Consider the following 280,611-nt stretch of genomic DNA (forward strand, 5'->3'; position numbering starts at 1 on the left):
TGGCTCTCTCCCCCACCCCTGCCCTGGGTAACTGTGCTTGGGAGCTTTGCAACCTCTTGCATAGACACAGCCTCTAAATTCCTTTAGAATAAAGTCTAACGAATCTAAACCCCCAATGAATTGTAATCCTTCCCCACTCTATGTACTTTGAGCTTCCCAGGGTAGCTGGCTTCGTTTCCTCCTGCACTAAGAACTCAGAGGCTTCCTTCTATTTGCATTAAACCCACCCATTCCTCTTAGGCTTGGGGGTGGGGGGTGGGGGTGGGATTCCAGTCTTCCTGGATCTGGTGACCAATTCCCAGCACCAGCCCTGCCCCCTGTCGCCTTTGTGACAACCACCCATTGCTCCATTGCCTCCCCCATCGCCTCGGAGCCATCATTTCCGGCCCTGCCACCCTCCTCTCCCATCCTCTGTGGTCTTGTCTGAGAAAGAGGTCACAGTTTGTTAACAAGGGTCTTAAAGACTGATTCCTCCACCCTGTCTTCCACCACCACCTTTTCTTTTCAGAGCAGCTAAGGAGCGAAGGTCCCTAGGTGGGAGCAGGAATCTTTTCGGAGAGGCTGGAAAACTTGAGTTTTTGAGAGGACCGGGCAGTCCCAGTTGGTTCTGGGGAGCCCAGCTAGATGCTGACCCCACCCCTTCCTTGTCCCTTGCCCCAGCTGGAGATGTCACCATCTTTTATCTGGGTGGCCTTGGCAAGTTATTTTATTTCTCTAGCTGTCTCCTTTTTCTCATCTGTCAATTGGGGGTGACAGGGAGTTCCCTGGTGTCCTAGAGGTTCGGATCCCAGGCTTTCACCGCCGTGGCTGGGGTTCAATCCCTGCTCTGGGGACCAAGATCCTGCAAGCCATGCGGCATAACGCCCCCCCAAAATGGGGGTGACAGTGCCTGTCTCAGGGGTGCTGTATGGACGACTAAGATTAAGAGGGTGAAGCACTGTGCTTCCCACAGATGGTAAAGCTCTCATTGTCACCTGAAAACTGGGTTCCCCTCTTAGTGGATGCTAAGCCAAAAGACACAACCAACTCAAAGAGCAGAAGGATTTATTACTTGCAGCAAATAAGGAGAACACCGGAGATCTTTCCCAAAGCTGTGTCTCCCCAAACGGCAAAATCGGGCAAGTTTTTTTGTTTGTTTTGTTTTGTGTTTAAGTTAAAAAAGAGTAATTTTTAAATTTTTTATTGGAAGTTTTAAACTGAGGGTATATGCATATGCATGAAGGGGCTTGAGAGGAGGAGAATTCTGCCTGGATTACGGCAAAGGTTAACAGAGGACAGGCTTCAGTTGATCGAAGTCACCAGGGGTCAGAAAAAGTCAACCTTGTCATCCCATATGTTTCTGTTGAGCTGGTGGTTGAGCACTTCTGGCTAATCTTTACCAGTGAAACAGAACTGGAAGTCATAATTTATAACTGATTTGCCATTCTTACTTCTCTTGCCTCATGAATCATTTGTTCTTCCGTTCCCTTAAGACCATCATTACTGAGACCTACTCAAGTGCAAGCATTGTGGTGGGCCTGGGTCACAAAACAGGTTTAGGCTCAAAATGCTTTCTCTTTTGTTAAAAAACAGTATCTGGTTATTTTCCTCCAGGGACCCCCTACCCTCTCTGCTTCCGTTGTCACCATGCTGAGCAGAGCCCTATATATAGTCTGTGCTCTGAACAACCCAAGGGGGCGCCATTCACCCCGATTAGGATGTGAGAGGCACCCTCAGTTTGACCACATGACTGTGCTGTACTGGAGAAGTGAGATGAACCAGCATACACTGAATAAATAATATCTAATTCACACATGCATTCAACACGTTTGCAAACATGCCTTTATCACATTCCTCCACACCCAAACTCTAAAACAGAAGTTGTCCCCCCACCCCCTCCCCCCAGCTACGGCCAGGCCTGGCTGCTCCCTCCTCTTGGTAGTCAAATTTGCTCTCTGCATGCACACCCTGACCACTCTTTCTGACTCAATCCATTCAAATACCCACTCTGACAATGCCTGGGAGGCCATTCCCATGACATCTCTGCCATCTCCAGAGATGGTCTGTAATCACACTTTCTGCTCTTCTCCTCTGGTCCTCAGCATGGGGAACTTCCTCTGCTCACAGCAGTGTTTTGCTGGGGAAGGGCATGAGACCATGCTGCCAGTGCCCGGCTCAGCATGTGCTGGGTGCCTGTGACTGAGGTCACGTGGTAGAGCTTGCCTCGGGATGACTCACTGCCGCTCTCCACAGCTGCTGCCCCCGTTCCCTTCAGACCCCCTCTTCAGCCTCCATCTGTATGGCAAAGACGAGGTCACCTGGGGGAACATAGGTCCCCCAGAATAGTTCTGGAGTTTTTTCCTCTGCTCTCTGAGAAAGTGGGGTCAAAATAGACCAGAAATCCTGCCATTTGCAATAAAAGGAATGGACCTTGGCACTGTGCTAAATGAGATAACTCAGAGAAAGACAAACACAGGATGATCTCATGTGTGGAATCTAAAAAAATGTTTTAAATAACTTAAAAACAACTCAGAGGACAGATTGGTGGTTGCCAGAGGTGGGGATGAGGACTGAGTGGAAGATGTTAAAGTGGTCAAAAGGAAGAAACTTCAGTGACAAACATGTGCTGGAAGGAATTCCCTGGTGGTCTAGCGGTTAGAATTTCAGTCTTCCACTGCCCGGGGCCAGGGTTCAATCCTTACTCAAAGCACTAAGATCCCACAAGCTGCACGGGTTGGCCAAAGAAATAAAAAGAACAGAAAGTCATGGGGATGTAACATATGGCACAGTGACTATGGTTAATAATACTGTGTTGTTTATTTGAAAACAGCCAAGACTATAGCTCTTAAAAGTTCTCATCACAAGAAAAGTGAGAAAGGAGAAAAGAATGTCTAAATCTAGGAATAGGGTGGAGGGTGTGACAAGAAATATACAGGATGAGCCCAGAGCATCCTGAGTGCCAAAAAGTACGGAAATGTTTAAAAAAAAAAAAAAGTAACAAAAACAAAAAACACAATGATGGGAATATGTGAAAGGTGATGTGTAATTCCCCACATCTGAAGTGTGGGCAGCTCATAGTGACTTCCTTCCAAAGAGGGACAGCGTGGAAACTGAGAGAAAAGAGTACCTTCAAGGTAGAGAAATGTGGGACTTCCCTGGCAGTTCAGTGGTTAGGACTCTGTGTTTTCACTGCCGAGGGCCCCTTAGAGGAAGTGGGAACGCACGAGGGGTGCAGTGTGGCCAAAAAAAAAAGACACATCTGACAAATAGGACCTTCGACTTCAGGCAGGTGATCAAGGTTAACATCAAGAGAGAAAAACCACGTGGATAGAATATTTCTTAGATATGATGTGATGAGAATGACATTTTATGTCTATGGTTTCATTCCCCCAAACCGCAAACTCCAGGACTTCCCTGGTGGCTCAGTGGTTAAGAATCTACCCGCCAAGGTAGGCGACACAGATTCAATCCCTGGTCCGGGAGGATTCTATATGCCGAGGATGCAACTGAGCTCGTGGGCCACAACTCCGGGGCCCGTGCTCTAGAGCCCATGTTCCACAACAAGAGAAGCCTTCGCGCTGCAACGAAGAGTCGCCCCTGCTGGCCGCAAGTAGAGAAAACCTGCACGCAGGGAAAATCTGCATTCAGTGCAACCAAAAGTGAATGGTAAATAAATAAATACTAGATATTTAGTTTAAAGATGAGGCTCCAGTCTAATCGTAAGAAAAATAGCAGACAAATCTCACTTGCGGGACATTATGCAAAACTCCTGACCAATACTCCTTCAAACTGTCAACATCGTCAAAAACAAGGCAAGTACGAGAAATTGTTACGGTCAAGAGACTATATACATACAATGGAGTATTCAGTTCAGTTCAGTTCAGTCGCTCAGTCGTGTCCGACTCTTTGTGACCCCATGAATTGCAGCACGCCAGGCCTCCCTGTCCATCACCAACTCCCGGAGTTCACTCAAACCCACGTCCATCGAGTTGGTGATGCCATCCAGCCATCTCATCCTCTGTCGTCCCCTTCTCCTCCTGCCCCCAGTCCCTCCCAGCATCAGAGTCTGAAAAGACTCTGCAGTGAGTCAGCTCTTTGCATGAGGTGGCCAAAGTACTGGAGTTTACTTGGCCACAAAAAAGAGAATGAAATCTGGCCATTTGTGACAACATGGACGGACTTGGTATTACGCCAAATGCAGTAAGTCAGACAGAGAGAGACAAACACTGCATGAGTCCACTTACATGTGGAATCTAAACAAACAAATGAACAAACATAACAAAAACAGAAACAGAGTTATAAACACAGAGAAAAAACAGCTGCTCCTGGGGAGAAGGGTAGGGGGAGGAGATACATATCTTGGAGCTATTTTTCTATCAGTATACAGAGAGCTTCCTTATGATTTTTTTTTTGTTGTCGACTATGCTGGGTCTTAGTCGTGACATGCAGGATCTAGTTCCTAGCCCAGGGATCAAACCTGGACTCTCTGCATTGACAGTGCAGAGTCTTAACCACTGGACCACCAGGGAAGTCTCTCCTTTTGATTTATTACAGCTGCAGAGTATTCCACTGCAGCAAAGTCTCATCATTTATTTATCAGCTATTTATTAAGTTGTTTGCAACCTTTCCCTACTATAAATAATGCTAAAGTTAACACTGTCCATATGTCATCTTATATAGTGGAAATATTTCTATAGGATAAATTTCTAAAAGGGGGTTACTGAGCTCAAGAATATATAGATCCGTAACTCAGATACATATTAAATTCTCCTCCATAAAGGTAATACCAATCTAAGTTCCTACCAGCAATACGAGAGTGTCTGTTTACCCACTAGTATTCTTGCCTGGACAGGACAAGAGGACATGTCCATGGACAGAGGAGCCTGCCAGGCTACAGTCCATAGGGTCGCAAAGAGTCAGGCATGACTGAACCACTGAGCACACATTTCCCCATTCAAGGCAGTATGTGGTCGAACTTTTGCATATTTACAATGTGAGAGAAGAAAAATGATTTCTGACCTTGCAATTTGCATTTCTCTTTTTGCAAACTGAAGCTGAGCAAATATTCACATTTTCCTTGCATTTCATTTTCTATGAGCGCTTTCTAGTCTTAACTCATTTTTATACTGGGCGTTTGTGTTTTTCCTTATAAAATTCTAGGGGCAATTTACATTTTAGGAAGATTTGACCTTTGTCTGCAAATATTTTCCTTTGTCATGTGTCTCTCCACTCTGTTTTTTAAGCTTGCCCCATAGACTCCACCCCTTCACTCCCTCAGAATTTCCCTCTCCAGGCCATGGGGCCCCTCTCACAGACACATCCAGAAGACCCTCTAGTTCCTCACTCTTCCTGGTGGAATTTTTTTTTTTTTTTTTTTTGATGTATTTATTTGTTTTTGGCTGCTCTGTGTCTTTGTTGCAACACAGACTTCCTCTAGTTACAGTGAGCAGGGGCTACTCTTGGTCGTGGTGCCTGAGCTGCACGTTGAGATGGCTTCCGTCGTTGCAGAGCACAAGATGTAGGGCGCTCAGGCTTCAGTAGTTGCGGTGCACTGGCTTAGTTGCTCAGAGGCACGTGGGGTCTTCTCGGACCAGGGATTGAACGCATGTCTTCCCCACTAGGAGGCAGACTCTTAACCACTAGACCACAAAGGGAATCCTTCCTGGTGGCCTTTGATCTCTTGGTGACATTGGACTCTAGACTGAGACGCCTCTTGTGAGCAAATAACCTTTATTCTGTCCTTTATCGACTTTAGCGGTTGCACATTCTCATTAGGACACAGAAAACATGGAAAAGTACACAGATGAAAAACAAAGCTCACCTTATACTGCAGCTCCCAGGGTAACTGCTTTCAGTCTACCAGTGCCTATGCACATTTTTAATTGCGTGTAGGTTTTTCTATTTACAAAGTAAATTTCTTAAATTTATCCAATCCCTTTGGGAGCGGATAGCTGCACTCTCCCACCTCTTGGGTTTCTCTTTGTCCCTATTCTGTCTCACAAGGAGGTGATCCCGAGGTGCTTGACATGAGGGAACGTCTCCCTCCTGCCCACCCCCAAGCAGCCTCACTCTCTCTCCTGGACTTGTTTCTCCTGCCCCACCCCCACCCGCTCCAAGTTTAACTGCTGCTCACCCTCCTGCCAGAGACGTCAAACTCTTGGTCTCCTTTGTTTTTCAGAACCACCCAGGTGGAAACCTGAGTTTATCAACTCATCCTCCCAAACAATGCTGGTTTCCCTCCTTCTGGTAGTAAAACCAGCCAGGAGTAACCTCCAAGACTCACTATACGTGGTTTCCAGCCGTGTCTTGTCTTGCTCACCAAACATTTCCCTAATTCATCCTGCTCTGGTCTCTGGGCTTTCCTCATGCTCTTCCTCGCCTGGACACGGTCCCCTTTCCGCAGCAGGTCTCCCCAGGACCCTTTGTCACATTCTGCCCATCCTCTGCCCCAGTGCAGCCCTGGCTTCCCTGCCCTCCCAAGCCCCGTTGCCTCATAGTCCCCCCCACATCCCTGGCTCTGCTCTCCAGGGGGGGCCCCCTGTGAGGAGCCACACTGCACACACCCAGGCCCCTTGCTGGCAGGCTGCCCCATTCTACCAAGGTGCCAAGCACTTCCCCTAGAAGTGCATTTATCTCTCTTTATTGTAATTTCCTGTTTACTCCTCTGTCTCCCTACTGACCATACACCGGGGGCAGGACTGTTTTTTCATTGATGTATTTCAAGTGTACATTAAATAAGTTTGTTGATGTGGAGGAAAGAAATGACTCTCCAGCTAACATGACTGCTCCCACACTGAACCCTCAAAGCTCTCCATCCAGCATGATTCCTGGAGGGCTAACTTGGCCTGGCTGGACTTGGTACCCTCTTTAGGTCTGCTATGCAAGCCCCTCCACCTGGACTGACTGCCTTCCTCTGTCACCACGGTCCTCTCGGAACCTCAATTTACTCGTCTGTCTACAGGAAAGAACACTCTGGAAAATTGTGAGGACAAGTGAACGATGTGCCTTGTAGATGGCAATGTGATGAATGAATACCAGGAGTGGGTACATTATTTAAAAAAAGCACTACTGTTCATCAAACATGTTTTCTATACCAGGCATTGTTCTAACACCCAACTATTGATATTAATGCCTTTCATCCCAACAAATTAGCTCCTTTTCATAGAAAAGTATACCAAGGCACAGAACAGTTCTTGACTGATTTGCCTTGATTCCACCCTGGCGTAGAGGAGCTAGGATTTGAACCCAGGTCATATAGCTCCTCGGGCTTCCCTAGCAACTCAGCTGGTAAAGAATCTGCCTGTAATGCAGGAGACCCCAGTTCAATTCCTGGGTTGGAAAGATCCCCTGGAGAAAGGATAGGCTACCCAGCCCAGTATTCTTGGGCTTCCCTGGTGGCTTAGATGGTAAAGAATCCACAGGAGACCGGGGTTCAATCCCTGTGTTGGGAAGATCCCCTGGAGAAGGGAACAGCTACCGACTCCAGGATTCTTGCCTGGAGAATCCCATGGACAGAGGAGCCTGACAGGCTACAGTCCATGGGGTCACAAAGAGTCGGATACAACTGAGCAACTTTCATTTCGTATAACTCCACTTGCTTAACCACCACCCTCTATTGCCCATCTATTAAATAATACACTTAACATTATTTGGTCTGAAAGCTGCCTTCTTCAACTAATTAATTAACTGGGTTTTGTGACCCAGTCATACAGCTATGTTCTCCTGGCCCGATTCTAATTCCAATGGTAAATCTGTAGGTAGGTTTTTGTGTAGATAACCACTTACCTCTCAAGGATGGAGACATGTTCAAAATGTAGCTCTTAAAAAAAATTAAAATGCTGAATTTCCCTGGTGGTCCAGTGGTTAAGAATCCATTGTCTATCAATTCAGGGGACACTGGTTCCATCCCTGGCCCAGGAAGATCCCACATACTGTGAGGCCACTAAGCAGCCACTAGGCCTATACCCCACAACTACTGAGCCCATGCTCTAAAGCCCACGAACTGCAACTACTGAAGTCCATGTGCCCTAGAGTCTGTGCTCTGCAACGAGAGAAGCCACCGCAATGATGAGCCCGTACTCTGCAACTAGAGAGCAGCCCCCACTCGCCACAGCTAGAGAAGGCCCACGCACAGCAACAAAGACCCAGCCTAGCCATTAAGAAATAAAAGAACCACGCCCATGGTTTTTCTTCTTCGACATTTGTGTTATCAGATTCAAATAGAATAAATACTCATCAGTTGAGTTAAACAGAGACATTTAAAGACATCTGTTTTGTCATATTTGACACAGACTTACCTTCAATGGTACTTACAGACGTCTGTCCCCAAATCCACACTTCTAGGTCCTTCAAGCATTCTGAGGATGAGGTTTCCAATCCCTTCCCTCATTTTCAGAATTTCCTCACCAAGAGAGAGATGGGGGAAGGAGGAAAGTGCTTACTTAGCCTGGGTGCAGGAGAAGAGCGATAGAAGAGTTCATGTGGATCCTTCGGTGTCTGTAGCTCAGACCATGGAGGGTGACATGGCGACATCACCTCTATGTAAGAAGTTTCCCTAGTCTCCCTCCCTTGTCTGTTCGGTTCCCACCCTCTGATGTTAGCCTTGTACCTGGCGCAAAGCACTATGGGGACCAGAGAAAGGAGAAGGGGTGCAAAGAGGCCAGCGCTGGACACCCAAGGAGAGACTGAGACAGAAAGGAGGAGTCGCCCTCCCCAGGGAACAGCTAGAAGCAAGAGGTCTGCCTCCCAGCACCATGCCCCCTAACTGCTAGGTCGCACTGCCTTTACTTCCGGGAGGCCAGAAACTTGTTGGATGCCAGGAGTAAAAGAGAGGGCAAAAGATGAAGGAGCGTTAGAGAGATCCAGAGAAAAAGGGCAGACGTGAAGGGGACCCACGTTCAGTATTAAATGATCGATAGGCAGAATTCAGAAAAGATGCAGAGGACAGCAGTTAACGTAACAGAATATGTCCATGTATTCAGCATCAAGATTAGGCAGTGTCAACATTTTGCCATATTTCCAGTAGTTTTCATTCATTTGAATTTATTTATTTGATTTTTGGCTACGTTGGGTCTTTGTTGCTGCACCGGCTTTTCTCTAGTTGTGGTGAGTGGAGGCTGCTCTCTCGTTGTGCTGCATGAGCTTCTCCTTGTGGCGGCTCCTCTTGTTGAGGAGCATGGCTCTAGGGCACTAACTTCAGTAGCTGCATCACGTGGACTCAGTGGTTGCAGTTCCCAGACTCTAGATCACAGGCTCAATAGTTGTGGCCCATGGGCTCAGTTGCTCCATGGCATGTGGGATCTTTTCAATTCAGGAACTGGACCCGTGTCTCCTGCATTGCCAGGTGGATTGCTTAACACTAAGACGCCAGGGAAGCCCTCTTCATTCTTTTTTTTTTAAAGGGATAGTACATTACAGGGGCTTCCCTGGTGGCTCCGCCTGCCAATGCAGGAGATAAGGGTTTGATCTGTGGGTCAGGAAGATCCCCTGGAGAAGTAAAGGGCACAACCCACTCCAGTATCTTTGCCTAGAAAATCTCATGGGCAGAGGAGCCTGGCAGGCTAAAGCCCACGGGGTGGAAAAAAAGAGTTGGACATGACTGAGCAACTAGAAAACAACAACAACAACATACATTACAGACACAGCTACTTAGAGCCTTTCTCCCATCTATGTTTCTTAGGTTACTTTTTTTTATTTACACTTTTTGTATAAACCACATGGCATGGGAGATCTTAGTTCTGAATAGGGATGGAACCAGTACCCCCTGTATTGAAAGCTCTGAGTCTTAACCACTGGTCAACCAAGGAAGTCCCCCCCATCTATGTTTCAACTTTTACTACATGGGCATATGTGGGTTAGGTATCTATAAAAATATATATACTGCTGCTTATGTGTTCTACATTTTTAAATACTGGGTATTATTTGGCTTATATTCTTTTGCCATTTGGTTTTATCTTATTCAACATCATTCTTTTGAAACTTATCCCTGTTAATATATGAGAGTGCATTCATTTTATCCTTGGTAGTTGAGGGCTACTGAGCCCTCACACTACAACTACCGAGCCCTCATGCCACAGCTACTGAGTCCTCACGCCACAACTACTGAGCCCTCATGCCATGACTACTGAGTCCTCATGCCACACTGCTGGGCCGTAGTCGTGGCATGAGGGCTCAGTAGTTGTGGCGTGAGGGCTCAGTTGCTCTGTGGCATGAGGGACATTAGTTTCCCAACCAGGGATCAGACTTGCATCCCCTGAATTGCAAAGTGGATTCTTAGCCACTGGGCCACCAGGGGAGTTCCTATAGTGTCTTTTGTTAAATGTTTTCGAATTATTATTGAAGTTGGGTGATTGATACATGGGGAATCATTATACTGTTATCTCTACTTTTATGTAATTTTGAATATTACCCTAACAAAACAGTTCTTAAAAATCCATAAAGCAATTCTGTATCATCCCAAATTCCTAAAGATCAGTTCCTATATTTTATCATTTTACTTTCCACATTCAGGTCTCTAATGCCACTGGAATTTATTTTTGTAGTGGCTGTGGGACAGGATCAAATATTATATTTCCCTCAGAGATGGCCAACTGTGTCCAGTTCTGTTTCTGATCCTGTTTATCCCTTCTCCTCTGACCAGAAATTTCCCCTCTGCCCCATATATCCTTAAGTCTGCTTCTAAGCCCTCTATTCTGTTCCTTAGTCACTGTGTATACTCTCATCTTGCCACAGTTTTTTAAAGTTAATTAATTTATTTGGCTGTGCCTACAAATACAACCAAGCAGAGTCTTAGTTGTGACATGAAGCATTTTTTACTTCAGTTGCAGCATGTGAGATCTAGCTCCCTGCGGGCTCCCTGCATTGGGAGAGTGGTGGCTTAGCCACTGGGCCACCAGGGAAGTTCCCTCTGCCACAGTTTTAACCCCCATATTACCAGATTGGCCACAGTAGTATCTGTCAGGCCAGATTGGTATCCCTTCTTCTTTTTCTTCTTCAGATTGACTTGGCTTTTCTTAGCCTCTTTCCTTCCATACAAATTTTACGATTAGCTTACGCAATTCCAGAAAGGAAAAACAAAAAACAAAAAAAACCCCAACAGTCCTGCGTTAATTGGAATCCTGTTGAATTCCAGATTCATTTTTGGGAGAAGCAACATCTTTCTAACACGATATCTTCCTGACCATCACCTTGTCATATCCGTCCATGTACAAGGGCTTCTATTTTGATCCTTATGTAAAAATCTGTGTTTGGGGATTTCTCTGGTAGCCCAGTGGTTAAGGCTCCAAGCTCCCAAGGCAGGGGACCTGTGTTCGATCCCTGGTCCAGAAACTAGATCTCACATCCTGCAGTGAAGATCAAAGATCCTATCTGCCGCAACTAAGACTCCGCACAGTCACATAAGTAAATAAATAAATATATTTTTAAACGTGGTTGTTTTCTCCATGAGGGTCTTGTTCCATCTTTGTTAGATTGGTTCCCAGGGCCTGTGGGGTTTATGGCTGGCTTTCCCCCACCCCCCAGCCCCACATCACTATGCCAGGTGCCTCCTTCCTTACCCTTTTGGTCCACGCCCTCCCCGCCCAGGTCCAGGGAGCAGCTGTCTACTCCAACAGCTGACTGTGAGACATTGCCGAGTGCACAGGGCTCCCACCTCCCACCTCTGGGCCTGTCAGCTGAGTCTGGGGAGAGGCACAGCTGTTTCGGCAGGGACAATGAGTTGCATTCTATACAGGCTCCTCTCTAAGCCTCCCTCCCCCAGTCTGGAGCAACTGTTCTTGTGGGTAGGGAAGGGCCCCACCTGTCAGTTCTAGCTACTCTTTCGGGCAACATCCAACACCCTGATCCCTTTTCTTCATGTCTTCCACCCACCCTACCCCACCCCTTCCCACCCCACATGCAGAATCTAGCTCCCTGAATAGGGATCAAAACTGTGCTCCCTACACTGGCAGCAAAGACTCTTAACCTCCAGGGAAAGTCCCTTCTGAATGTCCTATGAGCCTGTCTCTCGTGTGTGTCTTATGGGCTGATTGCCTGTTTATGGCTCTGTCATTGCCTGAAACTGGTGGGCAGAGGGAAGGTGGTCTTGGAAACAGATCATCCGTCTCTCACCTTGGAGGACTGGCTGTTCCCACAGCGTTCTCTCAGTTGTCACCACGTTCAGGTCTCACATCCTCACAGTGGCCCCAGTTAGGTAGATTAGCGATTACTGTCGCAGGCAGAGAGGCGCTGTGACGAGTGATGAGGCTGGGACTCTACCCCTTCCCAGTGACACGTCCTACACTCGGCTGGCCTCCACACCTGCTCCTGGCACCCGCTCCCCTCGGCACTCGCTGCCCTCGGTGAGGCCTCTCTGGCCTCTTTTCAGCATCCTTGCTTGGGGGTTGACATCGCTGTCAATGGCCCACCGGCTACAGCCCAGGGCTGACTCCCCCCAGGGATGATGACCCTGGAACATGGCAGAACCAGAATCCAGGCCTCCATGGCTTCTTCAAGTGATAACTGAGCCCCAGCACCCCCTGTCAGTGGCTATTCATGGGTGTCAGGGTGCCTCGTACCAGGCCTTCAAGGAGCAACCTGTCGGGCAGGCCGTAGACACAGGATGTCCTGGGAGGGACAATGCAAAATGATGGAAGAAAGGACGTTCTTTTTTTTTTTTAATTGCAGTATAGTTGATTTACAGTGTGTGTTGATTTCTGCTGTACAGCAAAGTGATTCAGTTATACATATATATATTCTTTTTCCTATTATTTTCCATTAATGTTTATCACAGGATGTTGAATATAGCTCCCTGTGCTATACAGTAGGGCCCTGTTGTTTATTCATCTTATATATAACAGTTTGTATCTACAAATCCCCAACTCCCAATCAGGCAGGAAAATGTTATTTATTGAACACCTTCTAAAAGCCAAGCTCTGGATATCTCCCATCTCTTGATCCTGCCTGAGGCAGATTACATGATGATTACCACTGTAGGGAGGAGGACCGCCAAGCAGCACAGCGGCAAGAAGTCGCTCACACCCCCGGTTGGCCTCGCGCAGTATGTTTGGTCATCCAGAGCAGCACTGAGAAGGCCCCAGAGCCGGAGGGTGAATCCAGATTGGAGTGACCATCGGAAGCACTCTTCACGGGTCTGTCTGGGTCCTCGCAGAATGACTGGCAGGGTGGTACAAGGCTCTGAAGCCCTAGATGGAGACAGCAGACAGGGGTGGGAGGAGCAGAAGGCCCAGTGCTTCTAGGTCTCATGAGAACCCGTTAGCTCTATTCCCAGCTCTCACCACTGAAATGGTTTGCCCATGTCCTTGTTGGTCATGCTGTTGATTCTTGATGTGTGTGTCCTGTGTCCTCAGCACCGCATACATGCTTGCTGTTGACATGAACGGCTCAATTAAATGATGTCTATGTGGGCTTCCCTGGTGGCTCAGTGGTAAAGAATCTGCCTGCCAATATAGGCGATGTGAGTTCGATCCCTGGTCCAGGAAGATCCCACATGCCTTGGAGCAACTAAGCCCGTGCACTACAACTATGGAGCCTGTGCTCTGCAGCCTGTGCTCTAGAACCCGGGAACCTCAACTGCTGAAGCCCGTGCACCCTAAAGACTGTGCTCAGCAACAAGAGAAGCTACTGAAATGAGAAGACCGCACACTGGGACGAGAAAGTAGCCCCCGCTCATCATAACGGAGAAAAGCCCATGCAGCAACTAAAACCCGGCACAGCCAGTAGATAAATACATAAATAAAGAAAATTATATAAAAAAATGATGTCTATGTATGAGGGGAGGGGTCTCCAGGACATTTCTGAGAAGCCTGTAGATCGGGGAAAACCACTGAAAGAACCTCAGGGGTCATTTATGACTCAGCCTACAGGCCTTAACTTCACAAGTTGGCACCCAAATACATCATTTTTTTAAATTGACTTTGAGAAACAGGAATTTGGGCCAGTTTCCTTCCCTGCCAGCAGAGGACTGGGGGCAGAGGTCAGAGCCACGCATGCAGGATCCATTACACAAAGCTAAATCAGTAATTAGAAGGAACTGTTTCCTGGCAGCTCTGTTGCCAGAAGGGATGGTTATCTTTCCAGGAAAGGCTGAGGAAATCCTTTTCTGCCTTGGGGAAGGCCACTTGGTGGGATTAATCCCAAGTGAAAGTGGGAAGGAGGTGAAGTGAGTTAATCCCAAGAGGGGGTGAGGGGTAGAGAATGAACTAAAGCCAGATCCAGGCGCTGGACACAGCTGCGGCCCTTCCTCCCCCTCCCTTCCCAATCCCCTCTGGGGTTTCCCATTGTTACTGGAGACAACATCCTGTTTCTTTACCTGTCTCACTGTCCCAGGCCGCTGGAGCCCCTCACTGTCTGCTGGGGACAGGGAAGGGATGGAGGTCCAGCCCCAGGCCCAGGATCCAAGGATCTCACTGTTGGATGTTTGGTGACTGTTTTATGTGGGAGAATTAGAGTCTAAACTGTTACTAGTTCCTTAGCCCAACAGCTCTTCTTTGTTCCTACATCTTCACATTTCCCAATCACGAACTCTTGAGTCAACATTTTACTTAAAAAGACAAGGACACGGGGGCTTGTCCACGGTTTCAGAGGATCTCACATCTGTGTACACTGAGTTGGGAGGGATGGATCGTGACTTACCCAAGGTCACAGCAATTGTAGATCTGGGTCAGTGCGTGGTGGGACCTCTAAGGTTCCCTGGAGATTACATACTTTGGCAGATCCCAGAGGGAACCTACTTCCCCTCCCCTGGGCTCACCAAGGTCAGTTCCTCCCCTGAGTGGCTCTTTCCAGCTGACTGTGGCCCGCAGGGGTTCTGCACACATCCTAGAAGTGTGTTCAGATTCACAGAGCTCTGGGGCTCAATAGCACAGGCTCTGCAGCAAGCAGGCCTGGATTTGGAGCCCTTTACAGAATATATACTTATTTATTCTTACAAGAAATATTTATTGCTGAGCACTGGGAACAGAGCAGCAGACAAAACAGACATAAGTCCCTACTCTCATGGAGTTTACATTCTAGTTTACATTCTAGGACATAGACAGCAAGATAAGAAAGGAGGACATACAGTTTGTCAGAAGGATTTGCTGAGGAGGTCAATAAAGCAAAAGAGAGGATGGCGAGAAGGCAGGATGGAGTGGAGTGAATGTCCTGTTAAACAGAGTGGATGCATAACCTTTGAACCAAGATTTAAAGGAGGTGAGCAATGGAACCATATGGATGCCTGAAGATAGTGCCTTGTAGGCAGGAGCAATGGTAGGTGCAAAGGCCCTGAGGCAAAAACATGTCTGGCACAGTTAGGGAGCAGCAGGAAGCCAGTATGGCTGCCACAGAGAGAGAGGCAAGGACTAGAACTTGGAAGCCAGGGCCTGGGAGGTCACAGTTAAAGCCTTTGGCTTTAATTCTTAATGAAAAGGGAGTCATTGGACAGTTTCAGCAGAAAAAGGACAGGATCTAACTCATGTTTTAGAAAGATCACCCTGGTCACTGTATGGAAAAGAGAAACAAGAACACCAGTTAGAAGGCTATTATAATAATTCAAGTGAAAGATGACAAACAGAGCCCTCAGGATTTACTACTGTGGGTAGTGAACTGTGATAAGAAGACAGAAGTCAAGGATAACTTTCAGGATTTTGGTCAGAGTAAACAGAAAGAGGTAGTTGCCTCTTACAGATATGGGAAAGGCTGGAGGAGAGGCAGGTTTTGGTGGGGTGACCAGGCCATTTATCCACTGTGTGATCTGGGGTAACCTCTCTAAATGTCAGTTTCCTTATCTGTACAAAGGTCATAATAGTCATTTCCCTGAAGAGCAATGGTGAAAATTGAGTGAGATCATGAACTCCTTGCCTGCTCCTTGGAAGAAAAGCAATGACAAGCCTAGACAGCATATTAAAAAGCAGAGATATTACTTTGCCTACAAGGGCCCGTGTAGTCAAAGCTATGGTTTTTCCAGCCATCGGAAATGAGAGCAGGATATGAGATGAACGGATATGATCAGATCAGTCATTCAGTCGTGTCTGACTCTTTGCGACCCCATGAATCGCAGCACGCCAGGCCTCCCTGTCCATCACCAACTCCCGGAGTTCACCCAGACTCACGTCCATCGAGTCAGTGATGCCATCCAGCCATCTCATCCTCTGTCGTCCCCTTCTCCTCCTGCCCCTAATCCCTCCCAGCATCAGAGTCTTCTCCAATGAGTCAACTCTTCGCATGAGGTGGCCAAAGGACTGGAGTTTCAGCTTTAGCATCATTCCTTCCAAAGAAATCCCAGGGCTGATCTCCTTCAGAATGGACTGGTTGGATCTCCTTGCAGTCCAAGGGACTCTCAAGAGTCTTCTCCAACACCACAGTTCAAAAGCATCAATTCTTCGGTGCTCAACCTTCTTCACAGTCCCACTCTCACATCCATACATGACCACAGGAAAAACCATAGCCTTGACTAGACGAACCTTTGTTGGCAAAGTAATGTCTCTGCTTTTGAATATGCTATCTAGGTTGGTCATAACTTTCCTTCCAAGGAGTAAGCATCTTTTAATTTCATGGCTGCAGTCACCATCTGTAGTGATTTTGGAGCCCAGAAAAATAAAGTCTGACACTGTTTCCACTGTTTCCCCATCTATTTCCCATAAAGTGATGGGACCGGATGCCATGATCTTCGTTTTCTGAATGTTGAGCTTTAAGCCAACTTTTTCACTCTCCACTTTCCCTTTCATCAAGAGGCTTTTGAGTTCCTCTTCACTTTCTGCCATAAGGGTGGTGTCATCTGCATATCTGAGGTTATTGATATTTCTCCCGGCAATCTTGATTCCAACTTGTGTTTCTTCCAGTCCAGCGTTTCTCATGATGTACTCTGCATATAAGTTAAATAAACAGGGTGACAATATACAGCCTTAACGTACTCCTTTTCCTATTTGGAACCAGTCTGTTATTCCATGTCCAGTTCTAACTGTTGCTTCCTGACCTGTATATAGGTTTCTCAAGAGGCAGATCAGGTGGTCTGGTATTCCCATCTCTTTCAGAATTTTCCACAGTTCATTGTGATCCACACAGTCAAAGGCTTTGGTACAGTCAATAAAGCAGAAATAGATGCTTTTCTGGAACTCTCTTGCTTTTTCCATGATCCAGCGGATGTTGGCAATTTGATCTCTGGTTCCTCTGCCTTTTCTAAAACCAGCTTAAACATCAGGAAATTCACGGTTCACATATTGCTGAAGCCTGGCGTAGAGAATTTTGAGCATTACTTTACTAGCGTGTGAGATGAGTGCAATTGTGTGGTAGTTTGAGCATTCTTTGACACTGCCTTTCTTTGGGATTGGAATGAAAACTGACCTTTTCCAGTCCTGTGGCCACTGCTGAGTTTTCCAAATTTGCTGGCATATTGAGTGCAGCACTTTCACAGCATCATCTTTCAGGATTTGGAATAGCTCAACTGGAATTCCATCACCTCCACTAGCTTTGTCCGTAGTGATGCTTTCTAAGGCCCACTTGACTTCACATTCCAGGATGTCTGGCTCTAGGTCAGTGATCACACCATCGTGATTATCTGGGTTGTGAAGATCTTTTTTGTACAGTTCTTCTGTGTATTCTTGCCATCTCTTCTTAATATCTTCTGCTTCTGTTAGGTCCATACCATTTCTGTCCTTTATCGAGCCCGTCTTTGCATGAAATGTTCCTTTGGTATCTCTGATTTTCTTGAAGAGATCCCTAGTCTTTCCCATTCTATTGTTTTCCTCTATTTCTTTGCATTGATCACTGAAGAAGACTTTCTTATCTCTTCTTGCTATTCTTTGGAACTCTGCATTCAGATGTTTATATCTTTCCTTTTCTCCTTTGCTTTTCACTTCTCTTCTTTTCACAGCTATTTGTAAGGCCTCCCCAGACAGCCATTTTGCTTTTTTGCATTTCTTTTCCATGGGGATGGTCTTGATCCCTGTCTCCTGTACAATGTCTCGAACCTCATTCCATAGTTCATCAGGCACTCTATCTATCAGATCTAGGTCCTTAAATCTATTTCTCACTTCCACTGTATAATCATAAGGGATTTGATTTAGGTCATACCTGAATGGTCTAGTGGTTTTCCCTACTTTCTTCAATTTAAGTCTGAATTTGGCAATAAGGAGTTCATGGTCTGAGCCACAGTCAGCTCCTGGTCTTGTTTTTGCTGATTGTATAGAGCTTCTCCATCTTTGGCTGCAAAGAATATAATCAATCTGATTTCAGTGTTGACCATCCGGTGATGTCCATGTATAGAGTCTTCTCTTGTGTTGTTGGAAGAGGGTGTTTGTTATGACCAGTGCATTGTCTTGGCAAAACATATGAGAGCGGGACAATAAAAAAGGCTGAGCACCGAAGAATTGATGCCTTTGAACTGTGGTGCTGGAGAAATCTCTTGAGAGTCCCTTGGACAGTAAGATCAAACCAATCAATCCTATAGGAAATCAATCCTGAATATTCATTGGAAGGACTGATGCTGAAGCTCTAATACCTTGGCCACGTAATGTGAAAAGCCAACTCAGTGGAAAAGACCCTGATAATGGGAAAAAGTTGAGGGTGGAGGAGAAAGGGGCAACAGAAGATGAGATGGTTGGATGGCATCACCAACTCAATGGACATGAGTTTGAGCAAACTCCAGGAGATGGTGAAGGACAGGGAAGCCTGGTGTGCTGCAGTCCATAGGGTCACAAAGAGTCAGATACAACTGAGTGACTGAAAAACAACAAAATGAACTCACAGGCATGACACACACACGTACTCAATACATGTCCCAACCGTAGTCCAGGGAAAACACTGACCAGCACAACTCCTCTGGAACGGACAGGAAGGGACAGGAAGGAAAGGAAGACCACATTTATACATCTGTACTCTAGCTGCCCCCCACTCCCTGCTTCCTCTGGGTAGAAGGAGGATAGACCTTATTGGCAAAACTGAAAGTTTTCTTTCTTCAAGGTTGTTGATGGTGGAGACGTGGAGATCATGGTGATGCTAAAGGTGGGTGGTGACAGGTTGATAAATGATCATATTCCCATGTCCTTATTCTACAAAATACTTTCATGGCCATTATCGCATCTGAGTCCATCAAGGCAGAAATTATACCAATTTTAGGAAATAGAAGAATGAGGTATTTATCTTATGTACTATTTAAAAATTTTTTTTATTTTATATTGGAGTATAGTTGATTAAGAATATTGTCTAGTTTTGGTTGTACAGCAAAGTGTATACCTAAATATATATATACATATACATATACAAAAAAATTCTTTTTCAAATTTTTTCCCATTTAGGTTATTATGGAGCATTGAGCAGAGTTTCCTGTGCTATACAGCGGGTGGTTGTTGGCTATCTATTTCAAATATAGCAATGTGCACGTCAGTATGAGGTATTTAAAAACAGAATAAAACAAATCTGGACCGTCTCTACCTGGCTATCTCATGGAACTCCATTTAATCTTCCAGAGAAAAATGTGGAGAGGGTCCTGACATGAGTATGCCTCTTCCCATCCCTGAGTGGGAGTTCCACCCAGCTGTGTCCAGCTATGATATGGACTCTGACCCTACTTCTCCACTCCCCAGGAGACAGCCCACAATGCCTGCCCCCGTCCTATTCTCTGTCTGGGCCGCTCTGAGCATGCCCGGTGTGTGGGTTGCAGCCTTACTACTTCTGAGGTTTGGGTCGGTGGGTCTCATACATTGTCCCATTCCAGTTATTCCTCCCAATTATTGAGGTAACAGATAAGGAGCCTGGAACCTAGAAGAATCACTGTGCCTCAGATCACACCATTAGAAAGTGCAGTCTGGGTTTAGACTCTGAGGTCTGCATCCGGTAGGAGAAATTACTGCATCTCTTCTTCCAGCCCAGCTGCCCCCTCCCTTCACTTATCAGATACCAGAACACAGCTGTCTCTCCCTAAGCTGTTCTGGGTGGGGCTGAGCTGGGTGGGGCAGCCCTGTGTAGTGTTCAGTGAAGATGTGGCCCCTATAGGCAAATTCAGCCAGACGTTGATGCAGAGCAGCAGTTCTGACTGGTGAGAGCTGCTGCCCATGGGTGGGGGTGGGGAACTGGGAGGGTAGGAAGTGTCAGGTCTGGTTGGATCAAGGTCCCTGAAAAGAGAACTTAGAATCGTCTAGGAAAGAATTCCTGCTGGATTGAGGGAGAGGGGTTAGGGAATGCCAGGTGACTGAGGGTGTGCAGGAGAGGGTGACTGACGGAAGGGAGGATTCCAGGGACAGTAGGAGCCCCAGAGGCTGGGAATGGCAAGCTGGAGGTCCCAGCGCGGGCTTCACTCTTGCCTTGACTCCATCTCCATCCGTGCTGTGATGAGACTCCTCCGGCCCCAGCCATCCTTCCCAGAGAAAGGGCTTCCAGAAAGCTAAAACGACCCATGAACTGAGATCTGGGGGCTGGCGGGTGTAAACTGAAGCAGGAGTCTACTCCTGCCCACCTCCTTGTGTCTTTGCCAGGTGAGAAGGGAGCAGAAAGGAGAGCCTGGAGTCTGGATCGCCTTGCAAGTTGCCAGCCATGCCCGCTCCTCTGCTTCCGCTGCTTCTCCGCACGCTGTTGGCCCGCCTGCTGCTGCCCGCTGCCCGCCTGGCCCGCCAGCACCTCCTGCCCCTGCTGCGCCGGCTGGCCCGCCGCCTGGGCTCCCAGGATTTGCGAGAGGCTTTGCTGGGCTGTCTGTTGTTCGTCCTCAGTCAGAGACGCCCACCGGACGCCGGGGAGGCTTCCAGAGTGGCCCGCCTGGAGAGGAGGGAGAGGCTAGCCTCCCAAAAATGAGCCCATGAATCCTGGTAGCAGCTGTGCCCCCTGAAATGCTTTATTTCGGAGTAAGACAGTCCTGGCTCCATCACTGACTGCAGCCTGCCCAGTGGGCAGAAGACGTGGTGGGGGACTGAGCATGAGAGGGGTCCAGCTAGGACATGCCCCCCACCTCCCAGCAGAAAGGATTGGAGGGATGCTCTGTTTCCAGAAAACAGATCACCGTCCCTCCCTCCCAGCATTCTTCCCAAGACCTGCTCTAATCACCTCTGGCCTCTGGTGGGAGGGGTACTGACACTCCTCCACTACTCACACCCCCAGGCAAATGGAGAGAGGAGGTCCTTGAGGGACAATGCTTAACCCTGGGACAATGGACAATTCGGCTAATCCAGACTGTCTCTGGTTTGAGATTTCCCAAATAATAAGAACTTGGTTCCCTACTAGGGAGTTAGTCCTGCCCCCAAAGCCCAGTATGCAATAGGGGCTCAATAAATATTTGTTGCCTTTAATTCTTAGGATGCCTTTGACTGTCCTGTCACACTCCTGCACTGCAGGACAGTCGAAACTGTCCAGAGACGGGTGGGGGAACACCTCAAGCCTTCCTTTTGCTACCTCTGTCATTGTCCCTCTCAGTCCCAATGCCCTGGAAGCTGTTTCTCTTTCTAACTTGAATGTCTCACACTGGGAGTCAGCAGTCTTGGGTCTTGCTGGGAGCTCAGGGTAAGGAGGTTAATGTCCTCCGGAGAGTGTGAACACTTCTTAGCTAGTGGTGTGGGAAGAGGGAGATTTGTTTTCGGAGGGACCCTGTGGGCAGCAACCCGCTCCCCCTCAGAAGCGGACTAGAGATGCATACCCCTGAGGGGTACTCTGCCCAGGATGGGATCTAGGGGGCACAGGGTAATCTGAGGAATTCACCTCTTCATTTCTCTTCTCCAGTGGGAGGCCCCTCGGGGATGTCAAACAAGAATTGTCAGAGGCATTTTGCAAACCTGCCTCCAGATACTTTGCTTACTATTCTCCTGCAACATTCCCCCCTCCTACCCGCCTCCACCCAGCCCTGGGCTTCCGGCTCAAGGCGGTAAAGTGAGGACCACAGGCGACAAGCCCCTTGCAGGACCCTCATCCTGTCTGCACACCCCATTAGAAGGCTGGCCTGGGGGGAAGACTCCAGATCAGAGCTGTGGGCCCCCAAGCCGGCCCCGCGGGGCTTTCCGCCAGGCCCCGCTTCCCTACACCCGGACACCATCTGCTTCCTCCAGGGGTCATCAAAAGCCAGTGCACGTGCTCGCACCCCCCACCCCCCGCCGCCCACTCAGAAAGGTGGCCTGGGGGAGGAGCGGGATGAAGGGGATTCGAACCCCTGGTCCCTTCCAAGGCCCCGGGCGCCTTATTTATTCAGCCCGCTCCAGGCTTCTCCTCCCGCTGGCCTCCCGGAGAGTTCCTCTCTTGGGAGTCTGCAACCGTGCGCGGGGCGGACGCCGGGGTAGTGCGTTGCAGCCCCTTCCCCGCCCGGTGGCACAGACGGGTCAGACCCGGAGTGGTCTGCAGTTTCCGGCCATGGCGACGACACCAGTCCCGCATGGAGGAGGCCAAACGGGAACCAGGGGCCAACTGGCCCGGGAACTTCCGTTCCCGATCCCTGACACCGGAGGCCCCCTGGGAAGTCCCAGCAGGTGCGCGGGACAGCAAAGGCGGGCAGCGGCGAGGGGGGCGGGGCAGCGGCGAGGGGCGGGGCCTGCTATTTCCCCGGCGGGCGGGGCGGGGCGGGGCGGAGAACGGAGTGGGCAGGGCTATCGTGGTGCGGGGGTGGGGGGTTGGAAATCAACGGAGTTTGCATCTGCGGTTTCTGGCGGAGGTCATTTCCCCGGACTTTTCAGGTCGTGGTGAGATAACTGCCCTCCCCTAATCACTTGCAGATGTGTCCAGGGTCAGAGAATTCGGAGCAAAGGATGAGGCAGATGTTTGAGATATGAAGCTGGAAAACCAAGTTCAGTCTTCTTGAACCCTGACTCCCTTACACACCCAGTAAGGAAGGTGAGGGACTTGAGGTATCTTACTGAAAGGGCTTGATTCTGTCTTCATCTTAGCTGATATTTTGTTCGTCATGGATTTTTGTTTCTTGCATTCACTTTGATTTTTTAAAAAAAAAATATTGTATTAAAACATTATCCGGATTCTGGAATATTTGGGCTCCCCCTTAAATATTGCATCTCCGACAAGTTGCCTCTTTGGCCTCTCTCTGGCCCCAGCCCTGCCACAAGGCCATGGAGATAGACTCACAAACACAACTGAGAACATACAGTCATGAGACACATTGGCGACAAAGTGCAGAGCCAAGCAAACACACAGCAAACACAGATGGAGGCAGGGCTAGGAAGAGATAGGACTGTGTGTGTGAGGTGATGAGGCACCCTTGGGGCCTGGAAGGGGGAGGAGGGAGTCACAGGTCACAGCCTCACAGAGGTGCGGGATCGGGTGGGGGTGGGGGTGCAGCTGGATCAGCGCTTCACACCCTACTCCTGTACCCAGGACCTGAGGGACCCAAAAGATTGGGCAGTGAATGACAAGCACTGGCCTGGTGGGCACAGGCCACTGTGAATTGGGTTCCGAGGTTGTCCAGAAGAGGGCCCTGGCCCTCAGCAACCATCCCTGCATAGAGAGGTGGTGCTGGAGGGGTGTGGGTGCTGGCTGGGGGCCCAGGCAAGGAGAGTGCCAGACAGGCTTCTGTCCAGCAATAACAGCCCTGCCTGTTGACATCTACTAGCACGCTAGGCTTCAGCGGGGGTGGGGAGGAGAACCAGCCTTCCCCTGTCTGGTCTGGGACCCTCACCACTTCCTCCTAATCTCTTTCCGCTTACAGCCCCCTTTGCACACAACTGCAGCCACTGGCCACCAGCCTGGCTATTGATGCCGGATCCATTTGGCCACTAAAGCCTGCCACCCCCACAGGCTCAGAGACGGGAAATGAGGATGCGGAGAGAGACAGGGGCCAAGAAAAAGGGGAGAGGAGGGCCCGGAGAGGTAGAGAGAGGCTGGACAAACACAGGGTAGGAATGCAGTGGGGGAGACCCAGACATAAAGCTGCCCTCAAGCTGTGGGGCAGTGCCTAGAAAAACACTACTCATACCCCTCTTCCTGCCCTCTGTTGGTTAAGGCCAGGGGATGATTGTGTGTCATGTCTCTGTGGGTCCCTGAGCCAGTAGGCTGGCAACAGCTGTTCCGAGTATCTTGGGTTGAATCCACCGATCAGTCCTAAGAAGAAAAATTACCCTTTGCCTCAAAGCCCAGTCTGTTCACTGGAGAGAGAGTGTGACTCTCCCTTATCCCTATGATGTTAGTACTGCTAATGGTTAATTAGTGTCTGTGACTTTCTCCAGGGTAAAGGCCCCTTGGGTAATTGGGTTCAGGGAGTGGGACTGGACTGGATTTTCTGTCCTCAGCATCTCTCTAGCCTTTCGATTGTCCCCCAGTACTGAAGGCTGCTGCAGGAGCAGTGATTCCCCTGTCCCCCCAAATTTACTGACCAACCAAAAAGGAGGGAATCCTTCCTCCTTCCTTGCAGGTACAAGAAGGACCAATCATCCCTCAGCGTGCCCACCCCCTTCCTCCTCAGATTGGGAGGATGTGGGGCTCAGCAAGGCTTCCCTCCCTGAGTATCAAGATTACAGGATTCACTCAGGATGTAAGGCTTTTCCCGTTCCCAGAAGTGCCTTAGCTTTTCCAAAGTTCTGGATTTAGAAAGGGTGAATCATGAGAGGGCTACAGTAGGGCTGCCACCCCACCCCCAACATTCTCCTCCACCCCCTACACACATATCTCTCTAAAGTGTGAGCAGATCTGTAAGTGTTAGAGGTGGGAAAACCCTGGTCACACATCATACTGATTCGGTCAGAGGGATGCCCCGGCATGGGGACTGAGAGGATAGTTCCAAACGAAGAAAGTGGCACTGAAAAGGGAAGGGGGCGCCGGAAGGAAAAAGGTGCGGTGTGAGAGTGGTGTATGTAGGAGGCAGCTTCGCGAGCCATAACGGAACATTTGAGACGGTGTTTGGACCGGGCGGTGGTGGGGGTGGGGGGCTCCGGATCTGCCTGAGCAGGATTGTCGCTGGGAGAGTCCCGAGACGGCCGTGTAGGAGTTTGTGTAACCCCAGCGAGGAGACCAGGGATACACTCCGTGATGGGGCAGCGTTTGGCGGGGCAGGGCCCCCAGAAGGCCAGTCTATAGAAATAGTACAAAGTGTGGACCAGTCAGGTACGGGGTCTCGGGTTTGGGGGTTCCTCGTGGCTCTGGGCTGACGTGCGGGGGGCGGGGAGGGGGCGGGGCCGCGGCGAGCGCGGGGGAGCGGACGTGGGCGGGGGCGCGCCGGGGCGGGGCAAGCGGAGGGCGGGTTTGAATGTGCTCGCGCGGGCGCGGGAAGCTGCCCGGGAGAGCGCGCAGACCTCCACGCGGGAGGACTCCTTCCCAGCAGGTGCTGCCCGGGAGGTGGGAGGGGATCGGGAAACTGCGCGGGGGCCCGGGGGTCGCCGGGGCGGAAGGCGCGCCGCTTTTGCCTGCTGCCACTCGGGCAGGGAGGCTGGGCCTGGCAGCTGCGCCGCCGAGACTGGGGGATGCTGGGTGGGGCCCCCGTGCGGAGCCGCGTGGCACGTGGCGCGCCGGGGCCGGGCGTAGGGTTACTGTGCGGGGACCTGGACCCCAGCAGGCGGGGAAGACTTGGCTACCGGGCCTGAAACTGCCTGTCGCCGAGCTGACCTCCCCAAGGGGCAGGCGAGTTGAAGGTTAATCTCGATCAATCTTGTCGTTGGTACCGGGAGTGGTCGCACCGTTAACTGCGCTGGGTGCGGGGAATGGCCAGGAGAGCACGCGGAATAGAGGTGGAGGCGCTGCCTCTTTAACACCCGGCCTCTTATTGGCCGAACCCTTGTACCTGGCCTCCCTCCCTCCTTTCCTGGACGCGTCCTCGTTTATTCCCAGAGAGAACACCTTTGCTTCACCTAAAAGGACATCCCAGGTTTTCTTCCCAGGGGAGAGCTGTGGCGGATGAAGGCTGCTCCCACCCCTGCCCCTCACCCCTGTTCGGGCCACTCCTTTGCCCATTCCTCTCGGTCACGGTCAACTCCAGATCCTCTTGCCTTGCTTTTCTGTCTGTGTGAGCTCTCTTTGCCAGGATGTGTGTGTAATGGGGTGGGGGAGCGCCTTACACCCGACACAAGTCAGACTGGAGATGACCTGACCCCCACCTTATTTTTTAACCCCTTAGTTGGAGTAGAGTTACTCCACCTCTCAGTATAAGAGGCTGGCTGGGAAGCTGCCTTTAAACCTCACTCCCTTCTCCTGAAGGAGCCTAGAGTAAACTTCACATTGAGTTTTGAATTCCGACTCACTCGATTACTAGCTCTGTTGCCTTAGGCAAATAATTCAACCATTCTGAACTTCAGCTGTCCTCATCTGTTCAATGGAGACAATCTATATGATTTTATGGTGGTTGTGAAGGCAGCCAAGGGCCAGAGAGGGTATCTGCAGGTGGTGGCTGCCCCATATGGGATCCATGGAAGTGGTGAATTTGATGCTACCACAGAGATGTCTCTAGAAGCTGGCGTGGGTGAGAGGTGTTGGGGGCCAGGGGGCCAGGGAGGTGCCCAGTTTGGTGGCTGCTATCAGGGCCCCATCTGGGCAGGCCAGGGCATGGCTGGAGGGAAACCAGATGTTCTGAACTGGTATCAAATCCCTGATTGGGCCAAGGCAGACAAAAGCCAAAGGGGTGACTGATCTTCAGGATGTGGGCAGGAGTGGGCTGCCCCTGGAGTTGAGTTGTGCTCAGGGCTGGGGTTGGGGACAGCAGAGAGTAGGGGTGTAGCTGACGGGGGTGGGGGCGGTGAAGAGGAGGGCCAGAGGGCAGAAAGGAATACTCCTCAGCCTAAAACAGATTTTCTGAGAAAGAGGAGATACTCTGTCTGCCACCCCAGTCTCCACCTGTGTTGAAACTGTACCTGCTCTTTACTGCCTGGAATCTTGCCTGTGGGTAGAGAACAGGGTTGGCCGAAGTGAGAAGCTGGGGTTTCCTTCCTTCTACCTAATAGAAAACATGAGTCTCTCACCTCCTCTGCCCACCTCGCAGAGTAGAGCCCTCTCACCGCCCCCACCCCCATCCTTCTAGAAAATGTAAAAACTGTCGTTCACCAGTCTCCCAAGTGCCTAGAACATTGCCTGGCTGGCATGCAGGGGTCCTAGGTAAATATCTGCGGAAAGGAAGGAAGAGTGAAAGAAGCCGTCTGCCTCCTTCTGGGGTGTCTGGGTCTGCCTCTGCCCTCCCTGTGCTATCATCGTCCAGGTGTGGTTGGGGGAGGAGGGGAGGAAGGCCTTTGGAGAGGCTGGAGTTGACGCAGGGAGGGGTGGAGAGGAATTTTGGGGAGGAGCAGAGAGGCCTGTCCAGGTCCTTTCTCAGAGTCCCCAGGGCTGTCCATCTCAGGCTGGGGCTGGAGTACTGGCTGCACCTGGGAGTTGACCCACCCCCTCAGCTCCCCTGCTGAGACGCTGGTGGGAGGTGAGGGCTGGGTTTTATCTCCCTGGCTGTGATAGTTGAGAAGGCTTCTCAGAATGGAGGTGCTGCGTCCCCCGGCAGGACCTGGGGGGTTCTCTCCCAATACGCCCGCTGCTGCAATTTTCACTCTGGACCCTTATTCAGAAGGAGCCCATGGACAAGACCTGCCGCCTGCCTCTGAGCTAGGACCACCTCCCACAGACTGCCTGGGCCCCCTCTGCCCCGACCCTTCTGCTGGCAAGTCTGGGCATCTGGTGAGTGCTGGTCCAGGTGGGCAAGGAAGCCAGTCCTCACCCAGAACGGCAGAGCTGGCTCCAGAGCTCGCACCAGAGCTGGCACGTGGGGGACAGGCCTGCCCACCCCTGCCTGGTTTTCCATGCCATCCAAGGGAAAGCTGGTTCCTCTCCTAGTTCCAGGGGGCCACGCTCCCCCTGCCCCCCCACCCCCCACCCCTCCTGAGCGGGGAGCAGGGAAGGGGTACGAAGTGAGGAGGCTGGGGACTGGGCAGGCCCGCGCTCCCATCCCTCCATCTTGCCTCCAACTTTGCTCTCAGAAAGGGGAAGAAGCCAGGGGCCTGGGAATGAGTCAGAGAGAAACCCAGTGGGGGTGGGGAGGGGGAGATGGGATGTCCCCAGGGGTCAAGGAAGCGGCTGTGTCCCCAAGCGCATCCTAAAGTGTTTTCCTGGAAAATGGGCCAGGAACCAGGAAGCCCCTGAGCATTGGCTGGAAAGGATGGTTAAGGTGCCACCCACAGAGAGGCTGGCATCTAGGGTGCCTGCAGGGGGGACAGGCTCTCCAGAGCCCGCGCTAGCCATGAGCCCAAGGGCTCCTCGGGAAAGCCCAGAGAGATCAGAGGGAGAGCCCCAGGGAGGGAGGCTGCCCTGGGAGGGAGGCAGGCGGGCAGGCCGGCCTCTCTGGCTGGCCTGGTCATCACGCCTGAGGCTGCTGCTGCTGCAGCAGATCTGTTTGTTTTGCGTCCTCCTCCCGCCCTCCCTCTTCTCCCTTATCTCTTTACTGTTTCCCTCCTCTTTCCCCACTTCCGTAGTTGTCAGTGTCCCTGACCCCTCTTATCCTCTCATGACCCCCCTCATGCCTTTGCCTGTTTTTTCCCCTCCCTCTCAGCCATACTTCCTCCTCCTCCTCCTTGCCTGCTCTCTACCCGCCCCTGTTTCCCTGCTCACAGACAGCCTCGGCTGCTGGATAAAAATAGCGGAGGCAGTGGCCAAGCCAGGCCGGGAGCCAGGTAGCGTCTGAGCAGGCAGGGGGGCTCAGCAGGACCGGCCCAAGGGGGTCAAAAGGAGCAGCCTTGAGAGGCAGGGGCAGGAGCGGGGCCTTCGGGACCCTACAGCCTGCCCACTCTGTCTGCCCAGCCCTCTTCACCCACCTGCCTGCCCACCCCCACCAAGTGTCTGAAGAGGCCTGTAGGGAAGCAGGGCCACGACAGGGCCTCACACTGCTTCTGCCCCCAGCAAGCACCAGAGGGAGGAAGCTGTCAGCCAGGCATAACCAAGACCGCCGTCACCATGACAACCAGTCACCAGCCTCAGGACAGGTACCAGGGAGGGAGACCTGGGCTGCGGATCCAGGGGAGTGGGAATGGGTCTTCGGGGGGACTGGGTGCTGTATCCTTTGGAATTTGGGATTGCCACTGACGATGAGCCTTCCAGTCAGGTAGCTACGAGTCACGTTTGCATCAGGGGGTCCTGCTTGTCGTGGCTGGGTGCTGAGAGCAGTGTCTCCAGGGAGGCCCAAGGCGGTGGTGGCGGCCCCTCCCTGGCCTGTCAGAGTTCCCAGTGTTGTTCTTCGGCAGCTTCCGGCTCCTCCGGCCAGCACCGTGGGAAGACATTTGGCAGCACCCCTCATTCCCAGGCTGGCCAGCCGACGGAGGTGGCCTCGACCTCAGATGACTTTGGCCCGCCCTGGTCCTCGCTCTGACCTCCCTCTCACTTCCCCACCTCCGGAGCCTAGGACTTCCCTCCAGTTAGACCCACAGCTGTGGCCATGCGTGTGTGTTCTGGGGGAAGAGACCGTAGCTGGATTCAAGTTCTTCCAGGAGTCTAGACCCCAAGAAAGTTGATGAAGCCGTGCCTGGTGCCCAAAACATCTTTCCATCGCAGTCCCACAGCCCCATCCCCTGCTCATCCCAGCCCTCTGTGCCGAAGACCACTTCTGGCGGTGGGATCTTAGGCACTTAGCTTTCTCTCTCTGGGACCGCCTCCCACTTGTGAAGCAGAGGTGAGGTTTATTTGTATGGGAGGGAATTTAAGGAGACATAGTAAGTACAGGCCCTAGGGGTTGTTTGGTTGGATCCCTCCTGGTGTCCTCCGTTCCCAGGCTGCCTGCCACCCCATCCTAGCACCCCCGTTCTGGTGGCAGTCCTCTGTGAACCCCTCTGCCTTCTCCAGTGGCCCCACACTGGGTCCCTATCCTGTGGGACCTTGGCTGAGAGTTGCTCCTTTATTCGGGCCTCTGAATCCAGGCCTCACCTCTCTTCCTCAGGGTGGGGACTATAGGAGGGAGGTGGGAGGGGGCTGCAGTTGTCAGGACTCAGACCTGCCACCCAGGCCCCCACCCTGTGGGGCCAGGCCCCGCTGTCTGGCCTGACCAGTCTCCTCATTGCCCTGGGCTTGTCCCTGCCAGCTCTGTGAAGACAGCAGTGTGGACAGTGGGGAAAGTATGGCAGACACATTTGGGGACCACAGGGCTGCCTGGGAGAAGCTGTCCCATCCCAGACAGGCCCCGAGGTGTAGGGCTTGGGGTAAGTGAGTGTCCTGACCCAAGCTGGGAGGCTCTTATTTACAGTCTGGAGCCAAGATGACGTTTCATGGCCCATCCCTCCCGGCCTCCTATGTGGTGCAGCCTACAAAGCTGGTTCTGTCTGGGCCAGGAAAAAACAGCTCCCTCGCTTCTCAGCTGTCCCAAGACACCCGCATCCCTGTCCTCCTAGATCCAGAATGGTCTGGGAGTTTCCTGACCTCAGATTCCTCTTTGGAAAGCCACACAGCCCTGCCCAGACAGTGTAATCACTTCCAGCCTGCCCAGCGGGGGTAGAAGACTTGTGTTTTGCTTTCTCACTCACCCGCCCACCCCCCCACCCCCCAGCCTTTAGCAAGATTTCCAAAACCACCTGCGGATGTGTGGGTCACATCGGTCCCCAAGCCTGCAGAGTCCCCCGAGTCTTTGGGACTGAGAGCCAAGATCCTTCTGGCTATGCCCTTCGGTCCTTTGTCCCTGGTCCCTCTCCCTCTTGGGACTCATCTGTGCCCTCTCCCCATCCCAGGCCACCTCCTCCTCTGTATGTTTTGCGCCCTGGGACAGCTGGAGAGATGGAAGGGGGTGGGGCTGCCCCAGGTTTGATTTGGGAAGGAAGGTGGGATGGTGGGTCACCTGGCCCCACTTTCCTCCCCCATCCCCAGGTACAAAGCCGTCTGGCTTATCTTCTTCATACTGGGTCTGGGGACGCTGCTGCCCTGGAATTTCTTCATGACAGCCACTAAGGTGAGATGTGGGAATGGGCTCCCAGGGGCTCATCCATGGGGCATTTAGGGCCTGGGTACGCGCTTGCAGGCACAGGGCGAAAGGTGCCAGCACTCCTGTCTGCAACCCTCACAGTATTTCACAAACCGCCTGGACATGTCCCAGAATATGTCCTTGGGCCCTGCTGAAGTAAGCAAGGACATCCAGGCCTCGGCCAGCCCCCTGGCACCCTCGCCAGAGCGGACTCATCTCAGCACCATCTTCAACAACGTCATGACCTTATGTGCCATGGTGCCCCTGCTGATCTTCACCTGCCTCAACTCCTTCCTGCATCAGAGGTGAGCCCCCAGGCCCCCACCCTGACCCCCTCAGTGCCTCCTGCCCTCCCTGGGCTGGGCCCCCAGCTTCACCACCCATCTCTGCCACCGCCTCCTCTCCGACAGGATCCCCCAGTCTGTGCGGATCCTGGGCGGCCTGGTAGCCATCCTGTTGGTGTTCCTGATCACTGCCATCCTGGTGAAGGTGCCCCTACACGCGCTGTCCTTCTTCGTCATCACCATGCTCAAGATCATGCTCATTAACTGTAAGCGGGGCTGGGTGGGGACCTGGGCAGAAGTCCCACGGTTGGTCAGAGAGGAATCTTTTCCTCCCTCTGGGTGGTGAGGATTCAAGAGCCTGAGCAGGGTTAGGAGTGGAAAGAAAAGGGCTGCTCAGCGTCAGGACTTACTGGGAGTCAAGCAGGAATTGCCAAGACCCCATGACCCACCCGGCTACCCTCTCCCTTCTGCTGTCCACCCTGTTGCACAGCTTTCGGCGCCATCCTGCAGGGCAGTCTGTTTGGCCTGGCCGGCCTCCTGCCCGCCAGCTACACGGCCCCCATCATGAGTGGCCAGGGCCTGGCAGGCTTCTTCGCCTCCGTGGCCATGATCTGCGCCATCGCCAGTAAGTCCTGCCATCTGTCTGCCTGTCGCCCTGGTGGTTGTGGGGAGGAGGGGACGGGGCCGGCCTCTGATCACTGACACCCTCCGCCCCAGGTGGCTCCGAGCTGTCGGAAAGTGCCTTCGGCTATTTTATCACAGCCTGTGGAGTTATCATTTTGACCATCATCTGTTATCTGGGCCTGCCACGGCTGGTGAGCACTCGAACCCCAGGTTTGGAGTTCTTGGCGGGGAGAGAGGGGGTCCAGGGCTCCAGACCAAGGGGACAAAACCTGTGGGAGGGAGAAGCTCTGGAGATTCTGCTTCTGAATCCACCTTCCTTCCCTTGATAGGAATTCTACCGCTATTACCGGCAGCTCAAGCTCGAAGGGCCCGGGGAGCAGGAGACCAAGCTGGACCTCATTAGTAAAGGTCCGAAGAACCTGAGGAAGCTGGGGTGGAGGGTGGCTGCTCAGCAGAGGGGCAGCATGAGCTGGGGGCAAGAATGAGCCTCCTGCAGTGATGCCAGAGGGATGGGGGGGTAACACCAGTAATCGAGGGCTGGGCTAGAGAAGCTGGGGGAGATCCTGGGAGGCCTTGAATGCAACTGGGAAGCAATTATGGATTTCTGGGCAGGGCGTGACCTGACCTGAGACTCCTGGGAGCGGTCCTGACCCAGAGGACTTGGGCAGTGGGGGTTGGAGGCCATCTGGGCTAAGTCTTGGGTGGAGCTGTGCACTGGTTTAGGGGGGTGTCCACCCTCAGCTGACCCCAGCCCTTTTGGGGATTGTGTCATTTCCTGTTGCTCTGTTTCTCCTACATCTTGAAGACTCTCTCACCACCTGTCACCCCCCAGGAGAGGAATCAAAAGCAGGCCAAGAGGAGACCGGATTCTCGGCCCCCAGCTCTCAGCCCGCCAAGGAAAGCCACTCTGTCCGCGCTATCCTCAAAAGTGTATGTGGGGCTGGGGCATCCTGCCTTCTACCCCTCCCTTTCTTCCCTTTTTTTCTGATCCTTTCCCATCCCATGCCCGTCCCCTCCCTTTCTGACTGGAGACTGGTCACTTTCCTGGACTTTCCTGCATGTATGTGTGTGGGCATGTGTGTGTATTGGGGAATCTTGATTCTTTAAACAAGCACCATGAAGACACAGACCAAGGTCCCTTTCCTCCAGATCTTAGTCCCGGCTTTCTCCGTCTGCTTCGTCTTCACCATCACCATTGGGATATTTCCTGCTGTGACAGCTGAGGTCGAGTCCACCATCGCGGGCACCAGCGCCTGGAGTGAGGAAACCACGGGTTCCCAGGATGGGGAAGGACAGGGGCTTGGGAGCAAGGCTAGGAGCCTGGGAGAGGGGAGCCTGGGCTATCGCCTCTGAAGCCAGGCTCTGCTGGCCCACTCACCCTTCCTCGGCCTGGAAGCATCTTCTCCGTTTCACAGCTGGGAAACCAAAGTCCCAGTGAGAGTCAGGGTTGCTAGATCCTGCCTTTCTTGGACCCACTAACCCTCTCCTAATCTACTCTTTGTCTTCCAGAGGCCTACTTCATTCCCGTGTCCTGTTTCTTGACTTTCAATGTCTTTGACTGGCTGGGCCGGAGCCTCACAGCCATCACTATGTGGGTAGGTGAAGGAGGGTCACCAAGCCCCTGTGAGACGGGAGTCCAGACTGAGACACCCAGGGAGGGAACCAAGAAAGTATGGTGGAAAGGGGACCATGCTTTTTTTAAAAACTGAGACATAATCTATGTATAGTAAGGTGTACAAGTTGTAGAGGTACAGTTTAATGACTACACACACATAAACATACACACACCCCTGATGACCACCACCCAGGTCACGCTGTAGCACATGGCCAGAGGCTCTATCTACCATGGCCACTCCCGATCAGTACCCTACAAGGGTAACTAGGTTTGGAGGTTTCAATTCAGATCCTGAGGGCCTCCGAATGGAGCCCCGGGGGCCGGCCCAGCCTGACTGCGGCATGGCCTGGTCCCCGCAGCCTGGGAAGGACAGCTACTGGCTGCCGAGTCTGGTACTGGCCCGACTGGCCTTCGTGCCCCTGCTACTGCTGTGTAACGTCCAGCCCCGCCGCAACCTGCCGGTGGTCTTTGAGCACGACTCCTGGTTCATCATCTTCATGGCTGCCTTCGCCTTCTCCAATGGCTACCTTGCCAGTCTCTGCATGTGCTTTGGGCCCAAGTGAGTGGGGAGTATGGTGGCCTCGGCGGGGTCTAGTGCTCCAGCTGGGGACCCTCAGCAGAGGGAGAGTGGGCGGAAGGAGACTCCTGATCGCAGAGCTCAGGATTTCCAGGCTAAGAGAGGAGCCCACTGACCCTCGGGGCCCAGGTAGTGGGAGGGGAGGAGGGGCTCCCAGAGAAAGGTAGAGACAGCCTCAGTACACATCCCCTCACCAAGAAGGAGAGGAAGACAAGTGGGCCAGCAAAATGAGATGCTCTGGGTTGGGCAGGGGACTGGCGTCAGGGACGTCCTAAGGTCGGCTCGCCCTCCCTCCTTTAGGAAAGTGAAGCCGGCTGAGGCGGAGACAGCTGGAGCCATCATGGCCTTCTTTCTGTCTCTGGGCCTGGCACTGGGGGCCGTCTTCTCCTTCCTGTTCCGGGCAATCGTGTGACCGCGGATGGACGGCAGGATGGCACCGGCTGCCTGCTCCTGCCTTCCCCTTTGGGGGTGGGCAGGGGTCCTCTGGAGGTTTTCTTGTCTAGCCATCTTCTGCTTGCTCATGGCCTGTGCTGGGCCCGGCATCCAGGCCCCGAGGAGAGAGCCTCTGTGGATGGACATGGGGACACTGTGGGCTGGAGGGTCAGAGCCAAGGGAGGGGATGCAGTCTCTTGGCCCTGACCAGTGCCTGCCCGGGCAGGGGTTCCTAGGCTCAGAGAGTGAGTTGTGTGTCTTGTCTGTCTGCCTGTACCAAGGGTGGCCGGGGGCCAGGACTGCTTGTTCTGAAGTCTGGTCTGGTATTTCCGCAGCCTCCTCCTCCGCGTGTGCCTCTCCCCCCACCTCTCCGTGTTCCTACCCATCATGAACCCTGTACATTTGCCATTTTACTGCCTTTTTTATACTCAAACCAGGTGCCTTCAAAGGCTGAATAAATACACTTTTTTTTTTTTCCTCCCTGGCTCCCTGTGTCCTCCAGCCATGGCTTCACGCCCTGGAGAGGCTAGAGGGATGGCAGCCTGAGTCTGGGGGGATGAGCATGACCCAGATGGGCCTTGGCCAGCACTGGGCCTGGGTCCAAGGCATTAGGGATGGGGTGGGTCCTCTTTAGTCTCAGAGGCACTACAGTGCCTCCTGCTGGGGCCACAGAAGAGAGACAGGCCTGGAGCCAGGACACCCAGACTGTTGGCTGAGATGGAGAAAGGCTATTTCCTTTTGCCATTTCATTCCTCCTTTTGGGAGGCCTGGGGGTGGAGACAGTGCGCCATCTTTCTTTTGTCTTCAGAGTCACCCCCTCCACTCTGTCCTCACCCCACAGCCTGAGGAGGGAGCTGTCTAAAAGCAGCCAGCTCCACCTCCCCACCCCCACCCCACCAGCAGGAAGAGGCTGTAGCCGGAGGGTTCTGCCCTGCCTGGCACTAGGCCCTGACACCTAAGTCAAGGCAGGCTTCATGGCGAACAAGGGGCCTGTGTGTCCTTGTTGAAGCTGGGCCCCTTTCTCTTCCCAGACTCTGGCCTAGGGAGGTGTGCAGTGGCTCAGGAACGAGAGAGGCCTCGGTGGAGGGGGCCATACCACTGGAGTCCCCCTTCTCAGAAAGAGCTCTTCCTGATAGGAAGTGAAACCGGAGCTCTGGGCGCTGAGCTGACACTGACCCCCCACCACCACCACCGTTCCCCCACGCCCCCACTTGTGTCAGGGCTTTATTTCTGACAGTTTAATTTAATTGAAGGCTTCAGGCTTCATTAAGGGTTGTTGGCACATTTTTAAGGGTCTTTGATTAGCTCTGAAGTCCTAACAGGAGAGTTAAGTATTATCATATGGGGAACTGGAGTCCACAGATATACCCCAGAGTACACGTCAAACCAGGACACAATCTGAGGCGGGTGGGAAACAAACTGTTCCTTTCATATCAGTTTCAAAAGCAAGGGGTGCCCTGAGTCTTCACTCATCCCTGCAGAGCCCTTTGGTCACAAGGCTGAGAGAAAACCGCACCCTTTCTCTGCTCCCTCTCCTCGACAGACCCATGGTACCCACACCGGACAGTCCTGCTGGGTTCCCTCCTCAGCACCACAGCCCTTCAGGGACCCTGTGCTTCTTCCCTGGGCCCCTTCCTGCCTCTTGCCTGGCCTTTCAGGACTCCAGCCAGGTCTACTGCGGCCATCACACATGCAGCTGCAGAATAATCTGAAAAGAACATGGAGTCACAGGCTGGTCTCTCCTGGAGCACGCCAGGCATTTCCTGATCTTCCTCTACCACCAGCAGCCGCATTTCCAGTTCCTTCCCCCTCTGCACCTTTTGTAACTGGCTTATGCTCTTATCTTACTCCAGCTGCCAGTCATGTTTTTCAAGTTCAGGTCCACATCCTACGTTTTCACTCTTAAGCTCCCAGAGATACTCAGAAATGTTCGCTTCCTTGCATCTGCTTGTTCCCCCTCACAGTCTTCACAGGCCAGACTCCAGCTGTGTAGTAGGACTCAGTTCAACTCCAACAGTGACTTGAAGGACAAACATTTTAGATTACAGTCACATCTTTCTGAACTTAAAAAAAAAATTTTATTTATCTGGCTGTGCTTGATCATGTGGGATCCAGTTCCCTGACCAGGGATTGAACCCAGGCCCCCTGCATTGGGAATGTAGTCTTAGCTACTGGAAGTCCCCTGAGTGAAACTGATGTTTGAAGATTACTAGAATATCTTTTCCAAAAAATTTTTCTAATGCAATTATCAAAAAATGTGAATCTCACTCATTTTACTCAAGACCTCACTGTCCTCTGAGAGCAGAGTGGTTAGAAAGCTCTGGCGGTTAGAAAACGGTTCCTGCCTGCCCAACTGCAGTGGCTGTTTCTGACCACAAGAGGGCGCTCTGCAGGCAATGCTGCCTGCGGGAGGCAGGCCTCTGGGGCCTCGCCTTTCCTCCCTGCACTTTGCTTCCTATAAGGTGGGAAAAGGCTGGGTTTGTGCTGGTCGTCTCCTTCCGTGTGACATTTCTGCCCCAAGCAGTGGCCTGTGCAGAGGCTGCTGTACCCCCTGAGGTGGCCGCCACAGCCCCACAGAAACTTCCCTCTTGTTTGGTGAATTGTTGGGGCTTCAAATATTTGAAAAGTTAAAGAGCCCCAGCAAAATTAGCCATCATCCTTAAAAACAGAAGTGAACCATCAGGTATCACTGATGAATTGGAATATACCTGTTTGTAGTCTTTGGAGTGAAGATGGGAAGAGTAGGGTGAGGGGTAGTATGATGGAGGCAGGTGCTTGACAGGAAACCCTCCCTCACCCCCATTATTGGGAAATTTATTCTCAGGATGTAAAACTCTTGATAGTGAATCAAAATGGATGTGAGCAGAGAAGTGCAGAGTCACCTTAAAGAGATAGCCGGGTTCTGGCCAGCAGGCCTTGCCTGAAACCCGTCTTGACACACACGGGAAGAGTGGCAGTCTGAAGGAGGGAAGCCAGGCTTCCAGGGAGGCCCGTCTGGTTTCTGGGGCCAGCTGGTAGGGAGGGTGAAGGTGAGCAGAACCCACTTTACCCCACAACCCACCAGGAGCCTGTGTCCCAGCTGGGTTCCTCTCGCTCGTCTCCACCTGACCCGGCTTCCTGCGTGGGTGCCCTCGGGAGAATCTGCTCATCAGAGCCCCACAGCCTTGGCGGTCCGGGTGGTCCCTGCCAGTGAGCCCGCCGGCGTTCTGGCTCCAGACAGCAGGGCAAATGCTAAATGAGTCAGCAGAACCACACAAAAGCAGGGGCTTCTGCTCAGGACAGCTACCCCCCTCCCAGGAACTTTGTACGGGTTGGGGACATGGTTCAGATTCAGAGACGAGGTCTGTGTCACCCATCCTCTGTGGCCCAGATTCTTGTTATTTAAACGGGGTGACGTGTATGAACTTGCTAAAGGAATTAAGCGAGTCGGCGGGAGAGCCTGGGTGCGGGAGATGCGAGCCCTAGAGATAGAGGTGCCAAGTCATTAGGACGACCTCTGCCAGGTGGGCTCCCTACCCCCATCTAAGCGACCCGCGGCTCCTCCCTCCACACTGTTCGGGCCCCTCCCTTGCATCTTCAGCCCCGGAAAGCCTCGAAAACTAGACTTCATTTCCTTCACCCCAACCAAGTGCGAACGAACACTCGAGTCCCCGCCTCGCGCGCGACAGCCAAGAACCGCCAGGCAGGGACGCGAACGAGGGGAGCCGGCGTCCTTCTCAGCCCCGCCCCGCGGCGGGGGCTGGGGGAGCGACGTCACCGTGCTGCGGGCGCCCCCTCGCGGGAGCGCGGCCTGCATCCGCGCAGCCCTTCTTCGCATCTGGCCCCTGCCAATTGTGGGGGGAGGCGGGGGCGGCAGACTTTACTACCCCTTAAGTCCGGGTGACCTTGAGCCAAGCGCTTTCCATCTCACAGTCGTTCATCTGTAAAGCAGGGGTAATAATATTTGGTTAGTCTACCTCTCCCGGTTGTGAAACTCCACGGAGTTAATGAATAACGCTCATCTGCGGCTGCTTTTACATATATTGACTCTTAAGGAGGGCTGACGATGGCCAATGCCTGTTTTCGTCCATAAAACCGAGGCTGGAAAGGTTAACGGATGGGAAAACATTTTGTAAACTTCAAAGCACCAGGTAAGTTTAAGTCTCTGTTTCTCTATCTCTGTGTCTCTCAGCCCTCATCACACACACACACACACACACACACACACACACACACACACACGGACACACACGTTTCTAGGTAGTAAGGGGCTTGGGAAAAGGTCCAGAGCCTCACGTGATAGGGTGGTACCATCACCTGCCTCCCTGCCTCCAGAACATTGCAGAGAGGCATCTTCTGACATCCCAGGGATTCTAAGCCTCCTAGGATCCCGAATTCCCATGGCATCCTTCCTAGGAGAAACCAGCAAGGTCCTTCCCGATGTGTTGCCTCAGCCCCTCCTGTTGGTGAGCTCCTCACCCCGCTACCATGGCCCTACCCGTCTCTTACCTGGTGCAGGTGGACCAAGCAAGCCTTGAGTCCTGTGAATGACCCAGAAATCCAGGCAGTTGAGACCTGCGCATTGAGCGGTGACTTGTGCCTGGGGCAGAACAGGTGTCAGGCAGCGCGGTTAAGCAGGTCAGGGTTGTTTGTGATGTCACCTGCCCCCTGCACCTTTCCCTGACTATAACCTGCTTTGAGCTGAGCCGGTTTGGGGTTATGTTTTCCCTTCTTAGTCAGAGGGGACCCAGAACACTGAACAATGCCGAGGACAAAAAAGGCTGCCTGGTGGGTGTAATGGCAGGAGGAGGACAGACACGCTGGGGCCGGGCTGACCACAGCGGGTAGGCAGGACTCAGCCACACACCCCCAGGCCACATATAACTATGCCCTTCAAGACATTGATATTGAATATTAAAGAGAAAGTTACCAAAGATGTGCCCCATTTACAATTCCTGAATGGCTTAGACCACAGTTTCTGGCTTACGCACCCTACTCTCCTGAGATATTTCGTTCTTGCCCCTAACTTCAGCCATCAGCCTTTGCCTCCTGAACGTCTCTCTTTGATGCCCCACAACCCTGAAGTAGACTTCTAGACCCCTCAAACCCAGAGTGGTCCTCCTCCCCTCAGCCCCCATTTCTTTTTCTTTTTAAAATTTATTTCAATTGGAGGCTAATTACAACATTGTGGTGGTTTTTGCCGTACATTCACATGAATCAGCCATGGGTGTACATGTGTTCCCCATCCTGACCCTCCCTCCCATCTCCCTCCCCATCCCCATTTCTTTCTTTGACATTTTTTATTTTTATGCATTTACTCAGCTGCACCAGGTCTTCGTTGCAGCACGAGGGATTGTCTCGATGCAGCGAGCAGGATCTTTAGCTGCAGCGTGTAGGGTCTTTCTAGTTGTAGCATGCAGGATCTAGTTCCCCAACCAGGGATAGAACCCGGGCCCTGCACAATGTGCCTCAGCCCCCACTTCTCTTACCCTACCTCAGAAAAGGTGTGCACCCTGCCTCTGCCCACCCCTGTGTGAGCGCCCCACCTCAGCCTTTCCCTTCTCCAAGCTATGTCCCAAGGAGTCTCCAAGTGGGGGTTTTGTTTGGAACAACACAATTAGCTGGCTTGATTTAGTAGGTTTAACATATTTAGACTTACCCAACAGCTAGGTGATAGATACTTTTTCTCAAGCACACATGGAGGCTTTATTAATATTAACCACATCCTAGATTACAAAGGAAGTCTCAAATACAAAAGTTCAGCACTGTACACACCATTGTATATTGTCGACATAAATGAAAAGATAATATAAAACTGACCATTTTAAGCACTTTTAAATGGATCAACAAAGGTACCATAAGGGTAATCAAAATCCTTTAAACTGAGTTAAAAATACTATATATTGAAATTTATGGGATATAGCTAAAATAGTACTTGAGAAGAAACTTATAGTCTTAAATCCTTATGTCTGAAAAGGGGAAAGGCTGAAACTTAATATGCTAAGTATTGAAGTTAAGAAAATAGAAATAGAACAACAGACTCGACCCTCTGAAAATAGAAGTCATGAGAAAAAGTTTAGCAGAAATTTTAAAAATAAAGGAATAAAGTAAAAAAATTTAAAGAATTAAGCAGAAAATTTATGTAAATAAAATAGATAAGTTCCTGGATGTAACAGTTAGACTGTGAAGAAAGCTGAGCGTGGAAGAATTGATGCTTTTGAACTGTGGTGTTGGAGAAGACTCTTGAGAGTCCCTTGGACTGCAAGGAGATCCAACCAGTCCATTCTAAAGGAGATCAGTCCTGGGTGTTCTTTGGAAGGAATGATGCTAAAGCTGAAACTCCAGTACTTTGGCCATCTCATGCAAAGAGTTGACTCATTGGAAAAGACTCTGATGCTGGGAGGGATTGGGGGCAGGAGGAGAAGGGGACAGAGGATGAGATGGCTGGATGGCATCACTGACTCGATGGACGTGAGTCTGAGTGAACTCCAGGAGTTGGTGATGGACTGGGAGGCCTGGCATGCTGCGATTCATGGGGTCGCAAAGAGTCGGACAGGACTGAGCGACTGAACTGAACTGAACTGGTGAAACTGATAATTATAAAAAAGGAAAAGACACAAAAAACAATTGTAGGTGTGAAAAGGAGACATACTTGAGACAGAACAGAGATTTAAAAGCTAGTCAAGGAAATAGAATGCCATAATCTTTAAAGCTTTAAAAAACATCCAGAAAAATTATTAAATAAAATTCACTCAAGGAGTAAATAGTAGAAAACTTGAATGCACTTATACCATGAAAAAAAAATGAGTTTCTAATTAAAATGTTTTCTTTAAAAAAATTTTAATCTTATTTATTATTTCTTTATTTGGCTGCACCAGGTCTTAGTTGCGGCACAGCATGTGGGGATCTAGTTCCCTGACCAGTGATCGAACCCAGGGCCCCCTTCATTGGGAGCATAGAGTCTCAGCCACTGGACCTTCAGGGAAGCCCCTAAAATGTTTTCATATACAAAACAATAGAAACAGCAGGCAGTTTTATAGATGGGTTCTACAAAACTTAAAATAATCTCAGTGCAACATTAGTAAGTCTATTAATGAATTAAAAATATCAATAGATAAAGGAAATTTTAAAAACAATATTTTCAATAGATGGCAAAAAAATCTGATACTTATTCAGTTTAAGATGTATCGCAAATGGGGAGCAGAGACAGTAAATATGCTCAATGATGAAGGGTTCCTTTTCTGATCAGAAAGGAGACAGGGATGCCCAGGACCACTCTGTTCACACATCATTTTTCTGCAGGTCCTAGCTGGTACAGTGTAACAATAAATAAACACACAAGGGTTAGAAAGGCAAAAACCAAAATACCATTGTTTTCAGATGATAGCTAGGGTTGTACTAGAAAACAACAAAATATTGATGGACAAATTAAGAATTAGTAACATAGCTTACAGGAGAGGGCAATGGCAACCCACTCCAGTACTCTTGCCTGGCGAATCCCATGGATGGAGGAGCCTGGTAGGCTGCAGTCCATGGGGTCACTGGGAGTCGAACGTGACTGAGCGACTTCACTTTGACTTTTCACTTTCATGCGTTGGAGAAGGAAATGGCAACCCACTCCAGTGTTCTTGACTGGAGAATCCCAGGGACAGGGGAGCCTGGTGGGCTGCTGTCTCTGGGGTTGCACAGAGTCGGACACGACTGAAGTGACTTAGCAGCAGCAGCAGCAGCAACATAGCTTACCAAGTTGTGGGATCGATATACCACAATCAATTGCTTTTCAGACTCTCCAGGAAACAGAAAATGAACACAAATTTCCATTTGCCACTGCATCAAAAAATAACATAATAATCAAATGAGCAAATGCTGTGCAAGACATGTCCCAGCAGAACATGGAAACTGAGGCAAAGAGATGGAACACTGGTTGGCCCTGCAGACCTGCTCATCTGTCCCAACATTAATGTCAGATCCATTGGCCCAGGAGGATGTCAGTTCAGGAATTCAGAGATGTAAACTTCGTGAAACCAGGAAGACCAAAACTGATACAGCACGCCTGGCAGGCTCTGAACTTGGGGGGCTGCCTGTTCTGGGGGTTAAGGATCCAGAGCTATGTGCCTGCCAAGTTGCTTCAGTCATGTCTGACTCTGTGTGACCCTATGGACTGCAGCCCGCCAGGCTCCTCCATCCATGGGATTCTCCAGGCAAGAATACTGGAGTGGGTTGTCTGTGTCCTCCTCCAGGGGATCTTCCCGACCCAGGGATCAAACTATTACGTGTCCGTCCTTATACAGTCTTTGATGTCCTGATGCCCGAAGTTGTTTGATTCATCCATTGCCCTGTATCTAAACTCCCCTCAGTGGTCCCCTGACCCCCATGAACGACCATTTGCATTTCCTAACTAGAAGTCCCGGAATGAGCAGCAGCAGGGAGCCTCTATCCAGGCTGAATCTGTGTGCCCTGCAAGACCCTGCTTCGCTTTAGCTAGATAGGGGGTCTGCAGCACTTTTCTGCAAAAGGTGAGAGGGTAAATATTTAGACTTTGCAAGCTATATGGTCGCCATCTCAACTATCAGCTCCCTCATTGCAGTGTGAAACAAGCTAAAGCCAACATGTAAGCAGAGAAGAAAGCTGTGTTTCAGTAAAACTTTATGGACACAAATTCAAATTTCATCTACTTTAAAAAATATTTATTTTACTTGGCTGCACCAGGTCTTAGGTGCAGCATGTGGGATCTTTTAGCCATGGCATGTGAGATCTAGTTCCCTGACCATCAGTGGAACCCAGGCCCCCTGCTTTGGGAGTGCAGAGTCTTAGCCACTGGACCACCAAGAAAGTCCACACATACTTTTCACATGCCAAAATACTATCTTTCTTTGATTTTTTTCAACCATTAAACAACATAAAAACCATTCTTATTCACAGGCCATACAGAAGCAAGTGATAAGACCACTGGCTGAGGGCTGCAGTTTGTCGGTCCTTGCTTCATCTGGCGGCCCTCCAGGCAGCAGAAGGTGAGGCTGGGTCTCTGAGGCCTGGTTAGAAATAAAGGGTATCTTGGGAACATCAAGGATTGCAAAAGCTGCTCAGAATAGACTTCTGGGGATGGGGGGTGGGGGGTGGTCAAGTCATCTTTAACAGCCTTCAGTGGCTTCCCTGACCCTAAGTTAAGGTCAGAACTACTTAGCATGGCATTGTGACCCTATGTGACCTGATTCCTGCCTGCCGGGCCACTTTCAGTGACCCCTGCCTCCCCGGGCTTCCCTGGTAGCCCTGGGCTCAGATGGTAGAGCGTCTGCCTGCAATGCGGGAGACCTGGGTTCGATCCCTGGGTTGGGAAGATCCCCTGGTGAAGGAAATGGCAACCCACTCCACTATTCTTGCCTGGAGAATCCCATGGACAGAGGAGCCTGGTGGGCTATGAGGTAGCAAAGAGTGGGACACGACTGAGCAACTTCACTTTCTTTCACTTTTACTTTGCCTCCCTTGAGGGTTCCTGGTCCTTCTGTCAGGGCTGTGCCTTCCCCATGCTTTCCCTTTGCTGGGGTAGACCTGTGCCAGCCACCTTCCCCAGGCTGAGCTGGGAACTCTGAGGTTTCTCCCCTGCTTCTAGCTGCTCTGATTCACAACTGGTCTGCTGCAGCTCCCCGCAGTGGGCTGACGGCTTCTTGTCTTGTTTCCACATCTCCATGTGGTAAGGCAAGGCTTACAAGTGGGGCTTAGTGAGTGTCGGTGAGCTGGAGAGGTCATCCTGGGAGGCTTCCAAAAGAGAAATTAGAATTTCTGTGCTGGTGTTGAGACTTGAGATTTTCCCGTTAGGAACCCCCTGAGGAATTTTTGCTCCCCACACTGGCCCACAGGAGTGATATTTGTTCTGCTTCCGGCTTAAGTTTGAGAAACAGCATCCGCACTACTGGACTTCTGCAGCAGGGGGCACAGGAGTTAGTGGAGCAAAGGCTCTGAGCTGACCCACCCAGGGGTACTCACTAAAGCCTTCCTCTCCCACTTTCTAGGTGTGCAGACTCACTCCCACCTCTAAACAGGACTGTGAAATACTGTGAATGCTGTTGTGAACCAGGGAGCAGGTGCTTAATTAACTAACCCCTTCTGTGCATAGGAAGGGCAGGTGCACTGGTGGGGGTGATGCTCCTGGTTTGAGGTTTCCATCAGGAACAGAGCAGCCAGGGCCCCCTCCTAGCAGCAGCGCCCACGCCCCTTCCCACACTCACTGACTTCTCCCAGCCACAGGCTTATCCCAGACCATAATGAAGAGAAGTAGAAGTCTATGGAGAGATGAAATTGAGGTAATGGGGGCGGAGCTGTTGAGGTCTGGAGTGTGGGCCAAGGAGAAGGGAAGGAAGGGTCCTTTGTTCCCTGGAACTCAACGTATGAACAAAGAAAATGTGAAAGAATGAGACTGGGCACCAGGGCTGCTGAGGGAGGTCCGCGGGTGGGTGGTGGGGGAACTTCTCCTCAGGATGCCAGGGACCAACAAAGCAGGCCACGAAGGGAGTTGCTGGACATCCACAAAGTCACAGCGTAGGGAGGGGCCATTCTCTTCTGGAGGGGATCTGCGTAAAGGAGGCTTCAGAAATAAGGCCTTGGAAAAGTAAGGCCAGCTCACCAGCTGGAGGGCACGCAAACGGGGCAGAGACATCAGAGGAGGGCGTCCCTGGCCCTCTGGCACTCCCTGGGCAGGCCCATGGCCTTGAGGCTCCTGGGAGACCCGACTTCCCAGATCTAGGCAGCTGCAGGAGGAGGGAAAAGGGTGGGAAAAAAAGAACAAGGAAGCCAGACTGAGAAACAACTCGATATGCAAGTCTCTGCGCTCCCTCACCTGTGGGCGGCTGCAGAAACTGGGGGTGGAGGGTGGGAGCGGTCCGTCGGGTAAGCGACCCCATCCCCAGAGTCTGCTCTCTGAAGGCGGTACCCTCAGAGCCGCCCCACCGGCCGGTGTGCTGTGTGATCGAAAGGGGGAGAAGTGGGGTCATCCCCGCTCCACCCCACCCCGGACGCAGTGCCGGGCTAGCTGGGCCTGGCGGGTAGGGTAATGCGCCCCCTCTGCAGTTTCCTGGAGGAAATGAGGGTATAGCCCACTTGGCCCCCAGGATCCCAGCAGTGCGGTTGCGGGGCGGAGCCGCCGCAGAGGCACAGCCCAGGCCGCAGAGGGAGGGGCGGGGCCTCGAGGGAAGGGGCGGGGCAGGGCCGCCCTGGCCGGTCTGGAAGCTGCTGGAAGTGTCGCAGCACCGCCGCCCTGGCTCCTTCCGCCGCGTGTGCAGGCAAAGAGTCCCCTCGCCGGCTGGAGCCAGCGCCCGACCCGCAGCCGGAGCCACGCCTTGCGGCGAAACGCTGGCCCGCCCCCGGGAGGGCCTGTATTCCGGGTATGCCCACGAAGTGGGACCTCTTTAATTCCGCAACGCTCGCGGAAAAGACCCCTTTCCCGTATCAGGCAATTGGAGTATCTGTAGGGCAGCTTCTAATGAGGAGGTCGAGCCGCGGAGCGTAGAGGGGAGTGGGTGACCCCTGTTTAGGCTTGGACCTTAGTCCCGAGGCTGGGACTCTCGGGAGTGGAGACGCCTGCCCTGCAGGTTTTTACAGAGATCAGTGGGGAATCCTCGCCTCTAGTTCCACCGTTTATGTTATATGAGGACTCCCAACATATGTTTCTGATGGTGTCCTGTTTTAGGAGCGCGGAGACGGGGCTGTGAACATGAGTAAATACGTGTACTCTCAGGGCCGGCGGCTCCCGCCTTTCACGGTCCCCTCCCCTATTTTGGACCGTGACGTCAAGGTGGGCGGGCGGGCGGCGGCAGGTGCGCGGCCGACAGGCATCCTCCTTTAAGGCGGAGGGATCCGGGGGCGGGCAGCTGGGTGGTGCTTCGCCTTATATAAGCCGATTGGGGGCACACAGCCGTTCTCTTGAGTCACCCCCGCGCAGCCTTCTTGCGGCGCGTGAGCCCGAGGCAGCCATTGCCCGCTTGGTGTTCTCTAGTACCTGTGATTCTTATCCTTAAAGGTAAGGCTTCGATCTCATGTGGGCTTTTCAGGTTATCTTGTTCTTTCGCGTTGCTTTCGGTCTACGCGTCCTTTCCGAGACCTACATCTCGTATTGGGGCGGATTCTGGCGTAGCGCTCCCATTTCTTCTCTTGGGGGAGGGCTGGGAGCGAGCTCTTGAGTTTAGACTCTTTTCTGTGGTTGGCGGCGGGGCTGCTTTTCCGCAGATATTAAGCGTTGTTTTGTGGGGCCGCAGAATGGGGCGCGGGGTAGGCACTGCACGTGGTGGCCGCGCCGGCCCGGGACGCTGCCATGCTTGCCTCTCCACTTCCGGACGCGGCTACGGGGCGCCGGAGGGTCCCCGAGCGGGGTGGGTGGGCGCGCCCGCTGTGACTCAGCAAGGCTGGTCATGACCAGGTTTTGCCACTTGTTCTATCGGACGCAGTTTTTTTAAAGTCCTTTTGTTCGGGGCTTTTCCGTGAGGGTCTGCGAAGAGCTCCGTTTTCGGTCGCCGGCGGCGTATATCTTGCTTTCTCCATCCTTCTAGATCTTTCCTTCGTCTCGGTGGAGGAGGGGCTGGCGAGCGGAGGGGGCAGGCTCTGGTATTCGTGGGCACGTCCTTTCCCCCGCCCCTCTCCGAGAGCTGAGATTGTTCTGGAAGCTTCTGGAGCCCGGCGCCCCGCCCTGGTGCCCGGATGTTGGGGCCAAGGGAGGCTGCGCGGTGGCGCCCCCTCCTCGCATGGTCGACGCATGTCCAGCCGTGACGAGAGTCGTCCCGGCAGACTAAGGGCACCATCTTAGTGTTTGGTTTGGTCTTGAGCGTCAGTCACGTGTGCAGAGGGGTCACGATGGAGCCCTTTCTTAATCTGTTCTTTGTCTTTATAGCCCACCTGGATAGGCATCCCGCCAATCTCGAGTTAGCTGTCCCTACTACGGGAGGCAGCAGTACCATATTATCTCCTTTGAGTTACCTAATGGGAGGACAGTTTTAAATCATTGCCCTTCAATGTGAAACCTGTTAACCTTGAAGGTGGAACTATAGTCAGTAATCTGCGTATTTAAATATGTGTGAATTTACCTCGTTTTCGAGATACCTGGATTGGAATGCCTAACAAACTAGATTGTGCTGATCTATGATTCACTTAACAGGAGTTTGGCTTCAAAATACCTTATAAGAAACATTAATGCAATTTGTTCAATGTGTCAGCGCGTCCCTCGCCCCATTGTTTCTAAGGGTGCTGCCTGAAATTGATAGAGGGGAGGATTTTCCAGTCTTAGTACCCAGCTCAAAACAGTACGAATAGAGTCTCTTCATGTGTATTGTGGCTGAGGGTGAACTTGAGGAGTCTTAAATTCTTGCCTTTTTATTTTAGATGCCTGAGGAAGTGCACCATGGAGAGGAGGAGGTGGAGACATTTGCCTTCCAGGCAGAAATTGCCCAACTCATGTCTCTTATTATCAACACCTTCTATTCCAACAAGGAAATTTTTCTTCGGGAGTTGATCAGTAATGCTTCTGATGTGAGTGCCCTGAATGTCTTCATTGACGTTGGTTTTTTTGTTTCTCAAGTATTCTAAGAGAGGGAAAGTGGGGTGGTTTGGCTGATAAAGGTGATATAAATTTAACTGCCATTCCAAAAAGTATTGTCTTGCTCTCTGTGGATAGATAGGATACTGTAACCCACTGGATGTCATTCTCAACCTACAAGCTAAAGGAGTAATCAGAATTAGGGTATTTGGGGAGTTTAAAAAACTTTCTTTTGGGTGAGATGGGTTTTGAAGAAGCAGAATTGTAAAACTGCAATTTTGTACTTTCAGGCCTTAGACAAGATTCGCTATGAGAGCCTGACAGACCCTTCCAAATTGGACAGTGGTAAAGAGCTGAAAATTGACATCATCCCAAACCCCCAGGAGCGTACTCTGACTCTGGTAGACACAGGCATTGGCATGACCAAAGCTGATCTTGTAAATAATTTGGGAACCATTGCCAAGTCTGGCACTAAAGCGTTTATGGAGGCTCTTCAGGTACGTGGTTGGTTAGGCACAGCCCATTTATATTATTGGTGTTTGCTTTGCCGTTTCTTTGAACCTTGAGTTTGACTATTTTAAACTTTTTGGCAGGCTGGTGCAGACATCTCCATGATTGGGCAATTTGGTGTGGGCTTCTACTCTGCCTACCTAGTGGCAGAGAAAGTGGTTGTGATCACAAAGCATAACGATGATGAACAGTATGCTTGGGAGTCTTCTGCTGGAGGTTCCTTCACTGTCCGTGCTGACCATGGTAAGTTGGCTTTCCTGTTAAGGTGTCTGGATTAGAATTCTGGGGAAACAGTAATGAAGATCTTGAGTATTGTATGTGTAAAGCAGTTATAGTTCTGCGTTTATTTAGTTTTTTATATTGTTCTGATTAATTTTTTCTAGGTGAGCCTATTGGCCGCGGTACCAAAGTGATTCTCCACCTGAAGGAAGACCAGACAGAGTACTTGGAAGAGAGGCGGGTCAAAGAAGTGGTGAAGAAGCACTCTCAGTTCATAGGCTATCCCATCACACTTTATGTGAGTATGGACTGGTAACTCAAGTGCAGGTAACTGCTGCTTTAGAGAATTGCATGGACTTTGGGGTTTTTTTGGTTTTTTTTTTTTTTTGCACTCTGAAACTGTCATCTTTGATCCTTCTAGCTGGAGAAAGAACGTGAGAAGGAAATCAGTGATGATGAGGCTGAAGAAGAGAAAGGTGAGAAAGAAGAGGAAGATAAAGATGATGAAGAGAAGCCTAAGATTGAAGATGTGGGCTCAGACGAGGAGGATGATAGTGGCAAAGATAAGAAAAAGAAGACAAAGAAGATAAAGGAGAAGTACATTGATCAGGAAGAACTGAACAAGACCAAGCCCATTTGGACCAGGAACCCTGATGACATCACCCAGGAGGAATACGGAGAGTTCTACAAGAGTCTTACCAATGACTGGGAAGATCACTTGGCAGTGAAGGTAAGAAGTCTTGCTTGTTGGCTCAATAGGAAGCGCTGATACGGACAAATGGAACTTACCCAACTGGTTGGTAGCTGGGAACTGTGAATGCTGAGTTTATTTGCAAATGGACCCTTCCAGGGCGGAGAAATGACATCTTCCCCTGTGACCTGTCTCTGGAGGCTTTACCCACCTGGAGTCTTTGACCCAAAGGTTATCCAGTGCTTGTAGTTAGATTCACTTAGGGCATTAGGGCTTAAATTTTCTCTACAGGGATAAGAAGGTTTTTGTTTCAAATAACTGGACATTTTGGTATTGGGACCAGAAGCCACTCTTAAGTACATAGTTGGCTTATCTTGGATTTCTTTCAGCACTTCTCTGTAGAAGGTCAACTGGAATTCAGAGCACTGCTGTTCATCCCCCGTCGGGCTCCTTTTGACCTCTTCGAGAACAAAAAGAAAAAGAACAACATCAAACTGTATGTCCGCCGTGTGTTCATCATGGACAGCTGTGATGAGTTGATTCCGGAATATCTCAGTGAGTATCTTTTTGCCCTAATGTAGTTCGTTTCAGTGTTCTCAGGGGGACTGGAGTCTTTATCTTAGATTAAGGATCCTCTGCAGCACAACAAGTGAAAATTTGGTGAGAAAATCGGTCCTTCTGTTGAATCCAGATGACCTTATATATCTTTTATCTTTATCCCGGCGACTCCTGTATCTTTAAAACCCAGCTTCCATATTTTGATTTCAGACTTCATCCGTGGGGTGGTTGACTCTGAAGACCTCCCCCTGAACATCTCCCGAGAAATGCTCCAGCAGAGCAAAATTTTGAAGGTTATTCGTAAGAACATTGTTAAGAAGTGCCTTGAGCTCTTCTCTGAGCTAGCAGAAGACAAGGAGAACTATAAGAAATTCTATGAGGCGTTCTCTAAAAACCTGAAGGTAAGCAGCAAGTACTTGCTTAATAATGGGTTTTTTTCATTCGGTTAGAGGAGAAGAAGTTATTTCCTAACAAAATGATTTTTTTCCGCTACCCATAAAGCTTGGAATCCATGAGGACTCCACTAACCGGCGACGCCTTTCTGAGCTGCTGCGCTATCACACGTCCCAGTCTGGAGACGAGATGACTTCTCTCTCAGAATATGTGTCTCGCATGAAGGAGACGCAGAAGTCCATCTATTACATCACTGGTGCGTTGGAACCTGGGTCTGATCAAAGCCTTTTTTTAGAGGTGTGGGGAGAACACTCAAGGGTCCTGGGGAACTGGCAGGATGAGGCATTTTGGCCCTGGAGTCACACTGAGTAATCCTACAGGTGAGAGCAAAGAGCAGGTTGCCAACTCTGCATTTGTGGAGCGCGTGCGGAAGCGGGGCTTTGAGGTGGTGTACATGACAGAGCCCATCGATGAGTACTGTGTACAGCAGCTCAAGGAGTTTGATGGGAAGAGTCTAGTCTCTGTGACCAAGGAGGGCCTGGAGCTGCCCGAGGATGAGGAGGAGAAGAAGAAGATGGAGGAGAGCAAGGCAAAGTTTGAGAACCTCTGCAAACTCATGAAGGAGATCCTGGATAAGAAGGTGGAGAAGGTAAGCCATTATGAAACTAAGTTACCTTGTTAGAGATGCCTTCAGAGTGGTTTCCTTCCATCTTTGGCTGCTACAGTTAGTGGTTTAGGCAGCCTAATTTGTTTAGTGCCCTCCTACTTTTTATTCCAAGGTTGGTATTTCTATAGAGCTTAGCAAAGATGAGGCATCTTTTCTCCAAAAAGTGGACAGAAGCATCTTTGCCTTGAGGTGGTAATTGGAAATATAATGAGTTTTTCTGACTGCCCTCAGGTGACGATCTCCAACAGGCTTGTGTCGTCACCCTGCTGCATCGTGACCAGCACCTACGGCTGGACCGCCAACATGGAGCGCATCATGAAAGCCCAGGCGCTTCGGGACAACTCGACCATGGGCTACATGATGGCCAAAAAACACCTGGAGATCAACCCTGACCACCCCATCGTGGAGACCCTGCGGCAGAAGGCAGAGGCAGACAAAAACGACAAGGCCGTCAAGGACCTGGTGGTGCTGCTGTTCGAAACTGCACTGCTCTCCTCTGGCTTCTCGCTTGAGGATCCCCAGACCCACTCCAACCGCATCTACCGCATGATAAAGCTCGGCCTGGGTGAGTGCCCTTGTGCTCTCAAGCAGCAAGGTGTGTCGGGCGCGTTTGAACGCTTTTGGGGCTTATCTCAAGTGGTTTCTTTCCTGCTCTTAGGCATTGATGAAGATGAGGTGACGGCAGAGGAGCCCAGTGCTGCTGTTCCTGATGAGATTCCCCCCCTTGAGGGTGACGAGGACGCCTCTCGCATGGAAGAAGTAGATTAGGAGTTCCTACCTGCAGACTGCTCCCTCTGTATAGCGTCCCCATGGCTCCTGCAGCAGCAGCCCCAGTGGCCCTGGCCCACATGGTTTCCTCTGCTGATGTCTAGTGGTTTTATTTCTGTCCTTCTAAGGCAGGATACATGGACCTCAAGCCCTCTCTCTCTCCACGTTTGACATGGGGTTTGAATGTTGTGTGTTGTGTTTTTTTTGTTTATTTTGTTCTGAAATTAAAGTATTAAAAATAAAGAAGATGCAGGTTTTTTACACAGTTCTGCTCTCGTAGATTTAAGTATATACAGTGCTGCTTTCGGAGTTACATGTATCCCTTTACAAATCTTAACCTGCCATTATTCTGAGTAGATAACATGGTACATAAAGTGAAAGTCAGAGTTGTTCAGCCATGTCCACTCAGTTTTGTCTGACTCCTGAGACCCCATTGGAGTGGGTAGCCGTCCCCGTCTCCAGGGGATCTTCCCAACCCAGGTCTCCTGCATTATATGCAGATTCTTTTTTATCAGCTGAGCCACCAGGGAAGCCCAGTTATGGTACATAGGAAGATATTAAAACCATCACCAGTAAATTTAGAAGTCATAAAAACAAAATGAGACATAAAGTGGGAGAAAATAATTGCAAATGATGCAACAGACATAAGCTAAATTTCCAAAATAGCTCATTCAACTCCAGTCAAAAAATGGGCAAAGAACTAAATAGACATTTCTCTTAAGACATAGGTGGCCAGTAGATGCATGAAAAGATGTTCAAGATGCTAATTTGAGAAATGTAAAACAAAATGATGTACTACCACACATGGGTCTGAATGGCCATCATTTAAAAGCTGCAGTAACATGCTGGAGAGGGTGTGGAGAAAAGGGGCCCTTCCTACGCTACAGGTGGGACTGGGTTGTCTTGGTCCAAAATTGGTGCAGCCACAGTGGAAGACGTTCCTCAGAAAACTAAAACAGGCAATCCCACTCCTGGACGTAACATCCAGAGAAAACATCAAATAAAAACCTACACCTCTGCGTTCACCGCAGCGCTATGGACAGTAGTCAAGAATGGACACACGGTCACTGGTAAGGAAGGTGTACACATACAGTGAAATGCTACTCGGCCACTGGCAATGAAGTGATGCCATCTGCAGCAACATGGATGCCACTGGAGGTTATACTAATAGGGAGGACATACCACTTGATAACCACCTATGTGGGATATGTGTGGAAAATACAACATCAATCTCTGAATCAAGTCATGAACAACAGACTGGTGGTTGAGTGGGGCATTATGGTCAGCTGGCCTAAGTGTTCCTATGTAGAAAGCAGTCCTACAGAGAACTACATTCAGTATCTTATAAACCATAATGGGGAAAAATATTGTAAAACAATCACTGCTGTACAGCAGAAATTAACATTGTGAATTAGCTACAATTTTTTCAAAATAATGATAAACACTGAAGGTAAGTGGAGTAGTGGTAAAGAACCCACCTGCCAATGCAGGAGCCGGTAAGAAACATGAATCCAATCCTGGGTCGGGAAGATGCCCTGGAGGAGGGAATGGCCACCCACTCCAGTATTGCTGCTTGGAGAATCACATGGACAGAGGAACCTGGTGGGCTATGGTCCATAGGGTCACAAAGAATTGAACACAACTGAAGCAACTTTGCACAGACTTTCAAAAGTCCCTTTCCTAAGCTTAGCACATACAGACGATTTTCCACTCAAAATTTGAGTTTACTATGGTAGTACAAAAGCATACATTCAGTACTTTCTGAGTTTTGATCTTTCCCTGGGCTGACAGTATGAGGTAGCTTCACTGGTGTTGCTGGGCATTGAGCTGCAGTTTCCAGTCAGCCACCAGGCCACAAACAAGGACAAAGAAATGGTACATGTTAACAACCACTGTGTTTTTTTCACTTTCAGTATTTAAACAAGTTAAACATTTGACACTTGTAAAACAGAGATTGTAGGCTGTTCTGAGCTAACGGAAGTTTTAAGTATCTGAAGCTGAATGTTTGTACTTAGTCAACCAAAACACAGGACCAAACCCACTGCAGCAATTTAATTTAATAAAATAAGAGCAAAAGTTATATTTCCAAAGTACCAAAACCTGCAACTGGTTCACAGGGCAGAGCCTAGGGATCCAGGAGCAGGGGGGCTGGTGGTGCTGGGCAGGATTCCCAACCCCTCGCCCAGCACAGCACCATCGTTCACTTTCTCTCCTGGGAAAGCAGCCTCGGGAGCCTACACTTGTGCTTCTCTCACCAGAGGAAGAAACGCATGTCTCAGAGTCTGAAAGGGTAGTCAAGGTAGGGGACAAGCACAGGTGGGGCACCAGCACAGCCTCCAAGGCAAGACTTCGAGGAACTGGAGGAGGGAGGGGCTTCGGAAGGCGCCTCCACCTTCTCAGTCCCCCACCGTTCTCTCCACCCTGGGGAGAGTCCTGCCCACTGGAGGCTGGGTGACTTAAGGCAACAGGGAAGGCCGCCTCCTGGGCTCCCTGTCCCCTGCTGCAGCGCTGGTTGAGAAACCTGCATTTTGCCCGGGAGCCAGCTGCCTCCAAGGAGAGACAGTAGGAGAGGAAAACTGGTACAGTGAGCGGGTCCCAGTCATCCCTTGGGCTCTCAAACCTTCTGCACAGATGACTCGACTGGCATGGCCTTCTTTCCCCGCTGCTTTAGACGGCCCCGGGCGTAGACCCGGAGCAGGAGGGCAGCAAAGACCACAGCCACTCCCAGGCCCCCCACCACAGTGACAGTGTGGCCGTAGAGGAGGCAGGAAAGGAGGATGGCAAAGGCCTGGCGGAGGGTCATGATGATGGTGAAGACGGCAGCCCCAAACTGCCCGATGGTATAGAAGATGAAGAGCTGGCCACACGCAGAGCAGATGGAGAGCAGCAGGGTGTGTGCTGCAAACTCGCTGTGTCGCCCCATGAAGCGGATGCCCTCCAGGAGGGCCCCCTGCTCCAGCAGGGAGCCCACCGTGAAGAGGCAGGAGAAGAGATTGACCCCAAACATCATCTGCACCGACGACATCTTATAGGCGAACAGGGCGTCCTGCCAGTTGGAGGTGAAGCTGTCGAAGGCAATGTAGCCTGCCAACAGGATGAGGCCTGAGAGCGTGGTGGCCGGGGAGCTGTGGGGCTCCGGTCCGCTGGACAGCAGGAACATGCTGACCCCGATGGAGATGAGGCCAGCCGTCAGATATTCCCAGTGCTCATAGCTGCGCCGAGACACCAATTTTCCCATCAGCATAACGGGGATCACCTTGGAGGCCTTGGCCAGCACCTGGGTGGGGAAGCTGACGAACTTGAGAGCTTCGTATTGGCACCAGCTGCTGAGCACATTCGACAGGCTGGCAAAGGAGTACCGGTACATGGGTGCCCCATGTCGGGGCTGCTTGCATAAGATGCAGTAGACGCCAGCCACCATCAGGGCCAGGATGCGGTTCATGAGCACCAGGAACTGAGAGTCCGAGAAGCGCTCGCCTGGTGACGTGGCCGTGGCCCCATAGCTGCGGGTCATCACTCTTTCCTGCAGCACTCCCCACGTCAGGTAAGACACCTTGATGGGGCAGGGCAGAGACAGCGGAGAAGATACTCAAGAGAAGGAAACAGCAGGCAGGCCCCAAAGCATCCTGACAACCTCCTCCTCTCTCAGGATGATGTTGAGAATTATTAAAATGGACAGATAGCTCTCTGTAGTAACTACAAGTTACTTGCCTCTTCTCTCCCAAACCTGGACTCACCTTGTTGAGAATCAAGTGTGTGAAACACAATGACTAATGCTTTAAGACTGACCAGACCCTGTTTGTCCCCAGAGTAGGGTATGTCAGAGCTGACTCCATCCAAGTATTTTCTTTTCTATTTTCAACCAATTCTGGGGGTCTACACTTCTTAACGAAGATCGGACACCCGTGAGTTCAACTTAGCATAATGGAAACAGAAGTGCCCACTCCAACATGCTGTGGGATTAGTGTCCCTCTCACATGCAGTAGTGGGGGAAGGCTGAAAATTTTATCAGTCCATTTACGGTATATTTACAAGAGGAAGGGAGAAATCACGGAGGGTAGAGAGAGGAGGAAAGAAAAGACCGTGCTTCCTCCAACCACCCCTAAGATGATGGTATGCCTCTGGGAGAACACACAACACAGCCACCAGCAAACTGTTGGGACTGGTGGGGTGAGAGCGCTGGCTCCTCGGGGACCTCACCCAGGGAAAGCAGCAGAGCCCACCTACCTACCTGGAGCCCTGAGGCACAGAACAGCAGCTTCAGGGCCTGCCAAGTGGGACTGGTCTCCGCTGGTTCTGCCCGGGCAGCCAGGGGAACCTCATCCGCGGCCTTGGGCTCATTGCCAAACACACAAGTTTTCACCAGGGGGAAGCAGAGACCCCTACCTGGAGAAAGTACATAAGGTGAAACCGAAGCTTTCCCAGCACTTCACCTTCCCCACTGCTGCCAGCCCACCCTGCCGCGCTTGCCAAAGCACATCCCCTTTGCACCGCCGGCCAACTCTCCTAATTTTTAATCTAGAGTAAGCACACTTCCCCCACCCTGTCCCCACACACCTGTTTCCAGGTAGTTCTTCCGCCTGAAGTACTGCACCAGCAGGTAGCCAGGCACCATAAAGCTTGCATAGCCAGCCGCGTTCACCAAAAAGCGGAAGAACCAGAGCTGAGTCCACGACTCCGGAGGGGCTTCGGGGTTCTTCTCCCCACCTGCCCCCAGGGAGGGGAGCGCAGCCAGCACCACCACTGCCCACCACCTGCGGGCACGGCGGACAGAAAGATCAGAGTACAGCTCCTCACCCTCTGGGCCCTCCTGAGGGGACGACACTGGAGAAGGGCCCGGAGCCTCCTCCCCGCCCCCCCTCAGCTGCAGCCCAGCACGGACAAAGAGCCTCTCTCTCTCCTGGAGGGGGGGGGGGGCGGCGCGAGTCAGGCTGGGCTCCCTCCGTCCCCAAGAGCGGACCCGCCCCTCCGGCCACACAGGTTCCCTCTGTTCCCTCCAGCGCCCGCCGGCCGCTCCGGTTGGAGGCGCGGCGCCCTCCAACCCCGCCCTCGGGGCTCCCGAAGCTCCAGGGTCCCTCCCGCGACTTCTCTCCCGATCCTCCTGGAGCCCCCGAGGAGCACAAGGCCACGGCGCATCCCCACCCGCGCAGGCTCCGGGCGGCTCTAGGCCGGCCACCGGCCCGGGAGCCGGGACCCCGCCCGGCCCCCCGCGCGCTCGGAGGAGCGGCGGTCACGTGTCGCGGGGCTCGGTCACGTGGGCTCGCCGCTCCCCCCACCCCCTAGTCCCCACCTGGGGTCCATGGTCCCGGCTGCGTGGGGCGGAGGGGGGCCGGGGACTGCCGGGCCCCGGGCCGCGCGCTCCCTCCGCTCCCACTGTGGCCTCCAGGAGCCACCGGCCAGCGGAAGTGCAACGCTCTTCCCGCCTCCCTCCCGCGGCCCCCACTCCGCCCCCGGCCGTGACCACGCAGCGCCCTGGGCCGCCGCTGTGCCATAGCGCCCCCTCGCGGCCCGGCGGGAGCCGCGGCTCAGCGCGCGGGAGCCCGGCTGCTGTGTCGCTGGGGAAGCGGTAGCTCCAGCCCGGTGCCGCCTCCGCTTCGTTATCGCCCGCGGCCCTGTCCACCGGTCTGGAGGTGGCGGTGACCACTGCCGCCCTAGGGACGCGGATATGGAGGTTCTGCATTCCAAGTATATTCCCGTTATGTTACCGTTTTAACATCCCCCTTATGTTACCGCTTCCCCGTTTTCTGGCAGGAAGATGTCTACTTGGTTTGGGGGCTTGGGCTAGCAGTTCTGTCCCCCCTATCCCCATGACCTTTGAGGATGTGCATGACCTGTCCCCCGTGTACCTCGGCCACTCATCCATTCCCTGCAGATTCCTACTGGCCTGCTCCCAGTTCTACTAAATCACCAAAAAACCTTTCCCCAGGGAAGCTCTCCCTGTCCCCTCCTTAAGCTTCCCAGGTGGCTCAGTGGTAAAGAACCCACATGCCAATGCAAGTCGAGACACAGGAGATGCAGGTTCGATCCCTGGCTCAGGAAGATCCCCTGGAGGAGGAAATGACAATCCACTCCAGCATTCTTGCCTGGAGAATCCCATGGAAAGGAGCCTGGTGGACTACAGTACATGGGGTCACAGTCGGACATGACCGAGCAACAGAGGACGTGTCCCCTACCCAGGCCTCCCCTGACCACCAAGTATGGCCCTCCACCCAGTCCATCGTTCTCCCTCCCACGAGCTTTTCCTTCCATTGCAACTTGCAATTACATATTTATTTAGATGTTTATGATTTTAAACATAAAAATCTGTCTCACTCACTAGACTATAATCTCTAAATGGTCAGAAACTGTACTGCTTTATTCCCCAAATTCTATCACAACACAGACCTGACCTAATAGATGCCTTAAACATATGTGGAATGAGAGGAAAAAACATACAAAGCCACGCTCCCTCGTGTACTCTTCACAGGCTAGCCCTTCTCCCCAGGCTCTTCCAGGGCCGTGATGAGGCCTCCCACTTGCATCTTCTCACTCCTCTTTCTCTTCCTCCATCCTCTGCATTTCCACAGAAAGGGCAAGAGTGTGGTCTGGACAGAGAGGCCTGAGGACCACCAGCCTCCCTACCCTCCCTGGCAAGGCCCTACACTGCTCAAGTACCAATTTCCTTCTCTCTGCCGTCACCACAAGGTCACAGGACAGGTCTGTCTAGAAATCCCCAGTGCACACAGGCACGCACGCAGGCACACGCAAAACAACTGGGGGTGGGGGTGGGAGTTAAAAGTCTCTGCCGTTTTAGTGTCATGTTATTGAACTTCCCCTTCCCCAGAAGTTCAGGGCCTTCTGTGTGAAGTCTTTGAGCAACAGTGTTTCAGAGTCCTCCTTGGCAGAGAGCTGGAACCCTTCCAGAGCCCTGCTCACTCACAGTTCAGTATCTCTCCTCATTTGGGAGAGTCCATGTTGTCTTAACTGGCTGGCAGCTTCAGGCTGACCCCACGTGGGAAGAGATGAGCCCCGTCATCTTCGACAGAGGTCAACAGGCTTCGCCCACACTGCCTGGGGCTTTGAGGAATCTTCTATCCACTCCGAAGCTCTTCCTTCCAGACTGGCTCTCTCACTTGGGATGGTTCCTCTCAGCTCAGGACTGTGCTGGCCCCAGGCTCTGGCCTTAGCAGTTCCCAGGACACACGGCCTGGGCCCAGACTGCAGCAGCTGTGTCTCCAGCTTCCAGATGGGAAGAGGGGGAGCATCCGGGGTCCGAGAGCCTGTCCCGGCTTCAGTCAGCACACAGCAGTGGCTTCCCGGAGATCTTCAGGTCGTCGAAGGGCAACAGGGCAAAGGGCTGAGGAAAGGAATGGAGAGAAGCAAGATTAGGGCCCGTGGACAGAGGCGGGAGCTGGGAGACCCATTAGGCCCTTTAATCCCCACCAAGTGATCCCTGAAGGACATCAGGGAGCAAATCTTCCTACTAATCCCCAAAACAGTGGTCCCTCAGGGCAACTGGGGGCTGTTTTTGCTTTTGTTTTGGGAGTGGAGGGTGGGAAAGGGCACTCACAAAACATTTTGAATTTCTTTTTACATCACATATTTAAAAATGGGAAAGACTCTACAGAAAATCTAGGTTTCATCTCTCTTAAAAAAAAAAAAAATCCAAGATCTGGAAATACTGGGTCCGTCTTCCTCCTCTGCAAGAATCTGGTGAAGCTGAGTAGAGCAAGTGACCCTCAGACAAAAGACTGTCTGGTTTCCCGCAGGCCCTAGCACCTGGCTGTCCACACCCAGCCCGCTTTAGCTGCATGGCTCCTGCAGGAGTCCCAGGTTCGGGCCCGGGGTCCTGAGAACACAGGCTGAGAGAGTGGCAGAGTCGTGGATTACAACCCCAGGCTCCTAACTCCTTGGCCCTTTCAGCTGTGCTAGCTCCTGTCTCCACTAGGGATGTGGGAGGCCCTGGACAGCAGAGCTGAGTGTCCGCCTCTTACGTCCTCAGCCAGGTCCTGGGGAGTCTCATCCTCCACGTTTCGCAGCAGGGAGTCGGCACCTGCCTCGCACAGGGTGGACGAGATGCCGCTGAGGCCCCGGCCCGCCGCCAGGTGCAGAGGCGTGCACCCATTGAGCATGCGGGCGTCCACCCGGGCCCCCGCCTGGAGGAGGAATTGCACCAGACCCCGCTCCTGGGTCTCCACGGCCAGGTGCAGCGCTGTCTTCCCGCTCGTGCCCTCCTGGGGGAGAGAAGGATGTCAGCCAAGGCCCTCAGAGGAGGCATGCCTCTAAGAAGAGGGGCCCCGTGCCTGGGCCCTGGGCCCGGCAGCTCTCTGATGGGTCACCTCACCTGCACATCAATGTCAGCTCCGTTCTGAAGCAGCAGTTCCATGAGTGGCCGGTTCCTCTGCAGGGTGGCGATGTGGAGACAGGCCAGACCTGAGATGGGGTGAGGATGGGGGTTGCATCTACCAGCTCGCTCTCCCTTTCTTCAGGGACCTCCCTTACCCCTCAGCCCCAAGGGACCCCCCCGCCCCGTCCCTGCCTACTCAGTGCCCCTGATCACAAGACTGTTAAAACACAAACCCAAAAAACCCCTCAAAAGTCTGGGGGGAAAGGAACTCAAAGTTTCCACCTTTTCAGTCATGTTATTGAAACTTTCACGCTTCGGGAGTCAGGTTGCTGAGTGACACCCCCCCATACACACACCCTCCCCCACCACATGCTGCCTCCCCTGTCCGTGCACACACACACAGTCTTTTTGTAAAACTCTACCTGCCTTCAGGCCCCTTCTAAAAGTCACCTTCCTCAGAGCTCTAGGGATCCTCAGGCCCCCAGCCCCTGAATTAATGAATGAATTAATGAACTAATTCATTAGTTCGTTTTAAAACAGAGTGGTCAGGGAGACCCTCATGGAGCAGGGACATTTGAGCAGAGACTTGAAAGAGATGAAGGATGTGAATTTGCATCGAGTTTTTTAAGAAGAGGGGCACCCGGGCCAGCAAGGAGCTAGCATAAAGACTAAAAATCCCATCAAGCCCCACCCCCCACTTCAGTCCCCTCACCTAGCTCTCCCGTCCCCACAGCAGTGACTGCCTGTTAACCTGCCAGAGAACTCACTTCTTATGTTCATTGTTTGCCTCAGACATTATCTTGTTTTGCTCACAGACGCAAGTCTGGCTCCTACAATAATGTCTGGTACAGAGAAAGTTCTCAGTACATTTTTGTTGAATGAATTAATGAGTTCATCTCATCTCTGTCGAACTGAATATCTTTTTTCTTTTTTTTTATAATTGTATTTATTGATTTGTTTTTGGCTGTGCTGGGGTCTTCGTTGCTGCACGGGCTTTTCTCTAGTTGTGGTCAACAGGCGTTGCTCTGCTAGTTCCAGTGCTACGGCTTCTTATCGTGGTGGCTTCTCTTGCTGCGGAGCACAGGCTCTAGGGCGCCCGGACCTCGGTAGCTGTGGCACGTGGGCTCAACAGTTGCAGTTCCCAGGCTCTAAAGCACAGTCTCAGTAGTTGCGCTTGGGCTTAGTTGCTCCACAACATAGGGGATCTTCCTGGATCAGGGATTGAACCCGTGTCTCCTGCACTGGCAGGTGGATTCTTTACCACTGAGCCACTAGGGAAGCCCCCCAAACTGTACATCTTGAAGGCAAAGTTGAGCTCTTCTGCTTAGCATATAGTAGGTTCTCCATAAATTCTAACCAGAATCCATTCATTAATTCACTCCTTCATTCAACAAAGGTATTCTGAGTACCTGTGTGCTTAGAACTGGAGCTGCATCAATAGACAAGCTGTGGCCCTCCCTTCCCTGAAAGTGAGGTCCCTGTCTCCTGTCCCCTCCTCCTCCCATGGGCCTTGAGGCCACCTGTACCTTGCCAGTTTTGCAGCTGGAGGTCCAAGGAGTGAGGTGGTCCTCTGCCCGGCTCTGGCTGCCCCTCCAGTAGGCAGCGGGCACAGGCCAGGTGTTGGCGCTGGCAGGCTACATGCAGGGCTGTGTCACCATGTCGGTCCTGCAGCACCCGGCTGGCCCCCTTCAGCACCAGGGCCCGAACTGCACCTGGCTGGTCCAGATGTACAGCCAGATGAAGTGCTGTCTGCAGGCACAAAGAGAGGGTCACAGGGTGGCTGCAACGTGCTGCAACCTCTGGGAAACTGCTGGGGTGGGCATGGGAATTGCCAGCAGCCAGCCCCTTCTCTGAGGACTGCCTATAAAGGCTATGGCTCTGGTCTTCCTTCTGTTGTCCCCTATCAAACTCTCGGGGCCCCAATTCTGGAGGTAGGGTAAGGCAAGTGGCCCTCTGCTATTCTTGAAGTCCCCTTAGCACCGCCCCTGTCCCCCCTACCCTGGAGAAAGGGCAGAGCCGGGGCAGGGAGGGACAGGGCGTGATGGTGATGGGGTGGGAGCAGAATCTAGCTTCTCATCCTCTGGGGAGGCCTGTTATCCTAGGTGAGGGGCTGAGGTCTCAGAGGGAGGCGACAGAGGCATCGGGCAGGCTCTGCCCGGCACACTCCTCCTTGAATGCTCCCTGCAGACATCATGTCCTGTACTAACACCTTCCCTGGCTGCTTCCCACAGACAGTGGTTCCCACAGCAGCCGGCATGTGTCTCTATCACGACTCTCGTCACCGTGCTGTGTCATTACGTGTTGACACGAGTCCTCTAGCCCAGGCTCGAGCACCTTGTGGGCAGGGTCTGATTCCTACTCTCTCTCTGTCCTCAGCTTCTTGCCCAGTGTCTGGCATATGGTCCCCTGAGGGAGCAGCCAAAGGATGCTGTCTGGTGGCTGGGGATGGCTGCTGGGGCAGACATAGGTATCTGGGCTGAGCCCACCATCTCCACCCACCTGGTAAAGGTTGTTCTGAATGTCCAAGACTTCCTGGGGCAGCAGAGCCAGGCAATACAGCAGCACGGCGGGGGCCTCGTGAATCACTGCCAGGTGGATCAGCCTGGGAGGCAGAGGCAAGGTTTGGGGTCAGGGCTCAGGCCAGACAGAGTGGGCTGGGGTTCTGGGGTTAGATGGAACACATCAATGTCTAAGTTGCCACCCAGAGGGTAGGTGCAGGAAGTGAGAGTTTGGGCCAGGAAGTGAGGGTTGCTGCGGGAAGCCAGGATCCTGAGGGTGGAAGCTCCAAGTTCCCATCTCTGGCCTTTGGGAGGGCCTTGGCTGAGTGAGAATGTGGGCAGGGTGCTGACGGGACAAGGTCCTTCCTGTCCACCCTGCCTACACCCCGCTCCCCCCTGGCCCCCTGGGGCCCCCACCAGGCAGCTGCAGCTCAAAGCCAAACTGAAAGCCGCTGGGGTAGCACAGAGGTGGTTTCCAGGGCTGGGCTCCCCACCTCTGCCCCCCTCAATGGGGAGGGCAGAGAGGGCAGGGGTGGGGTCACCCTCTGTCCCCTCATGAACACCTCCCAAAAGAGAGGAGACAGAAGCTCTTGGAAGAGGAGCAAGGAGACAGGGCAGCACCCCACCCTGCTGCCCTCCACGGGACAGCCAGAGGCCATTCTGCAGGGCCGGGCCGGGGCCTGAGCTGGGGCCCCACTCCTGTGTGTGCCTCTGCGGGGAGGACTGTGCAGTGCAGAAAATGTGTGCCTGGGGTGGGGGATAAAGAGCCTTAACCTGGGGCGGCCAGGAGGGGAAGTTCCAGCCCTGGGGTTTCCCCACGTCAGGTGGGGAAAATGAAAGCCAGAGCCAGAGGGTCTAGGCCGGGGCGGGCAGCTGCTGGGGCATTCGTCAGGGGGAAGCCTGGCTGAAAGACCCGTCTGGGCTGGGGAGGGGGCTGCTTGGGGCAGGAGGGGGGGCGGGCTTTGGTGGCTGGCGAGGCCCAGGAGAGAGTGACGGAGGGAGGGAGGGAGGAACCGCGCTGGAAATCCCCTCGGCCAGGGCCTGCTCTCTGGTCACATTCCTGCAGCCACCTCCCTCTCTCCCTCAGTCTCCCTCCTCCCACTTCCTCTTCCCATTTCCATATGTCCACAGCTCAGACACCTCCGGAGGGAAGAAAGCGCCGCTCCTCTCAGGGAACCCCCTGGGGGGTCTTGACACCTCCCTCCCCCCCAGCACCAGGTCTAGATTCCACATCTGTCTCTAACTAGAGGCGATTAAAGCTGGGGCTGAGAGGCTAAGCAAGAGGGGCAGGGCCGAAGCCTCCACTCCCTGGGTCAAAGGTCAACCACAGGTATTCTGCACAGAGCCCGCACAATCTTGGTTGTGGGCCTGAGGGCTGGTGATCTCTAGGCACAGAGGACAAAAAGGCCTAGGGTCACCCAGTGGGTCCAGAGTGTGTCTCTGTCAGAGGCCACCCAGGACCTTTGCATCTCCAAAAAAGCAGATCAAGACAGATGGCTCCTGCCTTCTCCTCCCAGTTCATTCCAGCAGCCCAGATCCAGGACCTCAGCCCCCCTCCACTCTGTTTCCCATCCCCAAATCCCAGCCACCCCCTCTCTTGTCCATCTTTTCTTCCTGAGGGGCAAATCCTCACCTGGCCAGCCCCTACCACACAACTGCCTCTTACTTCACCTGCCTCTCTGACCACCCCTCCCCCCGGCCCTGTCCCGGCCCAGTCTCCACCAAGCTCCACCTGGGCCTGAGGAGGAAGGATGAAGTGAAGGGGTCACATAGGACAGTGAGGGGGATTTGCAGGGCTCAGGAGGTGGAGAGTGTCGGTAAGGCTGACTCTAGCCCTCACTTCCCCTTTCTCAACAGAGGAGGAAGTTAGCTGGAGTAACCAGCCGCCTATCTCTGGTGGGGCAAGAGTGCCCCAGCCTGGCTTACTTACTCCACAGGCCAGCCTCAGCCATGCACCCCTGGCAGCACCTCGGACCCTAGCTTCCTGGGCCCACTGGCAGCCTGTCACTGGCCCCTCTTGTTCTTTGAGACAGGGCATTCTGAGGTCAGAGGCCGGGAATCCCAGATATTAAGCAAACAAGGATGCCCTGTCCTCCAGCGAGAAAAACAAAACAAAACAAAACAAAACTGGGCTGGTCAGGGGAATTTTCTCTTCCCCGGGATGGGTTACTGGTAGATTTCCAAGATGCTAGCTGGGGTTCCAGGTGCCTGGTAAGGGCCCTGCCAAAAGGTGGGGCAGACAGAGGATGCCAGGTCCTCTGGACTGGGTCTGGCTACAGCTCAAAAGTGGGTTGAGAGTTCAGTTTGAAAGAGAGAGTGGGGACCGCCCCTTCCAGAGCTGGTGCCTTTAGGGATCCCCACATAGGGAATGCCCGGCCTGTTGCGGCTCCTGGGGAAGGCCCCGAGTTGGCATCGGGAGGGAGGAAGGGGTCCTCTCTTAGCCTAGCCCCCATACTCACGTGTCTCCGTCCTCGGAAATGTACGTGAGTGCTTCCAGCTGCTGAGGGCTCAGCGCCCCGGCGACGGGGAGCGGTGAGTCTGGAACTGCGTCCTCGGTCCTGGGGTCTCCCGACAAGGACAGGGGCTCGGTGAGTGATGAGGAGCCGTAGGTGGAGTCAGCCCGCTCCCCGTCCGTGTCTTCCTTCTCCTCTGGCTCCTTGGCGGTTCCCGGAGAATGAATCCAGGGCTGGGGGCCCCCGCCGTCTGAGGGCCCCGAGGCTGGGCGCGGGGTGGACTCGGGCAGGGAGCGCAGGGAGCGCAGAGACTCAATGCCCGAGTCATACTGGCTTTCATCGGTCTCGTCCGGCCCCTTCCGCGCCTCCGACATCCCCGCGGCGCCGGCCCGCCGGGCCCGGTCCCAGCAGGATCCGACTCCTCGCCGCCTTTCCGGGTTACAGGTCCGCCTCACAGAGCGGGTGAGGGACCCGAAATAGCCTCCTTCCCGGGCTGCGGGGGGGGCCTGAGGGGCTCGGCGAGAAGCGTGGACGAGGTTCGGAGCGGCGGCGGGGTCCGCGGCAGCCGCTACTCGGGGCAGCTGGGCAGCCCAGTGAGACGCGCTCTCTCGCCCCGCCCTCAGGCCCCGCCCCCGGCAGGCGCCGCGCTTCCGGACGGAGGCCCCGCCCTTCGGAATCCCCCTTACCCCGCCCTCTGCTTTGGCTCCGAGTCAGGGGTTCCCCGGTCCTGACTCACTCTTGCGTTAACTCACCCATTCATTCATTCATCCAACCGTCCATTCATTCACTCTTTCCCCCTCCCTTCATTCCATGTATTAATTCCATGCATTCTTTCTTTCCTTCCTTCACTTCCTCTGTTTTCTTCATTCATTTTCCCATTCATTTATTCTTTCGTTTAAGAGGAACATATGTTAATCATCTGCACAAGCTGGGCGTCTTCTGGGGAGGGCAGGTGGGAGGTGGGACGGGGAAGCGTTGCTACCTGTCCCCGGCCCACTACTCTCAATTTCTCTTGCTTTTCCCGGAGACAAAGGGGACACCCATGTCTTTAAAGGAGTTCTCCCTTTGGGTTCTGAATACAGAGTCTCCTGTGTCAGTTTTTCAGATCACATAGAATTGGACATGAGGATGTGCTTTTCGCAAGTGGTTTTTCTGTTGAAAAGACTGTGGTCTAAAAAAGCAGAGTGGTCATTCCTCACAGGGATGAAATACTGGTCTCAGACAGTAACAGCATCTGGTTGGGCAAGTGTAGTTCCTCATGGCGGGGCCAGGATGGGGAGGCCCCAGACATTCTGGGCAGCACTCTGCTGAGGTCCCCTTGGCAGCCTCAGCCCTAATACCAGGACATCTTTTCCCCTTCCCCATCCCTATTTTCCCTGGGCCTAGCCTCAGGAGGCTGTAGGCAAATCCCACCCATGTGGGATCAGCTGCCCAAGATTTATCCCCTACCCCAAGTTCCAGAAATGCTCTTAGAAAAATCACCCCCAAGAAAACATCTCCCTTTCCCAATTCTGGCTTTGAAGGAAGGAAGCTGGGGTGTGAACACGCAGCTACTAACCAGTTTCCCTCCCACCCTCCCCATGAAACCTCATTTTATTCATCCATTTGATAGACACATAAGGAGCTTCTTCTATATGCCTGACATTGTTCTCTCTGTTGGAAGCAAAACGGAGGCTCACAGTAACAGTAATAACCAACAACTACCATCCCCCGTCCTGCTACAAACAAACAAACAAACAAAAAACCTGTCCCATGGTTCCAGCCTTCAAAGTCCCCTAGCAGTTACAACACAGAGTGATTGGGCTAAGATAGGAGTGAGAACAGGATGCTGGAGGGGTACAACATGGGGCCAACTACCCAATGGGGTGAGCGGTAGAGGGGGTTCCATTTGATTTGGAAATGGGAAGGGAAGAGGGCTGGGAAGAAGTACCTAGTCTCTGGGAAGGGGGTGAGTGGAGGGAGAAGGGAGATGGGAGGACAGATGGGAGGAGGTGACCCACTGGTCTCCATCCCCCACTGAAGGCTGGAGTGGGGAGGATGTTTTGAGCATGAGAGGGTGAAGAGCCATGAGGGGAAAGCCCAAGGAAAATGAGGCATCTCCTTCCCTTGGGGTCACTGTGACTTCAGACATCCTCAACTTCCTCCCCTGACCTGTTCCTCTCCCAATCTCAAAGGCTGGAGCAAAAATACAAACCTTAACCACTTCAAAATCATCTCCATTTTAAAGCTGGGAAGCTGAGGCCCAGAAAGGTGACTTGACTTGCCCAAGGTCAAACAATCTGAAAGTGTAGAGCTGTGTTTTCCTGTTCCTGATACAAAACTTTAAAAATGTTTTCAGTGAGGGACTTCCCTGGTAGTCCAAGGGTTAAGACTTTGAGCTGCCAGTTCAGGGGCTCAAGTTCGATTCCTTGTCAAGGAACTAGATCCTGCATGCCACAACTAAGCCCGGTGCAGGTGCAGCCAAATACAAACAAACAAACAAACAATGTTTTCAGTGACTTTCTTTCCTTCATGAAGGTCTAAGAAGTTGGGAGCATCCGAGCCCTTTCCAAGGACACAAGAACTCAAGGGTGTGCAGTGAGCACCTCTGTTATACCCAGAGGCTGATTTTAAGGAAAAACCTACCCCATTAACCTAGCAGAAACCTACCCGTGTCTGGCTCTAAATCCTAACACGTATGTGGCAGCCCCTTTTCTGGCCACATGAGGTCAGCATTGAGTCACTGACTGCTTCCAGCACCTAGTCTGCACTCCAATAGGAAGCCCTTCTCAGTACAATTTAGGAATGGGGACAGGGATCATGGCAGTGTCATCTGGAAAGATGACCTGGGGACTTTGACTCAAGTCACAGCATGATCCAGGTCCTGTCTTCATTCCCTCAGTCCCACCCAGTCTTCTCCAAGGTCCTCTTCTCTCTCTTGTTTTCTGGTTCCCTTTGTCACGCTCCCACTCCCCATCTCTGCCCACTCCAGCCAGACTCATCTTCAGGAAACAGGCCCAGTTGCCATGGTGACCAGCTGGTCAGCTGGCTCCTTCCACAGCCCCCTTTTTTCTCTGGGCTTCCAAGGAGGGGTAATGCATGTGTATGGAGAAAGGGGAGGTGGTCTTTTATCTCTTGAAAGCTCTGGGGTTGGCCAAAAGAAGTTGAGCTATCTCTCTTCCAAAGCCCCCTGAAGTGGAGCCAGGAAGGCAGTGGGGCTGGAGGACAGGAGGAAGACTAGAACAACTAAATGGGGAGTGTGAAGATCCTATCTGGGTTAGGAAAGGCCAGGATTAGGACCTCTGCTCTCTATCTGCAGTCCTGAATTAGGTGAAATGAACTGAAACCAGAAGAGGAGTTAGAATTAGTTGTGGGCAGGACTTCTCAAAAATTATGGGTAGGAGAGATATTGAAATGAGCCAGCAAGTGAGATTCCTCCTCTGCCATGGGGATGAAGGAGAACCATGCCTTTTGGGATCATACTCTCCCTTGGTTTGGGCAGGGAGGATGGACTCACTGACCTGGGGAGGATCACACAGGCTGGGTAGTACTGAGGTGACAGGCAGACTGAGAGCCCCCTTCACCTTCCCTGGAAAGAGAAGAGTAGCAACGTGGAGACAGGACCAAGAGTAGAGGGGTGGGTGTGTGGGTGAAGGCAGAGGCTCTTCTGCCCCAGATGAGGGGCAGGACTGTCGGCAGAGCAGTGGGCTTGTCCTCTATTCCCAAAGATCAGATATCCAGGTTTTGCCTCAAGCTGACCTCCGACCCCTGAATATCCCCATGGACTTTTGAATGGGAAAGGTCTGGATTCTAGGACCACTCTGTGAGTATCAGCAGGTGACCTTGAGTAAGCCCCTCACCTCCTCTCTGCCTTGGTTCCTTGTGGGTAAATGGGGAAAGTCACTATATGTCAAAGACTAATGTAGCATATGACACACAACAGCCTTCCTTGGGACTGTGCACACAGATGGATCAAGCACAGCCTTCATCTTATTCTTTCATAATGACAGGCTTCCATGTCCTTCTTCCCCGTTAGACTTTGTGCTCCTTGAAGATGGGAAATTGTATTTTGCCTTTCTATACAGGGCACAGTAGATTCTTAATACTTTTTTATTGAATGGGTGCATTCAGGAATGAATGAATGGCAGCTTTCTTTCTGCCCCTAACTGGGGTCGGAAAGAGCACTGTGGGTGGATGACATGAAGGGACAGGCGACCTGCAGTCACTCAGCCTGGCCTGTGACCTATGACTTGGCCTCCTACACCCAAAGTCAGAGCTTTAGAGATTGTTCAGTCAACTTTCTCACTGCACAAATGGGGAAACTAAGGCTCGGAGAGGGGAAGGCATTTGCCCAAGGTCACACAGCTAATGACAAAGACAGGATTAAGAATCTCTTCTCAGGTTTCCTGATCTCCAGTCTAGGGCAATGTACACACTTCATTGCTTCTCTGGGGCTTTTCTTCTAGGATAGAGAGCTAGTTCAGTGAAGGCTGGTTTCAATATCCTCTTTTCTGCCCTCTGCTAGTCCTTCCTCACATCCAGCTCCGATCCGTTCCTTTTCAGCCTTTCCCAACCTTGTTCAGCAGGGTCCGGCCTCTGAAGTCTGGCTCCTGCCTTAACCCTTTACCATCCAACTGAGAATGAGGATCTTGCCTAGGGTTCCCAAACTCAATTTCCTCTCCCCACCCTCAGCCCTGGGAACTTGCGAGAACCAACGATGGGGAGGGATGTTAGTTGGCCGCTGGCGCCCCCTCCGTGAATAGACGGAGAGGAGTTTGGGCTTAGTTTCTCCTCCTCGGAAGAAGAATGGCGGGGGTGCGGGTAGTGAGCGGGGCTGGGAGAGAAGAAGGGGTGCCGGGAGCCCCTGTTGCTTGTCCCCTTTGGGGTGGCTGTTAGGTAGGCTTGGGGAAGGCGGAGTTTGGGGGGCCGGGGGCGGGGCTCCTGTGCTGGGAGGAAGAGGGGGGGCGCGCTGGCTCCAGCTCCGCTCAGACAAAAGGCGGCGGCGGGAGCGGGCGGGAGGCGGAGCGGCGCCGCGAGGGCCTCAAGGTGACACCCGCCCCCGGCCCCGGCCCCCCCCAGCCCGGCCCCCCAGCCCGTCTCCCCATCCCCATCCCCAAGCCCCTTACCCGTGGTGCCCTTTCCAGGCCCCCTCCCCCCGGCGGGGGGTGGGGAGCAGCGAGGGCCCCGCCCCCTCTGCCCCCCTCCCCAGGACCGGCGCAGGATGCCCCCGGCCCCCGGCAGCCCCCCGGGAGGCCCTGAGCTCGACGCGCCCCCTCTACGCCATGTCCCCCCCTGGCTCGGCCGCGGGAGAGAGCGGCGGCGGTGGCGGCGGCGGCGGTGGCGGCCCCGGGGTCCCGGAGGAGCCCACGGCGGCGGCGGCTACGGACGAGGGCCCCGCCCGAGAGGAGGTGAGAGCCGGTGGCGCCCCTTCCCCGGGCGCGGTCGTCCCTTCCCCGGGCGTGGCGCCCCTTCCCCCGCCGGTTCCGCCGCAGCGCGCCCGGCGCCCCGCACCCCGAGCCGGCAGCCGCAGCCGCAGTCCCGCGCCGCTGCCCCCGCCCGGCGGCCGGAGCTGTCCGCGGTGTCGGGGAAGGGGCCGCGCCGGGGGCGGGGCTCGGGGGGTCCCGGACAGGGGGAGGGGCCTAGGGGCGGAGCCTCGCGGACCCCGGGTGAGTGGGGGTGGGGACGGTAGCCGGGATCCTATCTCGCGGAGGGAGATGCTCTCTAGAAGGCCAGGAAGGGTGACTTGGAGGGGCTGCGGAAGGCAGGAGAGTACCTGCCAGGTCCACGGAGGAAACGGTGGTGTTACCTGAGCTGGGGTCCTAAGAAGGTCAAATGTGTGCAGAAGTCATCCCCCCTGAGGTCACTGGGACTGTTTGTGTGGGGGATGTGCGCCTCTCTCATCCAACGTCCGTGTAGCATCCCCCTCCAGGGGACTCCCAGAAATCCTTCCAGGTGTTGGTACCAAGCATACCTACCCCTCGTTGGGGGCATACTAAACCTGGAGACAAAGCGATGAAGGAAAGTACCAGGGGCTCCCCAATCTCCCATGCACGCTCGTGCACACACTGCACACTGCCCTAGGGCAGAAGCATACAGGCAGGACTGCAGGGAGGGCCCCTTTCACACGCACTCTCACTGGGACAAGCACACACTCAAGTGGGCATGCAAAGGGGCACATATGCACTCCCCAGGGGTGAGGCTCCCACAAAGGCACATGCACCCTAATCTTGTCTGCATGTGCTGAGTACTCTTTCCTAACCCAGCCACCTATCTGTACTTCCAGATGTTTCCTTGGATTTCACACCAGTCCAGGGCCCACTGCCTGTTATTGTGCCTTTCCTCTCTCCACCTTCTCTCCCTTCCCCTGGGGAGCCTCCAGGTCCAGGCAGGGGAATGGAAAGAATAAGTCAGGATCTCAGCAGGAGGGTGTGTGGGGGGTTCCTAAAGCTAGACGGTGGGGGGAGCAGAGGGAAAGCCCAGGCCGCCACCAGACATCTGACTCAGTATACTTGTCCTTGAGTGGCTGTGGGTGCCAGCACCCAGAATGCAAAGAGAATGAGGCCCTGCTTTCAGGAGCACCTGTCTAGTGGAGGAGCCAGACGCATAAACAACTCATCAGGACCACCGCAGGGCAGAACATGATTTAGTGCTTTAACAAGCCTGGGTACTGAGAACGGTTTTCTCTTGACAAAGGGCTGGGCCGCAAATATCTTCTTCCTTGCCTCCCACTCCCACCCCTGTCTCCCATCCCCTCTCCCCAGCCATATGCCTCTGCCCATCTGGATATTTCCTCCTGGACCACCTGCTGCTCAGGGACACAAACCCACTGCTTTCCATCTTAGAACAGGGGTAGGATGTTAGGGAGACTTGCTAGGGACCTGGGGTCCAGAGTGTGGGGAAGGAGACAGCACTTGGGGTTTCTTGGGAGGTATGAGGGAGGTGGATGGGTCCAAGGAAGTGGCTCCTCCTGGAAGAAGGGAGGGCCCCACCTATGAAGTGGGAAGGGGATGTCAGTGGGCCCCTCCCTCCTTTCCTAGAATACCTGGAAGGGGTCTGGGCTGGGGACCTGCCTTCGCTGATGCCTGTCTGTCCTCCTTGTCTTCCCTACCCACACCTTCTCCTGTTTCACTGTCATCTTTTTATCTGTCTTTGGACTATTCCTCTGGGTGCCATCCTATCCATCTGTGTCTTCTTTGCTACCTGGGCCTTCTCCCTCCACCCCTGGCTCTGATCCCTCTGCCTCTTGGGGTATCTCTCTCTGCACTTCCCCAAACTGGCATTCTGTTCCTTTTTCCTGTCCTCATGGCTCACTCTGGGTCACTTCTGTGTTTACCTCTGGTCCTGGCCTCCCATCTTGGTCTGACTCTTCTCTCCACATCCTTGTCTGTCTCTCCCTGTCATTTCGGGTGCCGGCCTCTGGCCCTCCCTTCCCGCATTCATCTCTGTACTGGGTCCTTGCCACTCCGTCTCACTCCCCAATCATCTCGGCCCTTTGCCTGCCCATCTGAGCAGCAGCGTCCCATCCAGCCCTCTTTCACCAAGTCCCTCTGCCGTGAGTCCCACTGGAAGTGCCTGCTGCTCTCGCTGCTCATGTACGGCTGCCTGGGGGCGGTGGCCTGGTGCCACGTCACCACAGTGACCCGCCTCACCTTCAGCAGCGCCTACCAGGGCAACAGCCTCATGTACCACGACAGCCCCTGCTCCAACGGCTATGTCTACATCCCCCTGGCCTTCCTGCTCATGCTGTATGCCGTCTACCTGGTGGAGTGCTGGCATTGCCAAGCCCGCCACGAGCTGCAGCACCGGGTGGACGTGAGCAGCGTGCGAGAGCGCGTGGGCCGCATGCAGCAGGCCACGCCCTGTATCTGGTGGAAGGCCATCAGCTACCACTACGTCCGCCGCACGCGCCAAGTCACCCGATACCGCAATGGAGACGCCTACACCACCACCCAGGTGAGGAGCTGAAGGGGAGCACAGGCTGGTGGTCCAGATGGGAGGGGGGTGGTTGCTGGGACCCTGCCCGACTGTCCCCAGGGAGAGCACAGCCAGCAGTGAGCTCTTGTGGGCACTGCCACAGGAAAGCAATAACCACCACCATAATAATAACAGCAAACATTAGCAGACAGGTTCTGCTCTAAGTACTTAACCAATATCAAAGTCAAACAGCTAGTATATGGTGGAGCTGGGATTCGAAGCCCGGCAGTCTTGACTCCAGGGTCTGTCTCTGGAGATAAGATCCTACCTGGCTCCAACCGGGAGCTAAGCCAGGACAGGCTGAGGGTTCCATCAGGCGCCGAGAGCCGCCAGAGGGCGGACGAGGGTGAGCGGACTGAAGCGACTCCCGCCGCCTTCCCCGGCGCCGCAGGTCTACCATGAGCGCGTGAACACGCACGTGGCCGAGGCTGAGTTCGACTACGCGCGCTGTGGCGTCCGCGATGTGTCCAAGGCGCTGGTGGGGCTGGAGGGCGCGCCGGCCACACGACTGCGCTTCACCAAGTGCTTCAGTTTCGCCAGCGTGGAGGCCGAGAACGCGTACCTGTGCCAGCGCGCGCGCTTCTTCGCCGAGAACGAGGGCCTGGACGACTACATGGAGGCGCGCGAGGGCATGCATCTCAAGAACGTGGACTTCCGCGAGTTCATGGTGGCCTTCCCCGACCCGGCCAGGCCGCCCTGGTACGCCTGCTCGTCCGCCTTCTGGGCCGCGGCGCTGCTCACTCTGTCGTGGCCGCTGCGCGTGCTGGCCGAGTACCGCACGGCCTACGCGCACTACCATGTAGAAAAGCTCTTTGGCCTGGAGGGCCCGGGTTCGGCAAGTGGCAGCGCCGGCGGCGGCCTCAGTCCCAGCGACGAGCTGCTGCCGCCGCTCACGCACCGCCTGCCGCGGGTCAACACGGTGGACAGCACGGAGCTCGAGTGGCACATCCGCTCCAACCAGCAGCTGGTGCCCAGCTACTCGGAGGCGGTGCTCATGGACCTGGCGGGGCTGGGCGCGCGCTGCGCTGGGGGCGCGGCCGGGGGCTACGCCCCCACCTGCCGCTACGGCGGGGTGGGTGGACCGGGAGCGGCGGGCCTGGCCCCGTACCGGCGCAGCTGCGAGCACTGCCAGCGCGCCGTCAGTAGCTCGTCCATCTTCTCGCGCAGCGCCCTGAGCATCTGCGCTAGCCCGCGGGCCGCCCCGGGGCCCGGAGGAGTTGGGGCGGGCTGCGGGGGCAGCCGTTTCTCTCTCGGCCGCCTCTACGGCTCCCGGCGCAGCTGCCTGTGGCGCAGCCGGAGCGGGAGCGTCAACGAGGCGAGCTGCCCTACCGAGCAGACGCGACTGTCCAGCCAGGCCAGCATGGGGGACGACGAGGAGGACGACGACGAGGAGGAGGCCGGGCCGCCGCCGCCCTACCACGACGCCCTCTACTTCCCGGTGCTCATTGTGCACCGTCAGGAGGGGTGTCTGGGCCACAGCCACCGGCCGCTGCACCGCCACGGCTCCTGCGTAGAGACTTCACTGTGACCCCGGGTCCCGGGACCGGCCCGACGGTCTCCTTCCCTGCCCCTTGCCGGACGGCGCGTCCCGCGGGTGGAGCAGGGGGAGTCATGAGTGTGGCCGAGGCCGTGCTGGGAACGGTGGGGGTGGGGAGGTGGGAGGTGAGGGGGCGTGGGCCAGACTCAGATGGGGCCGATCCGATACCACCACCCCCCCCCCCCACCTTCCTGTACATAAAGAGACAGCTGGGGGCAGGGGAGACAATCCCATCCCGGCAGAGCCGTCTCTTCCAGGCCTGCCCGCCCCTGAGTTCCTAGGGGGTCACCTCCCTTTGCGACACACACACTCGCACATTGGAGATTCCCTGTCCCGCCTTTCAATGGATCCAATGACTGTTACGTGGCGACTGCGCCCTGGGACCCGCCTTGGGCTCCGTCTCCAGGGAGAGGCCCTCGCTGTGCAGCTGGGGAGGTTTGGAGGCCAGGGGGGAAGGGCCGCCCGGCTTTCTTTCCTCGCTGCAGCCTGATCCTGCCGGCGCCTCTCTCTACCAAGGGGGCAGTGGTTCGGAGAACAGCAGGGCTGGCTTTCAGCCAAGCTAATGAATTCGGTGGGTCTGAGGCCGGGCCCAGGTGTCAGCCATGGTACTCCATCTCAAAGCCCTGGAGATGTTGCTCTCCTCTTCTTGGCACTGGCCCCGACAAGATCCGAAGATCGGGATTTCCTTTAGCCACTCTCACCGCTGTTGTTTATCTCCCTGGGCCCCCGGGAGGTTGGGTCCTGGGGTGACCGTACTCACCACAGCTCTCCTTCCCCAGCCTGCTCCCTGGCTCTGAAGAGCTGTTGCCAGGGTGAGGGGGAAGGCAAACTGTGGAGGGCAGTGCACCTCAGTCGTTTAAACTTCAGCTTCCTTGCCTAGGTTCTGGGAGGGCACCTCCTTCGGGTGGCATTCCTTCAAGCTGACCAAGGCGTACGACTCAGCGGGGAGACTAGGAACAGGCCTGGGTGACAACAGAGAACTCAGGAAGCAAGTGGGAGTCAAAGAGGAGAGGGTCACGAAAAGACCCTCAAAGGTGGGGGTGTCCGTGGGGACTGCCCCTTGGCTCCCCCGTGTTGGTGGGGAGGAGTGGATAGTGGTCGTCCGCAAGCTGAGGCTCTGAGGGGCTGAGGACCTTGTCTCAAGCCCAGCTGGAAGCTCCGTTCCAGTGGCGGGGTCAGAGGCAGGCATTCTCTAAATCTTGCCCGATCCCTCTGTCCTCCCCTAGCCTGTGAGCTGAAGCCCTGCTGTGTGTCCCAGGGTCCTCAAAGGGGCATGCTGTCACCACCCCAGGCCGCTGGCCCCATGTGCTGTCCCCCACCACTCCTACCCTGATGTGCTTCCGTGTGCATGTCTGTGTACAAAACCCCTGCCCGCCCAGCTCCCCTGGCTAACGTTTTCCCAGCTGACTTAGTGCCCAGGGAGTGAGCTCACATTTGCAGCCAGAGAGGATAACCCTCGGTCTTGAGGCTCGCCCCTGATGCTTCTCACTTCATCTGAGCCATCAGAGCCACTCCTCTCCCCTCTTCCTCCAGCCTGGCCAGGCCCGCACCGCCCGGGGCATGGCCTCCACCTATGCAACATCTCCTCTGGCTCCCCTGCTCCCCTTCCCTGGGGAGTTGGTGGGGGCACAGATTGTGGGGACACCATGGCCTGTGGCGCATTGGGGTTGAGCTTAACTTTCAGGTGGAGATGGCTGAGTGAGAAGGGGAGGAGGCCGGAGAAGGGGAGGCTTGGGCAGGAGGGGACAGCTGCCCACTAGGTTTCCCTGGGCAGCAGTGCCCACCTACCTGCCAGCACTGTGCTCTTCAGGGGCCTAGGGGTTGGAGCGCCCCTCTTTCCTTTGAATGGATGTCTGCGAGGTACAGGTGGCGAGCTGTGGCCTTGGCACCCAGTTCTTGGCCAGCTGGCACCCGGATGTCACACCCTTGTCTGGGGCATCCTGGCCACCTCATGGCTCTGGGGAAGGGAGGAACTCAGCTCCCTGCCTCAGGCAGATGCCTGAGACAGAGCCTGAGCTGGGAGGAAGGGAGAGGGGAGGGGCTGTGATTACATTTGCCTGTATTGACCATTTCTGCCTAGGTCTTCTCACACTGACAGCCTCACACCTCCCACATACGCACAGACTTAGAGAGAAACCAAGTCTTTGGTCTATTTTCTTGGTAGCTTTATTGATTGCCAGGGAAAACGAAAACCAGAAAAATTAATCTCTAAAATTAAACTTTACACTGAATGTTCTTGTTTCTCTAATTAGAACCTCTGCTAGCAGCTGTGGCTATGTACACTCCACTCACACACTCACACACACCCTCACACCTGTAAGTTTGCACTCTGGAACTGTCAGAGGGTGTCAGGCACAGACAGACTTGAAGTTGCCCAGACAGGTACACACGTGCGGTCACTCCCAAGCCCGCTTTGGTGCTCTGCTCCGTGCCTGCTTGTTGGAAGGAGTCCCTGGAAAGCGCTCCTAGGCTGTGGTTGCAGCCTGTGACCCACCCTTTGGAAACGGGGCTGGGGGTTCGGTCTGCAGAGGATGGGCCCTGGGGCTCAGCCTGAATCCGTCAGGAGATCCTCTCATGGCCTCATGGGGAGATGTGATTCCTGTGGGTGTGGCCCCAGGGCGGGCGGTCATAGTGATGGGGACTCGTGGAGGGTGCCTGGAGGGTTTCATGTGTCCTGGGACAAGGGCTTGTTGGGTGGGCTGGGCCTGGCTGGGGAGAAGACAGGTCTCTGTCAACTGGGTGCATCACACTGTGGCCTTTCTGTCGTGGATTTCCAAGCGCAAAGATTGTATAAATCAATCTGGTGGATAATAAAGTTGCGGATGACTCACTGACCTCCCTCCCAGGGTCACACCTCTCTCACCATCTCCCAGTTCTGTGAGCAGCTCTTTGAGGAGGCTGATGGGTCTGAGCCCCTCCCGTCACCTTTGTTTCCTCCTGCCCAGGTTGGGGGTGGGGCGGACTAGGGGTGGCATGACCTGCAGAACTGGAAGACTTAAGCAGAGTCAAGTAGGAGGGAGGTGGCATCTGCAGGGTGAGGGTGGAAGAGCCAGGCAGAGCTCTGCTGAATCCTGGGGTGGAGGAGAGAGTGTGTGTTTGAAGGTCAAGAGGTCAAGGATCTGTTTGGTAGAGAACAATGGTGGGGAGGAGGGTGATTGGGGAGATGGGCAGCCCCTGGAGGACAGTCTGGGCCTCACAGTCTCGAAGGGTCGGCTTTCTGTATTCTTGGAAGTAGTCAGTCATTTCAGCGAGTCCGTTCATATCCTCTCCCTAGGTACCAGGGCTAAGTCCCACTTTCTACCTCTATCCCAGGCTCCTTCCTCTCCTCACAGATCCCTGCAGAACCTCAATCGCTCACCCCAAGGATAGTCTTGGTCTCCCCTCTCCCGCCCTCGGGACCGGGGTGACCCTCAAGAGCAGGCATGGCAGGGGCATGAAATGAGGGGTGGGGCTGGGGCAGTGACCCAGGTCTGGCCACTGCCCCAGCCCTGTTCCCGTCTTATCCCGCAGGGTTCTCAGGGCCCTTGACAGTGACTGGGGACATGAAGTGGCTGGGATTCAGGGCCCGCTGGCGGGCTGCTTCGCGGTTGGCACAGAGGGCCTGGCCGATGAGGTACTCGCTCTCCTGAGCGATGTCTGACAGGCGCAAATCAAACTCCAGGAGGGTCTTGTTGTCTGACATGCCTTCCAGGAGCTGCTTCCCGCCATCCTGGGTCAGGAATACAAGGGAAAGGGTCACTTTCCACCATGACTCAGGACCACACACACATGGGTGGATGTGTGCACACGTACACATCCTGATACACAGACATGACGGGAACAACTTCACAACACAATTCCTACTTTGTGTAGCGTTTTCTATCCTGTTTCATCTTATTCTCTGAGAAAAATGGTGCTTGAAATTCACTACATTGACTTTTCAGCCCCAGTGGTTTGAAAAGTGTGGTGCTGCGGCAGTGACAATGACTCCATTCTTCTGGTTCAGCCACGAGCACGGGAGACACATCTGGCTCGTGAGATATAAGGAAGAAGTTTGGAGGGAGTGGCATCTGGAAAGCTTTTTCTCGTAAAAGAGAAGGAAAGAGAGGAGTGGTCTCCTTTTTTTCTGCCTCTGAGCGTAGCCCTGTGGGATGTACAGCCACCGTCTTGGGCCCATGAGAGTCACACAAGAGACAACAGGGTCGTGGGACTGGGTAGGCAGAGCAGAGGTGGCTCAGAAGCACTGAGCCAAGGAACCCACCAACCCCAGAACCCCCTTCTCCCGGGCTTCTGATTATGGGACACAGTGAACATTCCTCTTGTTTAAGCCATTTCCCATTCAAGCTTTCTGTTACTTGTAGCCAAGAGCACTCTCTCTGGAGTCAGTGTCTGTGAGCCCGACTGTCCTCTGGGGAGGCTTGGTAAAGGGTGCAGGGCCCTAGCTGGAGTGCATGGAGGGCCCTCTTCTCTAGGCCTCACAGTTTCAGCCCCTTCTGGGTTGGGTGGCCCTCGCCCAGTAAGAAAAATTTCCTGTTGGGAGGCAGAATGCTGGTTTTCTATGGTTGTGACAAAACTGTATGTTGCAAAGTCAACTCAACAGGTCACCGAAGCATCTTTTTTAAAAATAGCAGACATTATACAAGAAAACATCAGCATATATCACAAGCAGTGCAAGTTAAATTTCAATTACGTTATATCGATGTATGTGTTCACTAGGTGCTCGTGCAAATTGCATTTCTTACTCTGAGACTTGGTCAAGATTTGAAAGACACTGTCTGTTGGGAAGGACCCAGGCTTTCAACCTGACTGGATGCTCTTGGGCAACTCACTAACCTCTCTGAGACTATTTTCCATCTATAAAGTGGGGGCTATTTTACTAGATAAGTTGAGGGCTAAAGAAAAACTAACGGATACTGGGTGCCTAGCATAGTACAGAATCCCGAGTAGTAGCAACAACTAGTAAATACTGAGGACCTAGCCAGTATCTGCAATGGTTAACTGCTTTACAGTTATAACTCGTTTAATCCTTCCATTAACCACACTTAGAGGTAGATGCTATTACTATTTGCGTTTTACAGATGGGGAAATGGAGGTCCCAAAGGTTAAGTAACTTTAACCAAGTGCTAAATGGCAGAGCTGGGGTGAGAACTGGGTAAAGCCTGTGGTCCTAGCAATTTCACGGTAAGCACCGGCAGCAGTCAGATTCCAAGCCCTCCGCCCAAGCCCCCAGGGCTTCCCCTTGGCCCTGCGTGCCCCAGAAGCCATAGCTCACCAGCCCGATGTGGTTGCAGGACAGGTTGATGCTGGTGAGCGTGGTGTTGATGGTGAGCACTTGGGATAGGAGGGTCGCGGTGGGCTCGGACAGCTCGTTGCCCCCGAGGTGCAGCGTGGTGAGACACTTGTTGGTATGCAGGGCGTGGGCGAGCGCCTGGCCGCCCTCATCCTCGATGCAGTTGAGGCGCAGGTTGAGGGAGATGAGGTTGCTGTTGTGCCCCAGGGCGTGAGCCAGAGAATGGGCGCCGGGCGCACGCACCTGGTTGTTGGCGAGGTTGAGCACGCGCAGACGGCTGTGGCTCAGCAGCTTGGCGGCAGCGCGCGCGCCCCGGTCCCCGATGAGGTTGTGCGACAGGTCCAGCTCCTCCAGGGCCGGGTGGTCCAGGAGGCTGCGGATTAGGATGCGTGCCTTGTCGTCATCCACCTTGCTTCGGGTCAGCCTGAAGATCTGTGGGCAGCAGGAAGAATGTGCCTGCTTACATACCTCCCCCAGGTAGAGGAGGGAGCCCCAGGAACTCCTGAGGTTCTGTTCTTTCAAGAACCTGGCTAGGGGGAAGTCTTCCCTGGCTGTCCGGTGCCTGGGGTTCTGAGCTCCCAGTGCAGGGGGCTCAGATTAGATCCCTGGTATGGGAGGTGGATCCCACATGCTGCAATAAAGATAGAAGACCCCACATGCTGCAGCTGTGCGTGTGTGCTCAGTCCCTTCAGTCGTGTCCAACTCTTTGTGACCCTATGACTTGTACTCCACCAGGCTTCTCTGTCTGCGGGATTCTCCCGGCAAGAATACTGGAGTGGGTTGCCATGCCCTCCTCCAGGGGATGCCCCCGACCCAGGGATCGAACCCACATCTCCTGCGTCTCCTGCATTGCAGGATTCTTTACTGCTTGAGTCATCAGGGAAGCCCATGTTGCATATGGGACCCACCCAAATAAATAAATAGTAAAAAGAGAGAGAGAAGAACTTGGCTGGGAAGGGGGAGAGAGGTGGAGCAGTAAGGGATAAAGGATTCGACCACCTGGCTGGCTTTTGGGTAGGGCAGGTCTACCCAGCATGATAGTGGTGCAGATTTGGTGGCGACTGGTAGGGAAAAAACTACCACTTATTGAGTAATGACTACGTGCTGGACATGCTGCTGCAACATTCCATAGCCATGATCTCTAACCCTTGGCATCCTAGTGAGATAGAACAAGTCCTCTGCATTTTACAGGAGAAAATGGAGGCTTTGAGTGGAAACCTCATTTGCCCAGAGTCACACGGTGATTAAGCCGTGGAGGCAGGTTTTGAATCCAGGTCTGTTGGATGAGTCAGCCCTTCGCTGCACCCTCCTAGACTTTTGTGAGGTGATACCCCACTCTAGTTTTGATTTGCATTGCTCTAACAATTAGCTAAGTTGAGCATCTTTTCAAGTGCCTGTTGGCCATCTTTGGAGAAATGTGTAGGTCTTCTGGACATTTTTGGATTGGGCTGTTTTGTTGTTGTTATTGAGTTGTATGAGCTGCTTGTATGTTATGGAAACTAAGCCTTGTCTGTTGCATTGTTTGCAAATATTTTTCCCAGTCTGAATGTTGTTTCTTTGTTTTATGGTTTCCTTTGCTGTGCAAAAGCTTATGCATTTGATTAGGATCCATTTGGTTTTGTTTTTATACATTGGTTTTAAACACATGCAAGTTTCTTCTTAAGGAAACCCAAACCCCTCATTGTTACTGCTCTACCTTTCTCTCCTTTCACAGCCAAGTTCTTGAAAAAGCTGATCTGTCTCCTCACCTCTCACTTTTTCCACAAATGCCTCTGATCTGGACTCTGCTCCTGGCACTCCACCGACATAGCTTCCCCTCAGTGACCTCCAAGTTTGCTACATCCGGTCCTCAGCTCCATCCCACCCCACTGCTGCTCACCCCTCTTCTTGAAACGCCTCCCTCCCTGGACTCTATGATACAATGTCATGTCCTCCTTTTCCTCCTCCTCTGATTCTTGGCATGCTCTCTTTCTTCCAACCAGAATATTTGGGACATACTTAACCTAAAAAATAAAAAATTCATTGTGTATCTGAAATTCAGATTTAACTGGACATCCTGTATTTTTATTGGTAAACTCTATTTGAGTTGCAATTTCACTTTTATATGATTGCTGATTAGTGCCTTTTATCCCCACCAGACTGTCAGCTGGAGGGCACAAATGGTCTAATTGTGCTCACTGCGGAATCTTCAGCACCTAGGACAGGGCCCGGGGTGCAGTCGCCTGTTGGATTAATAGCTGGTGAATGGGCCCGGCAGAACCTTCTGCGTTTCTGCATTCCCAGAACCCAGCTTGGTTCAGGGCCACCAAGGACAACCAGCGAGAAGGAAATAGGAGCAAGAAGGCGGTGATGGAGGAGGAGGGGAAGGGGAGAGGGACTCAGAAAGATGCTGAGAATGGGAGGTAGGGGGAGGCTGGGGGTAGGTGGTACCTTGAGGGTGTGGCAGGCCTTGACGGTGGCCGCCAGGGAGTGGCAATCGCGGTAGGTGAAGAGGAAGAGGTTCCACTCGAAGTTCATGCCACAGTCCTTCACACCGTATACCAGGTCCAGCTCCTCCAGATGGCTCAGGCCAGCCACCAGGTTGTCCAGTTGGTAGTGGTCCATGGCCGGTTCCTCCATCTCCCCTTCGCTGCCGGAATCGGATTGATCCCCGCCGCGGGGCGGGGCCGGGAGCTGCACGGGCGGAAGGAACTGATCCACCCGGATGGCGCGCACGTAGTTCCTGCAGAGCGGCAGCAGGTTGAGGATCACGGCGGGGTCGGTGGTGTTCGGGATGAAGTGTTTCAGCAGGTTCTCCAGGTGCAGCTCAAAGAACATGCGCTTCCAGCTACCGCCGTGATTGTCCACGTGGCACACGGGCCACCGCTGCGTGCAGCAGCGGCGCCAGTAACTCTCATCATCGATCAGGTTGGCGGTCACAGCCAGCGGCAGGTCAGGAGACAGGTGGTTCAGGACCTTCTTCTGATGCTCTGGGAGCAGCTGCTTCAGGATGGGGTTGTCTTTGGGAGCAAGAATAGGCAAATGGAGGCACAGTGTTGGGGACACTGCACTGTGGTGCCCTGGGTTCAGCCTGTCTGTCTGGGGGCACCCAGGAAAGAGGAAGACCCTCCTCTGCCTTCAGGGAGCCCCAGTCTGTGAGAAGAGATAGCCTTCATTCCCAGGGAGGCCCGATCTGAGGAGGGACACACCATCCTTAATCTGGGGTGGTCCTGGTTGAAGGTGGACATCTTAGCATCTGGTCTCAGGGAGCTCTCTGTCTGAGACAGAATCCCAGGTCCAGCCCTCAGTTTTTTCTTAATCTAGCAGAGGAGGTAACTCCTGATTTCAGAGGCTCCCAATGTGATTTGATTCATTCATTTCAAAACAAAAGCTTTTTTTTTTTTTGAGCACCTACTATGTACCACAGGCTTCCTAGTTGGTGCTAGTGATAAAGAACCTGCCTGCCAATGCAGGAGACATAAAAGAGGCAGAGACATGAGTTTGATTCCCGGGTCAGGAAGATTTCTTGGAGGAGGGCGTGGCAACCCACTCCAGCATTCTTGCCTGGAGAATCCCACGGACAGAGGAGCCTGGAGTGCAACAGTCCATAGGGTCACAAGGAGTCAAACACGACTGAAGTGACTGAGCATACATGCACACACTACGTACTGCGTACTATCCTTCCACCCTAAGTGCTGAAGATACAAGAGTGAACAAAACCGAGGGAGGCGCTCCATCTTACTAGTGGAGGCAGACTGTAAACAGGTCTAATGAATATATTGTAGGCTTGGTGATGACAGGTGCCATAGACAACACGATGGCCCTGTCCTCAGAGAACTCCCCCTCTGGTAGGAGAGGTTGCCGACTCATCTTTGAAAAGGATGAACATTAACAGAAACTAAAGTACGGGACAAACCAAGGATCTATACACACCCATAGAAGAGAGAGTGGAGGATGGTCAACCAGGGAGGGCTTTCTAGTGGAGGAGGTAGATGTGGTTTGGGCCAGGCTTTGCTGGAGAGAGTGGGAAAAGGAAGGAGAGGGCCTAGATGTAGAGGGCACAGAGCGGGATGGGGGAGGGGTCTGGTGGGGCCTGGGAGGGGGGATGGCTGGAGAAACTGACTTGGCCTCAGGGTAGGCGGAAGGGAGGAGGTGAGTGGGGATGAGGACATTTTCCTAAAGGAAATCAGTCCTGAACATTCACTGGAAGGACTGATGCTGAAGCTGAAGCTCCAATACGTTGGCCACCTGATGCAAAGAGCTGACTCATTAGAAAAGACCCTGATGCTGGCAAAGATTGAAGGCAGGAGAAGGGGATGACATAGGGCGAGATGGTTGGATGGCATCACCAACTCGATGGACGTGAGTTTGAGCAAGCTCTGGGAGATGGTGAAAACAGGGAAACCTGGCGTGCTGCAGTCCACGGGTTTGCAAAGATTCGGACATGACCAAGGGACTGAACAAGACGAGAGGACATTGTAGGAGAAGGCAGGGGCTGCTCCCAGACCCAGCTCTGAGGCCTGGCCTCAAGGCAGTCCCCTCCCACCCTGCCCCACTCCTGGCCTTCTTGCTCCCAAGCGAGGAGAGGACAGACTCACTCTGGAAGTTCTTGACAATGTGCTGAATGCAGAGCTCTGTGAGGAGGGGCACGATGGCCAGCGACCACTCAGCATCCTCAGCGATGATCCTGCGCATCCGCCGGACCCCAGACCCAGAACCTGGGCCTGTGGACTTAGCCAGGGGTGGGATAATCGGGGTGGGCTTTGAGGGCTGTGGGGCTGAGCTCAAAGTTTGGCCCACAGTGGAAGACCGGTCCTGGGTGGAGGTTGAGGACCGGCTGGGGATTGACGGTGACTCTGTTGTCTGGGTATCCTGCATGCTGGGGGTTGGCAACACAGGGACAGGTGGCCCCTTGGTGATGGCCTCGTGACGGGGAGCTTCTCAGACAGGCAGATCCTGGGTGCTGGCAGGAACCTGGAGAAAGAGGAGCAGGAAGGGTTGTTATTTTGGAGGGTTTCGGTGGGCATTTACCAACAGACATAGCACAGGGTGGTTCTGAAGGGCCAGTCTCTGGACTAGAGCAGGTCCAGGTACACACCCCACCAGCTGGGTGGCCTTGGGCCGGTTATTGAAGCTTTTTGAGTTTCAGATGCTTCCCCTGCGAAATGAGGATAGCAGTTACCAATAAGATGATTGGGAAGAGTGACTAAAATGATGCATCCGAAGAGGCATAGCTTTCTGTGACACACGAAGCTGTAGCAAGCAGCAGAACCACATTTCAGACAATAATAGCTACGCAGTAATTACAAGCAATTGCTGTATGCTGTCCCTTTTTTTAGTTTTTTATGTATATCAGCTCATTTGATTCTCACAGAAGCCTTTTTGAGATAGGCGCTGATGGACTAATTTTTTTCTGATGTGAAACTGAAGCTCAGAGAGGTGAACTGAGTTGCCTAAAGTTACACAGCTTATACATAACAAAGGGGGATTAAAGGTCTATTGGGACTTCCTCGGTGGTCCTCTGGTTAAGAAGCTGCCTGCCAGTGCAGGGGATATGGGTTCTATCCTTGGTTGGGGAAGATCCCACATTCCACAGGGTAGCTAAGCCCGTGTGCCCACTCTCCACACCTAGAGAAAGCCCCAAAGACCCCGTACAGAAACAAAGACCCCATACAGCCAAAAATTTGTACATAAATACAAGAACAACAACAACTCAGTCTATCAAGTTCAGCCAAAAGGCTGAGGTATGATAAACGTTTAGTTCAAAACAGCTCCCTGCCACTAAGCCTTTTACAGAAAAACAACTGCCTAACCAGGAGGAGGGGATGAAGAACAGTACTCGCCAATTGAAGTATAGAAATAGAAATAGAATGGCTGCCCAAATGCAAGCCACACAGACTATTTAAAAACTTCTCCTATAGACACTAAGAAAGGAAAGAGAAAACAAGTGAAATTAACTTTATGTTTAACCCTATATGTCCAAAATATTTAAACATGTAATCAATATAAAAATTAATATATATATATATAATTATTAGGTATATGTATTTAAACCTTCAAAATCTGATGGCTAGTGACTACTGTTTTGGGCAGTGCAGGCCAGAAGGGAAGGCTAGGGAAACCAGACCCATACCCTGCCCAGGGCATCAGCACCTTCTCCTCTTCCCTCAGTGGGCTTTAGCTTGCCCCTCCCTCAATCTCCCCATCCCAGTCTTCCTATTTATCCCAGGCTCCGGGCATTCCAGACAGCAGCAGCGGGAAAGTGTGGGAGGCTACAAGCAGCTAAATCTGAGGCTGAGGACAGAGGATATATCCGGGCATGCCGTCACCCCATTTGTCCATTCCTGCACCCATGCTGCAGTGTCCCCTCCCCAGGACCTCGGAAGAATTGGGTCTGCTCAGCCCAGCACGGAGCTCCCACTCTGGGTTTGCTCCCCAACTCCATGCACTGGGTAGTGGCCGGTGGGCAGGAACACTGTGAACTAGCAAAGGTGTCCTTGGCAGATGGAGGGGACCAGATGGTGCTCCCCAGTCCTCCAGGCATCTCAAGGAGGAAGAGCCTGGCTGTGTGAATGTGTGTGTGTGTGAGAGAGAGAGAGAGAGGAAGGAAGGGAGGGGGGGAGAGAGAGAGAGAGAGACAGGAGGGGGCAGTATAAGGAAGATATCTATGTATTTTGGTGACACATTTATGCAAATAAAATGCAAATTGACAAACAGATTGGGTCCATGCATTGTGGGACAAGCAGCTGGCACTTTTTGACTCATGGTCCCTCCGAGGGTGTGGCTGGGAGGGGATGCTGCTTGGAGGCCCTGGATGACTTGGCATTTCTGGCTCTGCCAGGCACTTGCTGTGTGACCTTGGCCAAGTTACTCAGTCTGAGTGCCAGTTTCCTTATCCATCAAAGGGCACAGTAATATCTTCCTCTGCAGGCTTCGTGGAGATTCCCCTGAGATAATACTTGAATCATATTCATAATATTTGACAGGAGTGGGACTTCCCTGGTGTTCCAGTGGTTAAGAATCCGCCTTGCAATGCAGGGGACACAGGTTTGATCCCTGGTTGGGGAACTAAGATCCCATGTGCTCTGGAGCAACTAAGCCCACGAAACCACAAAAAAACGGAGTCCATGTGCCGCAACACAAGAGCCTGCAGGAGGCAATGAAGGCACTGTGTTCTGAACAAATAAATAAACATTTTTAAAACTATTTGGCAGGAGTACTGGAGTGGGTGTGTGGACGGAGGCATTCTGAGGGACAGCGGTTTGGGCTGGAGAGGTAAAGCCCTAGAGACCTGCTTCTGGGTACTAACCTGAGATGGTGTCTTTGAGTGAGGTGCTTCCCTTCATCCAGGGGACACGTGAGGGAAAGGTGGTGGTGGTGTTCAGGTCTGGACAGGACGGGGTGGGGTGGAGGGCTGGCAGACTGGGCCAGAGGAGGAGGACAATAGGCCAGCCCTGCTCCCACCAGCTCCGCGTCTGGACGCCTGGGGCTCCCTCCACAGTTTTGGTCTAACACATTCCGGGATTCCCCTTGGTCCCAGACGCAACCCAGGACAGCCTTTGGGCCATGCCTGTGGGAGCAGAACCTAGCGTGGCTCTCCAGGCCTCTCTCACAAAACTGCCTGGCTTCACCATCCTGTTCAGTGGTCCCTTCTGCTCCCCGGGAAGCCATATGTTGGGAGACCCTTCCTGGGGCCTAGCAGGGTGCTCCCAGGAACAGGATGGCCTGTTCTCACCATCTAATGCCTCACTGTCTTAGGACCTGGCTCCTCAGGTCTGGTCCTAACTGCCTGGCCGCTGTTTGGAGCCCGGAGCCTTCTCTGGTAGGACGCTGCACGACCTGCCTGGGGCTTGGTCCAGGTCCCTGAGCCATCGCCTCAGAAGGAGGGACACGGTGGCCCTGCATGTGCTCCAGTGCTTGGCTGATATAAACAAGAATCCCTACTGTCCCGCAGCATTCACAGAGACCTCCATACCCCCAGGTCTGATGTCATGTTAAAGGCAAATGTTGATAATGTTAACCTCATAATAAGGTCAGACTGGTAGTTTTCACTTATCGTGTCTTGATTTTTTTAAAAAAACTCAACATCACAGAAATATTTTTGGCAAGCAATTTGTTACCAGATAGAGGATTCTTCTAAGAAGGCTTTTAGTTCCAAATGTTTTTTTTTTTTATATATATACATACCTAAAAGAATCAATCAAATATAAAGCAGAGTATGTTTCGAAGGATAATGAGCACGATGAACTCTTTGCCTGCCAGTTACTAATGTTACAAAGATGGCATCAAGTCACACACCCAAACCTGTTCTTCTCAACCACCGCTGGGCTGCCGCTCTCTCAACTCTTCCCCCTGGCCTCTCGGACATTCTCCAGAGGCTTCCAACACAGGCTCCTCTGACTCTGCCCACCCCTCAGGGTTGAGCCTTGCCTGCCCTGTTCCTCCTCTTGCTGGGCTGCAGCTCCCCCATCCCCCCTGAGCTCCAGACTCATGGCCACTGGCCACCTCGAGGCGCCTGCAGCCTCAGTCTGCCCGCCAAGAGCACTCAGTGCGTCCGCCAAGGCTCTCCTCCTCCTGGCTGCTTACCTTGGCCAGAGGCACCAGGAGCTACCCAGGTGTGTGAACCTGGAAGCTGGGGACTCACCTCTCTCCCTCAGTACCAGCCCCCCCAACCTGGTCACTGCAGTTTCCCCTCAGTTCTGACTCCCTCCCCTGCGGTCCCTCCTCTCCCTTCCTGCTGTGGCCTCAGCTCAGGGCCTCGTTGTCCATTGTTCTTGTAGCTGCAGCTGCCCCGCACCTGGGTGTGTCCCAGCACCCAGCCTTCTCACAGCTGTCCTGGCAGGGCTCTGGGTAGGCCCCTGGCTCCTCAACTCAGTGCAGAAGGCCCTCCATGGCCGGATGCTCTGTTTGAAATAAACCCCTCTCTGCATCTTGAATACGGCAGACTAATCTGCGCCACCCAGCCTTTGCTCAAGCCACTTTCTGCCTGGAAGGCCTTTCCTGCAGTCTCTGCCCGGGGAAGCAGACCAGCACTGGTATTTTGAGCCTGAACTCAAGCACCATTTCCCCTCTGGAGCCTTTGGCTTTTCTTATCTCCCCCTTCTCTTTGTGAGATCCTTAGTACCTGTGTCGCTTCAGTGGACTAACAACCCTCTCCTCACACCCACACTGGACTGTGGGCTCCTCCAGGTGTGAAGACTATTTCTATTTTTTTTTAGACTGCGCTATGCGGCATGTGGGATCTTAGTTCCCCAGCTAGGGATGGAACCCTGCATTGGGAGCATGAAGTCTTTGCCACTGGACCACCAGGGAAGTCCTCTTTTACTTGTTTTTTTCTCTCTAATCCCTAACCCGGTATCAGGTCTGCCAGGGAGGCAGCTGCCGTTCTGGGCTGCCCCACCTCCCTCTGATCACAGATTCTGGCCAATAGGAGTGCCCTGTATTGGTTCAGGGGTGCACCTGATATCAGCCAATCAGAGTCCTCCCTGGGATTTGTCCAAGTGGAGGTAGACAGAAGGACACATGTCCTTGAAGGATACGGATCCCCTGCTGCTGGAAGCTGTTTCCCTTCACACGGAAAAGGCCGGTCTGCGGCAGCAGGAGGAAGTGCCGCCTGGCGGAGACCAGCAGGAGAGGGAGGTGGACAGAGGGCACCGGGCACCTCCCGTCCCCAGTCCTCATTGCTGAAGGCCCTCTGACGGCCTCCTTCAGTTCTGAGACCTGACTTGATGGCCTTCCAGCAAGTCTCTCTTGCTGAAGCTAAGAATTGGGTTTCTGCCCCCTTTATGACCAAAAGGTCTCACTATGTGGGTAGGCTTACTGTTTTGTGAATGAAATTATGGGAACAATCCCAGATCAGTAGATGAACTAGTTCAACAGGATGGCCAGAAGCTGCCTGGCTGTTCCTGATGTCTACCTCTGGTGGCCTGTTCCTCTCCTGACCACCCGAGCCTCCAACTCCACCTCCCGTCTCTTTGCTGACAGCATCATCAACGTACAGCGGCTCAGCACTTAAAAGTTACAAGTTTCTGGGGCTTTCCTGTTGATCCAGTGGTTAAGAATATGTCCTGCAATGCAGGGCACATGGGTTCGATCCCTGGTCAGGGAACTAGGATCCCACATGCTGCGGAGCAGCTAAGCCCATGAGCGCGACTAAGACTGGATGCAGCCAGACAAATAAATATTAAAAAAAAAAGTTACAAGCGTCATTCAGAGCATTTCTCTTGTTAGAGTCTTATTCTACACTGGAGTCGGGGCAGGCTTCTCAACCCATTTTATGGATGAAGAAACTGAAGACCAGACCGGGAAATAACTGGCCCCTGGATATATAGGAGGGCTGGGGCGGGATCAGGAGCTTGGCTGCCCTAACCACAACGCCCTGCTCTCCCAGTCACTTTTCCACCTTCCACTAGAAAAGAAAAAAGCCTGTTCTTGTTCCCAGGGAAGCAGGCGTCCTGTCTTCACTGCAGACAGGATGTGTCGGGGAGGGTCTCCCCAGGCTGGAAGAGCGACTAGGTCCGTGGCACCCCACGATGGGAATTTCAGGCCCCTGATGAAAGACACACCTGTTATAGTAAAATGCATTTCCTCCCTAACGAAACGAAATCTTAACAGTCTGTACATGTGTGTATACATCCCTATGTGAACCCTGCACTGCTATTTAATTTTATTTTGTCGTTGCACAGCGTGGCTTACGGGATCTTAGCTTCCTGACTGAGGGAACCAAGGGGTTGAAGCCAGGCCACAGCTGTGAAAGGGTTGAGTTCTAACCAGTGGACTGCCAGGGAATTCCCGAGTGAGTGCCTCTTGTGCCATCATCAGGTGTGCCCCCTCGAAGGGCACACCCTGCCCTCAGATGGGGCAAGTGGGGGCAACCAGTGACCCTTCATCTCCTGGACCTACAAGGCCTCACACGCTATGTCGCCAACATCAACCCTGCCACAACCCCTGAGGAAAGGTGACTCCTCCTCCCCCTCCCCCAGTCCCAGCTGTGTCCTCAGGACCAGCATCCAGGTCCTGAAATAACATTCAGTTCTTAACTCACAGGGTTAAGTGTTAGGGTCTGCTCTCTACATGCCCAAACACAGGCAATAGAAAGGGACGAGATGTCCTAGTTTGGGCAGGGTTGTCCTCATTTTTGATGGTGGACAAGTGTTCTGTGAACCACCTCCTTGTCTATACATAGCTCTAATTTATTGTATTCTAGGCCAAGTGGCTCAGTGGTAAAGAATCTACATGCCAATGTAGAAGACACAGGGTAGATCCCTGGGTCAGGAAGATCCCCTGGAGAAGGGCATGGTAACCCATTCTAGTATTGTTGCCTTGAGAATTCCACGGACAGAGGAGCCTGGTGGGCTACAGTGCACGGGGTCACAAAGAGTTGGACTTGACTGAGCATGCACACATGCAGCAGCCCAGCAGGCCCTCAGTAGTGTGTGCACAGGAGGAGGCAGCATAACTAACAGCTAGCTCAGGATTCAGGAGTTACACCACCTGAGGTCCAATCTCCACTCTGTCCCCAACATCTGGGAGAATCTGGCAAGTCATGCAACCCCATTAAGCCTCCATCTCTTTATCTGTAATATGGGATAGTAACTGGGGTTCCTACTTCATAAGATTATCCAGAGGATTAAAGGAGCTAATGTGTGTGCATGCTTGCGTGCTAAGTCGCTTCAGTCATGCCTGACTCTTGCAACCCCATGTACTGTAGCCCCGCCAAGCTCTTCGGTCCATGGAATCCTCCAGGCAAGAATACTGGAGTGGGTTGCCATTTCCTCTTGCAGGGATCTTCCCGAGGATTGAACCTGCATCTCTTGTGTCTTCTGCACTGGCAGTCAGGTTCTGTACCATTCGTGCCACCTGGGAAGCCCTGAAGTGAAAGTGTCAGTCACTCAGTCATGACTGGTTCTTGGCGAGCCCATGGATGACAGCCCACCAGGCTCCTCTGTCCATGCAATTCCCCTGGCAAGAATACTGGAGTGGGTTGCTGTGCCCTTGTCCAGGGATATTCCCGACCTAAGGACTGAACCTATGTCTCCTGCGTCTCCTGCATTGGAGGCAGATTTTTTGCTGTCCGAACCACCAGGAAACACGTGTGAGACATTCTGTATAGTGTTGGGCCCAGAGTCAACACTCAAGGTAAGTGTTAGATATCATGACAAAGATGTTAGATGCTGTACCTATATAAACCTATGAAATCTTCAGACTTATTATTGACAAATATTGTTATTATAACACCATTATCCTCATTTCACAAACAGAAAAACAGAGGCTTAGAGAACTTAAGTAACTTGCTAAGCATCACATAGTAAATGGAGAAGCTAAACTCTGAACCCATGTCTGTCCAAAGCTGTTCCTCACTTCCCTGCACAAAAGCAGAGACAAACCACTTGGGATTGCTTCCTCAATTGCCCAGACTCAGTTGTCATAGCACTTTTCCAGTGGGCTTCCCACTCTCTCCAGTGGGAGCCTGGGGTCACCCTCATCGGTGCTGACCTGAACAGTCCAGGCTCCCTCACTCCCTGTCCCTTGCAGTCTCAGGGTCCTTCTGCAGAACTGATGATCACTTCAGCTTTTGAGGCCCCAAGAGGATCCAAGAGATACCGCAGAGCTGTGCTCTCCTGCACCGTTGGGCCCTCCATGTTCCTTCCAGACCTAGGGTTCAGTGCTCGAGTCTCCTGCACCTTCCCTCCTCTCAGAAACGTCTCCGACCTCCTCCATTTTTCTCAAGTGCCTAGTTAAATCCAAACGCTTTGGGCAGAGGCTCCACCTGCCTGCCCAAATGGGAAAGTTGAAGATGCTAGGGGAGGGGGAAGTCCTCTCCTTTTTTTGCTCACTACATCCCTGTTCCTCCCCTCTCTTCCTCTGAACTGAACAGAAGTGCCAGGCCTTCCTTAGGTTCTGTGAGGACCTCTGTGGCCTTGGACATCCCTTGTCCGGGGCTGGGCTTTGACATCCCGTATCCCCCAGCTTCTCTGATGGTGCTTCCTGCTTTCTCAGTCAGCTGCTCCTCAGGGCCCTGGCTTTTGTCTACATTTCCCCAATCCCTATCCTGCCTACTGTGTCAGACTCCACCTCAGGTCAAGTCATTTCCATTTGGGAATTCAGAGTTTGTGGAATCACAAAAGAGGGGCAAAAAAGCTTCCCTGACAGAGCTCTGGCCCAGCACCCCTGGTCTTTTGCTGGTGAGACAGTCTGCACACTTATCACACCCCTGGGCCAGGCTTTCCTCCCAACTGCCCACTTAGGTCTGTTGCCTTAAAAAAGAACTCCACCCTCATCCCTACCTTTGATTCAGACACGCGACCGGGGAAGCTCAGCTCCAAATGCCAGCAAGTCCCTCCCTCAACCCGCCTGAGGTGAAGGGGCCCTCCTTCTCCTTGGTGACCAAGGATAACCAGCCTTGTCATGGGAGGGAGGGAGGTGTAGAAGCGTCTAGACCTGCGGGAAGGACTGCAGCCCCAGGAGCTGGGAATAGAGATCTGTCTTTCCAGGAAGGCTGGGGCCCTGGAACTAGGGACTGCTCTTCCCCATGACCAACTCTCACTCCACTTTCCCCTTCTCCATCTCGGGTGACCCTTCCCTGACTCGCAGAGACGGTTTGCAGTGGCTGTAGGGAGGAAGGAGGCACGGCCAACTTCATATGGGGTGGGGGCCTCCCATAGGTACAGGCCGGCCCTTCCTTCTCACGGGAGCCAAGGCCACCTGCAGATTTCGGCCGGGTGGGCGGACTCTGGGGCGTGCTCCCGTGCACTGTCGGGGGAGTCGGGGCAGAGAGAGCTCAGCCCGCTAGGGGAGACCGGGGCCGGGTGTTCTTTCTCCAGAGGTTGCCTCACCGTTCCCGAGACCTGAGCGCTCGCCTTCCCGCAGGTCCCCACGAACGCCGGTTGTTAGGGACGCCGTGCGTCGCTAGGGGGCGGGCCCTCAAGAGCGGGTGCGCATGCGTTCTCCGGCAAGCTGGATTACTTTGCTCGTTGCTGTGCGAGGGCAGGGCTCCCGGACTTCGGTTGTCGCCGCACACCTTGGCCCAGGATCGATGCAAATACGTGTCCCCATTTAAGGCACTGTATGGGGCCCAGAGCGGGCAGTGGGAACTCTGACCGCGGGACATGGTTTGTGCGTCCTGTGGACATGTTTAGGAGCAGTGGGTTTCTGCGGGGAAAGGCGGGGAGCTGCGGATGGGGCAGGGCTCCTGGACTGCTAAGGGGCTCTTCCTTCTCCGGGCCTTTTGTGTGGAAATGGAGGTGGGGATGACGAGTGTGAAGACGGTCCAGGAAAAGCGCCAGTGGCCATTCCCTTCCGGAAGAGGACGATGGAAGGGCATGTGCAGTTCTTAGAACTCTCCTGAGGCCTTCGGCTGACCACTGGCTGCAGCATCCCTTTGGAGCCACCCTCGGCCTTTCTCCAGGCTGTCAGCAAGGCTGAGTGGCACCGGGCAGGAAGACCCCAGGCCTCCACAGTGCTCCCTCCACAGCCCTAAGCTCGACACCAGGAATGACCAGCTTCTGTGAAATGACCAGCTTTCACAGAAAAGGAAATCATCCTTCAAGAGGGGAAGAGCAACCAAGGGTGGTTGAAGTTTCACTGGAGGCAGAACTTAAATTTTAGTTCTGATGATTACTAGCTGGGTTATCCTGGATAAGTTGCCACCTTAGAAGCTCAGTTAACTCACCAACCCCCCCCCCGCCCCCAGTATCCTCACTGTAGCGACTATGTGTTAAGATACAGGCTTTCAGTCAGTGTACTGAACAGTGGCCCCTGCTACAGTTGCTAAGATCCACAGTTGTGACCTCTCAGGACTGCAAGCAGCCAGAGGCCAGGGGCTCCAGGCCCCTTTCAAGCCCTCATCAGTGATTTACCAACTAATCACCACTGCCTCAATTAGAATGAGCAATCACGCAAGAAATGCTGTCAGGAAGGCCTGCTCTGTGCTAAAATTTTGACTAAATGGCCCCAGAACTTCGCAGCCAGGGAGGCTCTGACTTGGGGATGGGTCCCCGGAGTTCCCCTTCCTTCATCCAGCAACAGAGATCTTCAAACACAGGTGGAGCTCAGGTGTCTGGCTTGGTCCTGGGTGGATTCACTTTGGGAGGGAAGGACAACTGCCCTCCATTCCACACCTTCCTCCTGCTCTGAGCTGCCAATTTCAGCTTCAGCTCAGGTGCTTTGCAAGTTGTTTTAAAAGAGAAGGCTCGGGACTGCTCTGGTGGTACTGTGGGTGAGAATCCGCCTGCCAATGCATGGGTTGAATCCCTGGTCCAGGAAGACTCTACACGTCACAGAACAACGAAGCCCGTGCGCCACGAGTGGGCCCACGTGCTGCAACACTGAAGCCCTTGTGCCCCAGAGCCCATGGTCCACAAGAGAAGCCACCGCAACAAACAGCAGCCCCGCTCGCCCCAACTAGAAAGCCTGCAGGCAGCAACGACGACCCAGCACAACCAACAATAAATAAAAAAATTTTTTAAATGTGTTAAAAAAAAAAAAAGTAGGCTTGCTTTGGCTCTGCTCCCTTCTGACCCCAAGGCCTGCACCTGTCCCTCAGGCCTCTGCACTGACTCTGCCCTCAGATGTCCATGGGGCTCACATCCTCCCAACCCGTCTGCTCTCTCCATAGACCTCATCCCCATCTGATACCTTCTTCTTTCTCTTCATTGCTGTTTCCCCACGGCAAGAAAGCACCACAAGGGCAGGAAGTTCTGTTTGTTTCTTGCCATAGTCTCAGCAACTGATCAGTACCTGCTGGGTTATTTGTTTGGCTCTGCTGGGTCTTAGTTGCAGCATGCAGGTTCTTCAGTTTATAGTGTGGCATGCGGGATCGTAGTTCCCCAATCAGGGATCAAACCCAAGCCCTTTGCATTGGGAGCTTGGAGTCTCAGCCCCATCAGGGAAGTCCCTGTTGGCTCATTTTATCAACAAATCATCAGAGCCTTCATTAAAATGAGAAGTTGTTAATGAAATAAGTGACACCAGACAGGATCTGCCCAGCTCTCATGACTTTCACATGAGTTTTCAGTCTTGGCTAGGGAGGCCTTTGTGGGTGCTCGGAACAGGCTGGCACAGTGGGCTTGGCCAAGTGCTTGTGGTGGTGACAAAGGGAGTTCAGATCTGGATGCAAGGTGGCCTTCTAGTCCAGTGTGAAGGGCCAAATTGGGGATGGGGCACCCACGTCAGGTTGCTGAGATGGAAAAGGCTGCTTTTTTTAGGTGAAAGAATGTCCTGGGGCTTCCTGTCTGTGTGTGCCAGGTCGCTTCAGTCGTGTCTGGCTCTTTGCAACGCTATGGACCAGAGCCCGCCAGGCTCCTCTGTCCATGTGATTCTCCAGGCAAGAATACTGGAGTGGGTAGCTATTCCCTTCTCTAGAGGATCTTCCCGACCCAGGGATCAAACCTCGGTCTCTTACGTCTCCTGCATTGGCAGGTGAGTTCTTTACCATTAGCGCTACCTGGGAAGCCCTCTGGAGCTTCCTATCCTGTGAAAAATACTTTTTAATGAACAATCGCAGCCAGAACAGCCATGTAGGTCTTCACCTTCACCTCGCTGGGTCTATGATCAGGCTCACGTCTGCCTTCCCCAGCCCCCACCTTCTTGTGTCTGTGCAGGTCCCCGCCCAGGGCACCCTCTTGGCTCAGCTGCTTGGCCTCCAGACTTGAGTCCTCTGCTGAGCCTCCGGGGAGGTTCTGCTGGCTCCTTCAGGGCTCCAGGCACTGCCCTGGCCGCAGTCTCTTCAGTGTGTGAGCCCCTGCATGAGCCTGCTCAGAGCTGGTTGAGGGCATAGGCTCGTGCTGCACTGAGGGCAGCTTCCAGGTCAGCAGTGCTTCCAGTGCCCTGGGCCACCACTCGAGAGCCCCAGGCTTTGCCCCCCATGTGGCTGCACACGGCCAGCGCCCAGGCCTCTGCCGTGAAGGCCGGTGTGGCACTCTGGGGACAGAAACAAAGGGCAGTGATGCAGAGCAGCCCTCTCTGCCCCTCCCGCTCAGCGTACCCTGGAGAGTGGAGTCATAGTGAGTAGAACCCTCTTGCAAGCCGGGCACATGGTGGGGGTGGGTAAGTGGGTGAGGAGACAGGAGACGGATGGGCCGGGAATGCACGTATAGAGGTTGATGAATGGCTGCTACCTATCTGTAAGAAATATGCAGCCTGGAGGGTGGGGTGGTGGGAACTGAGGGAATCCTTTGAGGGTGGGGTGGGAGGGTGTGGGTTAGGGACAAGGAGGTGGCCCTGTCCCCATCCTGGGGCATCCTCAGAGATCACCTCTACCCAGCTGTGGCTCTCTTACGTGGGAGGAATAAGACAAGGGATCAGCAAGCTGGGCTGGGAGATGAGTGGGTGGGGCTGCCTCGCCTCACCTGGGCCACCTGACAGGCGCACAGCACCTTCCCCAGGGGCTGGGGGCTGAGGAGCAGCACGGACGTGCCGGGCGCCTGCGTGCACAGCTGCCGGACCACCTTCACCAGCATCTGTGCGGGGGAGGGCAGATGGCGACCTCGCAGCTCCCAGCTTCCTCCCCGCTGGGACCTTCCCCTCCCCACACCCTGGGCCCACCCCACGCCCAACGCTTACAGAGAGGGACTCCGTGGAAACCGTGTCCACAATCAGGGGCCCCTCCATGTGCCGCTGGAGCAGCTCCTGGGTCTTCTGTGCAGCCTAGGAGGCAGGAAGAACAGCGCAGGGGTCGGGCTGGGAAGCAATCAGCCCCCACTTCTGAACTGAGCCCCAACCCAGAAATCCCCTCCCACGCCCTCCGTCCCCCAGCAAAGGTGCCAGGGGTTCTGCCGAGAATGGCCGCCTTGTTTTGGGTCCCCTCTATGTCCTTCCTCTCCTCCCTCCCTCCTCCCTTTCGTTTTAGCTCCAGGCCCCTACACATGGGCCGCTGAAGGTGACGGGACTAGGGCTGCAGCACAGATGGGCGAGTGGGGGCGGAGGGAGGAGGAGCCACAGTCAAGGAGCAATTAGGGCTGAATGGCGTAATCAAGTCAGCTTCCTGGAGGGAGAGTCTGAGAAAGGCTTGGGAGTTGGGGGAGAGACCCAGTTTGGCAGAGAGAAGTGTGGGAATGACCTGATGATGGCACCCAGGTGGCAGGAGAGGCAGCAACTGCCACCCACCCCCACTCCCCGCCAGGCCTGGGGGTGTCTCAGCATGCATGCTAGACATCTCCGATGCTCGCCAGGTGTGCCTGCTATCTGCCCCGTGGGGTGCACCGCACCCCCTCTCACCTGCCCCATTTCCAGTTTCCGGACGGCAGTGTTGGCACGCCGCTGCAGCGCCTTCAGTGTGGCCTGAAGCTCCCGCCGCTGCCACTGGGGCATCGTGGCGGTGTCCACGGCCTGTGGTCAGAAGCAGCATATCACTCCCTGGCCCCACTGAGTCATGGTCCCTGAGGCAGGGACCAGCAGGGCCAGGGAAGAGGTCACACTCCCTACATGTCCCCCTGCAGACAAACAACAAACATCTGGGCTGGGGATTCTGGGGGGAGACAGGCAGGGTTGGGGAGGGGAACAGGGCCAGGTGGAAGGGGCAGCTCCACGGTGGGGGTAGCCCTCACGTCGGTAAGTCGCCCCATGTCCTTGGACAGCCGATGCGCCTCCGCCACATGCTGGCTGCCCTGACTCAGCCGAGCTGCGGCTGCTTCCACCTCCTGGGCCAGCCTCTGGCCCACCTCTCGGGCCTGTAGGGAGGGCACAGGATGGTCAGGGGAGTGTGGCATACCTGCTCTCCCCAAGACAGGGGTTCATGACCTATTGCTGGGCAGGGACAAGTTAGAAACATTTAACAATCAAGACTCATCAAGGTATCAAATGATGACAACAGATGCCAGCTGGCAGTAGCTGGTATGGCTTAGTGCACAGGTATGAATCCGGGGTCTGCTGCTGGGCATTCCCCGGCCTGAGAGCATCAGCTGTGTGCCCCCTGACCCATCCACACCCAGAGAAGCCTCCCAGGCCCCACTGGTGTGCTGACCTGCTGGGCCTGCTCCCCATTGACGGCCAGCAGGCGGGTGATGCCCTTGACGAGCTGGCGCTCTCCGATGATGACCAGGTCTCCTATAGCCCCTGTGCGAAGCAGGTGCCTGTGGGCAGAGGGAGGGAGCAGGAGGTCTGGGTGATGATGCGAGAGAGAAGAGCAGCTGGAGCTCCAAACCAGGGGCTGGTGGCTCCAGGGACGAGGGAAGGGAGGAGGTCCAGGGACCCAGGCCAGAGTGGGCAGAGAGGAGTGACTCACGTCCCACAGCATAGCTCCACAGAGGTGTGCAGTGCGGCTTGGGAGGCTGGGTCCAGCGCATGGGCTACGGGCACCCCCACGGATACCACCCGCACAGGGTCTGGGTATACCTGACAGTGAGAGGCACAGGTCTGTTAACAGGTCTGTGGGGGGGTGGGGGGCTCACTCACACGATCTCTACCAACAGGGCCCCTCCAACTCACCTCATCCAGGGAGCGCAGGCCGGGGACGTGGGCAGTGCGTGCCAGGGCCACCTCCTCCATGTACACAGCCTCATCCCGCCCCACGGCCTTCTGCACAGTGACCTCCACTGCCCGGAGCTGCTCTGGGGTCAATGGGGCCTGGGGGGTTGTGGGGGAAATAGACAGACAGGCAGTCAGCCCCGTGCCTGGGAGTGATGCGTGAAGAAGCAGTCAGTGTTCACTGAACCAGCCCCAAGCTAGCACACAACAGTGAACGGTGCCTAGCACATAACACGTACTCAGTACGTTTGTGGGGCAGACAGTCCTTTCCCTTAGAAAGCTACCCGGGAACTGGGCCTATTGGAAGCAGCAGGCCTTTCACTAGACACTGAAAGTTGATAAAGAAACAGAAGACAGAGGCTCTGTACTTCAGGAGCTTACGAGAGAGGGCAGCCAGGGGAAGAGAAATACAGGACGGGGGAGACACAGGAGCAAGGAGGGAGTCATCAGGCGGAATGGGATTCAGTGAGCACTTCCTGCAGGATTTGAGCCAGATGGACACTGAGACAGGGTGACAGATAAGGAAGAGGGCAGCTCGGCTTGAGCAAGAGCGGCCTGGGTGACAGCAGGGACAAGGAAGCCGGGCGGCTGGAGGCCGAGAGGATTCTGGACACTGGCTCGCCTGACCCTCACTGGCGCAGGAGCGGCCTGACGCAAAGCCCCCCGACTCAAGGTCCCCCAGTGACTGAGCGAGGGGAGTCCAGCCCTCTTATGGTCAAACTCCCACCCCACCAGACTCTAAGCCCGTCACCTTGTGTGAAGGCTGCTTCTCTGTGCCCAGCTCACCTGCGTGGCCACGTCGAAGCGCAGCTGCTCGGGATTGAGATGGGAGCCTCGCTGCTCTGTGCCGGGGCCCAGGACCTGCCGCAGTGCCCAGTTGAGCAGGTGGATGGCCGTGTGCTTCTCCATGCAGCTCAGACGCCAGGCCTGAAACACTTCTGTCACCCAGGGCCCCGGGTGCGGGTAGGGTGGGGAGAGAGGAGGGGCTGCAGGACACGGAGGATAAACAGCAGGGGTGGGGTCCTCACCTCATCCACGTGCAGCTGCACCTGGTCCCCCACCCTGAGGCGCTCCGGGGCCACCACCTCATGCAGGATGAAGCCTCCGCAGACCTGGGCCCGGGCCACTGGGAAGAGCACGTCCTGGGGAAGGGCAAGGCCGAGGCACTGAGTGCCTGCCGCCTCTCCTTCTGGCTCAGGAGGACTGGGGAGTGTGTGTGTGTGTGTGTGTCTGTGTGGCGGGCGTTGCGGGTGGTGGTGGTGGTGGTGGGGCTCACCTGCTGGCCCACCAGCACCAGGTAGCCTCGGTCGGAAGCCTGGCCTCCCTGTTCAGCGTAGAAGTTGGTTTTGTCCAAGAGGAGGCCACAGCGCTGGCCATCCCCTATGGAGGCCACAGCTGTCCCATCTTCTGTATACAGCTGGAGCACCTGGGCCTCACAGGTGCCAAACTCTGCCAGGGCCGAGACTGCTTATCAATGCCAGGCAGGGGCTTGGGCCCGCGCCTCCCTTGAAGCCAATCGGCAGGGGTAGGGGGGCACTTCCAGCCGGGACCCACAGCGACCCCTGGCGGCTCCCCCGGGGAAGGCACAGGCCTGGTGGCTGGTCTGTCCTCCCAATCGTGGTCAGGCAAGCCCGCGGCCACCCGCCTCAGCCCAGGCTCTCACTGTAACTGCCGCCTGGTTGCAGGGAGTAGCTGTACTTGGGGCTATCATTGGTTGGGGGCACCCCTCGGCGCTGCAGCTCCCCCAGGGCGTGGACGTTGAGTCGCAGTCCCTGCTCCTGAACCGGCTCGGCCTGCAGTGCCCGGTGCTGTGGGACAGGCGTATGTGCAGGAGGGGTTGTGTGGAGACCTGCCTCCACCACACAGCTTGTGCTTCCCGTATCCCCTCTGGAATAAGGCCTTGGGCTGGGCTGGCTGCTGGAGGCCCTGGGCTGGCTGGTGAACCTTCCCTCATGCAGGGGTCTCAGGACCAGGACCCACTGCGGCCCCCGATGGCCCCTCTGAGGACTCGTGCTGGCCTCTCCCCTTCTGCTCCTCTGTGTGGCCCACTGCACTGGCCTTCCTCTCTGCGGGCTGCGGGTGGGGGCTGAGCAAGGGGACAGACCCTACCTCAGCCTCCCGTTTCCCTCTTCCCACAAGATCCCAGGACTGAGGGAGGGGCTGTGACCCAACAGAACTGGTGGGGCTGCCCAGCCAGTACCTGGGCCTCCTCCTGGGCCAGCCGCTCCAGTCCGGCAGTGTCCAGCGGCACCCCCTTCTCCTCCAGCATCAGCTCCACCAGGTCCAGGGGGAGCCCCAGGTTCCCAGACAGTGACAAGGACCAGGCCACTTCGGCTTTGAGGAAGGAAGACGATGGGCGTCAGGGCTATTGAGGGAGGGAGTGGGAAGAAGTACGGGCCAGGGCTTTTCTGACCACAGAAGCCACTGGACGCCAAGCACATGGGTCCTCTCCCTGCGCTGGGCAGGCCCCAGAAAAGGGTCACCTTCAGGCTCCAAAGCAGGAGCTGGGGGTAGCCCAGGGTCCTCCCTTGGCAAATGTCATTTCAGAGGAGGGCAGTTCATTCTCAGCCTGCAGCCAGCCTTGGAAAGTAGAGATCAGAGGCGGGGCCAGCTTGGGCAGTAGAGAAGCGAGGAGAAGCAGGGCGTGGTGGAGACAGCAGGGGAGAGAGACGTCGGGCCGGGGATGTAAGGCCTGGGCTTGGCTCACCTAAGTGGGGCCCTCACACCGCGGCCAAGCATCCTGCTTACCTGGGAACACATCAGAAGGCCCCAGGCGCTTCAGGGTCCGCTCGATGACCCGCCGACCACGCTGCAGTGAGGCCAGGAAGGCTGCCTCATCCTCCGACACCAGGCTGGCTATCTGAACAGGGGCAGGGCAGGGCTGGAGCCGGGCCTTCTGAGAGGGAGAGCCTCTCCCCACCACTCTTGTCAGCCCCTCCCTCGCCCATCCGAGTCCAGTACCTGGGCTGAGCTCCTCCGCAACTCTGGGTAAGCATCTCCCTGGGGACAGTGCAGAGGCCCAAGGCGGTGTCAGAGGCAAGAGCACACTCTGCACCTCCACCTGGCCCTCCCTGGGGACGCCTGCCTTGGGGGCTCAGAGAGGCAGATGGATGGCAGAGGGTCCAAATGGGGAATCAGCTTCTTTAGGGAGGGGCGGGCATGATACAGGCAGAAGGGGTCCCGAGGTCAAAGGCTCAGCAGCCTGAGCAAGGAGGCTCCCTGCTTTCTGTAAGCCCGCTGAGAAGACTCTGGGTTAGACACTTAGGGTGGGGAACCGGGGCAGGGTCACTGTTTGGGTTCAGTGACAGGCTCTCTGAGTCCCCTGGGAGGCCCAGGGAGGCGATGAAATTCTGCCCTTACCAGCGTCTCCACCACTACAGGCACCAGGCTGCCCAGGAAGCCAGGTGGTGCCCGCAACACCTCAGTAGAGAACCGCACAGCTCGACGGAGGATCCGACGAAGTACCAGCCTAGAGGGGGTCAGAGCCCAGATACGAGCCCCCAGCAGCCCTGGGTCAGCAGGGAGGGGAGAAGGGAGGGCAAAACGCAGAGTGTATGCTCCCTGCCTCCTCCGCCTGCCATCTCAACCCCACTCGCCTCTCTATCCCCTCCCTCCTCTCCCCTGCAGCCTGCCCTTCACTGTAGCCCTTCCAGACTCACGGGGCGCCTGACATCCCAGGGGAGACGCCGTCAGCGATGCAGACACTGAGTGTGCGGATGTGATCAGCCACCACGCGGTATGCTGTGTCTGTGCGCCCCTCATCTGCTGCCCCAATGCGGCCTGAGTAAGGGGGTGCCCCGCAACCCTGGAAGCAGGAGATGAGACACGGCTGCTGGCCCTGCCATTCACATTAGTCAAGAATCTGGGGGCCAGCCTTGACTTGGCTCTGCTCTCTGCATCTAATCCATCAGTAGGGGCTTTTGCATCTACTTCCAGAGATCTTTCAAATCCATCTACTTTTCTCCACTTCCTCTGCTACCAGCCTAAGCCACACCTTATCTGAACTATGAAACAGCCTCCCAATTTCTCAGCTGCTACTCCAGTTGCCCTCCAGTGCATCCTCCGCACAGCAACAGGAATGTCTTTTAAAAGTGGTGATCAGGGACTTCCCTGGTCAATACAGGGGCCTGGGTTCGATCCCTGGTTGGGGAACTCAGATCTCACGTGCCACAGCTAAGTACGTGCCTCGCAACTACTGAGGAAAGAGTGAGGGGCAGTATCAGGCTGTAAACGTGAACTGGAGCCTCACGTCTGACACCCTCGCATTCTCGGCTGCTCACTGTCCCTGCAGGCGGGAATACTCTTGAGTTCTCAACAAAGGGAGAAGCAGTGGTGGTGAGCCGCAGGTCAGAGTGGCTTATGGAAGGGAAGAGGTGGGCTTACCTGGTATATGGCGTCGAGCAGCGGGGAAAACAGGTCGGTGTCATAGGTGGAGAGCCTGCCTTGCAGCACGGCCACCAGCCTTTCTAGGCCCATTCCTGTGTCCACGTGCCGCTGGGGCAGGGGCTGCAGGCTTCCGTCTGCCTCTCTGGTCAGGTATACGGGAAAGGGGTGCCAGGTGAGGCCCCCCACAGGATTGCAGGTATGATGCTCAAGTGGCATAAAGGGATGAGGAAGGGATTCGGGGGGCCGACAGTGAGAGGAACCAGTGGGCAGTATCATCTCACCCCCCTCATCCCCCAAAGAGGACGATGATAGCCTTGGGTCCTCTCCTTTCTCATAAAAGGTGATTGGGCCCTCGCCTGGACCCAGACCTCCACTTTCTGGGACACAGTTCTTTGCTTTATAAAGAGGCACGTCAAGGCTGGTAGAAAACCTTAAGAGATTATCAAATTCAACTCCATCTTGTGATAAGAGAGCAGAGTCCAAAGACCCACAGTGTCTAGTTGCAATGTCACGGGCAAGGAAGAGGACTAAATTGGTTACTATCTGAAAAGTGTTTACAAACATGCCTGAAAGTGTTAGTTGCTCAGTCATGTCTGACTCTTTGTAGCCCACCAGGCTCCTCTGTCCATGGAATTCTTCAGGCAAGAATACTGGAGGGGGTAGCCATTCCCTTCTCCAGGGGATCTTCCTGACCCAGGGAATGAACCCAGGTCTCCTGCACTATAGGCAGATTCTTTACAATCTGAGCCACCAGGAAAGCCCCCAGAAATATGCCTGCCACATTGCAAATGCTGTCATAACAAATGGATCAAAGTCTCCTGACTGCCAACTTTTTCACTTTCAGGCAGGGATTTCCCTCCTCCTCTAGCAACCCATTACCTGTTGTGTTGCATGAAGACCAGATTCCAAAGCTCTACCAGCTGGGGGGCCCCTGCCCCACCGGCCAGGTCATAGTGTATCTCAGTGCAGGGCCCACAAGGCCCAGTATCCCCCATCTCCCAGAAGTTCTCCTCGGGCCCAAAGGAGAGCACACGGCTGGCAGGCACCCTGAGAAGAAAGCCAGACGGATGGTGGGAGACAAAGGCAGAGGCTGGGGACTCCCCCACACCACCCCAGCTATCTGCCAGGAGAGCCCTTCCATTAAGCTCAGCAGGAGGAGGAACAGGGCTGACGGTATCACAGGATACGCTGAGACCCTGAGCGTATAACTCAGGTGTTGGCTATTTTCCAGTTTTCTTGTGCTCCAGGAGTGGGACATAAGTGGGAGTGGACTCACCCCAAGCTGAGCCAGATGTCCCGGCTCTCCAAGTCTGGGCCCAGCCCAGCCTTGGGGTCCCCACCAAAGTAGGAGACCCAGAGCCTGTCCTCAGGGATCCCAAAGACCTGAGTCAGCAGCTCCCAGGCCATGCTGCAAGCCTCCTCCTGTAGTGGAAACCCAGTGGGAAGAGGAAGACGGGTGAGAAGGCCCCACTGAAGTGCCCATCAAGCCACAAGAGCTCCACCCTCAGCTTAAGACAAGACCATTTCCACTGCCCACCTGGTTTTCAGAACAAGCCATGACTCTTTCTGCTTCTGAGATTTTCCTGCATAGAAAGTGTCCTTGCTTCTAAATCCCATTTTCTTTCAGGCACCACCTTCTCCATGAAATCCCCTACCCACCTCAGCCTGAGAGGACTTTTAACTCCTGCATTTGAACCACTTCTTTACAATAATTATTGATCAGCCATTAGGCAGGAGGCACAGTCTTGGTCCTCAAGGAGTTTACAGCCCAACCAGGGAAGCGAGACACATTTCTATTATATATGTCCATTGAGCACTTTGCCTCTGTGTCTGGTATGAGGCCCTGCTTAGGCTAACTCTAACAGTAGAGACAGGATTAACCTTGACTCCTTTCTTGACTGACCACTGACCCTTTCCTAGCTCCAGGGCTTCCTGGGGACTCACCTTAAAATATTCACCCCCAAAGGCCCAATTGCCCAGCATCTCGAAGAAGGTATGATGGGAAAGGTCTCGGCCCACATCTTCCAGGTCGCTGTGGCGTCCTCCAGCCCTCACACATTTCTGGCTGTTGGCTACCCGCCGGAAGCCTGCCATCTCGCTTCGTGGATCCACAGTGCCCAGGAAGATTGGCTTGAACTGGAAATACAGGAAGGGGGAGAGAGATACCCTAATAGAAGGGAAACGTAGGGAGTGGGCATAGAGATGGTGATTGGGATTGAGGGCTGTCCGTGCCCCCTGAGAGTACAGTGAAGTCTTGCCCAGGGGGGCAACTTGGGAGCACCCATCTCTGGTGGTGTCTGAGCAGACAAATAAATCATGAAAGACTCTGCTAGTAAAATGAGAACGAATGTGTTGGTGGCTAGAAACAGGGCAAGTCTACAGAGGGTAAGTGGTGCTCAAAGTCGAAAGCTTAGAGCACAAAGGCTAGCACAGTAGCATGTACTCAACAAACATTTATTTTAATGAATGCTATCTTTATTTTAAGAAAACTAATAAATGAAGCCAGACTTCCCCCACCAGTCTGCCCCCATGAGACTCCACACCCCCCATTCCTGGAACTAAAAGTCAACCTTCACCCGCCATTCCTGGAACTAAAAGTCAACCTTCACCCGCCATTCCTGGAACTAAAACTCAACCTTAACTCCGAAGTTTCCGATCGAGTTCTCCCCAAGCCCTAATTTGCACCCCAAACTCTGCCCAATCACGCACAAGCTCTCTTTCCCCGAAAGGTAGGAGCTCCACCCTTTGCGTCTCTTGCCCAATCCCGCAACGCGTTTCTCTAAGGAAAAAAACTGCAAACTCCGCCCAGACCTGCGTGGTTCGGCCCCTACCTGGTTCATGCCTGCATTGACGAAAAGCAAACTGGGGTCGCCGCGGGGCCTCACGGAAGCGGAGGGCACCAAGCGGTGGCCATGGCGGTCCCGAAAGAAGCTCAGGAAGGCGTCCCGCACGGCCGCGGCCTGGATTGGAGGGGCCTCCGATGAGAGCGCCCGAAGGCCCCGCCATGAGGGCGACCTTCGAATGGCCCGCCGAAGTCGCCCAGCTGCGGCTGCCACCGACGCCGCCATCTTAACTGGGGGCAATACTTCACGAGGTCAAAGGGTATCGCAGGGATAGAAGTAACGAGAGGAGACCCGGCGTTTCCTACAGCGACCCTTAGCGGCAGGAGGACTCAAGACCGCTTCTGGCTCCAGGTAGAAGTGATTGGCAAGAAGGCGCCCGCAGGAGTCCACCTATTAATAACACAAGCGGCCTGGCGCATTCAATTCAGTTCAGTTCAGTCGCTCAGTCGTGTCCGACTCTTTGCAACCCCATGAATTGCAGCACGCCAGGCCTCCCTGTCCATCACCAACTCCCGGAGTTCACTCAGACTCACGTCCATCGAGTCAGTGATGCCATCCAGCCATCTCATCCTCTGTTGTCCCCATTCTCCTCCTGCCCCCAATCCCTCCCAGCATCAGGGTCTTTTCCAATGAGTCAACTCTTCGCATGAGGTGGCCAAAGTATCGGAGTTTCAGCTTCAACATCAGTCCTTCCAAAGAACACCCAGGACTGATTTCCTTTAGGATGGACTGGTTGGATCTCCTTGCAATCCAAGGGACTCTCAAGAGTCTTCTCCAACACCACAGTTCAAAAGCATCAATTCTTCGGCGCTCAGCTTTCTTCACAGTCCAACTCTCACATCCATACATGACCACTGGAAAAACCATAGCCTTAACTAGATGGACCTTTGTTGACAAAGTAATATCTCTGCTTTTTAACATGCTATCTAGGTTGGTCATAACTTTCCTTCCAAGGAGTAAGCGTCTTTTAATTTCATGGCTGCAATCACCATCTGCAGTGATTTTGAAGCCCCCCAAAATAAAGTCTGACACTGTTTCCACTGTTTCCCCATCTATTTCCCATGAAGTGATGGGACCAGATGCCATGATCTCCGTTTTTTGAATGTTGAGCTTTAAGCCAACATTTCACTCTCCTCTTTCACTTTCATCAAGAGGCTTTTTAATTCCTTTTCACTTTCTGCCATAAGTGTAGTGTCATCTGCATATCTGAGGTTCTTGATATTTCTCCTGGCAATCTTGATTCCAGCTTGTGCTTCTTCCAGCCCAGCGTTTCTCATGATGTACTCTGCATGTAAGTTAAATAAGCAGGGTGACAATATACAGCCTTGATGTACTCCTTTTCCTATTTAACCAGTCTGTTGTTCCATGTCTAGTTCTAACTGTTGCTTCCTGACCTGCATATAGGTGTCTCAAGAGGCAGGTCAGGTGGTCTGGTATTCCCATCTCTTTCAGTATTTTCCACAGTTTATTGTGATCCACACAGTCAAAGGCTTTGGCATAGTCAATAAAGCAGAAATAGATGATTTTCTGGAACTCTCTTGCTTTTTTGATGATCCAGAGGATGTTGGCAATTTGGTCTCTGGTTCCTCTGCCTTTTCTAAAACTAGCTTGAACAACTGGAAGTTCACGGTTCACATATTGCTGAAGCCTGGCTTGGAGAATTTTGAGCATTACTTTACTAGCGTGTGAGATAAGTGCAATTGTGCAGTAGTTTGAGCATTCTTTGGCATTGCCTTTCTTTGGGATTGGAATGAAAACTGACCTTGTAGGCCCTTAATTCTGGCATTCAACAAATATTCATTGAGACCCTGTTGTGTGCCAGGCATTTTTTAGGTGCTTAAGGTACATCAGTAATGAAACTGACAAAAATCCCTGCCCTCTGGGGACTTTCCTGGTGATCCAGTGGTTAAGACTTTGTGCTTCCAATGTAGGGGGCCTGGGTTCCATCCCTGGTGAGAGAACTGAACTCCTACTTGCCATGCCCCGCAGCCAAGAAAAAAAAAAATTTAAATAGTCCGTACCCTCCAGAAATCTGTATTATACTAGTAATTCTTATGTTCATTAATTTTGCAAGGTTACAAATGGAATTGCAGTGAACAGGTGTGGATTCTGTGTGGTGTATGTATGTGTGTTCTCAGTCATTGGATCATGTCCAAATCTTTGTTACCTCATGCAGTTTAGCTGGCCACCCTCCTCTGTCCATAGAATGTTCCAGGCAAGAATACTGGACTGGGTTGCCATTTCCTCCTCCCGGGGATCTTCCTGACCCAGGGATCAACCCCTGTCTCCTATGCCTCCTACATTGGCTAGTGGATTCTTTATCACTGAGCCACATGGGAAGCCCTGATGTCTACCTGTGTGTATTTCCAGGCTGAGAGAAGAAGGCTAAGGGAAGTGATATCAACATTCATTCAATAGTCATTCAACAGATACTTGAAAGTGAAAAGAAAAGAAAGTGAAGTCGCTCAGTATGTCCGACTCTTTGCAACACCATGGACTGTAGCCTACCAGGCTCCTCAGTCCATGGGATTTTCCAGGCAAAAATACTAGAGTGGGTTGCCATTTCCTTCTTCAGGGGATCTTCCAGACCCAGGAATTGAACCCGGGTCTCCCACATTGTAGGTAGACACTTTACCGTCTGGGCTACCAGGGAAGCCCTAACAAATATTTATTGATACCTAAATAGTATGTGTCAGGCACTGTGCTACGAACTTCTCATTTTCCTTTGCCCTTGGCATTGGAAATGGCCATTTTGTTCTTAGGGGTTGAAGCAGAAATTTAGTGGAGGCACAGAAGCCAAGCAGCAGCTGTTCCATTATTAATTGCTTAATAACATTTGGTCTTTTAATTTGCCTGGGGATTAGAGGGAATCCGGGTTGTCAGGGCAGGATGAAGCTGTTGGCTGATAGCTGCTGAGATTTCTCTTCCTCTCAGCCTCCCAGTGCCCTAGGCTTTTGTGTGTTTTTGCTTCAGGGTAAGAGAGGTACCTTTTCCACCTCCCTTTCTGTCTTTCTCTCCATGGTAACAGCTTCGACCACGAGGCCAACACAGGCACAGGTGGAGCCAGGGTCTTCGCCGGGCTTCTCTTGATACCCTCTGCTCTTGGTTTGGGAAATTAAGCAGGTCAAGAAGAGAATTTGCCTCAATTAAAGCCTAAACAGCACTGAGATTAATGTGATCATCTCCAAGGCTTCAGCTAACCAGTGGGCTCTTCGGGTCTCTGTTCTTTGTGAGTTATGTTATTTAGGGACTTTGAAGAGAGTTAGCCTTGGGAAATGTGTGGTCTTTTTTTGGACTTGAGTTTCTATAGTGACAGTGAGTTCTCAACTTTGTATTCTGATGGAACCCAAGACATCTATCCTGTTTCTTCCCTTGCCCCCTGTTTCCTTGCCCACGCAGATGAAAGGTGTTGTTTTGAAAGTGTGTTTTGCCTATGTTGGTTTTTCCAGTGTTTTTGGAACAGGAACCTAAAGCCAGATGGGGATTTCTGTGAGATTCATGATCTTGAGACAAGCCTGTGAAATTCTTCCCCAAATTGAAATGGGAATATTTTGCTAGAGAAATCTAGCTAGGGCTTCTCCTCAGGACTGACGTCAACTTTTTTTTTTTCCCTTCAGATTTTGCCCAGAAAGTCTGCGTTATAGTAGGAACTCCTTATTTTTAGACTATTGTGGATCTAGAGTGGAGCCGCAGATTTTTTTTTTCCAAACAGCTTTAATGAAATATAGTTCACATACCATACAAGTCACCTACTTAAAGTGTACAATTCAAATGGCTTTTAGTACATTCACAGTTGTTAGCTGTTTATATTTTAGAATATCTAGATCATTTTCATCACTTCCAAAAGAAACCCCATACCTTTTACCTGTTAACCCCCAATTACCCCATCCCTCCCAGCCCTAGGCAGTCACTAATTACTTTCTGTCTCTAACGATTTGCCTATTCTGAACATTTCCTATAAATTGAATCATACAAAATACATGGTCTTTGTGACTGACTTCTTGCACTTGGCATAATGTTTTCAAGGCTTATCCATGTTGTAGTATGTATCATGGATTTTATTTTGGGTTGTTTTCTGTTTGAAAAACAGTTTTCTCCCCATCTTGTTGTTTTGTCCTTGCCATTAAAAATGCTTTTTTTGAATATCGTATCCTCTGGTAAATCAGTCTCTTTTTAATATTTCCCAGTGAAGCCACATGGTTCTTGTAGGATTGGGCTGTGCTTATTCTGATTTGCCACTGTCATCAGATGAGGAAGTTAAATTTATGGTCTGCAGTTTCTCAGGATAGATGAATACGGGAGAGAATGTGCCAGACAGGGAAGTTACTGACCCGGGAACTTCTCTCAGGAGTTCTCATCCACTGCCTTAATACTCATAGGAATTTCACTTCAAGTTTAGAATACAAACGATGTCTGTTTCCTGGGAGCTATTTAGCTGGGTTTGGGTATGGTCTTCCCTGGGGTAGGGATTGCCCTTAGGTTTCTGTCTGACTGACCTCGGCAAGGCCAAGGGCGCCTATGTTTGAACCTTCTCTTTCCGCCTTATTCCTGAGAAGCAACGCCCTCATTCTGGGAATGGAAATTGTCCTTCCCGATCTCCCCATTGACCTCGAGAGCAGGAACCTGAGGTCAGTGATGCATTCCATCCTAGACCGATGGTCAGAGGAGACACGAGGGGATTTTCACCCTTACTAAGCATAAGGAACTCGGCTCTGGGAACTTCTGCTTGTAAATCGTAAAGGCTGTGTTTTAGTGTCTAGGTTAAAAGTTCAATTTATAAGAGGTGTTCCTATGTTGATGTATTTTTTTATGGCTTTGCCTTATCTAGATTGTGAAAGCAACACTTCAAACGTTAATATGCGTAGGGATCTCCTGGGATCTTGTTCAACCTGTAGATAATGATTCGGTAGGTCTAGGATGACGTTGAAATTCTGTATTTCTGACAGGTTCCTAAGTAGTGCTATTGCTACCCATGGTCTCCTAGGCCACACGTCGAGTAACAGCGGTGTGGTAGAGGACTTGTGGGAATAGTCAGGACAAAGACTTGCTTGGGACTGGGCGTTCTGGGGATCTCCCCTTTCTTCCAAAGCAGGGTGTGTGAGGCTGGCAGCTCTATGTGCGCATACATGCTCGCTCCCCGCCGCCCCTCCGGGAGTCCTAGCGAGGATGAAGTTGTGTCTGCCTGTTGCTAGGAGACGCGGAGGCGGCACGGACCTGAGGCTGCGGATCTCCGCGGCCACTCAGAGCTCTGGGGAGCTGGTTATAGGGCTGGGGTCGCTGATGGCGGGGCTGGAAGGGTCGGAGCCGCCTGGGATCGGGAATCCAAGCTTTCGTGGCGTCCGAATGCTCGCGCTTGTTACGTAAAATGGTTACGTTTTAGATGGTGACGTAAGGACCTTCATAATCTCCGTGATTTTGCCTCTTGGCCAGCAAACTCTAAAAGACTGCCTGGCTCTTTGAAAAAAGTTTGCCAACCCCAGACATTTCTTACCCGAGTCTTGGCATCAGCCGCTTCCAAAACTCAGTTACTTTTAGTGAGAAATGATAGTTCCGCATTACTAATTAGGTGCTGGGGATGCTCATTGCTACTGGGTTGGTCTTTGTTTCTAGGTTTTTTTAATAGAGGACAGAAATGGGGAGAATATATATATATGTACAGATTAAATGTTCTGTGAGACAGTTTTTAAGCAGAGGAGCAACATGATCTGATTCACACTTAAAAAAAATTATTTGGATGTGTAGGGTCTTAGTTGGGGCAGGAGGCATCTTCGTTGAGTCATGTGGGAACTTCGTGGTGGTGCTCGGACTCTGGTTGTGGCTCGGCTGGCTTGGTTGCCCTGCAGCATGTGGTATCTTAGTTCCCGCACCAGGAATCGAACCTGGGTTCCCTGTGCTGCAAGGTGGACTCTCTACAACTGGACCAGCAGGGAAGTCCCTGATTTACACTTTTGAAAGATCATTGTAATGGGAGAGAATGAACTGTGGGGGCAAAAGAGGAAGCAGGGATACCTGTTAGAATCTTGTTGTTCAGGAAAGAAGTGATGGACAGGAGCTCAAAAGTGGTTGGATTCAGGCTATATGTGGAGATTTTACATATATATATATATATATTTCTTTTTTCTTTTTTTTGTTTAGTCGCTAAGTCACTGCCAGGCTCCTCCATCCATGGGATTTCCCAGGCAAGAATACTGGAGTGGGTTGCCATTTTCTCCTCCAGGGGATCTTCCTCATTGAGCCACCAGGGAAAGAAAAGACTAACTTCTAAGTTTCTGACCTGCTGCTAGGTAGCTAGTGTTGCCAATTCACTGACCTCCGAAAGCCTGAGGAAGAAGCAGGTCTGTGGAAGGGAAGTCAAGAGTTTGCTTTGGACATAATAAATTTAAGTTTAGACATCCAAGTAGAGATGTAACTCAGTGGATATAAAAGTCAGAAGTGCAGAAGGAAGATCGGGGCTGTGGCTATAGATTTGAGAGTCATTGGTACGCTGGTGCTCCTGGATAAGTTAAGATCGCCTATTGGAAGAGCAGGATGGAGGAGAAGAGAGGAGAGTCATGTCCTGGCCCTGTATTCCGAGGTGCTGGAGGGAAACTTGAGAAAGTGATGAGAGTCAGGAGGAAAACTGGAAGGAGTGAGGTCATACCGAAGCCTGGAGAAGAGAAGATGATATTCCAGTAGGAGGGAGTGGCCGGTTGCATCAAGTGCTGCTGATGGCTGAGCAAGATGAGAGCAGAGACCTAATGAATGGATTGGGCAAAGTGGGAGAACTTTCAGTGGGATGGAGGGATGGAAGGGCCAATTGGAGTGAGTGAGAAGGGGAGACGAGAAGGCAGAGAAAGGAAATAGAGACAACTTGGGAGTGAGTTTGCAGAAAAAGAGAAGCAGAAAAAAAGAGTCTGGAAGGGGTTGTGGGCTCTAGGAAATGTATTTATTTTTAAGAGCAGCAACATTAAGTCTTTGTATGCACATGGGTGTGATCCAGTACAGAGAAGAAACTGACAAAGCAAGAGAATGAGGGTATTATTGTAGCAGCCAAGTTTTTAAGTACTAGAGGGGATTGAAAAGTTCAGTGCAAAGTGTAGCCACAAGCAAGGACACTCCTTCCATCACAGTAAGATGAGGAGAGGTGGATACAAATGCAGTGCGTCAGAGGATCTAGGGCTGGAAAATCTAGAGACGACTCATCCTCAGACATCTATTTCCTCATCAGTATGCAGTGAGGTGAAGAGGTGAAATTGCCACCTGGAAAGAGAGAAGATTTACTAAGGAAGTGTGGTAGGATTAGCTGCAGTGTTGGCTGCTCATTTAAGATTTGAGGTCTTTGATTTAAACGGAGACTAATCAGCACAATGGGATTTTCTCCATCCATGCTTAGCTTCTCAGGTGCATGCACAGAGCACATAGATTACTGGATGTAGTTAGGGTTGGGATTCTGCCGTCTGAGCGTGATGGAGGGAGGGGGCTGGCATGAGTAAGGTCATTTGCAGGGAAATGGTTGAAATCCTGAAACTTGGGCTGTATTTGAGTTCTAAAGGCAATCCATATAGACCCTTATCTCATCTAATAGTCTTAGTTAGTCTCATGTCTCAAATCTTAAAACACAAACCTTAAACAAAAACATAATGATGTATACATGTGGCCCCCCCTCCGTCCTTTGGAAGCTTGGTATTTTAAGGTCGAGAAAAGAGACAAGAGACCGTTAGCTTGTTGTTTTTCAGTCGCTAAGTCATGTCCGACTCTTTGTGACTCCATGGTCTGTAGCATGCCAGGCTCCTCTGTTCTCCACTATTTCCTGGAGTTTGCTTAAATTCACATCCATTGAGTTGGTGTCTATAATATTTTAAAATTATGTTAGATAGCCACAATAGAAGCCAGAAGACAGTGGAAAGGCATTTTTAAAGTGCTTAAAAAGCAAAACAAAACACCTTGTCAATCCGGAATTCCATATACAACCAGTAAAAATCTTTTTTTCTTTTTTTGATGGAACAGTATTTCAAATAAATATCTTCTAAGGATAAAGACAAAAAGAGAGTGTGGGAATTCCCTGGTGGTCCAGTAGTTAGGACTTGACACTTTAACTGTCAGACTTGATCCCTGGTCCAACTGAGATCCCCAAAGCCATGTGGTTTGGCCAAAAAAAAAAAAATTAAAAAAAAAAAAAGAACTTCCTTGGTGGTCCAGTGGTTAAGAATCTGTCTGCCAATGCAGGGGACATGGGTTGCATTCCTGGTCCAGAAATATCCCAACTACTGAAGCCCACACTCCCTCGAGCCTGTGCTCAACAACAGAAGCCACTGCAATGAGAAGCCTGCACGAGAGTAGCAGAGAGTAGCCCCCAATCGCCACAACTAGAGAAAGCCTGTGCACGATAATGAAGAGCCAGTGCAGCCGTAAATCAATAAACATCATAAAAATAAGTAAATATGAGTGGCTCACTGTGCCCAGATCATGCTAGCCCTCTTCACACGTGATTAGTACACAAACCAGAATGAGGAGACTTGAAAGTGCCAGATGGATCAGACACTCAGCTGTTGCATTCTGTCTCCCAGAATCATGAGAAACAAATGTCTTCGAAGTGTCTTTGATGAGCAGAACAAGGTAACAAGGGGAGTGTGTGGCTGACATCACTGACTTAGGGTGGCAGATGCATGCCTGCAAACCCAACTGGAATGTTCACCTTGGCCAGGCTTAGCATATACTCTCCCCTGGACAGGGCTGAAGACACACTCTTGCGTTCTTGATCCTTGGTCTTCTCCTTTGCAGACCCCATGCTTCTAGAGTCCATGTGTCTTCTGCTGACAGATCTTTTCTTCATATGACACAATGAATTAGGTTGTGACATCTTGAGTCAGTTTTCCCATGGCTATTTTCCATGACTTCCTATTTTTTAAAAAAATTATTTATTTTTGGCTGTGCTGGGTTTTTGTTGCTGCACAGGCTTTTCTCAAGTTGCAGCGAGCAGGGGTTACTCTCTAGTTTGGTGCTGAGGCTTCTCATTGAAGTGGCTTCTCTTGTTGCAGAGCATCGGATCTAGGGCACTCGGGCTTCAGTAGTTGTGGGTCCCAGGCCCTAGAGTACAGGCTCAGAAGTTGTTGCACATGGGCTTAGTTGCTCTGCGTCATGTGGGATCTTCCCTGACCAGGGATCAAGCCTGTGTCTCCTGCACTGGCAGACAGATTCTTCACCACTGAGCTACCAGGGAAGCCCTTCCATGACTTCTTAGCCACACCTTTGCATGCCACCTGTAGCAAGAGTCAGAGGTACATAAAATGACCTGTGCTTGGGGGCAGGAGGTGCTAAGAAAGTAGAAAAGGTGATGGTAGAGGTAAACAGCCAGTTAAGCACTCAGACTTTAATTCAGACCCTTTTCAGGGTTTCTGGTTTCTGCGGGTCTGTTTGGGTTTTAATCCTGGGAGTTTTCCACGTCTCCCGTTTGCCCTTCCCAGCTGGACTTCTGATAGCTCAGGGCGTGGCATTTTTCTGTGCACTCTGTCCTACGGTGCATCCTTAAGTGAAAGCAAGACCTCTGATGTTGAGTCTTATGGGCTCTTTGCTCACCGTCTCAGCTGCAGCCCCTAGCAGAGCAGTCTTCACCTGATTGGCGTGTAGAAAAGAGTACAACATCACTATCTTGGCTTACTGAAGTATAGTAAGTGTTTGTCAAAACTCAGGTCAAAACATTTCACGGTGAACAGAAACAGACTCACAGACACAGAGAACACACTTGTGGTTGCATAGAGGGAGGGGGTTAAGGGAGGGGTGGATTGGGGAGGTTGGAATTAGCAGACGCCAACTACTGTATAGAGAATGGATAAACTACATGGCCTTACTGTATAGCACAGGGAACTATATTCAGCATCCTGTGATGAATCGTGATGGAAAAGAATATGAAAAAGAATATATATATGTACAACTGAATCACGTTGCTGTAGAGCAGGAGTTAGCACAACATTGTAAATCGATTTAACTGTGCTTCAGTTAAAAAGTGTATGGTTTATAATAAAAAAAACGAAAGCAATTTGAATCTAGTTGATATGAATACTGAACTGTTGGGGTAAAGTGTTATGATATCTGCAACTGACGGTGAAATGCATCAGAAATAGGATGAGGGAAGTCCCTGGTGGTCCAGTGGTTAGGACTCCATGCTTTCACTGCTGAGGACATGGGTTCAATTGCTGGTCGGGGAAATAAGACCCAGTAAACTGTGAAGCCTGGCAAAAAATAAAAAAAGAATGAATTTAGAGGCATTTATTTTAGACAGTGGGGAAAAGGACTCAAAAGTTGCAGGTCATGTGTAACAGAACACCATCACTGAGATATTGATTTTTTAAAAAGTAGTATTTATTACAGGCTTCTCAGGTGATGCTAGTGGTAAAGAACCTGCCTGCCAATGCAGGAGACATAGAGATGTAGGTTTCATCCCTAGGTCGGGAAGATCCCCTGGAGGAGGACATGGCAACCTACTCCAGTATTCTTGCCTGGAGAATCCCATGGACAGAGGAGCCTGGTGGGCTGCAGTTCATGGGGTCGCAAAGAGGTGGACACAATTGAAGTGACTCAGCAGCAGCAGCAGTATTTAATACACATTTCTATAATTTTAGAAGAAGAGCATGTATATTGCAAAGCAGCTAAAGATTAAGCAGTTTCATTTAAGCATGGTTATGAATGATAGGGTTGTGTCATGGGCCTGAGATGCCTTGGTGCTCTGTGCAGAGCGAAGAGCAGGTAAGTCATACAGGGAGCATATCAAGGAGCCCAGTCCTGTGACTCGGCAGTGTGCTTGACTAGCCAACAGTGCTTACTGAAGGGAGTGTCTAGGGAGCTTTCCTAAGGGCTGCTCAATTAAGAATCCATTCTCAAGCCAGTCATCTTATGATGGGCACTTGGATTGCTTCCATGTCTTGGCTATTCTAAATATTGCTGCTATGCATTGGGATGCATGTATCTTTTTGAGTTAGAGTTTTGATCTTTTAGAAGATGTGGTATAGGGACTTCCCTGGTGGTCCAGCAGTTAAGACTCCTCGCTCCTGATGCAGGGGACCTTGGTTCAATCCTTGGTCAGGGAACTAGATCCCACGTGTTGCAACTAAGAGTTCTCAGGCTGCAACTAAAAAAAAATCAAACATGCTGCAAGGAAGATGGAAGATCCCATGCAACACAGCTAAGACCCAGCACAATCAAGAAATAAGGTGTGGTATGTGTACATGAAATGTTATCCATACAAATAATGAAAAATTGCCATTTGCAGTAACATAAGTAGTCCTTGATGGCACCCCACTCCAGTACTCTTGCCTGGAAAATCCCATGGATGGAGGAGCCTGGTGGGCTGCAGTCCATGGGGTCGCTGAGGGTCGGACACGACTGAGCGACTTCACTTTCACTTTTCACTTTCATGCATTGGAGAAGGAAATGGCAACCCACTCCAGTGTTCTTGCCTGGAGAATCCCAGGGATGGGGGAGCCTGGTGGGCTGCCGTCTGTGGGGTCACAGAGTCGGACACGACTGAAGCGACTCAGCAGCAGCAGCAGCATGTAGTCCTTGATAATATTACACTTAGTGAAGTTAAGTCAGACAAAGAAGGACAAATAATGTGTGATATCACTTCTGTGGAATCTAAAATATAATACAAATGACTGTAATTTACATACAAAAATAATAATACAAAACAGACACAGACTCACAGAGAAAGCAAACTTAGATAATTACCTTTATAGTTACCAAATGAGAAGGCGGGGGAGGGATTAATAGGAGTATGGGCTTAAAAAAGCTATTATACATAAAATACATAAACAATAAAGATTTACTGTATAGCACAGGAACTGTATTCAATGTCTTATAATAACCTATAATGGAAAATAATCTAAAAAATACGTGTATAACTGAATCACTTTGCTGTACGCCTGAAACTAGCACAATGTTGTAAATCAACTGTACTTTGATTTTTAAAAAAAAAGAATCCATTCTCCTATCAGTTGACCAAGGCCAGGGGCTCGTGTGTAGTGTTTTTTCCTTCCTTGAGAGAACCTTGAATAAAGAAATTCTGTATGAAATGCTATGAAAAGATCTCCAAAATTGAAAAGAATAGTGTGAGTGTATGCTGTTGCTGTATACAACAGACGGGAAAGAAACACACATCTGTATTTGCTTGTAGCACTCAGAAAGGGATACAAAAGGAAGAACAGTAGTTTTGCCGGAGCAGGTGAGGTGGGCCCGTTCCAGTCATGGGTACAGTGGGAAGGAGGCTTTCCTTGTCTACTTTTAAAATGTATTTATTTTTTTACTTTTGCATGTGCTGAGTCTTTGTCTCTGCACTCGGGCTTTCTCTAGTTGCAACAAGCCCTGTCCAGCGGGGGAGTATATGCTAAGCCTGGCCAAGGTGAACATTCCAGTTGGATTTGCAGGCATGCATCTGCCACCCTAAGTCAGTGATGTCAGCCACACACTCCCCTTGTTACCTTGTTCTGCTCATCAAAGATGCTTCGAAGACATTTGTTTCTTATGATTCTGGGAGACAGAATGCAACAGCTGAATGTCTGATCCATCTGGCACTTTCAAGTCTCCTCATTCTGGTTTGTGTACTAATCACGTGTGAAGAGGGCTAGCATGATCTGGGCACAGTGGGCCACTCATATTTACTTATTTTTGCGGTGGCTTCTCTTGTTGAGGAGCACGGGCTCTAGAGTGTGGGCTTAGTAGTCGTGGCCCACGGGCTTAGTTGCCCCGTCACATGTGGAATCTTTTTGGACCAGGATCGAACCCATGTCCCCTGCATTAGCAGGCCGATTCTTAACTGCTGGGCCCCCAGGAAAGCCCCTCTTTGTATACTTTTTCAGAGTTCTGATTTGGCAAGCTGTGTGTGCTTAGTTGCACATCGTGTCCAACTCTTTGAGACCCCACGGACTGCAGCCCGCCAGGCTCCTCTGTCCATGGGGATTCTCCAGACAAGAATACTGGAGTGGATTGCCATGCTGTCCTCCAGGGGATCTTCCCAACCTAGGGATTGAACCCAGGTCTCCCACATTGCAAGCGGATTCCTTCCCCATCTGAGCCACCAGGGAAGCCCAAGAATACTGGAGTGGGTAGCCTATCCCACCCAGGAATCAAACTGGGGTCTCCCACTTTGCAGGTGGATTCTTTACCAGCTGAGCTATCTTTTTATGGTGTTTGCAAGTGGTGTAAGTGCATTTCTTACTGAAAAATTAATAACTAAAATGCAAAATAAGAAGCTATAAGATAATATGAGACAATTCAGTCCAGTTCCTTGGAACACATCAAAACAGGAAATTTTAAGGCATTGGCATTCCCTGATTAATCAGAATTTCAAAGACTAGCACTATGCTGTGACAGTTAGAACTCTGTGTCTTAAAAATGCACATGTGTTTTATCATGCACATGACTCTGCCATCAAGGTGCTTTATTCTGATACTACTTTTACTTCTCTTTGCTTTTTAAATTTTATTTAAAATTTTTATTTTGGCTGCCAACTCACAGCTTGCAGGATCTCATTGCCCTGATCGGGGATTGAACCCTGGGCCACAGCAGTGAAAGCACTGAGTCCTAAGCACTAGACTGCCAGAAAACACCTCTCTTTGCTTTGTTTTGTGTTTTATGTGTATTCTAAGGGCTTCCCAGGTGGCGGTAGTGGTAAAGAACCTGCTGGCCAATGCCGGAGATGTAAGAGATGTGGGCTTGATCCCTGGGTCTGGAGGATCCTCTGGAGTAGGAAATGGCAACCCACTGCAGTATTCCTGCCTGGAGAATCCCATGGAGAGAGAAGCCTGGCAGGCTACAGTCCATGGGGTCTCAAAGAGTCGGACACGACTGGAGTGACTTAGCATGCATGGATGCGTGCACATGTATTCTACAGTTAAGTTTGTCATCTTATCTTTCCCCTTTCACAAAGGTATTTGGGTAGACCCTGCCTATGTGTGGGATTTGGGGATGCAAAAGTACGTTGTCTTCAAGAACACATCCTAAAAGACTGGCATCCGTAATGGCTGCGGCTCCTGGCTGCACCAGAGCGTCTCAGTGCCCTGTGGCTTCCTTGCTTCTTGTCGTTCAGGCTTTTAGGGACAGAGTTGGTCACTCTGGCTTTGGTCTAGAGACATATGATGAGAAGCCCTTTATGCAATAAGTGTTTAATAAATTAGAACACAGGTTTCCATTATCCCTTCCTGAAATGGGGCCAGCCACTGTCTGTCTGTAAGGATGTCTGCAGAGTGAAAAAGTAAACACAGAATCGGGAATCTTATCGTTAATGCAATTTGCCTTTGCTCTTGGCTTCCTGGGCTCGTCTTTGAGACGCCATTAAAAATGCATGCAGGATGTGAGTGAGATAAAACATATCAGAATTCAAGTTGATTCCAGTTCACCATGACACTCCATTTCTCTGGCCCTCTGGCTTCCAGCGGCTTTAGCCCAGATCCTGGGGATGAGGGACGAGAGCCTCTGAGCAGTGAAAGGTACTGCCCTAAAGCTCATAAAGCTTACTTCAAAGGAGAGTTGGGAATTCCCTGGTGGTTTGGGGATTCCCTGGTGGTCTAGTGGTTATTAGGACTTGATGCATTCACTTCAGGGGCCTGCAAGCCAAGCGGCACGACCCAAAAAGAAATAAAAGCAAAAACACCACCACCAACAACAAAGAAACCAAACGAGTGCCTTTGCCACTCGAACTGTGGAATCATAACTTACTTCATATTAATAATGATAGCTGTCCCTTCTTGGGCATATGCTGTATACCAGGTAAGCTACTTGATATATAAAAACTTATTTAGTCCTCATAACAGCCCAGTGAAGTAAGTTACTATTGTTATTCCCATTTTACAGATGAAAAAACTGAGAGAGGTTAGGTGACTTGCTTGAGATCACAATGTGAATGGTAGGTCAGGAATCCAAACCCACACGACTGGGCTCCAAGGCCCATCTTACTAACCACATCTGCTCACCTCCCATCTGATGTGTGTGTATGTGTTTAGCACATATAATTCTAAACAGTTGTGGTGGTTGGTTTTCTAACTCTTAGCAGATCAAGAATTAGGGCCACTAGAAGCATGTGTATAATATTGGGAGACAGACTAGGGACCTAGTAGGGTCTGAGGAACCAGTCACCTCCAGCAGTCTGGTCTTTGCTAACGAGTCTTTCTTGCACATTTCAGCTGTCATTTCAGGAACCACAAAGCACAATAGAGGAGCATGATTCCATTTACCAAGATGGTTGTGGCAGACACCGTCCCTAACATTCAATTTCCCCTTCTCTTAGAAATGGAATCCCCAGGTTTTCTATGGACCACACCACTGGGTCTCATACTTCGAGGCTTGGCTGTTGTAGCCCTTGGACTAGGAGCAGAAGTGGGATGTACTAGATCAGCAAGCTCTGCCATTTTGCTGCTCTTCTCATGGGCTGGGATACAGTCTCAGGGGACAGGGAATCACCTAGCGGTTACAGCAAAGGATGTAAAGAGTTTGGATCCCCGACCCTATGGAGTCACCGAGGGCATCCTGGACTATTCATTCCTGCATTGTCACATCGGAGAGAAACCAGCTTTCTTGTTGAAGCTCTTAGTGCAGGCAAACTCACAGCTGATGAATACACCCAGGACATCAAGGAGAGGTTACATTATGTTTGCTGTATTTTGTTAATAAAGCAAGGAAATATTCAGAGCATTTTAGAAATAATTCGATAACAAGTTTTGAGGCCTAATGGGAGCAACTTTAATTATTTGGAAACATCCCCAGAAACTTTCGAAATGCTGGCAGAAAAAAGAACACACTCCTCTTGGTTGATGTGATAAAGAGAGGATGTAAATTCAGTTCAGTTCCACAAATATTTATGGAAAAGCTACTTCATGCCAGGCAAGGCTGATGGCGCCCTTGTCCTCAGGGAGCTGACAGTTGGGCTTGGGGATCAGGGGGCTCGGGAACACGGACCGATGAGTAAGTGGATATAAAAGTGATCAAGCTGATGGGCACACACCCTGCCCTGACTTGAGCATCAGGGAAGGCTCTTAGGAGGAGCAATCAGAAGGTTTGCTGGCTGCTATTCCAGCTCTTGGCAGGGTTAAGTTTTCCTTAAAGAGACAAGTACTTGTGTCTTATGGAGGTTGGACCTGAAAAGCTTGTTCAAAACTTCTCTGCCTTGAGAGATGTGAGCCAAGAAACTGACACCTTGAGTTTCCCCCTTTCATCTTTTCTTCTTGTTCCAAGCTCCTCGCATCTTTGGAAGAGACTCCAGATAACCTTGGGTGGTCATGGTGCCCTCTTGGGATGTGGGTTAGAAAATACTCCCTAGGATATACTTTCCAGGAATCAGAGAGTTTCAGCTGAATGCCTTTTCTTTCATCTTTATTTTTTTCAAATTTTATTTCTAAAAGAGCGAAGACATCCCTTTGCTGGCAAAGATCCGTAAAGTCAAAGCTATGGTCTTTCCAGGAGTCAAGTAGAGATGTGGGAGTTGGACCATAAAGAAGGCTGAGCACTGAAGAATTGATGCTTTCAAACTGTGGTGCTGGAGAAGACTCTTGAGAATCCCTTGGACTGCAAGGAGATCAAACCAGTGAATCCTAAAGGAAACCAACCCTGAATATTCATTGGAAGAACTGATGCTGATGCTGAAGCTCCAATACTTTGGCCACCTGATGGGAACAGCTAACTCATTGGAAAAGACCTTAATGTTGGGAAAGATTGAAGGCAAAAGAGAAGAGGGTGGCAGAGGATGAGATGGTTGGAATTGTATCACCAATTCAATGGACATGAACTTGGGCAAACTCTGGGAGACAGAGAGGGACAGGGAGGCCTGATGTGCTGCAGTCCATGGGATCGCAAAGAGTCAGAGATGACTTAGCTACTAAACAACAACATTTGTTTATTTTTGGCTGTGCTGGGTCTTCATTGCTGCGAGGGCTTTTCTCTAGTTCCGGTGAGTGGGGGCCACACTCTCGTTGCGATCCATGGTCTTCTTAATGCAATGGCCTCTCTTGTTGCAGAGCACGGGCTCTAAAGCATGTGGGCTTTAGCAGTTGCAGCACCTGGGCTCAGTGGTTGCAGCTCCCAGACTTAGTCCTTCTGCAGTACGTGGATCTTCCCAGACCAGGGATCGAACCTGTGTCTCCTGCATTGGCAGGCAGTTTCTTCACCACTGAGCCACCAGGGAAGTCCTATTTTTAATGTTTTACTAAAAATTGTATATGGGAGTATAGTCGATTAACATTATTGTGTTACTTTCAGGTGTGCAGCACAGTGATTCAGCTATACCTATACAAGTATCTGTTCTTTCTCAAATTCTTTTCTTTCATCTGCAAATAGTGGTAAAAGCAGAAGTAGCCAGGAGCCTGAGAAGTTGAAACAGTGCCCACAGGAAGCAGGGTCAGCGCCCTGTCCCTCTCTTTCTCTCTCTATCTCTTCCTCATCCTCAGTGACAGGCTGATGGATGATGGGCTAATTATCGAAGTCTGGCTGTCAGTTCTGTGGATGGTGATGTTACCCTTACCCTAGCAAGGGACTGTGAGGATGATAAATTGGAGGTATTAGATGGCACTTGGCAGACAGAGAGAGTCAGTAATTAAAGACTTTGGAGCAGTCTTGCAGAAATATTGATGCCTGACAGACAGCTGATGCTTTCTTTTCCCCAGAGAGTAGAACTGCAGAAAACAGTCCAGATTATGGTAGTTGGGGTGACTAGTAGAACACAGAGGAGAAGCAAGGAAAGGTCGAGTAGGGTGGTCACGAGAACTTTCCCCGAATGGTGGTTTGAAGCTGGCTTCCTCGGAGTCTCACTCCAAACATTTTCCTTACCTCTTCAGTCCCCAAAGTTAAGACCTGGCTTTAATTTTAGCTGATTTTAGTCAAAGCCAAAATCCAGAAGTTTATGCTTATAGAGTTAAAAACATTGTCTTTAATTTTGTTAAGGAAAATTATTTTCTTTCACACACGTGCATACACATACAGAGACATTTATAAATGTATATACACACATATGTACACACACACACATATATACATGTGCTGTGCTGTGCTTAGTCTCTTACTCGTGTCCGACTCTTTTCAACCCCATGTACTATAGCCCACCAGGCTCCCCTGTCCATGGGATTCTTCAGGCAAGGATACTGAAGTGGGTTGCCATGCCCTCCTCCAGGGGATCTTCCCAACCCAGGGATCGAACCCAGGTATCCTGCATTGCAGCCAGATTCTTTACCGTCTGAGCCACCAGGGAAGCCCAATATATATACATATCAGTATTTTATTTGATTTTTAACAAAGATTGATTGCATTTGTTTTTTATGCAAAACTTTGTGACCAGATTAAAAAAAAATACTAACGATGGAATAAATAAAATACCAAAACAAAAATCTCTTGAATTTTGCTAAAATTTTGAATTTCAGTTATAAATGAGAAGGCTCTGATTTATCCTGGATGAGTTAACACTGTCCTCTTTGAAATAATAAATAAATATGTTAAGTAGTAACTATTTGTCATGCTGTACTAAGTACCTGAATTTTAATCTAATCCCTCCCTAAAATAAAGGTATAAAATTGCTTCCTGAGGTTAATAGGGAATGAAATCCACAGCATAGCCTAGCAGGTGCCATGTCCTGAGCTCTGCCTCGCCCTCCTTCACGCTCTTTTGTTTTACTTGATTTGATTGTCTTTGCAGCACTTCTTCTTTTTTTTTTTTTTTTTTTAACTTTATTTTGTATGAGGTGTCTCTGGTGACTCAGGTGGTAAAAAATCTGCTTGCATTGCAGGATACCCTAGTTTGATCCCTGGGACAGGAAGATCCCCTGGAGAAGGGAATGACTACCCACTCAGTATTCTTGCCTGGAGAATACCATGGACAGAGGAGCCTGGTAGGCTGCAGTCCACGGGGTTGCACAGACTCGACTGAGAGACTAACAGTACTATAGCCAGTTAACAATGTTCTGATGGTTTCAGGTGAACATCGAAGGGACTCAGCCCTACATATGCATGGGTCCATTCTCCCCCGAATTACCCTCCCATCCAGGCTGCCACTGAGCAGAGTTTCCTGTGTTATACTGTAGGTCCTTGTTGGTTATCCATTTTAAATACAGCAGTGCCTACAGGCAACTGTAAGTTCGCACAGCACTTATTTCTGTCTCTCATTTCGTAGTTATTTCTTTGTTGTTTAAAAAGGTCATTGAAGGGAATTCCTTTGCAATCCAGTGGTTAGGAGTTGACACCTCCATTGCTGTGGTGTGGGTTCAATTCCTGGTCGGGGATCCAAGATCCCATGAGCTGTGCAGTGCAGCCTTTGAAGATATAGACTCTAAACTAGTGGTTACCAGTGAGGAGGTAGAAGAGGGGCAATATGGGGGTGGGGGAGTAGAAGGTACAAAAGGGTATAAGATAGGCTCAAGGATGCATTGTGCAACGTGGAGAATATAGCCAGTATTTTGTAGTAACTGTAAATTAACCTTTACAAATTGTGTCGACAATTAAAAAAAATTTTTAAGTCATTGAAATACAACATAGGTGTAGAAAAGTCCACTTAGGTGAACTGCTAGGTAGATTTTTCCGGTGGTCACCAACTTTAAAAACATGTTTATTGTAAAATATACATAACATTTGTTATTTTAGCCATTCTTAAGTATAGTATATGATTCACTGGCATTAAGTTCAGTTACATTGTTGTGCAACCATCACCCCTGTCTGTCTCCAGAACTTTTCCATCATCCCAAACTGAAACTCTGTACCCATTAAAGAACAACGCCCTGTCCCCCACTCCAGCCCTGGTGACCACCGTTCTTCCTTCTGTCTCTATAAACTTGGCCACTCCAGGGACCTCCTGTATGGCTGTGGACTTTCAATATGAAGTGGACTGGCTGTGGTCCCGAGACCAGACACCACGTGTCACCCATTCCTTTTTATGCAGGGTAAGTTTATTAATGTCCACCTGTGTGATGGCAGTCCCCAGCTAGCCATGGTGCCCTGAAGACTGTTCTCATGGATTTTTCTCTTATTTTCTGTCATCCCCATGAGAAACTGCTAGGCAACTAATGTCTCAGTGTCAGACCACAGCCTCCAGTGTGAGTAATAGGAGCTGCCAAGTTCACAGTTAACTTCCCGTGCCCGTCACAGTAATAAGTGGGTTGCTTCCCCCTAAGTGCATTCGGTTAAGTGCTCAGCGGTGATGCAAACGCCATCTTTTAGAATAAATCTAAGCCCTGTTTGAAGGATGCTGCTTCCAATCATGATGATTTCTGAACGTTTCTTCCTCTGCTCTGAAAGACTCTTTTGAATCTGAGGGCTTTGTATCCAACAGTGTCTGTTTAAAATCAAAATGTGTTAAGTATGCAGTCCTGCCTCTTTCTGACCTGACCCCTTCCCTGAATCTGAGTCCTGTCTAGATGAGGAAGGAACATCTGGAAGTCATCAAGGCCTGTTTCATCCAAGAGAAAGGCACATCTAATTTAGAATATTTCTGGAAAATGAAAAAGCCGAATAGGAATTTGAAAAGATTGGAGTGTGCTGGAAGGACATGTCCATGCCTTACTCTAGAGCGTGAACATCACAAGGCCGTTTGGTGTGGAGGAAGCAGGGAGTCCTGCAGCCAAGGCCTTACTCTTGCCAAAGCCCCATTTCATGAACCAGTGAGCAGTGCAGGCATCAGAAAAATGGACTACGGTTTGTTATAGGAGCTGGAGATGACTGAAGAGGAAGATATTGTGTACGGTAACGAGGACAAATAGCCTCCTACCCCCATGGATGTTTTGGAGGAACGGTTGATGCACATGAAACTCATTGGATGAAATGATTGTTCTCAGTTCACCAGGCTCTCCCTGTACTTGGATTACACATCCACACCCTGTACCATAGGACTCTGTATTATCCCCCACTGGATGTGGATGGAGTACACGTCCTCAATTCAATGATTTTGAGTTTCCCCACATAATTTGCTTTGGCCAAGAGAATATGGGTGGAAGGGGCGGTGTGCTAATTCATACCCCCTCTCATGCTTATGCCATTTCATACGAGAAGAACATGTCTTGTGTGGACTTCCCTGGTGGTCCAGTGGCTCGGACTCCAAGCTCCCAATGCAGGGGACCTGGGTTCAATCCCTAGTCAGGGAACTAGTTCCCACAAGCCACCACTAAGAGTTCGACTGCTGCAGCTGAAGATTCTGCATGCCACAGTGAAGATCTCGCATGCTGCAACCATGACCCAGTATAGCCAAATAAATAAGTTAAAAATAAATACTAAAAAAACAAGAACATTATTTGGGGAGCTATGGGCCCTAGGAGAGTGAGACAAAACCTGAGGAATGAAGCTGAATCTCAGGGACACCCTGGAGCCAATCTGACCTGCAGCCTGAAGTAGATTGATGTTAGCTTACCTCTAGACTCATGAGTGATAAGAATATACGCTTGTCGTAGGTCACTGAGTTTGGGGGAAGTTTGTTACAGAACAGTACTGTGGCAATAGCTGACTCATACAAAGACCAAAATGTGGAAGCAGAGAGAAAAAGGGCAAGTGAAGTAGGTGGCTGACATATGAGTAAGGAAGGAAGTGGTGGTGGGGTCTGAGGAGAGAGCAGGTAGGGAAAGGCCCCTGAGAAGAAGAATGAGTGGACAAGAGGTAAAGGCATGCGGCAGCTGCAGTGCCCTCGGGTGCTGGGATACAGGCGGTGGGACAGCAGGAGTGCATGCACGCACGTGTGCACACACGCACACGCACATCCCCTGTGCCTCTGATGAGCACTGCACCTTTTTGCTGTCTTTGCTCATTGTTGCCAAAGTCTGAGAGGTTTCCAGGGAGTACTGGTTTGATTCCTAACCTGTCTAGACTTCCAGTTTGGGGCTCTACCTTGGCTTATGGTCACATTGTGTCAATGGAGCAATAAATGAATCTAAAAAATACCAACTAGTGAATATAAAAAAAAGAAGCAGACTCACAGATAGAGACAACAAACCGGTGGTTACCAGTGGTGAGAGACGGGGAGGTACAAGCTCTTGGGTGTAAGATAAGCTACAAGGGTGTACTGTAATCTCCGGGGAGTATAGCCAGTATTCATGTAATAACACCAAATGGAGTGTAGCCTTTAAAAACTGTATAAAAAATAAAACCAGCAAAAAGAATAATAAAAATATGAGTGATCTAAGGACAGAACTTTCCTGAGTACGTCTTTAAAAAAAGAATTATTTATATATTTGGCTATGACAGGTCCTAGTTGAGGCACTCAGGATCTTTGATCTTCACTGTGGAATGATGTTTTAGTTTCGGCATGCAAACTCTTAGCTGTGGCATGTGAAGTCTTTAGTTTCGATATGTGAGATCGTTTCCTGACCAGGGACCAAACCCCGCACCCCTTGCATTGGGAGCTCAGAGTCTTAGCCACTGGACCACCAGGGAAGCTCTTCAACAACTTGCAAAAGTGAAAATCACATCTACTGTTTTCTCTCTTCGCCCTTCTCTAACAAAACAGGCCAGATGCTGTTCAGCTCCCCTTGCTCCAGATTTGAGTTGGCGCTTAGAGAAAGCAGTCACAGAAGGAAGTGCTCTTAACAAAAGTGCACTTATTGGCTTCTTACCCTGTGCAGGGTGTGCTAAGTGCTTTACATGTGTTTATTCATTAATCCTCTTAATCACCTTGTGAGAGCACACACAAAGAAGGACCTGGGGACTTCCTGGTGGTCCCATGGCTAAGACTTCACGATCCCAATGTAGGGGATCTGGCTTAGATCCCAGGTCAGGGAACTAGATTCCACATACTGCAGCAAAGATCCTAGATCCCACATGAGGCAACTAAGAACTGGAGCAGCCAAATAAATACATAAATACATTTTTTTTTAGAAAGAAGGTTCACAGTAGTGAGGGCCCCAGCTCTGAATCTAGACAGACCTGGTTTAAACTCCAATTTTGCCAGTTACTAGTGGGCTTCCCAGATGGCGCTAGTGGTAAGGAACCTGCCTGCCAATGTAGGAGACTTGAGACATGGATTCGATCCCTGGATCAGGAAGATCGCCTGGAGGAGGTCATGGCAACCCACGTTAATATTCTTGCCTGGAGAATCCCATGGACTGAGGAGCCTGATGGGCCACAGTCCATAGGGTCGCAGAGTCGGACGCAACTGCAGTGACTTAGCATGCATGCAGTGGGACTAGTATTTTACCCCCCTGAGTCTGTTTTTCATCATCTGTAAAATGGGGATGATTCTTATAGCACTTTGCCATTGTGAGAGTTAAGTGGGATAATGAATGTAAAGAGATGGGCACATCATAGGCGCTCAGTTGGAGAAGGGACTGGGTTTTACTCACTTTTGAATTCCTGTCCCCAGCACAGTGCCTTGCACACGGGAGGTGCTTGGAAGCTGTTTCCTGACCTGACCTGATGGGAAGTCCTTGAGGCTTTGGGAGCTGCTGGTGGTAGCAGGTTCTGAGGTACAAATGCTCCCTCCCCGCCACCTTTGCCAGGCCCCCTCTGTTTACCACTGAAAGTTTTCAAAGGCAACGGTGCATCAGTAATCCACCCCACACCCATTTCCCCAGCGCCCTCTTTGTAGGAGGCTCTGTGATTTTTTTTCTCATGTCCTGGTTTACACTGCCCTCTGGTGTGTGTTTATGGGACATGCATGTCAGGTGGGTTTGTGGTGACTTTTTCTTGACATTGGAGAAAAGAGGTTCCCGTATATGCACTGTTTGCCATGCAGCTGCGGGGAGAGTTAATGATTAAGGACCCCTCCCCAATTTAGATGGAAACTCTTGAGGTTTACCAGACACGAGAAGCATTTTACCATGTCTCTGACCGCTTGACTAGCACACAATGCCATCCTTCTGGAATCAGGCTTCTTCCCTGTGTTCTGCTAAAGACCCCAGAGGAGCAGGGGTAGAGTTTATTTGATTCCCCCTCTGCTGTCTGGCTTCCTGTAATTCCCTAGGCACCTAGTTCTTGGGCTGCCCAGGTGGCACTAGTGGTAAAGAACTCGCCTGCCAATGCAGGAGATGTAAGAGATGAGGGTTCAATCCCTAGGTCAGGAAGATCCCCTGGAGGAGGGCATGGCAACCCACTCCAGTATTCTTGCCTGGAGAATCCCATGGACAGAGGAGTGTGGCGGGCCACAGTCCATAGAGTTGCAAAGAGTCAGACATGACTGAAGTGACTTAGTATGCACCCACCTAGTTCTTATCACTGCCTCACTATTTGTTCTAGAGGGTCTGGATTCAGAGCAGGCCAAGCAAAAGCCAGAACTGGCCCTCCCTAACCAGTGTCTAAACATCTGCCCGGTTTACCTCTTCCCACCAACTGCCTCGCTCTGCTGTCTCCTCTCAGAGCTGAGCCCCCAGTGAGTGACTGTAAAGTGAGGTTCTGCGGGGCAGAGGGGTTGGTGGAGCTAAGGTCTAGCTCACCTTCCTTCCACCTTGCCATGTAACCTCCCAGAAGCATTTGCCTTTTATGGTTAGGCTGGATCATGAAAATGTTGATATACAACAACTTATGACCCACAAAAACATGGATTAAAAAAAAACCTTATTTAGGCACTAGACCCTATGTGTGCTAGTGATGGCCCTGGGATCCCAACCCCACGCATTTGGGACCCCTCCTCCCTCCCCCAGCTCATGGCATGGCAGGATCCCAGACTGCAGAGCTGCAAGGAGGGCCCTACAGCCCTCGAGAAGGTTGATTTCAGGGCCCAAGATCAGCCCGCTTTCTGCATCAACCCTCTGTTTCCATGTGGGTTCTGCGGTGACCTCTGTGCCAGGCTTGGTTTGGGGGGATGCAGCCAAGAGAGAGGATAAGCCCTTTTTGCTGGATGGCCTATACACACAGACTTTTCTGGGAGCTTCAGGAGGCCTTGGGCTTCTTGATACACCGAGCGTCCAAACCCTCACCTCTACTGCTGAATCGAGGCAGTCAGGCAGCTTCTGGAGCTCCACTGCCCCCAGGAACTCCTTAGGGTGACTCCCATGCCCTGCCAGACCTCAGCCCAGGGTGAGGGGCATCTAAAACTTGCCCAGGGGATGACTGCAAAGTGGCCCAGGAGGCTTTAAAGCTGCAGAGTAAGGGAAAGTTTAGGAGTTACAGTACGCAGGGCTTGTCTAGGATGAGAGTTTTGGCTGCTGTCTGTCCTGATGTCTTGAAACTTGATGGTGCAGGTTAGAGACTTGGTCTCTTTCCAGAAGGATGAAAACAGAAGAGGGAGTAGCTCAGCTCGGGCCATTTAAATCCATAATCCATTCACCCATTTATTTGTTAAACAGTGATTATTGAGTGCCTATATGTGCTAGGCACTGTGCTAAGTGCTTGGTGTATAGCAGTGAACAAAACAGACGAAAATCTCTGCCTTCCTGGCATCGCAGCATCTTAATGTTAGCTGGGCAACAATACTTTTAAATTTTTTTTCAAGGTTTCTAGAATGACTACTTTTTTGTTTTATAATCGGTAAAAATTTTATTAAAATAAAAACACAGTCTAATTTTTTTCCACTTCACCAAGGGAAAAAATGCATCAGAATTTGAACTGAGGGACTTAAACTAGAGTCAGAGAGAAGGTTTCCTTGCAAAATTGACTAGCTGATAAGAGTTAAGTAAGATAATTTAAGTTGGTATGATGGACAGAGTGGTAGATTTGGAGTGAGAAAGCTTGGAAATGAATCTCAGTTTTCTGGGTGACCTTGAGCAAGCCCTTGCTCAAACTCAGCTTTCTATTTTGAAAAATGCAGCTGGCTGCTTAAGGAAGATAATATCCACCAGGCGCCTGGCCCAGAAAATACGCTCTGAAGTGTTAGGTGATCTTGTCCAATCAATGCCAGTTATAAGACCGCATCTGCAAGCTTTGTGGAGGGCTCATCATTCACTGCCACCAGAGGCTACAGTCCTGATAATGAAAATTGCCTGGAGAAGAATCACAATTAAAAAAAAGTATTTGTTTACTTGGCTGCACCGGCTTTTAGTTGCCTCTCACAGGGTAGTTCCCTGATCAGGGATGGAACCCAGGCTCCCTGCACTGGGAGCGCGGGAGTGAGTCAGCCATTCGACCACCAGGGAAGTCCCCACAGTTCTTGAAAAAAAAGAAAAAAAATTCAGGAACACAAAGCCACTTTTCCATTGGTCCTTGCCCACATTGGTTTTGCTCCTTCAAAAGACTCCATCACGTGCGGCGGCCCAGAAGTCGGGGGAAGCCTAGAGGGCCCGGACGCACCGCCTGGTGGGAGGCGGCGGCTCGCGTTGCTGGGCTGGTGTCCTGGCAACCCCGGAACGCGCCTCCGCGGGTGAAGCAGGTGGCCGCGGCGTCCCTCTTGCCCTTGGCTCCCGGATCCTCGGCCTGCAGTTCGGCAGTTCGGCTGCCGGTTGAGGTTGGTGAGTTGATGTCGGCGGTATCCTCCTTGGAGGCCTCGGAGCGTAGAGCCAGGCCTCCCTTGGGGGAAGAGGTGGACCACCCAGCGGAGGAAGGGAAGGAGCATCTCGGTGGGCGGGCGAGGGCCCAGGGAGCTCGGCGGGCATCGGAACCCGGAAACGCCCAATCAGAGAAAGCGAGGGAAGCTTTGATCAAGAGGCCAGCCCTGCCCTCTAGACTTTCCGTGGCCCCTGAAGTTTCTGTTTCCTTTGATTGATGCCTTTTTTTTTTAAACAAAGGTCTTTTCTTTGTCTCCGGCTCGCTTTTTAATATTTAAATCAACATCTGCATAGCTGAGTCCATGGACGCTGGAAGCGGTCCTCCGGGCTCTCATCTCCGCCTCCTCTACAGCAGAGACCTGAAGAAGGTTCAAGAGAAAGGAGACTCTGACATCACCACGGGAGAGAAGAGATACAGTTGAGTTTAAAAAATCAGGAGGGCTGACTGGGATTTGGTTGCCCCAGCCAAGTACACTGAACCAGAAGGCCTCTTTTGACGTTTAAAAGAAGGCTAGTTTGGGACCCGGTAATAGGGACTATTTGTATTGATACTGTCTGTATTAACCCAAGGTCTGGTAAGGCAGAGAGCAGCATCGAGGCAGGCGTTCTCATAAATGACCTCCCTGGATCTCCTAATATATCTCACGGAGAGGTATATTACAAAGAATGAAGGAGGACATAGGTTTGACCTGCCCAGTGCGTCAGTCAATAAATGATAAAGCTGGGATTTGACGTGAGTCTTCCAGTCTCCAAACCCAGGCCCCCACTTCTTTTTTCTCTGTGCTAATATATCAGATTTGTGGCACTGTTCATCGGTTGGGACAGCTCAGGTAGAAATTAGGAACACTTTAATGAAAGGTTTAAATTAAACAGTGGATGGGAGCTCTGTGATTGATTTTTATGGCTGAAGAGAATGTTTAGGGGTACATTTGCCTTTAGAGAACAGTGCTGGGGAGAACAGCCACAGTCTCTCAGAAAACCCCCAAGTGAGTGGGTAGCCTTCATGCCACAAAAAGAGATTGTAGAACGTTCCATCTCTGCCCATTAGAGCTTGGTCTTTGGTCTTCTGCATTCCAGGTGCATTTACAAGTGCAGGGAGAGGGTGGAGGTATGATTTACTACCTACCTACAACTGGGGCTTCCCTGGTGGGTTTGACAGTAAAGAATTTGCCCTCAATGACTGGGGTTCAATCCCTAGGTCAGGAAGATCTCCTGGAGAAGAGAATGACAACACACTCCAGTATTCTTGCCTGGAGAATCCCATGGACAGAGGAGCTTGGCATGCTACAATCCATGGGGTCGCAAAGAGTCGGACACCACTGAGTGACTCAGACTTTCACTTTTCCTTACAAGCAGGGGCCAGTGGAGCAATAGAAATTAGAGCCACTAATTGCCCAAGGTGGCTAGTTCAGCAAGCAGAAAAAGGTTCTGGGACTCTAGCTTTAAGCTCCAGAATGTTCTGCAGTTTTCAGGTTGATCAGACCTAAAGAAGGGTGCTGCTGTTTTAAGGGTGGGTCGGAGAAGGCAATGGCACCCCACTCCAGTACTCTTGCCTGGAAAATCCCATGGACGGAGGAGCCTGGTAGGCTGTAGTCCATGGGGTCGCGAAGAGTTGAACACGACTAAGCGACTTCACTTTGACTTTTCACTTTCATGCATTGGAGAAGGAAATGGCAACCCACTCCAGTGTTCTTGCCTGGAGAATCCCAGGGGCGGGGGAGCCTGGTGGGCTGCCGTCTCTGGGGTCGCACAGAGTCGGACACGACTGAAGTGACTTAGCAGCAGCAGCAAAAGGGTTTCAGGTTTCTAGGTTAGGGCTCCTGGAAGAACACCAGACCCTGAGATTGCCACGCCACATTAACCAAAGACCCATGGCTTCCTTTTCTGCTGGAGAGGTGTATCCACTCAGGAGACCACATCTGAGCTCAGCTTCACATGGAGTCCACAGGTTTCAGTAAGGAAAGGAGCTCCATGAACCAGCAAAGGCTGAGTGCACAACTCTGGATGTGTATGCATTTTTTCCAGCAGAGAGGACCCAGGACTTTCTTTATTTCTTGGGGGGAGTCTGTGATTCAAAAAAGGGTTAAAAACCACTGTCCTAGATCTTTTGTTTGTTTGCTGAGCAGATAAACAGGGATTGGAAACCAAGTGTTTGGTTAAAGAGTATCCACAAGAAGCTAACTTGGCTTGCTGTACTATTTTCTCCCCGCCAGACAGTGCTATTGTGTAACTCAGCTGAGATGACAGCGTGTGAAAGTGCCTTGGTTATGTAAGGTGTTATTCCTGCCTAACGGAAATGGAAATAATTATTGTGAATTTCACAGATGGTACCAGAGAAATAGACTTTCTTCTGAAACAGATTTTTCCCCCCTCAATTCCTTTCTAGTCATCAGAACTTTCTCTTAGGTTGGACCATCTTTTTTTTTTGTCTCGAAGTGTTTTGAGTTAGGATTTTCAAGATCATGGCTCACTGGATATCTTTTGCATTTGCGTAACAATGAACATGATAATGGTGACCCTTTCAAGAAGGATGTTCCTTAACTTAGTGTGTCTCGCCTCAGGCTACAGTGCTAGATAGAGAGGTGGGGCAGGCATTGTGAGCTGGGCAAAACAGGTCACTGACTTGCTGAAAGTAACTTGATGTTACTCTACGCAGTGGAGGCATCAATATCAGAATGTTAGGGTTTGGACTTGGATTTCCAGCCCTTTTCTCCCACCTGAGGAGACGTGGAGAGGCAGCCTGGGGTCAGGCTTAAGTGTCTCCAGAGCATCTTTGAAGCTGAGTTTCTTTTAGGAATTCCCGGAACTCAGCCGAGTCTGGACAAAGTGCCAGTTGAGCAGGCAGACCCCTCTTCCAGCCCTTGCTGGTCAGTCTGCAGAGTCTGCTGTTACGGCAGCTGCAGGCTGCTGTCTAGAATGTTGCCATCACAAAACTTCTTAAGTAAACAGGGAAATAGGCTAAATTTGTAGATGTGATTTCACTGGCTCGTTGCTTAGGGCTGCATAATATATTTACATTTTACCTCACACACACAAAAAAAGAAACCCCAAAACTTGTGAGGGGGGCCCCCTCTGATACCATCCTTAGCAAACAATCCTTGCTTTGGTGAATTCGCCAGTCCCCCTAGTGGCCGAATACAATATACAATGTGAACTATTTAGAAAAGGCAGTCCCTGTTAAAACCTATGGGCAAGTATTGTCATAAGTAAATGCTATGATAAGTAACTCAGAACTGACGTTGAGTCTCAACCCAGAAGACATCTCTGCTCTTCATTTTATTTTTTTCTTTACATATGTGGGTCCTTTCTGCATCTTTATATATACATTTCATACCCTTTTCATAGATGTTACTGAAAGTAGGGCCTTGGAATGAAAGAGCATTTCTCATAGGTTTTGGAGGACATAAATGGCCAAATTACTCTTCAGTAAGATGGAGGTTTTTTTCAGCAGCAGTGTACAAGAATGTCATTCCTCCAAGCTGTGCCAGCCTTAGGTATTTGTAAACGGATAGCAAATAATATCTTATTTTAAGTTCAACTCTTTCACTAATGTAAGGATGAATTTTTTTCCCCAAACATATATTGCCTATATATGTGTGTTTAGTGAATTACCTAATCATGTTTTTTGCTCATTTATTTTCCTTTGGGTATAAGATTTTCATCTTATAAATTTTTAAAAACTCATGCTTTGTCATGATTATTAGCTCTTTTTTATTTATTTTTTATTTTTTTCAGTGTTACAGCTCTATTTTATTTAGAAGATAGCAGGAGAGAGAGTGAGAGAGAGAGAGAGAAAGAAAAGAGCGCACGCACGCCGGAGAGAGAGTCCGTGAGAAAGCGCTTTGGCTCCTCCTTTTATATGTTTTTTCCTCTACCTGGGCCTGCCCTGTGCAAATTGGGCTTAGCCAGGAGTGCTGTTTGTTCTGCCTGAAGTCTTCACTCTGGTCCTTGGACCTTCTTTGACCTTCCTTGTCTTCTAGTCACCGCCATTTGGACTCCTTTTCTCTATTCTACCTACCTAACATTCCCCCCTCAAGAGATGGGAGGCCCAATTCTTTGGGAATAGGGGCGTCGAGGTCTTTCTGGCTACTTCCTGCTGAACTGGGACGGCGAGGGGTATTGGGCCTCCCCCTCTTGCTAGTCTCAATCCTCAGAGTCCTTATAGCGGTGTCCAAGGGTGTGTGATATTTTCTGTGGTCAGCTGTAGTTTTATATCTTTGTTGAACTGGCACTGCATGTTGTAGCTGGTTGACCTTAACCGGAGGTCTTCTGGAATCTGAGACTGGGCTGCGTGAGCTTTCTGCTGAGTTCGTTTTTCGCTGTCCCGGTTTCCAGCACAATGGGCCTTCCCCTGCACTGGGTTTCTTCGCCTTCGCTGAGTTGGGCTCCTGCTGTGCTTGGCCTCTTCAGCGCGCGGAGGTTGTTTCAGCCAGGTTATATCCGAGTCACAGCACCATAGATGTCACGCGAGTGTATGTTCCTCGGTTCTTTGTTCTTTGTCTTGTCACAACAAAGATTTGGAGCGACGGACATTAAAGCCCTTGGCACATCACAGCTCTTGGGTCCTAGACAAACCGTGCTACAGCTCTTAGGCAAATCAGTGTTACAGCTCTATTTTATTTAGAAGATAGCAGGAGAGTCCAAGACTTGAAGAGAAGAGAGTGGAGGAGTGCATGGGGAGGGAGGGAGGGAGAGAGAGGGAGAGAGAGAGAGAGTGAAAGAGAGAAAGAGAGAGAGAGCGCATGCACGAGGGAGAGAGAGTCCCTATTAGCTCTTTTTTAAATCCTGTATGTTATGAATCTATTTATAGTTTGCTATGAAAGTTTCAAGTGTGTGTGTATTCAAATCTACGCATCTTTTCTTTTGCTTGTATTTTATACCTTTCTTAGAAATAACTTCCCCACTCTAACATTATTTAAACATTCACTTGTTATTTTTTCAGATACATCTTTTAATTTTTGCATTCACATTTGTAATTCATTTGAAATTTATTTGGGGATAAGGGAGGTTTAATTTTATTTTCATTCCAAATGGTTAATTAGCTGTTCCAGAAATATTTTTTTTGAATGATCCAGTCTTTCTTCACTGTGATAAAATGCCGCTATTATCACATAACATTTTATTCTAGCTACATTTGCTGTTTTGTTCTGTTGATTTATCTGTCAGGGTTTGTGTCAGTTCCATCATGATTATTGTAACATTAAATTACATTTTTTGTTGTTTTGTTTTTTTGGCTGCACTGTGTAGTATGTGGTTCCCCAACCAAGAATCAAACCCACGTCTCTTGCAATGGAAGCTCAGAGTCTTAACTACTGGACTGCCAGGGAAGACCCTAAACTACATGTTATGAGTTATACTCCATTGCTCTGTAACCTCGTACAAGTTATTTGATATTTCTAGTACTCGGTTTCTTTATGGGTAAGATTACTTCTGTTTTATTTGTAATTGTGGCCTCTTTTCCATTTCTTATACTGTTTACTTACATTAAAATTTTTTTCTTGAACTCTATCTACATTTTTAATTTTTTCCATGAACCGCTAATTCTGTTAATCATCTTTATTTCATTCATTTCTGCTTTTATTTTATGATTTCTTATCATTTTGAGGCATTTGTCTTTTTCCTCTTATATCTTGAATTGAAAGTTTAGGTCATTAATTTTAGAATCTTTGTTTTCTGACACTATAGCCTGTCACTTGTAAGATGGACATTTTTCACAGTTTGTGTCTCTGAAGTTGGATGGGTCTTACCAGTGCCATGGGTCCACTAACCCTTGTGAAGTAGTTGATATAACTTTGCTGGATGAGCACTGAATAACGCAGAGGTGTGTCTGTGGTTTGGAAGAAAATTCCAGAGGCACTTAAGAAATGCTCCGTCACCTACATTCTTGTTGCAGTGAGATCAATTTTGGTGGAAAATGTGGGCATCAGGGATTGAGGTGAAAAGTGACTCAATAATCAGACTTTTGAATGTGTGTAAAGTTTAAGAATGGCTCATGCTCAGTCGCTCAATCTTGTCCGACTCCTTTCCTCTGTCCATGGATTTTTCCAGGTAAGGATACTGGAGTGGGTTGCCACTTCCTACTCCAGGGAACCTTCCTGACCTAGGGATCAAACTCGAGTCTCTTGCGTATCCTGTGTTGACAGGTGGTTTTTTTTACCACTAGCACCACCTGGAAAGCTCCACGAGTGCCTTTAGCCATTTAATTTTGCTTTTATTTTCCTTCTTTAAATACGCACAGGATTAAAATCTATAAGTAAGTCTAAAAGGATTCTTCAATAAATATAAAAGTCCAAAATGATAAAGCACGTGTCATAATTTAATTGGCCTCCTCTGTTCTTTGTGGTCCATAAAATAATGTTTTTACAACTGATGGTGTCTTACATTCAGTAAAATATAGTGTATGCATTTAAGGCTCTAGGTTCTAGTCACTGCTTTATTTGAATCCACAAGTTTTGATATATTGTATTTATGTCATTGATCATTAAGTACCTCATGAGTCACATTATGCTTTCTTCTATTATGTGAAATGTTTGGAGATGTGGTTTGAGTTTCCAAGCTTATGGGTGTTTTTTGGCTGTCTTTTTATTATTGATTTTTAATAGTATTGTGTGTGGTCAGAGAGTGTGGTCTGTATTATGTTCTTGATACCACATTTGTGGTTCCATATCTGGCGCTGCTGGAGACCTGTGCTCTTTCTTCACAGCTCTGCCCTCCACTGGGTTCCACTCCATCCCAATTACTCACTCCTCAAGCAAATAGTTGGCCCTTGTGTATGGAGGGCTGCCCTAGGCTGCATGACATGTTGTGCTTAGTCGCTCAGTCATGTCCAACTCTTTGCGACCCTGTGGACTGCAGCCTGCCAGGCTCCTCTGTTCGTTGGGATTCTCCCGGCAAGAGTACTGGAGTGGGCTGCCATGCCCTCCTCGAAGGCGTGGCTCAGGGCCTTGTGCCAAAACAGCTCTTCCCACACTTGGCTGGCTCTGAGAATCACCCGAGGTGCTTCTTAAACATACAGATTTCCGGGTTGCTGCCCCCTCCCGGTAAGTTGGCTTGGAGCCCTGGAATCTGCATGTTGAACAAGTGTCCCATGGTGATTCTCATCACTGGATGCGTGTGGAGAATCAGGAGGAGGGGCAGGATAGAATGAGTGCAGTGATGGAACTGGGCTTGAAGAGGAGGAATTTCACTGCCAAGCATGAGCCTAAGAACTACTGAGGGAGTGAGGCTTCTGCAAAATGTGGATTCCCAGGCTTCACTGACCAAGATTCCAGTTTGATGGATCTGTAATGGGATTTGGGAATCGGTATTTTTGAATTATTTCTTATTTTTTAATGTTTTATGTTGTTTTTTCTTCCACCACCCCATTTAATTTTTTTTTTAATTTTATATTGGCGTGTAGTTGATGAACAGTGTTGTATTCGTTTCAGGTGTACAGCAAAGTGATTCAGTTATACGCAGACACGTCTTTACTCTTTTTGAAATTCTTCTCCCATTTCAGTTATTACAGAGTATTGAGCAGAGTTCCCTGTACTTTACAGCAGGTCCTTGTTGGTTATCTATTTTAGCACCCTCTTTTTTCCATTGATTCTGGTAAGCTGTATTTTTTTTCTTTTTTGAAAAAACTTTTAATTTTATATTGCAGTAGAGCCAATTAACAATGTGATATTTCCAGGTGGACAGCAAAGGGGCTCAGCCATACAAATATACGTATCTATTCTAAACTCGCCTCCCATCCCAGGCTGCCACATATCATTGAGCAATGTTTCCTGTGCTATACAGTAGGTCCTTGTTGGTTATCCATTTTAAATATAGCAGTGTCCATCCCAAACTCCCTAATGATCCCGTCCCCCATCTTGCCCTGCTGCTGCTGCTGCTAAGTCACTTCAGTCGTGTCCGACTCTGTGCGACCCCAGAGACTGCAGCCTACCAGGCTCCCCCGTCCCTGGGATTTTCCAGGCAAGAACACTGGAGTGGGTTGCCATTTCCTTCTCCATAGCAACCATAAATTTGTTCTCTAAGTCTGTACGTCTGTATCTGTTTTGTAAATAAGTTCATTTGTATCATTCTTTTTTTAGATTCCACATTTTTATAAGGGATGTCTGACTTCACTCATATGACCATCTCCAGGCCCATCCATGTTGCTGCAAATGATGTTGTTTCATTTTTTCTAATGGCTTGAGTAATATTCCATTGTGTATGTGTATCACATCTTCTTCATCCTGGGAATCTGTATTTTTAACAGGCCTCTCAGGTAACTCTGATGCAACAGTTCTTACCCTGAGAAACCCCAGGATGAGGGTATTGTGAGAGGACAGATTAGGTAGAATTTAAAAACTTTGTAGAGTCACAGGCAAGTCCTCTTAAGAGTCAAGTGTTTGGTAATAGAGTTGGGTCTTGACAAGTGTGGGAAGGATATGATTCACCTGATAGATGAATTTGAGAGGGAGTTGATAGGCAATGAATAAAACCTGGCTAAGGGGTAGTCCCATTGATGGATGGTGGGAATTTGCAGAGGTGCCCAGGAGATGCCATACACATGTGAATCATTAAATGGTAGGTGGAACAGCAGTCATTCTAAAAATGTACTCCAGCGTCAGAGAAGTCTGACTCTTATTTCTGAGAATTTTCTTATAGTTTTTTAGAAAGAAATTATTTACCATCTGGGAAAAAGATCAAGTGGGAGGTATTTTCATGAATGTAACCCAGTGGTGGTATCTATGTGTTGCAGGTACCAAGCGCAAAGATCTTCTGGAATCTAAGGGATGCTTTGCCAGCGTAATATCACCTGGCAGAAGGGTCAGCCCCTCATCTACTGAAACAGGTCTAAGTGTCGGTGGGCCTCTCAGCCCTGGCAGAGGCTTTGTCCACCTAGAGTAAGTAAGGGTCCAGGGAAGAGCCGTAAACATTGGGGTCAGTTCTAAGCAGGGGACCAACAGTCTGAGAGGGAGTGTGACATGTTTACAAGACCATGGATTCCGGAGCCAGACTGGGTTCAAATCTCACTCTGTCACTCGGTATCTGTGTGAATTTGGGCAAATTACTTCACCTCCCTGGGCCTCAGCTTTCTTATCTGCAAAAAGTGGGGGCAGGTGGTGGTAATACTTCAGGAGATTGTTGTGAGGATGAAATGAGGTAATGCATATAAAGTGATTCGAAGACTCCTTGGCATAAAACACAGGCTGTGCAAGGGCTGGCTATTATGAAGGTGAAGTTAAACTATGTATTTTTGGGAATACAAATATACACACACAGGTGGTAAATCTTTTAAAAAGTATTCATTTATGTCTTTTCTGGTTTTGGCTGCACTGTGTCTCAGTTGTGGCCCATGGGTGTTCGTTGTGGCGTGTGGGATCTTAGTTTCCTGACCAGGGATCAAACCTGTGTTCCCTGCGTTGGAAGGCAGGTTCTTAACCCCCGGACCACCAAGGAAGTCCTGCTGGTAGACTCATAAAGAACAGCAAAGAAATGGTTGCCATAACACTCAGAGTCAGGATTGTAGTTCCCTCTCTGGGAAAGGGACACAGATGGTTTCTGGGGAGTGGGAGGAAAGGGCTGGCCATGTGTTATTTCTTGTCTTGGATGTTGGCTTTATAAGTATTTGTAAAACTGCACTGTTTTATATACTTTGCTCTGTTTGATTTCTTATGATAAAAAGTCTTAAAAAGCTTTTTCTAACAGTTTTTGTTGTAATGAAAGTAATTTAGCGGTTTCCATGGTGGCTCAGTGGTGAAGAATCCTCCTATCAATGCAAGGGACATGGGTTCAATCCCTGGTCCAGGAAGATCCTACATACCAGGGAGTGACTAAACCCTTGCACTATAACTTCTGAGTCCACGTGCTCTAGAGCCCGGGAACTGCAAGTACTGAGCCCTTGAGCCTGTGCTGTGCAACAAGAGAAGTCACCTCAATGAAGAAGCCACAGCTAGAGAAAAACATGTGTAGCAGCGAATACCCAGCACAGCCATAAATACATAATTAAATTAAAAAATAAAGTTATTTAAGTTCATTATAGGAATTTTGAAAATATAAAAAACAACCACCATGGTAATCTTATCTCTTAGAGAATTGGTGTTAACTTTTTTTATATGCATGAAAGAAAATCTATTTCTTATGCATGGAAATATGTAATTATTTTTCACAATTAAGATCATAGGGTCACTAAGAGTCGGACACGACTGAGCGACTTCACTTTGACTTTTCACTTTCATGCATTGGAGAAGGAAATGGCAACCCACTCCAGTGTTCTTGCCTGGAGAATCCCAGGGGCGGGGGAGCCTGGTGGGCTGCCATCTATGGGTCTCTCAGGGTCGGACACGACTGAACCGACTTAGCAGCAGCAGCAGCTGCAGCATACTACTTTTTTGCAAAACCTGCTTTTTCCAACTTTGCATTTACCCACTCTTTCACAGTCACCTGTTTATCTGTCCATGTCCTCTTCCCCTTGACCCTAAGCTCCTGAGAGCAGGGACTGTTTGGATCCCCAGTGTCTAGACCAATGCTTTCCACAAAATGTACTCAGATATGTATTTGTTGAGTGAAGCAAGTAGGTAGATGGTCCTAAAGTTTTTTTGGAACATTTCCTTTATCTTGGCAATGTTTTCTATGCAGTTAATTCAGCAAACACAAATATATAAAAAGTATTTAGGAGAGACATATATCACCCAGTGTCAAAGTTATACATTTGGAACTGGGAGGGTGGACTCTGAGTTGTTGGCTTTTTTGCTTTATCTGCACACTACAGAAATTCAAAGACATTAGTATGGGTATCTTTACTTAAAACTGAAGTTGGGCTATGCAAGACTGTGAGTTATGGACCCAGGGTTCTTTATGATTTTTAGGTAACATAGTCTAGAGTTAACCTGCAGATCCAGCTCGGCCCCTCTCTAGGGTGTGTGTTGTTAGTTTCTTTGAAGGCTCATTTCCTTTGCAAATGGAAATGATTCTACTGGCCCCACCTATAATAACAGGATTTTTTGTCAGGAGCAAACAAAATGATCAACATGAAGTTGGTTTGAAATGATTCCAATATCAGGGTGGCGTAATATTTTGAAAAAAGATCCTATGAATTGATAACAGATAACTCTACCTGAAAGCATTGTCCAAGGCCATCTATCAAATGCTAGACCACTAAGACCAGAAGTGATGGCTTTTTCTGTTGATGCCCACAATAGCTCATTGCAGGCATTTGTAACTACCAGGAAGTTCCGTACTAAACATAGTGCTCTGTTACTATAGCCATTTCAGTCGAGGCTTGTTTTTGATTATTTCTTTCTCTTTTCTTTATACTGATTGATTTTTTATTTCCGTTTAATGATTTTATTGAACATGCATTTTCACTGGGTAGCAGTTTTAGTTGAAGCATAATTCATATACCATGTAATTCACCAGTTTAATAATGCAACCATTATCACAATCCATTTTAGGACATTTTTATTGCCTCCTTAAAGAAACCTGTCACCCTCATGTCCCCTATCCCTCCAGCCCTGGATAACCATTAATTTTATCTCTATGGATTTACCTGTTCTGGATATTTCATATAAATGGAATTACCAATATTTGGTCTTTGGTGTCTGGCTTATTTTATTCAGCCTGATGTTTAGATGTATGCCAGGAGTAGAATTGCTGGCTTATATGATAATTCTATATTTAACTTTTGGACACCAAACTGCCTTTAAGCATGCATCTTTTGAATATATTTCAATCCCCTCAATTACAAATAAATAAATTATATGCTCATGGACTTTTATTGAAGAGTAGTCCTAGTTTTCATACGTGAGGGCAATTCTAGTGTAAGAGATGTAAGATTAGGTTGTAACTTCCAATTTAAGCACATCGACATTTTCATCCTTCTGCTTCCTTTCCAGCCCTGCTGCAGAGTTGGATCTGAAATCCTCCTCCTCACATTCTGATCACTCCTCTGAAACTTCACTGCCTGAAGTCCAAAAGGATAAATATCCCCAGGAATTCAGCCTGCTCAAGTTGCAGACAAGTGAGTAGGTTACAGGTCCTCCTCCATGTGCCTCCATGCCCAGGGTCTTTGCAGAAGGCTGCCATACTGTTGGGTGCCATTCACTGAAGACCCACTAGGTGCCTGGCATTCAACATGCTTCATCTCTAATTCTCACAACTCTGTGGGGTAGCTACTGTTATATGTTTTTCAAAATTAAAATGCCTTATAAACATAAAGGTACTATAATAAAATATTAAAATAATAAAGAAGCATGTAGAATATGAAAACCCCTTCCCCAATATTTTCCAATCATCCCCCTATTCTGCTCCATAGCTGTGAAGAGTTTGATATCTATTCTTCGAGAATTTTGCACTGTAAATGTATATGTATTTGAAATATATATGTATATGTATAAACATATATATGCTTAATATATGTATGTTTGGATATATATATATATGTATTTATGGATTGTAATATACCACCATATTTTCACTGATAGAAAATAGTACAAAATTATTTTCAAAGTATTGTTTTCACTCAAAGTATAAGTAGATCATGGATTCTTTCTGTGTCAATACATATAGACCTGTGTGGCTGATACAGACCTACCTGTTTTACACAGACGGAAACTGAGGCTGGAGAGATTCATTCACCCACACAAGCACACATAGTTAGGAAGTGAAGGGATGGGATTAGAATTCAAACACGCCTGCCTCCAAAGCCTCTGGTCGTTCACAGCCACCAAGGAGACAAGAGTTTCTTAAGCAACCCTAGAGCTGTCAGACCTTTCACCATTCAAAATCACTTGAGCAGTTTTATAGGAAAAGGGTTGGATGAAGAAACAGAGACCCTGAGAAGTCCATCAACTAGCCTAAGGTCTCAGAGCAGCCCTTCTCCTTGGTCCTAATCACATTGCATCTCTCTGTGTTTCTGCAGCCTGAGCATGTGCCACTGTTGGCTGCCAACACCATATGCCATCTGGTTAAGATGCCATGGGTGTTCCAGCCCTTCCTCTGATGGGCTTTCTATTCCTATACATTTATTAGAGTGAAGATTGGCTCACAGATGCTTGTAAAGCTGTCTCTGAGCTTCCTAACCCATACATCACTTCCAACCATAAAACTGGCTTTATTTTTGAAAGAGAGGGTAAAAAGGAAAAAGAGAAGAGCCCTCTTAGATAGCTTTCTTTCTACTTCCCTTCTTTTGTGCCTAGTCCCATAGAGGTTAACACTGCCCCTGATGTAGAATTACGGAAATACACACATTGATAACAGGTCGTACAGCCAGATGGTGCCGGGGGTGGGGGTGGGGCTTCACACCATTTTGTTATCCAGCTCCACTGTGAGGCTGGGAGCAGTGCTGATGGAAGCATTTCTGATGTCTTGCAGAAGATGGGCAGCGTCCTGAGTGGACATTTTACCCAAGGTTTAGCAGCAACATCCACACCTACCATGTTGGAAAGCAGTGTTTCTTTAACGGGGTCTTCCTTGGCAATAGGAGGTCTCTATCAGAGAGGATAGTGGACAAGAGCCTTGGGAGAAAGAAATGTGGTAACGTTTTCTTCCTGAATGTTCATTGTGCAATGCCCCAGAATACTCGTGAGTTGTCATTCCAGCGGCCCAGCCTTGTGTGGCTGGGGCAGACCTAGGGGGTCACTGTGTCATCCAGGTGCAGCCAGAAAAATAGGAAAGACAAGGGGATGGTTGGCAGGCTGCACTTTTTGGCAAAGAACTCACACCATATGCTGATCCACATTTTTGTTTTTCTCTGAGTTTCATAAAATGCTAATGTGATATTTAAGTCATCAGATAAGATCTATCAGATACTTATTAATAGAAATCTCCATTGAAGTCCGAGGAAAAGAATTCATGTTTCAATTAGATGTTGCTTGTCATATGCGTTTAAATCGTGCTTTTGATTCTTTACAAGGAAAACATCCTGTAAACCTTAGCTTCAGTGTGTATTGTTGTTTTGTAGCTGATTTAATGAAAGGTAGATGTGATGAGGAAGTGTATATATGTATCTCCTCAGCTTGTGACTTGGTGAGTTCTCTGTTCCAACTTAGCCATCATAAATTTATTGAAAGACCCTAAAGAGTTTCTGAATACCAAGGGACCATTTATGGCACACGCTTCCATAGAAGTACCTGTATAGGAGTCAGCAAGTGCTTCAGGGAAGAATAAGATGGCTGTAGTAGGAATACAGGGCTTCCCTGGTAGCTCAGTTGGTAAAGAATCTGCATGCAATGCAGGAGACCCCAGTTCAGTTCCTGGGAAGATCCGCTGGAGAAGGGATAGGCTACCCACTCCAGTATTCTTGGCCTTCCCTGGTGGCTCAGCTGGTAAAGAATCCACCTGCAGTGCGGGAGACCTGGGTTTGATCCCTGGGTTGGGAAGAGCCCCTGGAGAAGGGAAAGGCTACGCACGCCAGTATACAAAGAGAAAGAAATAGAAACTTCTACTCAGAGCAGAGACAGGTAGTTTTGAAAACCAAGGCTTTTCCTTGGGTAGGTTAGTTGCTAAGTCATGTCAAACTCTTGTCCAACCCTATGGACTGTAGCTCTCTAGTCTCCTCTGTCCATGGATTTTTTAGGCAAGAATACTGGAGTGGGTTGCCATTTCCTCCTCCAGGGGATCTTCCTGACCCAGGGATCGAACCCATGTCTCCTGCATTGACAGATTCTTTACCACTGAGCCACCAGGGAAGCCCTTGCATGGATAGAGAATACACCAAAAGCCAGACTAGAGGAGGTGAGAAAGTAGTCACTGATACGGGGACTTTGAGGAGTCCTGTGTCCTACCCAACTCCTGAGATCAAAATCTAGTGGCTGAGGGGACGTGAGTCTAGCCGGGGCTTCTGCCTCACAGGGTGGCTGGGGGAAGACCTTGAGCTTCCAGATGAAGTGGCATCTCACCGGACTGTGCACAGAGAGCAATGATAACTCTGGGCAGTGTTTGGGGAGAAAGCCCGCTGAGGGTCTCATCCACCCTGGAGATGTGGACGAATAGCAGCATTTCTGTGCCTTGTAAAGACTGTGGAGCTTAGGACAGAGAGAAAGAGAGAGAGAGAGAGAGAGAGAGAGAGAGAGAGAGAGCAAGCGAGCAAGCCAGGGGAGCTGGTTGTACGGCTGGAATGCTGGCAGGGCACCGTATGGTGTACTGTTGACCACCAAGCCAGGGGTCATATGGGAATAAATGTGTGTTTCACCTGATGCACGGCAGACAGGGATAGCTTCAGAGGATCAGACTAGATGGCCCATTTTAGTAGACAACAGAAAATAGATACCAGCTCTCAGAGAGCAGCAGGTACCTGTGTGGTTTGCAGATGGTGACCCAGGACCCAAAGCCTTCTCATAGATCCTGATGTCATGTAAGCCTGCTGTACACACTCTTGACTTCTCACTCCTGAGATGCAGTCCTAGGGAGGAAGAGCAAGTATTTATTTAACTGGTTTAAATCTGGAACAACTGAGAAAAACAAAGAAGGGACTAAGTTTAGCTGTCTATTACTTAGACATGCTTTTGGCCACAAGTAAGAGAAAAATCAAATTATCAGAGACTTAAATTGTAAGATATTTATTAAGTAATTAACAAGAAGCTTTGGTGTCTAAGTGACCTATATGGTCTGGTTGCCCAATGATCTCATCAAAGACAGGCTCATTTTGGGTTTTTTGATGTATTACCATTCTTCATAATGTTGGATTTTTTTTGTCTAGATGCTTGTCCCCTTATGGTTATAAGATAACTGTTGTAGTTTTAAGCATCATATTTGTATTCAAGACATAAAAAAGGAAAATCTCCCGTTGCCTTCCCCTTTGAGAAGGAAGGAAAGTTTTCCCATATGGTCCTTGGGGGACTTCCTTGTCTCACTGGCCAGAACAGGGACAACTGCAAGTATATATTAAAAGTAAATGAGGAGGACTTCCTTGGTTGCTTAGTGGTAAAGAATCCGCCTACTAATGCAGGAGACATGGGTTCCATCCCTGGCCTGGGAAGATCCCACATGCTGCGGAGCAACTTAGCGACTAAGCCCGTGTGCCACAGCTATTGAGCTGCAGAGCCCAGGAGCTGAAACAACAGAAGCCCGAGCACTGTAACTAGAGAAAAGCCTGCACAGCCACCAAGACCCAGCACAGCCAAAAAGCAAAGTAAATGAGGGACTTTCCTCGTGTTCCCAAAGCAGGAGCCGGGGTTCAATCCCTGGTCAGGAAACTAGATCACACATTCTGCAAAAAAGAGTGAAGATTCCCAAGTGCCATGGCCAAGACCTGGCCCAGCCAAATAAATACAAACATAAAGAAAAAACTTTTAAAATAAGTAAAACATTTAAAAAGAGTCCTGTCTGTTGGGTGTGAGCAAAGAAGGAGGTTGTGTCCCCAGCTGCATGTCCCTGCTTCTAGTCCCAAGGTACTCTTGCAAGCCAGGATTATTTCCTTGGGAGAGGCATCCGGCGTTGGAGGTGCAGGTTTAAATGGCCATCCTGTGCCAGCCTCACTCCATGGGAACTCATGTGGTTGGTTTCTTGTTCCTGGGGCATTGGAAGGGGCTGGGTCGGGTGTCAGAGCCTGGGCTGAGTAAGCAGTGTTTACTCAGCATCAGTAGACTTTTTCCTGACTCCTCTTCACCATGAAGGCCACCTCCCACTGCTGCGCCACCTCATTCTTCTTCTTTTTTTTTTTTTTTAATTAATTAATTTATTTTTGGCTGTGCTGGGTCTTTATTGCTGCATGAGCTTATCCCTAGTTTCAGTGAGAAGGGGCTACTCTCTAGTTGCAGTGCCCAGGCTTCTCATTCGGGTGGCTTCTCTTGTGGAGTATGGGCTCTAGGGCTTAAACAGTTGTAGCACATGGGCTCAGTAGTTGTGGCCCCCAGGCTCTAGAGCACAGAATCAATAGTTGTGGCACACGGATTTGGTTGCTCCACAGCACGTGGAATCTTCCTGGACCATAGATCGAACCTATGTCCCCTGCATTGGTAGGCAGATTTTATCCACTGCGCCACCAGGGAAACCCCTGTCCCGGTCTTTGAGACAGAAGGAGGAGCCAGAACCCTTATTAGTTGAGATCCCATCAGAGAGGCAGAGCCCCAATTAAAATGGCCTCTAATCCCTGAGGAATTCAGGGATTCAAAGTGCACTAATGCTTAGGAATGAAAAGATTTCAAGTCAGAGTTTATGCTCATGATTGCAGATAACTTTTGATTGACCATTCATTTTAAACCAAACCATCCCATCAAACCTCAGTTATTGTTCTTTCTCAGGGTAAAGTAATCATAACACCTTTTAAAAAATGTGTCAAACATAGGCTCACACTTTAAAAAAGTTTTTTAATCTGTTTTTTAAATTCATTTTTTACTTTCATTTTATTTCAGGCTCACACTTTTCATCTCCTCAAGGTGAAACAATCATAAACAGAACATTTAAGAAACCTATATGTACCTAATGATAAAACACTGAATTATCCTATTTCCATTGTCATGTCCATGACATGACATGACAAAACCACTAATTTGAAAACATTCATGCGCCCCAATGTTTATAGCAGCATTATTTAGAGCAAATCTGTGGACCATCTTCAGCTCTTTTTATGATTTCGTTTTTAAACACCATTCACAGTTCTTGACCCCAGGAATGGCATCCCAAAGTTAACTCCAGGAGATAATCCATATATGTATCCAGAACAGAGTAAAGGCTTCCACAAAGCAGGATCAACTCTCCCTCCGGTGAATTTTTCAATGTAAGTGTATGTTAATACTAGCATTATTTAGTGAACTTTAAAGGAATTATACTTCTCTCTGTTACATATAAATTATATTTTGCAAGGGGTGAATCTCAACAAGACACAGTTGGTGAAAATTTCTAAAAAAGTCCACGTCTTTCCTTAGTGTATGTATATATGCCTGTGTGTAACTGAGATCATACACAGGATCTTGACTACTAAAAGGTAGTTGCTAATTTTGTTCCTGTTATTATTACTACAAATATGAAGGCTTCCATTTTCATTCTGAATCACATTGCTGGATAGTAGGGTTGACTTACACTCGGAACTAAGCATTGATGAGAAAGGGAGGGTCACTAAATTAAAAGAAAAATAGTTGATGTGGTACATTAAAAATATTTTAGAAAATTAATCACGTTCTGAAGAAAACAAAACCACTAACTTGAAAACATTCATGCGCCCCGATGTTTATAGCAGCATTATTTACAATAGCCAAGATATGGAAACAACCTCAGCAGATGAATAGATAAACAAGATGTGTGTGTGTGTGTGTGTGTATGTATATATCTTCCCTGGTGGCTCAGATGGTAAAGCGTCTGCCTATGATGCAGGAGACCTGGGTTCAATCCCTGGGTCAGGAAGATCTCCTGGAGAAGGAAATAGCAACCCACTCCAGTACTCTTGCCTAGAAAATCTCATGGACGGAGGAGCCTGGTAGGCTGCAGTCCTTGGGGTCACTAAGAGTCGGACACGACTGAGCGACTTCACTTTGACTTTTCACTTTCATGCATTGGAGAAGGAAATGGCAACCCACTCCAGTGTTCTTGCCTGGAGAATCCCAGGGACGGTGGAGCCTGGTGGGCTGCTGTCTATGGGGTCGCACAGAGTCGGACACGACTAAAGCGACTTAGCAGCATGGCCCTTAATGGTTTTGAAGCCCATACATGGCAATTAAAACAAGAAAATAAGACATTGTATTGAACACAATGAAGTATTGATATCTTTGCCATAGAAGCCATACCAATCTGATGGTTGTCTTTTCTGATTTTCAGAGTGCCTTATGAAAAGAAATTTGATACATTTATTCCACTTGAGCCTCTTCCACAAATCCCCAAGTGAGTTATCTCAACATATTTCATATTATCCTACCTTTATGAAAATATCAATTATTTATTTTCTCCTATGGAAGAGCTCATAGACACCTGAGGCATAGGGACCTTTTGAATCCCGGCAGTTGGGTGAGGCAGTTTGAATGGAAGGTTCCTGGTTTTGAAGGTCAAGTGTCTATGGAGTCTAGCTGCTGGGCTGCTTACATCTTCAGCAGATATGATTGACAGACTGCCAGATGCCACATGTTATTATAGGCATGCACCATGACGGGTTTTATGTGGAGAAACAGTCAGGGTCCTTGCTTTCCAAAACACAAGAGTTTGTTGGGAAAGAAAGACACATACTTGAATAAATGCAGCCAGGGAGGATGGTTAGAGTTTGAAGAGGCAGAGTAAGTTTGAAGAGGCAGAGTAAGCTAGTACTTCTGTATTTCAGGAAAGTATTATTCCTCTGATCTTTTCTTTTTAAAAAATATTTGTTTTTATTTATTTGGCTGTGCTGAATCTTTTAGTTACAGCACGCGGGATCTTTAGTTGCTACATGCAAACTCTTAGTTCCAGTTTGTGAAATCTAGTTCCCGGAATCCCTGGTTCAATTCCCAGGGACTGAACCTGGGATCCCCTGCATTCAGAAGGTGGAGTCCCAGTCACTGGACCACCAGGGAAGTTCTCATTCTTCTGATCTAATAGTTTAGCTCTGCTCCATTCTGAACCAAAATATTTTGATATGTAGGTTATCTTTATTTTTTGAAGAATTCTGTCGTTCCCACTGATAGTTCTCTTTTGACTAAAAAATTCCTTAATAGGGAGATTTTCTAGATAGGAGAGCTTTTTGGCTTTTATTGTGTAATTCATTCTTACTTGTATTACCTTGTGATCAGAAAATATTGTTTTTATTATTTTTATTTTATGGAACTTATCAAAGTTTTCTTGTGAGCTAATATATATTCAGTTTTGGGACTCTTTCCATTTGCATTTGAAAGTGCATTCTAGGGACTTTCTGGGTGGTCCACTGGTTAAGAATCCACCTTGCAGTGTAGGAGATGTGGGTTTGATGTCTGGTTGGGGAACTAAGATCCCGTGTAATGTGGAGCAGCTAAGCCCATGAGCTGCAACTAAGACTCAATTCAGCCAAATAAATAAATAAGTAAATATATATTAAAAAAAAGAAAGTACATTCTATTTTATCAGGATGCAAATTTAGATACATACCCAGAAGATTTATCTTATTGTTTCTTGTTTAGTCCCTATTTTTTCTTACCCATTTTTGTCCCCTTGACCGCTCATTTGGTCCACTTGGACTAAGAGTTGGTGTGTTAAAATGTCCAAATGTTAGTGTGTTTCTCTTTATTACTAGTAGCTTTTAGCATTGCAAAAATATCTTTCTTTTTTCTCATTTAATGCATTTTGTCCTGTGTTATACCGAGCCAGATATTAAGATTACAACTCTTACTTCGCTTTGTTTGCATTTGACTAATATGCTTTTGCCCATTCTTAGACTTCCAAATTACTGTGTTTTACGTCTTTCTCTCAGAAATAGAACTGGATTTTTCTCCATGAGTCAATTTGAAAAGTAGTTTCTCTAAGAGGTGATTTAGGGTCACTTGCATTTATTGATTTGACAGATTTGCTTTAAATTCTGTCAGAATAGTTTGTTGCATGTGTTATGTATATTATATTTACCCTGAGTCTTTCACCATTTTATTTCAACAAAAGTTAAACAATTATTTCTTTGGATGTTTAGGAATTCTTGTGTTTTTTGTTCTATTGGTTCTTTATGCTGATATCTTCCTATATTGCTTTTTGCCCTGATTTTTTTAGCTGGGCTTCTAGTGGGTTGGCCAAAAAGTTTGTTTGGATTTTTACACAAGATGCTATGAAAAACCTGAACAAACTTTTTGGCCAACCCAATATTATTGTGTTGTCAGCTTTAAATGATATCCCGTCTATTCCTGACTTCCCTGGTGGCTCAGACGGTAAAGCGTCTGCCTACAGTGCGGGAGACCCGGGTTCAATTCCTGGGTCAGGAAGATCTCCTGGAGAAGGGAATGGCAACCCATTCCAGTATTCATGCCCCACCCCAAAAAAGGGGCTCAAAGAAATATAAAAAGCTTTCCTCATAGCTCAGTGGGTAAAGAATCCACCTGCGATGCAGGAGACCCTGGTTCGATTCCTGGGTTGGGAAGACCAGCTGGAGAAGGGATAGGCTGCCCATTCCAGTGTTCTTGGGCTTCCCTTGTGACTCAGCTGGTGAAGAATCCACCTGCAATGTGGGAGACCTGGATTCGATCCCTGGGTTGGGAATATCCCCTGGAGAAGGAAATGGCAACCCACTCCAGTATTCTTGCCTGGAGAATCCCATGGACAGAGGAGCCTGACAGGCTATAGTCCGTGGGATTGCAAGAGTCAGACACGACATAGCGACTAAACCACCACCACCATCTATTCCCACGTGTGGTAATCCTCCTGTCTTCTTACAGGGGCTTCCTTACCTTCAGCAGGTTTATCAGGGTGTTTTCTCAATCATAATGCATTTCTCCCCCCAAGTATGAAAATTCTAGTGGCCAAAAGATGAAAGCATTCTTCATCTTCCTGCTCTGACTCATCCCAGGAGCCAGACTTCCCAAGACCTCTTGGATCACACACAGCACAGCCCAACATGTGCCCTTTCAAATCTCAACAGACCTGGGAGGATGCCAGGTGTCTGTATTAGCTGAGGTCTCAGGAGAAAGCAGAAGGCATACTTTTCTGTGATTCTGAAGACAGTTTAATGAAACGACTGTTTACCAATGAGTGAGCAGGTTGAGGGAACTCACATGGGAGGGTGAAGCACCCAGGGACTCCCACCAGTGAGAAGCTCTTAATAACGTCTAGGTCTGAACAGCAGGAGAAGAGCTCCTGGTTCACAGGGCAGTGAGAGAATGGAGAAGGGCTGTTGTAAAGGAGCTGTGGCCGTGGACAATACAGCCACTCCAGAACTGGGGTACCTCAGGAGACAGGGTGGGAGTCAAGGAGCTCAATAAGACACAGCTCAGTCTCTGTCTTGGCACCTTCTGATCTCCTGTGGGTGCTTCCCACTAGCCAAGCCCAACTCAAAGGTGGGGGCAGGGAGGAGCCAAGGTGCTGCGGGTACAGGGCTCAGATTCCTGGGCAAAGAGGGACACAAAAGAGACATGGGTTTGGGGAAGGGACAATGACGACAACTAATATGATGGGTTTTTAAAAAAGTATTAATTTGGCTGCATCGGATCTTAGTTGCGGCATGCAAGATCTTTTATTGCGGAGCTCAAGCTTCCCTCCAGTTATGGCACGCAGCTTCCAGAGCACACAGGCTCAGTAGTTGTGGCTCGCTAGCTTAGCTGCAAGGCATATGGGATCTTAGTTCTCTGACCTGTATTAGCCCGCGTCCCACGTATTGGAAGACAGATTCTTAACTGCCAGACCACCAGGGAAGTCCCAATACGGTGACTTTACGTTGACACCTGGTCTCCAGAATTGGAGGCCTTCTTACTTTTGGAAGATGGAGTACCTTGTCTCCTGAAGGTGTTCGCAAATTTTGCGTCAGGCGGACTGAAATGGTGTTGTTCTCTTCCCACAGCTTGCCTTTCTGGGTGAAGGAAAAGGCCAACATGCTGAAGAGTGAGATAAGAGAAGTCGAAGAGCTTGACGACTGGCAGCCAGCGGTCTCCTTGCTGCACAGTTTGCTACCTGCTGGTGGGTCAAAGGACTTGCAAAAAATAGCATAACAGCTGGAGGCAAGCCCGGAAGAGCAGACTTTTGAGAGGCTTCACAATGGAGAGGAGAGAGGCAGAGCCTCTCCCAGAGTGGATGGTATCCTTTGCCCCGAGGTAGCCCCTGGGCAGATGTCACAGCTGTGGGTCGCTGTTAAGTGTATGCTCGAGAACTGGTAGTCTTGAGATGGAGCACAGCCTTTAACTCTGCGCCTCTATCTGCAGGTTCTTTGGACTTTCCAAGACAGTCCTGAACAGAAGGTCCAGGAAGCAGGCCCTGACTGGCCCCTGGAGAGCCTTTTCCTGTTGAGTGCTTTTGTTAGTGCAACTGTTCTAAATCAAATGCTTGACTTGGATGCAAAATCACTGTGTCTTGCCTTTTTAAACGTTGTTATTATTTTTTGGCCGTGCCATGCCATTCGTGGGATCTTAGTTCCCCGACCAGGGACTGAACTCCGGCCCTCGGCAGTGAAAGCTCAGAGTTCTAACCACTGGACCACCAGGGAATTCCTTTCACTGTATTTTGAAAACTTTACTGATAGTGAAAGGTTGTTGTTGAATCACGTGAATACACCGGGATTCTTGGCCCCCGGAGGAGAAGAATTCAATCCGGGGCCAGAGACGAGGCTTGATCGCTCAGAGCTTTTGTGTAATAAAGTTTTATTAAAGTATAAAGGAGATAGAGAAAGCTTCTGACATAGGCATCAGAAGGGGGCAGAAAGAGTACCCCCCTGCTAGTCTTTAGCTGGATGTTATATAGTCACTAGCAGTCTGTTAATGAAAGAAAGGAATGTCTTAAAATTCAGAATGGCACCAGGCCCCTCACCCATAAGATGCATTTTGGGGTAATCTCGGCACCAAATGGTTTATCTTGGGCCATAAAATGATTAACTTGAATCTTGATGAAGGGCAGACCACCATACAAATAGTTTCATTTACATAGATTAGGGGAACAATATCTATACTGGTTTGTCAAGTAGGTTCTGGGCCAAGAGGCGGAACCGACTTGGAGACAGAGTTTGGGGTAAAGGCATAGTACATTAGCATAGCTTAAGACAAACATTTCCATAAGAAAAAGGCATTGGTTATCTCTAGGCTCGAGAATAGCTAACTTCAGGCGAAACCGGGTGTCATTATGGCTACACAGTATTTTAAGAGAAACCTCCCTTTAAATTTGTATAGAGAAGGAAAAAATATTGCTAGTTTGTTTCCTCCTGCCGCTTAAGAGAGATAAAAATGTCTGACACTTGCAGGCTATTTCCTCTATTTGGAGACCCCTGGCCTTCCTGCCTGTTACCCTCTCAATAGAAAAGTTTCGAGAATCGTACAACAAACATCTACATATTCTTTACTTAGAATCTACAGTAGTTAACATTTGTCCAAAGGTGTACACATTCTTTTTCTCATATTATTCCTATTGTTATTTTGCTCAGTTATCTGAAAGTAACAGGGATCATAACTCTTTACTCCTACATACCTATTATACTTTAGTATGGTCAATGGTAATTGACTTCTTAATGCTTCTCCTAAGGTCAAGGGTAATCTGGTGGTTCACAAGAACCAGCTAACTGTGCAGGGGTGACGTCTGGGAGCAGCCTCTGAGTGCAGGGCACCCAAGTCCTGGGCCAAGCCCCTGAGAAGAGCAGGGCTGCTGCCTCCATGGAGTCTTTGGAGGCAGGCTCACTCCTCTCTCCCTTGACCTTCTCCCTTGACTCATCCCTTCTCCCTTTGTTCCCCTGCCTTGGCCCCTCTCACATCTTTTTGTCCTGAGACCTTTCTTCCCATTTGGGCCTGAAATGCACTCAAGGAACCCCCTGGCCCCCACATCCCTTGTAGTTAGAAGTTCTGAGGCTGATTTAGTGCATCTACTGGCCAAGTTCGAGTGGACTCTGGGGAAAGACTGGGAGCCCACTTGAGATGTCTCATGTTCTTCCAACACCAGGGAATTCCACAGGGGTTATGGCCTGAGCCTCCCCAGGGGGTGGGGTGGCCACTACTGACTTGAGGCTCCCAAGTCTGGACTTTGTAAGAAATCCATGGAAACTAAACATTTTGTGGTGCACATGGAGAGAGCCAGCCTCATATCAAATAAGAAGCCCCAAATCCCAATGGCTTGTTTTCTGAAGAAATGTGTCTGAGTCCAGCAAATACAGAGAGGGTGTGGGAACAGCTTCTAGTGGTGATGGTGTGAGCATGGGTGTGACCATCTGGCTAGAAATGTGTTCTCTTGGCTGAGCGGAGTGTGGGCTGGAGGAAAAAGCTAAGGTTCTCTTGGAAAGAGAGGACAGAAGGAAGGCATGGGGCATAATTATACTAAAAATCACTTACTGTCTATTTGAAATTCAAATTTAACTGGGAACTCTGTATTTTTATTTGCTCTATCTGGAAACACAGAGCAGAGGTGGCACATAGGAGAGGAACTGGAGGGCTGCCTAGAAGATGAAAATGGCAAGACTCTGCGATGACTTGGATACGAGTGGGAGGAAAGTATGACAGAAGGGAAAGTGGCAACAGGTAGATGGTGGTGCTGTTGCCAGGGCAATGTGTGGTGTTCTGACCATATAGTGTCTTCACTCACCTAGAGAGAGATGCTCTCCTGATGGACATGGTCCCGTGGATGCACTACTCGGTGAGCAGTGTGCAAATTAGATTTTAGCCTCTATGTGTCCCTTATGCAATGAACCACTAACACGACCATACATGCCAGCCCTGTGCTATCTCCTAAAATAAGGAATACTGGAGAAGTATAGGTTTTCTAGAAGGAGCTCAATTTTTTTTTTTTTTGGCTCCACCATGCAGCTTGCGGGATCTTAGTTCCTGGATTGAACCCAGGCCCTCGGCAGTGAAAGCAGGGAGTCCTAACCACTGGACCACCAGGGCTTTCACAGGAGCTCAGTTTTTGGAAGTTGAATTTGAGAAACCTGTGGAAACCTGTGAATTTGAGAAACGCCCAAGTAGAACTGTTCAGGATGTAATTGGGCATATGAGTTTGGGATCTGGTATATGAGTGTGGGAAAAAAAACCAGTCTCCTGTGAGACATGTAAATCTGAAGCCTATGCCTTGTTGGATGCAGGGTTAGATGTAAATTATCTGATTGGAATATTAATCCCAAACTGGGAAATGAGCTCAAAAAGACTCTTGAACCTCTGGGGACTGAGAATGAGAGTATTCTCTTTGGGAACACTTCCCCACCCCAGGGCACCCCAGAAATAACAATCATGAAGATGGGTAGCTGAGAAAAAAATTACAAGCTACAACTGATACACCACAAGGGAGTATTGGTAGGTGAAACTCAAGCCAATTTAGATTATTAACCATGGTTAACATTATGGTATGGATTACTAGCATTTGGGGTGCATGGAATTCCATTTTGTAGTAAGTGGACACCCAGGGAGGAGCTTATGGGTGGCAATCTGGTAGATGGAGGGCAGGGCTGGAGGACCTGTCTTGAAATTATATTTGCAAAGCATCAGAGTATTTCTACTTAAATTCCATGTCCTTATTTGGGGAGATGATGAAGATGATGAGGGTGGCTACCCCTAGCCTCTTGCCATGCCTTGGTGTTGTCACAGGCTTTTGACCCTAATTTTAGCCCTTTCTTACACAGTTTCTTGATGGTAAAAAAGGGGATATTAGAATTTCACTGGGACATACATGCACTCAAGGGTGAGTTGGGGAACTTTTAATAGGGCTTCTCTGTCCTGGTGGGCAGGTTGTACAACACATGTCCCTAAGGGGGTGCAATTTGTGTCACAGACGTGGACGATCTAATTTTCTTATCGAAAGTGTCCTGTTCTCCAAACATCAGTAGTTTGTTGACAGTTTTCCACCAGGTGTCAATTAAAGTGCCTGCAGGAAGGGGAACCTTTTTCTAGTTGGTAAAAAGCTGACATAGAGGGTAAAGGTGGTCCTGAGTGGGAAGGAGAAGGCTCTTGTGATGTTAGATCTGAAATGGCTTTTGAGAGAGGATAGGTTCAACTCTGGATATGCTAGGAATCTGGCTTATAAATAACAGAAACCCAACTATAACTGGCTAAAGCCAAAAGGGGTAGTAATCATTAGAACTCAAGGGCAGGGATGCACTGCGGACTAAGGGACAGGTTGCACCCAGGAACAGCGGCCCAGCCAAGACCTACCTCTGTCTTTCTATACTCTCCTCTCTGCTTCTCTCAATGCACCTGGGACCCACTTTCCCCCCTTCTTAGTCTACATTGTACAAAACATGGTGGCAGACAACTCCAGGGTGTCACATGTTAGAGGTTCATTGGCCAGCAGCGAGACCCGGCTCTTCTAGGTTCATGTGGAAATTCCTTGGGGAGGAGACTTAACTGGCTCAGCTTTGATCAAACCAATCGGCCAATGTGTCTGTGTGAGAGAGAGACAAACTGTAACCACTGCAACTGAGTGGATATTGGGGCTGGGGTGGGCAGGAAGTAATGGTCACGCATCCTACAGAAGAGCCCTGCAAACAGAGGTCCAGAGGCAGAAAATGGTTTGTCACCACACAGCCTGCTGACAGCAGAGACAGGAGTGGACTGACATCTTACACCGCAAACAGCAAAGTCTGTGTGTTCTTCATAATCTGACACTGTGTCCTCTTAACAAAGTAGTGATTTTATTAATACAATTTCCCATTTCATGGCAAAAAAATATAATCAGAAAGTTCTGTGGCTTTTTCAGAAGAGGCAAAGGGAAAAATGAAGAAATATAAAGAGAAACACGTTAGTTAAATACTTAGGGTGTACCCCAGTCCCCTGAATATTTTCGTCCCTTCCAGGACTAGCTCCAAAGAGATGTTTTTGAATGGAGAAGGAAACCAAGTGAGGTGGAATTCCAGTTTGGCAATCCCTATCTTACTGGGTTTTTGGTCTCAACTAATTTTCCCTTCAGATTTATGAGATACGAACTGTTAACTCCACTTTTCAAATCAGAATACTGAGATTCAGTATGATTATTACTCAAGCTGATGAGGGAACCAAGATTTCAACCCCGATCAAGTTTGCCTAATACCAGCGCCTATCAACGGTAGCTCTGCTATTAAATGGTAACCCACGTAGACTGAAGACCAATAAATGGAAAACTCTGACATGACTGTTTCTGGGACAATCTCTGATCACTTGGGCTTGCGCTTCTCGTAGTAACAGTTGCCATTTTTGTGAGCACTTCTTTTGTATCAGATACTACGATGGATCCTTGGTAGTTGCTCAGTCGTGTTCCACTCTGAGACCCCATGGACTATACCCCGCCAGGCTCCTCTGTCCACGGAATTCTCCAGCCAAGAATACTGGAGTGGGTGGCCATTTCCTTCTCCAGAGGATCTTTTCCATTCAGGGATCGAACCCGGGTCTCCCGCATTGCAGGCAGATTCTTTCACCATCTGAGCCTGCAGGGAAACCCCTATTTAAATCCTTAGGACAACTCTACGAAGTTGGGACTATTATTATCTCTATTTTGCAGGTTAGGATATTTAGGCTTAAATAAGCTATTGCCTTTCCCTGAATATTTTTGAATAAATTCCTGCTCGTTAAATGCTTAATAAAGTGCTAAATTAATAAGTTATCAACGCTATTTTTAGACCAGCTGAGCTTAAACCCCACAGGCGAGACGTTCCCATTCTTTGCCACAACGTGACGTCACGACCAATCCCAGGACTGCATTCCCAGTCAAGAGCCTCCGCCGATATCTCGCGAAAGCCGTGGCTTCTTCCAACCTATTTTGGGCATGCGCGCGGCTTCGAGTACTTTGGCTAGAGTGGTTTGATGGTTTTCCGTCAGTCTTCCTAGAGTAGAGCTTTACCATCGAGGCACTTCCTTCCTTCCAGTCACTCCAGTTCTCGCGAGACTTGCTACTCCTGCTCTTTCCCCACCCCGCCCCTGCGCTTGCGCAGAGATCTTCAAAGCAGAAGGTCGCGCTTGGAGGAAGTGGTGGCTTTGGGTCCCGTGGCCGCTGCGCCGTTACTACTTCTCGGAAGCTCCGCTCGGCCGCTTGCCGAGACACCCCGCCGCCAAGATGCCTCGAATTATGATCAAGGGGGGCGTGTGGAGGAATACCGAGGTAAGTCCCGTTTTCCCGCCGTCCGCTGCCCTCCGCCCCTCCGGCTGCGGGTGCGCACGCGCGCAGAGGTCCGGGAGGCGGAGAGGATGCCTTCGGGGTTTGCGTGGGGGTTGGTGCGGGGCCTTTACCGTGTGTCTGGTCCTCAGTTATCTGACCATCTCAAGGACAGGGACCGTGATTTAACCGCTTGATTACCTGCTGGGCACTCGTTAGGCCCTCAGTGAACATTTGTTGAACTGACGCGTCCTCCGCCGTGGTGGAACTCACAGTGGGAGGGGGACACAGGACAATCGCGATAGTCGGTCTTCTCAACCACCCGCCCCCCGACCCCGTTCCTCATCCCAGGCACCGCGACTCTCTCTGCTATTCAAAAATGAAGAGGTGCTGTGGCCACAACTTTGTTCTCTCCTTGACTTCCTTGCAGAGGGGAAGCCGTTTGAGTGCCAGGTTGTGTCCGCGTCCCCGCGGTCATCTGTTACCACGGCGTAACTTGTCCGCCCTCCCGTCACCCAAGGCCTGTCTCTTCCGCTTCATCTTGGATAGAAGCCAGATAGGCCTACCGTAGTCTCTTTTGCTTCCAGAAATGTAGTGGATCGTGCCTTTGGTGAACCAAAGAACAGTAGAGGAGTGAAATAGAAACAAGGTTTTAGTGCAGTTTCTGTTTATAGTGCACTGAACTGGTCAGTTTCCCTAGCACACTCTGTCTTTTTACATCTTACACCTTCTTGGAATATCCTCCTCCTGCTTTGCATCTTTCTGACCTTCCTTCAAAAACAGTTGAGAAACTTCTGGAATTTTTGCCTGGTCATCCGGTAAAAAGTAGTTGCACCCGCAGTGGTCCCTGGACACCTCTTTCATCCATTTGTTATGGTTTGCTTTTTTTTTGCAAGCATCACATCCTGTGTGATGCTGGGATTGTTAACTTCTCAGAGACTCAGTTTTCTAAAGGGGATGATAATACTACTTATCTCTCGGAATTAAATGAGTCACTACATTTGGAATATTTAGAACAGAGTCTGGCACATAGTAATCGTTCAGAAAGTACTAGCTGTTGTTTCTTTTCCCCAGTAGACAGCACTGCAAGTGGGCAGGATCAGATATTGCTATCTTTAGAACCCCGGACAGTGCCAAACAAAGTTTGCTTGGGAAATTTCGCTGAATGGATCTAGCAGGTTGGATAACTGTAGTATATACTTAGTTGAAGATGTGATTAAGTATCGCAGTACTGCAACAAAGTTACAAATTAAGTGAGTGAGAACCTTGCCTCACAGCTTGCATAGAGGGGACCAGGATGTTTCAGTTGGAGAAGAGATGACTTCTGAGGGAGAGACAGATGTACCAAATCAAGTAACAGCAGGATTCTTATGCTGTGGCCAAAGCCCTGCAGTCCTTGAGTCTCAGATGTTAGGGGTGTGGAGTGGCGGTGAGTGGCTAACATATGAGGCATATAGCTCAAGTTCATTGTGGGGAAAAAAGCCTAAAAGTAAAATGCTCTGAGTGTATGGCTCTGATATCCCTGGTGTCTTTGGTTTAGCCTGACAGGCTCCCTTGAGATTGGCGAATTCCTTATTGGAATGGGTGCCCTGGTGAAATATGAAATAGTATCTAGAGACTGGGGGAAACTAGAGGCAGAGTTGATCGGTGACTTAGGGGAGACATACTTAATTCTTAGGTTAGACCTGAGATATGGATTCTTAGGTCAGAGTGGGGCCTGTGGGACTGGAAAGAAAATGCTGTTCATAAACTGGGAATCCTGAATTGGAAATTGGATTCACTTGAGTCTTGACTTTTTGAGGGCTGGATGTGTCCTGTTTTATCTTGTTTCCTCAAGTATTGATACACAAGACCTGATACAAGGCTGGTGTTTGGGCAGTATTTTTTGAGTGAATCAGTAAATGAATGAGCCATAATCTTTTTGAGAGACTAACATCCACACAGAGGAGAATCCTTTTAAAAATCTCTTTCAAGTAGGGTTTTTCACATTGGGCTGTACCAGTTTTTGGATGGGATTGGTGGAGGGGTTGTGTGTAAGGGAGGGTAGGATGTCCTTCTAAGGGAGTTCTTAATTTCTTTCATTTTGTTGATTCTGGGTTGCTGTTTTTTTTTTTTTTTTAATTTTTATTATTGTAATGAAGTTTTATACTTTCGTTTTAAATTTAGGATATATGTGCCTGTTTATATCTCTTTCTCCCTAGCACAACCCAGTTAATTTAAATCTTGTCTTTTCTCACTTGGAGTTTTGTGAATGAATACATTGTTTTTCTTTGAAAAATTTTAGGATGAAATTCTGAAAGCAGCGGTGATGAAATATGGAAAAAACCAGTGGTCTAGGATTGCCTCACTGCTGCATAGAAAGTCAGCAAAGCAGTGCAAAGCCAGATGGTATGTATCAGCTAATGAGTGGAAAACACAAAATGACCTTCATTATGATGAGGAAAATGTCATTTCTTTGAACCTTACCAAAGGAAAGCAGGCACTGTGATGTAACAGAAAGTAGGGAGTGGGAGTTGGGAATTTCAGTGTAAGAATTAGCTGTCTTTTGCTTCCTGTGTGGTCTTAGGCAAGCCATTTTCTGTCCCCTCTCTCCTGCCATTATTGTCTTCCAGTGGTATGACTCTTGGCCCTAACTCATGGAGATGTGAAGCTCAAATGAGTTAATGTTGTTTGAGAATGCTTTGTGAAGCATGAAATAAAACTAATTTTGGGTACAGATGGACCCCAGCTTATAAAAGGATTGTATTCCAAAACTTTGTAAATTTATTGTCTTAGAACTTTCTTTCCCAAAGAAATACATGAGAAATGTTGGTTATTTTTCTAGGCAAGCTTTCAGTAGTTGAGTTTCCTCATTAATGGTTGAAACATTACATATTTGGTTCCCCAGAATATAATATACCCCAACATTACATCTGTGGTTAAAGGGCAGTGGACACATTAAGTTCTTTACATGTGTTTTTGGCATGAGTGACCTGGCCTCAGCACTGACCCATGTGGTACTAGGATCATATTTTGGATTGTATAAGGTGACCTAATTTCCTGGGCACCTGCCTAGGGGAAAGGATCAGAACATAGAGATTGGCCCACAATGAGGAAGATGGTCCTTAGCCTATGTAAGTGGTTCTGATTTTTGCTTCTCTTAAGTGGAGCTAAGCTCCAGCTCCTACCCCTATGTTTGGTGGGTATATATATTGTTTGCAGGCTTATATATTGTTTGCAGGCTTCTCCAGCTAAGTAGACTGGATGGAAATGTTGGGTAAGGTGGGGCATTAGGAAAGACAGCTATGACAATAGTGGTTTTACTTAAACTCACCACACAAAAACATACAGTGTTGAAAAGTGTTTAGTGAGTATAAGTCAAATGCTTCAGAAATAAGCGAAGGTGTTGTGAGAAATCAAAACATGAGAAAGTACTATAAACACTGGAAGCACTATGAAAATATGAGGTAATTTTATCTTATTTGCAAATAATTTCAATACCTCTAATAAAGTGTAAGGTGAATGACAGCAGTTGATAGTTGAGAAGGAAGGCATATTATCATGTTTCAGTCAGGTTACCTTTTTAAAGCATTACTGACCTTGCATAGTTAAAATATAGTAGAATTTAGTGACATAGGGTATTTGGAATGGAATAAGTTTAACCAAATAGGGAATAGTCTGTTGTAAATAAGAACAGCTTTTGTGATTGAAGGATGAGCGTTAGCTTGCATTTTTTGAATGCCAGAAGTTAGTATGCCTAAAATGTAAATATTCATGCTGGGTGACTGATTAAGGTATGAGGTGATGTTTTTTAAATAGGTATGAGTGGCTGGATCCAAGCATTAAGAAAACAGAATGGTCCAGAGAAGAAGAGGAAAAACTCTTGCACTTGGCCAAGTTGATGCCGACTCAGTGGAGGACCATCGCTCCAATCATTGGCAGAACAGCCGCCCAGTGTTTGGAACACTATGAATTTCTTCTGTAAGTGAACCTCCCAAAATGGTACTAAAATGTGTATATCTTCTGAATGAGGCTGAATAAACTTTTAGCATTTTCTATCTTTAAACATTAGCTGAAGATCTGAATAAAGCCAGAGGAGCTAAAGCTATTGGATAGTATATTCCAGATCTCATGTGGTTGGTCAAGATTATGTCTCCAGTTATATACTTTTTAAAAGAATAATTTAAACATATTACACAAATCATACATGTTCATAGAAAATAGGGGAAAAAAATAAAAAAGCAAATAAAAATCACCCATAATTACACTGCTGAGAGTTAACCATTGGAACATGTGAGTTGTTCCACTAAAAGCTTTTTTGTGTAGCTCTGCTGCATTTGTGATTTAGGAAACCTCTTTGAAACAGCTATTTCATGGTGAATGGAACCACTGAAATTAGAAATTTAAAACCATCTCTTTTAGGTGAAGCAACAGTAAGAAATGCTTTATTTTGTTATGCCTATCCATTGGGTTTTTGAAAGAAAGAGTGCTAGCACTAGGGAACCTGGTATTTCTAAGACTGAACGGTGTGGTGGTGTGGTTAAGTACTCTGGGTTCACTTCTAGGGATAAAGCTGCCCAGAGAGACAATGAAGAGGAAACAACAGATGATCCACGAAAGCTTAAGCCTGGAGAAATAGATCCAAATCCAGAAACAAAGCCAGCACGGCCTGATCCGATTGACATGGATGAGGGCAAGTGTACTTTTGTGAGGAATTTATTTCTTTGGTAACTATAGACTCCTCGGGCTTTCTTTTACCTCTGAGTTCTTTTCCAAACTTCTCTGACTTTTTAGAACTGAGGTTCTGTCTGCAGTTGTTACTCTCAGTCTCCTTCCAAATGCGTCCAGCCTTCTGTTGTAGGGTAATTGCTTTTTTTGGACGCTGTCCCTTTATCTCTAATGTTTCAGTTCACTTAGTTAAGCAGTGTGGTATTCCTGGACATTTCCTGGTGGCCAGAGGTGAACTCTTTAGGACTGCGTTGTCTTTCCTCTTCTGAGGGATGAGAAGTCTGAATTCGGGGATCCAGTGCTCCTATTAACTGCTTTTTTGACTTTGGACAAGTAGTTTGAGTTTCGTGAAAAGGCAGCACTGTAGTGCCATGAGGGAGACTTAAGATGACTTTTTGAGACATTGAATCAGGAATCAGAGAAACTAGACTTTAGCTTAGTGCTATGTCTGCCAAGTATTAAGCTGTTTGGGTGAGTCATATAATCTCTCTGAACTTTGGTTCTGTTTCCTGTCAGATGTAGAGTAATAGTGTCTATCTTACTTCCCAGGGTAGTTGTGAGCGTTCAGTGAATATTTGTTGAGTTTTTAATTTAAAAACTTGAAGGTGGTGGTTCCCAAAGGTAGACTGGGGCTGGGCTGGCTGCATCACTGTCAGATGGTGAACATTAAAAAATGCAGGTACCAGGGCCTCCCTAGGAGATCTGACTCAGTAAACTGGGGAAGGGGAATGGAGGGTAGGGTAATCCTGGAATCTGAGATTTTCTTTTTTTTAAAGTTCCCTTGTGATTTCATTGGAAAGCCTTGTATAGGAATTGCTCCAAGGGATCAGTAATGAACTCTATTCTACTCTGGGGAACTATGGAAAATGTATTGGAGAAGAGAAATAGTTCTGAGGGAGAAAAATCAAGGAAAAATGATAATGAAGATTATCAGTCTCATTGAAATTAAATAATAGCTCTTATAATATTTCACGATTTGTGCTGTGCCAGATAGTTGATGATAATGAAGGACATGATAATTATAGCCATTATTCGATGAATATTTGCTGGATGCTTTACCTAGTTCATTTTGGTTAGTTCTTCTCAACATCTCTGTGAAGCAGGAATTGTTATTCCCATTTTGTAAATGGTGAAATGTTGTTATCTCAGAGTCACATAACCAGTGAGTCATGGGCGTGATTTTTAACTTAGATACCTCTGACTTCAAAACCCAAGCTGTTTCCTTTATGCTGCACCATATAATGATTATATTGATGGGTTTTCTCATCTTAAGCAGTAGGCTACATCTCTCACCTTGCTTCTGTTGGAGAAGAAGTTAATTTTCTCTTTATTTTTGCAGATGAATTGGAGATGCTTTCTGAAGCTAGAGCCCGCCTGGCTAACACTCAGGGAAAGAAAGCCAAGAGGAAAGCAAGAGAGAAACAGCTGGAAGAAGCAAGGTATGGTTGTTTCCATCCATAGTTGTCCAGTCAGTCTGTGCCTCCTTAGGTCCAGTGAAACTTCATCAGCCCTGTTTGGTGAATGGCAATTGGAGTTGTCTCATTCCAGTTTTGGTAATAGTGCTTAACTTCCTTATTACTTTGGAAGAGTCTTTTATATCTTTCTAACCATTTGAGAGTAGTTATAGAAAAAATACATTTAAAAAATCAGTTATTTTTAATTTTGGCTGCTCTGGGTCTTCGTTGCTGCGAGGGCTTTTCTCTAGTTGTGGTGAGTGGGGGCTACTCTAGTTGCCGCGCACAGGCTTCTCATTGCAGTGGCTTCTGTTGTGGAGCACAGGCTCTAAGGCGTGTGGGCTTCGGGAGCTGTGGCTCCCAGGCTCTAAAGCACAGGTTCAGTACTTGTGGCACATGGGCTTAGTTGCTCCGTGGCATGTGGAGTCCTACCGGACCAGGGATCATACCTGTGTCTCCTGCATTGGCAGGCAGATTCTTTACTACTGAGCCCCCAGGGAAGCCCCAAAATACATGTTTAAAAAAAATTTTATAAGATGTGGCAGAAGTAATGCCCAGGTATAGACATACATATATGTCTTGTGGTGGTGTATTCTGTTAGCATAAGAGAGCTTCATTTGTTGTAGCCATCTTGGTGTCAGATGGCTGGCGGTCACACTGTGCTCTGTGACTTTGGCATGACTGCCGTTAGTTACTCTCGTTGATTAGTGTTGGGAAGGCACCGGCTGTGAAATAGGAAGCCCATCTGAACATGGAGGGAGTAAATGAGCCTTGAACCACGTTTTAGGCTGTCATAGGAATTTTTATTTAAAAAATGAGTGAAATTAAATACTGCCCTCTGCTAAAGGTTTTCTCCACTTTCCTCTTCTTTTTGGTTAGATCCATTATTGACTTCATTCCTAATGGTCTAGAAGCCAAGATGAAGTGGTTAAAGGGAAAAACCTGAACTTTATGAAAGCTTATTAGATTTTGGAATTCAGGCATTAAAGTAACCTCCCCAGCCTCCATAACTGCCTTAAGCTGGGAACTACTTCCTGACCTGATGACTAGCATTGTGCTGATGGTTTCCTTAGCAATGACCGTGAAGTATCAGGTCCTGGGATGAAGGATTCTTTCCTGCCAGAGGATGCTTTTTGGCATAGCTGACCAAGCACTGGCCCAGAGTAGTGATTTGTGATGGGAGTATGATTGACCTGGGACAGTAAACGGAAAATAAGAGGAGGTGCTACGTTTTCTGCCCAGTCTCAGTCACCTTTCTATTTTGCTTACCATTTAGGGATGAGTAATGTGAGTGAGGTTACAAAAAATTAATTTTCTGTTTTTGTCCGTGGTGGTCTGGGGACTAAGTTTTTTGAGCCTTTTAACCTTGTGAGTTCGACCACCATGTGAGTTGGATCACCTTGTGAATTGTCCACTGGACAACCAGCAAAAGGCACCCCCCACGCCCATCCACTCTCATGACTACTTGTTTACTCATTAGTGACTAGCAGGCAGGTGTATTGTAGGGAAGTCTGTTCTCCCCTTTCCTCCCCCAGAAATGTGAAGCCTTTGATGGTGGTCTTTGTGGGGGCAGTCTTGGGTGTGGCCATAGTCGCCTGGGGGTGAGGTGATTTTGACCAGACTTGCTTTGACAGTTTTCCCTGGGTACACCCAGCTGTTAGACTGTACTGACTGCCAGCTTATTGCTGTATTGTTTTCAGCAATGTCTTGAGGCATAAATTGCTCCACAAACTGATCCAAGTAAACTTTGGCTCCTTTGAAGGGATGGTTTCTGAGGTCAGTGTTTGATATTTGTTCTCATCCCAGGAAGGCTTCTCCCACTTTTCAAAAGGGATTGATTCTGGCAGACTATAGTAGGCCTGCAGTACAGCTGTATCTCCAAAGAATCTATCAGATATCAGTTGCCTTTTCATCACAACTTGTACTGTTTTTGAGAGTGCCCTGAGGCCTGAGCCTCTCCATTTCCTGTTGCAAATGAAAGGCAGTTTCTTAGGGGAGAGCTTGGAATTCTCTATTCTGTCCCATAGGCTCTGATGTACTTGTTCCTGCATGACGCCCACTTTAGAAGCTGGGTGCTCAGTGTCAGGGGTGGGGTGGGCAGCCGCCCCAGATCTCCTTGGCTTGCCTCCCCTGTCGTGGAACCCTCGTGCCACAGGCCCAGGCAAGGACTCTCGTGGCGCCAGTATTCTCAGCAACGCTGGGCCCAAGGTAGAGCCTGTGGGCAGAAGGAAGCCTCTCCTTGTCAGTGACTGTGTCTGGACTTAGCCTCTACAGTGGTTCCCTGGAGGCAGGGAACACTTAGTGACTGAATAACAACAATTTATTAGGTATGCAGAAATGGTATTTGATTTAATTTGATTCTTTAATTTTTAAAGTACACTTTGTCATTTTCAGTTCAGTCCAGTCGCTCAGTCGTGTCCGACTCTTTGTGATCCCATGAACCACAGCACGGCAGGCCTCCCTGTCCATCACAAACTCCGGGAATCCACCTAAACCCATGTCCATTGAGTTGGTGATGCCATCCAACCATCTCATCCTGTGTCGTCCCCTTCTCCTGCCCCCAATCTTTCCCAGCATCAGGGTCTTTTCAAATAAGTCAGCTCTTTGCCTCAGGTGGCCACAGTATTGGAGTTTCAGCTTCAACATCAGTCCTTCCAGTGAACACCCAGGACTGATCTCCTTTAGGATGGACTGGTTGATCTCCTTGCAGTCCAAGGGACTCTCAAGAGTCTTCTCCAACACCACAGTTCAAAAGCCCCAATTCTTTGGCGCTCAGCTTTGTTTATAGTCTAACTCTCACATCCATACATGACCACTGGAAAAACCATAGCCTTGACTAGATGGACCTTTGTCAGCAAAGTAATGTCTCTGCTTTTTAATATGCTGTCTAGGTTGGTCATAACTTTCCTCCAAGGAGTTAGTGTCTTTTAATTTCATGGGTGCAGTCACCATCTGCAGCGATTTTGGAGCCCAGAAAAAAAAAAGTCAGCCACTGTTTCCCCATCTATTTGCCATGAAGTGATGGGACTGGATGCCGTGATCTTAGTTTTCTGAATGTTGAGCTTTAAGCCAACTTTTTCATTCTCCTCTTTCACTTTCATCAAGAGGCTCTTTAGTTCTTCTTCACTTTCTGCCATAAGAGTGGTATCATCTGCATATCTGAGGTTATTAATATTTCTCCCCGCAGTCTTGATTCCAGCTTGTGCTTCCTCCAGCCCAGCGTTTCTCATTATGTACTCTGCATAGAAGTTAAATAAGCAGGGTGACAATATACAGCCTTGACGTATTCCTTTTCCTATTTGGAACCAGTCCATTGTTCCATGTCCAGTTCTAACTGTTGCTTCCTGACCTGCATACAGGTTTCTCAAGAGGCAGGTCAGGTGGTCTGGTATTCCCATCTCTTTCAGAATTTTCCACAGTTTATTGTGATCCACACAGTCAAAGGCTTTGGCATAGTCAATAAAGCAGAAATAGATGTTTTTCTGAAACGCCTGCTTTTTCGATGATCCAGCGGATGTTGGCAATCTGATCTCTGGTTCTTCTGCCTTTTCTAAAACCAGCTTGAGCATCTGGAAGTTCACGGTTCATGTATTGCTGAAGCCTGGCTTGGAGAATTTTGAGCATTACTTTACTAGCGTGTGAGATGACTGCAATTGTGCGGTAGTTTGAGCATTTGTTATTTTAGCTGTTTGCATTTTTTCCTTAGTGAACTGTCTTTCCTTCTGCTTTATTCCCTTGAGATGCATTTTAAAAAAACTTGCCTGGATTCTTTATATCTAACCATTCCTAATACTAATTGCAAATTTTTTTCCTACTATTTACCTTTTGATACTGTTTTATGATTTTAAAAATGGTGCTACAGAGATATAAAATTTAAAATTCAAAGCTGTTGATTTTTTTCTTTGCCCATCATTTCATTGATATTAAGTGAGTATATTCCCATCCAGAGATTAGATACATATTTACTTATAGTTCCTTCTGGTTTTTCTCTTTGCTCTAGTATATATATGTACCTTTAAATCAAAACTGGAGTTGATTTTGGTGCATGGTGTGAGGTGAGGATTTAAGTAAATATTTCTTCCCCAAATGACTGGACAGCTTTCTTAGCTCTGTTGGATGAGCCATCCCTTCCCCATGGTGTATGATTTTCAAGGTGATCTTTTGTTCTTGTGCTTCAGGCGTCTTGCTGCCCTCCAAAAGAGAAGAGAACTTCGAGCAGCCGGCATAGAAATTCAGAAGAAAAGAAAAAAGAAAAGAGGAGTTGATTATAATGCTGAAATTCCATTTGAAAAAAAGCCTGCTCTTGGTTTCTATGATACTTCTGAGGAAAACTACCAGACTCTCGATGCTGATTTCAGAAAGTTAAGACAACAGGATCTTGATGGGGAGCTGAGATCGTAAGTTGCCTTTCTGGTTTTTTTTTCCTTTCTGGTTTTATAAATGGAAAACTATAGTAGGAATTTTATGGAGGGCCAGATATTATCCTTGTCAGAGCCAGATTTTTCTTAGTCAGCACAATGTGGCTTACATAATGCTTTTACTTATTTAATGGATTCACCTTTCTGAGAAAACCAGTGACCCTCGCTGTAATGTTTTTAGCACAGAATACTGTTTGCATTTCTTGAAATGTCAGCATTTGGCTGTTAGTGAACTGTCTATTCACTGAGTCACAGACTTAACATTTGGAAACAGGTTAGTTATTTCACTAATGGCCTGAAGGATTATGTCAAAAATCTGGTCTGCTTTTTTTTTTCCTTAGTGAAAATTTTATCTTGTTTTTCTTAAAATGAAATTAAAAGGAAGAAATGACCATTACCAGTTCATTCTTAAATCTTTTCATCTAATGGGGATCAGTGTGTATTTTTATCAGATGCCTTAGGATGCAAAGGCTTTTGCTTATTTATAGGGATTTTTAGAGTTTCTTTAAATCTTATATCTGAATATTGTGGAAAAAACCTTTTATGCTTATCAAAGATTTTTAGTTTTCTACTCCCCCAGTGGCCTTCTATATTTCTGTTGACATGAATTGTTAGTAAACAACAGATGTCAGCCAGTGTGGATCAGCATTTTCTTGAATGTACTCCGTTGTATTTGTTTTTCAGATTAGAACCTTGTTTTAGGTAGCCTCTACAGATAAAAAGATTGAAGAAAAAAAAAGTCATTTGGATGGAGTACACTAGGTAGAGGAGAAGGGTGACATGCAGAGGGGAAGGAAGCATTCCTGGTCCTTTAGAAAATGACCTTGGGCCTGGCACTAGAGCCTAACAACTCCGGGATGTCATTCATGAGAACTTAACTATCCTTAAAAAAAAAGTGATGTCAAACAATTGAAGATTAGTTTTAAAGGAAAATTTAAAACCAGTGTTTTAATTTTGTTCCCTTCCTTTGTTTCCCTTTTTGTATACTTTATCATTTTCCTAGTACAGACACATATTTTTGTATGAATGTAGTCATGATATAGGAGTAGTTTTATGGTTTTCTTTTCATGTTATATGTAACATTTTGCTTCTCATCGTAGTCTTTATAGTTACATAGTTTTAATACTTAGTACTTAAATTACTTAGTGTATCTTATTTTCTTAATAGTTCTATTGCTATTCTATATTCCTTTTGAATATAGTAGTTAAGTAATGTATAGGAAAAGGAAACAGCTTAATGTATATAGTTTTGTCTTTTTATTAGTACTTTTCTTAAGAAGGGATTATTTTGTTCAGAGTATATGACTATTTATATGGCTTTTAACGTTATTGCCTATAAGTAACTTTGAAAAATTTGTTCTCCACCTTGATTCATGACAGTGAAAAAGAAGGACGAGATAGGAAAAAAGACAAGCAGCATTTGAAAAGGAAAAAAGAATCTGATTTACCATCAGCTATTCTTCAAACTAGTGGTGTTTCTGAATTTACTAAAAAGAGGAGCAAACTAGTACTTCCTGCCCCTCAGGTAATCTGATGAAAGTAGGTTTTTCACTGTGTGAACTCACATGCTTTTATACATTTTTTCAGCAAATGTTTGCGGGTCTATGTGCCAGGCTTTCTTTTAGGTGCTTGGTACTCCTAAGAAATATTAGGCCTTGAACTTCTCATGTGATGGTTTAGTAATTAATTGCAGCAATTTGTCAGTAGACTGGGGCTCCAGGCCTCTTTTTTTTGTAGCTGGTAGTGGTGGTATTTGGCCTTGTGGACTTCAGGTGACTGTCTTTTAGGGAATGTTTGGTTGTGTCGTTCTTCTATTTTGAGACAGTAACTGTGAGAATCAATGTGGGAGTTGTGGAGAAGAAAAAATTGATTCAGCTCATTGTAGGCTCTGTTCCTATGGCTGAATTGTGGTTGGTCAGAAACATGGGGATTTTGAATAAGCTTCTCTTGCATTTTGATGAGTACAGCTCTGTAGAATTGGACAGTTTAATGGAGCAGAGGGACTGGATTTAGGAGGTTTGAACAACTTTAGCCAAATGAATGCCCTGGCTACATTAATATAAAATTCTTGGGTATAAACATAAAATAGTTTTGTCAGATGCTATCATTTGTACTGGTGATATTTCTTAAATTGGAATTTTGCCTGTAACTTTTTTTTTTTTTAATAGTTCTTAGGATATTTATTTTGGTAAAATTACAAAAATAACACCTTTTGATTTTCTTAGGGATTTTTGTGGCTCAGTGGACTCTGTGATATTTTAATTTATTTTTAGTATGCCCCCCCAATTGATAAATGGTTTTGTACAAACACTATTAATTTATAGTCTTGATTTATTAATATATTGTTTTGAGACAATTTCAGTATGGAAATAGAAGAATACAGTTTGATACTGTATCATGTATGGAATTTCCCCCATACTTTATATAGGGAACACTTTAAAAAACTATTAATTTATGGAAATTTTCAAACCCACAAAATAAAGAGTAGTACAGTGAACCTCTGTGTACCCAAGCAGTTCATCTTTCTAGAATGTGGACGTTTTAAGCTGTGTTATTCTCTGGTTAAATAGTGCTACTATGATAACTGTTATCTTCAGATTTCAGATGCAGAACTCCAAGAAGTTGTAAAAGTAGGCCAAGCAAGTGAAATTGCACGTCAGACTGCTGAGGAATCTGGCATAACAAACTCTGCTTCCAGTACTCTCTTGTCTGAGTACAATGTCACCAACAACAGCATTGCTCTGAGAACACCACGGACGCCAGCTTCCCAGGACAGAATTCTGCAGGTAGGCTGCCATGGGGCAGAATGAGCCTTTCACTTTGCCTCCTGTCCTTGAAAGTGGTATAAAGGAGAAGACTAAATGGTTTGGTTTTGTGTCTCTTAGCATAAGCAGTTTAAAACAGTCCTGAATGCATAGCTGCTAGAGATTTCCATGGTAGGGAAGCTAAATCTTGTCAGTAAAGCACAGCATTTAAAAATTACACATCACCTAGCAGTCCTGGAAAAAAAAATCATACGTGTGTAGTTAGTAATTGTATTTATTTGGCTGTGCTTGGGTCCTGGTTGCAGCACACAGGATCTTTCATTGCAGCACACCGATTCTCTAGTTGTGTCCATGGGCTCCGTAGTTGGGGTGAGCAGGCTTGCTTGCTCTCTGGCCCATGGGATCCTAGTTCCCCCAACCAGGGATTAAACCTGTGTACTCTGCATTGCAAGGTGGATTCTTAACCACTGGGCCACCAGGAGAGTTCCCTGTAGTCAGTAATTTTTTTTTTTTACAGTGATTTTTAAAACTTCCTTGTGATTCTATACTTAGCATGGCATAGACGGCCTTCAGTACTATTTCCTTCTCGCTCCTTAACGTATAAGGTGTACAGCTCTTTGTGTTCCTAGGGTGTTAGCATGCTAGGTAAAGACAGACCTCACAGAATACTATTGAGTCTTTCAGCACTCCTTACATCTCAGTTTTCTAAGAGTCAAATATAATCTTAAGGTCTTGATTCAGGAGTCAAACAGTCCTATAAGGCTTTGTAAGAAAACAGTGCTCCTCACTGTCTGCTTTCTAGAGTTATCAGTGACAGCTCTTTGTTTTCACCACTGTAATGCTAAGACACTTGTTTCATGATGGTTTTATTTTCAGTTTAAAGCATTTTTTTTTTTCCACTTAGAATTTAAACATTTGGCTCTCTCATGCCCTCTGCCTCTACTGTGCATCCACACTCTTTCCATTTTCCCGTCTTCCACTGTAGTTAATCATAATTTTGGTTAGCTCTATATTTATGGTTTACTTTATGACTCTGTGGGGCTTCCCTGGTGGCTCATATGGTAAAGAATCTGCCTGCAATGCGGGAGACTCAGATTCTGTCCCTGGGCCAGGAAGATCCCCTGGAGGAGGGCATAGCAACTCACTCCAGGATTCTTGCCTGGAGAATCCCATGGACAGAGGAGTCTGGCCGGCTACAGTCCATGGGGTTGCAGAGAGTCAGATACGACTGAGCAACTGTCACAATCACTTGTGACTATGCAAACTGCGTTCACTGCTGACCTACAAGTACCTTATGATTATTCTACTGCACAGTGTTTTGTTGTTCTTTGGATTAATACTTATCTTACTTAGTTGCTAAGATTTTTGATTACTTGGCACAAATTCATTTCTGGATCTGGACTTTATAAACTGTCAGTCTCCTGTAATCTGGTCAAATTTTAGGTATTCTTATCTTTTTCAGCACTTGAAGTCTTTCCCAGAATTTCTGAATGTTCTAGTCTGGACTGGATTACTCCTTAGATCTTGTTTATGGCTTGTTCTCTTGCTCTCCCTTCACTGTCACCCTGGAAAGTTTTCCCTTGGGTCTCCTCTTTGCTGGCTCCCATGTCTCTTGCTTTCTTGGTTGGCTCCCTAAAGTGAGGCATATCTGTCGGTAGCTTTCTGAGGAAGGTTTCGTGGGAGATGGAATTTTTAAGTCTTGAATATCTGTAAATTACTGTTTTACTCTCTTAATTTGCTTGTACAACTGGGTATAGAATTCCAGATTGAAAGGGTTTTTGTTGATAGCTTTGAAGGCGGTGTTCCAGGGGCTTCTGACTTGTGCATTTAAGGTTAATAGGAAACCTGGTTTTTTCCTTTGGAAGCTTATATGACCTCTTTTTCACATGCATATTTCTTGATGTGGGTTTATTTTTAACCACTGTACTAGGTACTTGGTGAGTTTTTTCATTCTGTAGACTCATGACCTTCAATTCTGGGAAGTTATTCTGAAAATTAGAAAAATTTCCTCCCCTTCATTGCTTTATTTCACTATTCCTCTCTGGTTTTCTGTCTTAAGTGACTTTTTTGATTCACTGCTAGGAGATTTTCTGAATTTTACCTTCATACAGTTTTTAAATTTCTACTGTCATATTTTAAATTTCTGAGCTCTCTCTTTTTTAATTAGACGGGTATATGCATGCTAAGTCTCTTCAGTTGTGTCTGACTCTTTGCAAACCCATGGACTGTAGCCCACCAGGCTCCTCTGTCCATGGAATTTACCAGGCAGAAATACTGGAGTGGGTTGCCATTTCCTTCTCCAGGAAATCTTCTCAACCCAGGGATAGAACCCATGTCTCCTGCATTGCAGGCAGTTTCTTTACTGTCTGAGGCACCAGGGAAGCACGTGTGTGTGTGTGTGTGTGTGTGTGTGTGTGTGTATAAATATATATATATATTTTTTTTAAGATGCAATTTATCCTTTTATAATGTACAGTTCAGTGGTTGGAGTATCAGTGTTGGATTGTAAGAAGAGCATGTGAGATGAGAATTACTTGGCTGTGACTCTATGGAAAATGTAGCCTGCCACAGACCCTGAATTGGGGATTAGGAGTTGTGGGTGCTGTGTTAGTAATGAGTGCAGGGTTATAGTAGAGGGACTGTAAAGAGAGCATGTCAGTCCAACCTGAAAAGGTCAAGCAAGACTTCAGAAAGTTATCTGTCTTCTTGAGTTTTCTTATGAAGTAGATAGACCAGTTGGTAATATCTTAACCTCACAGTGGAAGAAACTGAGACTCAGAGAGTCTAATGAAGATTGGATCAAGAATTCGTGATAAAGCCAGACTGGGTGTTCTGATGTTTAGCTTAAGCTCATGTTGGGAAAGTTGAATTCTTAGTTCTTCATGTAAAGAGGCTTGGCATGGGAAATAGGAAAAGTTCTTGGGTAATGGTTTTCGTATGTGAGGCCACAATCACATATACATTTCTTGACATATAAAACTATTTCAAAACTTCTGACATGTTAATGTCAAAAAGAATGGAAGTATTGAATTCTTCCATGGTTCAATATTCTTTTTCTCTCTTGGTTTTCATTGAGAAAATATGTAAGAATTGTGCCTGCTTTTTGTGTAGTAGGGCGATAAGAGAGGGGTTTGCTAAGCTGTCTAAACTATTAAAACATGCTTGTTTACTATCTTGTTAATCAGGAAGCGCAAAACCTCATGGCTCTGACCAATGTGGACACCCCATTAAAAGGTGGACTCAACACCCCTTTGCATGAGAGCGACTTCTCAGGTGTGACACCACAGCGGCAGGTTGTACAGACTCCAAACACAGTTCTTTCTACCCCATTCAGGTATTGTAAATAAACAACTGATTTCTGCTCTAGAAAAACCTGAATCCGAGGACTTGGACAATGTGTTTGCTTTAGAAATGTTGACAGAAAATGGAAATTAGTGTTTAACTTACTTTTAGAGTTCCCCTCATTCATAGAAGCAAATAACATTATAGTATTTAGGAACTAGTCAAATACTACATGAACCTTCCTTCTTTTTTCAGAGTTTCTGGTCCTGTCACCCTGTTTGTGAATACTTTTAATCTGATTTAAGAAGTAGATCCATCCGTTATTAATGATGATTGGTGACTTTTATAAAAATTGTAATCCCTTTTATGCATGTATTACTGTTGCTTGTTCCCCAACATTTTATCATGAAAATGTATAACATTAAAAGAGGTTGAAAGAATGGTAAAGCAAACATCCATATACTCACTACTTGATTCCATGGTTTAGGTTTTATTGTGTTTGCTTTATCATGTATCCATCCAGCCATCAGCCTATCTTACATTTAAATACATATCAAAGCAAGTTGCAGGTATTAGTACATTTCACCCTAAACACTTCTTTGTCATATAAATCATTGACTGGAGTTCAGTATTTGTTTATACTTCTTTTTTTTTTTAACTTCTTTTGTTTTAAGCTACTGTTTTTAAAGAATTTTTAAGATACAAATATTATAGAAACAACGTGTATTAAAATAGAATTTGAGCTTTTAAGGTTAGAAATAGTTGGGGTTTACTATTAATTTTAAAATTTGTCCTCTTACTGGTTAAGTATGTGAAGCATTTCTGACTGTTATAGCTGTGCATGACAGCAGGATCAAGAACATTGGCAGTGAAAACCTTATGTGACATAATACTTACGGCAAGGCTTGCAAGAGAGCCTAATCCCTCTTTCTCCCGTGTATGTCTTGTTTCTCAACTAGATTGTGAGCTCCTTGGGGGCAGGAATCACGTCTTATATGGTAGCACCTCACCTCACCTCTGGGAACGCTCTCTGGCAGCATCACCTGTCTGGAACACAGCCAGGATTCAGGAAGTAATCAAAAAAACAAAAGTCTTTGAACATATAAAAAGAAAATTATTTATTTTTGGCTGCATTGGGTCTTCATTGATATGCGAGGGCTTTCTCTAGTTGTGGCAGTTGGGGCTTCTCTCTAATTGTGGTGCACGGGCTTCTCACTGTGGTAGCTTCTCTTGTGGTGGTGCACGGGCTCAGTGGCCCCAAGCATGTGGGATTCTCCTGGACCAGGGATGGACCGGGGATTGCACCTGTGTCCCCTGCCTTGGCAGGCAGATTCTGAACCACTGGAATACCAGAGAAGTCCGAAGCTTTGGACGTTTAAACTGTATGGTATGAAGTTTAGGGCTTTTATTTCTGAGAGTTTCTAGGACCTAACTCAGAACAATTCATATTTAGATGTGATCCTAAAAGTCTGGTGTTTGGTTTCCAAACAAACTTGAAGTATGCATACCTGTGATGAGAATGTGATGGCCAACAGCTATAGGCAGGGAGGAGACATGATAAGTTGAAGATACTGAACTCAATGAGAGTCGTTTGGGGTCTTAAGTGTGGTGGCCAACCTCCCTGACTACTGTGTGTTCTTAGCCACCCTGATGTGTTAAGAAAAGGTTGAAAAATGTTTTATGGACCTAGTTAATAAGGTGAAAAAATACTAGCTATCATGACTTTATTTCAAGTATTAAAATAAATACACTGCGTGTAAATGCTGAGTTAGCTGAACCAAACCTTTATTTTAACCGAGAGGTCTAACTTAAAACCAGATAGGGAGACAAAATTTTAGGAATCTTTATTTCTTTTCTTATAAAATAATTTATGTGAAAAATATTTGGAAGCACAATTCAAATAAAGTTGGCACTTTCATTAACTAGAATTTCTGTCTTTCTAGGACTCCTTCTCATGGATCTGAAGGGCTGACTCCCCGGAGTGGGACGACTCCCAAACCAGTTATTAACTCCACCCCGGGTAGAACTCCTCTTCGAGACAAGTTAAACATTAATCCTGAGGATGGAATGGCAGACTACAGTGATCCCTCTTATGTGAAGCAGATGGTCTGTGTCAATTCTCTTTTAGTACTTTTTTAAAAAAGTTAAAATCTCAAGGGTACCAAAATAAAAATTTTCCCCTTGTCAGTGCGTATTTCATATGCCTTCAGATTCTGTAACCTGCAGACACTAGAAAAGGAACATGATTTGTAGGACTTGAGAAGGGAAACCTTTTGGTCTTATTAGCCTACTTTTTCTTATTCTTATTTTTCAGTATTGATTATGCTGATAGTAACGCTCCTTGTATCTTTTGTGATTTTTAATTTTTATTATTTACTAATTAATAGTTTAGCTTCTTGAATGGTACACTGATTTTTTTTCCTATTAAAATAAGGTATGAATTTCAAATGCCTCATAAATTAGATTTTGAACTTTGATTCCTCTGTTTGCCTCTGTACTTTTAGAAGGACAAAGTATCAGAGCCAAGTTAATTTGATGTTCATTGCTGACCTTAATGAAGTTTTTCTTCTGTATGTTTTGCAAGGTGATATAGAAAGCTAATTATAAAAGTTACAGTTTTATTTTTGATCATGTTATTGCTTTTATTACATTACTACTGAGCCTTTTATTTATACCATGAAAGATCATTGTGAGATTTAAAAAAATGAATTAAAAGACGCTTACTCCTTGGAAGGAAAGTTATGGCCAACCTAGATAGCATATTCAAAAGCAGAGACATTACTTTGCCAACAAAGGTTCGTCTAGTCAAGGCTATGGTTTTTCCAGTGGTCATGTATGGATGTGAGAGTTGGACTGTGAAGAAAGCTGAGCGCCGAAGAATTGATGCTTTAACCGTGGTGTTGGGAGAAGACTCTTGAGAGTCCCTTGGACTGCAAGGAGATCCAACCAGTCCATTCTGAAGGAGATCAGCCCTGGGTGTTCATTGGAAGGACTGATGCTAAAGCTGAAACTCCAGTACTTTGGCCACCTCATGTGAAGAGTTGACTCATTGGAGAAGACTCTGATGCTGGGAGGGATTGGGGGCAGGAGGAGAAGGGGACGACAGAGGATGAGATGGCTGGATGGCATCACTGACTCGATGGACATGAGTCTGAGTGAACTCCAGGAGTTGGTGATGGACAGGGAGGCCTGGCATACTGCGATTCATGGGGTCGCAAAGAGTTGGACACGACTGAGTGACTGGACTGAACTGAACTGAGTGGTGGTTTGCTTCTATTTTACAAATTAATTCTAACTTCATGTATAAATTTGGTTAGTTGAGAATTTTTTTAAATGTTTGGATTGATACCATGTAATGCTGACTCTGAATGGCTACATAGGGATTAAACAAGTGAAGAATCTAATGTGTGTAAAAGCACAGATCTGGACACTTCATGGGATTGAAAGTTGAGTAAAGATGTCCCTTGTCTTAAAGAATAGTTTATGCTCTGGAGAGATTGGCAGTACTAAACCAAATCCAAAAATAATTATAATATAAGAACAAAATAAAGCCCTTTGAGTAAAACCAACATGCTAAGGGTGGCCAAAGAAAGGAATAAATCACATTTGCTGGGTGGGTACTAGGAACGCCTTCCTTGAAGGAGGTATGCTCGGAAGTAGGGTGGGGGGCTGTCCCATGTGGAGATCACAACATGAGTAAGCATGGAGCATGTTCTGGACGTAGCAGCTCACCTGGTCTTCCCTTCTTGCATATATGTGACGGACCAGTAGGGAATGAGACAGACAGGTGAGCTGAGGATGGACTGGGGAAGACTTTGGGTACTAGGCACTTTGAGGAAGTATGAGCTGTTTTCTTTGGCTTGCATATGACCTGTTTTGCATGAAAAAGAATCATACACACAAATTCAGCTGCCTTTTCAGATTAGGTTTTATTTATCCAAGGACAAATTTACTTTTGAATTTGTTCTTTCATTTCCCATTAAATTTCAGAAATCCTTAAAAGGAAATCCTAAAGGACTTCTTGTTTTTTTGCCCTCCAGAGGTATAATTCTCAAACCTGCTATTAGACTATCCCAGAGTAAATTCATTGACCACAAATCTAAGTTTTTATGATTGGGCTTAATGTAGGGAAGAAGTAGAGATAAAAATTAAACAAAATTTTGTCTCAACCCTTAAGTTAGGGATCATTTTTCTAGAATTAAAATTAGGCTAATTGTGTTTTAGAAACTCTTACACAATATTAGTTGAGTATTTTAATGTGTATAAATTGAGAAAGACTAATTTTTTTCTACAGGAAAGAGAATCTCGTGAACACCTACGTTTAGGATTGTTGGGTCTTCCTGCTCCTAAGAATGACTTTGAAATTGTTCTACCAGAAAATGCTGAGAAGGAACTGGAAGAGCGTGAAATAGATGATACTTACATTGAAGATGCTGCTGATGTGGATGCACGGAAGCAGGTGGGTGACGACTGTTAACATGTCCCAGGATCTCTACTTAGTGTTTTTTTCAGTATTGAAAAAAATTGCACTAAAGGAAAGTACTTAGATCAATCTTGATAGGTGTTCTTAAAATGTATAATCATACACGTTGCAGTTTAAATATCCTCTGTCAAATTCATTATGCTCCTTTAAAATATGTGTAAGTAGTCTATTAGATATTGCTTTCACTCTTGCCAAGACCAGTCTTAACAAGTACATCTTATTGATTGATTTGTTGGTTGGTTGATTTGTTTCTTCGTCAGTGTAAACTAATGGGAAGTTTCGGGTAACACAGGGAGCTCAACACGGTGCTCTGTGACAAGCTAGAGGGGTGGTATGGGCTGGGAGGTGGGGGGGCGGTTCCAGAGGGAGGGAACATATGTGTATTTATGGCTGATTCAAGTTGTATGGCAGACGCCAACACAGTATTGTAAAGCAGTTATCCTCCAATGAAAAAGAAAATTTAAAAAATGTGGATTTGGAAATTCAGAGTGCATCAGAATAAAATTAGTAACACCTTGTACTAATATAGTTTCTAGTTAATTATTTTTCGTATGTACATAACGACCAGGTGATATAAGTAGGCTAGGTATCAGGTTCATTTTAGGAATGAGGAAACTCAGGTGAATTAAGTTAACTGTCCCAGGTCTTATGTCTTGAAAGTGGTAAAACGAGCTAAAACTGAGATCATGTGATCCCCTTCAGGACTTCTTGTTGCAGCCTATTTTGGGATATTTTTAGAAATTGAATCACTTCTAGGGATTGGAGTGATGGAAGTCGTGCTTTAGAGAGAAACCACATGAATGTGCTTTTTGGTGGGGGATGTATGATAATACTTTATGAATTTAGTTCTCTTCCCTATTTTGAGCTACATTTATTCTAAAAAATGGTTTAAAGTTTTCTTGTGTCAACCTACATTATTCGTAATTTAAGAGTCATAAAACTGCACCCTTGCTGGCTGGGTTTTTAAATAAAAAATCAATAGCTTCTGAGGTGGAAGGGAAAGGTTGTATTGCAGGAGGGATAATTGGAAGCATCCCCTCTAAGTTCAGGACTTGGTCTTTTAGACAAGAAAAGAATGATTATCTGATTAAGGGAGCCATGCAAATCTGGAGAATGCTTCTAGTAGCTGTTGGAAGTTCTTAGTTTGTGCTGTAACATGAGAATGAATAGACTGGCTAATTTCAGTGGCGTTATATTGCCTTTCTACAAACTTACACAGATTACTACAGCTTTAGTTCTTGAACATACATGTTCTTATAGATGAAAGTGTTTTCACCTTTACTGAAATGTGTCAGATACTGTATAGCTGTAAAAATGGTTATAAAAATAATTTTTCTAGGCCATACGAGATGCAGAGCGTGTAAAGGAAATGAAACGAATGCACAAAGCTGTCCAGAAGGATCTGCCAAGACCATCAGAAGTAAGTATTAGAATTTCTGCCTTAGGAAGTTTTAAGTTTCTTTTTATGTGATTGATGTATTTTATATTATTCATAAAGTCTGTAAAACAACATTTCATCTACTTTCTGGAATATAGTAAAGCAGTTCCCAGATCCAGTCTTTTAAATGCTTCACTGGTACAAATAAGAATTTTGAAAGAAGAAAATAATTTCTTTTGAAAATGTTAAACTGCTTTAGGTATACCTTGGAGATACTGCAGCTGGGTTCCAGGCTACTGCAGTGAAATGCACGTCACTCAGTCAAGTGCGGATTGTTCTGTTTCCTTGTGTGTATAGAAGTTACATTTATACTAAACTATAGTTTTTTAAGTGTGCAGTAGTGGTATGTCTAAAAAAAGTACATACCTTAATGTACTTAATGTACATAACTTGATTAAAAGCTACTTTATAGCTAAAAAAGTGCTAATTATCGTCTAAGCTTCTGACCCTGAGTCATAATCTTTTTGCAGTAGTAGCATTAATGATCACAGCTCACCATAGCAGATAGAGTAGTAATGAAAAAAATGTTTGAAATATTGCAAGAATTGCCAGTGTGACATAGACAAAATGAGCAGATGTTGTTGAAAAAATGGTGCCAATAGATTTGCTCGATTCAGGGTTGCCACGAACTTTCAGTTTGTGAAAAAAAAAACACCTTGTCTGCAAATTGCAGTTACAGGAAGCACAGTAAAACAAGGTGTGCCTGTATTTAATTCATTGCTGGAAGAAGTAGTAATAGTAGTATGTTGCAGTACTATGTTTAATAATTGTACTTGTTTTAAAATTTTAGGTAAATGAAACAATTCTAAGACCGTTAAATGTAGAACCACCTCTAACAGATTTACAGAAAAGTGAAGAACTGATCAAAAAGGAAATGATCACAATGCTTCATTATGACCTTCTACATCACCCTTATGAGCCATCTGGAAATAAAAAAGGAAAAACTGTAGGATTTGGTACCAATAATGCAGAGCACATTGCCTATCTGGAACATAACCCTTATGAAAAATTCTCCAAGGAAGAGCTGAAAAAGGTATCATTGAGTATTTTTGTCTCAGGATTTAAGTATTTGTTAGATACTGTGTATCATGGACAAACATGAACATATTTTCCTATATGGATGTTCATAAACAACAGAAATATATGGTTAAGAGAGAAATTTCATGTTAAATGTTATGCAGACATCCTCCCTTCTCCCCTCCCCTCTCCACAATGTTCAATGATAGACCTTTATCAGAGAGACACTGGCTTTGATGACAGGGTGTTTTTGTCTCATGGGTGTGTGCCTCATTTATCGTTCCTACAGTTGTCATTTTCTGGGTTTAATTTTGCTGTCTCTGAATAGGGTGGGATTGCCTTTAATACTTAAACCTCACTTACCTAGAATACTATGAAAAAACAAGAATGTATTAAAATATTTACAGATTAAACCTTTCATCCATTCACAGAAAGGAAATACCGTTTACTGCATGTATTTCCCTGACATGGTTTCCCCCTGCCCTTGTGGATAAGGAAATAAAGAAATGTTTTCTGTATGATATAACGTCTGTCCTGCCTCTTCCTCCATATGCATTTTATTCTTTCTGCTTTGACAGAGCAAACAGCTGTGATTGTGCCTAGAAATCTGTACAGTGATACAGGAAAAGAGAGTTGGTGTCATGGTTGGAAGAGGAGTGGTCTTTTGCTGAAGTCTTCTTTCTTTAGTCTTTCATTCTGCGGGGCAGTGAAGTACCTGTCCATTAGAATGGGCGGACTTAGGAGGAAACCAGATTCTTCTCTTTTCCCTCTTGTACTCGCCTTCTCTCTTTCCTACTTTCCCTTTTTCGTACTGTATAAGTGATACATGTCTATTATAGAATATTTAGAAAATAGAGGAAGAAGGGTTTAGATTTCTGTTTCAGTTTGCTTCTGAGTAACTGAGTTGCTGTCTTCTAGTAAGTGCCATGGAAGCTACCCTCTGTTAAGAATCAGATAATGACCTCATTGCTTGAACAGTTTCCTCTTGTTAGAGTGAAAATATGAGAAGATGGATTTGAGGAAATCAGTCTTCCTGAATTTATTGTATATATGGAAACCTGAAACAAAGATCACATTGTTACTAATAGAAGTTCTGTAAGGGACAGATTCTAATGCATGCTTTGAAAATAATTGTAAGTAGTGCTTTAGAATTTTATATGAAACCATTACAAAGCAGTTCATCCTCCTGTATTTTATGACCTGTTTGTAGTCCCCTGTGTTCTGAAAAATTTGAAGCACCTATTTACTTAGCAGATTCTTTAGGCACAGTTTCAGTGGAACTTAGCTGTACTTTCTCCTAATCATTGTAAGAGCTAAATTTGTCAATTTTTACCATGTACCGTTTCAGAGTTAAATACCATTTCACTGATAATAAAGAGCCCAGTTGTCATTAAGTGTGTTAAAATTGGTTTGTTTCCATTATTTCCTCTAAGAGGTATCATTTAAAAGGATCCATTCTTTATATTCTGTAGACTTGATCCCCCTCTTTTTTTTTTGTTTAAATTTTTTCATATGCTTGTTATTTATCTTGATTTTTCTTATGTTTTGGTCTGTGTTTATTTTCTGATGTTCCTGGAATGATTGAGAGCTTTCTATAAAGCACAAAAAGTAATTGTTGGTTTTTCATGAGCCATGAAGCAAAGGGCTGGAAAGAGTTCATGTGGTATGCTGATGGAGTCTGTGTGTCTGCTGCTGGGCTGGCTCTTTGTGTCTTGCTGTATCACTTAATCCTCATAACAAACATGTTAGGTATTATCTCCCCTCTCCAGATGAGAAACGGGCTCACAGAAGTTCAGCAAGTTCAGATAGCTATTTAAATGCTAAAACTGTGATTGGACTCCGCTTGTCCAATTCCATCCTCATTCTATCATCTTAAACAGAATCTTTTCTAGTGACCAGCAATTGGTCTGTGATCTGTCATTATTTGATCTGTGCTTCCAGTCCTATTCTCTGGTAATGTCAGACATTCTTTCAGATGAAAAAAAAAAGGCATGTGTCAAAAAAAAAAAAAACCCTGCCTAATTCCCCTTCACTGCACTGGGAAGTCGGAAGTGTCGGGGTTGGTGGTGAGCGGAAGGAGCACCCCCACGCACTGGTCACCTTTGGTTTGGGTGTGAGCCTGTCTCTTCTGCTTCCTAGTGTTGTGTTTTTGAACAAATTGTTTAACCTCTCTGAGCCTTTGCTTCATGAACTGTAATGAGGTTAATGACCTTAATGAGCTTCATGAACTTCAGTGAGGTTAATGTTGACTGCTCTGTAAGAGTGGTATGCTGTTTGGAGATAAAATAGGTAAAACTTTTCAGTCCAGTTCCTGGCACATAGTAGACGCCTGAGAAATGGTAGCTGCTGTTTTAATGAGTGAAGGCGAAGAATGTTTATATTATTGGGCATAATACATGGATGCTTGACTCTTCAGATCAATCTGCATTGACTTCTAGGCTTCTTAATTTGTTTCACTTAGATATTTATAACCCCCTTCCAAAAAACCGTCAGTCAACCAAAGCTCATTGCTTTTGCCCAGGGAGGGAAAGACCAGTCTTTTAAAACTTTCTATTGATGGCAAGTGTCTCTAGTCCTCAAGCTTACTGAAATTATTATTGTGACAGGCTCAGGATGTTCTGGTACAGGAGATGGAAGTGGTCAAACAAGGTATGAGCCACGGAGAACTCTCAAGTGAAGCTTATAACCAGGTGTGGGAAGAGTGCTACAGTCAAGTTTTGTATCTTCCCGGGCAGAGCCGCTACACCCGGGCCAACCTGGCTAGCAAAAAGGACAGAATTGAGTCGCTGGAAAAGAGGCTTGAGGTTGGTATCCTTTTAATATTCAACCTTAAATGTGTACTTTGATTGAAATGATGAATCAAACTCATACCTCTGATGAATGAAACTCATACAACTTCAGAAAAATAGATGTAATTGTTTTTGAATTTCTTGAGAAAAACTGCACTGCACTGAAGTGTTTGATCTGCATTGGTTTTTCAGGATGGCTGGGCTTTGTGATAAAGAGAGCTCTAAGTTGACCACAGGTCAATCAGAACCTTCTACACATGGGAGCAAGGAGCCAAAAAGTGAACACTGGTCGCTCAGAACAGTGTAGATGCGTGCTGAAATAGCAATTTTCTCTAAGGAGGGAGATCAGTGGACCAGGGAGCTTTCTTTCTGTAACCAAGAGGGCACACTTAAAAAACTTCAGTACCTTTCTGCTCACTCTCTGATTCCTGTGAGTTTGCTACAGGGAGAGCGCTGAGCTGGATTACCTAGACAGTGGCTTCCATCATTTTTCACGTCTGTGAAAACATTGAAAGGTACTCGATGGGAATTTCATAGCATGTGGTTTCTTAATATAGTCTGCATGTTTTGAATTCCAGAATCTGTGTAGGAATTTTGCCAGTGGTATGTAAATTGTGGTTCATGGACTGCTAGGCTGCCTTGTGAATTCTTAACGGTGGTCTTCAGGGGTGTTTCTGAGGCCAAGGTATCTTGGGATGGGAAGTATAAAGGGGTGCTTCAGGCAGTCACGTGCAGAAAGTGGCTTCAAGTTCCTCTTACGTGATTACCATAAGTAAAGTAGATTTGAATATATTTTATTTAGGGTTAAAATAAAAAACAGTGAAGTCATTTGGAGTGGTTGGGGCTGTGTGGAGCTAGGGAAATGAGCTGGAAAAAGCAGTAAACTTTAGTTAATTTTTAATTTTACCTTTAAGGTCACATGTCTAGGCACCTAATGGTAATGCTCGTGAACTTCTTTTCTCATTTGGTGGGAAATCAGAGTTTCTTCCTGAAGTGATTTTCATCTTGGGTAAAATTTTAACAGTCCATTGCTACTGGTTACTCTAGCTGTGTTACTGACTTCCAGCAGGGTGTGCTGTTGCTCCGTGTTTTAACTCACAAGTCAGGGAAAGTAAAAAGAACATCAGTGGTTAAATTTAAGTTATATTTTCTGTTGTGTAGGCTTCATTTCTGATAAGTGGTAGTTAGCAGTGTAATTCTGTTCTAAGGTCAGCATCATAATTGATTGGAAAGCTATTTGGAAAGCTTCCTTGTAACCTTTATATATAAATGCTTAGATCTCTCACTTGGTTTGAAAATCTCATTTGAGGTGGGCAAACTCTTTATTGCTCAAATGGTAAGGACATTTTGTGCTGTTTAAAATATAAAAAAAAAGTTTTTCCCCCAAATCTCATTTACTTTGTTGAGGCACTAACTTTCATGACAGCAAATAAATGTGTCACAAAGTGAGTGGTGCCATAAAGTACAGTAATTTTTATTTCTATGTTGAATTGGTCTTGTGAGTTTTGAAGGGAAAAATACAGAGAGAACCACTGCTGTTCTTTTGGAGATTTATTTGGGTCGTTTATGAGCAACCATTAGAAACATGTGGTTCTCTTTGTTCAGTTCAGTACCAGGAACCGAAATCTTCCGTTGAACTATTTTTGCTGAAGGATTGGTGATTTTGGAAGAATATTCATAAAACAGTCTGAAGTAATTTTTCTTTTCTTGACTCCTGGATAACTTGCTTTAATGTTTACTCAGCTAGTTACTTTTAAAGAACACGTAATCAAATCCTTTAATTTAGTAAACTCTGCTTATTTCAAATGAAAGTTCATTAAATCTTTAAAAAGAAGAAAAGAGACTCAAAAACACAAATAAACAAATCCCTCATTTTATTTGTATCCATCCCTAATTCAGAACTAGATTTGTCTTAGCTTATTTGAGTTTTTGAAGACACAGTTCTCCTGATTTGAAATACATAAATATTTTATTTCAATTGTGGTAATTCTTTCATCATTTCAGTTGATTGCTAAATTATAAACATTATTCAGAGTTTGTTGTGGGGAAGGAACTCTAGTTGTATTATATAAACTTAAGGCTGTACTGAAATTATCCGTGCACTCTTAGGTTCAGGGAGACGTGCCGTGCTGTACTGAGCACAGTTCCCGACTGCCAGTGTGCTTGAGTTCTGCTGCGTGAGCTCTGGAACAGTGAATCTAAATTAGGGCCCCATCACACCGTATCAAGCAAGATGAAATCCAGCTTTGTCGTGCTTGGTGTCTCCTAAATGGATTAAAAAAATATGCCCTGAGGTTTATTTTGGAGCTAGTCTTCAAGCCATTACTCATGATTAGTATTTGAAACTTAGAACTTAAATTAAAATCCTTAAGATTCTCATTTAAAACTAGTTAGAACCATCTCAGGTTTTATGTAGAATGTTTTGGCTGGTACAAGGAGTCCTTTAAGTAAATAGAATCAGAAGATAGTCACAGGTCAGAGGCAAGTGGGAAAGACTAACCAAGTCCACATACTTTATTCTGCTTAGGAGATAGAATTAATTTTGGAACCTTACCAGACATCTGTGTGTAAACAGTGGCAGCACCTGCAAGCAGAAGTGACGGCTAATATCAGGAAAGGAAAAGTTATGAAAACACAGCATGTTGAGGCCATTTAAATATGGTGGCAAAAGGCCATGTTATTTGAATAGCTTCTGAGGGCATTATAGGTGTCTTAGGTAGGAGTGTAGCATGTTTGCCGTTCATGAGGATACTCCAATTAATAAGAAAAACTTAATTTCTGTTCAGTGTCATGTTTTTATAAAACAGAAAAAGAAGGATGGCCATTGTAGAAGAATTTTCATCAAACGGTTGAAACCGTAGGCCTTTATTTAATCACACATTCAGTGTGTTACTGAGCATCAGCTGTGACCAGCCCCTGCTCTAGGCCCTGGGGACACAGCAGGGACTCAGGCGGATGAGCTTTCTGCTCCTCCAGACTTCATTTATCTGGAAAACACTTAACGTGGAGAACCTTCTTTTCCGATGATGCCAGATAAATGAGTCATTACTGTATTTGGGAAGTGCAAATAGAATTTGAAGTGTTCTAATTTGTTTCCACTTTAAGTGGAAATAGGAAATCGTCTGAAGACATAATTATTTTGAGTGAAATAATTTCCAGTAGGTGCAAAAGTGAAATAAGAAGTCTGAATTTAGGCCTGCCATTAAATTTAATAGTATTTGAAATTGTATCTAAACTGCTGTGTTGAGGAAGTTTGGCTGAAAAGTAGATTTTGTCATGTTAGCTGTAAAAATGGAAAGGCTTTCCTTAGAGGTGGGAACTAGGTCCAGAAGTAATACTTCTCCCTGTGTTTTACTGGCACAGCCAATTTAGTCAAGAAGTACTGTGTGACATTGACTTCTTGGAAATAAAGTAACTTAAAGAACACAGATAACACATTTAAAATCCTTCTCAGTGTGTTTGTAGAACTCATTTGGGGACCCCTGACTTTTTCGGATGGTTATATTTCAGCAAAATTAGCTGCACGATGGATCCTGTTTTCTCAGTGATCATCATTTATTTTTACACAAGATAAAACTTCCCTTAAAACGTAGGGTAAGGATTAAGTTGGTGTGCACTTGAGGGTGGAGGGATGGTATGTTGTTGTATCTCAGCAGGTTTACACTTGGGCTCTTGTGTGGGTGGGAGGGTATGTGTGGGGTGGTGTGTGGTGACAGGCGAGAAGTCCTCAGTACTTGGAACATTCTCAGTTCTCAAGTTCTGCTCTCTGCCATCACCCTTAAAGGCATTAACAGATTTCTTGGTTGTTTCTAGTAGCAACTCTGGAAGCTAGACCAGAGATCTCTTGTGATAACAACAGTGTTGCTTTCGTTATTCCTCAGCGTTAAGTTGAATTTGTTTCTTGTAGTTGTTGGGTTTCATTTCCTAACTTATGCAAAAGTAAAATGCTCTTGGCATTGTATTATTGGTACTTTTCTGTTCTTGTAACTGCGTCTAGTAAGGTTTTGCCTTATTGCTTTAGCTTGCTTTTTAGGGAGGCAGTCTGATGGTTGCTAACTGATAGATGCTGGCTAATAATCACTTAATTGGACCTGCATCTCATCAATATTGAGATGGCTCACTGCTAAAACAATGCTAATGAGCAGTATAGAGATTAAAGGAGTATCACTCATGGGCTCTTGTTTGCAAACATTTCGATGGTTGAATCACATCTTTACTACTATAGGATCATGTTGACTAGGAAGTGGAGCTGCCGTTAACTTTATATTTATTTTAGGTATTCTGAAACCTGTTTTTCCAGGGGTATAAGGTTATTATCTGGGTCCCCAAGCAAGAATTTCAGTGAGGGATGCTCTTAATGTTTCTGAACCTCACTGTAACAGACTAACTGAGGACAGTATTGGAGACCCAAGGATAATGTGTTTATTTTGGAATTACTTAAGCTTAGTAACTTTAACAAACTTAGTGAGTTTGAGAGTAACAATTACACTTTTATAAGTCCCATACAGCTCCCTTTTGTAATGACCCGAGGAAACACTTACGGTTCCACTGATTCATCTCCTGGGGACCATCAGTTTTCCATTGGTCTCTGGCCAGTCTTTTTTAGACAGTTTCTCTTCTATGCATTTAAAAAATAACATTTGTAGGCGTTTTTTCTAAAAATAATACCAGTAGTTTGTAGAAAATTTTAAATTAAAAAAAATAGAAAAGCCTACCATTCAAGTGTAATCACATTAAACATCTTGGGATGTGTATATATAAGATTAAATATGATAGAAAAAGATTTAATATATGCACAGCCACACATATCAGTGTGTGGATAAAGGTCTTTAAAACTAAATTGGGATCACCATGTACTACTCCATTTGTTTAATAGTATATTATAAGTACCATTCAACAAAACAAAAGAAAACCCTGATCACTTGTACTCTTTTAAAGCCTGTGGCAAAAGATTAGCTTTGGTGAAGTCTCTGATAATTCTAGTTATATTCTGCCCAGCTTCTCAAAAAGTTGTTAAAATAAACTTTTTTTTTCCCATAAAATTCTTCTGAGAGATGTTTTTCCTATAGTTTTGTAGCTTGTTAAGAATAAAAGAACTTGGAATTAAAAAATGTAAGCTGGGAAAATTGAAAGCTTTTTTCCAGTGTCAAATAAAATTCTTACAAGTAGCTACGTACAGGTTAATGCCTACATCAGGGAAGGAGTGATGGGCAAGTTCATTAATTGAGATCTTGTTTGTGTGTGTCTGGAATGATTTTTCAGTGAACTGTCTGGTGGCATTAAGCCATCCAGCGCCGCAGCTTGAATTTCTTCAGGCAAGTTTGCATGTCACGGGCTGAGGCCGGGAGGACATCTGGCTGAGCTGCAGTGTGCCCTAGTGTTGGACTCCAAGTAGACGCAGTGGCAGAACTTCATCTCTTGGTGACTGTGTGTGTAGCCTAGGGCAAGTTACTTAACGTCTCTGAGTCTCAGATGTTTCTTACTTGTAAAATTTGGGTGGTAGTTTTTATCTCATGGAAGTGAGAGCTTGAAATAATGTAAGATGAAATAAGATAGTGTGTGCCTTACAGTTGGTAAGTTTTACTGGATAGGAATCCTCTCCCAGGTCTCTCAGGTTCATATCATCACTCTTTTTCAGTCGCTACCTTGTGTCGGACTCTTTTGTGACCTCATGGACTGTAGCCCACAAGGCTGCTCTGTCCATGGATTTCTCAGGCAGGAACACTGGAGTGGGTTGCCATGTCCTCCAGGGGATCTTCCTGACAGGGACTGAACCCAGGTCTCCTGCATGGCAGGTGGATTCTTTACTGCTGAGCCACCAGGTAAAGTGGCTCATTATCACTCTTGGTGTTAGCTTAATTAGATTTGATAGTGTAAGATTCCAAGAAGTAACTACCTTGAGTAAGACGGTGGCTAAGTTTTTGCTGTTTAAATTTTGATGAATGTCTGAAATACGAGACATGGGTCAATTTTAGGAGAGAGATTTGAGTAATACTTAAAGGCTCAGATTTTGTTTCGTAGAAATGAATTTTACATAACTGGATTTTAACATTTCATTTGTACATTTTGGCATGTTGAGACAGTTGACATACTTTTACATTTTAATGTTTACATTATATTGATGTTTCATGGTTTGTGGTGTATAGTCTTAAAAAATAGTTATCCTTTGGAGTAGACACTGAATTTTAAAAAAACTTTTATTATGGGAATTTTTAAATACACCCTCAAGTAGACTGGAGTAATGAGTCCTAGTGTGTCGTCACCCAGCTGTGACAGCCATCAGCTCGTAGCCACTCTTATTTCATGTCATTTCCCCTTCCCCGCTGTTTGAAACAAATTCCAGACATCATATCGTAAAACAGAATTATGATGCATGAAATTCGTCAGCTTGGTCCCCCTATACATTTATATGTAGATATATATTCATTCATCTCTTCTTGAATTGAATTTTACACTTTCATTTTGGATGTAGTCGGCTTTAATTATATCCAGTGTTGTCTTACTTTAAAATGCTAATAGTTATAGTGAACTTTATGTAAAATCATTAGATATTTTGTGCTGATACATATTTAAGCACAAACTTCCATTATAACCATATTTGGGAGGCTTGTCTGGTGACAAGTGAACAAAGCATTTAATCCTAATTCCGTTACTAAGTTTGTTAGTTGTTTTAAGAAGACTTTAAAGTATGTCTCTAAGTGCAGTTAAGGATTTGAAAAAAAACTTTTGACAACTTTTGGTAAATGAACTGTAAATGCAGTGGTTTGAAATCAGATTTTGGAAGAACTTTTGGTAAATCACCTATAGGAAGTAATATAAGCTCCCTGAACCAGTACTTTTCTGTTGAAAATAAGTTGTCCTTCAGGGCAGTTGCTAGCGCTTAGTTGTATTTTTTAAAAGGGCTTAAAATATTAATCTGGTTAAGTCAGAGCCTGGTTCTTCTTGATTCTGTGTAATTTTTAAAAAAGTTTTTATGCTCTGTTGGACTTTAATGTTGTTTCTGTGTATGAGTGTGGGGTGAGGGAGCTGGGGCTGATTCAAGGTAGATGTGTTCCATGTATGCGTGTGTGGTTCATGCTTGAGATTTACTGGCTAGAAAAAGGCCAGACTTTATAGGTTAGTTTTTTTCCCCTCCTAAAATGTATTGAGCAGTCATAGGTCGAGCATTTTATGATATGTGGATATCGTCCTTTACATTTTAATGATCAGATGGCAGATGTAAGATAAGCTAGAATTGAATATTAAAAGCTATATTCCTTTCTTTACATTTAAGGTATATTTACATATACTTTATATATTTCTTCTTTATATTTTTGTACTAACATATAGTTATTTGGGGTTTCCATGGTGGCTCAGACAGTAAAGAATCTGCATGCACTGCAGGAGACCCGGGTTCCATCTCTGGTCAGGAAGATCCCTGGAGAAAGGAATGGCTGCCCACTCCAGCATTTTTGCCTGGAGAACTCCATGGACAAAGGAGCCTGAAGGGTACAGTCCATAGGGCTGCAAACTGACGCGACTGACACTTTCATGTAGTTAATTGACTAAATTTTTTTTTCTGTACTTTAATTTTTTGTATAATTTATTTCCATATTTGCTTGAAATCTTAGCACAGTATTTGAGCCAGAAGACTTTAATAAAGTTTGAGCTAAATTAAATAAAATTGTTCACATTAAATGGAAGCTTTGCAGTTTTAAAATCTTTGGTATTTTGGGAATAATAAATGACTCAACTGTGTGAGGTGAGGTAATTCCCAGATGTAAGTCATACTAAATGTGCCTTGATGACTAATTAAACACTTTCTGAGCCTAAGTGTTATGTTGTTACACCAAATTGGAAATTGAATTTCCATGGCGTGCAGTGTATAGCTAATTGAATTATCTTAGCTGATGAAAATGATAATTTGTGTGACTAATTTTTTTAAAAAGCACTGCATATATTAATTTGAAATTCTTTGCTGTTAAGGTTTTTGGAATGTGTATTTGAATCCACATGTGACTGGAGTGTCTAATGTTGCTATGTTTGGAACACACTGAATTATAGTATCAGGAACTTGCTGCAACTAACTTATGGATTTAGTTCACTTATTATTGGAAATGAGGATATTTTGGTAGGCCTAGTTAAGAGAAAACAGCTGACACCTAGCTTCAGTAGTGACATTGGCTGAAACAGAATTCTCCATCCTGATTGCCTCCTGCCATCTAGGGGCTTTAAAAATACAGTAGTCTGAGACCATATAAATAAGAGTCTCTGCAGTGATAGATTTTTAAAACTCTACAGTTAACTTCTTAAATTTACATACATACATATGTCACTCAGTCATGTCTGGCTCTGCAATCGTGTGGATTATACAGTCCATGGAATTGTCCAGGTCCGAATACTGGAGTGGGTAGTCTTTCCCTTCTTTAGGGGATCTTCCCAACCCAGGGATCAAACCCAGGTCTCCCGCTTTGTAGGCTGATTCTTCACCAGCTGAGCCACCCGGGAAGCCCAAGAATACTGGAGTGGGTAGCCTATCCCTTCCCCAGGGGATCTTCCTGGCCCAGGAATTGAACTGGGGTCTCCTGCATTGTCAGCAGATTCTTAACCAGCAGAGCTATCAGGGAAGCCCCTTTTAAGTTTAGCTGGAGTTGAAGAGCATTGGCTTAAAAAGATGTACTCTAGTACCTGTTACTTGGTGTGGTGGTCCTAAAGAGGCAGACTGCTCACTTAAGAAACAACTGTCTTTTCCTTGCTTTATTTCCAGAAAGAGATCTCTGTCATTTTTAAAATTAAAGTTGAAATTTAAAAGAGGGTTTTAAACTGTCATCCATAGTCCCTTGGTCCATTAGAGAGGAGAGCAAAATGGTTAACCTCTTAGTACCTCTAATAATTGGAATCAAAAAACAAACAAAACAAAACAAAACAAAAAAATTAATTGGAATCAGAGCTAACATTTGTTGACTGCTTGCTTTGTGCCAGATATTACTGGGTGGCTAACGGCTTTTCTGTACTTTATATAGTAACTTTTAGTGATAACTGCCATTTTATTGATGGAGAAGTGGAAATACAGAGGTTAAATAACCTACATCAACTCAAAACAGCTGAGTGACTCACTTCACTCCACGGCACTACTGACTTGTTCCAGTATTTCCTGACTCTTAGTAGATGTATCTTTGCTGTGGAACTCACTTTAATTTGTTATCTGTTTGAGGAAAATGGCTCTTTTATAAAGGACATTATTTATTAATGGATTTAGTCTTTAAGTGCATTGCAGAGGAATAAAAGCTTATTTTAACTTTTATAAAATGTTGAAGATAGGAATGGCTTTAAATAAGCTTTATGTTAATTTTCGATCCATCTCATATTCTTAAGGGACACATAAAACATGTCCCTTCCCTGCCACCCCCTGTGCCCTGGGCTTATTTGACTTTGGCTTCAATAAAGTAACCTGGAGATGGATAGGTATGAAGTACTACTTTTCCAGTAGAAGTGTACTTTATATTTTGGGGAACATGGCATTTTTTGCTCTTCTTACATACTCTAAAAAAAAAGAAAGCATTGAGATTGACATGTTTATTTTTATATCAGACGTAATGCTTTGAAGTGAATGTTTAATGGAAAGCTATATATTTGTTTTGGTGATTATATCGTTTCTAAGTATTGAAGGAAGCATCCTATGAACGATTTTCTAATCAGTGTTGTCTATTTGACAGTGTTTTCCCATGGTACCACTTCTACTTATTTACCGCCTCCCACCCTCACATTTAGTATTTCAGAAAAAAAATTGTCACACTGTCTCCCTTGTTACAGGGCACTCTCAATTATATTATTGTGAATTACAGAGTATCATTTGGGTATATGTTATCCGGAAACTACTTGGCTTTGATTGCTTTTAGAAGTCACTTGATGGAATCAGTTTGGAGGGTGGTAGGAGAGAGGAAAGAAGTTGCAAGGAGAAATGGACACAAAGAAATTTATACAGATTTAATAATTATTCCTGAGGCTTTGACCTCACAGTTACAAGTGTTGTTTGTTGGAAACAAGTGTTTGCAGATCATGGTGAAGTGAGGACATTGTTGGATGTAGAATGTACACCCAGAGAAGGCGTTATACTGATGGAATTCTGCGTCACAGCCTGCTGCCTCTCAACTTTTCCTTGTACCCTCTAAACTGAGGCTTTCTTGTAGCAGCTCTAGAATTTTGTTGAAACCTTCTGCTAAGTGTCCCTCTCCAGTTCTTTTTGAATGTATATATTAAAAATTTTTTTCACCTAATTTTAGAATCATCTGAGAGGCAACCCACTTGTGCTCACTGTACATATTTAATAGGAAAATTGTTATTTCTCTTAATTTTATGGAGTCTTTTTGCTCCTCAAAAGTTAAAAACATTTTTGTTGTTGTTGCCAAATGTGATATTCTCTCCTTTATGGGTTTTATGCCAAGTTTACGATTATAACTTTATAAAAATAATCTAGTAATTTTGTACTTTTGAGGGGATTGTTTTGATCACAGCTGTGGTATATTAATTGAGTATTATTCAGTTATTTTAAATGTGCTTGATGTATAATATATAGAAGTGCATTTTTGAGATACAGATGGTGGAGATATATCGCTGCCAGCCCCCAAAACTGCCAGCCTCAGGATTAATGATACCAGGAGTTATTTTTGGAGGTAGAAATTAGTTTTCCCCATACTGTGAAATTCAAGCCTGCTTTGAGTTTGGATCATGGGTGAAGTTATTATGAATAACTTATTTGGGATTAAACTGTAAAACTGTTCAAGTGTAAGAGAAACCCTTCCTTAAGCCTAATTTTGTATTATGGTAGTTGAAGTATAAGAATAATGTACTTTTTTTTTCCTTTTCCATTGTGGTTTATAACAGGTATTGAATATAGCTCCCTGTGCTATAGAGTATGATCTTGTTATTTGTCCATTCTATACATAATATTTCGTATCTGCTAACCCGACACTCCCAGTCCGTCCTTCTTCTACCCCCTCCCCCTTGGCAGCCACACGTCTGTTCTTTATGTCTGTGAGTCTGTTTCTCTTTCATAGGTAAGTTCATGTGTGTCATATTTTAGATTCCACCTAAAAGTGGGATCATATGAAAGCGGTATTCTTTGCTCACTGTGATAGTCTCTAGGTCCGTGCATGTTGCTGCAGATGGCATCATTTCACTCTTTAGTGGCTGAGGGGTACTGCGTCGTGTGTGTGTGTGTGTGTATAGATACAGATGTACGATATTGTCTTATCCGTTGATGTGTCAGTGGACATTTGGGTTGCTCCCACGTCTTGGTTGCTGTGCATCGTGCTGCTGTGAGCGTAAGGGTGCGTGTGTCTTTTTGAATCCGGATTCTGTCACGGATGTGTGCCCGGGAGTGGGGTTGCTAGATTGCATGGCGCCTCTGTGTTCAGCTTTTGCAGAACCTTCATCCTGTTTCCATAGCGCTGCATCAGCGTGCATTCCCACGAACAGTGTAGGAGGAGGGCTCTCTTCCTCCACACCCTCTTCAGCATGTTATTTGTAGACATTTTAGTGATGGCCATTTTGACCAGCTGGTACCTCATTGTAGGTTTGATTTGCATTTCTTTAATAATTAGTGATGATGAGTGTTTTTATGTGCCCCTCAGCCACCTGTAAGTCTGTTTTGGAGAGATGTCTGTTTGGGTCTTCTGCTCATTTTTTAATTTTTTATTTGTTTTGCTATTAAGTTATGTGAGCCGCTTGCATATTTTGGAAATTAAGCCCTTGACAGTCACATCATTTGCAAATATTTTCTCCCAGTCCTTAGTTTGTCTTTTCATTTTGCTTATGGTTTCTTTTGCTCTATAAAGGCTTAAAAGTTTGATTTGGTCCCATTTGCTTATTTTTGCCTTTGTTTCTATTGCCTTGGGAGACTGACCTAAGAAAACATTGGTATGATTTATGTCAGAGAATGTTTTACCTGTGTTCTCTTCTAGGAGTTTTATGGTATCATGTCTTATCTTTAAGTCTTTTAAGCTATTTCGAGCTTATTTTTGTATAAGGCATGAGGGTGTTTTCTGATTTCACTCAGAAAACTTACTTGTGGCTGACTTACTTGTGGCTGTCCAACTTTCCCAGGACCGCTTGCCAAAGCGACTGTCTTTGCCTTATTGTATATTCTTGCCACCTTTGTCGAAGATTAATTGTAGGTGTATGGGTTTGTTTCTGGGCTCTCTGTTCTGTTTCATTGATCCATTTGTGTTTTTGTGCCAATACCAGTGCTGTTTTGGTTATTGTAGCTTTCTAATATTGCCAAGTCTGAGAGGGTCATGCCTCCTGCTTTGTTCTTTATCCTCAGGATTGCTTTGGCATTCTGGGTCTGGCATATATGGTTCCATATAGATTTTAGGATTCTTTGCTCCGTGTGCATGCTAAGTTGCTTCAGTCATGTCCGACTCTTTGCAACTCTATGGACTGTAGCCCTTCAAGCTCCTGGGAAGGCCAGGTGGCTTTGCTCTGGTTGTGTGAAAAATGTCATAGGTGATAAGATGGGGATCGCATCTGCTGTACTTTTGCTTTGAGGCAGTAGATGAGCGGTCGTGCCTTTTTTGTCCTGTTATTGAGCCTGCTTTTCTCATGATACGATCTCCCCCTGGCCCCCAGATAAACAGGGGCCACATGACAACAGAAGCCAAGAGAGCCGCGAAGATGGAAAAGAAGATGAAAATTCTGCTTGGGGGTTACCAGTCTCGTGCGATGGGGCTCATGAAACAGTTGAATGACTTATGGGACCAGATTGAGCAGGCTTACTTGGAGTTACGCACTTTTGAAGAACTCAAGAAACATGAAGATTCTGCTATTCCCCGGAGGCTAGAGGTACCATTATTGCCTTGCAGCCCTACTTAGCTCTGAAGAATAATCAGGGTTTCCCTTTTTTCCTGCCTGTGGAGGCTATCGTTTGCATGTGACATTGTCTGGCTTTTTTTCAATGAAAGCCTACAATTTTTGACTTATCTAGAGTGACCTGTGTGTAGATGGATAGGCCAGGCCATTGTGGATACAGAGGCTTTTCCTTTACTAATTTTTTGTTTTCCATGTAGAAACACTATGAAATAAGTAACCCTATGATTTCCCCCCCAAAACTTAATTGCATCCCATTCATACAGCTCTCTGAGGTAATTAAACCGATGTCTTTTTGTTTTGTAATTTAGAATGCTGAGAATATAATATAGCTAGTCATCCCAAAGCATCAAATTCCTTTGGCCGGATTTGGTTTAACTTTATTTGCCAAATGTGCATGAAAGTCTATGCCCAGATAAATGGCAGCCAGGGCTTATTTAAGTGCATGGTGGGTGTTCATAGGACAGTGATGGCTTATTTATTTGAGATAGCAGAGATTTTACAAATGCTGGTACATGTATGACCAAATCAAAGAGTGGCCACAGCACTGGGTTTTTTAGCAAAAGTAGTTGCTATTTTTATTTCTCTTTGGGGAATACTTAACTGTTGAGAATGTTGACCTAACTCAGCTGTTTGTAAGATTATAAAGTACCATAAGATATTTTTAATTTTCAGTGCGCTTACCTATGAAATAATTAATGTTTTTATTTCTTCAAGTGTCTAAAAGAAGATGTTCAGCGACAGCAGGAAAGAGAAAAGGAACTTCAGCATAGATATGCTGATTTGCTGTTGGAAAAAGAGACTTTAAAGGCCAAATTCTGAAGCATATTCTCTCACAAGCTGAATTAATTGCTGGTGTTCAGACCCTGGAAGGCTGAAACTGCTGTTTATCTTCATTGACAAATTTGCCCACCATCTGTGGTTTTTTGATTATTTTAAATGATACCAATCTTATGCATTTATGTGTAAAAACTTTAACTCCACAGGACATTTTAGGGTTTAAATTATTAAGACGATCATTCTTTTAGCAGTGTCTTATTTGCAAATTTTTTTAGTTTTGACCTTTAATTTTAAAAGCCTGATTTTAAAGTGCTGCCTGTGAGTAAACTCTTGAATAAAAACAAAATATAAACAATTGAGAATGTAGCCTTTGTTTGAAGTAGATACTTTGAGTGCCCACAAAGCAGCAGATACATACTGTGTGTCATAATTAAGGAGTAACTCTTGGATAATAAAAATGGCAGTCCAGTGTCTTAATTTAAATCCATAAGAGGCAGTCCTTTTGTGGCTTTATTAGTTTTGACCATTTTTGCATAGGATGATCATTTCTCTATACACTGACAAGAAAGGTTAACTTTTTAATACCTCAGTTTTGTTTTTTCCCCCAGTATAACTATTGGCAGGTCTCTTCTCTGCCCAGCTACTTACACAGAAGATTAGGACTCAAAAGATTTAATTTTTCTTGACTTGTTATTGTCTTGTAAATAGTTTTTTTGACAAAGGTATTTTAAAGATTAATTCCAACCATACTATCAAATTTTATTAAAGCTCAATGTTTATCTTAACAAGTCAATCACACAAGTGTAGAGTTTGGGGAGTGTGTAGAGGTAGAAAGATCTAACTAATAATTCATATGAAATCATTATTTGGCTACAAGTTCAAAATAAACCAGTGATATCTTGGACTCACCAAAAAAGTTTGTTTAATCTTAGACTGCTAGGGATTAAAGGGAGCAGATGAGGGATTCATTCATCAGATATTGTTAACTGTCTAGCCAGTGTCTGAGTCCTGGAGATAGACAGCCTTCCGGTTTTGTGGAGTTTACAGTCTATTGAGAATGACTGACAGTGAAAATGCAGGGAAGAAGAAAGCTCTTCTTACACACCAGGACTTATTTAAGTTTTAGAGATGACGTGTTATTAAGACAAAGTTCTTGCTCTCACAGAGGTGACGTTAATGGCAATAAGTACCAAACGGGCACGTATCAAATCATGAACTTTAGATTCAATGGAGAGAGTTAAAATAGGGTGACGGGACACAGTGACTGAGTGGCTACTCTAGGAAGATCAAATTAGCTGTATTTGGCATCTTAAAAGGAGCCATCTTTGTGAGGTTCCAGGGAAGAGCGATACCAGCAGAGTGAAGCGCCAGCACAAAGCGCCTTTGGTGTGTTTGAGGAGCAGAAAGGAAGACAGTGAGACTTGAGTGTTAACAATGGCATTTGTATGGGATACCTGGCTGGATAGGGCCACTCAGGAGGCAGTGGTAAGGAACTTGGACCTTACTCTGTGATGAGAAGCTAGGAGAAGATTCTATGCAAAGGAACGACACAATCAGGTTTATTCTGTGGATATACGATATGTCTCACCAGGCTGGAGATAAGGAAGCTGGTTAAACATAGCAGCCTGGTGCAGTAATCCAGGCAAACAACAATAGGGACTCAAACTAGGGTGGGGCCAGTCCTGATGGAGACAGGTTGGAAGAATTTGAGCAGTAATGATTCTGTAGTCTTTATAAATATATTTGTATTTTCTTCATATCTAGTCACTTCTTTGACTTTTTTTAGTCACCTCATATTCTAGAGCTTTTTTCAAGAACTTCACATGTTTTGTTTTAGGAAATATTTTGACATCTTCTATGGATAATGATAATGTTTCTTCTAATAGTTCTAATTTTTATTGCACGTTTTGGTGGCTGAAATTTTCAATAATCATGATGATGGTGGTGGTAGACATTATATTTCTGGTTTTAATGGGTATGTCCATGGTGTTTTACCTTTAGGTTGGCTGTTTTGAGTCAGATATTATTTTCTTTAGAAAGGAAATACCCTCTTTTTAGATTTTAAAGAATTAGAAATAGCTCTGAAATTTTGTCAAATACACATTTTAGGTATCTCTTAAGATCATACAGTTGAGTTTTTTTTTTTTTCCATTTGATTTGTTGATGATGCTTTGATAGATTTTCTAACCATCTTTGAACTCCTGGACTTAGGTCAGTTAAGTAAAGAAGATTTTTTTTTTTTAAAGATTAGTTTACTTCTTATGTGAGCTTGAGTTACATGGTTTAAAAATAACTGATCAAATAATAGTTACTTTGTTCTCAAAATTTGAAGTAATGCACGTACTTGTACCCTAAAAAGTGACCAAGAATTGCATCATTTCGAAGCTGGCAGTTCAGCTCTGTCGGCTGCTCATGGTTTTGGCCCTTAGCAGTGCAGCCTTGGCTGTTCATAGTAAGCAGACGCGCCGGTGTCTTTCGTTACTGTCCCATAATGCCTGGGATTCTTTACCAACATCTCTGAGGGCAATGTTGGGTGGCTGTTTTAACATTCACTTTCATTGTATTCTCTTAAACATGTGATTATTTGGTGGTGGTGTTAAAACTAGTGATCAAAAGCATGTTCAAGTTTCAGTAACTTTGGCACAGAAATGAAAGTGATGAAGACCCAAAAGAAACCACCACTATGAGTGAGAGCCCTCTTTGAAATATTAGAAATAATGGTGAGATAAGAAAAAGCAGTCTCAAAGAAAAAAAATTACACTACAGTGATTGTAGACTTACACTCACCAACCATGCGTCCTCTATCTTTACATTAGTTTCCCTGGGAAGACTAGCGTTGAAATATGGGATGTCCTTCAGAATCCATTTCTTCTAAAATGTGACTGCCCTATTGCTACTATAGAATTTGATTGGCTAATATTTTATTTAGGAAAATTGCCTTTTTACATGAGAGTTTGGGCTTTGGGGCTAGCGTCTAGGTTTTGAGTTAGGCATTTTGCTAGCTCCATAAAGTGAATAGGATACCTGTATATATTTTACTGTATATTAAGCTGTTACGTTATAGCATGAGAGTGATTTGTTTCATGAAAAATTGAAGGACTGTGCTTATGAAACTTCTGAGTTCAGACATTTTTTAGGAAATAAATTATTCATAACTCCAGTTTCTTTTGTGGCTATTAGTATGTTTTTAAAATTAAAAAAGTTTTTTGTTTTAAAATGTATTTCTTCTTTTGCATTTATTAATCTACTAAATTTAAGTATTTTATACTTTCCCAGAAAACTTTTCATTTTGTTGAAATTTAACACATTCGATACTTTTAATAGAGAATAAAAAAGTCTCTTTTCTATTAAACTTGATACTTGTAAGAAATTTATCTTTTCTTAGTTCTACCATTTTCTTTTCCTTGATTAGACTTTCTAAAGGTATCTTTTTTCTCTTAAAAAAGAAAACTGGATTTGTTTATCAATTATGACTTTGTTTTAAAATGTATTACTTTCTCATTTTGTGTTTATTATTTCCTTTGTTTGCTCTAGATTTTTTTCCCTGTAACTTTTTAAGTCTGGTACTTTTTTGTTTATATACAGTTGAATATGTTCAAAGCTTTTCCTTATCTCCAATTTCAAGTATGTTCACATCCCAGCTATAATTATGTGTTTTGCTTTCTAAGTAGTTTATCTTTGTGTTTTGGTTTAATAGCTAAGAGTATTTTAAAATTTCTATGTGATTTGCCTTTTTTTAAAAAAAAAATTTTTTTTGCTACTTGTAGAATATTTACCTTGACAGTAAATATGGCTTATTTGGTTTCATTTTTAAAGAATTTATTGAGACTTGGGGCCTAGCATTTTTGAAGAGTGTTCTGTGGGTGTCTTGAATGAAAGTTTATTCAATTTGTGTGTGACAGAGGTGAATGTGTATCTGTTCAACTACTTTAAGTCAATTTTCATTTTCTTATTTTTTTAATAAACTACCATAGACTAATAATATTGTCTTAGAGTCTCCTATTACAGTTATTTCTCTGTTTCGTCTTGTCTAGCTTTTGCTTTGTGTATTTTGATAACTGTTACTTAGTATATAAATACCTGTGTCTGTTAGGTACAATTCATAGGGAAGACTTACTAATGTTATTCTTTGTGTCCTACTTAAGCTTTTTGTCTCGACTTTTACTTTCTTTGATATTAGAATATTTATCCTCTTTGCTTATATTTGCTTGATAAATTGTTACCTATCCTCTTATATTTAGCTTTCATATAATTTCTAGTTGTGTCTTAAACAACGTGTCTTATTGGATTTTATATTTCAACTCATTTGGAGAGTCTGCATTTTAATAGGAAATCTAATGCATTTGCTTTTATGTTAGTTACTGACTTGGGTGTTCTGTGATCCTATTTTGTGCTTTCTCACTGATTCCTTTAATTTCCTAAATGAGCTGTAATTTCCTGGTTTTAATTTTCTTAGCAATTTAAAAAATATATATCCTCCAAAAAAAAAAGAAAAAGAATTTACATCCTCTTGTAAATTTTACTGATGATTGTGTTATCATTTAAGGTTCAGGATCATTCAGAAGAAGGAAATACCAGTAATTTGAAATACCAATAATTTGAACAGGGAACATTCAATGTGAAGAATTATTAACTACAGGTGGCTCAGTGGTGAAGAATCCACCTGCCAATGCAGGAGACGTGGGCTCAGTCCCTGGGTTGAGAAGATCCCCTGGAGGAGGAAAGGGCTGTCCACTTCAGTATTTTTGCCTAGAACGTCCCATGGATGGAGAAGCCTAGCAGGCTCCAGTCCATGGGGTTGCAAAGAGTTGACACAACTGAACACAGCCTGCAGCACAGCTAATGGGATTACCCACTAAGAGAGGCTGATATCTCTAAAGAATCCCTGAATAGCAGATGTAGGGAGCAGCCATTACTGGTAGACTGAGAGAGCCCCCGAGGAAGGAACAGACTTGTGAAAGAGCCCTTTCCCTCCTCCCCCAAAGCTGAGATTCAGAAGACAGTGTGGTGTGGCTCACTGGGTAGAGAAATTTGCTTGAAGTGCCACAGTTTAAAATGGCAGGCAGGGTGTTGGGGAAACTCGCTAGGAAGTCACTTGCTGGGATGCCTGTGATGATTGGAGCGAGGCTGCCTCTTGAGTGGCTGGCTGAATTCTGGAGAGTGTGTGCCACTGGCCAAGAAGCCTCCTGCTGGCAAGAAAGCCACATGCTAACAATGATATGTTAGGAACAAGGAGGAAAAGCAGCAGAACCGGGGTGAAGCCACTTGCACTTCCAGCGCCCCGCCGGTGTCGCTGCTGAAGGAGGAATGTTCATAGGCCGCAACTCCAGTGTCACACTCAGTGCAAACGGGTGGATTTGGAGCTGGCTCAATAGCCCATTGTTTTTCAGGCTTTTCTACTCAAGCCTGTATTTATCTTAGCAGCTGAGTAAAGAGTGAAGCTGTTGTCTGAACCACTTTTAATTCCATTAACAACATCTTTATGTCTCTGGGGAATCTCGTGTATGTGTCCTATTTCACTATTCAGAGCTATTTTATTTCATCTTCTTGTCCCTGATGGATAATCTTTAGATTTGAATCCAAGATTTTTATCTCTGCCTGGCCCCTTGGGTTTAGGGTATTTGTTCAAAGTGTTACCTTGATTCCTTCTTCTTCCTCCTTCACTCCTGCATCCTTTTTTGTCCTCTTTACTCCACATTTGCAAACCTAGACAGCATATTAAAAAGCAGAGACATTATTTTGCCAACAAAGGTTCATCTAGTCAAAGCTATGGTTTTTCCCGTAGTCATGTATGGATGTGAGAGTTGGACCGTAAAGAAAGCTGAGTGCCGAAGAATTGATGCTTTTGAACTGTGGTGTTGGAGAGGACTTGAGAGTCCAAGGAGATCAAACAAGTCAGTCCTAAAGGAAATCAGTCCTAAAAATTCATTACAAGGACTGATGCTGAAGCTGAAGCTCCAATACTTTGGCCACCTGATGTGAAGAACTGACTCATTGATAAAGACCCTGATCCTGGGCAGGCCTGAAGGCAGGAGGAGAACGGGACAACAGAGGATGAGTTGGTTGGATGGCATCACTGACTCGATGGACGTGAGTTTGAGCAAGCTCTGGGAGTTGGTAATGGACAGGGAAGCCTGGCGTGCTGCAGTCCATGGGGTCACAAAGAATTGGACACGACTGAACTGAACTCTACATTTGCACCCGGAAATGAAGCCAAGAGAGGAGTTCAGACAATACTCTATCCTTAAAATTTTTGTTTTTATCGGTAATAGATGCATGTGTTTAGAATATCACATTCTGGAATGGTGGATTATTTTTTATATTTTTGAATTGTTTTACTCTCCACATAAAAATGTAGCAGCCCCAAGCCTCTGGATAACACTTTCAATATGACGAGATGACAAGCTATCCCAATGGACTCCAGACTGTGAGTGGGTGGAGTTAAACCACCAGGAGGCAAATGACCTGTTTGCTTTGTGTCTGTGCAGGGAAAATAAAAGGGAGGCAGTGGGGCATCTGACAGACCTAAGAACAGGAGAACCCCAAAGTAGCCAACCAGGTATTCAAGGAATGAATGGTGGATCAATCTGAGATTGACGGCTGAAATTGGGAGGCGTTTTGCCCACTGGGGTAGTGGGTGAGTGAGACAGTAAAAGTTTAAAGACAAATTGGCAACCTCAATGATTGATGTGTTACTATTGTTAAGATAGGCCTAAATGCCGAAGAATTGATGCTTTTGAACTGTGGTGTTGGAGAAGACTCTTGAGAGTCCCTTGGACTGCAAGGAGATCGAACCAGTCCATCCTAAAGGAAATCAGCCCTGGGTGTTCTTTGGAAGGACTGATGCTGAAGCTGAAACTCCGATACTTTGGCCACCTCATGCGAAGAGTTGACTCATTGGAAAAGACTCTGATGCTGGGAGGGATTGGGGGCAGGAGGAGAAGGGGACGACAGAGGATGAGATGGCTGGATGGCATCACCGACTCGATGGACATGAGTTTGAGTGAACTCTGGGAGTTGGTGATGGACAGGGAGGCCTGATGTGCTGCGATTCATGGGGTTGCAAAGAGTTGAACAGGACTGAGCAACTGAACTGAACTGAAATGTTTCAAGAGTCTGTTTCAAGGCAAGATTTTTTTCCTTTGGGTATGGGGGCGTAGGGGAGGAGTACAGTAACATTATGGGGCTTCCCAGGTGGTGCTAGTGGTAAAGAACCTGCCTGCCAATCCAGGAAAGACAGATTTCAAGCCCTGGGTCGGGAAGATCCTCTGGAGGAGGGCATGGCAAGCCACTCCAGTATTCTTGCCTGGAGAATGCCGTGGACAATAACTTACTACAGATGGGTATTAAAATTACCAGCCCTGGGTCTTCCCTGGTGGTTAAGACTTGCCCTTCCAGTGTAGGGGGTACAGGTTTGATTCCTGGTCGGGGAGCTAAGATTCTACATGCTTGATGGCCAAAAACCAAAACATAAAACAGAAACAATACTGCAACAAATTCACTAAAGACTTTAAAAATGGTCCGCATTAAAAAAAGTCTTTTTAAAAAATTATAATACCAGCTCTAATATATTTGTTAACTTACCCTGTAGAGTTGTGCTGTCTAGTATGGTAGCCACTAGCCAAATGTGACTTGAGCACTTGAGATGTGCCTGGTTTAAATTGAGTTGTGCTCTAAGTAACTTACTGGATTTTGAACACTTAGTATGGAAAAAATATAAACTATCTCAACTTTTAAATATTGCTTACATGTTGAAATGTGAATATTTTTGATAGAGTGGGTTAAATAAAACATTATTAGAATTAAGTCCACCTGTTTTTACTTTTTAAAATGTGGCTAGTAGAAATTTAAAATTACATGTGTGGCTTGCATTATATTTCTACTGCTAAGCACTGTTCTAATTCTTTTGTTATTGATTTATAATTTAATTCCATTGTGGTTTGAGAACATACTCTGAATGATTTCAATCCTTTTAGATTTATTAAAGCTTGTTTTATAGCCCACCACATGGTCTGGGTGAATGTTCCCTGTTCACTTGAAAATAATGTGTATTCTGCAGGCTGTAATGTTCTATAAATGCCAGTTAGGTCGCGTTCATCGGTGGAGCTCAAGTTTCCTAAATCCTTAATTGCTTTTTTCTCTCCACTTCTTCTATAAGTTGCTGAGAGAGATATGTTGAAATCGCAACTATAATTGTGGGTTTGCGCCTCCTTTTAGTTGCGTCCGTTTTTGCCTTTTTCTGCATTCACATTTAGGATTATTATGTCTTGTTGAATTGTCTCTCTTGAATTGTCATTGTGAAATGTCCTTTATATGGGGCAGCGTTGTCCTGGAGCCTGTTTTGTCAGATACTGTGTCATTGTGTGTCTTTTCCTGTCTTTTTGCCTTTAACCTCTCTATTCTTACAGTTGGAGAAGGCAATGGCACCCCACTCCAGTACCTCTTGCTTGGAAAATTCCATGGACGGAGGAGCCTGGTAGGCTGCAGTCCAGGGGGTCGCTAAGAGTCGGACATGACTGAGCGACTTCACTTTCACTTTTCACTTTCATGCATTGGAGAAGGAAATGGCAGCCCACTCCAGTGTTCTTGCCTGGAGAATCCCAGGGATAGGGGAGCCTGGTGGGCTGCCGTCTATGGGGTCACACAGAGTCGGAAACAACTGAAGTGACTTAGCATAGCATCCTTACAGTTAGGGTAGTTTTCAACATGTTGGTTGTGGCAGGCATGTCTCTCAGACGTCTTGGTACTCCACAGATCACTGAGGTTCTGTTCTTTTTAAAAACTTCTTTTCTTCTCTGTTCTTCCTCTTGTATAAATCATATTGCTGTTTTTCAAGTTCACTGATCTTTTTTCTGCAGTATTTTTTTTTTAATTAATATTCCTTTCCAGTTAATTTTCATTTCAGATATTTCATTTGTCTTTAGTGGTTTTATTTTGTTCTTTATGTCCTTTCTCTCACAGTATTTGTATTTCCTTTACATTCTTTAGCATAAAGAGCATGTTTATAATAGCTTTTATTTATTTTTTTTTTTATAAAGTTTTATTAAAGTATAAAGGAGATAGAGAAAGCTTCTGACATAGGCATCAGAAGGGGGCAGAAAGAGTACCCTATAATAGCTTTTAGTTTAAAAATTTTTAATATATGTGATTCTCATTGATGTACAGTTGATTTACTATATTAGTTTCAGCTGTACAGCATAGTAAGTCAATATTTTTGTAGCTTATACTCCATTAAAAATTTATAATAGCTTTTTTGTGTGTTGGGAGATGCATCATTAATTTATTATTTTTATTTTTCATTGAAGGATAATTGATTTACAGTGTTGTGTTAATTTTTGCTGTACAGCAAAGTGACTCAGTTACACATTCTTTTTTATAATCCTTTCCATTATGGTTTATCTCAGGACACTGAATACGGTTTCCTGTCTATACAGTAGGGCCTTGTCCATCCATTCTGTATGTAATTGTTTACTATAAATAGCTTTCAAAATGTCCTTATCTACTAATTCCATCATTTGTCATTTCTGGGTCAACTTCTACTCAATGATTTTTCTCTTAGAAGGCCATTTTCCAATTCTTTGTAGGTCTAGTACCTACTACAAAGGATGGCATACATTTTGAATGTTATATTGCTGGCTTTTGCTTTCTTTATTTTGGCCTTTATTCTAGCAGATAGTTAATATACTTTCAGATCAGTTTAATCCTTTGAGGCTTGTTTTTAAAGCAGACTATGGCCCATACCTGTTTTTGTAAATAAAATTTTATTGGAACACATGAATCTACCTTTTAAAAATTATATTCACTTATTTATTTTGGCTGTGCTGGGTCTTTGTTGCTACGTGCGGGCTCTGTCTAGTCGCGGCAAGTCAGGGCTGCTGTCTAGTGGTACGTTGGCTTCTCACTGTGGTGGCTTCTCTTGCTGCAGAGCATGATCTCGAGGACACGTCAGCTCAGTCGTGGTGCACAAGTTCAGTGGCCCCACAGCCTGTGAAATCTTCCTGAACCAGGGGTCAAACCCATGTGCCCTGCATTGGCAGGAGCTGAATCTACCTTTTTGATTCATGAATAATTCTAGAGGTTCTTTCTATGTCTTGGGAGTATATCTTGTACTGATACCCTTTGAAATCAAATTCATGGAAAAGCAGTTTTCATCCTTTTCTACCAGAAATCACTTGATGTTCTGTCTCTGCCCAACCCCGCTCCCCCTGAGAATGTTCGGTTGAATGCACTCAAAGATTGTCGTGCAGTAATGACGTGGTTAAAAAGCAGAAGCTGGACCCGATTTTAAAAGCCAAGCATGTGGCTTGCCTCTAGGAGGTGTATGATGGATTATTGGAAGACTAAACATTTAGTTTTAATCTTTAATCATGCCCCCTGGAGAAGGGCATGGCAACCCACTTCAGTTGTTCTTGCCTGGAGAATTCCATGGACAGAGGAGCCTGACAGGCTACAGTCTATGGGGTCACAAAGAGTCGGACACGACTGAGTAACTAACAAACATATAATTTACTTTCTGCTTCCAGAGTAGCCGTTGCAGAGAAACTTAATATCTGACTGAGAGTAGAACTGTTGAAAATATGTGGGTGTGGACTTTCCCAGTGGTCCAGTGGCTGGGAGTCTGCCTGCCAATGCAGGGGACATAGGTTCGATCTCTGGTCCGGGAAGATCCCACATGCCATGGAGCAACTAAGCCTCCACGTCCTGAAGCCTGCGCTCCACAAGAGCAACCACTGCACTGAGAAGCCCACGCGCTCAGTGAAGAGCAGCCCCCGCTGTCTGTAACTAGAGAAGTCCGTGCACATCCACGAAGACCCGGCACAGCCAAAACGAAACACATGTATTTAAAAAACAAAACCAAAAAAATGTGGGTGATGGTTATTCAATTAGCCCGAAAGAGAACTTCAAACAGAAATGGTCAGGCTTGCTAACTGTAGTTCTGTGGTTCAAACCTTTTACCTGAGGAAGGAGAAGTGCAGAAAACCTGTCCAGGTGTAGCACTTGCTTGCTTGAGAAATCTAGACTAGAAGTTGTTAACCTCTGTAGAGGTGTTCAGTGTCTGCCCCCAAAGTTCAGAATTGATTGGTAAGATTGTGGGGGAGGAGAGTGGCAGCCATGTTTGACTCGGCTTTGGTCTGGCAGGAGTGAGCTGTTTCTCTGCTTGGTGGGTTAGGCGGAACCTCCATGGATGAACTTGCTTTGATTGCACTTTGGAGAATTGAGCTTGGAGGGGAGATGGGGATCTTAGCAGTGATGAGCCTGCAGATACAAACAGGCAGTAAACTAGAGGGCTTTGGGGACATTTAGCCTGGCAGAAGCCATCATTTTCAGAAGAGGATGGGATGGGACTAGAGAATGAGTCTAGGGGACCCATGACTTATTAGACTCTTGGGTGAACTCATTTTCCTAGTCACCTGTTTGGTTTTATTTTCCACTGTTGCCTTGATGGTTAATCAAGTATTGGGTTGACCAAAAGATTCATTCATTTTTTCCCATAGTATCTTATGGAAAAACCCGAAAGAACTTTTGGGCCAACCCAGTATTTTGTTCTTGCCTTTAATAGGAATCAGTCCTGAAGTGACATGCGGTTATGGTTGGTTAAGGAAGTGGTGGCATACCTCTTCCAAATTCCAACTGACTCTGTCAGGGCCCATGGAGTGTGGTCTGAAATTTGAGCTGGTTGGCTCAGCATGCCAGGGCCCAAATGCCATCTACTGGTTAAATGGAGGAGTTGCTTATAACTGAGGGACCATCAAATCTGAGAAATAGAACACGTTCATTCTCAGATGTCGTCATGATTTTCAAGTGCACTTGCTTCTTTGAGAATCCTTGCTTTGAACCAGCCTGTATGAGCTCTGTCCCATCCGACTGTTTGTGACCCTGCTTGTCAGGCTCCTTTTGTCAATGGGATTCTCCAGGCAAAAATACTGGAGTGGGTTGCCATGCCCTCATTCAGGGGATCTTCAGGACCCAGGGATTGAACCTATGTCTCCTGCATTGCAGGCGGATTCTTTAACTGCTGAACTTGGAACTAGATGGATTCCAAAATAATACTAGGTCCTAACATTCCTATTGGGACTTCCCTAGTAACTCAGTGGTAAAGAATCCACCTGCAATACAGAAGACAAGGAGATGTGGGTTTGATCCCTGGGTTGGGAAGATCCCCTGGAGAAGAAAATGGCAACCCACTCCAGTATTCTTGCCTGGAGAATCCCACAGACAAGGGAGCCTGGTGGTCTATAATCCATGGGGGTCCCAAAAGAGTAGGACAAGACTTAGTGACTAAACAACAACATCCCTAGCTGATAATGAGGAAATAATAGCAACAGTTTTGCCTAATGACAAAACCACAGCAAACACGTAGAGGAAAAAACCTGAACAAAACCAGTGCTCTTTGAGCAATAGGTTCATCCACCCTGAGACTGAAATCTCCCTCGATAGACTGAGCTGCTATAGGAGGCTCCCCGAGTGTGGATGAGGAAGTGAAGATCGGCGTCTCTAACTACCTGTGATGTGGCTGTAAAGTACCACAGTGATTGTGGAACAATTTCATCAACATCAGGATATGTGTGAGGCCTTTCCCCAAGTATTTGCCTAAGAAGTCATGCCCCTTTTCCAACAGTGCTGCCACTGCTTAAAACAGTTCCTGGAACTGCTTATTGGGGTTGTTGTGAAACCTCCGTCGTTGGTTTGGAAAGACCGACTTGGAGACAGTTCACGTCATGGGGCTGGAAAGGACAGAGGCAAAGGCAGAAAGATTGATGAGAAGATATTGATGGCAGGAGTCCAAGAACAGGTGACAAGGTATGAGCAGTGGAGACAGAAGAGGGTGGATTCAGAGGCTTTGAGAAGTCAGAACTGAAAAGTGTAATGCTTGGATATGGAGGCAAAAAATGGTGGTGGGTCAGTTGTCTCTGAGAGGGACAAGTTGTCTCTGATGACATGGCAAATGAATTTTCTCCAATATTTGAAGAAAAGATGAAAGGGTTGCTTCTGGTGGAGATGTCAAGCGGGCATTGGGTCTGGAGGTTGAGAAGGAGATTGTTACTGGAGACCGATCGTTACTTATTCATGGAACAAACATCATAAAATACCTATAGTAACAGCTGGTGGTTAGTAAGCACCTGTCGTGCTGTGGACAGTGCTGAACCCCTCTGTGTGCTAACTTATCCTCACAAAACTGGAAAGTGTGCGTGCTTTCATCACCTGCATGTTGTAGATGGAGATAAATGGTTTGAAAGGGCAGATTGTACCAATCTTCATCCCCAGTTAAGGCTGAATTAAGCGAACGATAGTAGGGAGCAAGAAGAAATAAATGAAAACATCAATGTTATTATCGATGAAACCAGAATGCAATATGGAGGTTAGATTTGGGCTCACAGGTGCTCCCCTGACCCTCAGGCCTTAGAGCAGTGTCTCTCGTGGGCTGGTCTGAATTTGTGGAGCAGTCACATTCACCTAGACTGCTGCCTCCCACTGGTTTCTCAGGGCTCTGGTCCTAATACGTTTGGTCCTGTATGATGGCTTCTGACGACTTTGAAAAGGTCTTTTGATCTCTGGTTGCCGAAGGTGAGTTTACAAAGCAGGATTGAATTCCTCGGAGACAGGCTCCAAGCCGATCATTTCAAGAGAAACAAGCCCTTGGCAGGCAGGAGTGGGCTGGGAGTCAGGGTTCTGGCGGCCAACTGCCAGATGTTCGGAGTGGACCTCAGGAGCTTCGAGACCTAGAGGCTCCCTGTGCAAAGTGTGGTCTCTGCACCCACATCTTCAGTACCACCGGCACCCCCTCCCCCTGCTGCTAAGTGTGAACCTGCATTTTAACAGGGCTCCCCACGTGGTGGCCTGCATGCACATTAAAGTTTGGGAAGCGCTGCTGGAACTGTACCCAGGGGCTGCCTTATACATGAAGGAGAAGCTTGTTTTTCTCCTGGTTGCCCCCTCGTCTCGGGAAACGTTGATTAATATTCTCCTCCCTGCAGAGGCCTTCCTGCTCTAAAGGCTGCCAACCAGCCCTTCCTTCGATTACTCATTATATCAACAATTTGTCCGTTATTTGGGAGCCGGGAGAAAAAAACCTTCTCAAAACATGCCCTGAAGCTCATGGGGCATATGTGATAACTTACTTAAACCAACCTGATACTTATTTCATTTCCCTGCATCATCCACTCCAAAGAGTTTTTTTAAAAGTAATTTCTGAAACCTTTGGATAGGCCATTTGTTTTGCTCTAAGACTTTCTCCCCAGAGAGATCTGTGATTATAACTGGAGTGAGAGAACTCTGTTATTAGAAATAATATTTGGTCCTGGAAGCCCCTAGAGGACTTGGGTGGAAGGGGGAATGGTAGCAAGGGCAGAGGGAGTTAGGGGTGAGCATGGGGAGAACAAGGGCTCTTGCTGTATCCTTAGTTCCCAAGTTGGTACTTTGAGAAAGAGGTAGACAAATCCAAGGAAGAATGAAGGTTCAGAATGTGCTCGTTCTCCTAGAACCGTGCTGTCTGACATGGACACTTGCTATATACAGCAGTTAAAACGAACATTTTGATCAAATTTACATAAATCTAAGCAAAATTATGTGAATTTACATTCACTTGCCCTAGCTACATTTCAGGTGTTCAGTAGCTACATTTCCACCATCAGGAGAGTTCTGTTGTGCCATGCTATACTTGAAAGTCATGTGGACTTGAAAGGCATGTCAGCTGCTACGATGCAGTACTTTATTTTTAATTCACAACTGAACTGCACAGGAAGGGGCCTGAGGGTATGCATGGTTTTCCCTAAGCCTAGGTGGTTGTACCTTTTGACTCTGTGATGCTTTAAAAGATAGAAAGTAAAACAAGGGTTGGACTTCCCCAGTGGTCCAGTGATTAAGACTCTGGACCAGTGCAGGGAGCGTGGGTTCGATCCCTGATCAGGGAACTAAAATTCCACATGCTGTGCGGTGCAGCCGAAAAAAAAAAAAAAAGGCAAAAAAGAAAGCGAACAAAGATATCTGTGTCCATTTCCTCTTGAAGTGGCAAGAAGCTGCGGGCCATGTACTGAGTCTGGGGCCAGAAGACCCAGTATCGCTGTCTGCTCTGTGTCCTACGGGACAAGTGCTAACACGACATACTGGAGAAGTGCTAACACCAGTGGTCTCTTTATGCAAGGACGGTGTCTGTCTCTGACCGGCAGTGTGCTTGTGTGTTGGAAAGGGCGACAGTGAATTCCGAATTGCATATGGGACTTGGAAGACGGAACACTTCATGACTGCTCATTTAGTTAAAGCAGCGACAAAATTAAACAACAACATCGACAGCAAAAAATGCACTCATCTCCCTGCACTTCCCATAATCTGTGTATTATTCCCTTTAGAAGAGGACTCAGGGGTGAACATGGCATCAGTGAGCTTTTTTAATGGTATCAAAATATGATGCCATAAAGTTTAGTGTTGCTAAACTTAAAAGTATTGCTTTTTAACAGGTCTGAAATAAACCCTGATGCTGGCTGTTTTGCATAACAAAACCTTAGTTTGGCAATTCAGCAAAATGATATTTTAAGACACAATGTATTTGCATTCTTGTATAGCTCCACATTTAATGTAAGGATTTGCACATATAAAGTGTGTCTGATTTCCTGCCTAAAATTCAAAGCACCTTGTCCTGTGGTTTTTCTCTGTCACTAAGGGGAAGTTTTTTCTTGTTACTTGTTAGTCAGCACTGTTGATTGGTTCTCCTTGTGTGTAAGTAAAACAGTGTCTAAGAAATAACCCTATGTCCGTGGGCTGGTCTTTTTAATATACATAACACAAAATTTATCATTTCAACCATTTTCAAGTGTACGGTTCAGTAGTGTTTGGTGTGTATTCATGTTGCGCAATATGCAAGATGAACTTTAAAAAAAAATCCTCACTTTACATTTTTTTTTAAGTATGTATTTTTGGCTGTTCTCGTCTTCATTGCTGCACATGGGCTCTCCCTAGTTGTGGCGAGCAGGGCCATTCTCTAGTTGCAGCGTGCAGGCTTCCCGTTGCGGTGGCTTCTCTTGCTGGGGAGCACAGGCTTTAGGGTGCCCGGGCTTCAGCAGTTGTAGCGCTCGGGCTTAGTTGCTCTGCATGTGGAATCTTTCTGGACCAGGGATCAAACCTGTGGCCCCTGCATTGGCAGGCAAATTCTTATCCGCTGTACCATCAGGAAAGTTCGATGAACTTCATTTTGCAAAACTGTAGCTCTAAAACCAATAAACAACAACTCCCCAATCCCCACTCCTCCCAGCTCCTGGAAACAATGATTCCTCAATTAATCTGGCCACTTTGATGCCTCGGGTAAGTGGAATCATATGGTGTTTGCTTTTTGGTGACTGGCATATTTCACTTTACAAAATGTCTTCAAGGTTCATACATGTAGCATGTGTCAGAATTTTATTCCTTTTCCAAGGCTGAATAATATTCCACCTGGGAGTAGTTTTTGTCTAATTTTGAACTTTGTTCAGTTTCTGTTTCTGCTGTTACTTTCTAGTTCTAATGCATTGTGATTAGAGTTACCTGTACTCATTCTGCTTTTTGAAATGTATTGAGTTTTGTTTGTTTTTGTGGCCTTACCTCTGGTCATTTAAAAAATTAATGTACATTGGCTTTTAATAGCCTATCTCAATGTACTTCAAACTCAGCTGAGCTCACATTTTGTAGATGCTGTGAACACAGGTACACACTTCTGAGTGACACTGAAGTAGATGAGAAAAGGGATGCACAAGTCAGGCTCAACAGTGAAAGGTTAGGATTGCAATACGTTTAAGAGGCAGTCACAATCCAGCCCCCATCTGTGACTGCTCAGTTCCCAGTCTGACACCTGCTTAACCCCCTTAGGCCTGGGGAGGTGGAGGTCACTTCTGGAGGACAGTGTCTTCCCATACCCTTCTAAGTAAGCCCTGCAAATACCGATCCATCTGAAAACCTGGATGTTTTCCCAAAGCACATACAGGAGAGAGTGGTTGTTCACTATAGTTGAGTCAGTGTGGAATTTACAGCTCTGGTTCACTTTGAAAGCTTAGAATATGCTTATAAACCTTCATTTCCCTACATTTCCTCAAATACACGATCAGGGTACAAATGACCTTGTCCCTGAGCTGGGGAGAAGCAGAAGAGCAGCTCTGAAGCTGTCTTCCTTCTGGGAAGCTCCTGTCTTCCTAGGAGGTTTATATGACAATGCAACGGAAATCTACTACATATTGCTTAAGTGAAAGACCGGGAACAACCTAGACGTCCATCCACGGATTCTATCCATCCTGGCAACACCTACGCCTTGGGGTACGGTGTGCCCCGCACCCAGCGTGGAGGGCCCTCCCCTGCTCACCCTGCTGCAGGCTGGTCGTCCGTCCATCTTCCTACCAGGCTCCGTCCAAACCCAGCCAGGCCGGCTCCAGCCTACCCTCCCCACTCAGCCCTCCTCTGTCACCCACGGTGCCGATGTGTGCTTGGTCTCGTGTATTTTCCACCTCCTTGCCGATTTCTTCCTGTGTCTTGTTTTTGCCCCTTAGCCAGAATCTAGACTTCTTGAACCATGTCTTCCGCCCAGAATGAAGACTGCTTCCTCAATCTGTCTCTGTCTCTCTGTGTTTCTCTCTTCCCCTCTCATCTCTAGCTGCCTGTGGACCACAAACCCCAGCTCCCCACGCCTGGCACCCACACCGGCAGGATGAGCCTTCACTCTGGAAATGACCGCCTGATAGCCGGGTATGGGAAAGGGGAGGCATTGGGGAGGACCTTCCAGGGAACAGGATCACACCCTGTTCTCAGAATCCAAAGTTCTGGGTTTAAGTCTTGCCTCTGTTGTATTTAGGCTGTGTGACTTAGGGCAAGTTACTTGATGTCTCTGAACTTAACTTCTGTTGTTGAAAGGCAGCTGTGCCTGCTCTCCTGAAGGACCACAGCGAGAGTCAGGTTGGTGTGGTTGGTGAGCTGCCCAGCGCCCACACCTGCAAAGCTTTCCTGCTCCCTGGGCTCTTCACGACCTCTTGACTGGAGCTTATGGAGAAGGAACCTAGAGAGAGCCTCACATCAGATTCAGAGCTGCAGCAAGGTCTGTGGAGGGGGAGGCACTGGCTGGGAAGGCCCCGAGTGCCTGCGGACCCACCATCCCTGGTGACTTGACCTACATGTCCTTGGCATCGGCTTCTATCTGAGTCAGTGGATGTGCTGATTAGTTGTACTTGGTGAGCCAGAGGCGCAACCAAAATATGTTGCACTGTGGGATTTAAACAAATTAACAGAGCTCTGTGGTGATGAGTGTGGAAACACATTTCGGTTTTAGTTTTCAACCATTAACACATATGCTCTGAAAGCCAGTCTGGGAAAATGTGCTTGTTGATGGCATGGAAGCTGGGTGTTGTCCCTCCTCCTTAGTGCTGATGGGGGAGACAGGAGGGTGGCAGCTGTCATCCCTTGGGGGGCAGGCAGTGGGTGGAAAGGGCTTTGGATTCATGAAGGTTTGACCTCAAAGGAGCTGCGTGACCTTGGGCAACTTACTTACCTTCTCTGAGCTTCAGTCTCTCACCTGTAAAGTGGGGGAGCTCCTTTACAGGGTCTTGTGAAGTTTAAATCAAAGTATCTGGGACCTCACCCGGTACACAGTGGGCCTCCAGTCAGTAAAACCTGTCATTTCATACAGTCAGGTGGCTGCTGCTGCTGCTGCTAAGTCGCTTCAGTCGTGTCCGACTCTGTGCGACCCCATAGACGGCAGCCCACTAGGCTCCCCTATCCCTGGGATTCTCCAGGCAATAACACTGAAGTGGGTTGCCATTTCCTTCTCCAATGCATGAAAGTGAAAAGTGAAAGTGAAGCCACTCAGTCGTGTCTGACTCTTAGCGACCCCATGGACTGCAGCCTACCAGGCTCCTCCATCCATGGGACTTTCCAGGCAAGAGTACTGGAGTGGGGTGCCGTTGCCTTCTCCGATACAGTCAGGAATGGGATACAAAACGAAATCACTGTTAACTCTGGGGTTTTCTGTTACAGCTGAACTTAATCCCAGCTAATGCACTTGTCTTACAAATAAATTCCCCACATTGCTTAGAAAAGGAATCCAAAGTTACAAACCCCTAACTTCCTACACATGGCCTAGCCTCTAAGCCTGTTTTGCATTTTTCTGAAATAACTACCACTCTCTCAGTGAACATTCTCGGCACTCTTTAACAGTCAGTTTTCAAAGCCCTTATAAAAAAAGCTATGTCTCTCAGTTTTGGCCAGAGGGGCAGAAGCAGAAATGTCAGAGACTTGTTCTTAAAATGAGAGGGGGTGTCCATCACTCTTTCTGCACTGTTTATACTTACATTTATGGCGCCAAATATGTAGTTTTCTCCCTGCCAAGCCAGCTAGTTCTCTAATTCTCCAGACACCCACTGGGTGTCCTACAATTTAGCTCAGTTCTGACACTGACTGTTTGGAGTTTTTATTTGTATTCAAAAATTATACAGTGAAAGGACTTCCCTGGTGGTCCAGTGGTTAAGCCTCTGCACTTCTAGTGTGAGGGGCATGGGTTCAATCCCTGGCTGGGAAACTAAGATCCCACATTGCTGTGTAGAATGGGCAAGAAAATACTAAAAAATTAAACAGTGTAACAGTGCAGATGGTGAGTTGTAATATTTATGTTTGACATATGCAAATGTTAGATCAATCAATGTTTTAATACGTAAAAAGTTTTTGTTGTTAAGTCACTGCAGTTGTGTCCGACTCTTTGCAGCCCTATGGAATGTAGCTTGCCAGGCTCCTCTGTCCAAGGGATTCTCCAGGCAAGAATACTGGAGTGGGTTGTCATTTCCTCTTCCAGAGGATCTTCCTGACCCAGGGATCAAACCCATGTCTCTTATGTCTCCTGCACTGGCAGGAGGGCTCTTTACCATTAGTGCCACCTGGGAAGCCTGTGATTTACTGTGGATATCAAATATGCTGAGTGAGGAGAGGTGCTCGAAATAGTTGAGAAATCAGGGGAAACTGGGCTGTCGCAGGCCAACTGGCCATCTCATTAATGAGCAAAGGTCAAAGGATGAATCTTAGGGAGCAGTTCTTCTTTTCCCAGAGGCTAGAAAAGACCAATCGTGGGGTAGGGTGGAGGCGAAAGGAAACACTGGTCGGGGATAAGGACCACCGGAGGCAGGAGGAGCCTAAGGATGACCTGATACATTCTTCAAAAATGTGCATATCATTTAGTAAAAGTGCAATACTAATGTATGTGCAATTTGTCATTGGCTTTAAAAATGTATAATACAGTGAATCTTTTCGTGCCATTACTTTTTCCTTTACTGTTATTATTTTTAATATTTATTTATTTATTTGGCTGCATACGGTCTTAGCTGTGGCACCTGGGCTTCTCTAGGTGCAGCATGAGGCTTCTCTCTAGTTGTGGCACATCGGTTTTAGGGCGCAAGCTGAGTAGTTGTAGTTCGTGGGCTTCGTTGCTCTGTGACATGTGGGATCTTAGTTCCCTGACCAGGGATCGAACCCGCGTCCCCCGCCTTGGAAGGTGGATTCTTACTTACTGGACCTCCAGGGAAACCCCTGTAATGTTATTTTTGGTGGCTGTGATCCTGTCTCCTAAAGCCCCTTCTCCTTGGCTTGTGTCCCTCCCCAACACCACTCACAAAAATAAATTCCAGATCCCATAAGAAGTTAACTTGAAAAATAGGTCCTGAAACTATTAGAAAAAAATAGAAAATTATCTTCAAGAAGTTAGGTATGGAAGCTGCTTTTAGTTACTGCCCAACTGTCCAACCATGAAGAAAAAGAACAATTTGATGTCATTTTCAGGGTGGCCAGAGATGACACATAAAGCTGAAAAGACAAGGAACAAATTTGTAAGCTACATATAAAGCAAAGGAGGGTAACCAGACTCCAATTAAAGTAAAGAAAAAGACAAATGACTTAATAGAAAAAAAGATATGAACTGGTTACAGAAGAAGCCCTCTCACTGGCTAATACACAGGAAAGATGCCTAACCACACCAGTAATTAGGGAAATTAAAACAACACTAGGATACCACTTTCACTCATTAGACTGAAAAGATTAGTCTAACCATATCAAGTATTGAGGATACAAAGAAAAATAATAATCTCAGACACTGATGGAGGGAGAGACTCAACAGAACGCGGTAAAATAGAAAATTGTGTATCTTGCTGCTCAAGAATTCTATGTCTACATTTATACCCAGGGGAAACTCTTCAGCTTGTGTACAGGGGAGCAACCTGAACGTCTATGAGTAGGGGAAATGCATGGGATGTGGGAAGGTCTCAAGTGGAATTGCTGTGCAACAACTGAAAGAAGTTGCTGAGAAAAATGGGATGCAGAGTCATACATTTAGCAAGACAGCATTTGTGAAAATCTAACCCACTTGTTTGTTGGGTAGGACTAGGAGTTGATGCCAGAGAAGGCAATGGCACCCCACTCCAGTACTCTTGCCTGGAAAATCCCATGGACGGAGGAGCCTGGAAGGCTGCAGTCCATGGGGTCGCTGAGGGTTGGACACGACTGAGCGACTTCACTTTCACTTTTCACTTTCATGCATTGGAGAAGGAAATGGCAACCCACTCCAGTGTTCTTGCCTGGAGAATCCCAGGGATGGGGGAGCCTGGTGGGCTGCCGTCTGTGGGGTCGCACAGAGTCGGACACGACTGAAGTGACTTAGCAGCAGCAGCAGCAGGAGTTGATACATGCACACACATACACACAGTAAAAAAAAAAAAAAATGCAATTCAGTTAGCAAATTTGTTATTTTCTGACCAAATTATACTTTAAAAAACAGATTCATGGATACAGAAAACAAACTAGTGGTTAGCAGAGGGGAGAGGGGTAGAGAGTAGGGTGAAGTAGATGAAGGGGATTCAAAGATACAGATTTTCCACTGTAAAATAAATAAATTGGGCTTCTCTGGTGGTTCATGTGTAAAGAATCTGCCTGCCGATGCAGGAGATGCAGGTTTCATCCCTGACCTGGGAGGATCCCGCATGCCTTGGAGCAACTAAGCCTGTGTGCCACAACTATTGAGCCTGTGTTGTAGAGCCTGGGAGCCACAACTACGGAAGCCTGCTCGCCCTAGAGCCTGTGCTCCCCAACGAGAGAAGCCACCGCAGTGAGACGCCTGAGCACCGCAACTAGAGAATAGCCTCCGCTTGCTGCAACTAGAGAAAGCCCACACAGCAAAGACCCAGCACAGCCAAAAATAAATAAATAAATTAAAAATTTTAATAATAAAAAATACGTTGCTGACGTGTAATGTACAACATAGGGAATATAGTCAGTACTATTATAATAACGTGGTGACAGATGGCAACTAGACTTATCATGTTGATCATTTTGTAATGTATCGAATCACAATGATGTGTGCCTGAAACAGATGCATGGAAAATGAAGATGTGGTATATATACACATGGAATATTACTCAGTCATAAAAAGAATGAAATTCTGCCAGTTGCAGCAACACTGATGGATCTAGAGAATATTATGCGTAGGGAAGTAAGTCAGAGAAAGACAAATACTGTATGATATCACGTATATGTGGAATCTGAAAAATCATACAAACAAATGTATATAGCAGAACAGAAGCAGACTCAGATACAGAAAGCAAACTAGTGGTCTCCAGTTGGGGAAAGGAAAGTGGAGAGGGGCAAAATAGGGGTAGGGGATTAAGAGGTACAAACTACTATGTATAAAATAAAAAAGCAACAAGGACATTACATAGTACAGAGAATTATAGTCATTATCTTACAATAACTTTGAACAGAGAATAATCTGTAAAAATACTGAATGACTGCTCTACACTTGAAACTAATCTAATGTTGTAGATCAACTGTCCTTCAAAAAAACTGTGTATTTCCTGCTTGAGGAAATGAACAGCTAGTGCCTCATTTCAGGTGCAGACACTGCAGTTGGACAGAGCACTTGGGCAGGGCTCCTCCCAGGATGGGTCAGACTGTACTGGGTGGACAAGGTCCCGGAGCCCATAACCCAGCATCAGGGCTGCAGAAGACCAGTAGAGGGGACGGTCTGGGAGGCGGGCAGTGGGCAGGTGCTGGGGTCCTCGAGGGAAGCGCAGGGCAGGCGTGCAGTTGGAGGGGCATGACCTTCACGTCGGCTCCCCTTCTGGACCTTGTTCATGCTGGAACTCCGGTGGTACCTGTAGACACCCAGGCCGGGGGACAGGAGGCTCCTGCAGTCCTTGCACCAGAGGGGGCATTTTCTAGATGTCTGGGGGGCTCAGGTGCCCCAAAACTTGCCTGGGGGAAATCTCTTTGCCACTGGCCCTGATAAGGGAGATGCGCTGCTTTGCAGCTTGGTTTTCTGACACGTCGCCTTTGGCTCCCTCTGTCTGGCATCACCACCTCCTTTCCTCTTCCTGACAGTCTCCCGGAGACCCTCCAAGGTCATCCTTTCCTGGAGCATTTCTATTTCCAAAGGAGACAGTGGGGCAGCAGGAGAGGGCAGTGCTTTAACCCAGACAATGCAATAAAAACCAGGCTGTAAGGGGCACCTCCGGACTGTCAGGAACTTGCAGACCGTCACTTCATTTCAGCTCTGCAACAACCCTGGAAGGTTCCCGCCCCGCCCCGCCGCCCCGCCCCCGCCCCGCCCCTCGCCAAACTAACAGATGGGGAAGTGGAGGTTTGGGGGCTTAGAAGGTGCAGTCACTGGGTCAAGGGCACAGAACTGGCGCTTCTCAGTCGGGCTGCCCTTGAAAGCACTTTGGGTAGAGCCTCAGCACCCCACCTTTCCTCAAGACGGCATCCCTTCCTCTCCCTGCCCTGCGCCTCCCTCAGGCCCCTGGCCTCCAGAGCCCACCCGGGAGCCAGCCCCCTCGCCCCTTGCCCAGGCGCCTGGGCTGCGGTGGGTGGCGGAGGAAGGGCTTGCTGGTCCCGGCTGCCCTTCTGTGGCTTGAACAGGAAAGAGACAAAGGTCCCATTTTCGGGCCGCTGTCTGTTTCCATGTCTCTAGTTGCTCAACCACCGGGAGGAAAAGCATTTGAGGTATTTCCATGGGAAATGGTAGCCAACAAAAGCGCCGTTGGGTGGTATTCTAGTTAATTGCAGGAAGGCGGGCAGCCCTCCAGGATATTACCTTTCTTGGGCTGGAAAGTGTTTCTTTGAAAAACGTTTTGGTTCAGCCGAGGCCTCCTAAGTTTTCGCAGATTTGCTTGTTCATAACTACGAAGTCACCAAGTCGGTCCTTGGCGGGGGCTGGGAGGGGCTGAGGCAGGAGGGAACCATTCCGATGACAACTCTTTGCTAAATGATGGCTGGAAAACACTGGATTCTATTTCCCAGCCGGTATAAATTCCTAACGGGGGCCATTCCCCCGAGGCCTTCCTCCCCCAGACGGAAACAGAATCTGCAACTCTGAATGAAACGTCTCTGCCCCTTCGAAGGGGAGAGGGCAGGAAATGAGGAGAGGTGATCACTCTTCTTAAACACACTTAAAAAAAAAATAATGAAAAGAAAAGCATTTGCAAAGGTGCATGAAGCCAAGCGTGTTACTCCTGACACGTTGGGTTTACATGTGCTTTTGCTGTTTCAGAATGTTTCCAATTCACCGCAGCCCCAGGAAGCGAACAAGACCTCCATCAATCCTTGCCCTGAGAGAAGAGGGCTCTGCAGTTAATGACACTCAGCCCAGGTCACCCCGCTGGTGACAGAGAGCTGGCATGTTCCATCTGTCACCATTGCGTATTTGCCAGCCAACACTCTTATGCCCAGCGCTGGGCTGTTGGCAAGGACTTTGAGGTGGCCACTGTCTGGCCAAGGATAACCACACGCCTGGTTGAAGTGGAACCATCCAGAACAGTCCAACCTGAGCTCCGTTCCTCACCCCTGGAGCTCTGAGCAGGGAGGGATGAGGGAGGTGGGAATACAGGCAGACCTCTTGAGGGAGGTGACCCTCCTTCTCCTATGTCTCTTCCATCAAGCTCACTGAATTTTTTTTTTTTTTTTTGGTATGTTTTGGCTATAAACCAAAGTGACTATAAAACAACCATTTCCCAACCAGGGATAGAATCTGTGCCCCCGCAGTGGAAGCACAAAGTCTTAACTACTGGACCACCAGGGAAGTCTCAAGCTCACTGAATTCTGTGAGCAGTTCCCCAAATGCAACACTTTACTTATTGTTGGTGATTATCTGTTTTATCTTTGGCTGCCGCTGTTGCTGTTTAGTAGCTAAGTTGTGTCTGACTCTTTGAAACTCCATGGACTGTAGCCCCTCTAGGCTCTTCTGTCTGTGGGATTTCCCAAGCAAGGATACTGGAGCAGGTTGCCATTTCCTTTGCAGAGGATCTTCCCAACCCAGGGATTGAACTTGCATCTTCTGCTTGGCAGGCAGATTCTTTACCACTGAGCCGCCTGGGAAGCCCTTTATATATGGCAGTTATAAATTCAGATACAGCAACATAGGAAGTAAAAGGTCAATATGTCATTTCCCCTACATCCTGTAATTCCAGCTCCCTCCCCCAGTAATAAACACTTGTAACACTTTATCATGTTGCTGGGTATCCTTTTGGACATTTTCACATGTGTTCAACCTGTGTGGGTCTCTTCCTGGGTGCTCCCCCAGACCCACTGCCCCCTGCCCTGATGGATGCTCTGCCTCTGCAGGGGATGGGTATGGCCACTGGGATGTTTATCTCCTGGCTGGCTCTCTCTCCCTGGCAGGTCAAACACTGGCTGCAGCCCTCGGCTGGCTGCACTGGGGGGCAGAACTCCCATCAGGAGCTTCTCCCCTCGGATTCCCATAACTGCCTCCTCCCTCACCCTTCATCCTTGGAAATGGCTGCTGCTACTGCTGCTAAGTCGCTTCACTCGTGTCCGACTCTGTGCGACCCCATAGACAGCAGCCCACCAGGTTCCCCCGTTCCCTGGGATTCTCCAGGCAAGAACCCTGGAGTGGGTTGCCATTTCCTTATCCAATGGAAATGGCTACTGGCTCCCATATGCATCATCATCCTTTACACCCCATCAGTTCAGTTCAGTTCAGTTCGGTCGCTCAGTTGTGTCCGACTCTTTGCGACCCCATGGACTGCAGTATGCCAGGCCTCCCTGTCCGTCACCAACTCCCGGAGTTTACCCAAAGTCATGTTACACCCCATAAAGAAGCTCTTTTATTATTATTATTTTTTCGACTCTTTGCGACCCCATGGACTGTAGCCTGCCAGGCTCCTCTGTCCATGGAATTCTCTAGGTAAGAATACCAGAGTGCGTTGCCATTTCCTTCTCCACAGGATCTTCCCAACCCAGGGATCCAACCTGGGTCTCCTGGGTCTCGAACATTGCAGGCCGACTCTTTACTGTCTGAACCACCAGGGAAGCTGAGAATAAATATCCCATCGACCATGCCCCATAAAGAAACTCTTTTATTAAACACTCCTCAAATCACCCCCGTCTGGTTTTGCAGGACCTTGACTGATAATAATATATTGTTTTGTAAATCACTGCAGATGGTGATTGCAGCCATGAAATTAAAAGACGCTTACTCCTTGGAAGGAAAGTTATGACCAACCTAGATAGCGTATTGAAAAGCAGAGATATTATTTTGCCAACAAAGGTCTGTCTAGTCAAGGCTATGGTTTTTCCAGTGGTCATGTATGGATGTGAGAGTTGGACTGTGAAGAAGGCTGAGCGCCGAAGAACTGATGCTTTTGAACTGTGGTGTTGGAGAAGACTCTTGAGAGTCCCTTGGACTGCAAGGAGATCCAACCAGTCCATCCTAAAGATCAGTCCTGGGTGTTCTTTGGAAGGACTGATGCTGAAGCTGAAACTCCAATACTTTGGCCACCTCATGCGAAGAGTTGACTCATTGGAAGAGACCCTGATGCTGGGAGGGATTGGGGGCAGGAGGAGAAGGGGACGACAGAGGATGAGATGGCTGGATGGCATCACTGACTCGATGGACATGAGTTTAAGTGAACTCCGGGAGTTGGTGATGGACAGGGAGGACTGGTGTGCTGTGATTCATGGGGTCGCAAAGAGTCAGACATGACTGAGCGACTGAACTGAACTGAATCTGCATATATATGTGTATGTGTGTGTAAAAAGTAGTAGCGTAAATTTATGTAAATCTACTTGCGGAATCTCAGTTCCTTGACCAGAGACTGAACCCAGGCCATGGCAGTCAAGTGTTGAGTCCTAACTACTGGACCACCAGGAAATTCTCTAAATCTACTTTTTAAGATGAGCATAGTATTCTATAGTATCCCACTGAGTGGATATGCATTATTTATGTAGCTAGCCCCCCTACTGATGAATATTTAAAGTTGTGCTCAGTTTTTCTTTTTGATGTCTTGGCATTCCGAGTCATATCTATGACTTCTTCCAGGAGCCTAAAGCATAACATTGAACAGTGGAAATGAGCTGTGAGGTCCTGGGCTAGGCGCTTCACTGTCCTAAGCCTCAGTTTCCCCATCTGTCCAATGGGAATAGCATCCTCTATCGATCATTCATCTCAGAGGCACAGTGTGGCCTGTGATATTGCTGAGGCCTCACCTTTTAAAAAATGTTTATTTATTTTTATTTTTGGCTGTGCTGGGTCTTTGTTGCTGCCTGTGGGCTTTCTTTAGTTGCAGAGAGTGGGGGCTGCTCTTCATCATGGTGCATGGGCTTCTCATTGCGGTGGCTTCCTGTTGCGGAGCACAACGGGCTTCAGTAGTTGCAGCTCGCGGGCTCCGTAGTTGTGGCTCGCAGGCTCTAGAGCACTGGCTCAGTGGTTGTGGTACACAGGCTTAGTTGCCCCACAGCATGTGGAATCTTCCCAGACCAGGGACTGAGCCTGTGTCTCCTGCACTGGCAGGCCGATTCCTATCCACTGTACCACCAGCGAAGTCCGAGGCCTCATCTTTGAACAGCTGCTGTTGGGAGGCTGGAGTGCGGGCAGTGGCCAGCTAGCCACCTGGGGAGGCAGCGGATGGCCAGTGTCCCCACCTCAACACGGCCTTGTGATTGCACACAGAAGCACCCTCCCGGCACACTCATGAACAGCCAAAATGGTAATTTCTGGAGGAAGCCCTGAGAAGAAAAACAGCCATGAGGGCTAGAACTGAGACACAGAGAAAATGAAGATTCAGGGACAGTGCAGGTTCTTTGTCACAGGAAGTGTCCTGGGAGAATGACAGGGTCTAGGGTCACTGGGAGAGCTCTGAAGAGGAAATGGGTGAATAGTGGGGAGGGTGTTTGCAGCTGCAAGGCTGTGGGAGACCCAGCCCCCTAGAGCTGGACTCCCCAGACCGCTGGTCCTCCCTTCCCCAAGCCTGCAAGGCCGGCTCCGTGAGCATCTGTAGCCTAGTTGCCTGACCCAGGCGCCCTCACCCCAGGGGCTGTGGGCCCTGACGCTGTCCCAGGGCCGGGACTCAGGCGGGCTCGGCCTCCCCTCTGTGGCCAGTGAGGATCCAAGGGAGGCTCACTGGGGCAACAAACAGTGGCCCTCAGAAAATTCCGAGAGGGCTGCATCAGGCAGACCCAGCCGGCAGCCACTGTGGCCCCGGCCAGCAGGTGTCACTGCTGCCCCAGCGGAGGGCTGGGCGCGCAGGCTCAAAGCCGTTCTGTGCCCGCCTCACGGGGTTTGCTTCTAAAAGGACCGGGTTAGAAACCTGTGCCCCACCGCTGGCATTCCCAGTCCCACCCCCACAATTTCTGCCTAAGCAAAGGAGGGAAACGCCCTCTCCTCTTTCCCTTGAAAGGCTGGGAAGGTGCAGGTAGAGGAGGGCTTCATGCAGACTGGTCAGCGCGTGCGGCATCACTCTGGGGCTGGTCCCCAGGGCGCCTCTGCCTGCTCTGCCCTGGGAGCCGCCTGGAGGGGGAGTGGTGCCCAGAAGAAGGGGCACGGGGCACCACTCTTCTGGACTTGATAATCCAGCAGGCAGATGGATAAGGAAGGGGAGTTAGCAAGTGTAACAAAGAAAGGGCCCAGCCGAGTTCTGGTGGGCAGAGTCCATCTCCTTTACAGTCTCCAGAGGTGGTTCCCAGGGTCTGGCTCAGGTTTTCAGTCATTCCTCTGAATATTAGGAGAAAAGGACGCGGCTCACCTGAATGGGGTTATAGGGTGACCTCCTGTCCCATTTGCCCAATACGGGAGGGGTTCCTAGGACGCAAGACTTTGACTCTAAAACCCGGAAACCCCAGGGCAGTGGGAACAACTCCATCATCCTAACTGGGTACCAGCTACTTTTCAGGCAGTATTTCTTTTACTCTACATCGGTGGTCATATTATCATCCCCACTGTACAGAAGAAGGTCAGAGAGGCCAAACAAGCTGCCCCAAGCCTCAGATGGGAAGGGAGCAACTGGTGTTTGAAGGCAGGTCCACTTGATGGGCATGTTTCTCTGCACCCCCTGCTTCCTGATGCCTCTAAGGTGGGGAGCCAAGCAGCAGCTTTCACTGGCCAGTCTGTGAGGCCCAGACGGTAGGCAGCTGTGTGTCGTGGGCACAGATAATTACACCGTGTGCGACAGTGGTTGCCTGAGCTGGGGCAGCAGCCCAGGAGCTCCTCAAGGGCCTGGAGTTCTGGGGAGGCAGCCTGTTTGGAACCTGGCTGGAGATGGGACTTGGGTGGTTCTGGAAGGCAGGGCACAGGCAGCAGAAAAGCACACGTGGAGCCAGGCTGAGGAAGCACGTTTGGGCTGACAAGGCTCGACACCACCAGATGGAGAGAGGCCAGGCCACATCTCCAAGAAGGCCCTGGAGACTTCCTCTACCCTCCCTGGGGCCCAGACATTTATCTAGAATACCTTCTAGTACAAGAATAAAAGCCCCAAGCTCGGTGAGCTCAGGCCCTGGGTAGGGGAACCCAGGGCCTCCGGCTCCCCCTGTCTGGCTGTGCTGGCAAGGGCGGGGTGGGCAGGAAGGAGCAGACCCTGATGGAAGCTCACTGTGGTCTCCCTTTCTGGGCAGACTGGGGCGGCCTCGGCCACCTTCACAGCTCATCTTGAAATGCTATCAGATTCTGACAGAGAAGCTGCAGAAACACTCAATCTGAGCATGAAAACCCAAATGAAGTGATTTACACAGTCCTAGATAATGGCAAGCCACTCCAGTACTCTTGGCTGGAAAATCCCATGGACGGAGGAGCCTGGTAGGCTGCAGTCCATGGGGTCGCAAAGAGTCAGACATGACTGAGCGACTTCACTTTCACTTTTCACTTTCATGCACTGGAGAAGGAAATGGCAACCCACTCCAGGATTCTTGCCTGGAGAATCCCAAGGATGGCAGAGCCTGGTGGGCTTCCGTCGATGGGGTCGCACAGAGTTGGGACACAACTGAAGTGACTTAGCAGCAGCAGCAGATTCATTCGGTAGAACCGACTCTTGTGAGCCAGGCTGAGTGCAGGGTTCCGGACAGTGCTACACAGATAAGCCCTAGCTCTCTCGTTCTCTCGCAAGTCACTGCCCCCAGGATGAGCGACAAACTTATCAAGCCAGTTGCTCAAGGTGTCAACTCTCCACTCCTGGGATCTGCATATGTCTGCTGAACAAAGCTGCTGCTGCCTTTTCAGGCAAGAGTTAGAGAAAAGCGTCCCCTCTGGGTGGGCACAGCTCTCAGCAGCACAGTTTGCAAGTGGAGGAATCTCTTTGTGCAGTGCACAAACTGTGCAACTGTACATGGCGGTCTTGCCAACAGAAGCCTGTTTGTGTCAGGGATGGAGAAGCCCTTTGGGAGAGAATTCATCAGAAAGGAGGAGAGTGCTGGGCATGAGCGGGCCTAGGAGTGAAGCTGGAAGTATCTGAGCCCTGGTGATGCTCTCTGGAAGTATCTGAGCCCTGGATCAGCTTTGCCTGGGAAGCACCCAGGAGAAGTTACTCAGGAAGATAAAGAGGAGGAAGGGCCTCCTGGACAGAGGAATAGCAAATGCACAGAGGCACGAAAGCCCCAGGATGCCTAGGGAGTAGTGAGCAAGGTAGAGACAGTGGGGGACGAGGTGAGCAGGGGCTAGAGGTAGAAAGTAGGGGCCTGGGCTTCTGGGCTTTGTTCTGTGGTTGGAGCCTGGATGGGATGAGCCAGGTTGGAGAAAAGAGGGCAGGTGGAGAGATGGCCCTTGTCTTTGTAGCTCCCCTGATATTTATTCCCATAGCACTGACAAGCATCCCTGGAGACCTCCACCAGTGTTGTGAGCTCTGTCTTCTGCGTGTCGTGTTTGTTCCTGCTGAGCACCTTAGAAACAGAAGTTGGGAGCCTTCCTCTCAAGCAAAAAATGCTAAGTCTGAAGAAGAAAGCCCTGACCCTACGTGTGTGTCTGTTGGGACTTACAGAGTTCAGAGGGTGCGGTAGGGGTTTTGGAAGGAGCCAGTCCCCATGGTTGGGGTGATCTGGCAGACTTCTCCTACCTGCCTGCTGTGTGTGTGGACCTGGGGGAGCCACATATTTTGCCCTGGGTTCTGCCACCTGCAAGAAGGCACAGCAGCTCCCACCCAGCCAGAGGACATAAACTGCTTGGATGTCATGATTATTTTTTTCTTCCTCCGGCTGGGTGGCAGCGTCTCAGGGGCCAGGTCCCACCTCTTGCCCATGTTTGCATGTGTGCCGGAGTGTGGACCAAGTTTGATTTTACAGAGCCAACAAATTTTGCTATTTTCTTTTTCTCTTCAGTTCTAGTTTCACTTTTTTTGGAAGGCTCAGCAAGGAGGCTGGAAAGGACTTCTTTGACCAATGCTGATCTGGAAAGGCTGAAGTTGTGTGGACAATGGCTAGTGGGCCAGGCTGGCCATGTCCCAGGGGCTGAGCCCCACACTGGGCTGTTCCAACAAGAACTTCAACTGAACCGAACCATGACCCCGAATTGGAAAAACACTGCCTTGATTCACCGAACCCAAATCTGAATCCAAATATTATTATTTTTTGACTGAACTCTGAATTGAACTAATGTTTTTTTTTTTCTTAAATACCGACCAAGCCAGTTGGAACTAGACACAAACATATGTGTTTTCTGAAACTATTGAACCTGAACTTCAAAATAAGCTATCTGAGGGCGAAGTGAGACTTTATTTGCTTGAGATTGTCCTGTTCACAGAAGGCCAGTAGTGCTCCCTTGATGGTAGCTTTCATTTGTCCAGTTTTGCTTCTCATCTTGAAAAATTGGGGTATAATTTACGTGTAGTGGGATGCACAGATCTTCAATGTACATTTTGATCAATTTTGACAAATGCATGTACTCAGGGAGCTCCCCTGATCCATCAAAATACAGGGCATTTGTCCCAAAGACTTCCCTCTGTCCCTTCCCAACCCATCCCCACCCTCCTCCCCCACAACCACTGTTCTCATATCTATTCCCCTTTGCTTCTTGCTTGAGGTTTCTAAACAACCCTCCTCCCCAACTCTTGAAAGAAGGAGGACAAATATGATAATACCCATTTTGTGGATGAGAGAACTGAGGATCAGAGAAACGTACAAACTTCCTTGAACTCATAGAACCAGGCAGTCACCAGGTTAGAACAACCTAGCTTTCTCATCTCCCAGCCACGTGCTCAACAATAGATTTAATTCCTCTATAGGCTTCCTGAGGGAATGCACCCACCTATGGCTTCCACGGCCCAGTGGGATTTGCTCACCCCACAAGCACGGCGGTTGCACCTATGTTTAAAGATTTGGCAAAGAGGATGTGTCTGGGTCCCAGGCCCCTGCAAGGGGGGACCCTCTCTTGGGGCCTCTGTGCGCCCCATGGTGGCAGCCTGCACCGGGGCGCCTGTCCCCTGTCTCCGGCCCGCCTGTGTGTGGCTGTCTGTTGGTGTCTCTGGCCGCCTGCGTGTAGACAAACTGCGTCTGACCCCCGCGGAGCAGTGTCTGTCTCCCTGAGCAGCCCAGCTAGAGAACATTGACCAGGTTCCCAAGCTGGTTCTCCTGGGGAAACATTTTCCAGGGCCTACAACAATGTTGCATTTGATTTGATTTCTTTCCCCCCTTTGCAGGCGATTGTGTGGTTTGGGGTGTTTTGCTCCTAGTTATAATCCAATAAAGGCCAGCTGCTGAGATTTTTCCAAGAGTGCCGCTTTCAACCGCCCTCGTTGAAAACGCTCTAATTTATTTCAGTCGCTTGTGGGAAAACCAGCCTCAGCTCAAAACAAAGGCGTCCTGTGCTGATGTAATTGCCCCCTGAGTCGCTCCTCAGGGCTCCGGGTCTGCTGGTGTTCACACAGGCGGCCCCCGAAGCAGCATCCTTTCTTAATGGCGGAAGTCATCCTGAAGGACTTCACTGTCTTCCCAACCTCTCGGGGGAACACAGGCGTCTCAGCTCCCAGGGAGGATCGGAGGCCAAGACGTTCTCCACGGCTCGTGCATTTCCTGTGGCTCACAGGGGTCAGTCCACTGGTTCGTCACCTTCAGGTGAATTCATCTAACCACTTTCTGTCTGTTTAGCAGGTTGTTGAGTCCTTCCCATTGAGGGGCTAGAAGTTGGGGTGACAAGATTGATTTAGAAAGAGGGAATTTTGGACTTCACTGGTGGTCCAGTGGTTAAGAATCTGCCTGCCAACACAGGGGATGTTTGTTGGATCCCTGGTCCAGAAAGATCCCACATGTTGAGGAGCAACTAAACCCTGGTGCTGCAACCACTGAGCCTGTGCTCTAGGGTCCGTGGTCCGCAACAAGAGAAGCCAATGCAATGAGAAGTCTGAGCACCGAAACTAGAGAAGGCCCGCATGTAGCAACGAAGACCCAGCACAGCCAAAAAGAAGTAAATAAATAAAATAAAATTAAAAAAAAGGGCATTTGACTAAAACAGATCTTTGATAGGGCCCAGATGTGGTGGAACCTTCAGGAGGAGGTTCTGGGCACTTTGGGGAAGGAGGGAGCCGGGGGAGAGAGAGAAGCAGGGAAGAGACACCAAGGTGGGAGGAGACCTGCTGGGTCAAACCTGCTCTCAGGCATCCAAGCTGGTCTCTTCCGCCTCCCGTTCAGTCTGAGTGCCACTAGACCCCTGGCTAACGTGATTCCTGACCTAATCATCGACCTGGTATCATGGTGTCCAGGCGGCTTTCCTCTTCTGAAGCACAAGGACGTCCTGGACTGACGTCCAAAATGGCGTCCAAAATCCAAAATGGCGTCCAAAATCCAAAATGGCGGCCCTATGACCCAGCGACGTGTGAATTGTAGAGAAGATTCTGACTGAGCTACAATAGGGGTGCTGCCACCTGTTTGGCTATAATTGTGTTTCCAAATGAGGGGCTTCAGGGATGTGCTGTGGGGCTGGCTGCTTCTGAGGCCTTGGTTTTCATTTCATTTGCAAAGTGATTTCCATAGAGCCACAGAGCTCTGTTTTCTTTCCAGTCAGAGGAAGTCACATGCTGGTGAGCATTTGCCTGAGGTGCACTTCCTCGCCCTCGGGCTCCCCTCTCTGCCCAGCCATTCCTTCCTTAGAACCACCTGGAAGTAGTTGGAGTCAGGTGGCTGGAGTCTTGCACAGGTAGGAGCGGGACCTCTTCTGGCCTGGGTTGTTCAGTTCAGTTCATTGCTCAGTCATGTCCAACTCTTTGCGACCCCATGGACTGCAGCACTCCAGGCTTTCCTGTCCATCACCAACTCCTGGAGCTTGCTCAGACTCATGTCCATGGAGTAGATAATGCCATCCAACCATCTCATCCTCTGTCATTCCCTTCTCCTCTCGCCTTCAGTCTTTCCCAGAATCAGGGTCTTTCCCAATGAGTCAGTTCTTTGCATTAGGGGGACAAAGTACTGAAGCTTCAGCTTCAGCATCAGTCCTTCCAATGAATATTCAGGACTGATTTCCTTTAGGATGGACTGGTTGGATCTCCTAACTGTCCATTAGTGAAGATTTAAAGCACTGGTGAGGTGTAGGCATGGAGGACACCCAAATGCTTCATAAGTCTGGATTTCTGGGATTCACAGCCTTCAGAGATTCTTGTTCAGTCTGAGGTGGGATTCAAGTATCTTTTTTTCTTTTTGGCCTCACCACAAGGCATATGGGGCCTCCATTCCCTGACCAGGGATTGAACCTATGTCCCCTGCATTGGAAGCTGTGAGTCTTAACCTCTGGACCGCTAGGGAAGTCCCAACAAGCATATTTATTTTTATTTCAAAAAATCTTGAAGGCTGCGTGTTCATTGAGATCCTTTAGAGAATTAAGAAAGTATCAACCATAATGGTTTCTCCCTCCCCAAATCACACGAAACATTTCTGCACAACTCTAATCTTTAGCATTATACATACATTCCTTTCTGGAACAGTAACAGTAACACACACTCACTTTGGTGTCCTTTTCCTTTTGAGCATCATGAGCATTTTCTCGTGACATTCAATATTTTTTGAAAGCATGGTTTGTACAGGCTGTACATAAAGGAATCTTTGTCTGCATGTCTGATTGCTTCCTTGAGCTGGGTTCCCGGGTGTGTGAAAAAGCTCCAGAGGAGACTTTGAAATAGTTCATTCCCTTGCGCTGGGTTCCACTTCCCCAAACCCACCCACCTCCTGCCCCTGACTAGATGGAGTGCATTTGCTCATTTATCTCCGTTGTTTTAAAAACCACAAAAGTGGGACTTCCCTGGCCATCCAGTGATTGAGACTCTGCGCTGCCAGTGCAGGGGGTAAGGGTTGATCCCTGGTCGGGGAACTAAGGTTCCCGCATGCCCCATGGCACAGACAAAAAGCAAAAAAATTAAAAAAAATCACAAAAGCAGGGCATTCCCAAAGAGAATCAGTCAGTTTGAAGGTGTGTGAGACAAAAACACAGCCTTCCTGTTTCCCTTTAAGGCCCCACCATTGGTTTGGGTGCATCCCTGTCTCTTCCATCTCATTCTTATTTTTAGTAAGTTCTGTGCTGGGGCAGATGAGGAGCTATTGGTGTGGGGAAAGAACAGGCTGGAATCTGAAACCCAAGGTCCTGTCCGAACTCTGTCACTCACCGGCTCTGGGAGTGTGGGCACAGTGGAAAGTCCCAGACTTCTCTTTCCTCTCAGCAGTCTAGGGATAATGACATATTCACTGCTTGCTCATCTAAAGGTTGTTCTGGGTTTAGATTAGCCAGATTTAGCAAGCAAACAAACAAAACGACATAAAACCAAACAGGATGCCTGGTTACATTTGTGTTTCAAATGAACATCCTCATGGCAGCCTCCCCCTGGGATCACAGTGCGCAAGACCCCACTTCTTTGTGTGTGCATGTGCCATGGGGATTGTGTTAAAATGGGGGAGTCCTATCTAGTCCATCTGGGATGGGTACCTGAGATTCTGCATTTCTAACGAGCTCTCAGGTGGTGCCCATGCTATGGTTTGGACCACGCCTGAGCAGCAAGATTTCCTTAGTTAGCAGCATGAGTGTCTGGAGGCTTTTTAAGGAGAATGGGAGGAGTCAAGGGGACACAGTTGCAGTGTGTCCATCACTGACCTCCCGTCTGGTGGGCACTTTGACCATAATCACTGTAAGCATCAGACATGCCCACAGCACACCCAATGTCAGAGCTAGGAGGGCTGCCAGAGGCCAGCTGGTTCAGGACACTGAGGCTCAGAGCGGGAACCAGGGTGAGCCAGATGCCACGATGCTGCAGCCCACTCAGGCCTTTCCATGTGGGTGGGTCCAGGGAGGCTGGGGCCTGGCTGTCCCAGGAGGCCAGTGGCTGCTGAACCGCCATCCCCACCCCTGTCCGAGTTCCTTCTTCCTATGTCTTCCTGTGTCTCACCATTGTGACTGCAGAGCTTGATTTTGAGAGCGGACTGGGAAAGATGACTGAGGCCTCGGACAGCAAAGGTGCCCCTTACTGTGCAAAGAGGCCTTGGGAAAGAGATTGATATGGATTTAATGGCAAATATTCATATTGGTTTCCAAACAGATTGCTGATCAAAGATTTTATCTGGGTTCAACTGCCAGGCCTTGTCTGCTGTGGGCCTGACTATTCATTGGCTTTGGCAGCCAATGCTTCTTTGTCTTCTGCCTGGCAGCATGCAGTCTCCCAGCTGAGGGGCCACTGACTCCCTCCCTCATCCATCCAGCCATCCACCCATCCATCCACCCATCCATCCACCCATTCATCCACCCACCCGTCCATCTATCCATCCATCCAGCAAATATCTTTTGGAATGGCCCTAGAAGTTGTAGGGGGATGCAAAGATGAAGGAATAAGGAGGGTCCTTACCCTGAAGAGGAAGAGATAGCTCAAGATGCCAGTCAGGTTCACATCTTCCATTTCATCTAGTCTTCAAAGTCAGAGATTGGACTCTTGGGAGAGATGGTGGTTGAGCTGAGTGACCTGCATCCAGATGACCACTTTGTTCTCTTCCATCATTTCCTGGGAGTGGTCTGTGAGGGGAGATGTTAAAGGCATTGAGTGGATGGGTACCTGGAAGGGAGGAGTGACACAGGGGCCCTGGAAGCCACGTCAGAGCTCCCATGGGGAGCTCATGTAGCGGGAGCCTCAGAGCCTAGGTGATTCAGGATCTGAGGTATGTGGGGCTGGTGGGGGAACAGCCTCTCAGCAACCTGCTAGTCCCTCCTGGGCAAGGAAAGGAGCCTGGGGCTCACACTGGGGAGATACTTGCCCAAAGTCCTGCTGCCAGTGAAGGCAGGGCTGGGGCTGGGGCCTGCTTTCCCCTGAGGGCCGCTTCCCTGCCCCATTCAAAGCCTGAGTACTGACCTCCAGCTGCGGATTGCTGTCCCTGCTGGATTCTGCCTGCTCCACTCATCTCTCCCACTGGCCTCCCACTGTCCAGCTCTCCATCTAGAGCTGAAATGCTTTTTTAAAGTTGTGGCTTTGGGGTAATAACCTTGAATTAGGCAGGTAAAAGGTCAGTCCCTTACTAAGCTGGAGCTTACTCCAGTCACTGATGGATTGTGAGGGCTGCTGAGGGCTCCGTGAAGTGCAGGTGGATGTCCAGGCAGCTGGGTGGCCTGGAGGTTCCAGATGGGTGTGTTGAGGGGAAGGGCAACTGTTTAAATGGAGTGTGAGATGTCGTGGGCACGAAAGGAGTGAAGGCCAACCTCACTCACCTCACGGGTGCCCCCCACGACCTTTGCATCTGAGCTTGATCATGTGGGCTCGTCCAGCAGCTTTGGTGGGAGCCAGTGGTGGGGAGTGGTTTTGTTGGCATCAATGCCCCACCTCCCACCCCAACCTGCGGGAGCTGGGGTGGCTGCGAGGGTTATGGCTGTGCTCCTGTGCCTCTGATTCTTGGAAGTGAGGCTTCCTGGCAAAACTTTGAGGCCTAGCTGCTGCTGCTAAGTCGCTTCAGTCATGTCCGACTCTGTGCGACCCCACAGATGGAAGCCCACCAGGCTCCTCCGTCCCTGGGATTCTCCAGGCAAGAACACTGGAGTGGGTTGCCATTTCCTTCTCCAATGCATGAAAGTGAAAAGTGAAAGTGAAGTCGTTCAGTCGTGTCCGACTCTTAGCGACCTCATGGACTGCAGTCTACCAGGCTCCTCCGTCCATGGGATTTTCCAGGCAAGAGTACTGGAGTGGGATGCCCTTGCCTTCTCCGTTGAGGCCTAGAGCACTATTTAATAAAAATCAACACTCAGCAGACCCCAGCCTTTACCTGTGCCTCTGGGCCCAGGTGTCAGGAGTTGCAGAGGAGTCTGAAATATTTCTGCTTTGCCAACAGCCCTTTGGGAGCATCTCCTGGGTCCACACACACGCATGTGCTGAGGCCTTCACTTTACCTACCCTCTGATGCTCCTATTTCACAGATGAGGCCGGGGGAGGTCAAGGAATGCATCTGCTTCCACAACCACAAGAGGCTGACAGGGATCCAGCAGATCTGCTGACCCCAGAATTCAGCTTCCTCCACTTTGAATTTGCAGGATTTAGGTTATATGTGAATTTGAGCAAGCTCCAGGAGATAGTGAAGGACAGGGAAGCCTGGTGTGCTGCAGTCCATGGGGTTGCAAAGAGTTAGAAACGACTGAGTGACTGAACAACAGCAATAAGGGTAGTCATTGGAAGAATATTTTCCTACGCTGATGGGTCTGGTTCTGTGCTGATCTTGGCAGCTGTTGTTTGGTGTAAACTGAGATTCTCTCACTTGTCAATCACTTGGGTCAAGGAGGAAAGTGGGAGATGCAAAGTTGGGGTCTCTGGGCTCTGCCTTTGCTTCTGTCTCAGTATTTCTTTTTCACTGAACCAGCAGCCCCCAGCCTTTTTGGCACCAGGGAACAATTTCAGGGAAGACAATTTTTCCATGGACTGGGGGGTGAGAAAGATGGCTTTGGGATGCTTCAAGTGCATCACATTCATTGTGTGCTTTATTTCTAATCTAATGGCATCACTGATCTGACAGGAGGTAGCAGTGCGAGGCCTGGAGTTTGGGGACCCCCGCACTAAACCTCAGATTCCTGGGAGGGAGGAAAGAGGGTGCCACCTGGAGTCACTTCCTCCTGCTGCCTTTTTACATTTTGGGAAAACCGGGGCGTGGAAGGGGGCGTTGGCCCCCAGGCAACTTCCAGGAGGGGCTTCCCTGGTGACTTAGCGGTAAAGAATCTGCCTGCAATGCAGGAGACTTGGGTTCGATACTTGGGTTGCAAAGATCCCCTGAAGAAGGAAATGGCAAGCCATTGTAAATGGGCATAATTATACACATGTGTGTAAGGCACCTGGGGACTCCACCATCTTGACTTGAGGGGTGCGTATCTTTTGGGGCAGGTGATAGGCCTTGGGGATGAACAGTTCTTGGGAACAAGAACCAAGCTCTGAAGTTTTCTGGTCTCTGTCATGGTCTGAAAACAGGAGCATGTGCTGTACTCCATAGGGGCATCAGAGCACGTGTGTGATATTAGGTTTTCTGAATGCCCATAACTTAGTGCACTTGGAGAACAGGATGTTGGCCACATGTAAGCACTTTAGAGACTGTGCAACTCCAGACCTCCAGGTGCCCCTGCAAAGTGAATGTTTTAGGGAAAGAAGAAGGTGAAAGTGTTAGGTGCTTAGTCATGTCCGACTCTTTGCGACCCCATGGACTGTAGCCTGCCAGGTTCCACAGGCCATGGGATTATCCCAGCAAGAATACTGGAGTGGGTAGCCATTCCCTTTTCCAGGGGATCTTCCCCACCCAGGGATCAAACCTACGTCTTTTGCATTGCAGGCAGATTCTTTACCGTCTGAGCCACCAGGGAAGCCCATGTTTTAGGGGGCAGACCTCTAAAGTGACCTCTGAAGGAGACATCTGAAAACTGCTTATCTTAAAACGAGAGGCACCTCGACCACAATAGAGCTTCTTATTACTGGGAGTGGGCGGGGGGAGGCGTGGACTGCAGTGAATCAGGGGTCCTGGGTTTGGGGCTGTGACAGTCTTTAACTTGGATGAGCCGTGTCACTCTGGGCCTCAGGCACCTCCTCTGACATGAGGAGTGAGGCTATCTCATCTCAGATTTTGCTGTGCATACGAATCCCCTGGGTGTCTTGACAAAGTGCTGGTTCTCATTCAGTAGGTTCGAGGAGGCGCTTCAGAGTCTGTTTTTGACCAGCAACAGGTGATGCTAATGCTGGTCCATGGACCACACCTGGAGAAGCAAAGTTCTAGAAATTACCGAGAGCCCTTTTAATAAGAACGTCATGGGCTGCAGTTTTCCTAAAAAGTACTTATGTGGCTGTGCCAGCTCTTAGCTGGGGCACACTTGAGACCTGTGTTGCGCCATGCGGGGTTTTCAGTTGCGGCTTGTAAATGCCTAGTTGCGGCATGTGGGATCTAGTTCCCCGACCAGGGTTCAAACCCAGGCCCCCTGCGTTGGGAGCGCAGAGTCTTAGCCACTGGACTGCCAGGGATGTCTTCTGGCTGCAGTTTTGAAAGGAGAGCATGGAAGCTGGGCTTCCTCAAACTAACAGCCCTGGGCCCAGAGTTCACATACGTATCCCACCAGGGTAGGCAGAGAAAGCAGACAGTGGGTACCATTCAGCCAGGAACAGACACAGTGAGGGATGCTGTGAATGGGGAAAAGACAGGAAGAGAGGCCTGGGGACAGAGAGGGAGGCAGGGAGATAGCTGAGGAGAGGAATAATGGAGGCAAAGGGAAAAAGGAGGGGGTCCCAACCCTGCCTCCATCGGGATGGAGTGTGCAGAGGGTAGCCCTGCCTTCTTGGCACCTTGGTCCCCCCAGGAGGGGGCGATGACTCTGCCTCCAGCTTTAATCAGGTCTGCTTCAAGCCCTGAGGGGCCCCATTATTTTATTTCTCATGTTTATATTAGAAAAAAGAGAATCTCCCCTTCCCCCCTCTCCCCTCCCCATCACTGGACTCTCACCAGCATCCCTGCCCCGAGAGGAAGGACAGACGCCCCGCCCCCGTTAATCAGAGCCCGCGAGTAATGGCAGTGAGTGAGGGGCGGGAAGCTACTGTCTGATTGAACATTAGTCATGCCGCACGCTATAGTCTCTAATGAGAAAATTATTCCAAATTGCCCCAAGGGATGGTTGTGATTAAACTATTTGCCTTGACTTCCTTTGCTAAATTGAACGTGTGTGTGTGTGTGTATGTGCATGAACACACACACACACACGCATGCACGCTCACAGTCATCCCCACCTAAGCTGCTCATCCAAAGCCTTGGAACATACTCTCCGTTCCAAGGGTTTGGTTCAGCCTCAGAATTCCAGACGGTTTATTCCCAACCTGTTCACAGCTTGCCTTTTCCTGCTTCATTTTGAAGTCATCTAGGCTTTGAGGAGGGAGGGGGAGGCTGTCAGCGGAGCCATAGGAAGCCCTGTCAAGCTACCCTCCCACCCCGCCAAGACCTTAATTCTATATTCCCAAGGGGGCTCAGCTTCTATGGATGAATGTCTCCTGGGTGTCAGATGTCTGTCTTTTAAAAGGAGAATCGTTTTGCAGGCAACAATCTGGAACTCTTTTCAGATCCCTCTCTGTTTTCTCGGCTCTGAAACTCCACTTTTATTTGGACCTTCTTGCCCTGCCTGGGTTGGACCAAGCCGTTCATACGCTGCCCCTGTTTGTGGTTACAGGTTTTTGAAGTGTATTTCAAGAGAGAACCAAAGCATACTATAAAACAAGGATTTGTAGGAACTAAAAAGCTTTTCTGCACAAGTTATAACATAAAAAAAGAACCCAGGTATCCGTGGTCTTGATTATTAGGACGTTTTCACCCCACATCCCCCCATGCCTCTTCCTTCATTATTTATTAAAATTATTAAAAAGTATTTATTTATTTGGTCAGTTGGGTCTTAGTTTCAGCACACGGGGTCTTTCATTGCAGCATATGGGTGCACAGGCTTAGTTGCCCCAAGGTATGTGGAATCTTAGTTCCCCTGCCAGGGATTGAACCCAAGTTCCCTGCATTACAAGTCAGATTCTTAACCACTGGTCCACCAGGGAGGTCCTGCTTCTTCTTTAAATTCTGGCCAGACTTCAAGGTTTAGAACAAATGTTTCCTTCTCTGGGGCTCCTTTCTGACCATCACCTCAAACATACTTGGAAAAAAAAAGTGAAAGTGTTAGTCATTCAGTCGTGTCCCACTCTTTGCAACCCCATTGACTGTAGCCCACCAGGCTCCTCTGTTCATGGAATTCTCCAGGCAAGAGTATTGGAGTGGTTAGCCATTCCCTTCTCCAGGGGATCTTCCCCACCCAGGGATCAAAACCGGGTGTCCTGCATTGGGAGGTAGATTCTTTACCATCTGAGCCACCAATTGAATCCTATCAACTTGAGAGAAATTGATGAGAGCCCAGGATTTATGACACCACCCTTATGGCAGAAAGGGAAGAGGAACTAAAAAGCCTCTTGATGAAAGTGAAAGAGGAGAGTGAAAAAGTTGGTTTAAAGCTCAACATTCAGAAAACGAAGATCATGGCATCCGGTCCCATCACTTCATGGGAAATAGATGGGGAAACAGTGGAAACAGTGTCAGACTTTATATTTTTGGGCTCCAAAATCACTGCAGATGGTAACTGCAGCCATGAATTTAAAAGACGCTTACTCCTTGGAAGGAAAGTTATGACCAACCTAGATAGCATATTCAAAAGCAGAGACATTACTTTGCCAACAAAGGTTTGTCTAGTCAAGGCTATGGTTTTTCCTGTGGTCATGTATGGATGTGAGAGTTGGACTGTGAAGAAGACTGAGCACTGAAGAATTGATGCTTTTGAACTGTGGTGTTGGAGAAGACTCTTGAGAGTCCCTTGGACTGCAAGGAGATCCAACCAGTCCATTCTGAAGGAGATCAGCCCTGGGATTTCTTTGGGAGGACTGATGCTAAAGCTGAAACTCCAGTACTTTGGCCACCTCATACGAAGAGTTGACTCATTGGAAAAGACTCTGATGCTGGGAGGGATTGGGGGCAGGAGGAGAAGGGGACGACAGAGGATGAGATGGCTGGGTGGCATCACTGACTCGATGGATGTGAGGCTGGGTGAACTCCGGGAGTTGGTGATGGACAGGGAGGCCTGGCATGCTGCGATTCATGGGGTCGCAAAGAGTTGGACACGACTGAGCGACTGAACTGAACTGAACTGAACTGAAGTATGATTACACCTCCAATTGATGAGTGTCCAGAATTGGGGGTGCAGTTGTATTTAAGCATTCCTAATTCTGGGCTCTCATCGATTTGAGTCAAGTTGGTAGGATTCAGTGAACATTCATTCAGTTTCCTATCAGTCAGCTTTTGCCAGGTTATGCTACGTTAATGAACACCCCACCACCCCAGTGGTATACAGTAATAGCTTCCATGTCAGCTGCAGGTTGGCTGTGACACTGTCTATTCCTCTGGGATCCAGGCTGAAGGAGCAGCCTCCGTGTGGGACCTGCTCTTCCCACCGTGTGGGGGGTGGGAAGAGAACGCTGGGGGCCCCCTTGTGGCTCTCACACTTTTGCTCAGATGTGGCACATACGACTCTGTCTACATCCTATTGGCCGAAGCCGGTCAGGAGCCTGATGGTCAATGGGGTGGGGAAGAATAATCCTGTTGCCAGCAAGTTCAGTCTCAGCATCTCCACTCATGTGTGTGATATGTCCTGGGTGTGTATACAAAGTGCCTTCAGGCTCACCAGCCAGAGCCGTTGCGTGTCTTTTCTTCTCACTCTGCCTTAAGGCTCTCAACGTGTTCATTGGGGTCTTTGCAGTCACCATATCTAATAATTCTTTTTTTTTTTTTTTTAAGGCAAACTGCATGCAGCTTAATATCTTGGCAGCATAAGATTCAACAACTCTCTCCTCTCGGCTTCTAGAACAGAGATTTCCCATGGTGCTTTCTACTCAAGTCACCTTATTTCATGTCTTTGGGTCCATCTTTACTTTTTTTTAAGAAAATATATTTCATTTAAAAATATTTATTTTATTTTTGGCTGCACTGGCTCTTCATTGCTGAGTGTGGGTTTTCTCCAGTTGTGGAGGGCAGGGGCTGCTCTCCAGTGGTGGTGTGCAGGCTTCTTGCTGCAGTGGCCGTGGGTTTCGGCTTGTGGACCAGCAGTTGCGGCTCGTGGGCTCTAGAGCACAGGCTCCGTAGCAGTGGCGCATGGGCTTAGTTGCTCCACAGCATGTGGAATCTTCCCAGACCAGGGATCGAACTGGTGTCCCCTGAATTGCAAGGAGGATTCCCAACCCCTGGGCCACCAGGGAGGCCCTTCTATCTTTTCAATTCCTTTAAGTGTTGTGGTTCCCTTTGGGTTGGGAGTTCTCTTCCTCTGAGTTAATTTTAATTTCTCTTCTATTCTCTATGACCATAAACTTGTTTTCTCTGCTAAACTTGGCCCCCCCTTTTTTACAGCAGGTTTGGTATGGCCACACCTCCTTTGCAGCTTCTATCCAGGGTGGAATCTAGCTCCCCTTCTCTGAATCTGGGCTGGCCTTGGGGCTTGCTTTGATGGATAGAATGTGACAGAGTTGACTGTGAGAGTTCTGAAGCCTAGGCTTTAAGAAAAGCCAGCTGCCATGCGAGGAAGCCAGTCCAGCCTGTTGGAGGATGAGAGGAGCTGAGAACTGAGGTGCCCTGACTGAAAGCCAGTGCCCATTGCCAGGCTCACAAGTGAGGCCAGCTTGAATGTGCCAGCCCAATTGACCCTCCAGCTGAAGGCAGCCCAGCCAGTGAGCCCAGATCCAGGCAGCAAAGGAAGCATCCAGCTAACCCTCCAAATCCTGAGCAATAATGAATCTGTGCTGTTTTAAGTCACTAAGTTTTGGGATGGTTTATGAGCGATAGATAACGGAAGTATCCTATGCATCTGGAAGTGGTTAATGGCACCATCATCTCACCAGTCTACTAACCCCCAAATCTGGGAGTCACCCCTTGCTCCTCCCTCCTCCTTAGCCCCACAATCTGATAAATCAACAAGTCTTATCAAAGTGATCTGAGGGAGGAATGGGGAGTTGTCATTCAATGGGTATTTGTTGTTCAGTCACTAAGTTTGTGTCCAGCTCTTTGCGACCTCATGGACCGAAGCACTCCAGGCTTCCCTGTTCTTCACCATCTCCCGGAGTTTGCTCAGACTCATGTCCACTGAATCAGTGATGCCATCTAACTATCTCATTGTCTGTCTCCCCGCTTTCCTCCTGCCCTCAATCTTTCCCAGCATCAGGGTCTTTTCCAATGAGTTGGCTCTTCGCATCAGGTGGCCAAAGTATTGGAATTTCAGCATCAGTCCTTCCAATGAATATTCAGGGTTGATTTCCTTTAGGATTGACTGGTTGATCAATGGGTATAGAGTTTTAGTTTTTCAAGATGACAAAGTTCTGGAGATGTGTTGTACAATAATGTGAATAGACCAACTGCACTGCACTGCACTGAACCAGTACTGAACTGCACACTAAAAACACCTAAGACGGTAAGTTTTATATGCCTATGTTACTGCTAAGTCTCTTCAGTCGTGTCCGACTCTGTGCGACCCCATAGACGGGAGTCCACCAGGCTCCCCCGTCCCTGGGATTCTCCAGGCAAGAACACTGGAGTGGGTTGCCATTTCCTTCTCCAATACATGAAAGTGAAAAGTGAAAGGGAAGTTGCTCAGTCATGTCCGACTCTTAGTGACCCCATGGACTTCAGCCTTCCAGGCTCCTCCATCCATGGGATTTTCCAGGCAAGAGTACTGGAGTGGGGTGCCATTGCCTTCTCTATGCCTATGTTACCACACTAAAAAAAGTGACTTAAGCGTCTCCTGATCCTGCCCCCTGCTCTCAGTCTTCACCCACCACCCTGTTTTCTTTCTGAGATGCAGCTCTGGTCCTGACACTTATTTGAAAACCCAGAATCTCTCCCACTGCCTTCAGGGGAAAATCCAAACTCCGTACCAGGAAATCAACCCTGAATATTCATTGGAAGGACTGATGCTGAAGTAGAGGTTCCAATACTTTGGCCACCTGATGCGAAGAACCAACTCATTGAAAAAGACCCTGATGCTGGGAGAGATTGAAGGCAAAAGGAAGAGGGGATGGCAGAAGATGAGATAGTTAAATAGAATCACTGACTCAATGGACATGATTTTGAGCAAACTCTGGGAGATAGTGGAAGACAGAGGAGCCTGGTGTGCTGCAGTCCGTGGGGTTGCAAGGAGTTGGACATGACTTAGCAACTGAACAACAGCAACACCTATCCACCCTTGTGTCCATCAGCTTCTGCTCTAATGTTCTTCCCCTGTTTCTGTGTGTTTCAGGTCCTTTCTTGCCTCCATGTCTCCAAGCCCTTGCAAAAGAAATTCTTTTTTTTTTTTTTTTTTGGTCATGCCTTGAGGCATGTGAGATCTTAATTCTTCTGACTGAGGATGGAACTCGTACCTCCAGCGGTGGAAGTATGGAATCTTAACCACTGGACTTGTAGGGAAGTCCCTACACAAGAAATTCTTTCCACTAGAATATCCCCACTGCTTCCTTTGTTTTCTTTGCATTAAAAAATTTTTTTATTGGAATATAGTTGATTTACAGTGCTGTGTTAGTTCCTGCTGCACAGCAAAGTGAATTAGTTATATCTATATCCACCCTTTCTCGCTGTTTTTTATTCAACATTGGCAACATCCACTGGGTTTTCAAAGGTTCCTATTTTTTAATACAATTTAACCAATATGTTCAAACCCTTATTTTTTTCCTTCATTCCTAATAGTTGGCCTACTGATTTTAATTCTGAAAATCTAACCCGGACAATAACTGTTAGTGTTCAGTTGCTTAGTCGTGTCCCACTCCTTGCAACCCCAGGAACTGTAGCATGCCAGGCTTCCCTGTCCTTCACTATCTCCCGGAGTTTGCTCAAATTCAAGTCCACTGAGTCAGTGACACTATCTAACCATCTCATCCTCTGCCTCCCCCTTCTCCTTTTGCCAAAAATAACACCAGTGCCCAACAATGGACAGGCACTTTGGGGTTAATGGTTGGGAGTGGACGAGAGGGCAGGGCAGTGAACACCATGGTTTATCGTGACAAGCCTTTCCTATCACAGGAGATCAACACCTGAGCACATTTTGCCCTCTGCAGTGTCTACTATGTGGTGGACACTTTCTGTCAACATCTCTAATCCTTGCCACACTTCCATAAAGCAAGAGGTGTTTATTTCTATCCCTAGACGAGGAAATTGAGGAGCAGGTAGAAAAGGTATTTGAAAAAAATTGACTTTTAATAGAAGTATAACATACATATAGAGAACACATTCTATGGAGAGAGTTCTGCCTCAAAAACTGGGAGATGAGATCGGTTGACACTCATGTGCTGCCAGATATCAAGTAGCATGCTGCTGCTGCTGCTAAGTCACTGCAATCGTGTCCGACTCTGTGCGACCCCATAGACGGCAGCCCACCAGGCTCCCCTATCCCTGGGATTCTCCGGGCAAGAACACTGGAGTGGGTTGCCATTTCCTTCTCCAATACATGAAAGTGAAAAGTGAAAGTGAAGTCGCTCAGTCATGTCTGACTCTTAGCGACCCCATGGACTGCAGCCTACCAGGCTCTTCCATCCATGGGATTTTCCAGGCAAGAGTACTAGAGTGGGGGTGCCATTGCCTTCTCCGAAGTAGCATGCTACTTGTCTAAAAATAATTGAGTCACTAGATTTGGTCAAAGATATTGATAGATTAGCACAAAGTGAACACCTCTGACGACCACCACCCAGAAGATGTGGAACATCACCAGTGTCCCAGGAATGCCCCCTCGTGCCCCTTCTGGGCACTGCCCCACCCTCCTTCCCCAAGCTAATCATCATCCTGACTTCTAACAAACAGGTGAGACAGTTTGCCTGAAGTTACATCTTGGGTGGGCTTCCCTGGTGGCTCAGCAATAAAGAACCTGCCTGCCAATGCAGGAGACAAGGGTTGGATCTCTGGGTAAGGAAGATGCCCTGGAGAAGGAAATGCCAACCCATTCCAGTATTCTTGCCTGGGAAATCCCATGGACAAAGGATCCTGGTGGACTACAGTCCATGGGGTCGCAAAGGAGTCGGACACAACTTAGCGACTTAACAGCAACAATAACACATCCTGGGTAAAGGGGCTGATGCTTTCTCTACCACTGGAATATGAGCCCTTAGAAAGGGCAGTGTTTCTCTGAGGGCAGTGACAGGAGAGGTGGGGCTGACTTCATAATTTGCCTCTGTCCTGGCCCTGACTTCAATAAGGGTAGGCTGGACATCTGTGTGTCTGGGGCTATGCATTCTCAGTAAATGGAGAAAGGCCTTTCAAGGAACCAATTCTCTTTTTATCTATCCCAGCCAGGCCTTAAGGCATGTCGATGCATTCATCCACACACATGCACACACACACACCTCTCCCCATGATCCATCTACCATTTAAAGTCTGGTTCTAACTGCAAGCTTCCTAATAAATCTCCCATCTCTCCCAGAAAGCTGTTGTGAACTCAGTGGAAGGAAAGCTTTTAAAGTGACCCTCCATTTAAGCCTGGTGTCAAAGCCTGTGTGTTTTCCTTCCCTTTCTTAACTGGAAGGTTATGTGTTTCTTAGCTACTGGTCAGACTGGATGAGACTGCCAAAAAGCTTTCAGGGAATTTCCTCACCATGTAACAAATTTATGAGTCATATGAGAAACTGGGAAATGCTTCAACCAGCTGCCTCTCATTGACTCTGAGCCTTTTTTTTTTTTTTTTCTTTTTTTACAACACCTTGGTGCTGGGGCCTTGGATGGAGCCAGCAGAAAGGTTTATTATAACTACGAAGGGCCTGACATTGCCTGGGAAGAAGCTGTCTTGGTCTCTGTTTTCATCTCCATCTCTTGTCCTCCCCAGCAGAAAGTTCTGTGAAACTGCCCAACCACTAAAAGGTCAGAAGTTGTTCCCCAAAGGACTGGCAGATGGATGGGTGGCTGGGAGGGTGGGTAAAGGCAGGTGTGGGGCTTTAGCCTCCATCTCTGCCTAGCTAACCAACGGGAACCTCAAACTCAACGTGTCTAAAGCTGAGCTCTTGTGTCCTCATCTGTATGGGCTTTCCTGGTGGATCTGTGGGTAAAGAATCTGCCTGCTAATGCAGGAGGTGAGGGTTCTATCCTTGGGTTGGGAAGATCCCCTGGAGAAGGAAATGGCAACCCACTCCAGTATTCTTGCCTGGGGAATCCCACAGACAGCAGAGTCTGGTGAGCTACAGTCCATGGGGTCGCAAAAGAGTTGGACATGACTTAGCAACTAAATAGCGACAACTCCTCACCTGTACTTCCCTCCTTGTCTTAGAAAATGCTAACGTCATCTGTGCCAGATTACATTTTCCAAAGATGATTGCAGTGATATCTACCATTCCATGTGTTCTTCTGGAGTGTGATCTTCATTAAGAAGTAGAGTTAGGGACTTCCCTGATGGCCCAGAGGTTAAGACTCTGTGCTGCCAATGCAGGAAGGGCGGGTTCGATCCCTGGCTGGGGATCACACATGCTGCCTGCCCCACAAAAGACTAGAGTTAATTTTTCATCTGCTTGAAATGGACCAGGCCCTGTGACCCCTTTGAGTAATAGAATAGGGTGGGAGGGACACCAGTTTGGGGCATAGCCCTTAATTAGCCTTGTGCAGTTCACAACCCATGGAAGGGAGCTGCCGTGTAAGAGGTGTGATTCCCCAGGGTCTACCATGCTTTGTGTGTGTGTGTGTGTGTGTGTGTGTGTGTGTGTGTATGTGTGAGAGAGAAACAGACAGACAGACAGACAGACCAAGGAGCCGTCAGCATGAGTGAAGCAGCCATCTGAGATGTGGTGCCATTTCCCAGCCTCCCAGCTGGACCGCATGGAGCAGAGACAAACCACCCAACCAGCTTTTTCTGAACTCCTGACTCACAGACCCACAAGCAGCACAAGTGGTTGTTTCGTGCCACTGAATTTGGGGTTGTTTGTCTCATAGCAGTGGGTAGCTGAGACACCCTCTTCCCAATTGCCAGACCCAAACCTCCTCACTCATTCCTGACTTTGCTCTTTCTCTCACACTCACATCCAGTCTGTATGCACGTCCTGTTGCATCTGTCTTTAGACTGCATCCAGCGTCCGACCACTTTGCATCGCTTCCCCCGCTGGCACTCAGCCCCGCCAGGACCTTCATTTCTCTCCCAGGTTACTGCAGCAGCCTCCTAGGTGCCCCCTTCCATCTGCTCTCTGCAGAGCCGCCCAGGGATCCTGAAAAGCCCAAGCTGGACCTTGTTAGACCTGGTAGCTCCTCCGCTCGGGGACCCTCCAAGGGCGCCACCCCGCTCTGGCCCCTGTAACTCTGACCTCGTTTCCTAGTTCCCTCCTTTGTTCACTCTGGCCCCGACACACTGACTTCCCTGTGGCTCCTCCACCGGCCTCAGGCCCTGCATTTCTGGCTCCTGATTGCTGGGATGCTCTTGCCCAGAGGGCTGCATGGCTTGCACGCTCACCTCCGCACCATCTGGATTCAGTCGGCACCACTGAAGCCATTCTCTTGCTGCACTCACCCCACTCCGGGCACATCCAGTCTGTGCCCCTTGCTTGCCGCTCCGGATGCCTTTTCATAACAGGCACCAGCCAAGGGGGCCACACTGTCCAGCTGTTTAGTCCTTGTCCCTCATTCACTGCAGTGTGGATTCCGTGGGGGCGGGGCTTGCTCAGCTTTGTCCACAGACATGAAGAACCACGCTGCGCACACCGGAGGAGCTCAACAACCTCTTGCGGCCTCCCCTCTCTCTGAGCCTCAGACTCTGGACTCCACGATGAGGGAGATTATTGTCACTTTCAGGGGGTTGTGAAGACTAAATAATAACACTTACGTACAACACGTGGCATCGAACCTGGAGCAGAGCAGTGCTTGGTAAACCTGAGGGTCTTTCCCACACACCCACTCACTTCTAGCAACTGGCTGCTTGGAGAATCTATTCTGGAAAGTCTGGGGACAAATTGTATAGATTATACATATCAGTTATATACATAAATAGAATTATATAATGAAGAAAATAATAACATATTAAAATATAATGTATTTTAAAATTAAATATGTATTTTATTCTTTATAAAAGGACATGGGTAAAATCCCAACTATTTCTAGTAAATGATCCTGGCTCTATCTAACATTTTGTCTTGCATTATAGTTTTTGTCTTTTTTTGGAGTTATTTATTTAAAATTTTATTTATTTTTACATTTTTAAACAAATTGCAGTATAGTGAATTACACTGTCATGTTAATCTCTGCTGTTCAGCAAAGTGATTCATTTATATATATATACACATTATTTTTCATATTTTTTCCATTATAGTTTATCCTAGGGTATTGAATATAGTTTTCCTGTACTACACAGTAGAACCTTGTTGTCTATCCATTCTTTATGTAACAGTTTGCATCTGCTAATCCCTAACTCTCAACACATCCCTCCTCCTATGTTTTTGGTCTTTATCCCCTTCCGGAGTGATCACTTTAATAAGTTTACAACCGAGGTGATAGAGTGCATACTATCAGATCTGTTGGTTACTGCCTGTCTCATCAGCTGGGTCTCCAATTCCTAGTTGGAGATGGAGTAAATACGACTGGCCCCCTTGGGTCAGTTGTCCGTGCCTGGTCCAGGGGTGGCGGTGAGGGTGGGAGGGCAGGGTTGCACAGCCAAATGTGCCCCCTTAGGCCATCTGCAGCTGATGTCATGGGGGAGGGGCAGGTCTGAGGGCAGGGGTCTGTCTGCATGACATTTCCTCATATTGGTCACAGACCCATGTTCTGCTGATGGAAACCTTCCCCTTGATCTCATGGTTCAGGGTCTCGGGAGCAGGTCTGTGACCCCCAGGATCAGCCCTTTCTAGCTCAGCAGACCCTCATGATGTCTCCCACCTGCCCCTCTAACCCCCTCACCCCGGGCCAGGAGGCCCTTCTCTTTAGTCAGGGCATCATCTGCATCATCGGTGGCCTTTCCCCACATTCCCACAGGAAACCAGCGGCACGCTAAGAATAGGATATGAGAGGAGGGTTTCTGTGCGGAGGTGTGGGTGTAGGGGATTGTGTTAGGACAGCCCAGCTGTTGCCACTGGGGGCCCCAAACCTCACTCTCTCCTGTGCTCTAGGCTCCTGCCTGGGGCCTCTCGTGGCTGGACCCAACCAGAGGCCAGAGGGCATGTGGGCATGGAGGTAGCCCAGGGGTGGTTCCCTGGGTCCTGGGGCAGGGGGAGGGGGCAGAATGCATGGGATGCAGTAAAGGAAGGCCCGCAGCCCTCCTCTGCTCACTCTCCAGCTCCCTCCAAGCACACCCCCGACGGGTGCTTGGGCCAGGAGAGCTTAAATTTCCAGTATCCCTTCAAATGAAGTCTGCCTTTTGGGGCAAAGAACATATTGACCACTATTGTTGGGAATTCTTGAGTCATAACTTACGGTTAACATAGAATCTGCAAGACACAGAGTTTGGTCATTTTCCCCAAATACAGATCCTTATACTTGCTCCTCTGAAAACCCAACTGTGCACTCATCTGGTGGCTTCTTCCTGATTGTGGATGGTTGTGAATTGACATAGCGTTAGAATTTGTTTTCTAAAGACTTAAATTTTTTTTTTTTTTGGCTGTACCATGTGGCATGTGGGATCTTAATTCCCTGACCAGGGATCGAACCCCTGCCCCCTGCATTGGAAGTGTGGAGTCTTAACCACTGGGCCACCAGGGAAGTCAGGGCTTATTTTCTGATAGTCCAGCTCTATCAGTCTACTATTAAGAAAGCAGAAGCCTGGGGAAGGGAAGTCATTTATTGTAAGGAGAAAGGCCTCTTCCTTTACTCTCTGCTGCTACTGCACTGACGCTGTGCTCAGTTGCTAAGTCGTGTCCAACTCTCTGCGACCCCATGGACTATAGCCTGACAGGCTTGTCTGTGATGGGATTCTCAAGGCAAGAATACTGGAGTGGGTTGCCATTTCTCCCTCCAGGGGATCTTCCCGATCCAGGGATCGAACCCACATCTCCTGCATTGCAGGCAGAATTTTTACCGCTGAGCCACCAGGGAAGTACTGACACTTCTGCTCACCAAATGTGTGAACATTTCCTTCTCCAGTCCCTAAATCTCTGACCCAGCTGAGTGTCCCGCCTTTCAGTTCAGGTCTAACATATTCTCCCTGGAGTTAGCATTCAAAGCCACAAGCAAGGGCTCAGTCCCACAGCCCTGCCCTCACTTCAGACTCCAGTCGAGGTCCAGGTTGTCCCCTGTCCTTCTGACCGATTGACTATAAATCAGGGTTCCCACAGCCCCTTCCTTGGGTTCAATCATTTGCTAGAACAGCTCACTGAATTTAGGGAAACACTTATGTTTATCAGTTTATTGTATAATAGAGGATATGATAAAGGCTCTAAAAGACGAGGTTCACAGGGTGGAATACGGGAGGGGCTTGGAGCCCCCACATGCACCTTCATGGGTTCAGCAACCTGGAAGCTCTCTAAACTCTGTACTTCTGGGACTTTAATGGAAGTTTCACCACATTGATTATTAACTCAACTTCCAGCCCCCTCCCCAGTCCAGAAGATGAGAAGTGGGGCTGTAAGTTCCGACCGTCAAATGACTTGGTCTTCCTGGGTTCAGCCCCCATCCAGGAGACTGCTAACAGTCACCTCATAAGAACAAAAGATGGTCCTATGGCTCAGAAAATTACAAGGGTTTTAGGAGCTCTGTTTCGGGAGCCAGGGGCAGAGACCAATATATTTATTTTTATTACTTCACACCCGTCCAGAGCCACACAGCCGGGTTGATGGCAGAGCTGGGACACCACCGCAGCCCCGCTGACCCTGTGCCCAGGGGGCTCTCTACTCCTTTTTTGTTTCATTTTCTACCTTTTGGCCACCCTGAGTGGCACGTGGGATCTTAGTTACCTGTTCAGGGATCGAACCTGCACTCCCAGCAGTGGAAGCGCGGAGTCTTAACCGTTGAACCACTAGAGAAATCCCATCTCTCTACTCCTCCTTGCTGCCGAGGGACTACATGACACCAGGGAGGCAGAGGGGAGCCAGGCCCATCCTTCCCTCATCCCCTCAGTCCTGTTCTTATTTTGTCTCATTTGTTCACTCCTTCACATGTTCCAGCAGTGAGTGAGTGATTTCTGCTTCAGTTATTAGGACTCCATTGTGTCTTCCCTCCTTCTAGACTCCGTCTCTCCTTCTCCTTCTGTGTCCCGCTGAGGAAGGATCTAGGAGGGAGGGACAAGCTTGTAGTTCACGGCCCTGAGATTTCGGTACCACAGAGTAAGCCTATGCTGACTAACACCCAGCTCCATATTGCCAGTCTGAGCCCCGGAGTCACTGATGCAGGAGGCCTGAGACTTTGCCTTTCTAGCTGCTGGTCCGGGGACCACACTTTGAGAATCATGACCCTGGAGAGCTTTGAATGGCCCCAGATCCTCTTGAGGGAGGCTGGGGAGATTCAGGGATGGCTGGACTGATGCTGCTTGTATTCCTCCTGTTCCCTGGGCTGGCTGTTCTGGCTGCTGCCGAGTCTCCCTCTGTGGCTCCTGAGCCTGGAGACCTTTGTCTACTTTATGGGACTTGGCGGAGCCTCAGAGGCTGAGGGTGGATGGAAAACTCCTAACATAGAGCACATCTGACTCTCGTGTTGGGGCTTTTTTTATTACTCATGGGGGAGAGAGCTCCACGTGGAAGGCCTACTCCCTGGCCTGCCGTAAAACTCAGTAATGAAGTGCAACGGTGTGGTTATGATTTCTCTGGGAGCCGCGCCCTTGCCCACCCTGCAGCTTGCTGGGGGTCTTTCTGAAAAGGGCTGGAGCTGGCGCTCGATGACCCTGGTGGGGATCTTTATGCCCTGGGGCTCCCCATTCTCTGGGCCATTAGGGCTGCCCCTGCCGGAAATGCCCTTTGAAGCTGTATCTGGTCAGGCTGACTCCTGTCCCCATGGGCCAGGTGACCAGGACGCCCACCTCAGAAGAAGAAAATGTGTCCAGGTATAGCTCCCCTTGTCTGAGTAATGGGACATCACCTTGCTGGGTGCTGAATGTGGAGACAGCTTCCATTCCCTGGTTGCCTGCCAGCTGCATCATCCCATTCTGTCTCCACCATGAGACATGACCCCAGGAGACCCTAAAGCACAGCATGTTCTCACTGTGTGCGCTCGGTCAACATTTGTTCCTTAGGAAGGTGGGAGTCAAACCCCGGCTCTTTCCTGTGCTAAGAAGCAGGGAGTGCCCTGCCCTCTGTCACGTCTGCCTCATGGTGGCAGGCTTGTTTCTCTCAGTGCAAAGGTACCAAGAGCCAGGGCTCTAGCCTTTCAGGTTTGGGTGAGTGTGAGCAGGAGACCTAGCATGTGAGTGAAGGAGACGCCCGCTCTGTGTCCCGGTGGAGTCTTCTTTGTGGTGTGCACATAGCCATAGAACCTTCCAGAATTCCTCTTGCTGGGTGTTGGGGCCACATTCTGTCTGGGATGATATTCTTTCTTTCATAAAACTAGCACAAGCAGCTTGAGGTGGTGAGGAAACTGGCCTCCAAAAAGTCACCCCGCTCTCTGAGGGCCAAGGAGGAGACTGTCCCTGTCCCTTCCTTTTGGGTTTCTCCAGATCTCTGCACTCTGAATCACACTGCAGACCACCCTCTTTTATCCTCTGGATATAATGCAGAAAAAGTCCCTTTTCTGTTTTCTTCCCATTTCAGCTGAGAGTGTTGAGACTCACCTATAGGAATTTACCAAGAGTGAGGGTGGGGTCTTCCCTGGTGGTTCATTGGCTAAGACTCCAAGCTCCCAGTGCAGCAGGCCCAGGTTTGATCCCTGGTCAGGAAACTAGATCTCACATGCCACAGCTAAAAGATCCTGCATGCCACAACCAAGACCTGGCACAGCCAAATATATAAATATTTTAAAAAACCAATGATCTGTTTTGAGACACAACCCATTCAATGAGCTTCAGAAGGGCCACTTTTGGAATCAGTACCTAAAAATGAATAAACAGATTTCTAATGACTGGTTTAGTAGAATTGGAGGATTTTGTAGTTAGAGGGAATTTAGAAGTAATTTATCTCTACACTCCCATTTTACAGAGGAGGAAGTTGTTTCCAGAGAGACAGAATGGCTTATTTCTGGCTAGAGGGCGAGTTTGTGATGGAATAAAGATCAAAGATCCAGTCTCCTACCTCGTGGGTCTGCAGTGCTTGGGACAGGGATAGAACCCCGGATTTGGAGTCCAGACATTTGGCCCGAGGTCTCTGAATGAGTGACCCATTCCCCAGTGTCTGCCTTCTGAGCTTAATCATTGTCTAGACAAAAATGTCCTCCATCTGGGACACTGTTTATGTACAGTGTTAAATATTCTCAATGAAACCCAACACTGTTCTTTAAAACCTTGAGTTGGTGATGCTTTATAGCCTTATTCATTTAATTAATTAATTTTGCCCCAGTAAACAGCTCTGGGGGATTTAAAGCCATATCAGATCAGATCAGATCAGTCGCTCAGTCGTGTACGACTCTTTGCGACCCCATGAATCGCAGCACGCCAGGCCTCCCTGTCCATCACCAACTCCCGGAGTTCACTCAGACTCATGTCCATCGAGTCAGCAATGCCATCCAGCCATCTCATCCTCTGCCGTCCCCTTCTCCTCCTGCCCCCAATCCCTCCCAGCATCAGAGTCTTTTCCAATGAGTCAACTCTTCGCATGAGGTGGCCAAAGTACTGGAGCTTCAGCTTTAGCATCATTCCTTCCATAATTAATTAATTTTGCCCCAGTAAACAGCTCTGGGGGATTTAAAGCCATATGACTCTATTTAATTCAGCTCCATGGAACTCTCAGATGCTCTGTCCATGGAACAGCAAACTGGGGCACCCATGGAGCACTAAGCTTGTCATTCTGTTAGTTAAGCTTTTTTGATGTTTTGGTTGCATGCTACAGACACTCCCTTTGACTAGCTTAAGCAAAGAAGAATGATAATTGTTTAGAGGGACTATGGGGTACCTCACAAGTCAAGGGAAGACTTGAACAATTAAGATCTGGAATGAAACTGGGCTGCCTTCAATGGCTCAGCAGCTGGAGGTCCTGGATCTTCTCTTTGGTAGGCTCCCATTAAGACCACCCAGCCTCAAAGATTTCTGGCCAGTGTGTGCTGATACAGGTTCAAATTTTGGGGAAGCAGATTGTCTCTGATCCACTTTGGGTCATGTATCCTTCCATGACTGTGATCAGTGGGCAGATCCTGTAATGGAGCCATGACCTTTGGGGTTCGCCTTGAAATGTCTGGCTGTGCCCACCTCTGAAGGGGCATTCCAGGGAGTCACCCAAGAGGTGTCAATGGTGCTCTGTGAAATTCCGCCACATCAGCCAGGCTTGACCTTGGATAATGTACAAAGTCATTCCTACCACTTTACTACACAGGAAACCAGCATCCTTAACACCACTATTAACTCACTTGTTTTCACTTATTTTAAGCATGGAGCTTTGGGATGTTGGCCAAGACCTTTGCCTTCTTGGGATTTAGCTTCTCATCTGTCTAGTGAGGGATCGTCCCTTTAAATTGTAATTTAACTTGTTGGCAGCTCAACAGCCCCCTTTCTCCTGTCTGGCTTTGAAGATCCCATGCTGTGCATGTGAATACACACAAATATATGTGTGTGAATATGGTCTCTAAGAAGACATCATCGACACCTTCTAAATTGCCAGAGTGTATATTCTTTTAATGTGAATGAACTAGCTCTGGGCTGAGCTGGTCGTGATGGGGGTAGGGGTCATATGGATGGACTGTTAAATTTTCCAGGCAGGAAATTCAAAGGCTGGTGAATCTCTCTTTATGATGTATAATTGTTGGTGTAATTTAGGCTCAGACTGGAATTAAGTGTTCTTCCAGGATACAAACTGTAGCAGTAAATAGGGGATGAAGAGGAGTAGATGGGTTTCAGATAGAGAAGGCGAGATGAATGAGAGTGAGACTTCGGTTAATCTCAGAGGCTCCTTAAGAGTCAATAGATATTGATACATGGGCTTAGATGAATAAAATATTTGCGAGGCTTGGAGGAACCCTCTAAACATCAACAGTTGTTTGGTTGCTAAGATGTGTCCAATTCTTTTTCGACCCCATGGACTATGTAGCCTGCCAGGCTCCTCTGTCCAGAGGAATTCCCAGGCAAAAATACTGGAGTGGGTTGACATTTCCTTCTCCAGGGGATCTTCCCAACCAGCGATCAAAACCAGGTCTCTTGCTTAGTGGGTGGATTCTTTACCACTGAGCCAACTGGGAAATCCCATCAACAATTGGGACAATGAAAATCTACCATACCTTATGATTCATCTAGGGTTGTGGGGAAGGTGATGGAAATGGAAGTGTCAGTGGAAAGGACCCATCTCGAGCTGGGAAACACCTACCACTAGACTCTCAAACATGACTTTGGTTCCCACCTAGGCGGTGTAGTCCAACTCAAAGCTGGGTTTTGAACCATTCTAACCTGACTTGGGATCCCAAGTAAAAATCATGTAGTTAGACAATGATAACCAGACAGGTCCTCAGAGACAGCACAACTTATTCCCAACACTTTCTCCCCAAAATCCCAAAGTCACATCTTTGGTAGTTCCACACAAGTAGGAAAGTTTTCTCTCTACGGTCACTAGTTTTTCACTATACTGGCTGCTGCAGAGACGAGCATGTCACCCTCACACACCCATCTACATTCAGAGTTCACCATTTTTTTTTATCATGGAAGAGAATCTTTCCCAGAAACTTCCACAGATCTCTCCTTTTGTCTAGTTGGTCAGAAGAAGTGGGTTAAATGTCACCTTAAAACCAGTCAGTGTCAAAGGGCCCTGGATTGCCACTCCCGGTTCAGACTAATCCTACTTCATCTCCTGGAGCTGGGGGCAGGTGGCCCTCTCCTGAGCCCAAGGCTGCCCACGAGGTGTGTACACAGCAATACTGTGATACATGTGTGCAAGGTGGGGACATGAGTGAGGAGGGCCAGTGGCTGACACAACTATGATGGCACGCAGTCTAGCTAGCTCATTCATCCCTGGGCTCTAGAGTGGCCTGCCTGTGAGTGCAAATAAACAGTCCATGCTGCTGCTGCTGCTAAGTTGCTTCAGTCGTGTCCGACTCTGTGCGACCCGATAGATGGAGGCCCACCAGGCTCCCCCATCCCTGGGATTCTCAAGGCAAACAGTCCATAAAGTGTTCTTAAAAACATTGGTGTGTGTGTGTGTGTGTGTGTGTGTGTGTGTGTATAGCAGATGTGCACATATGACAGAAAGAGACTTATGACCCAAGGCCTTATAACGTTCCTTCCTTAATTAGACATGCGGAAATGCACCGTTTTTGCACTTCTTAAAAGAAGTGTAATGAAGATGGATTATAGTTCAGGGTCTGATTGGAAAGAGCCAGGAACTAAGATTAATTAGCAGCAACATGTGGTTTATTTTCAAGGTCGTTTTTACTTGGCTTCCAGAAATCCTGGTGTAATATCGTCAAACTCTCACTGAACTTTTCAGGCGTCACGGGGTGGAGGACTCCGTATTCTTAGTTGTTGGGGAGCAGCATTAGCCCTCCTGCATGACTCTCTGGGCCACCCAGTCCTTCTGGTTTGCCTTGTCCGGTGTCTGTGGATGGCTATCCAAGCTCAACTGACCCTCCCATTCTTACTCAGGTATGGCTTCAGTATGAATTGTTTTCCAGCAGACATTTATCAGGAAGTGTGTGGGTGCTGGGTTTGAGGGTGGATTTTAACTGTGCAAGCTGTTTCAAGTCTCCTAAAATTCCGCAGTATCTTTTCTTTTTATTAGTGCTTAAAATTTCCAAGGATTTTCTGGAACATACACTGCTGCTGCTAAGTCGCCTCAGTCATGTCCGACTCTGTGCGACCCCACAGACGGCAGCCCACCAGGCTTCCCTGTCCCTGGGATTCTCCAGGCAAGAACACTGGAGTGGGATGCCATTTCCTTCTCCAATGCATGAAAGTGAAAAGTGAAAGTGAAGTCGCTCAGTCGTGTCTGACTCTTAGTGACCCCATGGACTGCAGCCTACCAGGCTCCTCTGTCCATGGGATTTTCCAGGCAAGAGTGCTGGAGTGGGGTGCCATTGCCTTCTCCGGAACATACACACACATACACAAAGACACAGACACAGACATACACGGCTTTAAAATAGCCCAGTCATTACAGTTCCTGTGTCCTTTGGAAGATTTAAACACTTTATGAATAACTCCTTGGTTAACATTCATGAGACAATCCCATATAGTCTTTTAGCTTTTATTTTCTCTCTTGACAGCTTTGCCTTTTCCTGAAAGACCACCTCTCCTCCTTTCCACCCAAAGGCTGGCTGTCAGCAGCCTGGTAAGCCCACTGGTAGATTTTTGCTGTTCTTGGGAGAAAAGCTGACCTCCTCACCATGGCCCAGGCTCTGCCTGTTCTGGCCCTCAGCTTTCTCCTTTCCTTCCTATGCTCCAGGCACACTGGCTTTCTCTGGATTCCTTAAATAAATGAAGGGCTTCTCTTGTGGCTCAGCTGGTAAAGAATCTGCCTGCAATGTGGGAGACCTGGGTTCAATCCCTGGGTTGGGAAGATCCCCTGGAGAAGGGAAAGGCTACCCACTCCAGTATTCTGGCCTAGAGAATTCCATGGACTGTATAGTCCCTGGGGTTGCAAAGAGTTGGAAATGACTGAGCGACTTTCACTTCACTAAATAAGTGAATCTTTTTTCCCACTTCAGAACCTGTTACACAAATGTCTCCCTTTGCCTACAACATTCTTCCCATTTGGTCACTGGCTAATTCCTTCTCACCTTCCAGGTCTCAGTTTAAATGTGACCTCATGGCGGTCTTCCTTGACTTCCAAGTGAGATCCCTTCTTTAAATATCTACCACACCATCCTGCATGGGTCCTCCATAGCACTCAATGCAATTTGCTATTATTTTACCATTTTCCCCATGCTGCACCAGTCTTGGGGGGATCTACTCACCATCCATCCCCATTTCCTCCAGATGACGAGCCCAGTTTTATTCAGGTGACAGCATGTTAAGTTCTCAGAGACAAAAACTGTTTCAACTGAAATCAGCTTTTCATGGCCACCCCACTTCCCTTTGCGGGGTTGGTGTGGGAATGCTGTGAGACCCTGTTCCGGTCAATGACATGTAAGAGGAACTCCCTGGGTGCTTCGGGAAGAGGTTTTCCTTCCTGGCAAAAGTGAAGGTAGCATGAGGAAAAGTCTTGTGTTCTCCACCCACAGCTTTCTTCTCCGGGAGCTGTTGGGCAGTGGACAGAGGCATGGAGCCATGGTAGCCTTGAGGGGAAGGCTAAGGGAATCGCAGAGACACTGACTCAGCACCCTGATGTTTCTGAGCTCCTGTCTAACCCAGAACCCAGACCTCAACCTCTACCAGCAGGAAAGAGTAGAGCCTGTGACAACACCACCTTGGAAGGAGTCAAGTCCTGGCTCTATCACTCCCTCGACCTTGGGCAAAGTGCTTAACTTTTCTGAAGCTCAGTTTCCTCATCTGTAATTTGGGGACCATACAGCACTTCCCTTGTAGGAAGGATGTTAGGACTAAACTTCTGAAGAAAACATATAGAACAAATGCTGGTAGGCAGTAAGGATTGCATAACAGTTTGCTATTATGATGTGAGATCATTAAAATTGTATTATTTAAATCTCCAAGTAGGACTCCTATTACTTGCAGCCAAATGTATCCTAATTGATACACATGCCCAACAGCTATTACTTTTAAAAATATAATTTTATTTACTTATTTATTTCTGGCTACACTGGGTCTTCATTGCTGTGCATGGGCCCCGTCCAGCTGCGGTGAGTGGGAGGCACTCTTTGTTGCAGTGCGAGGGCTTCTCATTGCTGTGGCTTCTCTTGTTGCAGAGCACAGGCTCTAAAGCAGAGGCTCAGTAGTTGTGGCACACGGGCTTAGTTGCTCCGAAGCATGCGGAATCTTCCTCGACCTGGGATCGAACCCATGTCCCCTGCACTGGCAGGTGGATTCTTAATCACTGGGCCACCAGGGAACTCCCCCAGCTATTACTTTTTATGTCATGTCATAGTGGTCTTGTCTTTATCATCAGTATAGCATCAGTGTCGCCATCTTTGTCATCACCAATGTCATTATCCATAGCATCATAAGCACTGACACCCGCTTCTTCATCTCCTTCTCCTTTTCTTCCTTTCCCTTCTCCTCCTTCTCTATTGTCATCATCATCATCTCAGGTGATTTTGAAAACCACAGTCCAGATGATCACTAAGGTTTACCCACCACTGAGGTTTTAGGTGTCTCTGATCATTCTCTCTTCCTACCGAGGAGTCTGCAGGGAAGGTTGGCAGAACACCTCAGCAGGAAGTGAGGGGAGTTGAAAAGGTTCAATGCAAGCCAGCCCTAGGGCAAATCAGGCTGTGACCCAGGAAGGCTGCAGCCAAGAAATCCTACTGGGAACATAGGACTTGGGTCTTGAGGACCATCATCGTGTCTCTCAACATTATGGCCACCTCTGCTGACTGTGGGGCATCTTAGAGAGAAAAATGACATTCCTCATTGTCTCTCCCTTGAAAGCAAAGGCAATTGTTGTCTTAGGGATGAATTTAGAAAGAATAGTTCATTCCATTCTGAAACACACACAACCTTAAAGCTCATTTTATGCAAGATTCTTATTTTATAGTGAGGAAACTGAGACCCAGAGGAGGATAGTGTTGCGGTCAACTTACTCACCATCCATTGGAAGGTCTTACTTGCTGTCCTGGAGAATAAACCCCATCAGGCTTCTTGCTATGAGGACTTTATAAAAAGCCAGTTCAATATGCTTACTATCATTTTTGTTCATCTTTTTGAAAGATGCAATGTGCCAGCAAAGTCCACTGTCAATATTTTTATGAACTCTGTGGAAAATATGATGTTAAAGGCTTTTGGTAACCACTTCATTAAGCTTGGCTTTTTCTAGGCCACCACAAAAGGTAAATAAACCCTAATGAGTAATATGCCCAGACTGAGATCCTGTAAATTATACAAAGAGTCAGTGCCTCAAAACATACTTATCCCCCCACCCCATGCCCCAGGGGAGTCTGAGAAAGGTGATCCTAGTCCTGCATTGTGCACCAAGACCTTCAGACAAAGACTTATTAACCCGCAAATTAGATACTAACTAAATGAAGCCAGAGTTTCCATAGACTGAAAAGAACTACATAGCATCAGTAATGCTGTAAAGTTAGCACTCGGCCAGTTGGCCTCCTATCAAAGCAGAATTCCCTGGTAACCAGTACACAGTGAGTAGTGTGGGTTGCTGGGCCTAATCTGACCCCAGCTTACTCTTGTGCTCCTCCCACAAATTCTATGCTAGATGTTGGGGATGCAGCAGTGATTAAGACAAAGTCCCAGCCCTCCAGTGAAGTGAAAGTTGCTCAGTTGTGTCCAACTCTTTGCAACCCCATGGACTGTAGTCCACCAGGCTCCTCTGTCCATGGAATTCTCCAGGCAAGAATACTGGAGTGGGTAGCTGTTCCCTTTTCCAGGGAAACTTCCCAACCTAGGGATTGAACCCAGGTCTCCAGCATTGCAGGGGGATTCTTTACCATCTGAGCCACCAGCCCTCCAGGAACTTGTCTTTTGGGGAGAAATTGCAATATAAGTAAATGGACTATAATCTTGGGGTGCAGTGGGGATTGGTAGGAGAACTAACTACTCCATATTGGAGAAGCAGAGCCAAGAATACATCCTTGAAAGGACTGTAGAGTTGAAAGAAAGAGATCCTTTTAAAACAGGAAGAATTTGAGAGATACAAGATGATGGGAAGGAGCCACTGGAAAAGAGAAAGGATTAAGGGCAGTTATTGGTCTGAGGTTCCTTAGAAAGGGAAGGGGAGGGAAGGTGGAGCCAGATGGAAGGAAGTGCCTTAGGAGGAAGGAGACTCTTGCCTGTGACACAGATAAGAAAGAGACAAGGGCGGACATGGATGCAGAGGAGCTACAAGACAAGGAACCAGAGGTGGAGAAATGGGAAGATGTGACTGCCTTGGGTGAACTAGGAGGTGTGAGCATCTTCTGAGGAGTTGGGCTGGTGAGAAGGTGAAGGACTTTCTGAGAGGGGAAAGTTTAACAAAGCTGTTGGGAAAAATGGTCACGGCAGCCGATTGTGTCATAGAGGATGTCTGCTGGATGGTGACGGGGGCCCCGCTGTTGTCATGGACCGGAGGGAAGAGTGGCACCAAAGTGAGTGGTTTGGTGGGTTTCACTGTATTCAGTAGTGTGAACATAGAAGCAAAGAAACCTGGCCCTTCGCTGGTGGTCCAGTGGCTAAGACTTCATGCTCCCAAGGCAGGGGGCCCAGGTTCCATTCCTGCTCAGGGAACTAGATACCACATCACAACTAAGAGTTGTCATGCTGCAACTAAAGATCCTGTGGGCTGCAACTAAGGTGCGGCACAGCCAAAAAATACATAAGTAAAAATAAATATTAGAAAAAGATAAAAGCAGGGCAGCTTGCCTCAACCTAGGATTAGCTTTTTCCAGGTGGATCTAAGGGAAGGAAAAAGTGGGGCAAAGGGATTAAAAGTTTTTGTAAGACAGAGGCTGGTGATGAATCATGATATAAAGAAGGGAATAGAAACAGAGGGTCTGATATATTAGAGGAAATGAAGGTGCTAGAGATCTAGAGGTCTCAATACAGTTAAAAACAGATACTGTGAGATTAGTGGAGGAGAATAGGTGTTTTCCTCCTAGAAGAAATAGGTGTTTGTTGACAGAGAATGGGCTATTAAGAACTTAGGTTCCAGGTAATGGTGTAGGTTTTTTAGGACTATCTTGCCTGCTGAAAACAACCACAAATGCTGGATAAAATATAAAATCATCTTCTTAAAAGTAACAAGATCAGTAAAAAGTACAAGATAGTAAGGAATTACCAGGTCAACATTTAAGGAAAAAAAGAAGCCAGAGAGGTAAGTGAGCAAAGAATCTGCTTTTGCCCTGAGGGAATTTGACATTTTAGCAAATCTGAACTTCTGTTTTATCTGACAAAGTTAAGTCAAAGGCCAGCAAAAACGTGTAGAGTCTAACAGAAAGCTTTCCCCATTATGAGTGGGCCTCCTAAGAAGCTTTAAAGCAAGTGAACTGAATTAAACCATCTCTTACACAGTCTTGCAGCTCAGATTTGTACTACATGAGTAGTCCAGGGAAATTCAAACCTTGACCTTGGATTAAATCTCAGTTCTAAACTAAGGTTACCAGATATATATCCTCTACAAATAATTTTTCAAGTATTATATAATGACTAGCACACAGTCAAAGATAGCTAAATAACATAAAAATATATACCAGGAGCAACCCACAGATGTAACAGATTTCAGATATTATTATCAGACACAAATTTTGAAAAAACTCTGCTCATTTTGTTTAAAGAAGTAGAAAATTAGCTGAAAAGTATCTACGGGGAATGGGAAACCATTAAAAAGGACACAAATTTGAAAATCAAATAGAATTTTTAGAATTAAAAAAGACAATAACAAAATTACAGCATGATCACTTTGATCAGAATAGAGTAATCAAAATAGAGAATGGTCTACCTTCTGAGCAGAGCGGTTACTAGTGTTGACATTGTTCAAAGTGTGGCCAGTGAGAGCTTGTGGCTAAGTGGGCATGGAGGAGTCATTCAGAGGAGCTGAGGTGGTGAAGGAACTGAGAGGTGAGGAGGGTTGGTGGATCGTTCATGTGACCTGTGAACTCATCCAGAATCGATGGCAGGACTTGTGGCGAGGAGACAGGTGCCACTGGATGAGAGAGTAGTTATTAGATGACAGAGTGGAGAGAGCCAGAGTGGTCTTGCCAAGTGAGATGGAAACCCATCAGGGAATTCTAACAGGAGTGGAGAGGGAGTGATCAGGAAGCGGTGTTGCTGAGTGAGGAGGTGGATCTCATTTCTGTGTCAGGAACTATGCAGGGTCTGCAATTTTGCCTACTTATAAACTGTTAAGACTGACACAGCTTCATGGATGCTGGCAGAACATTTGAAATTCCTGGGTCAGAGACAGAGGATAGTTTATTACTCACAGCAATATCAGTAACCAGAGGATTATCACTTGCATTGATTCTTTGAGCCCCAGTTCCTACAGGGTGATGCAAAGATCGTCAAGTGATACATATATTTGAAGTAAGTTATGTTTCAGGAGAGGAACGCTGAGTTCAAAGGTCGAATCTTTTATAATAAGCCATAGCTTGGCATTACTTCTTCTTTGGAGGCAGACACAGTCTCTATTGTCAGATTCTGGTCACCACACAAATATCTTGAAAAGAAAGTCCGGAAGGAACGGAGTCAGTGACACTGCTGGAAAGATGTTCCGTAAGATGAAAGATCCGTGGAGGACTATCAACACATACAAGCCTCTGGTCTACCAGGTATGAGAAGAATGGCTTTTACTTTACAAGACTCAAAGGAAGTGGTGTTCTCAGAGGCCAGCAGGATTTTAAGTAAGGCCAGGAGGTGAAGGGTATTATGAACATCTATGAGAAAATTAAGAATTTATGGAATATGTTATACCCATTAAATAAATTCTTAAAAGCAGAATTAAATAAAATCTTAAAAACAGAGGTGCTTATTGGATCATTAAAAATAAAATCGTGCACCAGAACTCTGTTTGGTATAACATAACACAATACAACGTTGTGTTGTGTGTTCCAGAAAAGACAGAGTGAGAGAGGGGCTGGCCACTGGGCCAGAAACAGGGAGACCTGGGCAGTGACCCAGCTCTCCACCAACTGGCTGTGGGGAATTGCTTTCCCTCCCTGGTCATCATTTGTTCATAGAAAATGAGAAGGAAGGAGATATTCAATAATTTTGAGATCTACCCCCTCCTTTTTTTTTTTGAAATCTCTTTTTTTTTTAACACTAACAATCTATGTTGTAGCAACTGACTTCTGTATTTTTATTTGGAGAATCCCATGGACAGAGGAGCGTGGCAGGCTAAAGTCTATGGGGTCGCAAGAGTCGGACACGACTGAATGACTAAGCACACACACACACATCTATGTTGTCCATACTCAGAAAATCAGGACTCTAAACACAATACCTAGAGAAATTCTCTATTTACCAGAAAACCTCACTTTTCATCCAGGCTGAGGACAGAGTTTAGTAAAATTTAAAAAGAGGATTTAAATAAAGTAGTCACAGAGGTAGTGATAACCATGACTATGAAATAGAATATGGACAATATGGCTCCCAGTCTGGTGCTGCCCTTCATTTGGCTTTGGATGCCAAAAGTATCCATGGCTATTAGTGCCTAGACAGTACATTTATTTTAACTTTCTGGAGAGTCAGACTGACCAACTCTGATTTCCTAATATAGGAGTGCACATTTAGCGCCTCAGAGAGGCAGCATGCGTCAGAGAATGAATGTGGGCTTTGGAACCCAACAAACCTGGGCATAAATCCAGACTCTTCCACTTACTGGCGAGGTAACTACAGCCCGCTACTACTTTGTGGCGCGCCCCACACCCCTCTCCTTTGGGAGCCGTTCTGGAGGCTGCTCCCGTGGTTCAGTGGGAAGCTGCATAGCTCATATGGCCACACCCCCCTGGTCACAGCTGATTGGTTAAGGGACGGGTATCTGGCCCAAGCTGAGCCAATCAGAGTCTTTCCCTGGGATTTCTGAAACTGAAACTGAGTAATGGAGTCAGTCCTCTGCGGACCAATGCTGTGGATGACAGCCAGCAGGGAATGTAGGCAGATGCTAACTGCCACGTGCATTGGAGCAAGACGTGGAGAGGCCCAGGCTGTCTGAAGCCCAGCTTCTGGTCACTCTCAGGCTGCCACCCCTTGCAGGGTTTGCTTTTTAAACACGTGATTGTACAGGTATCTCTTGCTTTTTGAAAGTTCACTTTACAGTACTTTAATTTTATGAAAGCACAGCGTTAGTACTTGTTATTGCTAACCAAGAGAAATCTGAAGAGGATATTTGCTGTTATGAAAAAGGAGGAAAACAAAAATAGCGTTCAGTGTTTGTTTTGCAGAGGCAAATTGTAGAGGCAGCGTGTACCAATGAAAGTGGCTCCACCAAGCTCCTTCCTGGGAGCTACACTCAGCTTCTCAGCAGCATACCGCCATAGCTTTGAACTGTGTCTGTGAGCGTCTGTGCTTTATATCGATTTATTCTGTGCATCCCTAAGGAAGATGAGTCGCAAGGAAATTGCCTCTTTGCTTTAGCACTAACTTTGGACAGTGAGGGGAACTTGTGTCGTCGGAAACGTTGAGTCCCTTTGGTGTAAAGTTGGCCGAATTGGCTTTAATAATTTGCATCTCAAAGAAGACTGACTTGTTTAGAAATTCTGAGCAAGGAACTTCACAGTTCTTCAGTTTTCTGATTTATAAAATGGTAAAATTGGGATAGAAATGTATAGTAGGGGTAGACGAGCTGATGAACTGACATAGCTTATGAGAACACTTGGCACCATGCCTTGCCAGTAGGTAAGCTCAAGAAATATTAATATTCTTTCCTTTTTGGCCTTGCAGGCATCCGGGGTGCTGTTTCTTTCTTCTTTTTAAAAAAAGTTTACTAAACAGAAGATTTACCTTTTTTTTTTTGACTGTACAACTTGCGGGAACTCAGTTCCCTGACTGGGATCAAACCCAGGCTCCCTGCAGTAGAAGCATGGAGTCCTAACCACTGACTGCCAGGGAATTCCCTGTTTCTTTAAGTTAACATTTATTGAGCACTGATCCCAAGCCAGGCATTATGCTTGGTACTTAGAATGCCTACTCTCAGTTAGCCCCACAATCATCTTAAGATGTAGCTACTATTAATATTTGGCTCCCCACCCCACCTGTCTTGTGCCCAAGATTGGTGGCTGTCCCTTGAGGCATCCAGCAGTGTCTCAGCACCAATAAGAATGCATGCCTCCTGCCCTCCTTGCACTCTGGGAGAAGGCTGGGCACATCTCCATCTTACAGATGTGGAAGTGATCATGAAGGGAATGGATAGGGCGCTATGAACTTGTTCACTGGAGTTAAGGACCTTCAACTCCACCCAGATCCTACACTGCCTAAACTTCAGAGGAGGTGGGTTTGGACAGTTTTAACACAGATGTGAGAGTAAATGTTCAGAACTTACTACCTCGACAAGACCTTTAGGCTGGAAACAGGAGACAGTTCCAAAAAGGCTTGGTTGAGATAACACAAGCGTGCTATAAGGGGTATTAAGGGGTGCTATGGGGAGGGAGGTGCCTACCCCTCTTGAATTTAGCATCCTGGAGGAGACCCTCCTTCACCTGGTAGAATCCCCTCCTCCCTCTACAGAGCACAGCCTTGTCCCAGAGTGTGAGGAGGGCAGGAAGCATACGTTCTTACTGGTGTTTAGACACTGCTGGCGGAGAAGGCAATGGCACCCCACTCCAGTACTCTTGCCTGGAAAATCCATGGACGGAGGAGCCTGGTGGGCTGCAGTCCATGGGGTCGCTAAGAGTCAGAACATGACTGAGCGACTTCACTTTCACTTTTTACTTTCATGCATTGGAGAAGGAAATGGCAACCCACTCCAGTGTTCTTGCCTGGAGAATCCCAGGGACGGGGGAGCCTGGTGGGCTGCCGTCTATGGGGTCGCACAAAGTCGGACACGACTGAAGTGACTTAGCAGCAGCAGCAGCAGACACTCCTGGATGCTTCAAGGGACAGCCACCAATCTTGGGCACAGGACAGGCGGGGTGGGGAGCCAGGAAGACCCTGCAGTGAGTTCCTAGGGAACATGAGAAATCGAACTGGGGCAGCTACCAGGATGTGGTGAGGGATGGGGGGAAAGCTATTTTTTAAGATTTTCTTGAATTTGGTAATCAGTTGGACACAGGAGGTAAAAGAAATCTAGGATCACAAAGTTATCAGTTTTTATATAGGTGGTTTCCTGGACAGACAGAGGAAAATTCCTGAATTTTACTACTGTTAAAAGTAATAATAATAAAGAAATCAAGAAAAAGCAAACCATCAAATCACAGTGATCAATCAGTGGTGTGTGGCTAAGAACCGGTTGTCATGGGACTTCCCTGGTGGTCGTGTGGTTAAGACTTCATCTTCCAATGCAGGGGGTTCAAGCCCTGGTCAGGGAGCTAAGATCCTACATGCCACACTGTCAAAAAAATAAAAACATATTGTAACAAATTCAAGAATGACTTAAAAAATGGTTCACATAAAAAAAATTTTTTTTTTTAAAGAGAAACGATTGTCATATCTGGTTTTGGAGGCATGGTGTACCATACACTTCTGTACTCACTATTTTTCACCTCCTTTCTGTTTACAGCTGGTCCTCTCTGGATGCTCTGTAGTCCCTCAAACCCCAAGGAACAAAGCAGCATGACGTGACTTTTCAGCGGCCTGAAGCTTTGGAGCTTGGGTGGTAGAAACAACAGAGTTTGGTACTAGGAGTGCAGGGTCCTGCATCTGTCTTCTTGGGTTGCTATGAACCGGCTGTGTGATCACAGCCAACTCAGTCTTCTTCTGAACCATGCAGGAAACTGTTACCCAGACTCCTTAGTGGCTGCCTCTGGGCCTGCTGAGTGGGAGTGGAACCTACCTGTGCCCCCTTTGAAGAGGGCCTCCACTTCTGTCTTTTTAAAAATTTTATTTATTGATTATTTTTGGCCATGCTGGGTCTTTGTTGCTGCACACAAGCTTTCTCTAGTCGTGGTAAGTGGGGGTTACTATGCATTGCGGTGAGTGGACTTCTCATGGTGGTGGCTTCTCTTACTGCAGAGCACGGGCTCTGGGTACACAGGCTCTGGGCTCACGGGCTTTGGTATTGTGGCACATGGCCCTAGTTGTCCCACTCACAGCACGTGGAATCTTCCCAGACCAGGGATCAAACCGGCGTCCCCTGCATTGGCAGGTGGATTCTTATTGACTGTACCACTAGGGAAGTCCCTCCCTTTCTGTCTTATACCCTGTAGACTGTAAATAACGTTATTTTTTTCTTTTAAAACAAGTATCTTTTAACCCATGGATGAGACTGTATACTTAGTTTCTTGCAGAGCTCACATTCATGGGTCCTCTGGCCACATCAGGGCCTTGAAGGATTGTAGCAACAGTTAACCAGGACTTTACCATGTGCTCAACCGGGAACTCCTTAGGCCCCAACTCTCGTGTGAATTAAGCGCCCTTAGGTACGTGCAGGTGGACGTCAGTGCAGATTGGGCCCCGGGGCTGCTGACCTGGCCAGGCAGGCGGTTTGTACCTGCATCTGGTAACCATTTCCTGTGCACTCCCTGGGAAGCATCTGCTTGCTGCTGGAAAGGACTGGATTTCACTTTCAGCATAATAAGGCAGACATCATAAGGTGTAGGGTTACCTGCAGGCGTAAATGTGGAGGCATGGCATGTGAAATACAGATTCTAATAATCTTCAGTGGGTTTTTGATGTGCTGGTTGGAGCCTGGCTGTAGGCCCAGCCAGAGTCCCTGGGGCCACCCCTGCCCAGAGGTGCATGATGGGGCGAACTGGAAGGAGCTGGCATTGGGGCTTATGGGTGGATTGGGAGAAACAGTCCCCTCCAGAGAGCGGGAGGGGTCCCTCACACATCTCTCATGGCTAGTTCAGGCTGTCCTTCCTGCCCAGTCTGATGTCCCTGCTCCTGAAACCCTTTGCTGAGTCTTGGTTGGCTTCCTTACTCAATGGATGTGATGAGTGCTCCCTGGAGGCTGCTCCTCCCTGCCCCGTCCCCATTCTTGGCCACTCAGTCCGCTCCCATCGGGGCTATCTAGGATGTCCGGGGCTGGGGTGGGGAAGGATCTTCCCCTGTAGGTCAACCTTCCCCAGCACGTGACCCCAGAGTGTTGCCATCTCCACCTCTGCTCGTGCCCTCCTCCCTGCCCTCGCCTGGCCTGGCTTCCACTGGAGATAAATCTCTCCTTACTCACATTGACCAGTTGGGGAGGAAGCCACTCAAGGTCTAGAGCTCCCTAAGCAATACCCCATGTCTCTAACTGAGTCTGTTTTGTCTCTGTTTTAACAACCCTCCCCAAAGAAGCCCTTCAACTTCTCCCCATTTTCTAATGAATTACATGCACGCTGCTTTGTCTGGAGTTCCACACTCTTTGTAAGCTGGACCTATCCACTCTGCCAGCCTCCCTTCCATGTTGCCTCTGCTCCCACCGCTGCTTCAAGGCCGCTTGCTGATTCCTGAAGGTGCCCCAAACCCTGCTTCTACCACCATGCCCACTGGTCCTGTGTCTGAGCTGCAAGTGTTGGGAACAGACCATCCTCCCATCTCATGGCTGGGGCCGAGCTCCGGGAAGCTTCACAATCCCTCACACGCATTCTCTCCACTTTTGTGGCAGCTCATCATCTCCAGCTTCCTGCTCTGCATCCTGGGGCTGCATCTCTGTATTCCTAATGGTGCCTAGTACATAGAAGGGGGAACCTGAGTTTATCCACTGAGTAGAAATGGGAGGGGTGAACCGTGGTTCTGTGAATGGAGCACGAATTGTCTTTCTTCCACCATTGGTCCAGGCCTTTTAAAAAATGATGGTCACTCTTGTTTAGGAATTTCTTCTCCTCCCACATCTCTGGCGTCTGCATGTCTTCAGTCAGCTCAGATTCCTATGCAGTGCCCCCCCACCCTTGACCCTCTCATGGGTGATAATGAGAGCTGAATTTCTCTCTGGTTGCCGCTGTAAAGGACACAGTCTGTGCCCTGCCCCCGACCCTTGCCACTCACCATTCCCATGCACTGGTGGCCAGCTGCGGCATCTATCCACGACTTGCTGCCTGAGGGTTGGGCTGGAGATGCTGGGGCATTGGTACTCCAGGGAGCAGTCCGGAGTGGGTAGCCATTCCCTCCTCCAGGACATCTTCCTGACCCAGGGATTGAACCCAGGTCTCCCATATCGCAGGCAGATTCTTTACCATCTGAGCCACCAGAGAAACCCCCACTGATGCCAGTGGTGTATAAGTACCCCAGCTCCCTTGCTCCTCAGTGGGACAGTTCTGAGACATGTCCTACTCAGGGTCTTTGAGGTCCCAGTGGCATCGAGCCCCAGATGCCTCCAGAAGCCACCTCTCATTACTATGCCCCTTCCTTTCCCTGCCTCACTCCCCTACTCTCTGACTCCCGCTTCCTGGGATCACCTCCCAAGTAAACCACTTGCACCCAAATCCTCATCTCAAGCTTCACTTCCAGGAGAACTCAGCCCAAGGCAGTGTCTTATTCTCATTGCCAGTAAGACGGAGACCCACATCTTTTGCCTGGAACAACTCCATTTCCAGGCCGGTGGTTTGGCTCCTTTTGCAGGGTGAACTGGCTAAAGATCTTTTTGCTCTGGCCTCCTCTCTGACCACCAGCCTGTAATTAGCGCTGGCTCCACCATCCCCATCAACATGCAATCTGGTTCCCTGGCCTCTTTACGAGAGTTGCTCAGTCTTCCCAGAACAACATGACCACCCCACCCCCACCCCCAGCCTCTCCTCCTCTGGCCAGAACATCCCATAGCACCCAGCATGACCAGCAGCTCTTCCAGGATGGTGCCCACGGCTGCAGTCAGAGTTGGAGATGCCCTTTTGCCCCTCACAATGCATTGAGGTCTCACCACCCGGGAGGTTATGGACATGTAGTCATCGTCTGCACCTGGCGTGTGTGCAGAAGAGACTATATCTCACCTGGACACCAGCTCTGGAGAGACAGGGCCCAGATCCTAATTCTCTGTGTTCCCTAGAGGCACCTGCTCAATCTGAACAGATTGGGGTCCAGAAAATGCCCATTGATGACTCAGCACCCCCTTAACCAACAGGAGATGGGGTAAAGCTATTGGGTCAGCTAAAAAGTCCATTTGGGTTTTTCTGTAAGATGTTATGGTTTCCCAGGAAAGTGGATTCCAGAGAAGGAAGACCAGAGTAGAGCAGGAAGGTGGAGGTTGGGGGAGGGAAGAAACAGAAAAAATGTGTGAGTCATAAAGTAGCAGGGAGCTCTGCAAACCATTAGGTAATTAACCAAAGTGAAAAATCAGAGCGCCGGGCTTTGGCTGCTGTTATAGGGTTGCAGCTGCTTTCAGAGTTTGATTGAATAAAGTATTTTTATTAACTTCACATTTTGCTTCTAATTTTTCCCCTTGTTCTTTCTCATTGTGGGACCCTCCTGTTCCTTGGCTTCTTGACTTGGTGATAGGCAGTGGCAGGGGCCGCCCTCCCCCGCCTTCCCCGCCCTCCTCCCTGGCCCTGACCTGGTTCTGCTTTCTCTGTGTTCCGAATACCTGTGCCCATAAACTTTCCCATCAATGCACACTTTGGGGCTACAGATCAGGCCAGAAGGCAACTTCCAGGGTGTGATTGAACTGACTGTATTCTGGAGCGCACTGGACCCTGACCTCTGGCTGCGAGGCGGACATTCACAGAGGAGGGAAAAAAAATGTAGAATCAAAGAGGTCATAAGATGTCCAAGTTCACAAACTATTAAAAAGGGGCAAGGCTCCTACTCAGGCTTCCAATTTCTAAAACCTGCCAACCAGCAGTCACTGTAGACCCCAAACCCTCCCCCACTGCTGAGTTCCGGCGCTTTGGTTCTCTCTCAGGTCCTCTGATGATGGGGTCCTCACTTTCCAGGTATCTCTGCCACCGTAGTTATTTTCCCTGAAAACAAACCTGATGTTCATGTTCTGTTGCTTGAAACTCCTCAAAGCCTCCCTAGTGTCCAGAAACTCAAGTCCAGATAAGACCCTGGTGGTCTTAGGTGCTTCTGGAAACCTCTCCCTGATCATCTCACGGTTTCCTGAACAGGCTTCCTTTCTTCATGCATCTGTGACGATACAAACATGCGGGGCAGGAGACCCCACCCTGGCCTCCCTCTCTGATCTGTCTGTGGACTCTTCCTCCTTCTTCGAGGCGGAGTTCAACATCAGCTCTGTGGAAGCTCCCCCTCAACCCTTTGGACAAACACATCCCACTGTGCTCCCAAGAACATGTCTATTGTTGCCCTTTAAACCCTGACCGCTCACGAGACACTGCTCTGAGAAAGCAGGGACCACTTCTCATTCAGCTCAGGGCTGCCAGCTGCTCGCAGGAACAGCCACCCCACCAGACGCAAAATGCTGCCACCTCTTTGGGGAAAGTTACTGTAGGCCGTGTTCCCAGGGAAGCAGATTCTGAAAAGATCTTTGAGCGCAGGATGTAGAGTGAGGAGGGCCCTGGGTGCCTGGGATGAGAGGAGAAGGGGGAAGCAGGCATGGGCAGAGGGAGAAGGTAAGTGGCCCCTGGTGGGCTCTGCAGCCAGTATGGCCCGGGTTGGAGCAGATCTGCTTTTGGCCAAAGTCGTCTCACTTCCCAGGACTCCAGATGGGTCACTCATGGATGTGGGCTGCATGGAAGGGGGCTCAACTTCCGGGAGAAAGCTTCTAGCAACTGAGGGCAGGCTGCCTGCTGCCTCTACCTGCAGTAGCTGAGGATGTAAGTCTGTGGACAGAGGTGCCTTTTTCTGGGGGAATCAGATGTGAGGCAAAGGGTCCCTTTGTAGTGATCCTATGGATACTTCTCAGAACACTGTTTTCAAAAGCATACGATAAAAAAAGTAAAGGATTACCAAAAAAGCCAATTGTACTGAAATAGTTATACGCCTGGTGCTGAAGCTGTTTGTGTCATTACAAACACACGAAGTGGCAAACACACCCGTTCCTGCCTTTATGGTTTCATCTGAGTATTTTATGTCCCCTGCTTTCTCTCTTTCCCAGGTCTGCCTAAAGCCCGTCCTTCAAGGTCACACTCAAATGCCACCTCCTGCATGAAGTCCACTTAGATTGCTCCAGTCTGGCCTGTACTAGTTTTTGCAGAGCACAATATTTGCTCTTGTTTCAAGACATGTTCATCTTTTGCCCAGAGATTATAACTCTTGATGTAAGAATAGCATGATAAGAAAGGCAGTAATCGGAGAAGGCGATGGCACCCCACTCCAGTACTCTTGCCTGGAAAATCCCATGGACAGAGGAGCCTGGTAGGCTGCAGTCCATGGGGTTGCGAAGAGTTGGACATGACTGAGCGACTTCACTTTCACTTTCATGCATTGGAGAAGGAAATGGCAACCCACTCCAGTGTTCTTGCCTGGAGAATCCCAGGGGCGGGGGAGCCTGGTGGGCTGCCGTCTATGGGGTCGCACAGAGTTGGACACGACTGAAGCGACTTAGCAGCAGCAGCAGCAAAGGCAGTAATAGCTAGCTGAGGTCCAGAGAGGTTAAATAACTTGCTTAAGGTTACATAGTGACAAAGTGGCAGAGCTGAGCTGGATTGGAGCTGCCTGGCTCTGAGCACTGTGCTCAGATCGGCTGTGTCTTCTCCCTGGGTCTCTTGCAGTCCTTTGAGTCTTCCATTAGAAACTACCCCACTGGTCATTCAGGTTGGAGAGTGGATGCGAGGGCAGATGAAGGGGTGTCTTTAAAGAGGGGCAGAGGGGGCTTGGTACCAGTCATATCTCAGCTTCTCATGCCAAGGAGACTTGGGTGCCAGGCACCCGAGGTCAGATCTACATCTCCCTCCTCCCTGCACCACCCCCTGCTCTTCTCTTTAGTTCTGCAGCCCCAAGAACTTGCTTCGTATCTTGTTCTCAGCTCAGACATTCGTCCAACTCTTTCTAACGGCTTGCTGCTTCACATGAAACCCCATCCAGGTAATTTTCCATTTCACACTGCAAAGAATAATAGCCTGGGGGCTCTTTTTATAGGAAAAACTCCTCCAAGTAGAGCAAGCCTCCACTCCCAGGCAGACAGCAGAAGTCTGCTAGGCAGCGGTATCTGCAGGAGCTGGAAAACATTAACTCCGCGTATAGATTTCCACTCCTCCCTGGCTACTCCTCGCGGTGATGAGTTTTGATATTTCCTGGCCATCTGAATCCACTTCTGTCTCTTTAATCACAGGGCCCTGCATCTCTTTGGGCCCCGCCTGCCTGGCCTCCCCGGGAATTTGGCATGTGCTGTTGCTGAGGCTCTCCTATCCTGCTGGAGAGATTCAACTCAAACTGCCTCCAGAAAGCCTTCTGTTTCTTCCTTACAGGGCAGCGGGGGGGTGGGGGGTGGGGGGTGAGGGGGTGGGGTTGGAGGGGTGGGCGGGTAGGGGGGCGAGGGTAAGGAGGAGAGTGATGTTTCTGAGCATCTACTATGTGTTAGGTGACAGTGACAGGTGTTTTTGGGTCATAAATTATAATTCATATACTCTGTAACAGGTTGGTTTCTCAGAAGTGGATGTAGAGATGGAGTTTGGGGAACAAGATATTTAGGAGGGATTAGGATTAATGGGTAGGGAAGCAGAATGTGCAGAGGAAGTAGGTGAATTGTGACCCAGGTCTGGTGGAAGCACAGAGCAATATTGGCCCCCTAGGAGTGTCCAGCAGAGAAGGCAATGGCACCCCACTCCAGTACTCTTGCCTGGAAAATCCCATGGACGGAGGAGCCTGGTAGGCTGTAGTCCATGGGGTCGCGAAGAGTCGGACACGACAGAGCGACTTCACTTTGACTTTTCACGTTCATGCATTGGAGAAGGAAATGGCAACCCACTCCAGTGTTCTTGCCTGGAGAATCCCAGGGACGGGGAGCCCGGTGGGCTGCCATCTATGGGGTCGCACAGAGGCGGATACGACTGAAGCGACTTAGCAGCAGGAGTGTCCAGTGTTGGACCAAAGTGACTGGTCCCGTAGCCCCCACATCTGCTTCATAACTGGATGCAGGCTGTCCTGGAAGCGGTGTGACTTTGGGGAAGGGGGACAGCTCTCTGTAGGGAGCCAGATCCTGAGGAACCAACATCTGGGGGCTATCTGCTGACTACCCCCAGAATCAAGGGCAGTATGAGTTCTTGAAGGGGGAGCTGGGAGTCGTATCTTTGTGTCTGCAATTTACAAAGGCAATCTTCATATCCTTATTTTACAGATGAGGCTCATAGAGGGCATGACAATCACCAAGGGCACACAGCTAGTAAGGAGCAGAACTCAAGGGTATTTGAAGCCACACCTCATGCCTTTCCCATGATATTGTGCCCCAGGGGCCTGGGAGAGGAAAAAGGAGAATAGTGTGATGTTTAACATTTGTTTCCTTTTTAAAATTTTTTTAAAAAATTGAAGTATAGTTGATTTACAATGTTGCATTAATTTCTGCTCTACAGCCAAGTGACTCAGTTATACACATACATATTAATACATTCTTCTATATATTCTTTCCCATTATGGTTTATTCTAGGATACCGAATATATTTTGTTGGCCAAAAATTTTGTTCGGGTTTTTTCTGTAAATGAAATCCAGCTTCTGTAATTACAGAAAAACTCAAACAAACTTCTTGGGCAACCCCATAGTTCCCTGTGCTATGCAGAACCTTGTTGTTTATCCAGTCTATGTGTAATGGTTTGGATCGATGAACTCTAAACTCCGAGTTCATCCCTCCTGTAGCCCCCTGCCTTGGCAACCACAAGCCTGTTGTCTGTGTCTGGGAGTCTCCTTCTGTCTTGTAGATATGTTCACTTGTGTCATATTTTAGATCCCACATAAGTGATATCACATGGATTTGTCCTTCTCTTTAAGACTTACTTCGCGTAGTATGGTCGTCTCTAGTTGCATTCCTGTTGCTGCTAACGATTGTTTCTAGAGCTGTCCATCAGCATTGTTCCTATGCAGAGAAGGGGGAAAATTTGTTTTGATAAGCAGATAGCCACCTGTACAAGCCCATGTCTAGGACGGAGCTTCACAACTCCAGAGGCTGGCACAGTCGTGGAGGTGGTAGGCATTACACTGATCTTCCAAATATGTCTGGAATTTGCTTACACGGAGGAAGGGGGAAAGTTCTAGGTAGCAGGTACAACGAGCAAAGTGATGGGAGTTAGAACTGAGAAAGTCTCACAGGGAAAGGGCAACGTGGCTTCGTTTGAGGGGAGCAGTAGGATCCCTCAAATACATGAAAGGCAAGTGGGGAAAATGAAATTCAGCTTCATTCTGTTGAATTCCACAGGCTTTTCTTGAGCACCTACTAAATGCCAGGCAGCTCTCAACTCAGCCAGGCCCAGTGGACAGGAGGGCTCTCTTCACTTGGTTGACGAGGCCTCAGGCATCAATCTACTGTCTGTGCTTTGGAGCTGGGAGGCCCATGACCACTGTGGGATGTGGTCCTGCCTGCAGGAGTCACTGCAGGAAGGCTGATGAGGCAGCTGCTTGAGTCCACGGAGAGCCTCCTTCTCCTTCAGGGAGGGGACCTCGGAAGGGATGCTGAGGGCAGCCGTTCCATCCTCAGCACCAACTGTCTGAACCTGTC

At 47.9% G+C, this 280,611-nt stretch overlaps 10 protein-coding genes, 3 long non-coding RNA genes and 2 other non-coding genes across 24 annotated transcripts; 7 read left to right on the plus strand and 8 right to left on the minus strand.

The window, feature by feature from the left end:
* Positions 1–4,435: 4,435 nt before the first annotated feature.
* On the minus strand, positions 4,436–4,508 carry TRNAD-GUC (transfer RNA aspartic acid (anticodon GUC)). The gene has a single exon. It is a non-coding gene; the product is annotated as a tRNA-Asp (tRNA).
* Positions 4,509–20,025: 15,517 nt separating this feature from the next.
* Positions 20,026–21,835, plus strand: MYMX (myomixer, myoblast fusion factor). Its single transcript, XM_061398321.1, has one exon. It carries the CDS (start codon positions 20,485–20,487, stop codon positions 20,737–20,739), a length of 255 nt encoding a protein of 84 aa, XP_061254305.1. The 5' UTR covers positions 20,026–20,484; the 3' UTR covers positions 20,740–21,835.
* A 2,732-nt stretch (positions 21,836–24,567) lies between these two features.
* On the plus strand, positions 24,568–34,779 carry SLC29A1 (solute carrier family 29 member 1 (Augustine blood group)). 5 transcript variants are annotated; one of them, XM_061398310.1, is made up of 14 exons: positions 24,568–24,700; positions 27,404–27,513; positions 28,729–28,811; positions 30,676–30,757; positions 30,872–31,074; positions 31,180–31,319; positions 31,544–31,678; positions 31,771–31,868; positions 32,007–32,085; positions 32,510–32,607; positions 32,827–32,935; positions 33,187–33,272; positions 33,652–33,851; positions 34,170–34,779. In XM_061398310.1, exons 1-14 carry the CDS (start codon positions 24,628–24,630, stop codon positions 34,279–34,281), a joined length of 1,608 nt encoding a protein of 535 aa, XP_061254294.1. In that variant the 5' UTR covers positions 24,568–24,627; the 3' UTR covers positions 34,282–34,779. The 5 variants fall into 5 exon arrangements, with proteins under 5 accessions (XP_061254294.1, XP_061254297.1, XP_061254298.1 ...); XM_061398313.1 differs by lacking the exon at positions 24,568–24,700 and adding an exon at positions 24,795–24,972; XM_061398314.1 differs by lacking the exon at positions 24,568–24,700 and adding an exon at positions 25,079–25,189 and having other exon boundaries at positions 28,666–28,811.
* Positions 34,780–35,567: 788 nt separating this feature from the next.
* On the minus strand, positions 35,568–39,809 carry LOC133236340 (uncharacterized). Its single transcript, XR_009732844.1, has 3 exons — positions 38,790–39,809; positions 38,258–38,381; positions 35,568–36,321 (listed from the first exon to the last, which is right to left on the minus strand). It is a non-coding gene; the product is annotated as an uncharacterized LOC133236340 (long non-coding RNA).
* Positions 39,810–46,165: 6,356 nt separating this feature from the next.
* Positions 46,166–51,870, plus strand: HSP90AB1 (heat shock protein 90 alpha family class B member 1). Its single transcript, XM_061398307.1, has 12 exons — positions 46,166–46,293; positions 47,646–47,792; positions 48,090–48,296; positions 48,393–48,552; positions 48,693–48,826; positions 48,950–49,258; positions 49,609–49,774; positions 49,988–50,178; positions 50,279–50,426; positions 50,551–50,819; positions 51,069–51,402; positions 51,496–51,870. The coding sequence occupies exons 2-12, from the start codon at positions 47,646–47,648 to the stop codon at positions 51,603–51,605; spliced, it is 2,175 nt and encodes a 724-aa protein (XP_061254291.1). The 5' UTR covers positions 46,166–46,293; the 3' UTR covers positions 51,606–51,870.
* On the minus strand, positions 51,772–57,033 carry SLC35B2 (solute carrier family 35 member B2). 2 transcript variants are annotated; one of them, XM_061398318.1, is made up of 4 exons: positions 56,896–57,033; positions 56,163–56,359; positions 55,837–55,991; positions 51,772–55,158 (listed from the first exon to the last, which is right to left on the minus strand). In XM_061398318.1, exons 1-4 carry the CDS (start codon positions 56,904–56,906, stop codon positions 54,220–54,222), a joined length of 1,302 nt encoding a protein of 433 aa, XP_061254302.1. In that variant the 5' UTR covers positions 56,907–57,033; the 3' UTR covers positions 51,772–54,219. The 2 variants fall into 2 exon arrangements, with proteins under 2 accessions (XP_061254302.1, XP_061254303.1); XM_061398319.1 differs by lacking the exon at positions 56,896–57,033 and adding an exon at positions 56,748–56,822.
* Positions 57,034–57,935: 902 nt separating this feature from the next.
* Positions 57,936–65,498, minus strand: NFKBIE (NFKB inhibitor epsilon). Its single transcript, XM_061398320.1, has 6 exons — positions 64,889–65,498; positions 62,431–62,533; positions 61,458–61,680; positions 59,929–60,017; positions 59,579–59,818; positions 57,936–58,941 (listed from the first exon to the last, which is right to left on the minus strand). Exons 1-6 carry the CDS (start codon positions 65,254–65,256, stop codon positions 58,876–58,878), a joined length of 1,089 nt encoding a protein of 362 aa, XP_061254304.1. The 5' UTR covers positions 65,257–65,498; the 3' UTR covers positions 57,936–58,875.
* On the plus strand, positions 65,499–77,206 carry TMEM151B (transmembrane protein 151B). 2 transcript variants are annotated; one of them, XM_061398309.1, is made up of 3 exons: positions 65,499–70,269; positions 72,374–72,814; positions 73,227–77,206. In XM_061398309.1, exons 1-3 carry the CDS (start codon positions 70,144–70,146, stop codon positions 74,361–74,363), a joined length of 1,704 nt encoding a protein of 567 aa, XP_061254293.1. In that variant the 5' UTR covers positions 65,499–70,143; the 3' UTR covers positions 74,364–77,206. The 2 variants fall into 2 exon arrangements, with proteins under 2 accessions (XP_061254293.1, XP_061254292.1); XM_061398308.1 differs by lacking the exon at positions 65,499–70,269 and having other exon boundaries at positions 70,512–72,814.
* TCTE1 (t-complex-associated-testis-expressed 1) lies at positions 76,521–93,550 on the minus strand. Of its 3 annotated transcripts, none has more exons than XM_061398316.1 (6): positions 93,456–93,516; positions 92,116–92,389; positions 84,219–84,594; positions 82,072–82,640; positions 79,624–80,073; positions 76,521–78,081 (listed from the first exon to the last, which is right to left on the minus strand). In XM_061398316.1, the coding sequence occupies exons 3-6, from the start codon at positions 84,496–84,498 to the stop codon at positions 77,872–77,874; spliced, it is 1,509 nt and encodes a 502-aa protein (XP_061254300.1). In that variant the 5' UTR covers positions 84,499–84,594; positions 92,116–92,389; positions 93,456–93,516; the 3' UTR covers positions 76,521–77,871. The 3 variants fall into 3 exon arrangements, with proteins under 3 accessions (XP_061254300.1, XP_061254301.1, XP_061254299.1); XM_061398317.1 differs by having other exon boundaries at positions 92,116–92,353; positions 93,456–93,507; XM_061398315.1 differs by lacking the exon at positions 92,116–92,389 and having other exon boundaries at positions 93,456–93,550.
* A 2,004-nt stretch (positions 93,551–95,554) lies between these two features.
* On the minus strand, positions 95,555–106,562 carry AARS2 (alanyl-tRNA synthetase 2, mitochondrial). Of its 2 annotated transcripts, none has more exons than XM_061398306.1 (22): positions 106,302–106,562; positions 105,415–105,606; positions 104,747–104,892; positions 104,350–104,517; positions 103,468–103,612; positions 102,744–102,889; positions 102,445–102,553; positions 102,046–102,084; positions 101,833–101,944; positions 101,285–101,418; positions 100,748–100,892; positions 100,361–100,533; positions 100,113–100,226; positions 99,871–100,011; positions 99,046–99,183; positions 98,843–98,952; positions 98,582–98,690; positions 98,166–98,288; positions 97,837–97,947; positions 97,183–97,266; positions 96,969–97,079; positions 95,555–96,540 (listed from the first exon to the last, which is right to left on the minus strand). In XM_061398306.1, the coding sequence occupies exons 1-22, from the start codon at positions 106,536–106,538 to the stop codon at positions 96,376–96,378; spliced, it is 2,952 nt and encodes a 983-aa protein (XP_061254290.1). In that variant the 5' UTR covers positions 106,539–106,562; the 3' UTR covers positions 95,555–96,375. The 2 variants fall into 2 exon arrangements, with proteins under 2 accessions (XP_061254290.1, XP_061254289.1); XM_061398305.1 differs by having other exon boundaries at positions 100,361–100,548.
* A 4,269-nt stretch (positions 106,563–110,831) lies between these two features.
* Positions 110,832–155,522, plus strand: SPATS1 (spermatogenesis associated serine rich 1). The gene is made up of 13 exons (XM_061399385.1): positions 110,832–110,941; positions 111,506–111,673; positions 114,860–114,908; positions 130,471–130,601; positions 132,401–132,615; positions 132,946–133,068; positions 141,380–141,524; positions 144,516–144,640; positions 145,993–146,154; positions 150,217–150,337; positions 151,372–151,434; positions 155,027–155,142; positions 155,385–155,522. Exons 1-13 carry the CDS (start codon positions 110,832–110,834, stop codon positions 155,411–155,413), a joined length of 1,557 nt encoding a protein of 518 aa, XP_061255369.1. The 3' UTR covers positions 155,414–155,522.
* Positions 150,889–150,961, plus strand: TRNAH-AUG (transfer RNA histidin (anticodon AUG)). The gene has a single exon. It is a non-coding gene; the product is annotated as a tRNA-His (tRNA).
* A 5,451-nt stretch (positions 155,523–160,973) lies between the features above and the next one.
* Positions 160,974–205,168, plus strand: CDC5L (cell division cycle 5 like). Its single transcript, XM_061398322.1, has 16 exons — positions 160,974–161,214; positions 163,493–163,596; positions 165,007–165,168; positions 165,753–165,880; positions 167,255–167,354; positions 171,548–171,766; positions 173,167–173,311; positions 174,384–174,572; positions 177,737–177,885; positions 179,777–179,939; positions 182,128–182,292; positions 183,656–183,736; positions 184,545–184,787; positions 187,378–187,575; positions 200,170–200,382; positions 201,124–205,168. Exons 1-16 carry the CDS (start codon positions 161,170–161,172, stop codon positions 201,226–201,228), a joined length of 2,409 nt encoding a protein of 802 aa, XP_061254306.1. The 5' UTR covers positions 160,974–161,169; the 3' UTR covers positions 201,229–205,168.
* On the minus strand, positions 189,512–193,414 carry LOC133236342 (uncharacterized). The gene is made up of 3 exons (XR_009732846.1): positions 193,129–193,414; positions 192,102–192,178; positions 189,512–189,825 (listed from the first exon to the last, which is right to left on the minus strand). It is a non-coding gene; the product is annotated as an uncharacterized LOC133236342 (long non-coding RNA).
* A 28,967-nt stretch (positions 205,169–234,135) lies between the features above and the next one.
* LOC133235874 (uncharacterized) lies at positions 234,136–235,246 on the minus strand. The gene is made up of 2 exons (XR_009732688.1): positions 235,022–235,246; positions 234,136–234,554 (listed from the first exon to the last, which is right to left on the minus strand). It is a non-coding gene; the product is annotated as an uncharacterized LOC133235874 (long non-coding RNA).
* Positions 235,247–280,611: the final 45,365 nt, after the last annotated feature.

The sequence above is a fragment of the Bos javanicus genome, chromosome 23, assembly GCF_032452875.1.
Source record: "Bos javanicus breed banteng chromosome 23, ARS-OSU_banteng_1.0, whole genome shotgun sequence".
Lineage (NCBI taxonomy): Eukaryota > Metazoa > Chordata > Mammalia > Artiodactyla > Bovidae > Bos > Bos javanicus.

What these genes read in the sequence shown, in the direction of transcription:
- MYMX (XM_061398321.1), top strand. Translation starts at nt 20,485, where the DNA reads ATGCCCGCTCCTCTGCTTCCGCTGCTTCTCCGCACGCTGTTGGCCCGC.
- SLC29A1 (XM_061398310.1), top strand. Translation starts at nt 24,628, where the DNA reads ATGGGGACTGAGAGGATAGTTCCAAACGAAGAAAGTGGCACTGAAAAG. An exon ending in GCTGGACCTCATTAGTAAAG is followed by an intron (nt 32,086 to 32,509) that starts GTCCGAAGAACC and finishes GTCACCCCCCAG; the next exon opens with GAGAGGAATCAAAAGCAGGC. An exon ending in CGCGGGCACCAGCGCCTGGA is followed by an intron (nt 32,936 to 33,186) that starts GTGAGGAAACCA and finishes TTTGTCTTCCAG; the next exon opens with AGGCCTACTTCATTCCCGTG.
- HSP90AB1 (XM_061398307.1), top strand. Translation starts at nt 47,646, where the DNA reads ATGCCTGAGGAAGTGCACCATGGAGAGGAGGAGGTGGAGACATTTGCC. An exon ending in GTCCATCTATTACATCACTG is followed by an intron (nt 50,427 to 50,550) that starts GTGCGTTGGAAC and finishes GTAATCCTACAG; the next exon opens with GTGAGAGCAAAGAGCAGGTT. An exon ending in CATGATAAAGCTCGGCCTGG is followed by an intron (nt 51,403 to 51,495) that starts GTGAGTGCCCTT and finishes TCCTGCTCTTAG; the next exon opens with GCATTGATGAAGATGAGGTG.
- SLC35B2 (XM_061398318.1), bottom strand. An exon ending in GAAGAACTACCTGGAAACAG is followed by an intron (nt 55,992 to 56,162) that starts GTGTGTGGGGAC and finishes TACTTTCTCCAG; the next exon opens with GTAGGGGTCTCTGCTTCCCC. An exon ending in TCTGTGCCTCAGGGCTCCAG is followed by an intron (nt 55,159 to 55,836) that starts GTAGGTAGGTGG and finishes TGCCCCATCAAG; the next exon opens with GTGTCTTACCTGACGTGGGG.
- NFKBIE (XM_061398320.1), bottom strand. Translation starts at nt 65,256, where the DNA reads ATGTCGGAGGCGCGGAAGGGGCCGGACGAGACCGATGAAAGCCAGTAT. An exon ending in ATTTCCGAGGACGGAGACAC is followed by an intron (nt 62,534 to 64,888) that starts GTGAGTATGGGG and finishes TCTGCCTCCCAG; the next exon opens with GCTGATCCACCTGGCAGTGA. An exon ending in CCAGCTGCAAAACTGGCAAG is followed by an intron (nt 60,018 to 61,457) that starts GTACAGGTGGCC and finishes ACCCCATCTCAG; the next exon opens with GTCTGGCCTGTCTCCACATC.
- TMEM151B (XM_061398308.1), top strand. Translation starts at nt 71,792, where the DNA reads ATGAGGGAGGTGGATGGGTCCAAGGAAGTGGCTCCTCCTGGAAGAAGG. An exon ending in ACGCCTACACCACCACCCAG is followed by an intron (nt 72,815 to 73,226) that starts GTGAGGAGCTGA and finishes CCGGCGCCGCAG; the next exon opens with GTCTACCATGAGCGCGTGAA.
- TCTE1 (XM_061398315.1), bottom strand. Translation starts at nt 84,498, where the DNA reads ATGCAGGATACCCAGACAACAGAGTCACCGTCAATCCCCAGCCGGTCC. An exon ending in CATTGTCAAGAACTTCCAGA is followed by an intron (nt 82,641 to 84,218) that starts GTGAGTCTGTCC and finishes TTGCTCCCAAAG; the next exon opens with ACAACCCCATCCTGAAGCAG. An exon ending in AGGCCTGCCACACCCTCAAG is followed by an intron (nt 80,074 to 82,071) that starts GTACCACCTACC and finishes TGCTGCCCACAG; the next exon opens with ATCTTCAGGCTGACCCGAAG.
- AARS2 (XM_061398305.1), bottom strand. Translation starts at nt 106,538, where the DNA reads ATGGCGGCGTCGGTGGCAGCCGCAGCTGGGCGACTTCGGCGGGCCATT. An exon ending in GTGGAGCTATGCTGTGGGAC is followed by an intron (nt 98,691 to 98,842) that starts GTGAGTCACTCC and finishes CTCTGCCCACAG; the next exon opens with GCACCTGCTTCGCACAGGGG. An exon ending in TTTCCACGGAGTCCCTCTCT is followed by an intron (nt 97,080 to 97,182) that starts GTAAGCGTTGGG and finishes TCCCCCGCACAG; the next exon opens with ATGCTGGTGAAGGTGGTCCG.
- SPATS1 (XM_061399385.1), top strand. Translation starts at nt 110,832, where the DNA reads ATGTTTGAACCTTCTCTTTCCGCCTTATTCCTGAGAAGCAACGCCCTC. An exon ending in CTCTCAGAGCTGAGCCCCCA is followed by an intron (nt 130,602 to 132,400) that starts GTGAGTGACTGT and finishes CTCCTTCAAAAG; the next exon opens with ACTCCATCACGTGCGGCGGC. An exon ending in CCTTGGGAGAAAGAAATGTG is followed by an intron (nt 146,155 to 150,216) that starts GTAACGTTTTCT and finishes CACCATTCACAG; the next exon opens with TTCTTGACCCCAGGAATGGC.
- CDC5L (XM_061398322.1), top strand. Translation starts at nt 161,170, where the DNA reads ATGCCTCGAATTATGATCAAGGGGGGCGTGTGGAGGAATACCGAG. An exon ending in GAACACTATGAATTTCTTCT is followed by an intron (nt 165,169 to 165,752) that starts GTAAGTGAACCT and finishes GTTCACTTCTAG; the next exon opens with GGATAAAGCTGCCCAGAGAG. An exon ending in ATGTGGATGCACGGAAGCAG is followed by an intron (nt 182,293 to 183,655) that starts GTGGGTGACGAC and finishes TAATTTTTCTAG; the next exon opens with GCCATACGAGATGCAGAGCG.